A 288,358-nucleotide genomic window follows, 5' to 3' on the forward strand; every position below is an offset into this window, starting at 1 on the left:
TGAGGACAAAAACTGACTTGATATAGAAAACAGAGTACTATGTAGAAAAGACAATAAGAAATTGTAAGAAGCCTTTTGGCTGGAAGGGGAGTAAAACAGGAAACCAACAATGAAGATCTAGAAAAACAGAATAAAATAAACCTGAGTTGAGCTACACAGATGAACTTGTACTGCATATCTTTAATATCTTTGATCTCTCTCTCGTCTGAATTCCAAAATTCCATTACAATGAAAATAGTTGGTGTACCTGAGCTCAAGATACACCTATGATTTTCAGGAGCTATTTGTATAAGAGGAGAGATGACTTTTGATAAAGAAGCCTCTCAGAATTTAGATAGTAGTCACAAAGTGTTAGAGAGACAAGATGAGAGGCTGCTCTTTCCTTTCAGTAAGTACATTTTCCCATACCCACATGCCAATCCACATCAGTTGCCATGGTTTCCTTATCCCACAGCAGCCTTTGAGTAGAATCCCATCCTTTTGAAACAGTGCCCTAAACTCTAATCCAACAGTCAGCTCCCCACCCTCCTTTTAGAAAAATTTACTTCTATGCCTCTTTCTCTCAGGGTCTTTCAGGGGAATGGCTTTATAATTTCTGGTAAGTTTTTCAGACTTTTAATAATATATTTTTGGCAAGAGAAATTATATTTTAAGAAAGACACCCTGGAGACATCAATGCCTTAACACAAAGAAAATAAAAAGAAAGGATGTCCAACGAAGGGGTGACAATGGTGAGATTGGGAGGCAGTGAGGTTTTCATACACCAAATTGTACTTGAATTTATTCTCCTCATAACCAAAACAAGCTGCAACCACACAGCTCACTGTCACTTTATTAACATGACTTTATTATTTGAAGACATTGTTATCAGGAAGATGAACTTACAAATAATTTTATTATTTATTCACCAATTTCTGGGAAATCCATTTTCCTGAATAATAGACCACTCAGTTAGCCTCATATGCATTCTCAGCATACTAGACCTTCCAGTAAAACTCATCCAACAACTTGTCTACTTTTTACAACTCGCTGACAGATCTCGCTCTGTTCCATCGATCCTAACCATTTTGTCATTGACTTTGCCCAGTCCCTGGTAAACTCCCTCACTCCCTGCCTGTGAAAGAGTCTCCTTAAACCAGACCCCCAAACCTCATAAATAACTTGTCTTTGCCTGCTCTCCTCCAAGATGCTGTTAAAACTCTGTCAAGGCAGTGGTTTTCCTTACTGCAATAAGCAATGAACTTGTCTTTGCTTTAGCCACAGGTTATTTGGGTGTTTTTTTTTTTTTTCCGGGAATTGGTAGGTGACACATCTATGCTACTGGCTCACAGTGTGTTCAAAAATGTCACTCAGCAGGCACCATTTAGATATAACGAGAGATGTTTCTTAACTGAAAGGTAAAATGTTTTAAGATGCTTGCTGGCTTCTCAGTGAAAGACCTGGATTAGAAAAGAGAGAACATCTCAACTGTTTAGGAACTGTTTAAGAACTGTCTTAGGAGCCAGCAGAGAGTTGCCCTCTCCAACTCACCCACCACCCTTAGCTACATTGTAATGATAGAGTTTGAGGGATCAGAACTCTCAACTCTCTTTTACTGTCATTTCATCCACTGCTATCTCCAGAAGAAAACTCTGTATAATTACATATGGAAATGATAACTGATGAGGGGTGAAAAATGTGTTAAAATACCAAATGTCTTTGGATTTGTTTGTTTTTAATTAACACTCAGAATACTGTCTTCACAGAAAGCATAGAACAATTAGAAGATTTATTAGAGCCCATTAGGATGTTTAAAGAGAGGGGATTAATGATTGAAAAGAGTATCAGAGTTACGTAAGTGTCATTTTTATTGCAGAGCCTATGTGGTTTTCTGAGAGCAGAAGAAAGTTTCATTTAACTTTTTGGGATGGCCAGTCTTCTGTAATCAAACTACGGCCTGCCAAGTTAGTAAATTTTTTTCTTTATTGGGCAAATAAATCCACTGACGCAATTCTGAAAATGTAGTTTCTGCTGATTTGAAAGTGTCTCATGTTTATGTTTATCAGATTTTGTTATTTAGCTGGAAACCAGAAGGACCACTAACCATGAAGCTGTTTTGAAAACAGACTTATAATTTTGACTTAGGTTGCAAGATGGGGTCAAAACAGGGACTGTTTTTATTTTGCTGGAACCCAGGCAAATCTTCCTCAAAGAATTCTTCCTTGGTCACAGTAATATTTTCTGCAAGAAAATTTTCTATTTAGCACATTAAAAATAGAAATAAATAATGACAGCAAATATTTGCGAAGTCTTTACTAAGCACTGGGAGGACACTGTGCTAAGACTTTCAGTGCATCATTGAATTTCATCTTTATAACACCCATATGAAGTGCATGCTGTTATTATCACCATTGCATATATTGGGAAACTGAAGCTTTAAAAATTAGATAACCTGTCCAAGGCCACACAGCATTAACTGGCTACATAGGCCTCATTTCAATTCTGCTTGACCATGAAGAATTTATGCTTCGTACTACTAGGCTATATTGCTAGGTGCGAGTTCCTTAAGGGCAAGGACTATATCCCATTTTCTATTTCCCTTCAAGTATGTACATCTGCACATGTATTATGCAAAATATAGTAATGTCTTGATTGTTTAAAATCTCTGAAATGATGTGAACAGATGGGCACTGAGTGATTACTAGAGAGGATATCAGATATTTCAGTGCAAATTCTCTCTCTCTCTCAAAAATGTAAACAGAATAGTTGGATTATCACTTACAAAACCCCAAAGAGCCAAGTTCTTTCTTTCATTTAATAAATTCTGATTTACTGTGTGTCTTTACCATGGGCCAGACATGGCACCAAAAGCCCTGGAGGGAGAGTTGAGAAAAACACAGTCCTTACTTTCAAGCCCAGTGGGAAAGAGAAACACTAAAAATACAGTTTAATATGGAACAAAATAGAAAATCTAGAAATAGGGCCACATAAGTATGGCAAGGAGGTGCATATGTAATTCAATGGAGAAAGGATAGTTTTTTCAACAAATAGTAGCCAAAATTTTAGACTTCCGTAGGCCAAAGGTGAACCTTGACTTTTAAAACTCACAAAAATTTACTCAAAATTGACCATAGGTCCAAATGGAACATTTAAGTCTATAAAACTTTTAGAAGAAAACATAGGAAGAAATTTTTATGACCTAGCATTAAGCAGAGTTCTTAGACATAACACTAAAAGCATGATCCATGAAAGAAAAATCAATAAATTGGACATTAGTCAAATTAAAAACTGTTGCTCTTTAAGGAAATGAAAGGACAAGGCACAGATGGGAAGAAATATTTGCAAAGACATTATCTGACAAAAGGCTTATATTCTGAATATATAAAGAACTCTCCAAACTCAGTAATAAGAAAACAAAAAAACTCACTTAGGAAATGGGCAAAATACTTAAACATCAACTTCACCAAAGAGGATATACCAATAAGCATATAAAAAGATGTTCAACATCATTAGCCATTAGGGGATTGACTAATTAAAGCCCCAGTGAGATACCACTACACCAGTTAGAAGAGCTAACATAAAAACTACTGACAATATCAAGAGCTGACAGAGATGCAAAGCAAATGGATCTCTCATACATTGCTGGTAGGAATGGTAAAATGTCAAAATGGTACAGCCTCTCTGGAAACATTTGGCAGTTTCTTATAAATTTGATCATATACTTACCATATGACCCAGCAATTATCCTTATGGGCATTTATCCTAGAGCAATTAAAACTTATGTTCAAACACACACACAAAAAAACCTGCACACAAATGCTCATAGAAGTTTTATTCTTAATAGTCCCAATCTGTCCGAATGTCGTAAGCAAATGAAAAGGAGCAATGAAAAGGAGGACTACACAACCTGGATATATCTCAGGGCATGTGCTGAGTGATAGCATTCCTTTGCTCAGAAGGCTCCAATGTTCCCTTCTCACCTGGAATAATAGTCCAAGTCCTTGTGATAGCATTTATAATCACCTACAATCTACTTCTCACCCACCCCTCTCTGACTCATATCCTACTACTTACCCTTGCTCCTCTGTTCCAGCCCCACTGGCCTCCTTGCTGCTCCTTAAACATATCAGACCCTCTACCATTTCAGTCCTTCTCACTGGCTGTTCTCTCTGCCTAAAATGCTCTCCTCCCAGGTCTCCATTTCTGGTTCTCACCCTTCCTTCAAGTGTTTGTCTGCTTCCCACTGATACCTTCCTTAAAAATCCTATTTAAAACTGCAAAAACTTCCAACCAGCATTTCCTGTCTCTCTTCCTTGATACAGCTTTTTCTTTGTACTTATCACCTTTTACTTTACCACATAATATATTTTTATTATTTATTTTCTGTCTGCCCCCCCCCCCCCCAGATTATAACCTCTATGAGAGCAAAATTATCTGTTGTTTTCTTCCCTGTTGTATCCCCAACAGTTAGAATTCTTTCACTCTTTCAACAAGCATATTTGGGGGCTGTGCCTGTTTGAAACTGTTATGGATGCCAGAAGAGCCACGATCTTTTATTCCATTCTTGTTGGGTGGAAACTTTTGATTGAGTGTTTCCATGGAGATGTGATTCATCCAACTGTGGGTGAGACCTTTGATTAAATTATTTACAAGGAGGTGTGGACCTCACCCATTCAGGGTGGGTCTTGATTAGTTCACTGGAGTACTTAAGAGAGCTCAAGAGCTGACACAGATGCTGATGCTTTGAAACGCTTGGAGATGCAGACAAAAGCATGTTTGGAGATGCTAAGCTAAGAGATGAAGCCAAGAGTTTACCCTGGAGAAGCTAAGAGAGGACCCCTCGGACACTTAGAGAGAAACACCCTGAGAGAGTAAGCAAAGATGCACAGGAACCGAGAGAGAGAAGTTAAGAGAGACAGAAACACAGCAACATTTTGGAAAAAGCAATTTTGAAATGCATCCTGGGAGCAAAGGACCAGCAGATGCCAGCCACATGTCTTCCCAGCTGACAGAGATGCTCCGGTTGCCATTGGCCTTCCTTCAGTGAGGGTATTCTCTTGCTGATGCCTTAGTTTGGACACTTCTCTGGCTTTAGAACTTAGGTTATTTGTAACCTAATAGACCCCATTTATAAAAGCCAGTTCATTTCTGGTATTTTGTGTAACGGCAGCATTAGCAAACTGGAACAGGGGCCTTTATTAGTTTCCTTATTGCTGCTGTAGCAAATTCCCACAAGCTTAGTGACTTAAAACAACACAAGTTTTTTGTCTTACAGTTCTGGAGGTCAGAAGTCCAAATTGAGTCTTATGGGGCTAAAATCAAGGTGTCAGCAGCGCTCTGTTCTCTCTGGAGGCACTGAGGGAGAATCCGTTTCTTTGCTTTTTCTCACTTCTTGCTACTGTCTGCCTTCCTTGGTTCATGGCCTCTTCCTCCATCTTCAAAGCAACAAATTACTTCACTCCAAACTGTGCTTTCATTGTCACATCTTCTATCTCTCTGTTACCCTCTTGTGTCTCTCTTATAAGGACCCTTGTGATTATATTGGGCCCACCAGGAAGATCCAAGATAAACTCCCATTTCAAGATCCTTAATCATCACATCTGCAAAGTCCCTTTCCCATGTATGGTAACATAATCACAGGTTCCAGAGATTAGGCTGTGGACCACTTGGGGGGCCATTATTCTGTCTACCACAGGGCCTATTTTGTTTTAGGGACTATTATATGCTCCAGTGTAAAACAATCAATAGTAGACACACCATAAGTACACAAGACTATTTTAGCTAGTTATAAAGGCAATAAAGAAAATAAAATGGTAAACGAATAACAATCTAATATGGGACAACTGCTGGAATGGGAATAGAGACCTCTGAGGAGGAAACTTTGAGTAGAGATAAATGACAAGAAAGAAGCAGCCACACAAAGATCTGGCAGAAGGACATCCCAGGTGGAGGGAAAAAAAACACCATGGCCTTGAGGTCATAGAAAGCTTGGCCTGTTCCAGGCATGCACAGAGGCCAGTGTGGTAGGACTTGAGGCAGAAGAAATAGGCAAGAGCCAAATCATTTAGGACATTTTAGGTCACAATGAGGAGCTCCGGCTGTATTCTGAGGTTGACAGTAACTCACTAGAGAGTTTTGGGAGGGAAGTATTCTCTCTTGGTTTATGTTGTTAAACAGTGATTGTGATATGGCAAATGGAGCACAGGGGGTCAAGAGTGGATGAAGAAGTTCAGTAGTCCAGGTGATAGGCCATAGTTTCTAGAACTAGGGTAGAAGCCATGGATACAGAAAAAAATCAGGTAATTTAGGATGCATTTCATAGGTAAAGCTGATTAATTGGCTATGAGGATAAATGATGTTTCCAAGGTTTTTGGCCTGAGCAATGGGGTATTCGGGAATGCTACTTACTCTGGAAGACTTGGATAAGAGAATATTTGTGGGGGGCAAGGATCAAGATTTCTGTTTTGGACACATTGAGTTCAAGATGCTTATAAGCATCCAAAGGGCCATGTCAGGAAGACTTTAATCCCATGTTTCTGGAGCTCAGAGAACAGCCTGCATAGATGGAACTATGCATTTGGGAGTATTATGTAGCCTGGATGGTATTTAAAGGCATAAAACTTACTGAGATCATCTGGGGAGAAAGAACAGGCAGAAAGTGACTATGGGGACATCCAGATAGCAGCATTTTCCCTGTGCCAAGCCCTGCACTTCATTTTTACATTTATTAATTTATTTAATATTTACAGAAATGCCGTGGAGTGGTTTCTATTATTACCCTACCCCATTTTAAAGTTGAGAACAGTGAGGTAGAGAAATTAAGAAACTTTGCCCAAGGTTACACAGCCTGTAAATGGTCAAACTGGAATTCAAACTAAGGCAGTCTGGTTCCAGAGTCCACACTCTCAAACCTCAAGTCTACACCATACTGCTTCCATTTAAGTCTAGCTTGGATGAACATAAGGTCATGGGCAAAATTACCCACTGAGGTCCACACTTGCCTCATTGATTTAAGCAACTAGTCCTATATAGTTTGGACTTGGAGTCAGTGATAAGCAGAATTTAGTATTAAGAGAGTTCTCTTCCAATATTTTTTTTTCCTTTTAATATGCTTATACCATTGCTTTAAAACTATTTTTCATGCCATAGAACCAAAGCTCTTTATGCCATGTTGGGGTGGAACTTGATAACACATTATACATGTTTCCCATACACAGGTTTTCTGGCATCACCTTGGATATTTTCTGATTCCAAGAAACATTGCTTGAAAATCACTTCACCCACCATGATGAACAGCCCATATTTGAAAGGATAAAGTCTTTGGAATTGGTTCTTTAAGGTTTCCTACTCCCTTCATCTATCAAGGCTCAAGGAGTTGCTAACTTAAACTCTTGAGAAACTGTTCTCCATCTCTCTCCGTTTCTCCTGAATACCACTAAAAAATGGATGGGGAAAATATACTATATAACTGTAGGCTGTTTCCTGGGCTTGGAAGAAAGCACCTACCTGTATGTACCTAGAGATGCATTCATTTTAATTAACTCACTCATTTATTTCATTGAGTGTGGAATGCACTGGGATTTTGCTAGGGACTATAGATTCCAGACTCTGGTAGGCAAAAAAACGCCCCCCTCCCCAAGATGTCCATGGCTTACTCCCTGGAACCTGAATAGGGTAGGTGATATGGCAAAGCAGAATTGAAGTTGCAGATGGAATTGAGCTTGCTAATTAGCTGACTTTGAGATGGGGAGATTATCCTAGATTATCCAACTGAGACCAATGTCCTTATAAATAGAAGAGGGAGGCAGTAGGGGGAGAATCAGAGAGATAGCAGCTTGAGAACTCAGTCTGATATTGCTGGCTTTGAAGATGGAGGAATGAGTCCATGAGCCAAGGAATGCAGGTGGTGTCTAGAAGCTGGAAAAGGCAAAGAAACAGATTCTATCCTGGACTTTCAGAATGGGACACAGTCCTGTGGAAACCTTGAATTTAGCCTGATGAGACTCATTTCAAACTTCTGACCTCTATAATTGTAAGATAATAAATGTTGTTGTATTGTTCTCAGTCCCTAAGTTTGTGGTAATTTGTTACAGCAACAATAGAAAAACCAATGCACAGGCCATATGAGTTTCTGCCTTCTAGGAGCTAACAGTCTGGTAGAAATATTAAGAGTTTGCTAATGCAAAACACCAGAAATGGATTGGCTTTTATAAAAGGGGGTTTATTTGGTTACACAGTTACAGTCTTAAGGCCATGAAGTGTCCAACAAAGGATACCTTCACTGGAGAAAGGCCATTGGCATCCAGAAAACCTCTGTTAGGTGGGAAGGCACATGGATGGTGCCTGCTTGCTCCTTGGTTGTGTTCAAAATGGCATTCTTCAAAATGTCTGCATCAGCTTCCAACAGCCATCTTCAAAATGTCTGTCTCAGCTCCAGCTAGCTATGAGCTCCTTCTGTCTGAGCTTATATAGTGCTCCAGTAAACTAAACAAGGCCCACACTGAATGGGTGGGGCATGTCTCATGGAAATTATCCAGTCAGAGTTATAACCTACTGTTGGATGGGTCACATCTCCATGGACACTGAACTAATAGGTTCCAACCCAATCCAAACTAATACATCTGCCCCCACAAGAATGCATTAAAGAATATGGCTTTTTCTGGGGGACATAAAAATACAAACCGGCATAATCAGAGAAGCAAAGGAAAACTCAAGTGTAGGAGACAATTCTGTAAAGGGCTTATCTTCTCTAGGAAAAGGGGGGAGGGGCAGGGCCCAGCTCAAGTGGCAGCCCTCCCTCAGAGAATTCAGACCCTAGGGCCTAGGGAAAAATGAAACGAAACAACAGAAACAACCTAAACTTGGCTTATGACACCTTCAGTCCCTGCCTGGGACTGGGGCCATTGAAAATTAAATACACTGCACCTCTTTATGCCAGTGGGGACCTGCGGGCTGACAAGTGCCACCTGTTGGGCAAGATAGGACAAGCACATAATCTAGAGGACTCACCGGAAAGTCTGAAAATCTGCTGGTTCTCAGCCTCAGGGAAACCTGATACTGAATGCAGTTTCCTCCTGAGATCTGGGTCTGTCTGGTTTGGGAAAATCTGATTGGGGTAATGAAGGAAACCAGATGCCTAGACAACAAAAAATCACACAAAGATATGGCCCACTCAAAGGAACAAACTTACACTTCAACTGAGATGAAGGAATTGAAACTACTAAATTACTAATCAAACAAATCTCCTAAATCAATTCAAAAATCAAATCAATGAGCTGAGGGAAGATATGGCAATAAAGATGAAGGATATAGAAGACATTGGGCAAACATAAGGAAGAACTCACAAGTTTGAAAAAACAATTGGCAGAACTTATGGGAATGAAAGGCACAATAGAAGAGTTGAAAAATACAATGGAGATATACAATAGGAGATTTGAAAAGGCAGAAGAAAAGACTGAACTGGAGGACAGGACATCTGAAATCCTACACACAAAAGAACATATAGGGAAAAGAATGGAAAAATATGAGCAGCATCTCAGAGAACTGAATGACAACATGAAGCACACAAATATATGTCATAGGTGTCCCAGAATGAGAAGAGAAGGGAAAAGGGGCAGAAAGAATAATGGAAGAAATAATCACTGAAAACTTCCCATCTGTTATGAAAGACAAAATTACAGATCCAAGAAGTACAGCGTACCCCAAACAGAAAAGATCTGAGTAGAATGACTCCAAGACACCTAATAATCATATTATTAAATGTCAAAGACAAAGAGAGAATTCTGAAAGCAGCAAGAGAAAAACAATCCATCACATACAAAGAAAGCTTCATAAGACTACGTGTGGATTGGATTTCTCAGTAGAAACCATGGATGTGAGAAGGCAATGGTATGATATATTTAAGATATTGAAGGAGAAAAACAGCCAAACAATAATTCTAAATCGAGCAAAACTGTCCTTCAAAAATGAGGGAGAGTTCAAAATATTTTCAGACAAACAGACAGAGAGAGAGTTGTGAACAAGATAACTGCTCTACAAGAAATACTAAAGGGAGCACTACAGGCAGATAAGAAAAGACAGGAGAGAGAGGTTTGGAGAAGAGTGTAGAAATGAAGACTATCAGTAAAGGTAAAAAGAGAGAGAAAAAAATTAAAATAAAATAAGATATGACATATTAAATCCAAAAGACAAAATGGTAGACAGTAGACATTAAGTGCAGTGAAGTTAGCTAGAAACAAAAGGATGGACACTGTATGTTCTTACTAATATGGACTAACATTGACGGGCAAAATTTGAGAGTTGAGAACACAGGTTATCAGAAGAGAGATTGAAGTTAGAGATCAGGCATTTGATGCTGGAGGAGTACAGAAGGTTAAACAGGATTGATTGTATAGATCCAGAAATGGATAGCACAGCTGTATGATGGTATCACAATATTGTAAGTACTCTGAACAAAGATGAGTGTGAGTATGGCCGAAAGAAGAAGGCTAGGGGGCATGTATAACACCAGAAGGAAAGATAGAAGATAAAGACTGGGAATATATAACTTAGCAAAGCCTAGAGTGGTCAATGATGGTGATAAAATGTAAAAATATAAGAATGTTTTTAAATAAGAGAGAACAAATAAATGTCAACATTTCAAGGTGTTGAAAATTGAATGGTATAGGAGAAAAAATACAATCAATGCAAACTAGAGTCTCTAGTTAACAGTAACATTGAAATATGGTTCCATTACTTGTAACAAAGGCAATATACCAAAGCTAAATGTATATAAGAGGGGAATATAGGAGAGTGATATGGGATTCTATGTGGTGGTTATGTTTTCTGACCTTGTCCTTGTATTTTATTTTTACTTTTCTTCTATCTTTTGTATTTTTATTCTTCATTTTTTTTCTTCTTTTCCTCTTTCTTTGGGGAAGAGATGGAAATGTCCTCATATAGACTGTGGTGGTGAATGCATAATTATGTAATTATACTGGGAATCACTGACTGTTTACTTAGGATGGATTGTATGGTGTGTAAATAAAACTGTTAAAAAAATAAACAGAGGGATACAAGTGCCGGAGAAGATGTGCAGAGATAGATGTACCTATTCTCCATTGGTAGGGAAGTAGAATGGCGCAGCCCATCTGGAGGGCAATGTGATGGTTCCACAGGAAGCTAAATATAGGGTTGCTGTATGGTCCTGCAACCATGCTGTTGGGTATATATTTGAAAGAACTGAGAGCAGGGCTATGTGTGGACATTTCACACTGGTATTTATGGTAGCCATATTCACGAGTTGCAATGGATGGAGATGGCCTAAGGGTACATCAACTGATAAACAGAATGGTGAATAGTGGTGTATACACACAATAGAATACTGAGTAGTGGCAAGAATAAATGAAGTTGTGAGGTAAGCACCTAGGGGAATGGACCTGGAGAACAGTATGTTGAATGAAATAAGCCAGAATTGAAAAGACAAACATTATAACACCTCACTAATATGGACAAACTATAATATGCAAACTCTGAGAACTGAATATGAGAGCATAGGTTATCAGGGGAAGGCTTATGGCAAAGTTTCCTAGATTGTAAGCTCTTACAGCAGTCACATCTATTCATGAGTTGTAATGGTTATCTCTAAATTCTGAGCTGCTGAGCTGATTGGTCCCTGGAACTTCCATTATCTGTGTGACATCTGAGACTCAGAGCCAGAGTTTGGCAGCTATGAATATCAGCATTACCCTATACTGCAACTGTTAAAAAAGCTGAAGAAGAGATCAGACTTCAATTAGAGGTATGAATGAAAGGCACTTGATTAGAACTAAGGTACACCAGACTAAAGGGAAAAGGATGATATTGACTATGTTTTAAAACCTCAACTTCTGTGAGACCAAAAGAAGAGATGTTTATTTGGTGCAAAATCTATACCTTCTGTAGCATGCTATATAATTTAACTTGTATGGTCAGTTTATTCAAACACCATAATTACATGGAACCTTGAATAGGGGATGGGATGGTTGGTTTGTACAGGTTAGTGTGAAACTCCGATACAATCCAGAGTAATTCAGGCAGAGAATAGAAAGTATTTGCAAAGCCCCCTTGAGGGCCTGGGGAAAAATGTGGAAACATTAGACTTCCTCCACCTGGGGAATTACTGATATTCTTGCAAGCACTGGCAACTACCATTGTAGTAGGCTAAGTCTTCGATCTTGGGGCTTGCCCTTAAGAAGCTTGTTACTGCAAAGACAGGCTAAGCCTACTTATAATGGTGCCTAAAAATCACCCCCAGAGAACCTCTTTTGTTGCCCAGATGTGGCCTCTCTCTAACCCCACTTGGCTGGTAAACTCACTGCCCAGCCCCTTACATGGGACATGACTCCCAGGGGTGTAAATCTCCCTGGCAACATGATACATGACTCCTGGGGATGAGCCTGGACCCAGCACCATGGAATTGAGAAAACCTTCCTGACTAAAAGGGGTAAGAGAAATGAAACAAAATAAAGTTTCATTGGCTGAGAGATCTCAAATGGAGTTGAGAGGCCATTCTGGAGGTTATTCTTATCCATTATATAGATATCCCTTTTTAGTTTTTAGTGCACTAGAATAGCTAGATGGAAACATGTGAAATTGTTGAACTGCAATCCAGTATGCTTGATTCTTGAAGACGATTGTATAACTATATAGCTTATATGGTGTGACTGCATGACTGTGAAAACCTGGTGGCCCACACTCCCTTTATCTAGTGTATGGACAAATGAGTAAAAAACATGGGGACAAAAATTAAATTAATAATGGTGGGGGTAGTAGGAGATGTTTTAGGTGTTCTTTTTTACTTTTATTTTAATTTTAATTTTTATTCTTATTTTTTTGGAGTTATGAAAATGTTCAAAAAATTGTGGTGATGAATGCACAACTATGTGATGATACTGTGAATAACTGATTGTACGCTTTGGATGATTGTATGATATATGACTATATCTCAATAAAATTGCATTAAAAAAAAAAAGATGAGCTGGTGAATCAGGGAGTCTGAACTGGGGGAAAAAAAAGCTCTCCAATGTCCTGGCATTGTGGGATTGGCAATACCTTCTTGACCAAAATGGGGAAAAGAAATGTAACAAAATAAGGTTTCAGTGGCCAAGAGATTTCAAATAGAGTCAAGAGGTCATTCTCGAGGTTATACTTATGCAAGCTTCAGTCAGATATTGCAAGCTGCCATGGTATGGCAAGCCCCAACCAACAGTATTCCTGAAAACCCTAAAGAAAACCCAGGGCTCTATCTAAGACTCTACAAAAGTTTTACCTAAGTTTATTTTTCAGAAACTTAAAACTTCAAGATTTTACCTATGCCAGAGAAGCTGTGAAACTTAGCATACCATTTTCTCCCAGAATATAAACCAGTTACATTCACCTACTCCATAATGTTCACACCCCTTTTCAACACGAAGAAGTTAGAGTGGTCATTGCCCAAATATGCCTGAAGATTGAGAGAATGATCAAATGAGACAGAGAGTTTTAACAGAGATGTTAGGATTCAACAAATGATTATGACTACTGAATCATTATATAGATATTTCTTTTTAGTTTCTAGTGTATTAGGTCAGAAGGAAATACCTGAAATTGTGGAACTATAACCCATAGTATACTTAGAAATTTGCTCTATAACTACTTGTCAAACTGTACTTTAAAATTTATTACTTTTCTGCATATATGTTATATTTTACAATAATAAAAATGTTTAAAAAATACACAAAGCTCTCCAGTAACATCCAGTCTCACTCAGAGTAAAACCCAAAATCTACCTAGGTATCGAACCAAAACAACTGTAAACGTATGTCCACAGAAACTTCTACATGAATGCTTATGGCAACAATTATTCAGAATAGCCAAAATGCCCATCAGCTAATAAACAGAGAAATAAAGTCTAGTGTATCCATATAATGGAATATTATTAGTGAATAAAAAGTAATGAAGTACTGATAAATGTTACAACATGGATGAATCTTGAAAACGTGCTAAATGAAAGAAGCCAGACAAAAAAGACCACGTATTGTGTGATTTCTTTTATACGAAATGTCTGTAATAGGCAAATCCATGCGCAGAAAGTAGATTAGTGGTTTAAAAGGTCTGGCAGACAGGGTGAATTGGGAGTGACTGCTAATGAGTATGGGGTTTTTTGGGGGGGGGGTAATGGAATTAGATAATGGTGATGGCAACACAACTTTGTGTATATACTAAAAACCACTGAATTGTATACTTTAAAGGGTAAGTTTTATAGTATATGACGGCATATCTTAATAAAAACAATAGCAAAAGCAAAATCCTCACAATCATCTACAACGCTTTACATAATACCAACCCTACCTCCTGCATTGTTTTTCAAACTTTATCTCTTCTCCCTCTCCTTTATGCTCACCCTGTTCAAGCCTCTTCTTTGCTGTATCTTGAACACACAAGGTATGCTTTAGTCTCAGAGATTTTGTCCTTGCTAATCCTTCAGCCTAGAATGTTCTCACTTCATTTAAATCTGCCCAGATGTCACCTTATCAGCGAGGAATTTTATGATCATTCTATTAAAAATTGCAAACCCTAAGCCTTCCACCTCCATTTCCCCTTTCTTGCTTTATTTTTCTTCATTTGACTTCTCATTCTCTGAAACACTATATATTTTATCTATTTCCTACCACTCTGATGTATAGTTGATGAGAACAGGAATTTCTCTTTGTTGGCTATTACATCCCTACCTAGAGCAGAGCCTTGCATCACAGTAGGCACTGCATAAATATTTTTATACATATGACTGAGAAAATATTTAGTTACACTTCACTGAAGTTGGCACACCTCCAGCTTCATGCCCAGACCACACTTTCAGGTTATTGGCCACTTGTTGTTCCTTTTGTGTCACCTCTTATCCTGTGAGGCCTCTCTTAAATGGGATGTTCATCTTAACCAGAATTTGTAGGGATATGAATCAAGGGGTTATTAAATAGGGCTCACAAGGTATAATTTTAAAAGATTCTTCATCCCCACCAGCGAAAGCAGCCTCAGTTAAAATTCCCAGAATAATTTTTTGTTCTTTACAGTATATAAATATGTATAGTGGTGTACTGATTTCTTGTAGCGAGGCAAGTGGATACACATAACATTGAAATCCTCTTGGATGTGGTCACAAAGATTTGGTCTATGGGCAGTATATAAACCACAAATATATTTTTTCCATTTGTGTGGTGTTTGAGAATAATAAGAGCCAATATTTCAAAAGTGAGTAATTTTATAGAATATTGGATCTGGTTTGTCTTGGATGAAAAAACAAGACAACGACAACAGCAAAAAACAAAAAAACAAACAAAAAAACCCCATCAACCAGGCAAAAATAAGCCAGCATTCTTGTATGTTTACAATCAGCAAGAACTAAGTACTTCCCCCTTGAAATGTTAATAGGGGCTCCCCAGTTTACTATAGTCTTCAGCACTCCCTATTGTCTCCTTGCTACTGAGGCCAACTTCATCTTTCCTGAGCACATACTTCTACTTTTCTTAGGATTGAGGAATATTTACCAATACCATGACACTATAAAAGGTATACTGTTGAAATATTAGCCCAGAGGGTTATTCTTGCATGATTAATTGACAAAGTGTATCCTTGAATGCAGGTGTTTCACCAGTTCACATTATCAGCCTCTCTTGTATCAGTTGTGTGACCTTGGTACAAGTGGTAGAAGACCCCTACTCAATAGGCTTAAACAATAAGGAGATTTTTTTTTCATGAAACAGGAAGTTGATAGACAGAATTATTGATTTAGTAGATTAACGACAGTGTCAGGTTCCAGGGTCTTTCCTTCTCTCCCCTCCACCATCTTCAGTGTCTCAGCTTTCCCCTTAAGGTGAATCCTGTCATGATTGCAAAATTGCTGCCTGTCCAGTCTTCGTATCCAGGCACAGCAAAGGCAGAGCAAGACTGTCTCTTCTGGTGTCTCTTTCTCAAGAGCAAAGCAACCTTTCCCAGAGTTACCCTCAGCCAGCCTCTCCCCACATCCCATTGACTTATAACTGGCCACCTGTACAGCCCTAAACCAACATCTCTGCAGAAATAATGTGAGGACACCAAACAGGTTTACTCCTATGCTGGAGATGGGGTCACTTTCCCCTGGATCACCTGGGGAAACACATATATCTAAACACAATTAGGGTTCTATTAGGAAGGAGGAAGAGGGGTGGATGTTAAGAACATGAACAAAAATGTTTGCTTTACCCTTACAGGCATTTGAATTTATAACTCTGCTCTAAATCTCTGCCTGGAAAAGTTCTGGCATAGGTTTTATTAAACATCTCAGCATTAACATGGTTGCTACAGAATTATGAATTTCCTAATTAAGTTTTCAGGAAAGAAATATCCAAAGCATTAGGTCAGTGAGTAAAATGGAGGTTTCTATATAGGTAGTCAAGTAAGGGAGGGGTATATGAGTGATTTTTCAGACATCTGACAAGCCTGCTAGGTTTTCATGTCTCCTTGAATGATGATGTGGTTACTAGGATCCTCTTTCCAAACGGCATTCTGAACAAAGTTTATAGCATAAGATAAAAATGCATAGGAGGCGGGGCAAGACGGCAGACTGGTGAGCTGTAAGTTTTAGTTACTCCTCCAGGAAAGTAGGTAGAAAACCAGGAACTGCGTGGACTGGACACCACAGAGCAATCTGTCTTTGGGCATACTTCATACAACACTCATGAAAATGTCGAACTGCTGAGATCGGCGAAATCTGTAAGTTTTTGCGGCCAGGGGACCCGCGCCCCTCCCTGCCAGGATCAGTCCCGTGGGAGGAGGGGCTGTCAGCTCCGGGAAGGAGAAGGGAGAACTGCAGTGGCTGCTCTTATAGAAAACTCATTCTACTGATTCAAACTCCAACCATAGATAGGCTGAGACCAGACACCAGAGACTCTGAGAGCAGCCAGCCCAGCAGAGAGGAGACAGGCATAGAAAAAAAAAAACACGGAAAACTCCAAAATAAAAGCAGAGGATTTTTGGAGTTCTGGTGAACACAGAAAGGGGAAGGGCGGAGCTCAGGCCTTGAGGCGCATATGCAAATCCCGAAGCAAAGCTGATCTCTCTGCCCTGTGCACCTTTCCTTAATGGCCCTGGTTGCTTTGTCTATTAGCATTTCAATAACCCATTAGATCTCTGAGGAGGGCCGTTTTTTTTTTTTTTTTTTTAAATCCTTTTTGCTTTTTCTAAAACAATTACTCTAAGAAGCTCAATACAGAAAGCTTCAAAGAATTGCAATTTGGGCACATCAAGTCAAGAGCAGAACTAAGAGAGCTCTGAGACAAAAGGCAATAATCCAGTGGCTGAGAAAATTCACTAAACAACACAACTTCCCAAGAAAAGGGGGGTGTCCGCTCACAGCCACCATCCTGGTGGACAGGAAACACTCCTGCCCATCGCCAGCCCCATAGCCCAGAGCTGCCACAGACAACCCAGTGTGACGGAAGTGCTTCAAATAACAGGCACACACCACAAAACTGGGCGTGGACATTAGCCTTCCCTGCAACCTCAGCTGAATCTCCCAGAGCTGGGAAGGTGGAGCAGTGTGAATTAACAAAGCCCCATTCAGCCATCATTTGAGCAGACTGGGAGCCTCCCTACACAGCCCAGCAGCCCAGAACTGCCCTGGGGGGACGGCACTCACCTGTGACATAGCACAGTCATCCCTCAACAGAGGACCCGGGGTGCACAGCCTGGAAGAGGGGCCCACTTGCAAGTCTCAGGAGCCATACGCCAATACCAAAGACTTGTGGGTCAGTGGCAGAGACAAACTGTGGCAGGACTGAACTGAAGGATTAGACTATTGCAGCAGCTTTAAAACTCTAGGATCATCAGGGAGATTTGATTGTTAGGGCCACCCCCCCTCCCCGACTGCCCAGAAACACGCCCCACATACAGGGCAGGCAACACCAACTACACACGCAAGCTTGGTACACCAATTGGGCCCCACAAGACTCACTCCCCCACTCACCAAAAAGGCTAAGCAGGGGAGATCTGGCTTGTGGAGAACAGGTGGCTTGTGGACGCCACCTGCTGGTTAGTTAGAGAAAGTGTACTCCACGAAGCTGTAGATCTGCTAAATTAGAGATAAGGACTTCAATAGGTCTACAAACCCTAAAAGAACCCTATCAAGTTCAACAAATGCCACGAGGCCAAAAACAACAGAAAATTATAAAGCATATGAACAAACCAGACGATATGGATAACCCAAGCCCAAGCACCCAAATCAAAAGACCAGAAGAGACACAGCACCTAGAGCAGCTACTCAAAGAACTAAAGATGAACAATGAGACCCTAGTACGGGATATGAAGGAAATCAAGAAGACCCTAGAAGAGCATAAAGAAGACATTGCAAGACTAAATAAAAAAATGGATGATCTTATGGAAATTAAAGAAACTGTTGACCAAATTAAAAAGATTCTGGACACTCATAGTACAAGACTAGAGGAAGTTGAACAACGAATCAGTGACCTGGAAGATGACAGAATGGAAAATGAAAGCATAAAAGAAAGAATGGGGAAAAAAATTGAAAAACTCGAAATGGACCTCAGGGATATGATAGATAATATGAAACGTCCGAATATAAGACTCATTGGTGTCCCAGAAGGGGAAGAAAAGGGTAAAGGTCTAGGAAGAGTATTCAAAGAAATTGTTGGGGAAAACTTCCCAAATCTTCTAAACAACATAAATACACAAATCATAAATGCTCAGCGAACTCCAAATAGAATAAATCCAAATAAACCCACTCCGAGACATATACTGATCACACTGTCAAACATAGAAGAGAAGGAGCAAGTTCTGAAAGCAGCAAGAGAAAAGCAATTCACCACATACAAAGGAAACAGCATAAGACTAAGTAGTGACTACTCAGCAGCCACCATGGAGGCAAGAAGGCAGGGGCACGATATATTTAAAATTCTGAGTGAGAGGAATTTCCAGCCAAGAATACTTTATCCAGCAAAGCTCTCCTTCAAATTTGAGGGAGAGCTTAAATTTTTCACAGACAAAGAAATGCTGAGAGAATTTGCTAACAAGAGACCTGCCCTACTGGAGATACTAAAGGGAGCCCTACAGACAGAGAAACAAAGACAGGACAGAGAGACTTGGAGAAAGGTTCAGTACTAAAGAGATTCGGTATGGGTACAATAAAGGATATTAATAGAGAGAGGGAAAAATATGGTAAACATAATCCAAAGGATAAGATGGCCGATTCAAGAAATGCCTTCACGGTTTTAACGTTGAATGTAAATGGATTAAACTCCCCAATTAAAAGATATAGATTCGCAGAATGGATCAAAAAAAATGAACCATCAATATGTTGCATACAAGAGACTCATCTTAGACACAGGGACACAAAGAAACTGAAAGTGAAAGGATGGAAAAAAATATTTCATGCAAGCTACAGCCAAAAGAAAGCAGGTGTAGCAATATTAATCTCAGATAAAATAGACTTCAAATGCAGGGATGTTTTGAGAGACAAAGAAGGCCACTACATACTAATAAAAGGGGCAATTCAGCAAGAAGAAATAACAATCGTAAATGTCTATGCACCCAATCAAGGTGCCACAAAATACATGAGAGAAACACTGGCAAAACTAAAGGAAGCAATTGATGTTTCCACAATAATTGTGGGAGACTTCAACACATCACTCTCTCCTATAGATAGATCAACCAGACAGAAGACCAATAAGGAAATTGAAAACCTAAACAATCTGATAAATGAATTAGATTTAACAGACATCTACAGGACATTACATCCCAAATCACCAGGATACACATACTTTTCTAGTGCTCACGGAACTTTCTCCAGAATAGATCATATGCTGGGACATAAAACAAGCCTCAATAAATTTAAAAAGATTGAAATTATTCAAAGCACATTCTCTGACCACAATGGAATACAATTAGAAGTCAATAACCATCAGAGACTTAGAAAATTCACAAATACCTGGAGGTTAAACAACACACTCCTAAACAATCAGTGGGTTAAAGAAGAAATAGCAAGAGAAATTGCTAAATATATAGAGACGAATGAAAATGAGAACACAACATACCAAAACCTATGGGATGCAGCAAAAGCAGTGCTAAGGGGGAAATTTATAGCACTAAACGCATATATTAAAAAGGAAGAAAGAGCCAAAATCAAAGAACTAATGGATCAACTGAAGAAGCTAGAAAATGAACAGCAAACCAATCCTAAACCAAGTACAAGAAAAGAAATAACAAGGATTAAAGCAGAAATAAATGACATAGAGAACAAAAAAACAATAGAGAGGATAAATATCACCAAAAGTTGGTTCTTTGAGAAGATCAACAAGATTGACAAGCCCCTAGCTAGACTGACAAAATCAAAAAGAGAGAAGACCCATATAAACAAAATAATGAATGAAAAAGGTGACATAACTGCAGATCCTGAAGAAATTAAAAAAATTATAAGAGGATATTATGAACAACTGTATGGCAACAAACTGGATAATGTAGAAGAAATGGACAATTTCCTGGAAACATATGAACAACCTAGACTGACCAGAGAAGAAATAGAAGACCTCAACCAACCCATCACAAGCAAAGAGATCCAATCAGTCATCAAAAATCTTCCCACAAATAAATGCCCAGGGCCAGATGGCTTCACAGGGGAATTCTACCAAACTTTCCAGAAAGAACTGACACCAATCTTACTCAAACTCTTTCAAAACATTGAAAAAAATGGAACACTACCTAACTCATTTTATGAAGCTAACATCAATCTAATACCAAAACCAGGCAAAGATGCTACAAAAAAGGAAAACTACCGGCCAATCTCCCTAATGAATATAGATGCAAAAATCCTCAACAAAATACTTGCAAATCGAATCCAAAGACACATTAAAAAAATCATACACCATGACCAAGTGGGGTTCATTCCAGGCATGCAAGGATGGTTCAACATAAGAAAAACAATCAATGTATTACAACACATTAAAAACTCGAAAGGGAAAAATCAATTGATCATCTCAATAGATGCTGAAAAAGCATTTGACAAAATCCAACATCCCTTTTTGATAAAAACACTTCAATAGGTAGGAATTGAAGGAAACTTCCTCAACATGATAAAGAGCATATATGAAAAACCCACAGCCAGCATAGTACTCAATGGTGAGAGACTGAAAGCCTTCCCTCTAAGATCAGGAACAAGACAAGGATGCCCGCTGTCACCACTGTTATTCAACATTGTGCTGGAAGTGCTAGCCAGGGCAATCCGGCAAGACAAAGAAATAAAAGGCATCCAAATTGGAAAAGAAGAAGTAAAACTGTCATTGTTTGCAGATGATATGATCTTATATCTAGAAAACCCTGAGAAATCGACGATACACCTACTAGAGCTAATAAACAAATTTAGCAAAGTAGCGGGATACAAGATTAATGCACATAAGTCAGTAATGTTTCTATATGCTAGAAATGAACAAACTGAAGAGACACTCAAGAAAAAGATACCATTTTCAATAGCAACTAATAAAATCAAGTACCTAGGAATAAACTTAACCAAAGATGTAAAAGACCTATACAAAGAAAACTACATAACTCTACTAAAAGAAATAGAAGGGGACCTTAAAAGATGGAAAAATATTCCATGTTCATGGATAGGAAGGCTAAATGTCATTAAGATGTCAATTCTACCCAAACTCATCTACAGATTCAATGCAATCCCAATCAAAATTCCAACAACCTACTTTGCAGACTTGGAAAAGCTAGTTATCAAATTTATTTGGAAAGGGAAGATGCCTCGAATTGCCAAAGACACTCTAAAAAAAAAAAAACGAAGTGGGAGGACTTACACTCCCTGACTTTGAAGCTTATTATAAAGCCACAGTTGCCAAAACAGCATGGTACTGGCACAAAGATAGACATATAGATCAATGGAATCGAATTGAGAATTCAGAGATAGACCCTCAGATCTATGGCCGACTGATCTTTGATAAGGCCCCCAAAGTCACCGAACTGAGCCATAATGGTCTTTTCAACAAATGGGGCTGGGAGAGTTGGATATCCATATCCAAAAGAATGAAAGAGGACCCCTACCTCACCCCCTACACAAAAATTAACTCAAAATGGACCAAAGATCTCAATATAAAAGAAAGTACCATAAAACTCCTAGAAGATAATGTAGGAAAACATCTTCAAGACCTTGTATTAGGAGGCCACTTCCTAGACTTTACACCCAAAGCACAAGCAACAAAAGAGAAAATAGATAAATGGGAACTCCTCAAGCTTAGAAGTTTCTGCACCTCAAAGGAATTTCTCAAAAAGGTAAAGAGGCAGCCAACTCAATGGGAAAAAATTTTTGGAAACCATGTATCTGACAAAAGACTGATATCGTGCATATACAAAGAAATCCTACAACTCAATGACAATAGTACAGACAGCCCAATTATAAAATGGGCAAAAGATATGAAAAGACAGTTCTCTGAAGAGGAAATACAAATGGCCAAGAAACACATGAAAAAATGTTCAGCTTCACTAGCTATTAGAGAGATGCAAATTAAGACCACAATGAGATACCATCTAACACCGGTTAGAATGGCTGCCATTAAACAAACAGGAAACTACAAATGCTGGAGGGGATGTGGAGCAATTGGAACTCTTATTCATTGTTGGTGGGACTGTATAATGGTTCAGCCACTCTGGAAGTCAGTCTGGCAGTTCCTTAGAAAACTAGATATAGAGCTACCATTCGATCCAGCGATTGCACTTCTCGGTATATACCTGGAAGATCGGAAAGCAGTGACACGAACAGATATCTGCACGCCAATGTTCATAGCAGCATTATTCACAATTGCCAAGAGATGGAAACAACCCAAATGTCCTTCAACAGATGAGTGGATAAATAAAATGTGGTATATACACACGATGGAATACTACGCGGCAGTAAGAAGGAACGATCTGGCAAAACATATGACAACATGGATGAACCTTGAAGACATAATGCTGAGCGAAATAAGCCAGGCACAAAAAGAGAAATATTATATGCTACCACTAATGTGAACTTTGAAAAATGTAAAACAAATGGTTTATAATGTAGAATGTAGGGGAACTAGCAGTAGAGAGCAATTAAGAAAGGGGGAACAATAATCCAAGAAGAACAGATAAGCTATTTAACGTTCTGGGGATGCCCAGAAATGACTATGGTCTGTTAATTTCTGATGGATGTAGTAGGAACAAGTTCACTGAAATGTTGCTATATTATGTAACTTTCTTGGGGTAAAGTAGGAACATGTTGGAAGTTAAGCAGTTATCTTAGGTTAGTTGTCTTTTTCTTACTCCCTTGTTATGGTCTCTTTGAAATGTTCTTTTATTGTATGTTTGTTTTCTTCTTAACTTTTTTTCATACAGTTGATTTTAAAAAGAAGGGAAAGTTAAAAAAAAAAAAAAAAAAAGAAAAAAGACAAACAAGGAAAAAAAAAATAAAAAAGATGGAGTGCCCCCTTGAGGAGCCTGTGGAGAATGCAGGGGTATTCGCCTACCCCACCTCCATGGTTGCTAACATGACCACAGACATAGGGGACTGGTGGTTTGATGGGTTGAGCCCTCTACCATAAGTTTTACCCTTGGGAAGACGGTTGCTGCAAAGGAGAGGCTAGGCCTCCATGTATTTGTGCCTAAGAGTCTCCTCCTGAATGCCTCTTTGTTGCTCAGATGTGGCCCTCTCTCTCTGGCTAAGCCAACTTGAAAGGTGAAATCACTGCCCTCCCCCCTACGTGGGATCAGACACCCAGGGAAGTGAATCTCCCTGGCAACGTGGAATATGACTCCCGGGGAGGAATGTAGACCCGGCATCGTGGGATGGAGAACATCTTCTTGACCAAAAGGGGGATGTGAAAGGAAATGAAATAAGCTTCAGTGGCAGAGAGATTCCAAAACGAGCCGAGAGATCACTCTGGTGGGCACTCTTACGCACACTTTAGACAATCTTTTTTAGGTTCTAAAGAATTGGAGTAGCTGATGGTGGATACCTGAAACTATTAAACTACAACCCAGAACCCATGAATCTCGAAGACAGTTGTATAAAAATGTAGCTTATGAGGGGTGACAGTGGGATTGGGAAAGCCATAAGGACCAAACTCCACTTTGTCTAGTTTATGGATGGATGTGTAGAAAAGTAGGGGAAGGAAACAAACAGACAAAGGTACCCAGTGTTCTTTTTTACTTCAATTGCTCTTTTTCACTCTAATTATTATTCGTGTTATTTTTGTGTGTGTGCTAATGAAGGTGTCAGGGATTGATTTAGGTGATGAATGTACAACTACGTAATGGTACTGTAAACAATCGAAAGTACAATTTGTTTTGTATGACTGCGTGGTATGTGAATATATCTCAATAAAATGATGATTAAAAAAAAAAAAAAAAAAAAAGAAAGCAGACCAATGATTGCCTGGGCAAGGGGGGAAGGGGCAGGACGGAATATAAACAGGCAGAAACTTTTGAGGATGATTATTTATCTTGATTGTGTTTAATTTTACAAGCCTATACATACGTCAAACTCATCAAATTGCATACTACATGCACTTTAATGTATGTTAATTAAACCTCAATAAAGGTGATTAAATAAAAGGAAAAAAAAAATGCATACTGGATAGATGGTTTATATTCACCATTTGTTTATTCACTCATTCATTTTCCCCCTTCATTCAGCAAAATATTTCTTGGGCATCTATTATGTATTTAGGGACTTCCAGACTTGGGGATAGAATGATAGTTTAGAAAGAATGACTGACTATAGCCCTATCATCATGGAATTTAGAATCTAGTGTAGAAGATAGACACTGATCAAATAATCACACAAATAAAGGTAAAACAATGGGAAACATACAACACAGAAGTATCAGTGTAGTTAGAGGGGATGAAGGAAGGCTTACCCGAGGAATTGATAGCTGAGCTGATATCTAAAAGAAAATTGGGAGGCAATTAAAGATTGAAGAGAAATTATGGTGGTGGTAGAAGAGATTGGTGGGGTTGGCTCCTTCATGTTTCAGGAAGAAGGAATGGCATTTGACAGAAGGAAACATGATAAACATTGGAAGTGACAGAAGACTGCTGTACTTGAAACCCCAGATAAAGGATAAAGCTCAAGCCTCTTTCAGGGCCTTATAGGCCATGTTGAGGACTTTGATCTGAATCTCAGGAGCAATGGAGAGCCATTGAAGTATTTAGGGCATGGCTGACATGGTCAGATTAGCAATTCAAATAAATGTCTCTGGCCATACCATAGAGACCAAACTGGATGGAGAGGCACAAGCCTGAGCATGGATGTATTGTTATAAATTGAACCATATGAAATTGCCTAAATTTCATTGGTTTATCCCAAATTTCACATGGATAAACCTAAAAAATTAAGAATAGACAACTTTGAATTAACTACTTTTGACGAGCTGATCTTTGCTTTTTATTACTTATTTAAAAGAAATTCAGAGGTAATACCTAACAGTTATTTAGTACTTATTATTCATTCCTTCAACTAATAATTATATATACTGATTAGGTGCCATGTACTCTTTCAGAAACTGGCAATTTAGCAGTGAACAAAATAGACAACAAAGAACAAAAAACACACATAGAACTTACATTCTAGTGAAAAGAGACTGATAATAAACAAATAAGAAAAGCACATACAGTTGATCTCCTTTATTCATGGATTCCATATACTTGCTAATATTTGCAACCCCCAAATCGGTATTCATACTATTTTTGCAGTTATTCATGTATATGCACGGAGTGGCAAAATATTTGAGTCACCTGACACACACATTTCCCATTCAAGTTGAACAAGATGATCTGTTTCTAGTTTCAGCTTTCATGCTATAAACAAGTATCCTTTTCACAGTATATGTAGTGCCACATTTTTCATATTTTATGTTTTTATTTGGTTATTTCACTGTTTTAAATGGCCCCCAAGTGTACAGCTTTAAGTACTATCTAGTGTTCCTAAGTGCAAGAAAATTGTGATGTGCCTTACAGAGAAAATACGTGTATTGGGTACATACTGTTCAGGTACAAAGCTTATAAATATGAGTTATAGGACTGTTGGCCATGAGTTCAGTGCTCATGAATTAACAATATATGTTATATAAGGTGTCCTTGAATAGAAACTTAGATAAAAAGGGTTACATATTGATTGGTTGATGAAAATGCTGTGACCAAAGGCTTGCAGGAACTTAGTCCTGTATTTCATCTAGGGCTTATGGTTTGCTAATTAAGTGTTTGAGGCGACTTTTTAGAGCGTAACTACTGAAAATAACAAGAGTCGACTACAGTATGTCTAGTAGTCAAAAGTGCTATGGAGAAAAATTAAGCAGAGTAATGGATTGCAATTTTAAAGGGGTGGTCCACATTGATTCTCTGATAAGATGACATCTGAGCGAAGACCAAAGCAGGCGAGGAAGTAGGCTATATAGGTAGGGACAGACAACTCCACATTAAAAGAAAACAAATGCAAAACTCTGAGGCCAGAACATACCCAGTGAGCTCCAGGAAGAGACAAGAGATCAGTGTGGTTAGAGCAAGGAGACTGAAGAAGATGAAGTCAGTGAGCAGATGGGATGAGGAGGAGTGGGGAGGTGGGTGTTAGTTGATCCTACAAACCTTTAGGCCATTCTAATTACTTTGGCTTATTCTTTCTTTCAATGAGAAGCCTCTAGAGGGCTATGAGAAGAGAGGGGTATGAGCTGACATGTTAAAACAGCAACACTCAAGTGCTCTGTTGAGAAAAGACTACAGGGGGACAAGTGGTAGCAGGGAGACCAACTTAGAAGCTCTTGCAGAAACCCAGGGGAAAATATGATGAGGACTTGGACCAGGCATTTATCAGTGAAGGTTGTGAGAGCTGGTAGAATTTTGGATATATCCTGAAGTTAAAAGCATCCAGATTTCTTGACAGATTGGTTGTGGGGTGTAAGAAAAGGAGATTTCCAAGAACAACTCCAATGAAATTTCATGTGAAAACCTAGAAGGTTGGTGTTTCTATTTACCATAAGGTGTAAGACTGGAAGAGAAGAAAGTTTGAGAGGAAAGGCCAGGACTTTAGGTTTGCAGTGCATATTAGGCATCCATGTAGAGGTATTGAGTAAGCAGTTGTATATATGAATCTGAAGTTCAGATGAGAGAATAAACCTGAGATATTTAAAGCCACAGTTACCCAGAAAGTACATGTAAACAAAGAAAAGATGTCTGGAGACATTGGAACACTTGGGGAGATTTGAAAGAGGATTAAAAAGAAACTAAAAGGAATAGTCTGTAAAGTATTTGGAAAATCAAGAGGTAAGGTATCTTAACAAAGGGAAGCAAAATTTTTTAAGTAGGAGAAAGTGCTGTGGATACATCAAATAAAATGAGGACTTAGAATAGACCATTGGATTCAACCGTGGAGATGTCATTGGTGACCTCAATAAAATACATTTTGATGGAGTAATGGCGGGCATAAGGCGTATTGGCATAAGTTCAAGAGAAAATAGGAAAAGAGAAATTTAAGATAGTGAACAGAGACAACTGTTTCAAGGAGTTTTTGGTGTAAATGGCAATAGGGAAATGGAGTGGTAGTTTGTGGGGGGGGGAGGCTTGTAGGATCAAAAGACAGTTTGTTTTTTATGTGGAGGGAAAAGACTGCATGTTTATACGCTGATGGGTATAGTCCAGTAGAAAAAGAAAAACCGATGGTGAAGGAGTGGGAAAGTTGGGGAGTTGGGAAGATGTGTGTGCTAATGCAGAAGTGGAAAGATTCCCTTAAAGAGGAGCGTGGCCCATTTATCCTTAATGTCAAGGAAGAAGTCAAGAGTTTATGAATTAAGATGCAAAGAAGTAGATAGATGTGGTGTTGGGAACTTGTGGAAGTTCTCTCTTGATGCCTACTATGTTTGCAATGAAATCAGAAACAAGATCACATGTAAGGATGAGGATAGGAGAGGAGATTTTGGAGGTCTGATGCATTAGTAGTAGGTATAAACCATCTCCTGAGATAGTAGAGGAAAAGGGAACTGGAAAAATGTCACAGATTTGCCAGGCAGCCCATTTCATGGTCAATAATCAAAGACCAAACACATGATTGGGTAGTTTCCTCCAGTCAGGGTCAGCTTCATGGTATAGACACAAAGTAGAAAGTTGGATTTTCCTGGGTTGAGGTTTTTTCAAATGAGGAGTATAAATACAAAACTGTATATGTTTCATAAATGTACAGCTTGATGAATTTTTACAATTGAACATACCACGGTAACCAGCACCTAAATCAATAGAACAGTTCAACACCCCGTAAGACCCCCCCCTTACTCCTTTCCAGTCACCACTCACCACCCCATCACCATTTTTCCCTGTTTTTTAATTGATGTAAACAGAATAATATACTATGTTCTCCTTTGTGCCTTGTTGCCTTTGTTCAACATTACAATTAAGAGATTAATCCGATGTTTTATGTAGTTGTGGATTTTTCATATTTATTGCCACATAGCATCATTTCGTTATCCATTTTACTGTTGATGGACATTTGGCCAGTTTTCCTGTTTTGGACTATTCAATTATAAAGATCCCAGTACATGTCTCTTGGTGAACTTTCGTATACTTTTCTTGTTGGTATACACCTAAAAGTGTTATTACTGGGTCATAGAATAGGTATTTTAGTACAGCCTTAGTACATATTGCCAAAGTTTTCCAAAATAGTCTAACAATTTACATACCCACTAGCAATAAGTGAGATTTCTGGTGTTCCTTATTCTTGCCTACACTTAGTATTAATTGTTTCTTTTTATTAATTTTTCTAATGGTTATATAATGGCACAATATTGTGATTTTAATTTACATTTCTAATAATTAATGGAGTTGAGCATTATTTCATATGTTTATTGGCTATTTAGATCTCCACTTTTGTGAAGAGTCTGTTTATTTCTTTTGACAATTTTCCTATTGGATTATCTTTTTCTTATTGATTTGTAGCAGTTTAAAAAATATATTCTGGATATAATTCTTTTGTTGGATATATGTATTGTAAAATTTTATCTTTTACTTTGTGGGTTGCCCTTTCATGTTCTTAATGATATAATTTTTATAAACAGTAATTCTTAATTTTAAAATAGCCCAGTTTATCATTTTTTTCCTTATGGTTTGTGCCTTTTATATTCTTTTTTAAGAAATGCTTGCCTGTCTCAAGGTCATAAAGAAACCTTTCTATAGAGATTTATCTTCTCTAAAAGATTTATAGTTTTACCTTTTATATTTAAATCCACAATCCATAAGGAATTAATGTGTGTGTATGTTGTGAGGAAGAGGTCAAAATACATGTTTTCCCCAATGTGGATGTCCAATTGATCTACCAGTATTTCTGTACAGACTGCCTTCTTTTTAAAGAGGAGAAGGGCTACTATAAAAAAACAATGAAAGGAGACCCAAACCTCCATTAACAGGCTCATTCTCAAGCAGAGAAACTTTAGAAAAAATAAATCTGAGAATTGAGGACCAAAGAATTTATTGCTCTAAAAATATCTCTTCATATCTCTTGGAAAAACTTTAAATACCTCCAGGAAATTGGATATTCCAGTTAGAAGACTAGTCTTCTAAAAGAGAGTCAGAGTTGAGAAAGATAGGGGAAAGGGAGAGGAAAGGTAGTTTATATGTACTGGGCACCCAAGAGAACACTTTGGGGCCCAAAGGGAGAAAAAGAGGTAATGACATTGTTGAGTAAATTGGGCAAACTTTCTTGACTAAATGAAGTGAGATCTCTTTCCTCCCTAAACTGCTTGGCATTGTTGCATCTATTTCTCTGTTGACTGCACAGAACATTTTAGTGGTGACTATTAAAAAGTATCAGATACAGCTTCATTTTGGATCATCAGTATTTCCACAAAGGATCATTCAACTGAACATTTTAAATAAATAAGTATGAAATTTTATATGTGACTAGAACCTGAGACATAGAATTTCATAATTAAGTTTCTTTTTATAAATGAGCATACTAAAGCATGAAGAATTTAAAATAGATTGTCCAAAGTCATGTCCTGAGTTTCATGTTCAATTTCTAAGCTAGAAATCTAGATTCCCGGTTTTCAATCTAGTGCTTTATCTTCCTTTGAATTTCTGTGCCTTTGCAAAGAATGAACAATTCCCCTCAAAGGACCCTCCAAGTCATCCGATTTCTTTTCCTGTAAGCGGAAAGCAGCCCAAGATTCTATTTGTGGGTATGTGTGGTTGTGTGAATTTCCTCTGGGCCACATAAATGACTGTGAATACAGTGGAGGGATATCATCCAGAACTTGACAAAGATGACACTCTACTTCTTTGCTGCTCTCGGAGGCATCCCTTTTCCCATAGCAGAAAGTAGAAATGTGGAGATTTTTGCCTAATAGGAGAGTTTAGTTTCAGGCTCTGTCAGGAGTCAGGGGGTAGGCTAGGTGCCATTTCCTGGACTGCATTTAGGAGAGAAGTTGGGGAAAACTGGTACTTTTTTTTTAATAATGCATTTTTTTATTGTGAACTTTAATATATATACATAACAGCAATAACTTTCAAAGTATGATTTAACAAGTAGTTAGCAAATTTCAAAGAATGTCATGGGTCACAGTTCCACAACTTCAGCTATTTCCATTATTGTAAAATATAACATATATACAGAAAGGTATTAACTTTCGATGTACAGCTCACCAAGCAGTTATATAGGTAATTTCAAAAATTGTTATGAGTTACAGTTCCAGAGTTTCAGTTCTTTCCTTATTATGCAATCTAGGGTATAAAGAAAGGTGTAGACTTTCAAAGCACAAGTCAATGAGTAGCTATAGAGCAGATTCAAATTTGAAAACTGGTAATTTGAAATATTCAGATTGCCTCATCAATCTTCCTTGTTTTTCCAACCCCCAAAGTTTTGACAATTGAGAAATATAACAGTCAGGGAAAAAAAGGTTTTAAGGGATGGAGGGGCAGCAACTAGCAGGGTAAGATTGGAAATAGGAAAAAAAAATTTCAGTAAACTTTTTATTTTAGAACAGTTTAGATTTACAGAATTATTGCAATGAAAGTACAGACTTCCCAAAACTCCACACCCATTTTCCCCTATTATTGATATCTTCCATTACTGTGGTATGTTTGTCACAATTAATGAGAAAATATTGATACATTATCATTATGTGAAGTCTATACTTCATTCAGAGTTCCTGTGTTTTAAGCTAATGTCCCTTTTCTATTCCAGAATCCCATCCAGGATAGCACATTACATTTAGTTGTCAGATCTCCTTAAGCTCCTCTTGACTGTGACACTTTCACAGACTTTCCCTGTTCTTGGTGAACTTGACGGTTTTGAGGATTAGGCATTTGCAGAATGTCCTTCAAGTGGGATTTGTCTGATGTTTTCTCATGAATGGCCCGGGATAATGTGTTTTGGGGAGGAAAACCACCGAGGTAAAGTATCGTTCTCATTACTTTGTATTAAGGGTACATACCAGCAACATGACTTACCACTGTTGATGTTGACCTTGATCGCCTGGCTGAGATAATGTGTGTCAGGTTTCTCCACTGCTCCTGGGAAGCCCACATTAAAATCTTTGGAAGTTCTAAAGCAATGAAAAGTTTAGAAGATGCATATTCTCTTTATTCAACTTACTTTTCAATATGTAATTTAGATTTTTAAATTACATAAAAATAAGTTGATTTTTTCCTATGATGATTGCATTTTTGTTGTGATTTTTTTGAAACTGTAAAATTATTTCCTAAAAAATTGTTTTGGTATTCTGCTTCATTTGTGTCCTAAGAACATGCTTTATCAGTCTCTAAGACAATCCAACAAAGACCCTCTGGGGGCAATTTCCTACTATTCATCCCTTTGGGGATGCTTTCTCACATGTTCTCTCATCCCCTTTCCTTTTGAAAAGGGAACTGATAGGTTTTTATTTTTTTCCCCCAGAAATATATACAAATGCAGCGAGTCCTAATATTTAAATGTAATTAGTGTCATTCTCTCTTCAAACATTTATTTAGTGTCTAGTTTATTAAAACAAAAGAAGATCAGTGCTATGTTTCTCATTGCTATGGTGAACAACAATCAGCTCTTTCCTAGGAGGATGGGAATTTGATACTCTCAAAATAATGAAGAAAGTAATTCAGGGTAAAGAAATAGAGAGAAATGGGAGCAGCTGTCACATTTGAGCAGAGACCCCCCAAAAAGGAAGCATGTCAAAGAATATTCACTGTGAATTTCAGGAAGATGGAAAAACAAGTGCAAAGGCTCTGAGTAAGGGGCACACTGGGCAAATATGAGAAACCCAGGAAGGCTGTGTTTAGTGAGCAAGAGGGAGAGAGGGATGAGTTGTAGGGACTAGATCATATAGCATTTTGTGAGGAAAGGCGAGGAAGGGGAATTGACAAAATCTGGCACTTGATTGGATATAGTATACAAGGGATATTAAGAACTCAAGAATAACTCCCCAGTTTCTGTTGCAGAAATCTGAAGGTATGGCCTGACCACATACCTAAATAGGTATAATTGAGTATTACAGGTGCTATGACAAAAGAATATAAATGCAGGCACAAAAAAGAAAGCCATCAACGCCATTTAGGGTGGGTGGCTAGAAACTTGAGAGGAGAGGGTGGGTATCATTCCCAACCCTTAATATCCTGAAGGAAGAAAGACTAAAACTGATTATGTAAATCACTCATACTTCCCTGCAAAAGAAAGGTTTTGATAGATGATCTGAGGACTTGGGTTACAGCCCAGATGGTGTATATAGCACTTCACCAAAATTCTGATATATTTGAGCCTTAAATAGAAGTTTATATACATATATTTTAATTTTAATTTTTTTTTTATTTTCAGCATGAGTAAAAACAGAAAGGGAAATAAACTTTCAAGACTTCACAATTTCCTCTTATTCTTGTGTTTTCTTTTCTATGACATAGTCTCCTTAAATTGTTAAAATTGGGAGAAAAAGAAATTGTTTATAATATTTTGACATTCTAAAGTTCAGCAATAAATATAATATTTTTTTAAATTTTGATTTTAAATGTTTTATATATATATATGTTTTGGAGTACATAAATTATCTTAGAAGGAAAATCTTTTGAATAAAAATTCTCTAAATGCAAAGAAGAAGAAGAAGAAGAATATGCCAGTTTAAATGTATTATGTCCCCCAAATGCCTTTATCTTTGATGTCATCTTGTGTGGGCAAATGTATTAGTGTTGATTAGATTGTAATTCTTTGAGTGTTTCCATAGAGATGCTCCCCATCCACGTGTGGGTGATGACTCTGATTGGATGGTTTCCATGGAGGTGTGGCCCCGCCCATTCAGCATGGGCCTTGATTAGTTTACTGGAGCACTATACAAGCTCAGACAGAAGGAGCGAGCTTGCTACAGCCAAGAGGGACACTTTGAAGTATGCACAGAAGCTGAGAGAGTAGCTGCAGATGAGATACAGTTTGAAGATGGCTGTTGAAAGTAGACTCTTGCTCTAAAGAAGCTAAGAGAGGACAAATACCCCAAGAGCAACTAAGAGTGACATTTTTGAGGAAATGCAGCCTAGAGAGGAATGTTGTGGGAGAAAGCCATTTTGAAACCAGAACTTTGGTGCAGATGCCAGCCACATGCCTTCTCAGCTAACAGAGGTTTTCCTGACACCATTGGCCATCCTCTAGTGAAGGTACCCAATTGCTGATGTGTTATTTTGGATACTTTATGGCCTTAAGACTGTATCTGTGTAACCAAATAAACCCCCTTTTATAAAAGCCAATCCATCTCTGGTATTTTGCATTCCAGCAGCATTAGCAAACTAGAACAAATAAGACTAAGACTAAGACTAAGAATAAGAATAAAAGAGTGCTAGAAATAGGAAGAGTAGTTACTACAAAGGATAATAATAAGCCTTTGCCCTTAACGACATTGTAATCTGTGAGAAGCTCTCCCTAAATCTTAACTAAATGCATGAGTCACTGTCACTGGTTCCAGGCCTTACCAGATGGCATGTGAGGTATGTTTTGGGGTCAGCAGCTTGCTGAGAATTCCTCAAATCACATTCCCATCTTCCAAGTTCAGCCTTCTTGAGAAGGAGCTTGGATGTTAAATAATATCAGCCATTTTTTGATATACCCAGGGTAGAAAACTGTGCTAGGACATTGAAACTCAGAGAATACGTGGCCTAAAATCATGCAGCTGGTAAATAGTGGAGCCAAGACTGGAATCCCAGCCAGCTGACCTTAAAGTTCCTTCTGTCTCTTACTTTGGACTGCTTTAACTCACTAAATGGCTCCCATTTGTTTCTCATCAGTTTTACATTAAAGCCTGGTGCATTATGGAATGCTCAGATAAAAGGATAAAGAGATTCCCTTTTCTCCCCTTAAAGCACTGTTTTTTTTCCATTTTGGCAAGGCTGTCCCTAAAGAACACCTAATAAAAGGTAGAATGGGGGTTCAAGTTTCTTTTTCCAATATTATTCTCAAGTAAGGCATTATTGCATGCCAAGAGTAGCAGCTTATTGGGGAATTATTATTGTTTCTGCTTCAGCATTCATTTAATGAACCCCACAGAAGAATGTGTTATAGGAGTTAATTCTGCTTCACTAATTAATTGCAGGAGGAAAGAGTATATGATATGCGTATCTATATATGAGTAGCCCATAGCACATTCAGTACCATGAGAAGCTCCATCTTCTTCAGGAATTCCCACATATAGAATTATCTGTATCAAAAATCAAAATAGTATCATAAAAAATGGGGCTTTGAAAGATGGTATCTTTTAATGATCCTAGCTAAATTTTATAATTAGCCATAATTTATAAACTTTGAACAGAAAAACTGATTATCTCATTGATACGTTAGAGCAGAAATTTTATTTAAAATATCCAGCATTTGGTACGGAGGAGGGGATGAAGCACATAAGAATAAAGGATGTGAAATTAGATATTTGGAGTTCACAATGTTAAAATAAGTAATCTATTAATGAGTTCTGGATAACTGAAAAACTTTGGTAACTTTCACAAAATGCCACAGACTATTAGCTCCATGGCTATTATTTGTCTAATATAAAGCCAGAGATTTTTCTCCAACTGGTAACTTAATAGAGGTAGCTAAACCTTTAAAAAATGTTTTTCCCCCTCCCCTCCCTTCCTCTTTCCTTTCCTTCCTTTTTTTTTTTTTTTTTTTTTTTTTTTGTAGAGTACAGCAGACATAGCTAACTGCCTCCCAAACACCAATTCCCTGCCTTCTTTCTTGCTGATAGAATCCTGGTTTTGTTTGGAAAAGTAATTGCATAGGGCCATTTCATAATTTGAAATAAGCTTAGGTTAGTCATGAAATTCCATTCTCTTTTGCCAGCGATTACGTTTTCCAGTTGTTCTTGTAGTATGTGAGGTCATGTGACTGTGTTATTGGCAATGAAATGTAAATGAGATCTTGGTCAGAGGCTTCTGGGAAAGATTTGCCTCCTAGATAAAATGACAGCTGTACCAGAGCTACCCTCTCTTTTTTCCTTTTCTCTTTTTTGAATGTGTACATGATGGCTGGTGCTATTGCAGCCAACTTGTGACCATGATGCCACCGGCCACATGAATCAGAAGGATGAAAGGAACCCCTTTCCTATTGTCATCATTGAATCTACCCTGGACTGCCTAACTTCAGACTTCTTATTACAATATTTCATTAATTTTAAGGTACATATTTATTTTGACACTTTAATATCTCTGAAATTACAAATGTATGAATAGCATGGAGGCTATAGCAGGCACCCTTTCCTGAAAACCAAGGGTGAAGATAGGGGAGATGTTGAATTAGCAACATTCTTAATGGTGGAAATTTTCCTACCTGTAAAATTGGCTTCATAGCTCAGCACTAGTGGCTTTTAGTTCTCTGAAAGACTGTTTTAAGAAATGCTGCATCACTTACATACACTCTTGATGGCACAGAGATCAATACTGAGTGGAAAAACTCATTGACTGTTCTGAGTTGAAAGTGAAGCAGAAGAGTTGGATTCTGAATTTGAAAGCTGTTAGCGATAACCAGTTTATTTCACACTTTAAAGTATACAAAGAAGTGATATAATACAGATGCATGCTTAATTCATCTATATCTAATAAAAATTCTAAGAAATAAAGAAGCATTTTTCTTATTTACTTGACAGCACTTTTCTTTCTTTGGGAACAAAATAATGGTTACCATTGTAATTGAAGGTACTTCAGCTTTGACAAAATATGGTATGTGAGAGAAATAACCCCCTACTTGTTTAAACTACTCCTAGTTGAGTATTTTGTTTCTTGGAGCTGAAATAATTCCCACTGTACACAAGGTAACTCTGAATTCTTGTTCCATAAGGTTATATACTAATATGGTGGTAAATCTGTTCCAGTTTGCTAATGCTGCCAGGATGCAAAATACCAGAAATGGATTGGCTTTTATAAAAGGGGGTTTATTTGGCTACACAGTTACAGTCTGAAGGCCATAAAGTGTCCATCAACAAAGGGTACCTTCACTGGAGAAAGGCCATTGGCATCCAGAAAAACCTCTGTTAGCTGGGAAGTCACGTGGCTGGCATCTGCTTGCTCCCAGGTTGCATTTCAAAATGGTGTTCTCCAAAATGTCTGCATCAACTTCCAATGGCTATCTTCCAAATGTCTGTCTCAGTTACAGCTAGCTGTGAGCTCCTTCTGTCTGAGCTTTTATAGAGCTTCAGTGAACTAATCAAGGCCCACACCGAATGGGCATGGCCATACCTCCATGGAAATACTGAATCAATAGGTTCCAACTTAATCCACACTAATCGGTCTGCCCCCACAAGATTGCATTAAAGAATATGGCTTTTTCTGGGGGACATAGTATATACAAACCAGCACAGCATCCTAATATATTATTTTCAAGACTCTATTTAAAATGCCCTTTTAGTGGTCTGGGTATAAGAACACTCATTTAGGGTTGACAATGTGATTGGGAAAGCCATATGGACCACATTCCCCTTTGTCCAGTGTATGGATGGATGAGTAGAAAAATGGGGAGGAAAAAAAAATGGCACCCATCGTTCTTTTTTACTTTAATTGTTCTTTTTCACTTTAATTTTTATTCTTATTATTTTTGTGTGTGTGGTAATGAAAATGTTCAAAAATTAATTTTGGTGATGAATGCACAACTATATAATGGTACTGTGAACAATTGAATGTATGCTTTGTATGACTATATGGTAGGTGAATATATCTCAATAAAAATGAATTTAAGAAAAGAACACTCATTTAAATACCTATCTTAGCTTGAATTTATTATTTATTAATTTACTGTAAAAATCTTATAAATATCCAGGTTTATGCAGGTTGGAAAAAGAAATCTCTTTTAAAACCATACTAGACAGATCATATTCCACAACATATTTTTTCAGCATGAAAAAACCACATGATATTTTGGTGAGTCATGAAACCTCTATGATAGAGTCATCAATTCAAATTATTTGGATCTGAGGTTACTTACAAAGGAGTTTTTTAATGTCTTTTTGATGAGTCCTTCTTCAACTCACATTCTCAGAAACTATTTATTTTTCAAATCTCAGAGTTCTGGGGTTCAACTTCCAATTGGATTTTATTATTTGAAATGAATCAGTCCTACCAGAATGAGTGCTAGGTATTTCCACTTGATATGCATTTATCTATGTGCTAAATAATGTGCTTGTAGGATATTTTAGTAACTCTTCATCTTGCAAAGCATTTCTTCCTTATGGAGCTTTGAAAGTTTTTGTTTGTTTTTAAATATTATCATTATCAATATTATAATTAATTTCATTGTACCATTTGGCATCTATGTCTCATTCTGTTAAAGGTTTAGATTTAATGGTCTTTGTGTACTGTTACATTCAGGAAAACGAAGAGGCATGTGTTAAGTCCTTGAGCTGTGTCAATTATTGCATAAGTTTCTGAAATAAACTTACTTATCCCATCTTCAGAAAAATATCTGAGGTAGATATTGCCCTGAGGTAATATCCCATGTTATACCTAAGAATAAAAAGGCCGAGAGAGATTTAATAAGTTGTCTGGACTGATAGCTATTTTGATCCATTTTAGTCAAAGCCCAAAGCCTAGGCTACTTCCAAATTATCTTGTTTTCCCCTGAGAATGAGGGCTAATTTGCAACAAATATTTGAGTGTCTGTTATGGGCCAGTCATTGCGCAGGGCAATGTCCCTGCTTACAAAGTGTTTACAGTCTGGTGAGAACTAAAGTGATGCATGGTGCTATCAAGGAGCCCTGGCTAAGTAAAAATCAATTCCAGGACTGGAACAATTGCTCTTGGAAACAGGCCTGGCAGTCTTTTGGCAGTTTTACCGGAGAGCGTGGTTAAAAGGACCGAGTACAGGTCTTGAAGTCAGGATCTTTTGGGTTCAAATCTCCACCATTTTACTTATTGGTTGACTTGGTGCAATTTGCCTAACTCATGTAGCCTCAGTTTTCTCATCAGCAAAATATGATGATTAAAATAATTACCTACCTTATAAAGGTTGTTGTGAGAATTAAGTAAGATACATTGAAAAGGGCACCACAAAGTAAGTCAATAAAATTACCTCTCAACTGAAAATCTGCCTCATCCTGGACATCACTGAGCTATCTGATATCATAGTCTCTGTTTTTCTCTCTTCTGTTCTCTAGGTCCCAAGCAATCTGTTACTTGATTGAAAATCACAAACTCCATATTCTTAGATATGAAGAAGCAATATTTTTTCTGTGAGCCAGATCCGTTTTGTTTTTTTCCTGCATTACTTTTATCTTTTTCCATATTCCCACTTTGTCCTGGGGAGACCCTGTTTTGTTTTTGCAGTCTGCAGAGAAGTTTAGTTAAGTATTAAATGTTGCTTTTCATATTTATCCAGACAACTACATCAAACATTTTAAGTGCTTTCTTTTCTGTTCTCCTTTGTACTGCCTATAGCAATTGGCCACTGACAGCTCTCTTTTCCTCTGCTTTTAATTTTTATTAGGCATCAGCTTACTGAGAAGGATGGGTTTGCTTTATCACATGGTTTGGAGGAAGATTTTAATGTGTTAAAGCTTCTGTACTGCAAAACTTGGTAAGTTGTGAGAGATAAGACAACAGTCCATTCAGCCCTAGACATACATCAGTAAGTGACCACAGCAGGAAAAAATACTTGGCATTTGAAAAAACACCTCATAACACTATACAAACTACCCTTTCCAAGGTAGAAACTAGAAAAAAAAGTGAACAGCACATAATCCTAATGAAAATTCCTTCAATTTACTACTAGCTGGGAGCTCTGCTGCAGTTCTATTGTTAACTGCTCTACTATGGTAAAAAGGTGGAGGAGAAGGTTGAACAGAGCTTTTCTAATTACTGTTTGTTGTAGTGCCAGCCAGCAAGCTAGCCTTAAAATTGGGACAAGGCAGACCAGACATCAAAACTCAGGAAAAGGCATTAAAAGAATGAATTTTTAACTCTCTTCCCTCTACCTTCTTCCCTCTCCTATATCGCAGTCCTACAAATGGGCCACCCTAAATGGCACATGGTTATTTCCTTGCACCTTTACAAGGATTACTAAAAACCCAGCTCACAGGCTGAACCACATGGGAATTTTCCTAACTGACTCTTAATGATTCCTAAAGGTCAAGTTCCTTAGGCCAGACAGGACGCCCTTGACTTCTAATAATGAAGGAGACTTGTTACTTTTTAACAACTGACCTTGAAGACCTAGGTGGTTCCCAGAAACCTCTTCCTCTACTGCAAAGATGAGTCATTGAAAACTGCATCAACAGTGATATAGGGACAGTGCTAAAAGAGACAATTAAAATTCCCAGATAATCCCCAAACTACCATTTTGCTACTAGCTTTAGCCTCTTGAGTTAGCACATCTTTATTAGAGCTGCTAACATTTCACTGATAACAGTTTCAAAAGAGACAGCACCTTTCTGCCAAAGCATTAACTTGGAGAATGGACCAAGAATCACACAGTTCAAAGGAGTAGAAGCAAAAATTATTGAAGAGCCTTTCTTGTACAATGCATAGATTGCATATTTTTGTATTCTTATCATCTCATGTTCTCATTATCAGAATTGTTCTTTTTAAAATATTTGATGGTTTTATCATTTATTTGTAAACTTTAACAAAATACTGTATCTTTTTACAGAACTTAGCCATGATATTAGGAGAAATTGGCCTGCTGAGAAAAAAACTGGGTTTTCCAGAAGTCATATAATAAGTTGGTTCTTAGAGAAAAATAAAATTTCCAATTCTAGAAATGCAGTCTGGTTTTTAAACGTCTATCATAATCCCTCTCAGAATCTTGAGTTTCAAGACTTACCTCTCCTCACATTATTTTAATGGCCCTTGTCTGTGCCCTGGAGGGCCCAACTTTATTTCTCATTGTGAGGACCCAGGGCCTGGGGCCCTGCCCCTTCCTCCATTATGACATCCAGGCAGCCGCCCACACCACCAGGCAACAGCCCCCCCACTCCACCCCAGGGGGGATCAGTAAAACTTCCCTCCTAATCACTGTTAGTAACCAAATCTCACCGAGACCTTGTAACAAAACTTTATAAGCACTCTCCTTGACACCCCTCTCTTTTTCGCATGGTCCGCTTTCCAGGCCGGCTGCAACTGTGAGACCACCATCTCCTTTCAGTAAGTCCCAAGTAAACCCATGCCCACTTCCATGCTCAGTGTGTTCTTTGCTCTTAGGGTCTGGGTTGGAAGACTCATATACAGGAAAAGGAGGACAGCTGTATAGAAAGGCAAATGGTGAGAAAGGCTTTGGGTTTAGAGTTGGGATCCTTGTAGGATTCTTTGTGGTCCTCAGAAAGAGCTCACCAAGGTGGAAAACCAAGGTGAGGTAAATAGGAGAGAGAGCACTAGAGGAGAATGATTTTGTAGTATCTATGCTGTGAAGGCAAGAAAATAATTGTTATAGACTTCATGTAGTGACCTGAACACTGGCTTGGGAATTAAGATACCTGGTGTTAGCTCCATCTCTGCCACTGAGATGTGTAACCTTGGTCACATCATTTTACTTACTCCATCTCTTCATTTATAAAATGAGAAGATTAAACTATGAGTGCAACAGTCCTTTTCTGCTCTAACATGTAATGATATTCAGAACTTGGTGATGTAGTGGGAATAGCACAAATTTTAGAATATAACCAAACTGAATTATAAGCTGAGTGACAGTGATCAAGTTGACCTCTCTACGTTTCAGTTTCTTCACAGTAAAATGAAGAGACTAACACTTACCTTGCAGGGTTGTTTTGAAAATGAGAGATAACATATGATATGTAGCTGGAAAAGTGTCCAGAACGTAGATGGTTTTAAATAAATAAGTAATTTTTATTCGAAGACGCTCTGACCTAGTCTCAAATGGCCCTGCATTGCAAGTTGAGGTGTTAGGTTGACTTCTGTCCCTATTGGTAAGTAGCATGGAGTCTATGTTACTACTTCAGGGTGGAAGTGTGTCAAAGCTCCTGGCTCTGCCTATGAATGGAAAAGTACCTCTGTCCCAGGACCTCTTGGAAACCCTATGGGAGGAGGTTAAAGCCCCATTGTACTATCATGCTGCAATCCAATTTCCATGGCCCTTAGAATCCCTCCAACCTCATTCAGTTAGGTTGGAAAGGTCTTCTGGTGAAGGAAAAATATGGTGAAGCGTGGCTGGCTACTTCATTCAAATTGTGGAAATGGAAAGCACCTTCAGCTTAGATGGATTCAAGAATATCTTCTTTGAATCCTTTTTTTCTGACATTTTCAAATGCTTGTGCTGAGAACTGAGCAGGACACGGTGGGGAAGGGACAAAGGAAAGCTAAAGAAATCCACTTAAGCCAACATTTCATGTTTCAGCCAAGTTAGAATTCATCAGAAAATGAGCTATATCTTGGGAGAATTCATCTTTTCTTAGATTTCCATCAACAACAACCTTTTCTCATTTACAGGAAAATGGATCATTTGACATCTTGGAGATTTTACTTGGAGGAAGATAATTTCTTGAAATCTCTTGGGTCTATAAGAGCCAAAAGCTATTTTTCAGCTGTAAAATTAATAATGTATTCACATTCTCCCCAGAGCAACAAATTATTTAGTCTTAACCAGAATTGTGTCCTCTAGGGGTCACCAGTGCACTAGATTTAAAGACCATGAGAGCTTCCAAAATGCTCCGGAAGAGCCAAGTATCCATTTTATATTTGAATGAAAGAGAGAATATGGCAAATAAATTATCCTCAAGGCTGCTATCCAGCCAGTCTCTTAAGAAGTAGGAAATTTTGTTTTGAATAAAGCATTTTTTATCAATTTTTTCTTGGTTTATTTTGGCTCCCTTCTGCACAGATCTAGCTGGAGGAAACTCTTTTAGTGGCTAGATGCTTCCTCACTGATAGCTTAATTTTGGAAGTCAGAGAAGAGACTTCTCTGTATGAGGGGAAACCAATCCAGAAATAGGCTCTCTTACCCTCCATTAAACAAGTGTTACTTTCGGTGGTGCTTCAGCCAAGAAAGAAAGTTTTTGCACGACTCCTCCGAGTTTTGTCCACAAAGGACAGGGGCATAGGTAAGAAGCACAGGAAATGTGGCCCTTTAATGGTCATATAATTTCTGAGTTGCCTTTTGTGGAAGGGTGCCATCCTGATACTTAAGTCTCTGCAGATGAATCAGAAACTGCATGTAAACCATAATCAAAACACACCTTTCAGTTGGAAGAACTATCAGCCAAGAGCCTAGAAGTTGGCAATCTAGGAGCCCTACCAGGACTTTTCTTCTGTGATTTGCCTTTTAATGATTCTTCCACTTTAATCTTGGGTGAAGCTAATTGTCTCCCTCAGAGAGCACTTGCCTTTAGAACAATGCTATATGTTGGCAGCCGGGAGAACAAACAGTGTAAACAAAACATGGTGGAAAGTCCAGGACGTGATCTGGCATAACCTGCTGCTGGTGGATGGGATTGCTCAAACCATGACTTGGGAGTTACCACCAGCGGTTCACAGCATTGTTTATGCTGGGATGCGAGCTCTCTAAGGAGAGGAATTCCTACACCACAACTTTCCCAGGCTCCAGAGGCTTGCCAGCAGCTGAACCATCAGGAAATTGCCTCACCCCTTTACCCTCCCACATTCCTTCCTGAGCTTTCCCCAGCCCAAGGTGTGGCCAGTCCTCAGAAGATCTGCTGGGATTGATTGACAAGGAAACAAAATCCTTCCTCTAGATAAGAAGCTTCACAGTTCTATAGGAAATCTATTTGCTTCTGGGTGGAGCTTTTTTTTGATCTTCTACATTGCTGACTATGTGGTTTCTTATCATTTCTTTAGGATATATGTGGAGCAGTCAGTCTTCAAACAATGAGCTTTGTTTAAGTAACTTTTTTATTGCTAATTCAAAAGGAAGTAAAACATTTTGTTCTAGAGAGTTTGTGGTGGTCTTTCTCAGGGTTTTTAGACATTTTCCTTAGCACTAAAAAAGAACAAAGGAAAAATTTCATTTCTGAATTGTTTTATAGTTTGATGACCCTTTAAAAGCTGCTGGTACTGTAGAGATTTGGGAGTTCAGAAAGGGATTACATGTGCCATTTACTCTGGAGAATCCTTTAATTTGTCTGATATCCTAGGGATTGCAAAGTGTTTTGCAATGTTTTGCCTTAGCTAGGTTGTGAATGATGTCACTGACCTCCTGGTCAATGCATTGAAGAAAGAGAGCTTTCCTAGGACTCTGCTGTTTAGTCTGGGTTGTCAGTTGTATTGCTGTGAGCAAGTCTTTCTGAAGTCCCAGTTCTCTTATTTATGAAATAAAAGGGTTGGGCGTGATTTTCTCTAAGGTCCATTTTGAAGCTAGCATCCACTCTGAGAAATTAAGGCTGTTCAATTAAAGGCTGTTTGCATCATAGCAAGCATCTAGCAAATCGATCCATTTGGTATGCGCTCTTTGCCCTACTTAAGTGGCAAGCCTGTTGTCTGGTTTCCAGTTGGGTTCAGCCAAAGGCAAGAGCTAGGATGGAAGAGGGACAGTGAGGTGAGGGCACTTAGTTGCCCAAGGGATTTCCTTCCAGAGAATGGGAGGACTTCACCACAAGCTGGCTCCCTCCTGTAAGGAGACCCTAGCTACACAGATTTCTTTGCCACTGGGGGCCCTTTGGCTCAAGGCCAATAATGCTCCCCCATCTTTACTCCCTACACTTTACCTATACTTCTAAAAATTTTCATTTTACTGAACACTTTTCAAATTACCCACTTTGAATGGGCCATCTTCTTTTCTGCAAAAATCCTGACTCCTTCAACTCTTAATGCCTGAATTATTTTTCTAAAACTTCAAGGAGTTAGTGTGGTCTAGAGGAGTCTGGGAAGGGAGAAATTCTCTCATGATTTGGTAAAAATGGTCTTGTCCTGAGTAATCTCTAGTCTAGAAAACATCCAAAAGGTCATGTCCTTATAAAGTCCAACTACTGTGGATGCAGGTTTGGTGGGTCTCTGGATGGTGGAGGTGCAGATCTATGAGGTTCATGGCCACTCTGAGCAGCCCTCACAGGCCAGTTTCATACCACGAGCCAGGTTGGCTTTAACCTGATGAGTGAGGAAGAGACCAAGCTCACCTGGATATTCTGTCTTGTCTCTGTCTCCCTAGGAGAACTCCTTCAATTTCCCACCCCAGTGGTATGATCTATTTCTGTAATACAATGTCTTTCTTTTTCAATTGTTTTATAATTTGTGAATTTCAAGATCAGTTTTTGGTCATCTCAATCTTTGCTAATAAAATGCTAGGGAGAGAATACTTGTAGTTCTTTATTTTCCAGATAGAAATATTTCCAAATAGAAGCACATGTATGGAAGGGACTGACTATAATCTCTAGAATGATATATTCTTAGACTGCCCTGTGAAGTTGATATTATCCCCTTTAACCAAATCAGGGAACTGAGTTTTAGAGCAATTTGCAGACTCACTCTGCTTTCTCAGCTAGTAAATGTATAGAGCTTTACTCAAGCCACGTTTTCAAATTCTTTTATGTGCTTCTAAACAAGCATGTTTATTTTTTGTATGATGTTCATCAGCCTTTAAAAATGGACATCTGTGCCACATGATTAGGTACTCTCCTCTCCCACTGTTCTAGCTAATGGTACACACTTAGCGTTCTAAAGATGTCTCTACGCAGAAAAGGAACAGAAAAGCATCCAAGAAGATTGCATAGCTATTAAACTCCCATTCTCTAACCTTTATTTCTAGGGTTCCTTAGCACCCCTCAATGTAATCTGCTACATTTTAAGTTGGTCTTTTGTTGTTTTTTTTTTTTTAAGTGTTCTTTGAGTGAATTTCAGGCTACTCTTTTCTACTGGGTGCCCCATGGCTGTCTCTCTTACTCTGCATTGGATTTGGGGTAAAAGCTAAACCCACATCAGTTTGCTAACAATGTCTGTGGAAGTCCATTATGCACTGGCTCCACCAACCTATGCTGTGGTAATGAAAATGGGCACCAAGATTTAAGAGTGGGAATTACACCATGGATATGAAATGTTTCTGAAAATGTTTAAGGGAGATAGGCACTTTACTAGAAAACAAAGAAACACATTGAGTTGAATATTTGTGGCTTAAATTTCTGGCAATATGTGGAGAATTCTGAGTTGGTTTGTATTATAATTATTACCCCTTTCAAGGAAAAAAATGCATTAAAAAATAGAAAGGTTTTCTTGGATATCAAGTACCACTTTCGAAATTGCATTTGGCTTACTGAAGTGTGAAGGGATCAGAAATCTTTGGATTCTATTTTTCTTAAAGTCCTCCTGGGTTTAAGTAAGACATAAAAAACATCCTACTAAATGCATCTTGAATTATTTTAGAACTCAAACATTTGGAAAGGCATTTAAGATATTTGAGAAACTCCAAGTTGGATTCAACTTTATCCTAGACATTTTCTAAGTACCTTATTACCATCACAGTTTTATTATACTGGGCACAATAGCATCAGGGTTTTGTTTGTTTGTTTGAAGATGTAAAGTGATATACAAAAGAAGAAACCTGGTGAGAATAAGAATAGCCAGCACTCAAAACCCCTTATTTCTGTTTCACTTCGAAAGGAAGAAAGTTGGAGCTAAATGAACTTATATCCTTGGCAAAGAGGAAGTAGTGTGAAATGTGCTTAATGGGCTGCATAGGAGCATGTTTATTTGTATTTATTCATCTTTTTCTTTACAGACTTATTTTTTCATAAAGACCCTCTCCATCATGTAATGTTTCTGCTTAAGCAATTAGCATGGCTTCCTTTTGTCCACTGGAACAGGTCTGAGCTTCTTTCTCTGGTTTCCTGTTGCTACCGGACAAGAAGCTCAGGACTTCATAGGTGATGAGTAAGGTCATCCTGGGAAGGTCATACCTCTTTACTTGATGGGTCAACTAAGCTGGAAGAGGTGCTTGCAGACACAGTTCCTGGAGGTGCTGGGACCCTGTATGGGTTATTAAGGCAGGGAACAGGGCCCAACCTTCTGATCTCAATAAAAATGACCACAGGAACATAGCAGAAGCCCTGATATTAACACTGAGGCACAAAGGTCAGGGAGCAACTGATCTGATTTGCTAAAGCTGCCATTATGAAAAATACCAGAAATGGATTGGCTTTTATAAAGGAGATTTATTAGGTTACAAAATTACAGTTCTAAGACCATAAAAGTGTCCAGACTAAGGCATCAACAAGAGGATACCTTCACTGAAGAAACAGCTAATGGAGTCCAGAACACTTCTGTCAACTGGGAAGGCAAGTGGCCAACATCTGGTGGTCCTTTGCTCTGGGTTGTTTCAAATGGCTTTCTCCAAAACACCTCTGGGCTTCTGTCTTCACTCCTCTCTCTCAGCTCCTGTGTGTCCTTGATTCCTTTTCCCATGGCGTTTATCTCTAAGCATCTGGGGGTCTTCACTTAGCTTCTCCGCAGCAAACCCTCAGCTTCATCTCTTAGCTTAGCATATCCAAACATCCTTCTGTCTGCAACTCCAAGCAGCTCCAAGAGTCTTGGTCTGTGTTGACATTAGCTTCTCCTGGGGCAAATTCTGGATTACATATCTTAGCTCTCTTTCCAAAATGTCTCTCTCAGCTTCTCTTTAAAGGACTCTAGTGATCTAATTAATACACACCCTGAATGGCAGGTAACACCTCCATGGAAATCATATAACCAAAGGTCTCCCCTACTGTTTGGTGGGCCACATCTCCATGGAAACAACCTAATCAAAAGTTCCACCCTAATCAAAAGACTAATCACAAGATTGCATTAAGGAGATGGCTTTTGTGGGGAACATAATAGATTCAAACCAGCACAGCAACCAACAGAAAGCCCAGCTATGCAATCACTGAAGCCATTGCACCAGTGTCCCTAAATATGAAAGAGGAGTAATTTTAAATGCCAAGCATCCTCACTTCAGGTGGGAGTCAAAGAGTTCCAGCACTGGAATCAGAAGGCAAGGGTTAGATAGGTTGGCCATTATATGACTCTTCTCTTGTCAAGTGGCTTATTTTAAATCTAATCTGAGTTCTCTGGGCTGCAGGCCAGCTTGGGCATATCTGGGAGATTGGAAGGAAGGACCAGCAGGAGTGGATTTGCATAAAGGATCAAGTTGATGTCTTGTGCACAAGGCTTTCTCCAGGAATAGGGTGGGGAGAGTGGGTGATTATGAATGCAATATGACACACTAACTGTCACCAGCTCAGCTTCCATGGATTAATGTCTGAGTCCTAGGATCAAAGAAAGTTGCAAATAAGAACTGGAGTCCTTCTCTTGTAGAATATGAAAATAAAAATCGGCATTTTTTGGGGACAATGCACAGAATAATTCAAAATTCAGAAAGATTTTTCCTAATTCCGTTTATTTGAGCTTTGTTGCATAGGGAAGCTTTTGAAAGAAACATTGTAGTTTTGTTTACTGATGACTCTGGCAAATCAGAGATTTTATCTGGAAGAGACAAGTAGAGCCCACTTAATAAAAAATTTTAATAGGTAGTGAGATGCCTCACTGCATATTCCTCCATGATACATATTTTATTTTTTACTGCTAACTTTAAAAACATTGGGCAATTTACCTTGTGATTTCTACTGTGTTATGTAGATTTATTTGTTTAATCCTTATTTCCTTGAAGTGTCATCTTTCAAAGAGATATCTATTGCCTTCTGGAAAACGACAATGAGTTGTTTATTACCTAATTTACTTTATGTTTAACTACTGACTTCATGTTACGAAACACAAAAGCCATAGATGTTATCTTGGCAATTCCACTGAGAAAATGGATAGACATACTTTTCCTTACTTACATGTTTGCTATGGACAGCAGGATTATATTAATTACAATTAATATAATAATAATATATTTTAAATGATTACATTTTGTTTGATACCCCCTAAGGAAGGAAAAGACATGATTCACCATTTTAGAATTTACTTTCTTTCCACACCTGTCTAGAATAGCAAGGAAGGAATATGAAAGTGTCTGAAAAGTAGAATCAAAAAGCAAGAAGTTCTGATATGTGCAATAACATGGATGAACCTTGAAGACATCAAGTTGAATGAAATAAGCCAGACACAAAAGGAAAAATATTGTATGGTCTCACTGATATGATATTTAGAATATGAAAATTCATAGAGTCAGAAACTAGAACACAGGTTATCAGGGGGTAGGGAATGCAGAGTTCATGCTTAATTGGTACAGAGTTTCTGTTTGGGTGATGGGAAAGTTTTGGTAAAGAATGATGTATTTAAATGGGGCTTAAAGAAGGAATTTTAGGTTGTATGTATGTTACCAGAATAAAAATTAAAAAAAAAAGCATAGGATTGTTACAACACAAACAGTGAACCTTAATGTAAACTATGGACTACAGTAATTGCATAATTATAATAATATTGTTGTATCAATTTTAAGAGTTATACTAATGCATAGTGTTAATTATAGGGAAAACTATGTGTGAGGGGTCTATATAGGAACTCTGTGTTTTCAGCATGATTTTTCATAAACCACAACTTCTCTAATAGAAAATTAAAAAAAAAATTCTGGAGAAATAAGAGGATAGTAAAATTGATCGATGGACTCAATCAGTAGTGCTGATTCCAATAGTCATTGCTTTGGGCTAGGCTGCCATGTATCTGTGTAACCCAAAACTACAAGAGGATAATCTGTTCCATAGAAATATTTTGCATACAATCCAGGATCTTAAAAATTAAATCCTCTAAATGTTCTGTTTATGATAGTGGTGGATCCCCAGGTTAATCTGGATTCAATTCAATGCAAAGGCAAGAAGTTTTTTTGAAACTGGATCAAAATTTACAAGGTTGGAAAATAAAAGGACCTTTGACTTGAGAGTTCTAAGAGAAAGAAATCAGAGTGAGATGAAAAGAAATATAGTGTAAAGTAAAATATTAGTGAAAGGCTTTGAGTAATGGTGCTTTAGAGCTAAGAAGGACCTTTGAAATAGGTTGAACAACCATATAATTTGCCCAGGTCTGAGGAGTTTCCTGGAACGTGGGACTTCTCATTACTAAAATCATCTGGGACAAGGTGGTCACATTTGTTGAGATCATCCTGCCCAACTTCTTCATTTTACACATGAATAAATGAGGCCTCATTACGCAAAATGGCCCATGACACAATGAGGACTACATTCCAAATCTGATGTTTGTCCCACCATCCTGTGTTACCTCTTGTAAAAGCCAAGCTAAGGGAGGGAAAAAAGTATGAATAGCTATATGAGAATAACGAGCAAAGGAAACAAGTGCCTTGACTTAGGGAGATAAAGCTGCAAGATGTTCTGGGAACTCAGACATTGGGGCAGTCACTGTCAAGTTAGGGTTGGACCACCTGCAGGCAGGCTCTCTGGGCTGTTTCCCACAGTATCCAGTGAATAGTTACATTAGTTTCCTACGGCTGCCATAACAAACTACCACAAATTGGGTGTTTAAGACAACAGAAATTTATTATTTCAAAGTTCTGAAGGCCAGAGCTATGAAATCAAGGTGTCAGTGGGACTATATTCCCTCCACAGGCTCTGGGGGGGAATCTTTCCTTGCTTCTTCCAGCTTCTGGTGGCTCTAAATATTCCTTAGCTTAAGACTGCGCAACTCCAAACTCTGTCTCTCTCTTCACCTTCACTTCTTCTCTGAGTCTTATACCCCTTCTTTACTCTTACAAGGACCATTGTCATTGGATATAAAGCCACCTTAATCCAAGATGATCTCATATCAATATCTTCACCTTAATTGCAATTGCAAGTACCCTTTCTTCCAAATAAGGTCACATTTGCAGGTTTTGGGTGGATGTACTTTTTTTAAATATTTTTTATTGTGAAATATATATACAGAAAAGTGTAACTTTCCAAGTACAATTTAACGAGTAGTTATAAAGCAAATTTCAAAGAATGTTATGCGTTACAGTTCCACCATTTCAGTTATTTCCTTCTAGCTGTTCTAATACATATTTTTCTGTCATCTATCTATCTGTCTCTCTCTCTCTCTATCTATCTATCTTTTTTTAAGATTCAGTATTCATAGTACTTTGTTAAATTCCATCTTGTCTGTTGCCACTCCTCCCTCTTGTTTGATAACTGTCTGTCTTCAGGGATATCTGGGCAGTAACCTCCCCTAACTTGTTTATATTGAAAAGGGGTGCCACCATTATGGGGAAGGGTGGGGACATCTTTTGGGGGGCCACCATTCAACCCACTGTACAGTGTTTGGGGAAATTAGGGATTAATATTTTTAACATTAATAACTGAGCTTTTTCAATCTTGATTGTAGAGGAGAAAGGGCAGATATAGTAATAGGAATCACTGTGGTGGGCAGTATGTGTAGTTAAATATGGCAGCCATATCCCAATTCCAGACCTATTAAAAATGTAACTCTAGCCAGCAGGCATGAAATGAGAAACTAGGGCCTAGCCTCTTGGAGGAAGGTACAAGCAAGAGCTAGGAATCATTTCAGAATCTCAAATTGACAGGCTATGGTTCAGGGAAAGGTTTTTAGTCCACTGATGGAAAAAAAAAAAAAAAAAAAACAATGCAGGAACTACACTTCAGGAATTAGGCAAAGACTGGCTGATACTTTGCCTTTGGTTTACCCCAGGCACACCATGCAGTAGATAAATGGTAGAATGATCAATTTCTGACCTCACCTATAGTTTTGTATTCTTGTCACATTTAGATTAGATGTCAGAAGGTACTGGGTATACAGGTGCTTATAACTGGAGAGGACTGATTAGGAAGGCGCTAACAGTGAAAAGAGTGATGATGGTAGAACTATAACAAACAAGGAATTTCTATTATCTTGAGGGAAGTAGTATCTTCACTTTGACTTACTTTGTATCTCTACAAATAATTATGTTTTCAGTTCAAAATAATCACTTATTTCCCTTGAGATTTCTTTCTTAACCTAAGGGTCATTTAAATGTGTGTTCTTCAATGTCCAACTATTTGGAAAATTTCCAGTATCTTTGTATTATTGATTTCTAATCAATTCTCTTGTGGTCAGAAAATATCCTCTGCATGATTTTAATTCTTTTAAAGTTGAGAATTGTTTTATGCCCCCAGAATATTGTCAGTCTTAGAGAATGTTCCATGTGCACTAGAAAAGGATATGTGTTTACTGTTCTTTAATGAGTGCTCTGTATATGCAGTTAGGATAAATTGGTTGGTAGCATAGGTCAGTTTTTCTATATCTATAGTGATTTTCGGTCTACATGTTCTATTAATTATTAAGAGAGTGGTGTTAAAGTCTCTAGCTATAATTGTGCATTTTTCTGTTTCTCTTTTTGGTTCTGTGAATTATTATTTTACATATTTTGAAGCTCTACTATTACCTGAACACACGTTTAAGATTGTTACATCCTTTTGATAATGACCCCTTTAATGCTTAAGTATTGTCCTTTTTAATGCCTGCAAGCTACTTTTTTCTGATATTAACATAACCACTCCAGTTTTATTTATATTAGGGTTTTTATGGCATATTTGTTTTCCAACCTTTTGCTTTTAAACTATCTGTGACTTTATATTTAAAGTGCATTTCTTCTAAGGTAGTGTTATTTGGGTCTTACCTTTGTTAATCCAAAATGACAGTCTCTGTATTTTCACTGGAATGCTATACCTTTAAAAGTTGATGTAATCATTGATATGATTGGGTTTCTGGCTGCCATCTTACTATTTTTTTTTTCTATCTGACCCATCTCTTCTTTGTTCCCTTTTTTCTCTTTTCCTACTCTCTTTTGGTTTAGCTGAGCAGTTTTAGAAGCTTATTTTATCTGCACTATTAACGTTTTAGTTGTATCTCTGTTTTATTTTTTCGTGATTGCTCTCGGGTTTGCAATATACAGTTAAACTTATCACAATCTATCTTTAATAACATCACATCACTTACTACAATCTACTTCCATTTCCCCTCTCCCATCCTTTGAACTGCTCTTGCCATACATTTTATTGCTTCATGTTATATCCCAAATTATTAGTTTTTGCTTTAAATATTCAATTATCCTTTAAATACATTAAAGAAATTTTTAAAATTAGAAAGTAGTTTTATATTTACCACATATTCACCATTTGCAGCATTCTTTTTTCATTTGATTCAAGTTTCCATCTGGCATCATTTTCCTTTTGCTTGAGGAACTTCCCTTAACACTCCTTATAGTAAAGGTCTGCTGTTGAAAAATATACATACTTAGCTTTAGTTTGGGTGAAAAGATTTTTATTTTGCTTTAGTTTTGAAAGATATTTTCACTTGATGCAGGTTTCACCCCTCCTGACTTTGAGGTGATTGTTGTTAAGTATTTTGGTATTACCTAATTCATTAATCCACCACATTAATCATTGTGTTTATTTTTATGCAGTCAATGCATGTTTAGAGTTATCCATATGTTAGCTAATTTCCTTGCTCATCTTTGTTCTATTATCTCATTCCTTCTTTCTGTGAAAAATTTCTTTTTTCTTGGAAAAACATCTTTTAATATTGCTTTCACAGAAGGTCCCTTAATGGTTTATGTTTCCCAGCTGCCATTCTAATTCTTGTTCCTATTTAGATTATTGACCTTTGATCTTAGGCTACGATCTTCTCTTTATCTTTGGTGTTCTTCAGTTTCACTACAAAAATGCTGGATTTATATTTATTTTTATTAGTACTTAAAATGTTTCTTAATCTAAGAAATATGTCTTTAATTAGTTCTGGAAAATTTACAACCCTTTTGTGTTTGAATAGAGCCATTTTGCAATGCTCTCTATTTACTGTATAGAACTTTTAACTGATGCATATTGGGTTTTCTTATTTCTATCCATAATCTCTCTTTTATATTTTCTACCTCTTTATCTCTTAATGTTGCTTTCTGGTTAATTTCCTCTAATGTATTCTCTTTTCAGCTGTGCCTTCTTTAACCTATCTGTTGAATTTTTAATTTTAAAGACCATGTTTTTAACTTCTGAAATTATATTTATTTTATTAACTGGACCCGTTATTTCTAATAGCATTTCTCTTATATTTTTATTTCTTCTATCTAATTATTTTAAGTTCACTTAGGTATAGTCTTTCTCTGAAATAATTATATTCCCAAGTTCTTGGGGAGAGTCTGCCTTATTGTATCTACTAATACCTGTTCATAATGGATTATTTCCTCATATGTTTTGTGATTTTAGATTATGAACCCATCTGCAGTATGACTTTATCAGTGAATGCCCCAGGTGTACTCCAAATCCTTTTTTTCCTTTGCTACAGAGGAATCATGGTGCAATGTTCTTGCTATTGTTGTTTTAACTTATTAATTCAGTTATTTGAAGACAACATGAGTAGTGTTTAAATTAAACCCCAAACCACATAAGTTGCAAACCTATATATAAAGACTGTCAAGGAAGAATTTGTTCCTTATTGAGAGATAAATCCCAGGTATACTACATTCCTTTTCTTCTTTCTTTGTTTAGTTCCCTCTCTTCCATCAATGTACTGAGCTTTGAGATCCTTAAGACTTATGGATTTACAAGGAGGGCTTGGTTCCCACATAAAATCTCACTTCAGATTTCTCAATGGACAATAAATCACCTTGATCAGAAATTCTCATTTTTGCTCTCATTACCCCTTCCTCCTTCAAGGACAGTCTTAGTACTTGCTCATGGGCTTACTACTCATATTTTCACTTCCCTCTTATTTTTGGTGCCTGCATTTTACTTAACTCTGTCAAAAGCTATATACATATAATATAAATATATATTATTCATTTAAAATACATTTATTTTATTTTATGTGCTATTTCTAACTGTAGCAGAATATTTTCAGTCTATGTAGTCTATCATATTGTCATACCTACAGGTATATATGTAGTAAAAAAAAATGCCCAAAAAGAGGTCTGGCCTTTGTTTTTAGCTTCTGGGAGGTAATCTCTGAGCCCTTGGATGTCATGCCTGATAGGAGTGTTTTGTTTGCTTGGAAGCCTTAGGACATATTGGACTGTCTAACAATGTGATTTAAAGTGGAGGACTGCCCCACTGGATAATCTTAGGGTGGAGTCTGGCTATGCCAGAAAGACCAATAACATGATTTACAATAGGGACTTTGGGTCACATGGTATCAGTTGACCTCTGGAGGGGCTGGAGATGGAGATCAGTCCTGTGGAAATTCATGCCCATGTGATGGAGTCCCAGTTAAAACTCTGGACTGCAAAGCTTGGTTTTCCCCAGTTGGCAATACTTTGTGTAATGTCACACATTGATGCTGAAGTCATACATAAAAAGGACAAATGAAAGTTCCTTATTTGGAACCCTCTTGGAGTCTTCCCTATATGCTTCTCCACTTGGCTGATTTTTATCTGTATCCTTTCCCTGCAACAAACCATACCAGTGGTTATAACAGCTTTCAGTGAGTTCTATGAATCCTTCTAGTAAGTTATTAAAATGAAGGGCAGTTTTAGAAACCCCCCAAACTTGCAATTGGTATCAAAAGTGGGAGTAGCCTTGTGTAAACTGTGCTTCCTCTAACAGTGTGGTTGACTAAACTCTCCTAACAAGTAAAATCTTATTTTTTATAGGAATGAATGAATGATTTACTTAAATAGCTATTTATGGAGCACCTGCTATGAACCAGCACTGTTCTAGGTGCTGAGGTACACTAGTGAGCAAAACAAAATCCTTATGCTCAAGTTTCTTACTTTCCCTTGCTTCAAGTGCCTGGTACATAGTAGAGATCCAAGTTATGATTACTGACTTGATCACAAGAGTGGTTCTTATATTGTGAAAATGTGTAGAGAACTTTTGGTCTTCCTTGCCTCCTGCTCTGTATGTACTTCCTGGATGAATAAGCTACCACAGAATGAGAATAAGAGAGGTACTTATAACATTGTGGTATGGTGTTTGAGAACATGGGTTCTAGAAACAGACTTCCTTGGCTTGAGTCTTGGCCTTATCATCTACTATCTTTGATACACAGCTTCTTCACAGTATAATGGGGGTATAAGTAGTACCTCCTTCACAAAGTGCTTAGACACTTATTAAGCACTTAGTGACTGTTAGCTATCTTAGTATTTTTCCATAGAGAGAAACTGTTAAATGACCTTAACTTCACAAAAATAAGTGGTAATTGGAATGTATTTCGAAAAAAATAATAAACTTTTAATGGCAAAGGAGGAAAAAAGAAGGAAAAGGAGAGAAGGCGTGACATTGGTTAGGCCGAGGAGACAGCATTCACACAGGTATGTGCAGAGTGTATTTGGGAAATGGAATGATGATGCTTGTGCCCCACCCATATCCTCTTACCACTCATATGTCAGTACATGCCATCCATTTCCTACTGCAAGCATTTACAACTCCCCACTTGAAGACTTTCTCACCAAGCAGGTGAAATTTGGAGACATCTCAGCCAATGATAGATGGAATTGGAGAATAAATATCCTAGTTTCCTGCCTTTCAAATGAGACAATTCTAAATTGTGCTCTGTTCCAAGTTCTCAGTGGGATTTAGCATCAGTTGCCTACTACGGTTACTGTTTGACAATGAATCTTGTTTTAGCTTCTTTGCCTTCCTGATCCATCTTTACTATATACATATCCATCCTTCCTTGAATATTCCTAAATAGACTGTCTACCCTCAAATCTTTTTATAAAAGTCTTTTGGAACACTTGACCTAAGAGGCAAGAAGGAATCTTGTGTGGTTGGAATATTTGGAGTGATAGAATATGTAGAATATGAGAAGATGTGAGAGGAGAATATCAAAGTAAATGAATCTGGAAAGAGTGTTTGTGAACATATTGGAAAGATTGCCTAATAAACCCAAAACTTGGACTTCATGCTTCAGGTATTTCATTATTACAGCCTTTACAAAGTGATCCATTTTCTCCTAATAATTTTATTAATCATATTACTATTCTCTCTTCCCCTTTTCCCCTCCACTATGTAGATCTCCCTGTAACACTTGATAAGTATTCACATTTTGGGGAGTCCTTGGAACCCTAAGGCATTTATGGACTAAAATGACCTGATATTAGGACCACTGTAGTTTGTGTCTAGAATCTGTTGGCATTTTTATTACATACTTTGGAGAGTTCCCCATCACTTGGGTTGTGATTAGATTTTTCCAGTTCTAGGCACACGCACACACACAAACTGTTCTCTATAAATGGTATCTCTGTATCAATATATGTGTGCTTGATGTGTTTCTCAAGTAAATAAAATATCTTTTCTTTCCATTCCTATTCTCTCACCACATTTATTTGATTTGGGGGCAAATGAGGGAGGAAAACTAAATTATTTCACTTCATTTATTTATTTTTCAATGTTCTTAAATGTATTTACTTTGCCTTTAGATGAAAATGAAAATTTAAGATAAAATTTTCAGGTGCTGAATGATTGGGCTTTCTTAATTTTATGCCCGTGTTTCTAGATAATTGTCTCTTTTGTTCTTCCATTACTTTATGCCAGTCTTCTGATAAGCCTGCAGGAATGAGATAGTTTGAGAGTTCTTTACTCCATTTCCTGCTTCTGAAGTGTAAATCCTTTAATTTTTTAAACTCTCTGAGGTCTCCTTTCAAAGGACTGGCAACACATTGCAATTCTACTCATGAAAATCTCCCTTAGGCCTAGCACAAGGTTTGCCATTTCATGAGATATGAATTTCAAACATTATGACAGCAATTTGGTAGGTACTTAAGAGTAAAACTCTTATAAAGGCTCTGGGTTTCTCTGATCCTTTAATTTTCCTGGATGAATCAATTGCTAGGAAGGTGACATACCTTGCCTGATTTACATATGAGTTTTCTCATCTTTTAAGAAAACAAGAGTTTTACCTCCCTCTCACTTTCCTACTTGGAGAGAATATAAGACTTTCCAAAATAGGGGGTAGTTTACATGCTTTCTTGGACCTTTGGGATATTCTCTGAAATGAATGATTTGTATTTCAGTGGTCATAGCAAGGTAAAGAGTACAATTATGTCTTTAATTTTATGGACTAATGACTGCAAGAGTTCTTAAAAGTTAGTTATTCCAACTAGATTTTACAGATGGGAAGTCTAAGGTCCAGAGGGTTAAATGGGTTGCTTAAGACAACCAGCAGATTACTTTTGGCCATGAGACTAGTTCCCAGGTCTCTTGACTTCTGGTCCAGTGCTCTTTCTATGTTACAGAAGAATCCACATTTCTTAAACATTACTTTGGAGAATTCTTTGCTTTGACTGACTTAAAAAGAAAAATAAAATGATTTATTTAAGCCCCTACATTGTACATGACAATCTTTGAGATGTAAGATGGTATAGATATCCCTCACTATCTGCACTCTTGCTCTCCAAACATAGGAACAGAATAGATCCAGATACATTTTTTGAGATAGGGCTGGTATCCCTTTTTATCCATACTTCTGTCACTTGATATTCAAAATATGGGAATCAAGTGTTATAGATTCACTCAATATCTGAGCTTACTTCCCTAATCTTTCTCATGAATCAAATAGATTAAATAATGAGGGCTGGTTACATTTGCAACAGGGTAAATCTAGGAAGGTTATGTATCACAACAATCATAGAATCTGTCAGTTTTAAGGAATACCAAAGATCATCTAGTTCAAACACAGTGTCATTCTGAAGAAGGCACTTAGCCATTACCTGTGATCTATTACTTTCCTAATTGTAGGGGACCAGGAAAAAACATCTGAAGGCTCTAAGAGAGTTGGTCATTGGTGTACACTGAGACAAACTTGGATGGCCCATATCTCTTAATGAGCACCATGGTGACACTGCTGTCACTAAAGAATCAATAAATTTTATAGTCTCAAATCAAAGGTCATTTATAGTCCATATCTTCCTGGAATTATTTCTCTTTCTTTCTGCTCTCTTCACTTCTGTGATGTCCATACTCTCAGTTTTCCTCAAATCTGTCTGATAGTTTCTCCTCTGCATTATCTCACCTCTTAAATATTAGTCTTTTTGGCATCAAGGTTCTTGTCCTATGTCTCTTCTCATTCTACGTTATGTTCCTATACAAATACAAAGTAGTTAATATGCATTTGATCGATTATCCAATAAACAAATGTACAATTCCATTTATACTTAAAGTTTTTATTGTCACCCATATACTGATAGCTCCAAAATCTATATGGTCTTGAATATCTGGGTTCACATATATATCAAAGTGCTAGAATTTCCATTTGTGTTTTACTCAGGCACTTCTAACTCTATATGCAAAATGAACTCATTTAATCCACTAAATCAGCATCTCCAGGATTCTCTATCTCAGTTTCCCCTGTCAGAAACCGATTGCCTTTCTTGCTGTCCTGCTCCCCTACCAACTGCAATCCAATTACAAAAATTTGCCAGTGTTTCTTTCTGAGGAGTTCTGTCACTCATTTCTCCTCTCCATTCCTATTTCTACCACCCTGGATCACATTTTCATGATTTCTCTCTCTTGCTACTTCAAAAGTCTCCTAACTTGCATTCCTAATTTTAAATATGCCCCTCAAATCCTTTTTTCTACATATATACCATAATATCAGTATCTAAACCATAAATCGGATTCTGTTCTTTTGTTTTGCTATTTCCAGTGGTTCTCCATTAGCCAGTGAAGAAAATCCGTGCTTCTTAGCATGGCCCCTTAGGCCCTCCAGAATCTGATCCTATCTGTGTGCCTTGAGCTTTATCTCTCACAGTGCTCTGCCTCTCACATCATGCTCCCCACTGCACAGTATTTCTTATATCCCTCATCCAGAAATCATGCCACTTCTGACTTTCATGCGTTCATTGATACCATCCCTTTTTCCTTCTTTTTTCTCTTATCCATTTCTACACATTTTAAGAAATCAGTTCTGGAAGCCTTCCATGAAGCCACCCACAAAGCCTTTAATTATTTCTCTAGATTGGATTATGGCTTCATATACTCAGCCAAAGTTATTATCATTTTACTTATGGCATGACTTTTTAATTGTCTGTTAGCATGTCTGTCTCCCCCACAATACAGGAAAGTTAAGTGTGATCCTGTGTCTTTTTATTCCTATTGCTTGAAATATAGCAGATCTTCAGTGAGCATTGTGGGATGAATGATAAGAGAGGAAGACCTTTGTTAGCCCTCATCCTATAAACCTAGGAAACATAAACTTGACAGCATTGGAGGTTGGGTGGTTTACACTGGGAGCTTTACTGCTTGCTTGATGGATAACAACCTAGATTTATGGTCTATAGAGCAAGGGAGATACAGAGGATGACTCCTTTAGTAGGTTCTTGTTTGCCCTGGTAAAATTCCTAGTTCTGTCCATTCAACTACATGACTATTTCTGAAACGCATTCACTATTTTTAGTTCAGACTACCTCATTGCTTGCCTGGATGCCTAAGTTGCCTCATTCTGACTGTTGTTTTTGCCTTAAGTCCTGGCCTTTCCAATCCATTCCCAGTACATAATGTAGCCACAGTAATCTCTCTAAGATGTAAAACTAATCATATCATTCCCCGGCTAAAACTCATTATTGTTTTCTGTCTTAGTTTGCTAGGGCTGCCATAATAAAGTACCCCAAATTATATGGCTTAAAACAACAAAAGTCTATGGTCTTGGAATTCTGGAGGCTGGGAGTCTGAAACCTGTAGGAGAGAATCCTTCCTTGCCTCATCCTAGCTTGTGGGGGGTTGCTGGCAATTCTTGGGCTTCAATCTCTGCCTCAGTCATCACCTGGCATTCTCCTCTCAGTCTGCATGTGTCTCCTCTCCCCTTGTTATAAGGACAGCAGTCATACGGGATTATGGACTGGGATGAAGGGCCTCCCCTAACCCAGTCTGACTTCATTTTCACCCTATTTCCAAATAAAGTCACATTCTGAGGTACTGGGGATTAGGATTTCAGCATAGTCGGGGGGGGGGGGGCACAATTTAACCCACAACAAATTCCAAGACCCTTAGACGAAAATCCAAACTCTCTAACTCAGTTTATAACAATGCACTTTATAATCTGTTTGCTTCTCCAACCTCAAGGCTCACTGTGCTGCCCTGGACCATCAGAGCCCCTGCTGGACTGGATGGCTTTCAGTTCATTAAACCTGCCTTATTTCACTCACTTTCTGTCTTTGGACTTGCTTGGAACACTCTTCCTTTTTACTCGCATTCTCATTTTCAGGTTAGCGCTAACACATCATTCAGGTCACAGCTTAAATGTTACTTCTTCTAGAAGGCCTCCTTGGTGATCAAATCTAGGTTAAGAATCTTTTACCTCTCCCTCTCTACCAATTTCTCTAGTAATGTGCTCCTATAGTAGTACCCCATGTACTTCTGCCACACATAATTATCATTCTATCATAATTGCATATTTCTCTATCTGTGTAAACCACTGAACTACATCCTGAGAGGACAGAAAGTATATGAATTGGGTTCTTTGTTGTATTCCTAGCACCTAGTACAGGAACTTGCACAAATCAGTGCTGAATATTTATTGAATTAATGAATAAATATAAAACAATTTTACATTATTCACTGGATTTCATCTAGTCATACTCTTGATAAACTAATGGTAAAGAAAACTATAACTTTGGAGTTAAAAATTCTTCACTAGTTACAAGTGATACTGCTGCTGACAGTCCCATGTTTGTTTGTTTCATGTGTAAAATGAGGGACTGTGTTTCCTAATCTCTAAGTCCCTTCCAGCTCCAACAGTCTGTCTGAATCTCTGAGTTCCCATAAGAGTGAAGGCTCTTCTCAAAATAAATCACTAATAAGGGAAATTTGGTGACTTATGGAGCTAAGGTAGATAGCCTCATTTCTACTTCTGTAAGTAGGGAAGTCCTCTCTCTGTGCCAAAGTGAGTGGACGCCTCTAAGTCACTGGCAATGGTCTAATATGCCAAAAATAGGTTTCCATTATGGTCCTGACATTTGAGTCTGGTTCTATGACAGGAGCGTGGGCTCAGGAAGGAGAGCTCTTAAATATTGTAGGGCATTGTTTCCTCTTGTGAGATAGAGGACTGCAGCTTACAGTGACTCAGCAAGGTTGCCCTACTTTTACACCTAAAGGTAAGTTTGCAACACTTCAGAGAGTGGGAGACTGGGGTGAAGTGTTGACAGCTCAATTGAGTCTTGTTTTATTTATAAATACTGTGCTGATTAATTTTAATTTGGCGCCTTGTCTGAAATAGATCAGGCCCCCTTCTTGGCTCTCTCCTTCCTTTGAGTCAAAAGAGACCAAAATAAGAATTTGTATACATATTACCAAATTGTAGGTGTGCTGTATTTGGGGCTTTATTGAGTTCATTGGCTATTCTTGAAATAAGTAGAAATTTACTATTTCATTTTTCCCTTGCAAATGCCCAAGGATCACTCCCTTGAGGAACTAGTCTTTTGTTTTGTTTTATTTTGTTTTTCTCCTATTTCTCCTATAGAGAAATAATCCTTATCTGTAGCTTGACCAGTTATTTCTCATGTGTGACACTGGTCATAAGAAGATCCAGTGAGGGACATGAATGACTCAGTCTGGATGAATCACTGCCACTCATGTATAAACTGAAGAGTGTGGGTTCTGTGACCTCTGCTACTCTGGTTCAGGAGGTCTGTGAAAGTGAATTTGAATGAGGTGAGTTGGTGACCAATCAAGCCTCATGCCATACACAAACTTTCCTTGCAATTCAAACTTTATTTTGGGTCAGTAGTATTAAAATCATGAAAGATAAATATGTTATCACTGGCATATTGTATTTAAGCAATAGGAGTTAAGCCAAGAGAAAACCAGACTCAGAAGGACAAGCACTGGACTCTGCCTCAAATTGTGTGAATTTGGGCAAATCGCTTAAAATATTTGAACTTCAATTTCCTCATCTTTAAAATGGGACTAATTTGAACCTCACTTCAGATTAGAGACCTAAAGATCAGGAAAATATACCATATAATTGATGGAAATTTGGGATGTCATTGACAGAGCTAAGAGATTCAGGAGGGGTTGTTGAAGTGAGTGCCATGGTTAAATTCAGTTAACAGACCCATTCCTCCAAATACACATACATATACACCCATACAATCTTCCTAGTTATTAGTTATTCCTGGGTCCCATTCCTCCTCATGAACTTTCTCTAAGGCTTTGTATGTACTTCACTCGATATCCAAGTGGCAACTGGCAAATCCATAGGTACGGTTCATTTTAATATACATACCTGACATATCCATGGGGGAGAAAGAACTAAGATTTATTCTGCACCTACGCTGGTCTAGAGAACATCTCAGTGTTGTACATAAATTACCTTGTGTAATTTTCAAACTGATGTCCTGAGACAGGCATTACTATGGCTCCAGCCAAGAGAATATTTATGGAGGAAAGCAAGGGAGAAAGTTCAGATCCTGGTGGGAGGCAACTTTTAGTATTGAGAGGTGACATAAATGGGGGGTGGGGAGTATTTGGATCTTTTAGGTCTGCTATGGTTGAATAGTTAGCCCTTCTCTTAGTTTTGAGGAAAAGAGAAGTTACGGGCAGGGCCACTGTGTACAATTGGGCAGGTGTTTCACTTGCCTCTCTGAAGGGCATGAGTTGTGGGCGAAACCCAGATCATGCTCTACTCATGAGGCTGTGCGCTCTGGCTGCCACCTCTCAGAGAAAGGGTCACCCTTTTTAATTCACAGCAAGTCACCAATCATTGGGCAAGCCATCTGCCTGTGGAGTTGCTGCCTTTTCCCCATTTCCACAAAGACACCAGGTGGCCTAGCCAAGGCCCTGACTATGTCAGAGAAGTTTGAGAAGCAAGAAAAAAGCTACCCAACTGAAGACTGGGTTTTTGTACATAGACAGGTATATTAGCCCGAAGAAATTGTAAATTATTTATGGTAATAACATCTTTTGACTTTAGAACTCAGCATTTTAAAGTCCAGAGTTCAGCTTTTAATTTTAGTATTCAGTTCTGCTGTCCAATATGTAGCCTCTAGCCACATGCATCCATTTAAATTAAAATGAAATAAAATTTAAAATTCAGTTCCCCAGTGGCATTGGACACCTTTCAAGTGCTCAATGTGGATAGGAGTTACCACAGTGGACAATGCAGAATTATAGGCTATTTTAGTCATTGTTGGAAGTTCTATTGGAAAACATTAATATAGTCAAATTTTTTTAGCCTATTGATTTTTCCTTGATCCACATTAATTTATTTAGGCCACTAAAATTCATTTTCTCTAGTAAATGACTGCTTCCAAGACTTAAGTAGTACTTAAATACATATGCATCTTAATGCAGCTTCCGAATTTTCTAGTTAACCTTATTTTCTTTTGCCCCCATCCCAGTTCCCCTCTCCAGAAGCAACCTATGTTATCAGTTGTTTTGTGTAATCCGGAGACACAGAAGTATAGCTATAGCACACTTATGTATACATGCAAATGTCTACTTACATTCATCTTTTCCACTCAAATGATCGCTTCTTTTACAAACTTTTCCACACCTTTGTTTTATCTAATTACATGTCAGTGCATAAAAACCTTCCTAATTTTTTGAAGACAGTATAGTATTCCATGTATGGAGGTTATATATATATATATATATATATATATATATATATATATGTAGATATAGATATAGATATATAGATATAGATATGGATATAGATAGTTTCCAATTATTTGCTATTATAAATAATGCTGCAAAGAATAACTTGTATAGATGATATTTCACATTTATATGATTACATTTATAGAATAAATTTCTAAAAGAGGAACTGTTGTGTCAGTGGTAATATGCATTTGAGGTTAGCATAGATACAGGCAAGTTTCCCCAAATGGGGGTCATGCCAATTTACACATCTAATATCAGTATGTGAGTGAACCTGTTTCTCCACACCATCACCAACAGGGAATATTATCCAGTTAGTTTTTTATTTGCCAATCAGATAGGCAGAAAATTATTTATCAATGTAATTCTAATTTTGATTTCTCATATTATAAGAGATAAGAAGTTTTCATTATATTTGGAGTCCATTTAACTAGGATATGACTGATGTTCTCTCATCTAGGTCAATACTCCCAGGGACATAATATGCCATGTGGATTTTTAACTTCAGGTTTTGTTTAATTTCAGAAATATTTTCTTTAATTATATTCTTACAAATTTGTGCTTTTTAATCATTTTGGCATTTCTTTGGGGATTCTAATCATGTATATGTTGGATCCCCTTTGCTTACCCTCCCTCTCAAATTTTTAGAAATCACTATTTCCTTTCAATTTTGGTTTTCTCACATTGATTATCTACTTCCATTATTGTGCTTTTAATACTATCCATTTTCCCTTTTTTTCTCCCAATTTTCCTTTTATTTATGTAACTTCTGTTCTATTTTTTTCTGAGCTTTTCAGTTTACATTTCATCTCCTTTAGTGTCAACATCTCTTCCTTGAACACTTACATTTCTACTTTGTCTTCTTTTCATAGGAGTGATTACTTCATTAATTTCAGGTACTATTCATAATGGAATATTTCGTCACAATTTTTAATGTGTTCTATGGTAATTTTTTTCTGATGGCTTTACTTTATTTATCATTTATTTTTAATTTTTTTTTTCTTATAATAGCTTTGTATAGATGCTGTACTAGTCTTTTATGTTAGGCATTCCACTTTGAAGGAAGTAAAATTTTTCTGGACAAGTATTGACAGAAAATTTCTGTGGGGGAAAAGCCAAAGCTAATTGGAATTTTCTTATGATCCTTGTGTTTGTGGGGAGTTCCTGTAGCATTTACTTCTCACCAGCTTTGGGATTGTTCACAATGTAAAATCTCTCTTTGCTTTGTTGCCATAAGGATAGACATCTTCCCACAAACATAGCTCATCTGAGTGATTATTAGTTTAGCTCCACCCTTATTTGCCTCTTCTCCTAGTGTGTGTACCACTGTCCTGCTGTTAAAAACAAAGGATTTAGCATTTGTGACTCAGGTTATGCCTTTCTGTTTCAAGAAATGTTTTCATTTTTTCTTCAGTCCTACTGACATAAGGTCTTCCATCTGTTTTTTCTGCACTCTTTCTTCTGCACCCCTTGCTTGATTCCTATCACATGTACAGCCCCTAATCCTATTCTGTAGTTCTGCATTTTAGCTGTTCTAGTTTTCACCAAAAAAACGGAGTTTGCATTTTGATTTTTGACATTCATTTCTTAGCAAGAGAAGAAGGAAATGCCTCCTTAACACTGCCATTTTTAAATTGGGAACATTTTACATTACTCTTTGAGATATTTTGTATTTGTTTAAATTTTCAAAAAAAAAATTTAAGTGTGATTTTTGGTATTTTAGCCCTAAAAAGTTTTTATTTTGATCCAGCTGAAGACTTATAGTTGCTTAACAGATGCTTCCACATAGAATTTCTACCAATACTTCAAACTTAAAATTTCATCCTCTTTCCTCACAATACTGTTTTTTGTAGAGTTTTATTAAGCTCTGCATCAACAGTCTGTCACCAACAGCACTATGCTTTGCTCTTTTATATCCTCTTCACTCCATGTATGTATAATTATTTGCTGATTTCTCTAACTGCTACAATAACATGTATTGAGCCTTGTTATGTACAAGACAATGCGCTAGGTGCTGAAAATAATGCCCTTGGGCCTGCATAGAAGGTGTCTCTGCCTTAAGCCCTTGAGCTTTTAAGGACTCTATATGTCACACATTTATACTAAAAAATATTAAAAACTCATGGGCATCTCTTCTACTCATCAGGATCCAGAGCTCAGTATCTGCACAAATGCTCTGGTGGCAAAGAAATGCTTCCCCACATCTCTTGCCCTTTGTCCTTGAAAGAAAAGGTGACTGCTCCAAATGCCATGAAAATGGATGGGTTGTACCACTGCCAGTGTTGAATATGGATATTCCTTTGGAGTACATGGAGGATTCCAGCAGTGGATGCTCTTAAGAAAGAAAATGTGAATTATTTTAACTTGTCGTATTCTTCCTCCCAGATAGCATGAATGCAAGAAATTCTAACAGAACTGACTATTATTTCCTAGTAATGCTGAGCATACATTTTTATTTTTAATTTTTTTTTTTTGCTTCTAATCATTGACAATTCATGGTTTAGGAGGTACTCTTAAATTAGCACATTACCATGGGGAATGAGAAACATTTTGTAACACTAATAACTCATGTTACTCTACAATGGGCATACTTACAGGTCTAGCTGTAACATGGTGAAGCCAATTTTTTATATTAGCAATTAAATGGATATTGATCACTAAAAGTTCAAATATTTATATATTTTTTTAAAATCCTTAATAGTAATAAATTACAGTTTTTCAAAATTAAATAAGAATTTTCAGCTTTATGTGAATAATTACAGTTTAAAATGTTGACAGTCATTAATTATAATTTGTTTTACCTTAAAATTTTTATAATTTTGAATATTTTAGAAGAAAAATAACATTTTTGAAAATGTATATGAAAAATGACCTTCACTAATATTTACTTTCAAATATAATTTTGACAGAAATACAGTCAAATTTTGAAAACTATGTAGATATTAGTTTTAATCCTTTAGGCCATTGATATTAATAGAACAGAAATTATGTAAAAAATCTTGAATAAGCAAATAAATTAGTGATTTTGCTGAAATAAAGGCAAGAACAATTAATTTAATAAAATATATATATGAGTTTATGGTTTGGATTTATTTTTACTTTATTACTCATCCAAACATTGCTGATTCATCAAAAGAAACCACCCAGATAAGAGCAATGATAAGCAGGTTTAGCTGTCATTTTTATTTTTCTGGCTTTGCATCATATAAAACATATAAACATAAAACATATAAAAACATTGCTTATATATATACACACATTTTTTTTGAGGAGGAAAAGAGTGTTTATTTATGCCTGCAGGAGGATATGGGAAGATTTCCCAAATCATCCTCCCTGAAGTGATTTTTCAGTTGGCTTTTATACCCATCAGAGACAAGGAAAGATAGTCATCTTAGTTAACAGGTAACAGAGGTCTGGAGAATTTCAGTAGTTTATCCTACTTCCTTCAGGATTTACATCCTGTGATACCTGGGAAAGATGCCTCCTGGTCTAGGAAGATAGATGTAAGGTTTATTCCTATCTGAGAGGTTTGGGACAATAGATTAAAACTTCTTAAGGTCTGGGTACAGGCTTTACATTTACATACTGCTGCAGACCTTACATTTACATATTGCTCCTTTGTGAGACTAAGAGCTCTCATTATAGCCTGCTTTCAGCTTTGATGGCGACATTTTAAGGCTACTTTACAATTTCCAGTTGCTTACAGTTGTAAGATTATATTCAAAAAGATTATATTTAAAAGATATATATATTTAAAAGGCTATATATTTAAAAGATTATATATTTAAAAGATTGTATTTAAAAACTACCCCCTTAGAACAATATCTATTTCCAATTGTGGGAATTGGGCCGTTGTTCATTCTGGCTACTTCCTGCTGAAAATGGGCAATGTAGTTAAGGGGTCATCTGGTGGAATTTCTGATTCATAACTTGTAGATACTGTTGATTTCATTTGGGGGAGAATGGATTGCTCTTGGCAGGAGTTCTGGAAAAGGAAGAGGGTTTCATACATGTTTGAGTTGTAATTCTAGTTTATAGAGCTAAAAGGCTTTAACTAGAATGAGAATACATATAATGATCAGGAAGATTACAAGCATGGTTTGAAGAGGAGTCTGTAACCATGACCCTATTCCTGAAGGTAGCCAACCGAATAGAAATTAAATTATTAACTGGAATAGTCTTAGTTTGAACTTCATCATTTAGGTGAGCTAGGAGAGATGTTTCTAGATTAATTAGGATTTAGGTACAACATTTTATTTTGACTACAGCACATGCTCCCCCTTGGCAGGTGGTGAGGATATTTAAGGCTATTTTATTTTGTAATACTTCCTTGTACATTAAAGCCATTTCTGCATTTACTAGAGTTACACTATGATAGCTGTCATTTAATGCATTTACATTGGCAATTACATTATTAACTCATAAATGGGACAAATATTGCAGCTACATGATTATTAGATTTTTTGCATACTTTACAATTTCCTGCTTGCTTACAGTTTTAAGATTATATTTTAGAAGTCACTGTTACAATTGGGTTCAGTTAGGAGTGACAATATATTTCAGGTCTCAGATTCCAGTTCTATACCAATTACTAGCTAATAAAGTGATGGTTTGTTTTACAATTTTCATAAAGTAACTGTCCCATTTTCCATATTAAGGAAGGAATGTGTAGCAGGGAATGATTTTTTGTTCCTAACAAAGTAGAGCCTTCTGGCTCAGTTCCTTACATCTTGGGTAATATAAATTATTCTATTCTAGAATTGAACATATCCAATTTTTATTCTTTCAGTAGAGCTCTTCCCTTTTTTAATTTAACTGATAGGAATAACAGCACCATTTTACTAGTAATATTGGCAGAGAAAACAAGATGATGTTCTGGCTGGGTTAAATTTACTAGCTAATGATGAGATTATTTCTGGCAATTTTATTGGAGCTTAACATACTGTATTTCTCTTGTATTTTAATTATTAATGGCTTGAGAGCTGTTTAGTCTGTCCTTTGTAAGGGGGATATCCATCATGGCAAGTTGGAGACACTGGAAATAGGCAACTGGATACAAATCCAGCAGTTAGACTGGTTCATAGATGCAGTGTATGAATAGGCCCCTTGCAAGGAAAGATTGCTTTTGCAGGTTGCTACTAAAGGGCACATTAAGGTTATGGAATAATAGATAACAAGGAACATCATAACTACTTTGACTATGAAGACTTTTTTAAACAAGTATTTTAGGTCATCCAGTGGTTCACAAGTATACTTACGTTCTGGATTACCAGGAGGATTTACTGTCATCACGGCCTTTCATCAAGCAGGAGGTGTGTCTCCATCCTGGAACAGTTGCAGCTTGACTCTGGTGTGGTCAATTCTAGGGCTTTATTCCCTGCAACTTAAGGAAAGAATGAGTAACCAGTAACACTAAATAAGGCCTAACCCATTTAGGATTTTGTTGAACCTGGGGATGCTGGTCCTTTCAGGTACAGAGCCAGATTTGGCTCTAGGTTGGTAATGGTGTAAGGAGGTACACCTGTGAGGAATTTAAGATCATTAGAGGCATAATTATTAATAGCACCTAAGGATTTTACACATTGACTTGTAGCTAATCCTGAACTGGGATGCATGTTACCTGCATAGTCGATCTTTAGACATGGCCTTCTAAATGTTGTTTTATAAGGGCTCAAACTTAAACCACTTCAGGGACCTATTCTTATCCTCAGGAGGGCAACAGGTAGAACTTTATTCTATTTTAAATGAATTCTCAAGCAGATTTTGGCAAGGCTGTCTTTTAAAGTCTGATTCATGTGCTCTGTTTTCCCTGTAGATGGTGGCTTGTAAGCAGAATGGAGGCACCAGCTGATGCTGAAGAGCCTTAAAACACCTTTAATGATTTTTGCTATGACAGCTGGTCTATTGTTGCTTTGAATAGAAAGAAGTCCAAATTTAGGAATAATTTCTTGAAGAAACTATTTTACAACTTGTGCTTTTTAGTCTAACAAAGGGAAAAAAAGAAGAAACTTTTAACTATCTAGTAAATGTCCACAAATACTCGCAAATACTTGAAGTTTCCAGGACTTTATTTGCCTGTCCTCTTCATCATCTAGGCCTTTTTTCTTATCCATGGATAGCCGTCCTTTACAGTGGATGGCTAATTTCTTGGGGTGCATTACTTCATCTAAAAATTTTAAAATTAGGTCTATATGCTTTATGTCTTTGTTGGCTGCATTTATTTTGACCATGCTCTTTTCAAATTGTTCTGTGAGCATGCAAAATCTCATCAGCAAAAGCATATCTTAAGTCTGTGTAGGCATGTGACTCTGCCTTGTGCTCAGCTGGAGGGCTCTTTAAGAGAGCAATTAGCCCACCCTTGGCACTGATGTTCTGGAAGGGAGAGGCAGTACTTGGTACTGAATATCTTGCTTTCTCTAGGCTGACACTCAAGATTGTCCAGCAGCACTGCCTGATAGTGACTTAGCTTCTCCATTGTGAGCCAGTGTCCCCCTTTTGTTCCAATACAGTAAGGACATAATGGGAAGCTCAAAGTAAACTTTTTGCTTCTTGTAAGAGTTCACAAGTGGCTGCCACTGTCCTCAGACAAAGAGGCTATCCTTGGACTTCAGTGTCAAACTGTTTTAACAAATAAACCACTGGTCTTATATCTTTTTTTTTCCAAAAGGCTACAAAAGCACCCTGAAGGTCTGCCCTGCTTTCCATGGACAGACAGGTCAAATTTTTTCATGGGGTCAGGAAGCCTGAGGCTGGAGATGATATCAATTTGCTTTTAAACTTGGAGAGGCAATTGTACATTCTAGTGTCTATTTTAAAGGATCTTTTTCATTTCCCTTTAGGGCCAGATATAGAGGTTTGGCTATCAATCCAAAATTTGGTATTGACAGTTGACAGTAACTGGTCATACTTGAGAATTCTGAATTCCTTTTGGTTCTTTGGCATGGCCACCTGTGAAAGGGTCTAGCCTGCAAAAAGTCTTATGGAGCTTTACTCCCTGAAATTTCTGGACAAGACTTGCATTTTTGAAACCTTGTGGTAACAAAATTCAACTACACTGCTGTTTTATTTCTATGTCAGTTTCTACTCATTCAAATGCAAAGAGTTTTTGTGAGTCTTTATTTATTGGGATGCAATAAACAGTACTCTTTAAAGTTAAACTAAGTATATACATTAGAAATATAAATGAGAGTATACGGATTAGGTACTGTGGGGAGTGTATTTTCCACTATTTGACTTATAACTCTTAAATCCCGAACAAATCTGCAATCTTGAGTCCCTGGTGTTATTAGTCTTTATTCTAAAATCTTTTATTTAGTGGCAAAAATGCACTCTCTTCTCCTCACCTAAGTGGACATTGTTTTAAACGTGTTGGAATCATGTCCTGCCACAAACTTGCTGTGACTTCTTGCACATCTTTGGATCACCTTGAGGATTTTTCATGGCTGTTCTTTGTTAGGAAGTTGTTTCTTGCCTGGATCTTTCAATGCAGTTTGTAGGCCTGCTCATAGAGCTGAACTTGTAAATTCATTTCACCAGGTAAGAGAGAGAGAGCGAGAGACTTGCAAAGAAATTCATAAGTCAGTTGAGTTTTTCAATTTGGCATTGCTGAGGCTGTGAGAAGTCAGTCATTAGCAACTTCAGACACACCCATAACAAGGACTGGTTCCTTTGATGTTCAATTAAGTCTCATATCAACCAGGAAATGTACTAGTTTCTTACCCTCTTGGAATGAGACCCAAGGTTCTTTGTGGGTGATGTGGATGGTTTCCTGACTGGTGGAAAATGCCCCTGGGCCTCATCACTACAGGTCATTGTCCTTGTCTCATGTCAGCTGCAGACACTGGATTGCTGGAGTCCCTTGTTTTCTTTTTCATTAAGCTGGGACATTCCCATTTCCAATATTCCTTCCCACTGCAATATGCACATTGCTGGGAGCCCAGCAGTTTCCTTGGGGCCCTGGGACTCCTTTTGCTGCTGAAAACTTTTACTCAGGACTGCTCCAAAGAGGTTAGCATTCCAGTTAGCTTTAGAGGCAATTGGTTACTTTCTGTCCTTTCCTTAATCTGCATCACAATTATAGAACACTTTAAACACAATTTCTACTGGTGCTGAGATTGGTAACTCAAGTCCACCATCAACTTTCTGTAATTTCTGATGAATGTCAGGGGCACTCTGACAAATAAAAGACTGATTTACAGGGGGCAAGATGGCGGACTGGTGAGCTGTATGTTTTAGTTACTCCTCCAGGAAAGTAGGTAGAAAGCCAGGAACTGCATGGACTGGACACCACAGAGCAATCTGACTTTGGGCATACTTCATACAACACTCATGAACAAGTGGAACTGCTGAGATCAGCGAAATCTGTAAGTTTTTGTGGCCAGGGGACCCGTGCCTCTCCCTGCCAGGCTCAGTCCCATGGGAGGAGGGGCTGTCAGCACCAGGAAGGAGAAGGGAGAACTGCAGTGGCAGCCCTCATCGGAAACTCATTCTACTGATCCACACTCCAACCATAGATAGACTGAGACCAGACACCAGAGAATCTGAGAGCAGTCAGCCCAGCAGAGAGGAGACAGGCATAGAAAAAACAGCACGAAAAACTCCAAAATAAAAGCGGAGGATTTTTGGAGTTCTGGTGAACATAGAAAGGGGAAGGGCAGAGCTCAGGCCCTGAGGCTCATATGCAAATCCCGAAGAAAAGCCGATCTCTCTGCCCTGTGGACCTTTCCTTAATGGCCCTAATTGCTTTGTCTCTTAGCATTTCAATAACCCATTAGATCTGTGGGGAGGGCCCTTTTTTTTTTTTTTTTTTTTTTTTTTTGTTAATCCTTTCTTCTTTTTCTAAAACAATTAGTCTAAGAAGCCCAATACAGAAAGCTTCAAAGACTTGCAATTTGGGCAGGTCAAGACAAGAGCAGAACTAAGAGAGCTCTGAGACAAAAGGCAATAATCCAGTGGCTGAGAAAATTCACTAAACACCACAACGTCCCAAGAAAAGGGGGGTGTCCACTCACAGCCATCATTCTGGTGCACAGGAAACACTCCTGCCCATCACCAGCCCCATAGCCCAGAGCTGCCCCAGACAACCCAGTGTGACGGAAGTGCTTCAAATAACAGGCACACACCACAAAACTGGGCGTGGACATTAGCCTTCCCTGCAACCTCAGTTGATTGTCCCAGAGTCGGGAAGGTGGAGCAGTGTGAATTAACAAAGCTCCATTCAGCCATCATTTCAGCAGACTGGGAGCCTCCCTACACAGCCCAGCAGCCCAGAACCACCCTGGGGGGATGGCACTCACCTGTGACATAGCACAGTCATCCCTCAACAGAGGACCAGGGGGTGCACAGCCTGGAAGAGGGACCCAGTAGCAAGTCTCAGGAGCCATACGCCAATACCAAGGACTTGTGGGTCAGTGGCAGAGACAAACTGTGGCAGGACTGAACTGAAGGATTAGACTATTGCAGCAGCTTTAAAACTCCAGGATCACCAGGGAGATTTGATTGTTAGAGCCACCCCCCCTCCCTGACTGCCCAGAAACACGCCCCATATACAGGGCGGGCAACACCAACTACACACGCAAGCTTGGTACACCAAATGGTCCCCACAAGACTCACTCTCCCACTCACCACAAAGGCAAAGCAGGGGAGAACTGGCTTGTGGAGAACAGGTGGCTCGTGGATGCCACCTGCTGGTTAGTTAGAGAAAGTGTACTCCACGAAGCTGTAGATCTGATAAATTAGAGATAAGGACTTCAATTGGTCTACAAATCCTAAAAGAACCCTATCAAGTTCAGCAAATGCCAAGAGGCCAAAAACAACAGAAAATTATAAAGCATATGAAAAAACCAGACGATATGGATAACCCAAGCCCAAGCACCCAAATCAAAAGATAAGAAGAGACACAGCACCTAGAGCAGCTACTCAAAGAACTAAAGATGAACAATGAGACCATAGTACGGGATATGAAGGAAATCAAGAAGACCCTAGAAGAGCATAAAGAAGACATTGCAAGACTAAATAAAAAAATGGATGATCTTATGGAAATTAAAGAAACTGTTGACCAAATTAAAAACATTCTGGACACTCACAGTACAAGACTAGAGGAAGTTGAACAACGAATCAGTGACCTGGAAGATGACAGAATGGAAAATGAAAGCATAAAAGAAAGAATGGGGAAAAAAATTGAAAAAATCGAAACGGACCTCAGGGATATGATAGATAATATGAAACGTCCGAATATAAGACTCATTGGTGTTCCAGAAGGGGAAGAAAAGGGTAAAGGTCTAGGAAGAGTATTCAAAGAAATTGTTGGGGAAAACTTCCCAAATCTTCTAAACAACATAAATACGCAAATCATAAATGCTCAGCGAACTCCAAATAGAATAAATCCAAATAAACCCACTCTGAGACATATTCTGATCACACTGTCAAACACAGAAGAGAAGGAGCAAGTTCTGAAAGCAGCAAGAGAAAAGCAATTCACCACCTACAAAGGAAACAGCTTAAGACTAAGTAGGGACTACTCAGAAGCCACCATGGAGGCGAGAATGCAGTGGCACGATATATTTAAAATTCTGAGTGAGAAAAATTTCCAACCAAGAATACTTTATCCAGCAAAGCTCTCCTTCAAATTTGAGGGAGAGCTTAAATTTTTCACAGACAAACAAATGCTGAGAGAATTTGCTAACAAGAGACCTGCCCTACTGGAGTTACTAAAGGGAGCCCTACAGACAGAGAAACAAAGAAAGGACAGAGACACTTGGAGAAAGGTTCAGTACTAAAGAGATTCGGTATAGGTACAATAAAGGATATTAATAGAGAGAGGGGAAAAATATATATGACAAACATAAACCAAAGGATAAGATGGCTGATTCAAGAAATGCCTTCACGGTTATAACGTTGAATGTAAATGGATTAAACTCCCCAATTAAAATATATAGATTCACAGAATGGATCAAAAAAAAATGAACCATCAATATGTTGCATACACGAGACTCATCTTAGATACAGGGACACAAAGAAATTGAAAGTGAAAGGATGGAAAAAAATATTTCATGCAAGCTACAGCCAAAAGAAAGCAGGTGTAGCAATATTAATCTCAGATAAAATAGACTTTAAATGCAGGGATGTTTTGAGAGACAAAGAAGGCCACTAGATACTAATAAAAGAGGCAATTCAACAAGAAGAAATAACAATCATAAATGTCTATGCACCCAATAAAGGTGCCAAAAAATACATGAGAGAAACACTGGCAAAACTAAAGGAAGCAATTGATGTTTCCACAATAATTGTGGGAGACTTCACACATCACTCTCTCCTATAGATAGATCAACCAGACAGAAGACCAATAAGGAAATTGAAAACCTAAACAATCTGATAAATGAATTAGATTTAACAGACATATACAGAACATTACATCCCAAATCACCAGGATACACATACTTTTCTAGTGCTCATGGAACTTTCTCCAGAATAGATCATATGCTGGGACATAAAACAAGCCTCAATAAATTTAAAAAGATTGAAATTATTCAAAGCACATTCTCTGACCACAATGGAATACAATTAGAAGTCAATAATCATCAGAGACTTAGAAAATTCACAAATACCTGGAGGTTAAACAACACACTCCTAAACAATCAGTAGGTTAAAGAAGAAATAGCAAGAGAAATTGCTAAATATATAGAGAAGAATGAAAATGAGAACACAACATACCAAAATCTGTGGGATGCAGCAAAAGCAGTGCTGAGGGGGAAATTTATAGCACTAAACGCATATATTAAAAAGGAAGAAAGAGCCAAAATCAAAGAACTAACGGATCAACTGAAGAAGCTAGAAAATGAACAGCAAACCAATCCTAAACCAAGTAGAAGAAAAGAAATAACAAGGATTAAAGCAGAAATAAATGACATAGAGAACAAAAAAACAATAGAGAGGATAAATATCACCAAAAGTTGGTTCTTTGAGAAGATCAACATGATTGACAAGCCCCTAGCTAGACTGACAAAATCAAAAAGAGAGAAGACACATATAAACAAAATAATTAATGAAAAAGGTGACATAACTGCAGATCCTGAAGAAATTAAAAAAATTATAAGAGGATATTATGAACAACTGTATGGCAACAAACTGGATAATGTAGAAGAAATGGACAATTTCCTGGAAACATATGAACAACCTAGACTGACCAGAGAAGAAATAGAAGACCTCAACTAACCCATCACAAGCAAAGAGATCCAATCAGTCATCAAAAATCTTCCCACAAATAAATGCCCAGGGCCAGATGGCTTCACAGGGGAATTCTACCAAACTTTCCAGAAAGAACTGACACCAATCTTACTCAAACTCTTTCAAAACATTGAAGAAAATGGAACACTACCTAACTCATTTTATGAAGCTAACATCAATCTAATACCAAAACCAGGCAAAGATGCTACAAAAAAGGAAAACTACCGGCCAATCTCCCTAATGAATATAGATGCAAAAATCCTCAACAAAATACTTGCAAATCGAATCCAAAGACACATTAAAAAAATCATACACCATGACCAAGTGGGGTTCATTCCAGGCATGCAAGGATGGTTCAACATAAGAAAATCAATCAATGTATTACAACACATTAACAAGTCAAAAGGGAAAAATCAATTGATCATCTCAATAGATGCTGAAAAAGCATTTGACAAAATCCAACATCCCTTTTTGATAAAAACACTTCAAAAGGTAGGAATTGAAGGAAACTTCCTCAACATGATAAAGAGCATATATGAAAAACCCACAGCCAGCATAGTACTCAATGGTGAGAGACTGAAAGCCTTCCCTCTAAGATCAGGAACAAGACAAGGATGCCCGCTGTCACCACTGTTATTCAACATTGTGCTGGAAGTGCTAGCCAGGGCAATCCGGCAAGACAAAGAAATAAAAGGCATCCACATTGGAAAAGAAGAAGTAAAACTGTCATTGTTTGCAGATGATATGATCTTATATCTAGAAAACCCTGAGAAATCGACGATATAGCTACTAGAGCTAATAAACAAATTTAGCAAAGTAGCAGGATACAAGATTAATGCACATAAGTCAGTAATGTTTCTATATGCTAGAAATGAACAAACTGAAGAGACACTCAAGAAAAAGATACCATTTTCAATAGCAACTAATAAAATCAAGTACCTAGGAATAAACTTAACCAAAGATGTAAAAGACCTATACAAAGAAAACTACATAACTCTACTAAAAGAAATAGAAGGGGACCTTAAAAGATGGAAAAATATTCCATATTCATGGATAGGAAGACTAAATGTCATTAAGATGTCAATTCTACCCAAACTCATCTACAGATTCAATGCAATCCCAATCAAAATTCCAACAACCTACTTTGCAGACTTGGAAAAGCTAGTTATCAAATTTATTTGGAAAGGGAAGATGCCTCGAATTGCTAAAGACACTCTAAAAAAGAAAAACAAAGTGGGAGGACTTACACTCCCTGACTTTGAAGCTTATTATAAAGCCACAGTTGTCAAAACAGCATGGTACTGGCACAAAGATAGACATATAGATCAATGGAATCGAATTGAGAATTCGGAGATAAACCCTCAGATTTATGGCCAACTGATCTTTGATAAGGCCCCCAAAGTCACTGAACTGAGTCATAATGGTCTTTTCAACAAATGGGGCTGGGAGAGTTGGATATCCATATCCAAAAGAATGAAAGAGGACCCCTACCTCACCCCCTACACAAAAATTAACTCAAAATGGACCAAAGATCTCAATATAAAAGAAAGTACCATAAAACTCCTAGAAGATAATGTAGGAAAACATCTTCAAGACCTTGTATTAGGCGGCCACTTCCTAGAATTTACACCCAAAGCACAAGCAACGAAAGATAAAATAGATAAATGGGAACTCCTCAAGCTTAGAAGTTTCTGCACCTCAAAGGAATTTCTCAAAAAGGTAAAGAAGCAGCCAACTCAATGGGAAAAAATTTTTGGAAACCATGTGTGCCGGTTTGAATGTATTGTGTCCCCCAAATGCCATTATCTTTGTGGTCTTGTGGGACAGACATTTTGGTGCTGGTTAGATTTGCTTGGAATGTGCCCCACCCAGCTGTGGGTGGTGACTTCGGTGAGATACTACTATGGATGTGTGACCCCACCCATTCAGGGTGGGCCTTGATCAGTGGAGCCATGTAAAACATGCTGACTCAAAGAGACTGAACGGAGTGCAGCTGTGAGTGACGTTTTGAAGAAGAGCAAGCTTGCTAGAGAGGAATGTCCTGGGAGAAAGCCATTTTGAAACCAGAACTTTGGAGCAGACGCCAGCCACGTGCCTTCCCAGCTAACAGAGGTTTTCCGGACGCCATTTGCCATCCTCCATTGAAGGTACCTGATTACTGATGTGTTACCTTGGACACTTTATGGCCTTAAGACTGTAACTGTATAGACAAATAAACCCCCTTTTTATAAAAGCCAGTCCATCTCTGGTGTTTTGCATTCCGCAGCATTAGCAAACTAGAACAGATTTTGGTACCAGAGAAGTGGGGTGCTTTTGCTGCTGAGTTTGCAAATACCAAACATGTTGGAACGGCTTTTTAAGTGGATAATGGGGAGTTTCTGGAAGAATTGTGAAGAGCTTGATAGAAAAGGCCTAAACTGCTTTAAAGAGACTATTTATGGAAATATGGACTCTAAAGATACTTCTGATGAGGCCCTGAGCAGAAATGATGAATGTGTTGTTGTAAACTGGAAGAAAGGCAATCCTTGTTTTAAAGTGGCAGAGAATTTGGCAAAATTGAGTCCTGGTGTCAGATGGAAGGAAGAATCTGGAAGCAATAACCTGGAATTCTTAGCTGAGGAGATCTCCAGACTACCTGTGGAGGATATACCCTGGCTTCTCCTTGCAGCTTATAGTAAAATGCGAGTGGAGAGAGATACTTAGAACTGAATTCTTGGGTTCAAAGAAACCAGAAGCTGATGGCTTGGAAAATTATGAGCTTCCAGGGGGTGGAATCCCAGAAGTTACAGCCCAACGTGAGGATGTAACCAAACATGGAACCCAGCCGCCATTTCAGTACAAGCCAAGATTGGAGATGGAATTATCCAGAAAAGATTTGTGGAAACTCCTATTGTCTGATGGCTTTGACCCCTGTATGCTTCATGGAAAGCCAACAGAATTTTTGCTAGAACTTTATAGACAGAGCCATTGCCGGTCTGGACTGGAGGAGACAGACAAAGAAAAAATTAAAGGAAAAATCTCTTCAAACACAGAGCCATGGAGGTTGAGGTCTGGAGTCAAGAGGCCTTGGGCTGGGAGAGTGGAGCAGCCCACACTCATGGAAAGGGTGAGTTTGCCCCGGAGGTCGAGGGTGGGCATTCCACCTAGATGCTCTGGAAGAGTTTTGCCACCCGAGGTCCCAAAGAGGGTGGAGCACATTCCCAGGGAATTGGGGAGAGCCTGGCTGCCACCACACTGTTCTGAAGGGGTTGAGTATGTGCCCCGGAGATGGAAGGGAATCTGGGAGCTGCCCCGATGTTTGAGGAGGGTGGGGCCGAGAAGGTGGTCTCCCAAATGTGTGGGTATGTTGGAGCACTCACCTAAGCGTTTAGAGAGGAAAGAGCTGCCAAAAAGGCCCTTAGGAAGGGTTAGACTCCCGCTCTCTCAAGCCCCAAGGATGCGACGTTGTTCTGTAAATGACTCTCAGACTTTGAAATCTAATGGAGTTTGTCCTGCAGGTTTTAGGAACTGTTTTGGTGCTGTTAACCCTGTTTTCCTTACTCTTTCTCCTTATGGCAATGGAAATGTTTATCCTATGAATGTCCCTCTTTTGTATATTGGAAGCATATAACTTGTTCTAAGTCCACAGATCCAAGCTAAAGGAAAAGTATGCCTTAAGACTGACCACACCTATATTTGATTTTGATGGGATTTTGTACTTAACTTTTGCTACTGAAATGGTTTAAGTTTTTGTGATATTGTGATGAAATGAATGTATTTTGTATTTGGAAAGATAATGTCATTTTTGGGGTCCAGGGGGTGGAATGTGCCGGTTTGAATGTATTGTGTCCCCCAAATGCCATTATCTTTGTGGTCTTGTGGGACAGACGTTTTGGTGCTGGTTAGATTTGCTTGGAATGTGCCCCACCCAGCTGTGGGTGGTGACTTCGGTGGGATACTCCTATGGAGGTGTGACCCCACCCATTCAAGGTGGGCCTTGATCAGTGGAGCCATATAAAACATGCTGACTCAAAGAGACTGAACGGAGTGCAGCTGTGAGTGACGTTTTGAAGAAGAGCAAGCTTGCTAGAGAGGAATGTCCTGGGAGAAAGCCATTTTGAAACCAGAACTTTGGAGCAGACGCCAGCCACGTGCCTTCCCAGCTAACAGAGGTTTTCCGGACACCATTTGCCATCCTCCATTGAAGGTACCTGATTACTGATGTGTTACCTTGGACACTTTATGGCCTTAAGACTGTAACTGTATAGACAAATAAACCCCCTTTTTATAAAAGCCAGTCCATCTCTGGTGTTTTGCATTCCGCAGCATTAGCAAACTAGAACACCATGTATCTGACAAAAGACTGATATCTTGCATATATAAAGAAATCCTACAACTCGATGACAATAGTACAGACAGCCCAATTATAAAATGGCCAAAAGATATGAAAAGACAGGTCTCTGAAGAGGAAATACAAATGGCCAAGAAACACATGAAGAAATGTTCAGCTTCACTAGCTATTAGAGAGATGCAAATTAAGACCACAATGAGATACCATCTAACACCGATTGGAATGGCTGCCATTAAACAAACAGGAAACTACAAATGCTGGAGGGGATGTGGAGAAATTGGAACTCTTATTCATTGTTGGTGGGACTGTATAATGGTTCAGCCACTCTGGAAGTCAGTCTGGCAGTTCCTTAGAAAACTAGATATAGAGCTACCATTCGATCCAGCGATTGCACTTCTCGGTATATACCCGGAAGATCGGAAAGCAGTGACACGAACAGATATCTGCACGCCAATGTTCATAGAAGCATTATTCACAATTGCCAAGAGATGGAAACAACCCAAATGTCCTTCAACAGATGAGTGGATAAATAAAATGTGGTATATACACACGATGGAATACTACGCGGCAGTAAGAAGGAACGATCTCGTGAAACATATGACAACGCGGATGAACCTTGAAGACATAATGCTGAGCGAAATAAGCCAGGTACAAAAAGAGAAATGTTATATGCTACCACTAATGTGAACTTTGAAAAATGTAAAACAAATGGTTTATAATGTAGAATGTAGGGGAACTAGCAATAGAGAGCAATTAAGGAAGGGGGAACAATAATCCAAGAAGAACAGATAAGCTATTTAACCTTCTGGGGATGCCCAGGAATGACTATGGTCTGTTAATTTGTGATGGATATAGTAGGAACAAGTTCACAGAAATGTTGCTATATTAGGTAACTTTCTTGGGGTAAAGTAGGAACATGTTGGAAGTAAAGCAGTTATCTTAGGTTAGTTGTCTTTTTCTTACTCCCTTGTTATGGTCTCTTTGAAATGTTCTTTTATTGTATGTTTGTTTGTTTGTTTGTTTCAATTTTTTTTCTTTCATACAGTTGATTTAAAAAAAAAAAGGGGGGCGGTTAAAAAAAAAAAAAAAAAAACAAGGAGAAAAATATGTAGAGCCCCCTTGAGGAGCTTGTGGAGAATGCAGGGGTATTGGCCTACCCCACCTCGATGGTTGCTAACATGACCACAGACATAGGGGACTGGTGGTTTGATGGGTTGAACCCTCTACCATAGGTTTTACCCTTGGGAAGACAGTTGCTGCAAAGGAGAGGCTAGGCCTCCCTATAATTGTGCCTAAGAGCCTCCTCCCGAATGCCTCTTTGTTGCTCAGATGTGGCCCTCTCTCTCTAGCTAAGCCAACTTGAAAGGTGAAATCACTGCCCTCCCCCCTACGTGGGATCAGACACACAGGGGAGTGAATCTCCCTGGCAACGTGGAATATGACTCCCGGGGAGGAATGTAGACCTGGCATCGTGGGACGGAGAACATCTTCTTGACCAAAAGGGGGATGTGAAAGGAAATGAAGTAAGTTTCAGTGGCAGAGAGATTCCAAAAGGAGCCGAGAGGTCACTCTGGTGGGCACTCTTACGCACACTTTAGACAACCCTTTTTAGGTTCCAAAGAATTGGGGTAGCTGGTGGTGGATACCTGAAACTATCAAACTACAACCCAGAACCCATGAATCTTGAAGACAATTGTATAAAAATGTAGCTTATGAGGGGTGACAATGGGATTGGGAAAGCCATAAGGACCACACTCCACTTTGTCTAGTTTATGGATGGATGAGTAGAAAAATAGGGGAAGGAAACAAACAAACAGACAAAGGTACCCAGTGTTCTTTTTTACTTCAATTGCTCTTTTTCACTTTAATTATTATTCTTGTTATTTTTGTGTGTGTGCTAATGAAGGTGTCAGGGATTGATTTTGGTGATGAATGTACAACTATGTAATGGTACTGTGAACAGTTGAATGTACGATTTGTTTTGTATGACTGTGTGGTACGTGAATATATCTCAATAAAATGAAGATTAAAAAAAAAAGCAAAAAAATAAAAAAATAAAAAAATAAACCCAAGACCTGCCATCCTGGATGAGCAAATGGATCTGTGTTTGAAGCCTCATGTCCTACCTGGCGTGGCCACATCATTTGCCTTCAAAGCTTCAGCTCCTGCCTCTGTGTTTTTGGGATAACAATACCTGCTTCATAAGATCGAGCCAACGATTAAATGTAAGATAAAGCTGCCTGTTGCGGCCCCGCAAGAGGGAGCAGGGTGGAGGGCTCGAGCACAGGCCCTGGAGCCCCCAGCCCGACTTCAAGTCCAGGCCTGTCCCCGCCCGATGTGGGGCAAGATCCCCGAGTGTGTGGTGCGGTTTGCTCACTGCTGAAAGAAGGGTAATGAAACGCGTGCTTCACGGTCAGTTTGTGTAAAATGTGTAGGATAGTGCCTGGCTCTTTATAAGCAATATTTAATCAGTGGTTAAATTTTAAAAATATGCTTTGAATATAGTCGCTGACAAATAAATGGTCACTTGGGTGGATTAAAAAAAAAAAAAAAAGACTGATTTACATTGCATTGATTTATTGGGTCCTCTGGGCTTATATCAGTAAATTTACGGTAAGCTTAGAATAACCATTCTAAAAACATTGATAGATTTTCATCTGGCTGTTGGACAACTTCCTTAATTTTACTCAAGTTATTTTGTTTGGGAGCTCCGTTTCTTAGCCCCATAATTATGTGTGTTTTATAGTGATCCAATTTTGTCCTGTCAGCTTGTATACTTGAGTCCCAATAGGGGTCTCTTGTGGAATAGCCAGATTTCCAAGGGCGGGTACTGGATTTTCTGGCTTATCATTGCTTAAAGAATCAGCATAATCATGAGCCCTTGTAATTACAATTCTCCTTTCTTCTGAGGTTAATAGCACGTTTAACAACGTTTGTATATCAGCCCAATTAGGATTATGTTTTACAAACATTAAGTTAAATGAGTTTTTCATTTTCCTGGGATCCTCTTGACAACTGGGAACCCAGCTCTTCCAGTTGTGCACACCTGAGGTAGAGAAAGGAGTCTACTTATACATAGTGTCTATTTCAGCTGGTCCTTGTTGGGGAGATCTCTGTCCCTGGCTTTGTCCTTCAGAGGTTGTGCCAGTTTGAATGTATTGTGTCCCCCAAATGCCATTATCTTTGTAGTCTTGTGTGGGGCAGAAGTTTTGGTGCTGGTTGGATTTGCTTGGAATGTGCCCCACCCAGCTGTGGGAGATGATTTTGATGAGATGTTCCCATGGAGGCGTGGCCCCGCCCATTCAGGGTGGGCCTTGATCAGTGGAGCTATATAAATGAGCTGACTCAGAGAGAGGAAAGAGAGTGCAGCTGGGAGTGATGTTTTGAAGAGAAGCAAGCTTGCTAGAAAGGAACGTCCTGGGAGAAAGCCGTTTTGAGGCCGGAGCTTTGGAGCAGACCCCAGCTGCCTTCCTAGCTAGCAGAGGTTTTCCAGACACCATTGGCCATCCTCCGGTGAAGGTACCTGATTGCTGAGGTGTTACCTTGGATGCTTTGTGGCCTTAAGACTGTAACTGTGTAGTGAAATAAACCCTTGTTTTATAAAAGCCTATCCATCTCTGGCGTTTTGCATTCTCCAGCATTAGCAAACTAGAACAGAGGTAGAGACACCCTGCATGAAGTCAACATCACTCTGGATATGAGGATGGAAGGCCATTCTGGGGGAATTCATAGGCTTGAGGGGCTCATCTGCAGCTTTCTGACAAGGTGCCAGAGGGAGAGGAAGAGGAGGGAGTGGCAATGTCCTAGGCTTCAGTGGGAGGGAAAGGGGAGAGCAAAAACAGCTGACTCTAGCAGAAGGAGTGGGAGCATGAGGGTCACAAGCCTGGGCCTAGAAATCTGGGCCACTAACTTCTCCACCAGGAGTTCAAAAGCCTCAACCACCTGGGGGTTGGGAATCTTAATCAGCACTTTCTTACACTGGGGCTAGGGCTCTTTATTTCCTCTGGAGTCGAAGACTCCGGGCTTTTAAAATGCCATGCCCAAGAAACATTTTCTCTGAAGCTTTTCATTCTGAGCTAGAGCCATAAAACACTGCACATACAGAATTTCATCCCATTTATTCATTCTCTTACAAAATAGATCTAGCTGCAAAATAACATTATTTTCTATTAATCCCTGGCTTGACCACTTGTGGTCATTCTGTAATTCATACTGAGGCCAAATTACTTTGCATAAATGTTTCATGCTTTTCTTTATCATGGTCTCATACCAGAATTGCTTCCAGTGCTTAAGACTGCAATTGAAAGGTTCCTTCTTCTTAATTTCCTTAGATTTCTCACTCATGTTATTTCTTATTTTTTAGAAAGATACTCTTCAGATAACTTTTGAGACAAAATAGGACAAGACCAAACACAAAACCAAAACTCAACCAAGCCACAAAACAAGACAAGACCAAGAACCAAAGCCAAAATCTAGGCTATCAAGTCTCAATGGCTTTTATGTGCCACTGAGCACCCAAATAATCAAATCCAAAACCTAAGCACCAAATTCACTGACCTCCCTTGAATGCCAGGGCTGCTCCCTTCCAAACCAAGTCTCAATGGCCATTCCTCTGTGCCTGGAGCTGCACCCTCCAAAAATGGCTTTGACATAAATTTATGTGCCACTGAGTACCCAAACCAAGTGCAGTTTCCTACTTACAGCTTTGGCAGAAGTTTGTGTGTCACTGAAGATGAATCAAAACCAGGCCTGTACAAGCCCACAGGACATCCACACTCACTCATCAAACCTGTTTTCCTCACAGCCAGCTTTGGTTGGGGTCCTGGATGTCTGAGGCAGGAAACTCTCTCATGTAGCTCTCAGAGAATAGTCTCTCCATCAGCCATACAGTGAAGCCTTGCAAATGTCTTACCTCGGGAGCCTAGGAATCCACCAAGCAGCATGTAGTTCACATGTTGTGCTCCATGTTGGGCGCCAAAAACTGTAGAAGGGGCACTTCCCAAATCTGGGTTCATTGCTTAGCACTGCCAATAAAGGTCACACCGAACCAGGCTGAGGAGGAAAAGAGGGTTTATTTACACCGGTGGGAGGACAGGGGGAAGAGTTCCCAAATCAGCCTCCACTTTCATGTATTTTTACATTTTGTCATTTAAAGATAACTTTGCCCAGGAAAGGGAATATATTTGAAATCTCTATTTAAAAGTCTAATTTGTGACTTTTATAAATTTGGAAATATGGTGGGTGGCTCCCACTCATAGTCTTGCCCCAGGGCCTGCAAATGCACTTGAAGATACTGGACTCTGTCCTTAAGAAGCTCCTTGAGCTAAGTTCCACCTTCTCAGCTTCTCAGTGTCTCTTGCATGTTGCATTTTCAGTTACACTGTCTTCACAGAATTCCCCTTTTAAAGGGTCTCTAATTCTAATCCCTTCCAACCAATGAAGGGACTATGCTTTATGAATATTTGTAATCTTTATAGTGTCTTAGGCATAATAAAGGCTTAATAAAAATTGTGAATTGGGCTAAATTGTGTGAGAAGAAAAAAGAAATGAGAAAAAGAGAGAAGATATCTGTCAAGAGAAATAAGTCTATGGGCAGGTGAGGAGGGAAGAGTGACTGTGGCTAGGAGAAGGTCATTTGAATACTATTCCATCTATTAAAATCAACTTAGAAATCAGGTCACAGAATTTCCTGAACTACAAAGTAGAAGGCTTATGTTTCATATTATAACTCTTAAAACCAGAAAAGATTTAGTAAAAGACATTTTTTGCATCAATCCAGGATGTTTTATTTTTGCCTGTGTTCCTCTAGGTCTCTTCAGGAGAGATTTGAGAAGAATTCTCATCCTTAAGTGATTTTGTTCACAACTGCAAATCTAATCAACATCTTCCTTCCTGGATATAGCCTCACTTGAATTATTTTTCTTTTAAAGCTGTATTTGGTTTTACTTTAACGATATGAAGCAAACTTTTTTTCCTACACGCTGATCACTAAATGAAATAAATATACTGGGGAAAAGTCCAGAGGATCATTGAGAAAATTGAACAGTTGACATTTCAATTGATGGGAAAACAAAATACTGCTGTTTAGAAAATAGTTTTGAAAAATCTTCCTCTGTTTCTATTTCCTCCTGAATATATATTAGAAATATTAGTGTGGATACTGCTGTGTGGAAAAGAAAGTTTAAAACTATTATAGACTGTTTCATCACTGAGAAGATATGAAGAAAATGTCATTTTTCCAATTCTTATGACAGCCACATACTACTTCTTGATTATTTTCCCTTCTTCATGACTGAGGGCAAAAATTAATGCAATAATCATTTGAAATATTATAGGTTAAGGATGGAGAAATATAAAATGCTATCAAATTTTTAAGAAAAGTATCATGCGAATGTAAAATTTGGGGGAATAATAATAAAAATTAGAGACTAATTTAAAACACATACACACAAGTTAAAATCTATAGTGTAAGACTAAGCTATTCCTACTCAGGAAGGACTGTGGGTCAAATACTATTTGCAGGGATAGTAAAAAAATAAACTGCATCCAATGAAATAACTTTTCCTATTTAATTTGTTTCTTTGTTCAATGTTTAATTGTCTAATCCATGTGCTTACAGATGTATTTCTAATTAGCCTAGAGCAGAAATGTTGCTAGGAGGATCTAAGAATTGTTAACTCTTAATTGTAAGAATTCTTAATTATAATTGGAAGTAGATATCTTAAGTAGACTCTTGTTCTGAAAAGGCCACCAGGGAGATGGGAGGGATAAAAGGAAGAGCAAGGTTTTGATTTGATTCTTTGTTTTATACAATTGAAAATGTATTCCCTAATTAGTGGACTTACTCCATAAATATAGAACAGATTCTACATAGTTTTACTCTATTTCCCTTTTCTTTAACTTTCTGCCTCAAAGTTTTAGAAAGATTATTTAGAATTAGTCAGCAAGCTGAAAAAAATATGAGTGAATAGAGGCCTTGCCTGGTCCTTGGAGAGGAAAGATTTAATAAAGAAAGTAAATGAGCAGGGAGCTTAGCTAACATACTAGAAACTTTTTAATCTGAAATCTCAAAACTGATTATTCAATAGCTGGAGACTTCTACCTCCAAGTTAATTGTGGTTGAAGTGATCATGTAGTAATAGCTTTATACTAGAAAGTAAAGATTCAATCACCCTTTGGAAGTTAGTGGTTTCACATTCAGCTTTTTAAATTTTATTCCACAAAATTATATAATTGGTAGAATACACTATTCCTAAGGTGATTTTTTTTTTTTTTTGATAGAGACCTTGAAATCTATACATAAACTTTTTCCAAGCCTCTATCAGCATGGAAAATAAAGGCCTAGCTCATAATCACAGAGTTATTTTACATCAATTCCTACCGAGTAATTATTTTACCTAGACCCCCATCCCCTTCTGCCTAAGACTGGTGGTTGGTTTCTACTCTCCTCTCATACGATTTGGAGAGGAGCAGCCAGAGGTTATCTCTCACTTCATCCACGTAATCATTAAAGTCCAATAGACCCCAAAACAGTACCGATGGTTTGCTTTATGATCCAGAAGACATTTAAAGAGTGAAATACCAGAAGGACACAACTTAGCCATGGCATTGATAAAGCGATGCAAGCTGGATAATAGACATTTCCACTGTTATCATGGCAGGTAGTCTCATTTTAGGGCATTGTAAGAGAAATCAAAGTTCCTCCACGAACTCATTCAATTTCTTTCATTGCCTCTATTTGCTAATTTTTCCATCATTTATTTATATACAAGCAAAATAAATATTTGTATTCAAGCTTTTAAAGTCAACATGATCTTGTCTATACCTGCTGGCTTGGTTCTGTTTATAAATTTGTGGTAAAACTCTAATGTATTTCCTCTAGCTATAGTTCTCTTTTACTAAGTTTGACTAGAAAGATTGGTTCCTGTCTTTGATAAATTTGTCTCCCACTGATTGGCTTCTCTTACTGACTGCTGTTGGCTGCTCTGTAGCTGACCTCAGGGTTAGCAATGCATTCTGAAGTGAATGAGTCACTTCATCGGCATAGTCATGCAACTGTGAAATCTCTGTGGTGGCTTCCCTGGCTAACTCTGACAATTAGATATGCTGGGGCCTCCACTATGCTGACTTCAGTCTTCACACCCAAATAAAGAGAGATAGGATAGCTTAAATCTGGACAGGGCTTCTGTGCATATTTTTGCAAAGGTGGTGGGAAGGTTCTGCCTGTACTGGTCCACATGCAAATTTTCAAAGAGGCCTTGACACGGCTGTGTGCTCTTCCACAGTATTCTGAGTATTTCTAAAATAGAGGATGCACAGAACAGAGCAAGTCTTACCTCTCAATATTTTTTGTTCTTTTTGGGGAGGTTGCAGGTTTACAGAAAGATCATGTAGAAAATACAGAGCTTCCATAACTGCTCGCATTTTTAAACATTTTTCTTCAGTGTGAAACCGTTGATACAACTGATGAAAGAATATTACTATAATTGTGCTATTACCTGTAGTGCATGTCTCACATTAGGAGTCATTGTTTGTATTGTACAGTCCTATAGTTTGTTTGATTTTTTTTTTAAATTTTGTTCTAGCAACATATATACAACCTAAAATTTCCCCTTTTAACCACCTTCAGGTATATAACACATTCCCAATGTTATGTTATCATCACCACTATACATTACCAAAACTTTTCCATCATCCTAAAGAGAAACTCTGCACAAATTAAGAATTAATTCCCCATTTGCTACCCTTACCCCACCCCAGTTTCTGACTATATTAATTTCTTTATTCCAATTATTTCATTATCAGTGAGATCATACAACATTTGTCCTTTCATGTCTGGCTTATTTTACTCAACATGATTCCTTCGAGGTTCATCCATGTTGTTGTATGTATCAGAAATTCATTCCTTTTTATGGCTGAATAATATATCTATTTTAGTTTCCTCGATGCTGAACAAATACCATGCAATACTGTGGCTTAAACAATGGGAATTTATTTGCTCATAGTTTTGGTTTTGCAGCTAGGAAACATCCAAATCAAGGTGTCATCAAGGCGATGCTTTTTCCCAAAGACTGGCATTCTGGGGCTGGCTGCCAGTGATCCTTGGCCCTGGGCTCCTCTGTCATATGGTAATGAACATGGTGGCCCTTCCAGACCTCTTCTTTCTCTTCTGGGTTCCATTGACCTTTGATTCTTGCTTCCTGTGGCTTTCTCTCTGTCTAAATTACATTCTCCTTATAAAGGACTACAGTAATAGTGTTAAGACCAGTTCCCATTGAGTTGAGCCACTCTTAATTGAAGTAATCTCAACAAAAGGTCTACTTACAATAGATTCATACCCAGAGGAAAGGATTAAGATTAAGACCTCACTTCTGCCTGCCAGGTGTTTGGGTGATGGGGGATGGTAGCATCTTCATGGAGGGTGAAATTCACTGGTATTAACCACAATTTACTAACCTCTTCCTCCCACTCTTCCTTGGATGCTGCAAAGTATTCTACTAGACCCCAGAGTTTCAAAGTAGTTGATTCAGACAGTTCTCAGTTCAATAGTTGCTCTGGTAGAGGCACTGGTTCCTGGAGCTTCCTACTCTGCCCTCTTCCCAAATTCAACTCCTTCTCCATCTTGAAGACCAACAAACATTCACTTGGGCTCTAAGTTACAAACCTAGCTCACTGATTTCCATCACAGTAGGTCTAATTTTTTTTCTGAACACCCTCAGGGCTAAGATAAACTCCATCAGACAGAAGAAGCTCCACCCTTTGAGAATCACTGACACAGACCAGGAGCTCCTTGAGTGTCAGCATTGTCTTATCAATTGTTGCATAATGGTGCCTGGCATTTAGTAGTTGCTTAATAAATATTTGTTAATCTGATGAATATATAAGAAAAACGTTTGTTATGCTGTGGTTTTAAATGAGTATGGTTGTATGAAGCTTACCAGATCCTAACTAAAAGAATGTGATTTGTTTGCCATTCTACATTGATTGTCTTACTTTGGGATTTTTTGTTATCAGAAGAAATGCTTCCCAGCAGAACCAGGATGCTGTTGTAACTGAGATGATCCTTCAGTGTCTAGACATTTTATGTGCCAAAGGAGAGTACTTCCTTTGGATGTCTAAGCTATAAAGTTCACTATTCCTGTCTCCAAACTGCTGTAAACCCTTTTAAAAGCATAGTATAGAATGGCCCAAAGAGAGTCATGGCAAGTTTGTATTTGTTTGGAAATTGCGATAACATTTTTCCAAAAACAAAAAATGAAAAACACAAAAGGTTCACAAATCTCTATCCCCAAAAATGTTTCCAAGGTCTGTTTTGAAATGATGTGTCAGGTCTAGCCCATAAGAAACAAGAGAGGTTTGTGAAGAACAGCTTGGTAAAGAAAATGAGAATTCTAATGAATAAGGATATGAAGGAATCTTTACTTTTGAGCCACAGAGTATATATCACAAGGCCAAACTTCAACAGCTGCACTGAAAATCAGTCAGTTGCATATGGGAATACACCTTTTCCAAAACAACCTAATGCTTCCTCCAAATTGACTCCAAAAGTGCCAGGCTTTTTTCTGTTACTTCTGTTTTCCTTCCTCTCTTCTTTGTTTTTTACCCAGCTTCTAGCTCTGCTATCCAAAGCTAATGTGTTAGTGTTATCACAGATTCACTGACTATAGACATGATTGGAGAGATGGGACATGTGATGTTGCTGCTCAATTGGAAAAGTCCCTGGAGGTGGAAGTGTGCAGTGGACTAAATGAACGGTGAATAACATGCTGCAAAATGTTACTCCCTGCAGCTTCAGTATTGGAGAAGCCTGAGTCATAGTGAATCTGCATATCACTTGCAAAATCAATACTCAAAGAAGCCTTTAAAATGCATAACTTCTCCCCTCAATGGTAAAGACAGCGAATTGTTCAAGAATAGATCAATCCAACATTTTGTTTAGTGTGAAGTTTCTGGTTTTTTGGCACAAGTAGAAATGTCTTTTGGTGATTTTTAGCAAAAGCAGAAATCATAGAATCACATTTTGCTCTTCTTTTCAGATTCATTTCCTGACTCATCTGTCACATGTGACCAAAATTTGCTCTCATACCCGAGGTTAAGCATGATTTAGAGGCAGATATTTGATTTCTCTTTTCCTACGAAGGCATTATGTGACTTCTAAGCCATACAGAAAAACAATGATCACAACAGAAAATAGAATTCTTGACCCTATTTCTTTTTCTTTTTCTCTTATAAGGCAAAGTGTTGCTTCTTGGATGACTATTTCATTTCTGTGTCCTATGTTTCTTCACAATAGGTTTTTTCAGTTATATTTTGAGAGAAACTCATTCTCAGGCCAAATTTTAAAAATACAGCAAAACCAGAGATGGTTATAACTTTTAATCATTCCAGTACTTTAGAAGTAAACAATTATAGGGTCTGTTTCTTTCTCTCTCTCTCTCTCTCTTTCTCTCTCTCTCTCATTGTGTGTGTGTGTGCATGTGTGTATCTCTGTCTTTAATTTACTCAGCACTCACTCTAGCTAGGTACTAGTTTATGAGCCGTACATTAACTAATGCACTTAATCCTTATGACAGCACTTTGAATTACATATTCTAAATTTTCTCTCTCTCTTTCTTTTTTTTCATATAAAAAGACTGAAGCACTGAGAGGTTAAGAAACCTGAAAGGGTGGCACAGCAGCTAGTAATTGACAAGACTATGACACCAACCAGGCAGTCTGACTCCACAGACCATAATCTTCACCCACACTAGAAAGGATCTTGTTGGTGAAAACTCTCATATCAGACATGAAATTTACAAATATCATCTCCCAGTCTGAAGCTTACATTTTCATTCTCTTAAAAGAGTCTTCCAAAGTGCATACGAAATGGATATCCAATTGTTCAAGCCCCATTTATTGAAAAGACTATTTGTTTTCCCCTGAATTACCCTGGTACATTGGTAAAACTCAGTTGTCGATGTAAACCTACTTCTAGCCTCACTGTTTTGTTCCATTGATTAATCTGGCCATCCTGATACCAGTGCTGCATCATCATTTTTTACTGTAGTTTTAAATCAGGTAGTTTTAATCCTCTGACTTTGTTCTTCTCTTCCAAACTTGGTTTGGCTCTTCTAGAGCCTTTGCGCTTCCATATGAATATCAGCTTTACTCTTTTCCTTGTCTTATTGCTCTAGCTAGAATGTGCCAGTTGAATACAATGTTGAATAGAACTATTGAAAGCAGACATCTCACCTTGTGTTTGATCTGAAGAGGGAAGGATTCAGGGTTTTCCCAAAATGTATGATGTTAGCTGTGAGTTATTCATAGATGCATACCTTTTATTGGGTTGAGAAAGTTGTCTTTCAAGGATTTTCTTTATTTCATCTAAGTATTTGAATCTATTGGTATAAAGTTCTTCATGGCATTCCCTTATTATCTTTGTAGTACCTGTAGTATTTGTAGTGATGTTGCCCTCTGATTTCTGATATTGGGAATTTAAGTTGTTTTTTTTTTTTTCCTGATCATTCTGGCTAGGGGGTTATCAATTTTATTAATTTTTCCAAGGAACCAGTTTTTTTTTTTTTAATGAAATTCCATTTTATTGAGATATATTCACATACCATACAATCATCCATGGTGTACAATCAACTGTTAACAGTACCATCACGTAGTCATGCATTCATCACCCCAATCTATTTTTGAACATTTTCCTTACACCAGAAAGAATCAGAATAAGAATAAAAAATAAAAGTAAAAAAGAACACCCAAATCATCCCCCTCATCCCACCCTATTTTTCATTTAGTCCTTGTCATTTTTCCACTCATCCACCCATACACTGGATAAAGGGAGTGCAATCCACAAGGTTTTCATAATCACACTGTCACCCCACCCCCCACCCCCACACCCATAAGCTATATTGCTATACACTCGTCTTCAAGAGTCAAGGCCACTGGGTTGGAGTTTGATCATTTCAGGTATTTACTTCTAGCTATTCCAATACATTAAAACCTAAAGAGGGTTATCTATATAGTGCATAAGAATGTCCACCAGAGTGACCTCTCAACTCCCTTTGAAATCTCTCAGCCACGGAAGCTTCACTTCATTTCATTTTGCATCCCCCTTTTGGTCAAGAAGGTGTTTTCAATCCCACGATGTGGGATTCAAACTCATCCCCGGGAGTCATAAGGAAACTGTTTTTTAATTCAAATTGTATTTTTCCACTGGTTTTCTGTTTCATATTTCATTGATTTCTGCTCTTAACCTTATTTCAACTTTATGCTTACTATGGGTTCAAATCTTCCAGGTTCATAAGCATGCTTAAGTATTATAAGTTCTCCATAAACACTTTAGAAGCATCCCACACATTTTTATACATTTTGCTTACATCTTTATTTAGTTTAAAATAATTTATAATTTCCATTTTCATTTCTTCTTTGATGTATAGGTTACTTACAATTGTGTTGAGCTCTCCACGTATCTGGGGAATTTGCAGAAATAATTCTACTGTTGATTTCTAATTTAATGCCATTGCAGTCAGAGAGTCTAGTTGTTACTTGAATCTTTTAAAATTTACTGAGATTTATTTTATGACCTAGAATATGTCTATCTTAAAATGTATTCTGCTATTTGGGGGTATATTGTTTGATAAATGCCATTCAGGTCAAGTTGGTTATTAATGTTCCAAGTTTTCTGTATTTTTACTGATTTTCTACTTGTTCTATCAATTATTGAGAGAGGGGCATTGAAATATCCAAATGTAATTGTGAATTTGTCTATTTCTCCTTGTAGTTCTATCAATTTTTCCTTCATATATTTTGAAACTATTATTAGGTGATAAGTGATTAGGATTCTTATGTCCTCTTGAGAAATTGATTTCTTTATCACTATAAGATGACCACGTCAGTTCCTGATAATATTCTTTGTTTTATTTGTACTTTGCTTGATATTGATATAGCCACTCCAGCCTTGTTTGGATTAGTGTTAGCATTTTATATATTTTTACATCCATTTCTGTTTAACTTTCTTGGGTCTTTATATTTAAGGTGAGTTTCTTGTATGCAGCATATAGTTGAGTGTTTCTGTTTTATATAATTTGGCAGTCATGCCTTTTAATTGGGGCACTTAAGTTTAATGTGATTGATATGATTTGTCTTAAGTATATCTCCTTGCTCTTTGTTTTCCATTTGTACTACCTATTTTTCCATTTTCCAGGGTTTTTTTTTTTTTCCTTCTTATGGATTAACTCAGTATTTTTTATTATTCTATATTTTTCTTTTGTGGCCTATTAGCTATAACCTCTTTTTATTATTTTGGTGGTTGATATAGTGTTTATAGTATACATCTTTAACTTACCACAGTATACTATATCACATGTAGAATAAGAAACTTTAAATACTATATTTCCATTTTATTTTCCTCCTGGCCTTTAATGCTATTGTGGTCAAATATTTTACTTATACCTATTGCAAGTCCCACAATACATTGTTACTATTTTTGTTTGACAGGCAATTATCTTTTGTAAATATTTAAATAAAAATGAAAACATTTTATATATTTACCCATAAAGCTGCCATTTTTGGTGTTCCTTATTCCCTGTGTATATTCACCTGGTATTGTTTTTCTTCTTCCCGAGGAAATTCCTTTAGTATTTCTTGTGGTTTGGGCCTGCTAGTGATGAATTCTTTCAGCTTTGTAATGTCTGAAAAGTCTTTATTTTGACTTCATATTTGAAGGTTGTTTTCACTTGGTATAGAATTCTAGTTTGGCAGCTTTTCAGTATTTTAATGTCTTCTTGCTTATTATATTTCCAGTGAGTTATCAGCTACCATCTTTATCTTTATTCTTTGGCACACAATTTGTCTGTTTTCTCTGGCTGTTTCTAAGGTTTTTCTTTTATCACTGGTTTTAAGTCAGTTGATTGTGGTGTGCCTCAGGGTAACTTTCTGCATATGTCTTATGCTTGGGCTTAATTAAGCTCTTATCTCTGTGGGTATATAGTTTTCATCAACTTTGTGAATTTTTGGACATTATTTCTTTGATTTTTTTCCTGCCTCCTAGCTCTCACCTCTCATTTGGGGGCTCCAATTATACTTCTATTAGACTGCTTCAAATTATGCCATAGTTCACTGGTGCTCTTTTGCTATTTTCAATTTTTTTTTCCCCCTCTGTGTTTCCGGTTGGATAGTTTCCACTGCTATGTCTTCAAGTTCCCTAATTTTCACTTCTGTAATGTCTAATTTGTTGTTAATCTCATCCAGTGCGTTTTTCTTCTCATGCATTACTGTCTTCATATCTAGAAGTTCACTTTGGAACTCTTCTATATGTCCTGTGACTCTGCTTAACTTTTTAAAAATACAGAACCAGCTTTAATTACTCTTTTAATGTCCTTATCTTCTAATTTTATCATCTGTGTCATTTCTTGGATGGTTTTGATCAATTAATTAAGAAAATAGGTCATATTTTCTTGCTACTTTCATGCCTGGCAATCTTTGTGTGCCAGATATTGATGGGAGCTGGATATTTTGTATTCCTATAAACTTTGAGCTTTCTTCAGGGATTCAGTTAAATTAATTGAAAAAATAATTTGTTTTTGTTTTTTTTTTTTTTTTCCAGTCTTGCTTTTAAGGTTTGTTAAGTGAACCAGAGCATTACTAAGTCTAGGGATAATTATTCCCCACTATTGAGGCAGGACCCTTCTATCCGATACCCTGTGATTTATGATTTTGTCATCTGATTCATAGGAAGAGGCATTATGAAAGCCCTATGATGCTCTATGCAAGCATCAAGTAATGTTACTTCAAATCTTTTCAGATGTTTTTTATTCTAGTCTTGGATAGTTTCTTCACACACACACACACACACACACACACACACACACACACACACACACAGACACCTATCATTATTCTCCTAAATATGCAAGGAGGACACTTTACAGATCCCCAGGATTCTCTCTGTGTGCAGCTCTCTCCTCTCTGGTACTTTGTTTTGCAAACTGTATCCACCATGGACTTCCTAGACTCTCAGTTCCATCTCCTTAACATAAGGGCTCCCCTGGGATCAGCCTAGGTTTCCACTCCTGATAATGGAAACTGGAAGCTCTCTTAAGGCAGTAAGCAGTAAGGTAGGATAGTCATAGAATTCATCTTGCTTGTTTTCCATCTCTCGAGGAGCACTGATCAGTTCTGCCTGGCCTGTCTTGAAAATCATTCTTTCAAATACTTTGTCTAGTGTTTTTTGTTTTTGTTTTTGTTTTATTTTGTTGATGTTTCCGGAAGGAGGATAAATCCAGTCCCTGTTACACAATCTTGTCCAGAAATAGAAGTCAATTAATTTTATTTAAAGTACTAAAAAGAATGAGCTTTTTAATCTACATGCATTGATGGGTATCATAGCCACTACCTAAGCAATGGATCTCTTTTGATTTTTCTATTCCTTGGAACTAAAACCTTTTTTACTTTCCTGTCTACTGTTATCCTTCCAAAACGGTTGGTTCTTTGCTTTCCACTTTCAAAATGAAACATTCATTATCTCTTATAGGAGCTGAAATGACAGCTCGTCTTTGCCTATTAGCAGTTAATAGCTAAATCAGTGTTTTTCGACCTTATTCAGATAGCTAAACGACCACCTTAGCTTTTGGTGGAATTTAATCAAATATTAACATATTTCATCTCATTTTATACCCTTGAGAAATTTTTACTTGCTGAAAATAGAACCATTATATATCTATGGGTTTCCACATGTCAAGTAACAATACTTAATTCAGTCATCCATATATTCATTCAAGAAGTATTTATTGATCATCCACTGTGACACATCATGTTGGAAGTGAGTTTTCATTGTTATTCTTGACTATTATGTTCTAGTTTGCTAATGCTGCTGGAATGCAAAACACCAGAGATTCATTGGCTTCTATAAAAGGGGTTTATTTGGTTACACAGTTACAGTCTTAAGGCCATAGAGTGTCCAAGGTAACCCATCAGCAATCGAGTACCTTCACTGGAGGATGGCCAACGGAGTCCAGAAAACCTCTGTTAGCTGGGACGTCACGTGGCTGGCGTTTGCTCCAAAGTTCTGGTTTCAAAATGGCTCTCTCCTAGGATGCTCCTCTCTAGGCTGCAGTTCTTCAAAAATGTCACTCTTAGTTGTGCTTGGGATATTTGTCCTCTCAGCTTCTCTGGAGCAAGAATCTGCTTTCAACAGCTGTCTTCAAACTGTCTGTCATCTGCATCTTCTGTGCTTTCTTCAAAGTGTCCCTCTTGGCTGTAGCTCCTCTTCAAAATGTCACTCACAGCTGCACTGAGTTCCCTCTGCCTGACAGTTCATTTATAAGGCTCTACAGATCAAGGCCCACCCTGAATGGGTGGGGCCACACCTCCATGGAAGTTGTCTAATCAAGTTATCACCTACAGTTGGGTGGGGCACTTTTCCATGCAAACAACCTAATCTAAATGTTCCAACTTAATCCCCACCAATATGTCTGCCCCACAAGATTGCATCAAAGAATATGGCTTTTTCTGGGGGACATAATACATTCAAACCAGCACATATTATTATCAGAGCATTTGGATCAATCAGAATCTGTGCTGGGACTGTTTTTTACCATGACCCTCTGATTTATCCCGTAATAGAATAGCCCTTATGAATATTTCAGTTGTATCTCTGGATACATAGACAGTTAACCTGAATCCTACCTTCTGTTAGAGTTTTTAAACTTTAGGAATTATTAGTGGAACTCTGAAATATGAAGACTAAAATTTGCCATGTCCAAGATCTCTGTGAGAGAGTTCTGAATAAGCAGATATAAATGCAAAGAGGGAGTTATTGATTATATTTCAAATTATATTTTTAACTATATGATATTTAGTGATGTAATATTTATTGCTTAGATATTTTATCACTCATCCAGAAAATTCTGAAAATGCTTCCAAAATTTCTCTAACAGATGGTTATCTCTTCAGGCCCTTTTTGAACATTTCTCAGGATGGGAACTCTTTAGTTTAAAGTGCACCCATATTTGGAAATGGAAATTGATACAACCTTAGAGAGGGCAATTTGACAATATAAATCCAAAGTCTTAACATACTCATATCTTTTGATAGGATTTTATCCTAAAAAAAAATCTTTAGGATGTGCAAAGTTGTGCTGAAGGAAAACCAACATAATACTTTTTATAATAGTGAAAAATTAGAAACAACACAAATATTAAAAAAATAGATTGTTTAAATATGTTGTGGCATGATAATATAAAGAAACGCTATACAATTATTTTGAAAAGAACATTCCAAAGTTAAGATAGATCATCACGTTAAATTGAGTAAAAATTTCTGATTCCAAACCGTATACATTATCTGACCCTTTTGTGTATGTGTGCATGTATGTGTGTGTGTGTGTATGTGGCAATGGCTATACACACATACACATACATATATAAGGTGTGGAAGGGCACATATGCTAAAATGGTAACAGTTTGTGGCATATTGAGTTAGATATTCCAGAAAACACATGTTCTTAATCTTAATCCATTCCTGTGGGTTTGAACCCATTTGTAAAAAGGACCTTTTGAAGATGTTATTTTTAGTTAAGATGCTGCCAGCTGAATGAGATGGGTTTTAATCCTGTTACTGGAGACCTTATAGAGAAGGCCACACAGAGAAAGACGGGGAAGCCAGAAGCTGGAAGTCAATGGAATCTGGAAGAGAAAGGAGAGGTTATTTCCATATGACAGGAAAGCCAAGGAACTCAAGGACTGCAGGCCAGCCAGAACGCTATGGGCCTCATGAGGAAGAAAGCCTCCAAGCCTCTGAAACAATAAATTCCTGTTGTAACCATCCCATTATGTGGTATTTGTCATAGCAGCCAGGAAACTAAGGCACTGATTTTATCTCTCGTGTAGGATTATTGATGGTTTCATTTTGTGTTTGTCTCTATTACTATATTATAATATTGTTAGGCTACTTCAAGTTGAAAGGTTACGCTATAGCATGTTCATGTTGTCCCTGAACTAGGGACTGAGTATAATAATACATGGAAAAGCAGAAAGAAGAGAAAATGTGTAATCCATGGAACCATGGACAATACAGCCAGCATCACAGTGTCCTCGTCACTGAACACTTGAATATTAGTCAGGACACAGCCAAGTTCTAGAAATCATTATCTTATATTCTACATACAATATTAAACCAGCATTTGTTACGTGCCTGCTCTGGGTCATTGATCCTGACCCTTCAGCTCTGCCTGCATGCCTGTGGTCTCAGGTTTTCTCTTGCTCTTTATCTTTCTCTTGCTCTCATTTCTCTCTGCTTTTACTTATCCTGCTGCTATTAGCTAGCAGATTTTCTTTATGTACCTATAAAAATCAAACTTTCAAAGAGAGGTGATCTAATTGGCTTCATTAATAACTATCCCAAATAGAGGGCCTCTTTCAACAGGTATCTCAGGCATGAGCTCCTCATTGGCTGGGGTATTGGGGTCAGACACACGTTACTGCTTCAATCTGTCTTGGCCAGTAAGTAGAGACCTACTGCAAGGAATGGCAACTATGCTGAGAAAGTACTTTTCACAAGTATGGTAAACATTTAGAGGCTTCTCTGAAAAGGTCAGTGTAGTAATAAAAAGGGGAGGGGCAGGAAAGAAAGAGGCAACCCATTATATACTTTTAGAGTTCTTATGACTAGAAGTTTTTCCTTCTATTAAGATGAAATGTTCCTCTATGCAACTTCTACATAGATCCTTGCTCTCTTCTTTTGCACTCCACTCTAACTCTGTTCTCTTCCAATATTTGAGGACAGATATTTATTTCCATCTCTTTCAGCCTTTCCTCAGAAGACAGAATTTTCAGGCTGTCTTCTTCCGGGTCACTCTTTTCTACGACGGTGGGGGATTCAGTTTGTCCATGTGCTCTTAACATGTAGATTTTTGTCCATAGTTGTTGCTTGGCCTATATGATTATCCCATTGTCAGTCTTTTCTGAATTTACCATTGATGTTGGAGGTTTCAATTGAACTTAAGATGGAGGAATGTGGAGTAAACATTTCCCTATAGTATTAGAGAGCAAACTGCATGTCGAGCAGTACAGTAAGCAAGGTAGGATGCATATGGTTTGGGAATATGTTCATGGCATAAACTGAAATTATTGTTGAGTTGAGAGCACACAGCATACGAGCCAAAGGGGGATGATTCAGTACATTGCTAAGTAGCACTATGTCAATAGAACAATATTTTCTTCCAACTGTATACAAACATGGTCTACAATGGCAGTCAAATGCAGAGGCAGGATTTTCCTAGTGATCTGTAACGTCATAGATACAGTACATGGCCTTTGACTACTTACTTCTTGCACTTTTGTTCTGATCTTCTCGAGTTCCATCCTAATATTTGATTCTTTCTCACCACAGAAATGTGAAAGCTTTGTGGTTCAAGGTGGTGCCCTCCCAGAACTGGGCTACTGCTTGGTCTGCATGAATAGCCTGGGAGTCATACTGTCTGCAGCATTGCTCACTCGATTACTATCATCTCCGCCTCATTCCATTGCCTCTTCTCCCTATATAAGGAGAATGTTTCTCCTTGTGTTTTCCCTGACATATTTTCACTGTCTCTGATCATAGATGAAACGTGGGATTGTTTTCTTTCCTTTACAAAAGTCTGAATACTACCTACTGATGGAATGTAGATATAGATCTATTGTTTCATTAAATTGGGTTACCAAGTGTCCAAATTTGACCAGAACATACTTATGTTGACTGTCCTGACAGCTGAAAAATATTACCACATTTAAATCAAGAAAGTTGTATTAAATGAATGATGTCTTCCATTTATACAAACAACACAACCTAATGTCAAAGCCATGGTTGGTTTAAAAAAAAATTCATGCATTTTTTTTAGAATTTGATCTATAAATTTTTAATCGAGTGTTTTTAATATTTTTATGGAGATCATTTGCATGCCCTAGTTGCTTAACTTAAGTGAGATTATGTGTTGGATTGAGTCAGTCTCATTGGTGTGTGTGTGTGTGTGTGTGTGTGCGTGTGTGTGTGTATGTGTGTACATAGAGAGGAATGAGCACAGGGAAAAACCATACTCCTGTAAACCCTTCCCTCCATTTGGTATCAGTTCAACAATGATAAATGTAAATACAGAAAAAAAGAATATGGAGAGTGTTTTGTGATTGGTAGCAAAACATCTACATAAAGATGAGGGCACAAATAGAAAGGTCATTTCTTAACAATTCTTCATGCTCGCAATTGTGAGATAGCCAAAGCCTCCTAATCATTCTAACAAATTTCAAGAATGCTAGCGTAACAAATTACAGTTTTTAGAAATTGAAAACCAGTTGCTGGTGAGTTGGCCAAAATGGTTCATTTTACAAATATGTCTCCTCTCAGGAACTGGTACAGACCTTTAGTTCAGCCACCGCATATTTTCTGGCTGCATCCACAACATTCCATTTCACATGGGAAGGTCCCTGCTCTGCCCGCCAGGCAATAGGCATACTTTGGCTCATTTCCTCCACATAACTACTCTGTGCAGTAGGTATTTTTACCTCCATTTTTATCATCCCAGATGTGGAAGGGAAACTTCAGACAATTAAGCATTTTTCTATAGGCCACTCATCTGGAAGGTGATAGGAGCATGATGCCAATTCTATTGGACTGCACAGCCCATGTGTTCTTTCCCACACGTTGCCTCCCAAGTCACTCTTATATTATTTCCTTTCTGTTCTCTTTACTTTGTGACTCAAAAACATGATAAACTGATCTGTATGTTGCTTACTGATAATACTTTAATAGAATTTGGCATTTAATGGTCAATATTTCCAACAAACAAAAGGGTTGATAGCAAAGCACGCGTTCCAACCCTTCTTCCCCTGAGCCCAGAAGAACAGATGAGGGGCAGGGAGAAACCTGAGTCTGTTTCAGAGCAAGCTCTCAAATAGCCACTTAGCCTTCTGCCATCTGTATGTATTTCCATAAGAAAATAAATTCATGCCTGTATCAAGTTCGTTAGTCCTGTGTCAGGTAGGGATGACACCATTGACCGTTGTTCAAAAATATTCTGCCTTCAGATGCTCCATGTTGAGGTTCCTGTTTACCCATTATTGGAAGACTCAGATTTAAGGGAAGAATGACCAGGCCCTCCTCAGGCTCCCATCTGAGGAGAGCAGGAGAAATGGTGGCTCCATCAGAATAACTGGAGGCGTTCCTCGCCTAGTCTTCTATTTTGGCTTCTGCAACAACCTGAATAAGCTCAGTTCTATAACTTGGTGGTGGGGTCCATGAATAGGAATACCTGTTGATTTGACTTTAGTTTGAACCCATTGTATTGTGATGCTGATAAAACATTGAACAAGATTACTATCCTGAATGGCACTGGACTTACTATGCTTAAACATTGAACAAGATTACTATCCTGGATGGCACTGGACTTACTATGCTTTGGTAATGAGTAATAATCGGATTGCTTGTTTCCTTTATTCTCCACCAAGTCAAGAGGTTAAGATTGCTGAATTCCCATTTCAGTTCCTTGTCTCCACTGGCAGCTTTAATATTATCCAATTTAGCACATTTACTGATCTCATCTTAAAATACTGAACTATCTCACATCCTTGAGGTAAGCCCAGAGCCATACCTTTTTCTCATTCTTTAACCCAATAACTTATTTTCACTCAAAAATAGAAATGAGTAGAATGACATTAAAAATGAAAAGAACGTAATTCTTTGGAAGTTCTTATCAAATATTATTGCCTGTTTGTCCACTAAATTTTTTATCTTCTTAGAGACTCTAATTCAGGAAAATCTAATATTTTCTTCTATTTGTATTTTTATCTATATTTTCTTACATCAAATATTTATTGGGCACAGAATGTCCACAAGGGAACTCTGTATGGTTCCAAGAGCTGAGAGCCACCAACACCACCTCATCCTTTAACCAGTGGTTTTGTAGACAGATAACAGATTCTAAAACAAATCTCATTGCAAATGTGTCTCCTTTTCCCCTGTATTTTTTTAATTTGAGAAGTTATAGTTTTACAGAAAAGTCATGCAGAAAGTAATGAGTTCCCATATACTCCCTCACACATGCAGTTTTCCTTATTAAGACTTTGCATTAGCGTGATACTTTTGTTACAATTGATGAAACAATATTATTATAATTATAATATTAACTGTAGATTTTGATATTATTTGGAAAAATTCATTTGATTTAAAGTTTTGATGTCCTTATAGTTAAAACACTTTGTTTATAAACAAATGGAAAAATAGGATTGAAGTAACTTATGTTGTCTGTCAACAAATAATTTGTAAATTACTGGAAATAAATCAGATGAGTTAGATTGTATCCCAGTTTTAACAACATACAGAAATGAAAAAAGTGGACAAAGAAACAGGATTTGTTTTAAAACATGGACATTATTTAAAGACCCAGATGACAAAAGCAAATCCTAAAGTGTTCGTAAAGTGAGATCATTTGAAAGAAACCTCAGCTCATCATTGGGGTGCCTGTTGTCAGATACAATTAGTGGGCTAATTCCATTGGAAGTGTCACTGAAAATTAAATTATTGAGCAGGCAGTAACATGGTATTGTACACAGTATGAATAAAGTGAGAATCTATTAAGCATAATTGAAATCAGCATCTCTGGTGCATATTAAAGATCAGACTATATTAGAAATATTTGAAGTCTACTTCTGTGAGTCCTTTTTGGGCAAAATTGATTGCATCTTCTCTTTACCTAAATGTTAACAGGTTCAACTTCTAACAATGATTTACTCAAGCTGTACAGATTCTTAGGAAACACATTTTAGTTCAACTCAGTTTTATGCCAGCTTTTTAAATGACCAAAAAGTTCTCAAAGATAAGTTCCTAATGAGCATAAAGAGCTGTAGAAGCAAACCTAAAATTCAAACTAGGGGACTACCAATGCCAGACATATTTTCAATAAATTTTCTTCTATCTCCACACAGACTTTGGCAGAACTCCTTTGTTGACCATCATTAAAACTATATGGCTAAGGAATTCCACTAACTTAGACAAAGAGGGATATACATTACTTCTTCCAAGAAGTTAGCAACAGAGGATGGAAACAATGAATAGGCTTTGCTTTTGAGATGAATACCAAAAGCTTCCTGGTTCCCAGACCTAGTTTTATTTTTTTAAGCATTCATATAATCCTGAGAACATGTCGAAAGTAGTCTTTTTGGTACTCTGACTCTGCCTTTGTCATTTTAAAAGCCCATATATGTGGAGACATATTTATACTTTGCCATTTTAAAGGAATAGAAGTAGAGTTTATCATATAAAACTGAAGGATATCGAAAATGATCAGTAAACATCTTTTAGCTAAACTATTGGGGATAACTTTTCTTACAAGGGTTTGAAACTGATCCAACTTTTACTATTCAAACACAGGTCAAACATGGCCTTTTGGCAACAAGGCTTCTGGATTTACTTAACACTCAGCTAAGGGAAAAGGAATTTTAAAAATTAAGCATTTAATAAATAAATATACATCCCAATCGGGGATGGGTCATTGTATTTTTTATGCTCTTTTCAAGATAAAAACAATTTACAAAGGAGTAGGGATGGTAGTAACTAAACACTCATTAAGAAATCTCTTACTGATCACTGAATTTTTGCCAGGTCCATACCAGACTTTGGGAATATAAAGATTAATATAAAGATTCTGTTTTTGTCCTCAAGCCACTCACACTAACATAATTCATCCACTGATTCATTCACTCCTAGGAAAAGTCTTCATTAAGCACCTACTAAGCATAAGGGCCCCTACACAGAGCTGAAGATGTATTAATGAGCCAAACAGGTGTGGTTTCTGCATTCATGGCATGCAAAGTCCTGTGGGGAACATAGACATCCATCAGGTTTTGAAGCAACTGCATTTCGAATCAGCACATAGAATCTGTTTCAGTTTGCTAAAGCTGATGAAATGCAATATACCAGAAATGGGCTGGCTTTTACAATGGGAATTTATTAATTTATAAGTTTATAGTTCTTAGGCTGTGAAAAATGTCCAAATCAAGGCATCATCAGACAATCTCTGGACTCCTCTGTCACATGGTGATGCACATGAGGAATCAAGGAAGCACATGACTGGCATCTGCTGGTCCTTCTCTCCTGGGTTTTGTTGCTTTAGGTCTGGCTTCAGCAGCTTCCTCTCTCAGCTTCTCTTGGGCTTTTTTTGTGTCTTTTATCCTCTTACAAAGGACTCACTAAGAGGATTAAGACCCACCCTGGGGCACTCCTTAACTGAAATAACCTGATCAAAAGGCCCCAACCATAAAAGGTCTACACTCACAGGAATGGATTAAAAGAATGTGATTTTCTATTTATAGCTTCAAACCATCACAGAATCTAAAATGCAAGGAAGAGAAATGTGCATTTGTACAAAACTGCAAAATTAAAGGATTTCATTTGGTCAAACAAACCAGAGAAGTGTTCATTAAGTTGAAATCTAAAGAGTGGGTAGAAGTGAGAAGAAATGCCTGGGAAAAGACGGGAAGACAGTGCATTCCTAACAGAAGTACCAGCATCTGCAAAAGTCCTGGAGGATGGAAAATATTCCAATAAAAGGCCCAGAAGAAATCTACAGAGGCTGGATTGCCCTATGTGGGAGAGGTAGGGTTACCAGATAAAATACTGAGTGTCTAGTTAAATTTGAATTTCAGGTAAACAAAAAATACTTTTTTAATTAAAGGTAAGTACCATATTACATCTAAAAATATGCTAAAAAGTATTTGTTGTTTAACTGAAGCTGAAATTTAACTGGGTGCCCTAGATTTTATTTGATAAATGTGACAACCCTAGGGGGAGGATGCACAGTAGAAAGTGACGACAAAAAGTCACAAAGGAGCCACTCCATGCCAGATTGGTATGGGTTGAGTTTGTGGGAGGTAAGGAAATGATGACACCAGGTATGGCAAACCTGCAGAAGTTTAGCTGTAAAAGGTACCAGAGAGATTCTATAAGAGCTGGGTGTGGACAGGGAGAAAAAAAAAAAAAAAGATTGAGTGAGGGTTTATATTTTCATTTGTTAAATGAAAGAGGTTTTTACATGTTTAAAAGACAAATTATAGAATCCAGTTGATAGAGAGTTTAATTATACAAGAGGAGAAAAAGAAGGAATATTGGATATTTATAGCTTCCAAGAAGGTAGAAAGTGATGGGATTCAAAGAGATTGGTCATAGACAGAAGAAGGGTTATATCCCCCACTGCAATAGGAAGGAAGGAGGATGTCAAGATTCAAAGTAGGCTGTTTCCTTTATTTGATATTTGGGAATTCTTGTCTATAGCCTCTATCTTCTCTTTAAAGTAGAGGCAAGTTTATATGATAAATACAAGGAGGAGCAAGGTTGTTTCAGAGGTTTGAAGGTCGAGGAGAAGGTTTACGAAGTCATTGTGGATTGGGTTGAGCAACCCAAGAGGATGTCAGAAAGTGTTTCTTGGCCCATTTGTGGTATAATTTCATAATTATGTAAGTGTTATTTTTGCTCAATGGAAAAAGTTTATATGGGGCATGGAGAAGGAAGTAATTAAATGAGGTGAGAGGGAAGATAGTCATGGCAGGTGTAAAAGTGGAGGAAGCAACTGTGCTAATCTGACCTTGAGAAATGAGTAGGATTTTCCTGGGCATAAAAGGTAGAAGTGGGATTCACCTTCTCAGTGTGTGTTGAAATGGAGGCAGAAAAGGAAAGAGGTCTGTTGTTTATCCTCATTGTACCAATAGTAAGCTAATAGTTTTGTTTTGGGGGAACAGACAAGAGATAATAAATGTTCCCAGAATTTATAAGAGGGAAAAATCACTGAAGGTTGGGTTGGTTGGAAAGCTTCAGAAAAGAGAAATTGGATGGGAAAAGAAGACAAGCTAAACCTTCTTAAGGAGAAGCACAGTGCAGAAAATGGCTGAGGAAAAGACACAGTGATTGGAAAGCCTGGATTCGGCTCCCAGACTTCCTTTTTAGATGCTTCAATAAGTATCTTCATAGAATTTATATGACTACAAAATTCCTCTATTCATGTTATCTTCTTGCCCATATAGGTATTTGAAATTACTAATCTTACTAGAGAGACTACCATATTTATGTTTTAGCCTTAAATTGCCAGAGATTTTTTAGTTCTTTGAAAAGGAAGAAGCTCAGAAATTCTACTCACCCACAAAATATGTATGAAATGGTTGCTCTACACTCACCCACACTATATAATGTCGGGTGACCCTAATATCCAAGATGGTAAAAGGTGCTATGGGATGAAACACAAAGTGATATGGCCAATCCCAATCGTTGCTCCATGAAAGAGGGTTCAGTGGAGAAAATGAGCACTAGGCCTGGGGATCAAAGATAGCACAATGTAAGGGCCTGGTGCTCATCCGTAGTCTCAACTTTCAGGGGATAAAAAATCCATTTACCTGATTTCATTAAATTTTTTTAACCCGGACACAATTTTATGAATTCTGTAACAAATCTGCTGTATGGATAGCTTTAATGTGTTTTATGAAGGAGGTTGCCTAGAGAATGGTAAACACCATTCTGGGGTTTGTTTTCACTGGTTTACAGTTTCATGGAGATAATCAAGAAGATACAGAAAGTTTTGTGTTTTTTTGTTTGTTTGTTTGTTTGTTTTTGGTAGAGCACTGAATTACTATTTTTAAAGGCTCTCCTTAATTCTCAGATTATGATATTCCTATCTTTTTTAGTTGTTGTTAAAATGTTCTTGTTTTATGAAATAATGATGATAGGTCATGGTAGGTTTTTAAACTTTGTGTTTTTGTTTTTAATAATCATGATTGTCAGCATGGGATTGTTTTTTTAATGTTATTGGGTGTATGGACTTCAGAAATCTGTAAAACTCCAGTTGTGACCAAATTACAAAGAGTTGCATATTGCCATGCCCAGGACTGAAGTCAAGTCTGTTTCAGATTTCCATCAAGACACATTTTATTAGGGGTCAATGTGTGGGGACTGTGAATGCGATGCTGGGTTGGGATAGCTTCCTCTCTGTGATTTAAATGCATGACCATCTAGATTATTAAAATCTAGTCAAAAGCAAGTAAGCCCATTGCTGGAGAGGACAGGGTGCCAGAAGCAATGGCAAAACATGCATTCGCCTTCTGCTGCCAAGAAACAAAACAAAACAATAACAACCACCTACAACCACTCAACATTGGTAGATCTGCAAGAAAACACATATTTTGCTTTTTCCATTCTCAGGAAATCAGTGGTGAAATTTTTGTCAGGATAGCTCCTTCAGCACCTCAGTTTAGACACTGCCCTTGGCTTTTCTCAACTGAGATGGCTGGAACCCTGGGCGCTTAACCCGCTGATGCTTCTCTATAAGATCTGAAGGAGAAGGCTTGCTTTTCTCCATTGTTGACCACCTGATCTTTAAAATTTCATTGGGAAAAATTAGCCATCTTCTACTTGAATGAGTTGATAGAGGTAACCATATTGTCAGAATTTTAAACAGATGTTAGAAAACCAGCTCAGAATAGTCTTGCTGAAATTGATGGATTATTAGAAGTCTTGTATTATAATTAAGATTGAAGGAATCAGAGTCCCATCAAGACAGAAATACTTCTGCGATACTCTAATGCAAGGCCAGGGTGTAGCTGCATTCTCACTTTGGGTACTGAGCATGGGGTAGGGCAAAGGCTCAGCAGATGGATAGGGCCTTTACTGTTGGTTGGTGGGATGAGCAAGTATATAAAAATGGGCCACCCTATAGGCCTCGTGGTCTTGTTTTCCCCTTTCTTCCTTTAATATCTTTTCATCAGATCTTTAACAGCTGTCATGTCAACACATCATCATACCACTTTAAAAACTGTTTCAAAGTCTGCCACTTTTGGAGATTAAGTTGAGAAGGAGCCTTGGCGTATGTACTTCTGGGATGAACTCATGCCCTCTTCCTAGTTATCTTTCAATCATGTGGTTTTATGCAAACATGGTTGGATTCTGGCTTGCTCTGTAACATCTTTAAAATCTTTCTTCCTGGAGAAATGCAAAGTAGACCTCTCCTTGCTTCAGTATTTTCTTTTTCCTGAAAATATCTACAGGGTAATAAACACAGTCACAATATTTAATCATCAACTAATTACCAACCAATTAAGTAGATGTAATAACCATCAACTAACATTTAGTTAGCATTTACAATGGATTAAACATTGTGCTTAGCCTGTCCTTGCATATTTTATCAGTTGGCATGTGGATCATGTACCTAAGATGTAACATAAGATTGTAGTCTACAATATTAAATAAGCCTTATGGGCAATGCCTTGTGGAGGCCTTGGAGTTAGGCACATTTCGATCAACTCTTGGGTTATTCACTTGTTAGCCTGGTAAGTTTAACCTCTCCTAGCCTTGATTTCTTTTTCTATAAAATGGAAAAAATATTACCTACATCGGTTGAAGTGAGAATCTGAGAGAATTTATGCAACTCCTGCCACATAGCAACACTCAGAAACCTGGGAATTCTAATCATGGTTAAAAATGAGACCAGGAGAAGAAGTGCAGGAAAAGTTCACTGAGGATGAGGGGATGAAGGAAGATAACAAAAAGTTGTGACAAGTCAGCCTTTGCGTGAAGAGTGATATTTCTATAAGAAAAGACAAGGAGAGAAGGCACAGGGAGTAGAGAATGTGTAGGGTCAGAGAGGGAATATAAAAAAGGCTATTGTTTGTTGAGAGTCAATGGGTCAGACACTGTGCAGAGTAGTTTATGCCTATTATCTCATTTAATCTTCCCTGGAAGTCTACAATAGGGGAAATAATAGCTCCATTTTTCAGGTGCAGAGTTGAAGTTGAGATACCTTAAATAGCTTTCCTCAGGTGAAACAGGTAGTGAAAGATGGGGCCTGGATTCAAACCCACTTTTCTTAGCTCCCAAGGTCATGTGCTTTCAACTGAGGCAGGATAGTGCTGTGGCTATTCATTTGCATTCTAGAATCCAACTTTTCCTGTGAATTCAACCCATTCTAGTTTTGGTCCTTGGGCCAGTTTGAATGTATTATGTCCCCCAAAATGCCATTATCTTTGATGCAATCTTGGGTGAGCAGATGCATTAGTGTTGATTAGATTGTAATTCTTTGATTGAGTGTTTCCAACTGTAGGTGATAACTCTGATTAAATAATTCCCATGGAGGTGTGGCCCTGCCTATTCAGCATGGGCCTTGATTAGATTACTAAAGCACTATATAAGCTCAGATAGAAGGAGTGAGCTTGCTACAGCCAAGAGGGACACTTTGAAGAATGCAAGGAGCTGAGAGAGGAGCTGCAGCTTACAGATACATTTTGGAGATGGCCTTTGAAAGCAGACTTTTGCTCCAGAGAAGCTAAGAGAGGATAAATGCCCCAAAAGCAACTAAGAGTGACATTTTTGAGGAGTTGAAGCCTAGGGAGGAATGTCTTGGGAGAAAGCCATTTTGAAACCAGAACTCTGGAGCAGTTGCCAGCCATGTGCCTTCCCAGATAACAGAGGTTTTCTGGATGCCATTGGCCATCCTCCAGTGAAGGTACCCAATTGGTGATGTGTTACCTTGGACACTTTATGGCCTTAAGACTGTAACTGTGTAACCAAATAAACCCCCTTTATAAAAGCCAATCCATTTCTGGTATTTTGCATTCCAGCAGCATTAGCAAACCAGAACTGCCCTAAAACAAAAAGTAAAGGTCGTTTTCATTCTCTGGTGTGGGATGGATGTTGGGGGAACTCAACTTGTCCTGAAGATATTCCAATGGAATGCTATTCCAGCCTCTGTCTGCAGGGGAAGGAGCCTGGGTTCTCCCCATAGGGACCTGTCTATTCATGGCTGCAGGGCCTGCCGCCTGCACTCTGGAGTCTGTAGGCAAACCTGAGGGAGAGTGTGCTTCTTTGCCTAGCGCTTAACACCTTGACTTGCCCCAGAACCCACAATAGAAAAGGTGGGCTCCATATTGAAAAAAATGAGATTTAACAAAAAATGAAAGGCACTTGTCAATGGAGGAAAAAAAAATATTTATCTCGTATTGTCCACTATCTTTGGGATTTCATATATGTGGTATCATTTAATCATCACTACAAGCTTGTGAGGTAGACATCATTATCAGTGTTTGTGCAGGTATCAAACAGAGGCTTCTCAAGGTCACTGTGGGCAATCATTTCCAAACTGGTGATTTAACACCAAAGCTTCAACTGGAACATTTAGGTAAAAATGTGTGTCTGCTGAGAAACTGCAAATAATCTGGATGTTACAAAAAATCATATTCTTCATCATCTATCCACAAAATGCTTTTTATTTTCTTTTATGGTGCTCCTGTCATATATATGAAATTGATGTTTGTGTGTGTGTGTGTGTGTGTGTGTGTATAAAATATTACAAAGGATTCTCTCAAATAAATCTTCATCTTTGTCTCAAAAGACAAAACTTCTGATCAAGCTCGATGCTATTTTATATATTGGATTTGATTTCTTGTAGTGGTATAAATGGCTGTGTCTGTTGACTAATGATATACTATACCTGTGAATGAGCCATGCCCTGTAAAAGCTCCAACAATCTTTGGAAAAAATTATAAACCACTCTTTCTTCTAAACCGAATAAAACTGGAATGGATCTGCTGGCTCAGGGATATAAAGGCAACCTGCATCTTATGTATGTTCTTAGCTTCTTTTGTACAACTGTTAAAATACAGCTATTAAATATATATATTTTATATGTAAATGGCATTGCTAGTGGCATATTGTCATGCTATCTGCCATTTACTTTGAAACACTCCAGCCTTGTGATACGTATATGAAGGTTAGTTAGATTTAATCCACTCACTGGGGTGGTTTGTTGCTCTAATTGTTAATACATATTCCATAGGTTAACAGCATCTTATTAAAAGGCCCCACTCCACTGTTAGCTATTGCAAGAAATTCAGTTGCCTGAAGAATGTCAAAGTTTGTAAAGTGGCAGAGCAGATGTTAGAAATAGATTTTTACTCTTAAAATTAGTCATGTTTGGATATGGAAACTGGCTGGAAATATTAAAGACAATCTCCGCCCTTACATGACAGAGACACAAAAATGTAGCAAGCCATATAATCTCTACCTTTAAGAATCATGCCCCTAGGCTTACCTTGTAGTCTCCTTGTAGTCTGCTGATTCAGAGAGCGTGTTTGCCTGAAATTAGCTAAAGTTTGCCTCTAAAATACTGTTGTATTGGACTTGGGGGAATTTTTCATGCAGGATGTCAGAGACCAGGAACTGTTGTAGTGATGCTTACAGCACCCATTGTGTGATGCTTTTGGTGTCTGATAATAAATGTTTGCACGTATAGCAGAATTCAGTTTGAGCCTTGCTGTCATGAATGGCAGCAAGGTGGTAGGGAAGGAGACCAAGAATCCTCACCTGTCTACCAAACAAAAACCTAATATTCGTGAACAGTGAAATTGGCTTAGGTTAGTTCCACTGACATTTTCCCAAAATTGCAAATGTTTTATTCTTCCCTGGGCTACCATTTCTTATCCTTCTTTGATATCTAATTTACATGAAACAAAATAACACAGCATTCAGATGATTATTCCATGAATAGAAAGTATATTTTATCATTGAATTTTCAACAAGAAAATGTTTTTGGCAAATCTTGGACTCTTCCCCTGGAATGCTTTCCCTTGTCCCTTGCCTGGGTCCAAAAGTGACAAGATGCTCCAAAGCTGACTCAGCGTCTCTGGAATTCCCACCCTCATGCATTCCAAGGGTGCCTCCATTTGGTGGCATTAAAGACACGGTGCCAGGCATCTGCCGATTTGGCTTGGGTTTAATCTGCCTCTTTGTTGTTTGACTGTGTCTTGTACTTCAAAGGGGATTATTAATCATAATTAATCATTAATCATAACTCACCAGCTCTGTTGATCTAGGATGTGAGGTGACTGCAGGAGTTTAACTTACTGTTACTATTAGAAATATAATTTTAAAAAAAAATCTTCAAAAGTGAATGTCACCTGAATCGCTCAGAAGCAATTCTCTTAGAAAAGCAAAGAAGATCCACTCTATGGTGCCCTCATACTAATTTCCTTCATGAATTTCAGCAAACAAGCAAAGATGCCACTCAGAGTGATGGACCCACAGAGGTCTTCCCTTGGTTGAGGTTTGGACCATTTTTTTTTGTGCTTCCGTGAAGAAGTTGGGCAGTGGCAGGCAAGGGTCAAAGGAAAATGAAATAGCAGAGAGGACCACGGGAGGAAACAGAACTCACTCCTGTGGATCTGTTGCTCTCTTCCCACACTGAAAGGATGCTGGAGGGGAGAACTGCTGGATGGAAAACTCCTGAGAACAGCGTATGTCTGGACAGAATAACAACTACAAAACCAAAATGTGAAATTCACTCTGAAGGATGTTAGCTGCTTGTTTGTGTGGTGTATCGTCTGAGTACCTAAGCATAAGGGCTTCCCAAGGGGCCATGCCACCTGGCTGCCTGTGCATGCACTGGATTATCCAGACACAGGATAATTCAGTCTCCATCGTGAGTGAGTGTAGAGTAGGAGGTGTGGGGAAATGTGAACACATGGAACGGTGCTGACAGTAAAGATCATTTTAAGAGATCGGGCTGTCAGATTAATTTATTTGTCATGTTCAAGTAGCTAACAGTACTTAAAGGTAGTTCTTCAAGTTGAATGTAATTCTCAAATTCCACATGCTGTGCCTTTGGAACAGGTACCTGATGTCTTATTAATAGCAGCTTTTCTCTGCCCCTCTCATAAAAAATGCCAAAAACACTGACCTTTAATCGCTCAAAACTTTGTTGATGGGTGAGAGTTCGTTCTTTGCATTATAAATTATGAGGTGATAAATATGTTCATTCCTTTATAACCTTCTTAAGATTTTATTAGTGATTCAACATACAAACCTGGAAGAGTCATTCGCTTAGTCACTTAGCAAATATTTAACAAGAACCTACAGGGCGCAAGGCAGCACTGTGCGGAAAATAAAAATGTTGCCTTCTGTAGCCCAACATTCATTTTTTAATATGTATTTTTACCAAGGTTAAAAATATACATAGTTATAAAGTTAAGCAGTTCTTCAAAGCTAAAAACACAAAACAGCCCCTACACACTACCTCAATTCTCATTGCCTAGAAGAAACCATTTTAAATTATTTTAGCAGTTTCCTCTGGTATTTGCCTGCATAGTTTTACATAACATGCTATACTGCTAGTTACGCATTTGTCTATTTTAGATCTTACCTGTGAACATCCTCCAATGGAAGACAAGGATTTAGCCTTTTAAAACCCTTCCCTTCACCTCCATCACACACATCTACTTCCCCTTTTTCATAATATATTTTAAATTATATTATAATTTTTTCTCAAATCCATACTTGGTATATACATTAAGATGTTTATATAAACATTATTCACAGGTAAACTATGCAGACACCTGGCTGTGTGGAGAAGGGAAAGGATCCAAATTTTTGCTGCTCCTTACAAAGATTTTCAATCAGTTCTCTGGTTTCCTCCCCACCAACACACCACTTTCAGATGCCTTTGACTCCTGAGGCTTCTGAGGGTCTGGAGTGAAAATTAGTCTTCTCCATGGCTTCACTCTCTGCTGGAGTTTCCCTGTTTTCAGGTCTGACAAAATCAGTTACCACAAATCAATCCATTGCTTTCCATACATTTATTTTTTTTCTGTCTTATCTCTCTTTCCCTGGTCTCTTTTTCTTTATGGGTGTTTTATTTATTACTGAAATTTTAACATGTTTCTGGAGTAAAGCACATATGTAACAATCTGCCATGTTTAATGGAAAACCCAAATACTCTTTAAAATTCTAATACTGCGACATACCATTATTAACCTCATTTTATAGATGAATAAATCATGGATGGGGGAAGTTAAATAACTTCCCTGAGATTGTACAATTGGTTACTAGTAACTAATTACTCTTTACCTTCCAGTACATTGCCTTTTATTGCCGTTTCTGCTTAAGGAGTCATCTTTATGAGAGATAAGACAAGTGCACAGACATCAGAGTACAATGCATTCAATGTCAAGAATAAGAAAAATGGCCCATTGTGCAATGGGAGTACAGAGAAGAGAGAAATGTTTTCCTGGCCATTTCTCTGTTTCTATTTGGAATTGATGTATCTTTCTTTCTGGAGCTTATGAACATTTCTTCACACGAAAATATTATTTTGACACAATTTAACCTTTCTTCTCTAGCCACCTGGGATTTGACAGTATCCCATGAAGTTTTCACAGTAGAGTGGACAAATTTGTATTTTAACGTGAAAACTGTTCATAAGGTGATATTTTATAAAAAATAAAAATAAGGAAAATTTCTGACTTACTCAAAGTCTCTGAGCCCGTTTGGTATTTAAGACATCCAAGAAAGAATTTGGGGCTCTATTTTTTGCCAGTGATATACACAGTCTTTGATCTTGCTAAATCTGAAGTATGTGTTTGTGTATGGGCAGCTCTTAACTTCAAAAATGGTTAAAATTTATCCACATCTATCCAGACCTACACTGATTTGGGGTATTTTCCACCAACTGAGGCTTCCAGCACTCATGCCACTCGTACTCTGTGGATCCAAAGCTCTATCTAGGTCTCTATCTAGGTAGCATCCCGGGAGGCAGAATCACCTGATGGATCAGGGCACAGGCTCTGCACCCAGCTGTGCTGGGTTCCATCCCAGGCTTTGCCACCAGTGAGCTGTGTGGCTTTGGGGAATTTCACTAAACCTCTCTGTCTCAGATTACTCAACAATAAAATGAGAATAATGGCAGAATCCAGCTCACCATGTTGTTGTGAGGATTGAGTTAATAGATACATTTGTAGTGCCCTTAGAACAGCACCTGCTAAGTACAAAACATCGTATATCATCACCAGCTCCCCTTCTGGGAACCGTGTGCACAAGCAGTCTCTGAGGGCCACCTATGCTTCAGGCACTACTGTGTTTGTAGTAGCAGAAACTCCTTAATCAGGTGTTCATCAGTTAATTCAACAACCCTTTGTTAAGTGCTGACCCTGTGCCAGGCACACTGCTCAGTGGTCAGGACACAATAGACAGCAAAATCATATGTGATGCTGCTGTCATGGAGCCCCTAGCTTAGTAGGGGAAACGGTCATAATTCAACTAGTTGTGAAAGTAAGTGTAAGATTACAACTGTGATAAATGCTAGGCAAGATAGACTTTATGATTCCTTATTATGCTTGAATACCCAGAGTTTAGCATCTGAGAGCAAAACTGTGCGATTCTTGAAGAATCTCAGAAGCATTCTGATGCCAAAGAAGGGTAGGGCTGTTCTGTACAGAAACTGAGAACATCCTGAGAAACTAATTAAAACCTTCCTTTTTGATTACACCCTGGCGGATGGATAGCTTATCCTTTCCTTGACACAACTTGCTCCAGAGGAATGCAAGGGCTGGGTGGGATCTTCCTCAACATGAGAGTGAAAGGAAGCAACATACCGCAGGGGTGACTGCACAAGAAACGCTGCAGCTGCTAATTCCGCCTCCACCCTGCGGGACAACTGCTTAGCAATATTTCAGAGGCGAAGGCAACTTACAGGAAAGAAGGGGGAAAAAACGCATTTAACAACTTCCTTGACTGGAGGTCTGGATAAGAGTGGAACACATTTTAAAATTGCATTTATGGCAGAAATATACATGGCTTTACAGCCGTCTGTGTCTGGGCTTCCCAGAGCCCAAATGTGCATTTGTATCCGGAGCACACTCAGTTTTTCTGGGATTTTGGCAAGAAACTTGAATTTTTAGGCCATTTGAATATAATACTTGTTCATCTCCTGTGCATCACTAATCCAATTTTACCAGAAAGCTGTAGCTGGGGATTACATCCAGAATTCCCTCTGCCATTCTCCATTTCCAGTGCTTGAAAGGGCAGTGTCCTCCTGCTGAACTTTTAAATCATTGTGCTCAGAAAAAATGTATTTCTTTTTAGTATCATGTAGCACATGAAGAGAAATTGAGTTTAAACATGAGCAGGGGCAGGGTGTCATATATCAGTGTCTGAGAAGTAAAATTTAAATATTTTGCCCCGATTTTATCTTTGTATGTACCTATACTATATCCATGTCTACTATGTCTATGTCTACAGACTCTATCTCTCTTTATCTATGCCATCTATATATCTTTTTCATATATGTTCATATCTATGCATCTCATTCATTTTCTCTTCCTTCAGTCTTTTACATTTAATGTGGTTGGTTAATGTCTCTGCATTAGACAAATGAGCAATTATTTCCTGAGCACTTATGATGAGTCAGACAAGAATGTCCTTGAACTTTTATGGAGATTTCAGTGAAGGAGTGAAGACAGATATGATGTAAGTGATTAAAAGTGTGATGAGTGTCAAGAAAAAAGAAGCATAAAATTCTCTGGGATCATATAGCAATAATAATAATAATACAAGCTAAGATTAATTCAGTACTTATTATGTACTGAGGCTATGTTTGAAGTGATTTATATGTCACTACTTTTAATCCTTGTATCACACCTGTGAGTGATACTATCACTATTTCTTGTTTATAATTGAGAAAACTAAAGCCCAGAGGAATTAAACACTTATGTACTTTTCCAAGGCTACCCAAATAGAAAGTAGCCAAACTGGGATTTGAACCCAAGTGGTTTGACTCCTGAGTCTGCATGCCAAGTATACTTTCATAAGCAAAAGTGTTTAGTCTTACCTTCCTTGAGGAACTGTACTGAAGTTTGGAACACTTACATTTAAATTTTTTATTATTGTTTATTAGGATATTGCTTTAATAAAACATTTTTTTCTCTTCATGAATTAAGATTCACTGAAAATATAAATAAAATGTCTTTAAAAGAATTGTGGTGATATCCTGGAACAGAAAACGAATGAAATTCAAATAAAGTGTGGAGTTTCTTTAGTAGCAATATACCAATGTTCTCTTGTTTGTTGTGACAAATATACCATAGTAATTAAGGTGTTGACAATGAGGGAAATGAGTGAGGTGAATATATGTACGAACTTTGCAGCTTTTCCTGTGCAAAGCCAGGGATGCTCTCCATTTGTGTTGTGACATCTTCTGCAACCTGGAAATCCTTGTGCTTAGCATCATTTCTTTGCTTTTTTCCAGTCATTGGAAACAGACTTTCCTTGACCTGATTTCATCCAATAAAAAAGCTTCTCAATAACTCTTGTTCTGTTGGGTCTTCAGGCAGTGTGTTCTAAAGTGAAGCCCAGGAATCAAGTACTGGAATGTTCTGGGTCATCAGATTTGAGACTTGTCTGGCAGGGTTCTCATTCCACATTTATGGAACTCAGCCTGAAGCCTGGGAGACCAGGGCAACGCATAGTTCCTTTAGAAGGCAAGCACCTGCAGAGACTTCTCTGCCCTACCCTTGCAGCATCCTATTGTTTTATCATCTATTATTATTGTTACAAAGAATCTGCAAACTATGAATCTTTGTAATAAGGCAAATAACTTCCCAGGTGGCTGTGGAAACAATACAATAAACATCAGTTCAGGAATGTACAAAAAAGTGAAAACAACTTTGAGTTAGGCAGTAAGGGTGCTCCTCAGAAAGTTCCAATGAGTTTTCCTCAAAATATTTATCAAATGTATCCCCTCCTATATCAATCCATGTCCAACCAGGAAAATAAGAACCTCTTCAAATATTTTCAAAAAGGTTATTTTACACAGAGAATTGACTATAGGTGATGCAAGAGGTGATAAGGCAACCAAGAGACAATGAGACAACTTAGATGTTAGCAGCAGCAGGAAACCACAATCAATTCTGGGCTGGAGGGACAAAGGGAGGAAGTAGTGTTCCCAGAGTGCAAGGGTGGGATCTTTGGGCAGAAGCCAGAACTGTGGCACGTGTGTATAGAGGAAGCCAGAGCCATGGTGGAGATGCAGCTGCTACTGGAGGTGTCCTGATGCCTAGAGAGAGAGGTTAAAATATATTGGATTTTTCTTTCCTCCTGCTTCCTAATCTCCTTCCAGTAACTACTACTGCCCAATCCAAATGTGAAACCAGCTGACCTGGAGGCTAGGGAAAGGTAGCCCAGAGAGGCCTGCCCTCCTTCCATACAGCACAAAGCCACTACCACTGCTTAAATTGAGGCCTCCACCATCTCTCGCTTGCACAATTACAGGTATCTTCCTAACCATTTTTCTTGACTCAACAATCTTGGCCTCCCTCCAATTCATCCTCTATACTGCAGCTAGCCTGATATTGCTAAAACATAAATATATATGCCAAGTCCTTGTTAAAACCTTTAAATGTTTCCCTGCTGACTAAGCTTGAGCTCTTTAGCATGGAGCATATGCCCTTGTCCCTGGCCCCTGCCTTCCTCTCTAGCTTCATCTTCCACAACTCCCTACCCAGCACAGCTTCAGTGCACTGAAGACTACAGGAAGCACAATGTCGTGCTGGCTACCAGCTTGGTTGTTGCTCTGGGGTCTTCAGAAGGAGGCACTCTGGTCCAGACATTACAGTTGTTATGGAGGCTGTTCTTGTTACTCCAGGAATAGCAGTCATAACTGCCACTCTCAAGTGGCTCCTGGATGCCACCAGAAGGGGCCTTGAGAAGAAAAGGAAAGGTTATATAGTTAGAACATTTAAGACACACACACACACACACACACACACACACACACACACACACACACCCTTAATGGCTCCTGGGAAACAAATGGGAGTAGAGGTGGAAGGGCCCTGAAGAGATGTCAGCCAATGGGGTTTGAGCCAGTGAGGTTTGAGTGCTTATTTTTAATGTAATCCATTGAGTTGGTTAAGTTTGAGGAAAGTGAGATTATATTGGATTGAGAACAGAATACAAAGTCCAAAAATGTTGCTCAAGTTATTATTAGTAAAATTAATCCATCAGTCAACAGATTTCTACCAGAATCAAGGGCTCATTGCTGATAGGCATTAGATGTTATTTATCTGGCATTAAGGGCTCAATTAGAATGGAGAAGAAAGTTAATTTACATTAGGCTATTAGGGAATGATCAAAGGCTAAAAGATACGGTGAGGACTATGGGTCAATTAGAAGGTAGGAAGTGTTGTGAGTTTGAGAAATCAGAAAAAGTTTCAATAGTTTCTGTAACTTCTAAATTTTTAAAAATATCTATCTCTATCATACAATCAATGAATACTCTGCACTCCCCTGGAATCTTGCTATATTGTGAACCTTTCTTTCCATGAGGTTCAATGGTAACACTATTCTTCAAATCAGAAGGAAACCCAACATTTATCGAACTAGTATGATATGCCAAGCTTTGAGCCAGGTAGGTTACAGAACATATTTCATTTTGTTGTAACTCTCCTTTAACAGATGAAGGAAATGAGTCTCAAAGAGGTTATTTAAATGACTTGCCCAAAGTTGGCCAGGAAGTGGAGGAGTTGTATTGAAACCTAGGTTTTCTTCTACTGCCCCATGGTTTTCATTTGCCAGTTGGCAACCCTCATGATGGGGTGCAAGAAAAAAATCACTTAGTACTGAATTCAACTTTCTTGCCAAGAACATTAAAGTAAAATTCAGATGTAATTCCAAATAGAATCATCCTAAAATCCTGTTGACAGATTTCTGAAAAATCTGGAGTTCTTCCCAAAGATTTATTTTTCTATTGAATTATAAAAACTATTCACTCTATATCTCCCCAACTCCAGGCATACCCATGATATCTTTGATCTGTCTAGCCTTTAGACTAATATATTTATTATCTTATCATTTTGAGTCTGCAGTATGAGACTCCGGTTAATATGACCATTGCATGTTGGGAGAAGTCATTGGAAAGCAGATACTAAGATAGAGATTAGCATGCAGGGACTTATTTTGGTGGGCTTTTGGGATCATCCCCATGGAAGAGAGGGCAAGGAAGCAGAATTTGGCAGAGGAAAAAGTTGAACTGTGATACAACATCAGCAGGAGACTAGCCAACCCTAATGGAAGCTCTGTAGCTATGATGGCCCTTCAATGTTATTCCAAGTTGGAGCAAGGGAGCTGGACCTTCATACCTTCAGACTGATCACTTATAGGATATGGAATGCCCCTGGAAGGATGCATCACCTTGGGTGAGGTGCTTTTCTTTAGCCAGAGATTCCCAAAACAGGACTTAAAGCTAAGGGTGGTTTTCTGGCAGTCCTCCCAATAGCTGGGGTACTCCCAAAAGGTGGCCTTTTATTTCTGAATGGAGATCTGGGTGGTACATCACAGAATTCATCCCAATGGCAATGCAATTCTTAATATATCCACACACAATAAAAATGTATATGTACTGAATATATAATACGTATTAAAACATAGAAATATATAAAATATTCACTTTGTATAATTATTTACACAACATACATTTAGTGTATACACAAATAGCAAAGGCAGTAACTGCTTGGATCAGGATGAAAGCTTGAGTTAGAAGAATTAATAAAATGGGTAATCAAGTAACATGTGGTGCCTGTAAGTTGAAAATGCATGGTATCCATTTCTGGTTTCAAGAGGGAATACAAGCACAGAACCTCTTGAGTCTTTCCTGTTTCTTACCATCATAGGATGTATTGCTGCTGTGCCAGGATTATGTGTGCAGAAGTCTTTCAAGTGATAGATTGTATTTATTGTCCAATGTATACAGAATGGTGCCAGACTCACTGACTTTTTATTTGTATGTTTGCTGGTTCTAAAGATTAACAGTAAGCAGAGACAGAAGAAAATATATAACTAAAATGTAGTAAAAAATAAATATTCATTCCTCAAAAATTGCATTGATTCCATCTCTATTTACTTGGTCAATTTCTTCCCATTTTAAGCCATTCCCGTCAACTAATCCATAGTTATATTCCTGAAGTCTGAGAGGACAAATGTCTAACCACAGACAATAAATGTAGAGAATTTCCACTCATCCAAGGTGAAAGGAAAGGAGAGACCCAACTGTATTCATTCCTGGTAGATTTTGTATGCTAATACTTTTGAAACTCCACCGTGCTGTCCCTTTTGCTCTGCCTATCCCTGCCTCTGACTCAGCAGTCTGGTTCAAGAGTACTCAGGTTCTCTGTGGCTTCTGGGAGCACAGTACCTAATGTCTGGTGCCCAAGGGGTATGTGTAACATGCTCACAATAGTTGGAAGGATGAGTGCCTTCAATTTGTCAAGGTAGAGCTTAAAATATGGAGTGCATTCCTAGAATGAGCTGAGCTGTGCTTTGAATTAGGAAATATGGATGTCCAGGGCAATCTGGAAAATGTTGGCCTTTCTAAAATGCCCATTGTTGACTTTTTTCTCCCAATAGTGTCTTCCTGTATTTTTGGATACAATAAGTTAGGTCTGATGGTCTGATTTAGCTATTATCTATATAAGGAAGTCTTAGTCACACCCAAAAGAAAAGGTGTGGATGAGCCATATATGTTTCTTTCTTTTTTTTAAAAAAATTATTCATTCATTCATTCAATTATTTGTTCATTCATTTATAGTTAAGTAAAAATAATAGGGTATTTTTGTGTATATGCATGTGGTTTTGGTTTTTGTTTTTGTGGCCAGATAGCACAGGTACTTGTTCTAAGACTGAATTAAATATTTAATTTAGGCTTGAATATTCAGGGTGAGAGAATTCCAGTTAGTCTGATTTTCATGCAAAGAAAAAGCAGGCAATTAATTGCCTTTCCTCCATTTATTTTCTTCTTAATTTTCCCAAAAAGCAGTCACATAAGTTAATTCAGAAGCCTGACTCTTTCTTGCTTCTTCTTTTCAGCCTCTGTAAAGCCATCATTCAGGAGAGTACTATAATTCTTTTCCTCTAAATGTGTTTTAACCTTTATTGAAGCTTGCATAATATTGCCCTAATATCTTTACTTGGAACTGTAATTTTTTTTTTCTCTTCTCTCATCATTGCTACCTGCTGGGAGCACACTTTATCTCAACCCGCCCCCCTCCCCAACATTATATCAGGATAAAAGATCCATTTTTCCAGTAGCTCACTCTGAGTGTCGGTAGATTCCATCCTCTTGCTGACTTGGTTTGTGGCCATGAGCAAGTCAAACTCCATGAACCTCAATTTCTCTATTTGCAAAATGGGATAATAATACTTGCCTCCCACAACCTTGGATGTTGTGAGAATTAAAAAGATAAAGTATGCTTTGTAAAAACATAGAGCCTTTCATCTAAGGAAGGAGTTCAGAGTGTTATTATTTTTGTTGTTATTGATGGCCATGTTCCCACATGGCTTTATTTTTATGCACTTAACTTCAGTAGAGTTGAATCACAGAAATGAGAGATGGTAAAGATTTAACAGGTCATCTAGTTCAAACACATTGTAGAATTTCTTGCCCAGCAACATGCTGTTGTACTTTAGTCCTTCTATTTTTAAGTCCAAAAGTATCAAACATTACATGGTCCATTTCTTCCTGCTTGACAGCAGAACTGTTCTAAAGAACAATTCCAATGGCAACTTCTCATCTAACTGTTTTCTTAATGACCCAATTGGAACAACTCACTCTTTGAGTCTTTGCCAGAGGATATTTTTGCCCAATGTGAAGGTTACAATTATATTCAGGACCCTTTTACTACTTGGAGAAATGGAGTCACAATCCATTAGTTCTCCTTCTGATGATATTGGTCACAATATTCATCCCAAATGTCCCATTTAGGAATTTCCTAACCATTGGTCCTTGGAGCAGACTGAATCTTATTCAGAGACATCTCATTTCAAACACAGTTAAACTACTTTAGATTCAATCCCAGGAGACCACTTTAAAAGAATGTGCTAACTTCAGCCTTGTGAACAGCACATGTTTTTCTTTTGGTGGGTCTACAATCTTTCACTGAAGTTAGAGACATTCTGTCATTTTATATGATAGCATATAAAATATTTATTGGATAAATAAATGGATCATTAATATTATCATGTATATAATTCATTATTACTTAATTCAATTGGACAATCACAGATCCTTTGGTCTTTGTGGACTGCTTCAGCCTATGAGAATTGATTCTGAAGATACAATGATTCCCTTTTTTTTTCTTGGGAGTTGGTTTTTCATCCTTTTGCTACAGAGAGTAAGGTCTAAGATTAAATCAATACCATAAGTAATTCTTTCCCTTTTACTTATAGTGGCTTAATTAGCATAAATTGATCCATTGATTAAAGCTAAGCTTTTATTTTACATACCAATGACTATTGATTGAATATAATTGCTGTGTCAAATCAGAACCAGTTTCATTGGGTTTATTGGATTCATTGGGAAGATTTTTTTTTCCTCCATTTCTGCATTCCCCAAATCTAAGGATTTTGAGCAATAATTAGGTATCCTTAATAAAGAAGAGAAGGACATAGGCTTTTAAGAGAGAATTCCCTTCTAATCTCAAGTTGTCAAAAAATTAAAATAAATATATATTTTTTTAATTCATAAAAATAGTGATGCTTTCTCTTGTGAGGGTATGGAAAACTCAGAAACATAACTATATTCAAAGCCATTCAAGTAAATATCTTTTGAAATTGGATCAGGGAGCTTGTGACATTTGAAATATTTTTATGTAGCGTACCACCAGATAGTGAAATCATTGGTGGTCACTGTTTGGATGCTTTGCTCTTAAATCCCTTTTGCCTTCAATTTAGTAGATAGGTAGTGAGAGAGGTGGTAGTAATTAGCTTGCTGAGTCAGTGGGAAGGAGTCCTGCAATACTAAATAATTGTTTCTTTGATGTGCGGTGTGGTTAACATACTTATAATACTTGACTCATGACCAGCTGTGTGCCAGATTTGGGATGAGGAAGGCAAATCACTTTTATACACTGTATAATATGAAACAGCAAATCTCAGAGTATAGACTTTGCCATTCTTTTTCTTCACCTTTTTGGATTTTTAAAACTTTACACCAATTAGCACAAGCAGCAGTTACCCTTAGTTTGTAAATTCCTGCCCTGGGCATATCAAATAAAACAGTACCATTGTAAGACTCTGAATCACCTTACCTGCTAAGGTGTTTGTTTCAGATAATTATGGAACAAAAATTTGGACAAAAATATAAAGGCACAATGACATTACCATTTTGGAAAGGAAATGTAATACCACATACTAACCATAATACCACAGTGTCAATTTAATGTATTTAATTTAGTAGATACCAAATATCCACTGCTATTAGTCTCACCATGCTTTCATTTCCATGAGAAATATTCCTGTTGGGTCATGACCAGGAGTTGCCCATGGAGAATGTAACCTGGGGTAGAGAGTGGTTAATTTCATTCCTCTCTGTAATTACAAATTTATTAGTGTGAACTTTTGTGCAATGGAAAGTTATTACCTATTTTTGTTTTGTTTGAACTCTCAAAGATTTAACACACTGCATCTCTTTCCTGTTCTCAGCTGCTGCCTTCTTGTTTCTGCAGCCTCCAAGATATTAAGAAAATAGCAGTAAGAGATTGGATTGGGGCAGGCCATAAGGCTTAAGCTTATTGCACAGAGGACTCCTGGTTTCTGAACTTCATATGGGGTCATGGCAGTAGATTGATAAGAGGAAGCATGAAATTCAGTGAGATGCAGTGCGAAAGTGTGAGATCATAACCTTTAGGTGAAAATTGCAAAACATGGAATAATAATATCCTGCAGATAAATTTCATCATCGCATGGATTTTGTGCCTTTTACATAAGTATAATTGGCTAGGATTCAAACTCAAGTTAAGGCACATTTTTCCAACTCTATCACTTGACACCATCAATTTTGGTTTTTGTAAATAATTTTATAGCATGGTGTTTTTCAAAGATAGCTGAATGGCATTTCCTTGTCTCTCACTAGGACTTAGAAATTGTTTGCAATGACTAGGTGTAACTGACTCCCATTAAGGGAAGGTCTCCATGTTGTATCCTTGTTGGGGTCAACTGAGTGGATGAATGGATGGATAAATGGCATCGCTTGCCTTCTACAGACAAAGTTCATTCTTCTGATGACTAATATTTACCTAAGCTTCTCTGTACCTCTTCCTCCTTTCTCAGGGTTTTGTTTTCCCAACCTGGATGCTTTCACCTACAACTCAACTTCCTTAGAATTGTTCTTGGCTCACCTTGTGCATTTTTCATTTCCATAATTATTACATTTCTTAACCTCAGCATTTTTCTTTGATCTATAACATGATATTCAACACTGCCCTCCCCCAGGATTCCCTTTGTTCATCAGTATGCTTCCCACATACACTGCTATACAATGTCTTTCTTCAGTTAACCTCTTGGCTTGTCTGAACTTTTCTGTTTTGCTGACATAATTAGTTCAGCCTTATTTGATTTGTTCTCAACATATCAGCTCTTGGCATCCTCCATAACTTCAAGTTTCTGTTTGCATCTATGGATGTGACGCATCTCAGAGTATCTTGAAAATGTAACTACCTTCATCTTTTATATTATCTCTATTAAAAAATTTAGGTGGAAATGAAGCTTTACAATTCTGAGATGAGAAATTGTGGTAAAGGTCAATCGTTTACTTCCAGTGAGCGAAGAGAAATCCTGACAACTGGCTCAAGAAAAGTCTTGAAGTAAAACTATGTCTTCCTTGTATATCTTCTGGAAAAATTATTCCCACTAAACCGTTAGATCATTTTGATTAATTTCAACAGATATTCACCCAATACTTAATATATGCAAGGCACTCTAATTAAATCTAGGATGGACAAGACATAGAAGACACGGCCCTCATTCTTGAGGCATTTACAATAGAGTTGGGGAGACAGACTTGCACAGACGGTTTATAGAAAGTTCAATGACAGAAGCAAAAGGCCGAGGCCACAGAAGCATGAGAGGTTTAACCTGAGTGGGTGTATGTGGAACAGTTCATGTGGAGGAAGCACCATTGGATCAGAGTCTTATGCATTGGAGATAGGCAGAAACCAGTTCGCTATCTCCAGAGACAATAACCTGAACTATTTTCTTACCATTTCCGTGCCACATGTCGCTACTAATGTAACTTCTGAAGACCCCATCATCCAAGTTGAGAATATGCCTTTTCTGGGAGCCACCAGGTGTGGATATGTCTGTGCATTATATAAAACAAAGTAAATGTATTTTGTCCCTCAAAGAAATGCATTGGAAGAGGATCATAACAAATTAATAGAAGCTCTCTCTGCCTTGTAATTGCAGTGGAAGTAATAAATGACAATGAGAGAATTTAAGAAAACATTCTCCGGCTTTTGATGTTGTGTGTGTGCTTAACTGGGAAGCACATTGTGAAAATTCTTCACAATGTCTTCTTTTCCAAACTTGTGATTATCCTCCCGAGATAGTCACATGGACTCATTTCCTCTAAAAGAGCATTAGAGAAGGATGTTTCAGGCAGACCACCTTGAGGTGATAATTGCCTTTCTCAGGAGCCAGTTACATGTGCCAGATCCTCTGGGAGGAAATGAACAAATTGCCTATTGTGACTTGAAGCTCAGACAAGAAGTTTTGAAGGTGAATTTCCAAAGCCTGAGGATAATCACCACAGTGTGGCAGCCAGCCCTTGAGGGGCCCACCCTTCCTAGAATCAATCAACCCTTCTTTGGTAGAAAATTATATAAACATTTGAAGGCTTCCTTCTGTCCTTAGAATTCTTCTTGTCTGCCAAGATTGTGGTTGTTTGGGCTGGAAATTTGGCCAGTTGCAATTTCTATTAAGGCATTGGGGGGTGCACTCTTTCCTGAACTTGTTTATTCGTGATCTTATGATTTGCTGGATTTCTGGGGCCTCTTTGGTCAAGTGCTACCCCTGAGAGCTGCCAGCAGGGAGGAAGAGACTTGCTATGTCTTTTCTACCTAAATGGCAGACCTCTCTTTGGAGCAGCTCCATGGCAGTCTCCCCTGCCTCCTCTCCATCTCAGGTAAAAGTCTTTTGCTAAATCTGAGGTGGGCAGAAACCCAGAGACTATTGTAGCATATCCCTCTTCATCAGAACAACCAATAGATCTGGACAATATATTAGTTGATCATATGGCCAAGTTCGTTCTTTCTTGCTACCCACCACGTGCCACTCCCTACTCCCTTAATCTTGGCAGAATTTGAGAGGAATACAAAGGTTAGACAGCTTCACTCCCTTCTCACTTCCATTAAATAATTTATTCTTGCCCCATAAAACCCTGCTACCACAATGCTTTAGGAAATGGATGGTTTTTCTTCCCCAAAATGTAAATGACTCAGATTTTATTTCTTCCATCCTAGACTCCCCATCTGATACAGGTTGCATTTACTGAGTAACTCTGAGATGGAGTTTAGAGGGCAGAATGTTTATTAAGAAATATTCTTGGGACCAACACCTGTGGAAGGGAAGAAAAGAAGGCAAGATGGGGCAGAAGGAGAAGTTGGGCTGAGATACAGGATCAACAACAGCCTCCATCAACTCTGCAGGATCTCTGGAACTAGAATGGCCCTTCAGTGTTGTCCCGAGTTAGGCTGAGATGACCAGGCTTTTCTACTCCCACGTGGGTCATTCATTGGAAGCGAACATCTCTAGCAAAAGGCATGACCTTGGGTGAGAGGACTCGGCTGCTGGAGCAGGTCCTGAAAGGGCTGACACATGGTGGCTGTCTGCCACCAGCATTCCAAGCAGCTGGAACAAGTCTTTCACTGAAGGAGGAGTTGTATGGTACATCACAATATCCACTCACAGTCCATCTCTTTCTCCATACAGATTCACTTTTCTATCTACATTTAGGATGTAGCTCTTTCAGGATTCTGCAGGACTTATCTTCCTGAGAAAAGGAAGTTGGTGGGACAAACTATTGTCTCTTATGCTATAGCTGGTCTCAGGGTTACAACTTATACTCACTGCCTCTCTCCTCCACTCCTGATTCTAGATTTTCTTCATTCTCACCTAGTGTCTTTGTTGGTCTCAGTTGCTTACCCGATGGCCTATCCCACATCCTCAGCTCTGAGAGATATGAGCCCCTGGCTACCATGCCCTTCTCAAATAAGGATCTCTGCATGTGTTTATTTACCATCATAATTGGGCAAAGTAGTACCAGAAGGTGCCCAAGTGGGTCACCTGGGTGTCAAACATACTCTTCCCTTCCCCCCCCCCCCCATATATAAAGCAGCTTTCCTCCACCTGATGACTGAGCAGTTACCTACTAAAAATGATAATTCCTCCTCTTATTAGCTGATCCTTGGCATAAGAAGCCTGAGTACCCAGGCTACAGTCAAAGCATATGATACAACAGAACTGTTGTTATATCCTTTGGCAGAAGTGTTTTGCTTTTGAGAACCAAGATCTCTAAACCCACAGAACCCAGAGTTCCCAAGGAAGGAAGTACAAAGACATCTAGCAGTTCACTCAGAGAGTTGGGAAGTGGTATCACTTTTGCTTTCATCCCTTAATTCCTGGACCCATGTATTGTTCCTTTGGAAGAAAGAGAACCATGTAAAGATCTTTGATTCACAGTGTCCACTGAGACTTAAAAGATGGTACCCCATCTTGGTAAAGCATTTTCCCTGAACTGGCACTTCAGCTGTAAATTCAGAAAGCTCTTCCAGTTTTTTCAGGCTAGTACCTTCTATGCAATGAAGTATATGTTATGCCCAGAGAATACCATGGTCATAGGCCCACTCACATATGTGCTTTGCTGTATAGTGGGTTCCCTGATCTGATGCAATGTTATGTAAGGATTTATGTCAGTGCATCAAACATTCCATAAACACTTGGATATCTGTGATGGCTAAGACTCTCCTCACAAGAAAGGCAAACCAATAACAAGTTGATCTCCTCAATGGATGATGCTATATTAGGAACTCAGTGCTGTTCTATACTGTTGGCAGCAATAGCTAAATTAGTCTTGGTAAGTGGGAACCCATGTTCTTGGACACATGTATAACCTTCATACCTGCCACATTTGCTACTATGTCCATGTACCCATTGTGTCAGCCTTGGATTGGTCAATAACAGAGGCTGGCTAACATTAACCTGCTGAGTCATTCTGACTACTTGGTTGTTTTGTGCCTCTTCTGTGTTGGATGCCATCTGATGAGTGTGATCAGGGGATACAAAGCTTTTCATGCTTTGTGTCCACTTGTACATGTTTATACACATGCCTCCACCCCAGCCCTCCTTGTCTCGAATCTTCCAGTTTTTCTTTCTCCAAGCCCCAATCAGACTGCCAAGTCATTTGCTACTATCCATTAGTCCATATATGTATTCCAAACTTGGGCCACTTCTCTTTTTATACAAAGCAGATGACAAGGCACAAAGGAGTGAGTTTGCATTATTTCCTGGGGATGCAGTCAGGATATTAAATCCTGTATCCTGGGAGAGTGATTCCAAATTGATAAACTCTCCCTTATCCAACCTTGTGTTATGGCTTTCGTGATTAAGTACCTCAGCAATGCAACTCCATGTATACTCCCTTGGTTCCTGCCAGTACATACTGACAAGGTCTTACAGCAACTTTGGGATATGGTTTCCTTCTTCTCTTCTTAGGCCTAATATTTCCCTGGCTTGGTTATGCTGCAGTGTAACCTTAGTTATAGGACAGTGGCTGAGGGGGGGTGGGAGGAATATATCCTGAGGGGGGAACACGTCTTCTCTCAGGGGAGAGAGGCCTCTGTGTTTTCTATGAGCTGGGGGAGAGCAATTTTAGCTCTTGATGGGATGGGGGAGCATTAGCAGTCTAACAGGATTTCAGAGAATTGAAGGATTTAGGAGTTTTATAAGTGTCCACCAAGGAATGTACCCCATGTGTCAGGGTCCTATTCTTTCCCATCCAGGGACTTAACCTTGGCATAGAAGATAGAAGTTTAAACTTCTTTGGAGATTGGCTAGTCTGATGACTAAATTCTGGTCCTGGTTGTCGGCTTTTCATGCCCTCCTATGCCAAGAATGAGAGCCTCTTTGTATGCTACCAAGAAGGCCCTCTGCTTTCATTTTTACTTGGAATTGCCTATCTCTTTTCCAGAACACGAAGCTTAGAAAATAGCCTTACAATACCACTGTTCTTATGGCTTCTATTTCCCACATATTTTTCAAATGTCTGATATATAGCACTAGCTAGTACATTCCTATCCACTTTTATACTATCCAATTCTCCAGTGGAAGTTTTAATAGGACCTCCACCTTGTGCCAAGACTATCTGTGTGTTCCATCTACCACACTTATGGGCTTCTCATTACCAGCAAAGCAGCAAGTGATCCACCTCCAAAACCCTATCAGATTACCTAAGAGGTAATCAGGACTTAGAGAACTCCTGATAGCTGTCATAGGTTGGGGTTTCCCAGGAAGCAGACTCTGAGATGGAGTTTAGAACATGCTATATTTATTAAGGAGGGCCCTTTGGAGGAACACTTGTGGAAGGGCAGAGAAGGAAACAAGATTATGTAAAAGGTGAAGATGAGCTGAAATGCAGACCCAACAACAGCCTCCGCCAACACCACAGGACCCCTGGAGCTAAAATGGCCCTTCAGAGGTATCCTGAGCTGAGCCAAGATGGCCAGGTCTTTATACTCCTGCCATGATCAGTCTTTGGATGTGGGTGTCCCTGTGAAAGGGATTGGCCTTGGGTGAGAGGGCTCTGCAGCTGGGGAATATCTGAAGGGGCTGACAGTAGAAAGCTGCCTGCTGACAGTACCCCAAGCAGGTGGGGCAACAAGTCCTGCATTGAAGAAGACTCTGGGTGCTAGCACTAATACTTTTAAGGAAGTAGCAATTCAAGGAGGCTGTGAAAGTAACTTTCAGAAAACTTGTGCCATTTTCTTGTATGACTCTGTGCCTTTGAACATTTTCTTATGTCTGCCCTAAATGATCTTTTCTCTACTCTTAATTCCTTTCCTAGCTAACAATGTGTCCTTCAAGCATTGTCTTCCCAGGGAAGCCTTGGCTGACCAAATTCCCCTTCTCACAACCCTCCCCATAGACCCTTGAGTTCTCCATTCGCAGTGAACTCTCTGCCTAGTTAAATGTTCTATGACATTTTTAAAATGCTTCTGCATTGTAGTTGTGTGGTTACTTGCCTATATTTTCCTTGGACTGTGCATTTCTTGAGGATTATAATTTTTCTTTTATTTGTGCATACCCAGTCACGAAACCCAGTATGGTGCCTTTCATGTATCATATATGTTAAATTAATGAGCACATCAAAAATACCATCATTCATGTGATAGTAGAAAGACATAGGAGTAGAGTCAAATGATCCAATTTGAGTTCTTGTTTAGTCATAAACTGGCAATAGAAAACTCACTCACTCTCCCCATCCCTCAGTTTCACATTGCGTAAAATGTGGGTAAGTGCCCTACCTACTTTATATCAATGTTATAAAAAATAAAGGAAGACAACGTATGTGAAAGACTTTGGGAGGAACAAAGAAAAGAGTGCTCCAGATGCCAACAATTATTGCTGTTTATATCATGCTGTCTTTACCATGGCCCACTTTCCTTGCTGCCTATATATGGATTTGCTGTTGTGACCCTCTGAGTTAACCACAGTCACCAATTCTTTGCTGCTGTTATGGTGTATCTGCTCTGTACTCTTCAATCCTGGACAACTAATCTGTATGTATATTTGGAAACAGGTGAACAAATGAAACACTGAAAATGGTCACCTTTAAAAGAATACCTTGGGGTAATCAAAAGCTAGCCAAAGAGGGTACAAAGATGATTAAGATAGGGTCTCTGGCCCCAGGAATATTATAGACTGCTAAAGAGAAACAAACATGTAATAATATGAGAGAAATAAACCATTATAGTTGTCTTCTAGATGTAAGAAGGAGATGGGGTATAGTGCAGTTGCAAAGGAAGGAGTGATGGGTGGTGGTCAAGAGAGCTTTCTTTAAGGAGATGAAGCTGGAGCAGTCTGGAAAAAAAAGAGTAGCAATAATTCCAGCAGGCAAGGAACTGAAGAGCATTCAGGATGAGCAAAGATACAAAGGGGACAAAGTGGGCAACTTCAAACAGTTCTATGTGACCAGAATTAAGGACAGAAGAGGTAGGGGAAAAATAGGCAGCCAAATATGCTCCTTACCCTGATGCCAGGAAAGCACCATTGGACATGCTCTATATGGGGCCCTCCTCCTGGAAAATCTTCCCAGATCCTACAAGAAGAATTCTTGCTCTCATTGCATGGGCCTCAGGTATAGCACCTAGGGGGATGCTACATTACTGTTATTGTTTGTTTATAAATTTTTTCTCCAGATTAGATTTTGAGCCCTTCAGGGAGAGGGCCTTTCTGTGTCCCCAGGTCTCAGAATGGTAACTGGTATCTTCTGAGCACACTATACCTGTATATTGACAGATGAATAACAAGGGGAACTATCTTACCAATAATTTTAAGGTCATAAGCAAGTCATCAGAAATTCAAGATAAAAAGCTTTATTTCTTAAAAAAAAAAAAAAAAGTGAAAAAAGAAAAAAGAAAAGAAAGACAAAATTTGGATGAAAAATGACCAGAATTAGAATCTGGGAGCCTGGTACTAGCTGTGCCTAATTACTCTATCTGTGTACTTCGGATGAACCTTGCCAAGCTTCAGGTAATTACATCCACCTACTACTTAGTGTGGTGTGGCCATGAAGTTGAATGAACTTTATGTGTGCAAAAGGGCTTTGCTTTTACTATACTAGGCCCAAGACTCCATATCTAAGTTCTCATTTAACTTCTTTTGTTAAATTAATTGTAGCCATACACATGGAGGCAAAAACTAGACTTAATGTGGTAAAGATAAGGAATTTCTAAGGGTCTACCCTTAAACGGAAGGCATTTTGGCATGAGGGTGAAGCTGTGGCTACCAAAGCCAAACCACCTGGGTTTGAGTTCCTGCTCTGCTGCTCATTGGCTATGTGACTTAATGCACATTACCTCATCTCTGTGCCCCCATTTTCTCGTTCATACAATCAGGATTTGTTAATTCAGTTACTATTTTGGCACTGGGAATTGCCAGAGTGAGAATACATGCAAAGCTCCTTCTTTACCTGGGTTATGTTCCAGTGATGATCATAATAGGACCTATTTAATATGGTGGTTGTGAGATTTAATAAATCCAAACTTGCATGGCACTTAGAACAATGCCTGGCATGTCAGAAGTGCATAATGACTGTTAGTACGCTATTATTACACAAAACCCTGATATGTGTAGATTTAAATGCTATACCTATCTATGGTATCCCATTACCCTCCAATATGGCATCATGTTTCATATAACAACTCTAAAGAAATCAAGCCTCAAGCTCTGATTTCTCTTTTGGTCTTTGTTGAAGTGATCTGCTCACAGTTCTGGAATCCTCCCCACCTGACCATTTCCTATCTAGTCTGAGTTATATGAGTTACTCTTCTTTGTGAGGTCCTGCTACACTCTCTCATACCCATCCTCTAAGGATCCAGCCTACATGGGCCTTTTCAGTTTTCTTCTCACACACCACTCCCTCTCACTACCACTCATTTGTCTCTGAACATCTCTCCTCTGAACTGTAGTCCCTGTTTTCCTATACATGCATTGTCCCTCAACAAACAAGGAGGATGGGCAGGGGCAATGTCTTGTGTTTGTTTGCATCTTCCAATAGTCCTTTACACAATAAATATTTATGTCTTGTTTCAATTTGGCCTTGGTAGACATTCTGTTTGTAAAGAAGCTGCTATGAGAGGGTTTGGTACTGGAATATTCTTGGTGTAGCAGTATGGGGAAGAGTTGGGATGGCTCTCAGGGTGAAGAGGGTAGGTAACAATAATAGACATGCAATGAGTCTAAACATTGCAGCCTGGCAAATGGCGTGAGTTGCTTTTCAGATGTCAGGGATTAGTTTCTATCTTGCTGCTGAGTGTTGCTCATGAACCAGTAAGCACTAGCATCAACAGGGAGTTTGCTAGAAATGCAGAATCTCAGGCTTCACCCCAGACCTACTGCATCAGAATCTGCATTAGAATGAGATAATCAGAGGATTCCTATGCATGTTACATGTTGAGAAGCACTGGATTCTAGAGCTGCATGTTTAATTATTCCTGTGTCCAGGCTCTTCCTTAAACCAATTAAATGAGAATTTGCAGGTGGAATTCAGACAGCCTTAGTTTTTAAAGCTCCCAGGTGATTCCAATGTGCAGTCAAAGCTGAAAACCACTAATATGGTGTGATTTCTAGATTGGTAAATATTAAGTAAAGAAACATATTGGGTAGCTTTCCTTATTTATTTATTTATATGTTTTTTACTCTATGCCAAATGCATATTAGGTAAATTAATTGAGAGAAATAGTTCACAGATCCACAGCCAGACTGAAATCTTTCCTCTGGCACTTTGTTCTGATTGTGTATATTCAGCCCTGTGCCCAGTCATAACTGTTATGGGCTGATTGGTTCCACGGTCTGTTGACTGTGGTACACGGGCCAATCCCTCTCTCCCAGTAGGTCCAACCAGACACCTGCCAAAGCACAAACCAAGGGGTCTGACATAGGAATAGGCTCTGGGGCTTGAATTGGATCAGGAAGGGCACTTCCCCAGAGTAAATAAGGCTTGGGTTTGAGTGCCCCATTGTGTTCAGAGATGAGAGCTGTGGTTCAGTGTGGTGGTTTGAAGCTGTGTGTACCCCAGAAAAACATGTTCTTAAATCTAATTCATTCCTGTGGGTATAAACCCATTATAAGATGTATCTTTTGATGAAGCTACTTCAGTTAAGGTGTGACCCACCTCATTCAGTACGGGTTTTGATCCTCTCACAGGAATCCTTTATAAATGGAATGAATGCAGAGAGAGAAGGAGAAATCCACAGAAATATGAAGCTGAAAGCAATGAAACCTGGAGGAGAAGGGAGAGAACAGCAGATGCCACCATGTGCCTTGCCATGTAGCAGAGAGGCCAAAGATCTCTGGCAGTTGGTCTTGATGATGCCTTGATTTCAACATTTTCATGGCCTCAAATTGTAAGCTGATAAATTCCCATTGTTTAAACCAACACAATTCATGGTATCTGCATTAAGCAGCCTAGGAAACTAAAAGAGTTAGTTTCAGAGAATATGTCCTCTGTTGTATGTAAGAAACAAGTGTGTGAAGCCCAAATTCAGAAACAAATCAAGAGTTCTAGAGCCAGGAGAATGAAAGACCAGCTTGGGAGCGAAGGTCAAGGCAAAAGGGAAACCAGAGGATACGGCACATTGGCCATGAATCAACCTGGGTTGGCCAGAGCTTGTTCATATTTCATAGTATTCCAGCCACAAAATAAGCTGGCCACAGGTAAAAACATCGGGTTTATGTGAACAAATAACAGCTGTTGCAGTTCTGAGATCCTCTGACCAACTTCTGCTAGTGCTGGTGCATCCATTTAATTATGGTAATAGTCTCCTGCAATGAATTTTATATTAGTATTGTAAATATGGTTTAGTCTGGAAATGCTAGACCTTGATGACAGGAGATACAAATGACAAACAGGACTCTGAAGGATCTAGATGGCCAGTGTTTCTTGGCAACAATGATAAACTTAAGGTAAGGCCAGAAAAGAAGACTGCTTTAAAAAATACCGTTAGGTCTTCATGAATTGTTTGTGATTGAGGTTGGGGTGGGAGTGGAGGAAGATTTTCTCTCCTATTCCTTTAATATAGAACAATTTTTCTCTTCATGAACCTAGACATGGAGCAAAAATGTGAAAGAATTTCTGAATTGGTAAGAACTAGAAATTATCTTCCCAGCTTCCCTTCACATCAAAAAAGAGAGAAAAAAAAACCCCACCCCAACACATAATATCTGATTGCTTCTATGGGGCCATGGTATCTTAAAAATTTGCAGAGTTTGAGTATCAGGGAGTGACAGTGCTGTCAAATCATTTATTGGTGACGGCATATAACTTTCTACATATGTCTGTGATATAAGAGATATTCTTTGGTGAATACAAAGACCACAGGAGAATTCATTAATGTGGAAAGACTGAAATAAATATGCATTTCTCCTCCTGAGGCCAGCATATAGATGTATAAGCACCATCTTTGTTACACCACTGACTTTTCAAATAATACATTTTCTTAAAGGCAGATAATCAAAAAAAAAAAAAAAAGTAGAAATTTAATTTCCTAATTTTTCCATAAAGTAGAACAGCAAAGTGATTGTACAAAGGGCAACCCAAAGTTGAGATGTAGAGTCCAGATATATTAGAGTAGGAGAGGTCCTTAAACATAAATAAGCTAAGTCCTTTACTGATGAGGAAACTGAGGCTAAAAGGGGTGAAGTGGTTTACTCAAGGCCACAAAGCTGCCTGACGGCCTGAAGTGGACCCCAGTACTATTATATTGTGGGCTGTCAGACTTATTGTTTCAGAGAACAAAGGTTCTTCTAACCAAGAAGGGCCGTGTAGAACATAGCATCCTCCTTACTCACTTCCTTCTGAGAACTCCAGTTTGCTCCTGATTATTCAGATGATCAATTATCATATGGCTCTTCTCATTAACTGTTGGTTTATCCCCCTGTTCAATTGTTAGTTCTTGAGTGGAGAGAAAAAAGAAAGGTAAAATGTGTAGTCATTCTTTCACTTATTCATGGCTGGAAGGGTTAGAGGAGGATTGGTAGAAAGATTGAAATAACTTTTGATGATTACCTGTGGGTTTTATTTGTTTGGAGATATGATTAATAGAACAAAAAAAAAAATTGGGGGCTTAACTGAAAATACATTGGCACTCTCAAGCTGCAACATCTATATTTCATGATTCAAAACTCAAATGTTAAGCCTTATTCAATCACATAAATCACTGATCTTTAGTCTACAAGTTTATCTCATAATTTATACCACTGTTAGCAACATTATGATTTTGGACACCCAGTTCTGTAATTGTAAATGTGTATCAATATGTGTGTGAGTAAAAGAAGGTAAGTTCCCAGGCTTTTCTAAGCTGAGAATGTCACCATATGTGTGAACAAATGCCTTCCTAACCGATACTGGGTGTAAACGACTTGAAATACTGGAGAAGGGCCAACATTTCATCATCTTAGCCCATCTTGTCACAGGCAGGGTAATGCTCTCCTGTGCCATGCCATAGTAACAAATTGCCAAAGGCTTGTCCAAAATGCCAATGATAATACACTTATTTTCATCCAGCACAGCTACCGTAGTTCACATACTTACTTTCCCAACTGAAAAATGCTGGTGAACCAGAGTGGTGAGGCCCAGATGAGTATCTGCTTATAATTACTGGCAAACAGCAAAGACAAGTAAACTTCAGTATTGAGTCACTTGTCAACTGGGCAGGCAGACTTCAGCTCCTACCACCGAGTTTTCAAGCTGCGTAGGATTTTACCATATTGAGTCTAGTTTACATTAATAGAGTTGTGCTGTTAAATTCTATAAAGGACAAATAATTTTAACAGAAGCTGTATGCCTGTATTCTGGAGCATGTGTGATACTTACCATTCTAGTTTTTGAACTGAAATTATGTTGTTGATGCCAGGGTGGGAGATTATTACAGGCATTGATGCCTTGTGAGCCATCAAAATACAACTCCTCTTGGCTTGTTAAGAACCTATGCAAATACCAAGTCAGCCTCCTCCACACATGAATCTTCTCTGTCACTTCCGTGGGTGTTTTATGTGGGAATTAAAAAGAGAAAAATGTTACCCAGAGTGTGTGACTGATCATGATTTAATATCTGAGCCAAGAAGTCCTCAGAAGACAAAAGCTCTTATCCACATAACACTAAATCATGGACATATGTAGCAATGGGAACTTAGCCTTTGCAATGTTTTGGGGGAAATGAGTGATAAATTCCATTATTTTATATCTCACAAACCTGAATTGACCTTCAAAAGGAAGCTTGATATTGGGATATTTAATTGAAGTAAAAATAACAGAAATAGTCAGTGTTCACTTTTGTTCCAGCCCCAGTTAATGCCTGCTGAGAGAAGAAAACCAGAAACAATTCAAAAGCTTTCATGCCATAAAACAGGGAGGTGTGAGGAAGAAAATGAGGCAAAAAGAAAAGTATGTGTGAAAATCAGACTTCCACTACCAAACCAAGGCATTCATTGAAAATTAGAGTCTATGTAAATTTTGATCACTATCAAAACAAATACACCCACCAAACAAGCATAACCATGTTTCATTAAAATAAATAATGAAGCTTATAGGTTCAATCCCTGGCATTTAAATGCACCCTCATCCTATATTTCCCATGGAGTAATTACTTGACTCAGCCAACCGGACACCCAACTGAGCCAAAGCAGATTTGCAGAGAGTGAGGAGAGATCAGGCTGGATTCCCTTTTGCTTGGCTTTTGAGTTGCTGAATTAGTGAAGAGCTGGGTGTGGGCTCTAGAATGCACCATTAAGCAACCTCCTCCATGGAGGGGCAGGCATCCACAAGTGAAGAAGTAGGCATGGGATGGCTCTGACCTTACTCATTTCAGGAAACTGAGAAGTAAGAGAAACATTGAAATTGAAACTAGAGACCCAGGCTGGCCATATTGAATCCACGTGGAGAATTGGAGCCGAGGACGACCCTTTGTAAAGGCTTGCTACTCTTCAATCGATATGAAAATCCTGGCGTTGTCTTTTAATGCAAACACATTCCAAATGTAGCCTTGGCTTCTCAAACAACAATATGGTAGTTCTTTTTATAAAATCACTTCCAGGGAAAGATGTCTTTACTTATAACTTGTAACTTTACTTGTAACTTGCATCCATTAGCTGAAATCCGTGCAGCACTTTGCAGATGGAGCAGGTCAGGTTTAGGACCTTTTATGAGGGTCCTTAGAGTTATACGGAAGTACCTGTCTCCAATTTCCAGACTAAACATAAATAACTCTTTTAGGTAAATGAATAAAACAGACCATCTCATTCCAGGTAGGATATTACCAGCACCTTATTGGCGGCATCATTATTCCCCTTGAGTTAACACTCATGCTGATTCCATCTAGCATGGTACTTTTGAGTTTCTTATCATAAATGTGGACTGACCTTCACACTCTGTTCTCAACCCCTGGGTTCTCTAATTCATATTAAGCCAGGTGAATCAGTTGTATTCTTTAATTGGACCTCTCTACAGGATTCATTTCCTCCTCTGCAGAGATAAGCAAGGCTATTCCTCCCACACTGGGCAGAAGTAGGAATGGGGTGGAAGTCAAGCTGGCTTGGACACCATTGGAAAAAAATTCCAAGGCAATGCCAGTTAGAAGGGAGAAGGAAGATTCTGTGTGTTTGGTAATTAATACAACTCATCCTTTGGCCAAGGAAATTTACCCAAAGAGGCATTAAAAAAGGCTAGCTGTGTAATGCCCTTTCTAAATTCCTAAATAGACTTGGGAAAATCCAAATCATGCAAGATGCTTTCTACTCATCTCCAGGGAAATCAAGCTATTGGATTATCAATCTTATATAACATCACCACTACACATTTTGATGATATATCTGAGCATTAGAAGACTAACAGTTGCAGACTAGTGGGGTCAATGGTTATTTTAAAGCTGCATTTATTTGAAAAGAACTCCTTACAAATTGTTGTATGTTGCATTGTTTGGCCCAGAGAGTCTAATACAAGCCTTGAAGCTGAGATTGCGTGATAAAGTAGAAACTTGCCAGGTTGATTAATCAGAATCCTGTAAACCTGGGTGGAGTAAATCATGGCAGCTGGCCAGGTTGCATGGGTCTGTAAGACTGCTGTGGTTGAAACACAAGCACCATTTTGGACAATTTTGGCAAGTTTAGCAAACCAGATAGAGTTGGTCTGTAAGACTGCCCTAGATGACAGACAATCACCATATGGGACCTAGAGGCTAAAAAAAAAAAAAAAAAGATCCAAAAGTTTGGAACAGATTACTGGTTTAAGGTTGCTACTCCAACACAATTTTATTCGCAGATTCATTCAATAATAAGCGCCTGTTACATCATAAAGTATTAAACAAACAGAAGGAATTCTGGGAATTTTCATTTGTATCCATCTACAAGAGTGTAAATACATTCTTAATGTATTTATCAAATTTCTCAATACACTATTTTTTCAAACAGGTGTGTTTGAACATAATAGGGAATTTTTTCATGCATAGCTTTTTAATGGATTTTTCAGTAAGTCAGCCCCATCTACTTCTCCCCCTCCCTTTTTAATTCCTTGCCTTTATATTTTGCATATTTTCTGAGTCTCCACATGAAACAATATGTCTTTATCTTAGAGAGAGAGAGAGAGAGAGAGAGGGAGAGTGCCTTAAATTTTAAAACAGAATAACAATTGGAAATATTTGCTCACTATGAAGAAATATCATCAAGATATTATCTCATGATGGATCCTAATCACATAAAATATTTCTATTAATAGCCCCAATCAAATTAACAGAAAATAAAAGCAAGTAATGACATTTTTGGTGAGTTTTGACAGTTGGGAATTTTCCAATATTACAAGACTCTGACAGTCTAATATCAACGGGATTTCTTCCACATTTTGTATCTTGGAAGTTTGAGCACAAATTGTATTAAGGAGATTTATGAAGCAAAAAGTGGATATATGTAGAAAGAGAATGTTAAGATCTGATTTATCTGAGATGAATATATGCTAGTGCTTCCTGAGACTTAAGTGGCAATCATTTTCTAATATGAAATAAATCATCTCCTGAGAATGTTCTGAGCTTCTACCCACTCCCTGTACAAGGCTATTTTCCCCCTTGGGTGAGGTAAATGTGCCTAAAAAAGCAAACTCCTTTTAAATCTTCGTTATCTAATGGAAATAGAGATTGCAGGACTAAATAATGGAATAAAAACACCCTTTGCTAGATACTGTTAATCTAGCAGAAACCTATTCAACCTTGCTAAGAGTGTTAAGAGAGTTTTTAGTTAGTTATTGAAAAGGACTTACTTGTAAAATGCCTTTATCGTCACACTATACCTGTTTGTTTGAAGAGAGGTAACATTACCCTGTTATTAGATACAAAGCATCTGAGTTCCAACCCCAGATCCACCTCTAACAAACTCTTTGACCTACTTCATTTAGGAAAAGGACAGCCTAAACACTGTTGCTAGTCTGTAACTTTGGGCAAACCACTTATCACTAAGTCTCCATTCTCTTAACTTAATCACTAAGTCTCCTCTCTAAAGTGGACTCATCTTTGCTTCCTTCCTTACATGGAAGTGGTGAGAATTAAGGAGAAAATATTGGTAAATTGTTTTGAGTCCCTAAGAAGAAAAGTGCAGTTTGAATAGATGCACCATTATGTATTATATTATTATATTATTTTGCTATGAAGCCATATCTTCCACTCTTTCAATTGTATCTTCTGCTGTTGTGTTTACTTCAACTGTTAGGTGTGTCTGCTCTAATTAGTCAAACCAATACTTACCTGTTATGTCTTTCCCTATTTTGCATAATGTTCCCAGGTTGATTCCTTTGGGAATAATCTATGAATGAGTTGATCATATCAACCATAAGAGCATGATTTTCTGAAATAGGTTTGCACTATAATATTTATTAAGTGATGGCAAAACAACTTCTAACAGCTTCTTCTATTTTCAAATGATTATGTACAATAAAAATAATAATTAATGTTGTAAATGTAAAGTGCACCTTTCATCTGATCATCTCAAAGTATTTTAGAAATGCTAATTAAGCTCCACAACACTCCTGAAACATACATATTATTATTTCCATTTTGAAGGTAAAGAAACTGAAGTTCAACAAGGTTATGTGGCTAAAATAAGAACAGAAAATGAGTGAATGTCTGGAAGGTAACTTAATGTTTCCAAGGCCCAGTCAAAAGGCTTGTATCTTAAGCTTATATACACTCTATAACTTCAAAAATGGAAGGAGCGGGAAACCACCACTGGCTCCTAATTTTCACTAGTGACATTCCAGTGTTTAGATTCTCTGATATCCTTCTTTTCCAACTTATTTCTGTTCTTTGGGGAGGTTTTCTGGCTTCTTAAGCTTTCTATATCAAGCTCTACTCAGTGAATGAGTAGAGCTTGATATAGGCTATAAAGCTCAAATTAGTTAATGTTATGATAACTCTAGTCTAACAAAAATACAGAGTGGGAATAAATGTTGAAAGTTAGCACTAACCTGATGCTATTGAATTACCTGTAGATTTCTATATCCTGCTCTGCCCCATGCAATGCTGCAGCAAAAGTTTTCTCATGTAATTAGTATATTGTCACTAGAAAATGCATGCCCTTAATGTTGATTTCCTTTGCTTTAAACAATAAGAAGAACCAGAAATTGATTATCCACCTTTAATCACCTAAATACTATAAAATGGTTCCAAAGATTGGGTGAGAGTGGAGACCAAAGTTAAGTAGTCCACACCCTTTTAAGAATTTGGGGGCCTGCCTCACCTGGAACCTGCTTTTCTGTGTTACTTTGGGGCATTTCAAGGATTCTAGCTCAAACGACTTTTCCCTCAATGTGTGGCATCATTTTTCTTCTCACAAAAAAATTTCCAAACCATTTCTTGCCCAATCTATGGAATCAATTCATAAATTCTTTTTAGGGATGAAAATATCAACTGAGGGACAAGGAATGTATTATGCCATAAATACAGGAAATTCCTGTGATTGCACTTGGCATGGGAGACAAAACAGCTCAATAGTTAAGAGTTCTACTTCAGTGTCAGATTTAATGCTAGCTACGTTTTTTACTAAAAGCCTGACCTTGGTCAAATCACTTAACCTCTCTGAAGTTGTTTTATTATATGTAAAATGGAAATACTATTTCTAGCTCTTGGGTTTGTGGTTCATTTGTTGTTCAGATGAATTGGCATAGTGTGTGAAAATCCTGAATGTGATACCTAGCATGTAGTTACCATTCAGTAAATTGCAGTGTACAGTAAAGAATTAACCTTACCCAAAGAGAGATCTGGCTTTTGCCCTGTTTCCTGGGAAGTAAGAAAAGTGTCTTCATTTACTTTGGGCCTTGGGCCACACTGACGATCTAACAATGTGACTCCTGACTGGTGCTGTGGTATCCACTCTGCCTCTGGAGTCAGCAATCTGGGCAGCTAACCATGTCTACCTGGTTGAGTCCCAACAAAAACTGAATCAAGTCTCAGGTGAGCTTCCCTGTTTGGCAGTATTATGCATATCATTACACATAATTTCTGGGAAAGTAAAGCTGCCCACAGCTCTACAGAGGACAACTGGAAGGTCTGCATTTGGAACGTTCATAAGTATAGCAGTCAGAGAGTTCCATAATTCCTTCAAGAGTATTATCGAATCTCAGGTTGGAGGCTGCACCCTCTAATGTCACAGGTAGCTGTTAGTATTAGTATTAATATTTGAATGCTTCCCTGAATTTCCTGAGGAAAAGATCCTAATAAAAACTGATGATAAATATGTTGATTTAAAAAGGCTAAAATGAGTGTGTCCAAGCAAAATAGGTGCTGGGTCAAGCTCTCTGCTCTTTGTGACTGAGACAGGTGAAAAGGGGTCATGCTTGTGGCCAGGTGACTCTTAGGATGGAGGCAGGAGTGCAGGGTACATTAATTACAGGAGAAAGCAGGATATAGAAATTGGCATGGAATAATATCATGCTCTTTCTCTAACAAAAATGTTACTTACTTCGGTATAAGACAATGGAAAATTTTTGTTAATATGTTCAGCTTTTCTTTTGATGTTTCCCAGGGATGTGTACTTAGCTAAAGCTGGAAAGCATTTGACATATTCAAAGAAGTTTTAAAAATGTCTATGAGAATAATAAGACCAAAGTTAAAGTTAATATAAAATTAAAAAAAAAAAAATTCTGGTTGGGTTGGGGGGTGACATACAAACAGCCTAGTCCTGTTTTTTTTAAAAAAAAGGACTGATTCATTATATATTTGTCATTTAGATATAAAATTCATCAGGAGATAGAGGGGAAGGTAGTTTCCTTTTGATCTAAGGAGAGCATAACTTCAGGAGACATGGAACTGGTTACCTTTTCCTAACCTTGCAAGAAATCTGTGCTGTCTAAATTAAGTCCATGAGATAAGGATCTCATTGAAATTTGTCATTCAGAAATCTAGGATAATGCATGAAATAAAATTTAAAAAGTGATAGTTAGAAACACCAGAGTACAAAATTATCAACCAATAAAGAGTTTGCAGAACATATAAAAATCTTTATTTTCAGATGATTACACAGCTTAATTTATTAGTCTGTTCTTTCAATATTTGCATGCATGCTGCATTCAATACCTGCCTTTAGATGGGTCACTGGAGAATTGTAATTCTTCTTTCTAGGTTATTTACAGGTTATTTATCTCAGGGTTACCTCTTGATTTCCCTATCTCTAGTTTCTTGCCCAATCTATTCCCCAAACTTGCTGCAAAATAATAATAATAATAATAATAATAATAATAATAATAATAATAATAATAAATAAAAATAAGAATAAAAATTTGAAAACCAAAAGATATGATTTGTCTGTCATTGCCCAGATTATACTTCAGTGTTTCCTTATTTCCTCAATGAAGAAAAAAACAGTTTTAATTTACTAGAAAAACATTCATATGCCTGCAAAATAAGGTCCTAACCTTTCAAGTATCATCATTGATTACTCCTCCCCTAAAAATATTTCTACTTCATGCCATTCAAACAGTCAACATTAAGACAGATGTGACAAAACTAAACCTGTCTGAGAGACATCAAAGAGAAAAATCTGTGGCACACCAGATTCTAGAACATAACAAGAAAAGAGAGACTATGAACAAAAATTGAACCCAGGGTCCAGATGGATTGATTAGGAGACTAGGCAAAAGGATGAGAAGAAAAATATGTAGTATGTTAAGAATCTGAATGAATTAAGTAATATTGAAATTGTTATTACCACCACAATTCTAATGGAGTTTATTCAGTTAGCTGGTCACAATAGGGTACAAGCCTGAGAGCAACTTTATGCTTTCTCATCATTCCTTGTTGTAGACTGTGTAAATCATTCTTCCCCACTCATGGAAGAAAGAGCTTTTCCAGTCACACTTAAATAATCAACAGGCTCCAGTCAATTTCGAGAAATTAACAGTCCAGTCCAGTTTAAAAGCAGATTTGACCATGGAGGTGTCAGGGAGAGCGATTGGCAATTAGCTAGTAGGAAGAAGATGAGCAAGGCTAGTAGAGTTGCTAGCTGGGATTTTGCCCTCTGGATGATAGACACATTGTTATGGCTCTTTTTCTTGGGGGATGATTTAGTGGAATCCTTGGATTTCCTCTGCTGGAGATCTCAAACTGCAGTAAACTTTTATGAGCTGTATTTTCCACCTGCTGGCCACTTAACAGCTGACCACCTCATCCCTTAGGCTTCTCAAGGGCTGCTTCACTAGAGGGGTCACATTATAGCAATATATGTTTTTCTTGGGAAGAGTCCCCTTTGGGTTGAATCAAAGTATCTATTTGTTCATGGGGTCCACATCTCGAACCAGGGAAATATGCCCCTTGGCCATATCACAGGAGAGAAAACATCTCACTCCCCACACAACTCTCTTGTCCTTTGTTCTACCAGCTTTATCTAAGCTTTCACCTCTAAAAGCTTTCCTAACACCCATGCTCCTCAGATTCCTGGTTTTAAACCTTTATTACTGGTTTGAAGTGGTGCTGCAGCACCTCCCTACCTTCCCCTGAGCAGTGAAAGTCTTGACAACCATTTCCAAAGAAAGTTTCTTTTGATTTTGTCAACCTCAGCCTTTTCTGTGGATGGAGGTGGGTGAACATCTAATTCTGGAAGAACTGGCTTGGGACTATCCTCCTTTCTAATCTTTTAGAGATGGTTTGGAATCTTACTTTAGATTTTGTGGATACTTGGTATATATTGTTTTGTTCTAGGCCTTTGTGTCTCTGCCAAATTTCAAAGGCAACAGAAAGATCTGCATTGAACGTGTTGTGACACTCTGGTGTTGGCTGTTGAGCCTCTTTTGAAGGTCTGTGCCGCTGCTGCCTCCGAGGTGCCCTGACCTCCGTGCCTGGCACATGGAATGGATTTTGTTAGTTGCTCAGGCTGTTCTCTCTGCCTGGAATTCCCTTCCCCAGCTTGAGAAAATCTCTCATCCTATGAGACCAACCTTAAATATCATCTCTTTTTACTAACTTTCTGAGCTCCCTTGTCCAACAGGAATACTTATCTCAGCTGTTTCCCTAATATTTAGGAATCACACCATGAAAATCCTAGGCTTCAGAGTAAGACAGACCTGGGTTTAAATTTGAGCTCAACATCTTCCTAAACTCTGTGTGACCTCAGACAGTTTCCTTAAACTATGAGTCTTTTCATTAGAAAAAAAAAAAAAAAAAGGAAAAATAAACTTTTATTTTATTTGAGAAATTGTAAATATTAAAAGAAGTATTTATATAAAAGAGTGTAATATCATGAATATGGTAAGCAGTCAATAAATTCTACTATTTCTACTAGTTATATTGCTTCTATTACTATTTGTACTACTAGAAGTACTGCAAGTATTTCTAGCACTTGTACTGCTACCACCTCACAAGTAATATACTGCTAATTGTCTAGCTTGGCTTTTTAGTCACAACAATCTGCCATCCACTAGACTAGATTCTTTATATAGGTTACATAATTTAATTTTCCCAACACCCCCATGAAGTAAGTGTAATTATCTTTTTTGACATATGAGGAAACTGAGGTTCAGAGAGATGAAGCAACTTGCCTAAAGTCCCACAGACAGCAAGAGGCAGAGCCGGAAATAAAAATCTAGGTCTGTCTCATGCCAGATCTCCTTCTGGCAACTACCACATTGCACGGTAGAGTTTACAGGCCTTTAATCTGTATTTATCCAATGTCCAGCTGTTAGAGAACAGTGTCACCACTCCTAGTGCTTTTTCTTGTCTGTTAACTTCAGCACAGCTCTACTTCAATGTCAATTCAATTCTGCAAAAATACCCTACTACAAAATACCAGCTTCAGAATTCTCACCAGTGCCCTTTAAATCTGTGGTGGGAGAATCTTTGTAATCTGGTTCTAGGCAGGCAACAGAAGAACTTCTAGGCTGTGAGTTTTCTGAAAAAGCCTCTCCCTGATCCCCACCATACCTCCCTAGAAGCCTTTACAGTGGCTACTGGGTGTCCCTCAAATGTACTCTTTTTGCAGTACCTAGAATTTTAAATGAACAGCCTGAACCAGGCCAGGCTAGTGCTGTTAAATTGTGTCATGCTCACTTGCAATGTATGATACATCCTCCCAGGAAACTGGAAGTGCAAAGTATTTTTCCTTTCCCCTCAGTCTTCCACTTTTGACACTGGCGTAGCTTTTCTTTGAAACCGTGAAGGGTTCTGAATTTTCCAGGGCAAAGACTGAGCTAAAATGTGTAAGGTGAATGGCATCAAATGTCTTGTTTCCTCCTTTCCTAGCAAAGTACAGACCTGCTCCCTATTTACCCTTCATTGAGGACCCAAATTCCTTAGAGCTCTAGGTGACATAGTATTAATCAGAGCCCTCTGTTTCTCCGCAGACCTGCGAGTTGCCTTTTCATGCAATTCTTTTCATTAACCAGGTGTTGCTTGTGGCCAGCTCAAAGCCACCCTTAAAAACCCTCAAAGACTGCAGTTTGATTTAATTTCAGGTAAATCAAACAGTGGGCAAGAACATTTTACCACCATGTGGCTCCATTTCAGAACTCACAAAAATGCCAAATGGTTTGGCTGAGTTCTCAACAGAAATTTTGTTAAGATTTATGGCAGGTTTCACAATAAGCAAGACACAGGGCCAGCTCGTTGGTTGGTAGCTCAGAGATGTAGCAACTTAAAAGCCACAAAAGCTTTGTTTCCTGCTAATGACTTTGCATACAATGCCTCCTTTACTAGGGACCCTATTAAGAATTTTATTTTTCTCCTCAATTTGTGGTAGGAACTTTGAGATGCATCAACATAGAAATATCTGTAATTGAAGGGATGGGAGGTAGATTGGTAGATATCTTCTATACAGTACCAGTTTGCCTCCTCTTGAAAAACCAAACATATATATAATTGGTATTTTTTAAAGAAGTTACCATTTTATCTGCTGGTGAAGTGTTTCTTATTCATCCTCTAAGAAAGACACAGGTAGAATAATGCCTCTTCTGTACAGCTTTTTTTCCCTCCCGGGAAGACATCTCAGGAAGTCCTCCTCACTTCCTACTCCAGATTCCCCAACACTCCTCAGAGGCAAATGTCTTCCTTAGCTTGTACAGTAATTGTCTATTTACTGGGCTACCTATTTGCTTGACTTGTTTCCTTAAAGGAAGGGACTTTGTCTTACACTGGGCCTCCCAACACATGATAGGTGCTCCATAACTATTATAATAACATATCCCTTCATAAAATAATTTAAACTTTAACAGTGATATCATTATCAATATTAAGTTGCAATAATTTATAGTATCGTCAGATGGCTTAATGTATCCAATTTCCAAAAATGTTTGGTTTCAAAAAGAAATAAAATGTCACCATAAAGATAAAATGTTTTTCGCCAATTCCTTCATTTGTTAAGACTGATATTGAATAGTAAAGACAATCACAAATGTAGGAGATGTCTTTAGCTGTCTGGGTCTCCTTTTTAACCTTATGAATTGGGAATAATAAAACTAATTATTCTTGGGAATATTAAAGCTAAATATAAACTTGTTCCTCAAAATTATAGTAGTGAATGAGTGAAATTTTATGAAAGTCTTTGAGTTCGTGACCCGACATTGCATTTCTTCCTTTCTAAGAGCCATCGTATGTGAATAATGGAGCAAGAGGTCTAAGTAGGTGGGTTTTTTAATAGGGAAGGCATGGGGATTACTTGCTATGGAGGCAGAGGCCACATCTCCTTTGTTCAGAGGATTGAGCAACAGCTCTTTACCTAGAGAAGCAGTCCTTTGCACGTGTTATCTCCAAACATTCTTCAAAGAATTCCATAGCTTTTCCTCCTAAGGATTGAAATCTGTAAGCTGAGAGTACTCACTTTTCCTTTCAATTAGTCTGATCTATACTTAGTACTGATTAATCTGCCTTTTTTAGATCTCTAATCTTTGGTTTCCCTACCACACATAAATACATTCACACACACAAACACATGCAAACACAGATACATATATGCAAAATGCACATATACATTTACACATGAATGCATATATACACACAAACACATACACACAACCACTTATACATGCACACATACACAATGCAAACGTGCAACCATGCATACTTGCTGAAATGCACACTATATGCATAAGCATACATGCCACACACAAATATTCATGGACATGCATATATATATATATACACACATTTGCACATGAACATATTTACACAAGCACATACACACATGCACACATTTTCATATGCATGCATACACATACATACCATCTTAGGTGCTTTAAGTCATTTACTAGATTTTATTCTAATTGTCTCATAAGATCCCTAAGTACTTCTGGAATATGGGGAAGGAAACAGAAGCCTAGCTCAGGACATGGTCCTGGATGGAGTCTCGTGAGATTCATGCAGCCTTAAAGGCCAAACCCTTTCGCCCGCTACCAGCATGATGTGAAGTTACATATCACTGGTGTCCTTGTGCAAAAAGGTGGAAATGGGCTAAGACTGCAGTTTAAGTCACTTGAGCTTAATACAAATCCCTCTTTTTTCTTCATTGCAAAAGGGTTTAACCATTGGAATTGCTTCCTGAGAGAGATTGTTGAATACCTCTATAGAAGTATTCAAAAACAGGGCATATTTCCATTTAACCCAGGTAGCATTAGAGTGGATGAATGACCCAGATAGCTTTGTATTGCCCATCTAAGCACTAACATTGTCTGAAGCTTCCTAGAAAATCCTTCTTGAGCACTTGGCAAAATATTTTGCTTTGAAATACCTATGGAGGTAAAAACCTAGATTTAAGGCTTTTTCATCATATGGGTTTTGGACATTTTTATCATTTTACCTCAGTTTCAGAGAGCTTGGCCTACTTATGAATTTCAAGGTTATTTTAAGAGAGAAGCATACAATGTGTTTACAGCTAGGAGCCAGTCAGAACCTAAATTCAAATGCCAGTTCTAGTACTGATTTCTTTGACAAGTCTCTCTCTCTCTTACCCTCTCACCCTCTCACTCTCTCTCCTTGCTTCTGTTTCTCAACAAGCAAATATGATATTTTAAAGACATTCTTTGAAAAATTCAAACCTTGTTTGTATAGATTTTCAAAGATAGTTATATTTTGTAAGAATGAAATTAGAAAATGCCTTTGAAAATTGTAGTTGTAACCCTATTACAGAAAAACAATGCACTGTTTATTATTGTGGTCACTCATTATTTTAAAATTTGTAATTAAAGTGTGATGAAAATACAAAATAACTTATGATTTGAGGATATTCCCAAGACTTTCTGGGAATTCATATTTCTAATTGCTAAATCTTGAAGACTACTATCTGTCAAGAATTTGGATACACTAAATCCTGTCATACGCCATTCCCTGTACTTGGAACACTCCTCCCTACACTTCTGTTAGCTAATTCCTCTTCATCCTTTTAGTCTTGTTATCACAGTCACTTATTCTGCAGAACCTTGCTGGATTCCTGTTTAGAATACGTTCATGTCCCTGAGTGTTCATTTATAGTATGTACCATAACTGACATCACCCTTTTGGTAATTGTTTGAATAATTGTCTGATTGTCTTCCTCCCCACCCCCCCCCCACCCCTCAGCCCCCAGGCTGTAAGCTCTGTGAACAGAGGGATTAGGACTGGTTTTTTGTGTCTCTCTTGTTCATCATTATATCCTCGGTCCTTGCAAAGAACCTAGCACATAAGAAGTCCTCCTTTAGGTAATGAATGAATTTACTGAGCACTTACTCTTTGCTAGGCTCCCAGCTAGGTGCTAGGGAAAAAAAATGGTAAATGCCCCCTGGCCATTCCCTTAAGGAGCTTACATTCTAGTGTAGGAGAGACAAAGAGGAACCAATCATTAAAATGTGCGAATTGCTACAATGCAGGTATGTATAATGGGCCGCAGAAGTATAGACTTGAGTATATGCGTATGCATTAGGACATCTTTCAGGAAGCTGTGTGAATGATTTTCTAATATTCATACTTTGGAAATTTTCAGAGTATTGAGAAAAACTTAAATGTTTCAAAATACATACATTAAACAAATGTTGATTGACCACTTAGTAAGTGTGCCAGTTTGGACATATTACGTCCCCCAGAAAAGCCATATTCTTTAATGCAATCTTGTGGAGGCAGACTGATTAGCCTGTTGATTAGGGTGGAACTTCTGATTGACTTATTTCCATGGAGGTGTGGACCCTACCCATTCAGGGTAGGGCTTGATTAGTTCTGATTTCTTTGTTCTGATTTCTACTGGAGTACTTAAGAGAGCTAAGAGCTGGCACAAATGCTGATGTTTAGAGAGAAATACCCTGGCAGAACAAGCAAAGATGCATAGGAGCTGAAAGAGTGAAGCTGAGAGACATTTTGGAGATGGTCATTGAAAGCTGATGCTTAGAGATGGTTGGAGAAGTGGACAGAAGAACATTTGGAGATGCTAAGCTGAGAGATGAAGCCCAGAGTTTGCCCTGGAGAAGTTAAGAGAGGACTTCCAGATGCTTACAGAGAAAGCTACTGGAATCAGAAGCTGAAAGCAATGCAACCCAAGAGCAAAGGACCAGCAGATGTGCCTTCCCAGCTGACAGAGGTGTTCTGGATGCCATAGGCCATTCTTCAGTGAGGGTATCCTCTTGTTGATGCCTTAGTTTGGACACTTTTATGGCCTTAGGACTGTAAACTTATAACCAAATAAACCCCCTCTATAAAAGCCAATCCGTTTCTGGTATTTTGCATAACGGCAGCATTAGCAAACCAGAAGAGTAAGAAAGACAATTCCTAGGTGCTAGAATACAAAAGTGAACAAATCTGACCCAGACTTTTCCTTTTAAAGAATGATCTGAAGTGTTGAAAATATGTATTTGTTTTTCCTACATATTTGTGTCTAAGCTAGGCCTAGGAATGATTTAATAGAAGGAATGAAAAGCACTCTAATAATAGCAGTGTTTTTCCATTTAAATAATGAAAGCTACCCTTACAAGGCCTTCAGATGATGTCTTTTTCAAATAACTAAAAGGTACTATAAAGAAGTCCATTGATAATAAATGGCTGGTAATTAATATCAAAGTTCTGCCCCTCTGGGTTCGTGTTATCCACCAGAAACCCTCAAAAACAGTGGACTGGTGATACAGAGAATACAATGTATGGTTTCAAAAAAGAAATGTAATGTAATATTATTTTATTTGAGAGCTGTCTGAAAGATGAGCCATCCCTGGGGAAATGAATGCCCTTAAGAGTTCCTTTAACCCCTGGTAGTTTAGGATGTAGCCTTTCTTCTTCTCTCCAGGAGAGGCACCACCACAATGGTGTCAGCCTTACCTGACCTCTGCCAGGACAGATCTGAGTTTGTCACAGACATGCTTTACCTGAGCTGATCCTGGGGCTCAAAGTCACCATACCTGAGAAGCAGAAGTGATTCTCTCCGGGCAAAAGTGAGGTCTGTGAGAAATGACTCCAGTCAGACTGAATAATCAAGTTCCCTTAAAGAGTCTTATTTTGCACTGAAAAAACAAACAAACAAACAAACAAACAAACTCAGAGAAGTCCCTGAAAGAGCACACTTCTCAAGCTCATTTCACTATAATTGTCAGCCTCTATTTCAAAAACTCCAAACTAGAACCTGGGAAGACTGTTCCTTGCCTACTGCAAAGAGGCTAATGTGGCTGGAGCAGAGTGGACATGGGGGAGAGTGGAGCAAGGTGAGGGCAGAGGTGCCTGGGGTATCCCTTCTGGCCCCTGTGCCCCTGTGAGGCCTGTAAACCATAGCTACACTGGGCCTTTTGTTCTGAGAGAGCTGTGAAGCTTCTGGAGGGTTCGGAGCTGAGGAGTAAAGACCTGGAGTTATCTAGGGAAGTGTCTTACCCAGGGGGCCCATCTGCCTTCAAACAGCAGCAAGTTGCACATTTGTCATTATTTTCATGTTTTAACAGGTCTTTATTCATTTTGATATTAGAATTGCTGATTACTGCAGTTTGGTAGAGCAGTCGACCGGTGGTTCCCATAAGTAATAACTTGGATAGCTACAGCTCTAGAAATTGCAGGATGTAGCTAGGGTAAATCTTGCATTTAAGAACCTAGAATAATTGCCTTCTCTTATATTTTAACCTATCCATGCTTCTTTCTTGCTTGGAACCAGACCTTCTACTCCCTCCTCTCCGTTCTATCTTAGTCCATGTTTCTGACCCAAATTATATTTCCCAATAAGAGTACTTTCTGTCAGATTTCACCTACTCTCCTCCCTCCCACCTTAAATGAAGCCTGGTGATGATGTTTGCTGTTTAAATGACATGGATTAGAAGAAGATAGTCATTGCTTCTTGAAATCCCTTAACCCTTCTTCTTCCATAAAATGGATGTGCTAGTATCTATGTCTGAAAATTGTTGCAAGAAACAAATGAGTTACAACCATTAAAAAGCTAGTGAATTTCCTGGAACTTTCCTTTTTACTTTGTTTCTCTTTCCATTAAATGATTTGACTTTTAACCATTCTCCTTTTGTTCCTAGTCTTAGTGTTCATTGATGCAAAAACAATATCAATCGAATATAATGATTTGCTCAAATTTCTTTGGAGCTTATCTATTATAATTAATGCTATCCTTTAAAAAATAAATCATTATATTACATTCATGCATTAATCATGAATATAATTCACAAATATTTGACGAGAATTATGCTGTTGCAGATGCAGAAGTAAATACAGATATAGATACAGAAGCATATGGGACTGACTACCTTATGTAACGGAGTACGTGCTCTAGCAGGGAGGATAGACATTTAACGAAGTACAGGCATTTAATAAGACTTCTTAGTAGCACAATTAGGGGACCACACCATATTATAGAGGTGCCTAAAGGGGAGAATTAAAGGAGTCTGAACCTTTGATGACTAAAAACAATGTTCAGAAGTAATTAATTTATTGCTTTTGGTGTAAGAAAAATCCTCCACATTTCACTAATATTTTTCCTTTACCCAATTTAGGGGATAGTTTTATTTCCTAATTTAGGCTTTAAAAGATGCTGATTTGGATTCCTCTCTATGGTATACTTTGATATTGCCAAAGGGGGTGGCAAAACCAACCCCCCACATTTTCAGAGGCCCACTGCAGTTCCTCTGTGATAGGCAACTGCTAGGCATAGGTTTTGGATTTGGTGAGTGTGATGAAATCTGGCAAGCCAATCCACCCATTTTTCCAAATTACCCAAGCTTTCTTCACTGTGACTTTACCAGCATCCATTGGTGCAAACATTTCCAACTTACTCTTTTGGTATTTCAGTAAATTATATTCTACCTCCAAGGATGGAAAATAGCAACATTCTTAAATTATACATAAGAATTTCTTTCCAGGCAGCCAGAGTGGAATTAAAGGGTAACACTGACTCTGGATTAGAAGGACTTTTTATCACTGAAATTAAATTGGGTTTCCCTGTTCTTGATTGTCTCCTCTTCTTTGGTAAAAGAATCATGTGGTTGTTCTCTATTTGAAAAAAAGAGGAAAGCACATGATTATAATGTAGTGTAATGACTGATAAGGAGAATCTGTAACTTGGACATTTTGTGTATCAGGAGATTCCTTTCTTTATGGTGCTGTCATGGAGCTTGGATACTTTACAAACCTACTGTGCTTGACAAGCTTGTGCTAATTTGCATAGTCTCACATCACTCCCAATTTATGTCTCACGCTAGGAATATACACAGAGCTCCTTGGATTCTAACTTCTCTAGCTAGAAATGCAATTTCCAAGCAGGTAAGAAGGAGAAAGAGACAAGGAATGGCTACATCTTTTGCCCCCTTCAGAATTCTTAGCCTGAACCCTTTCAGCTCTCCAGATTCCCAAGAAACCTTGAAGTTGGGAACATGAGGCCAATGGAATTCTAGTCAATCCGCGTATTTATGTATTTGGAAAACAGCTACTGATATGAGTACTTGTTTGCCATGTGCTCTATTGCAGCCCTCCCAGACCTGATGAAAGCTGTGATTGCTCTGGATTTCCACTAGAGACCTCTATCCGATCGCAGGAGGGCTGGGGAGCAGTTTGCATCACTGGGCGTTTCTCTACAAGCAACAGAGAAGTTTGCCAATTGCCCCTGGGAAGAGGTGGAGTTTACCATCAGAGGAAAATAATTCTGTAATGTCCTTCCCTCCCACCCCACTCTCTCTCTCATTTTTTTTTTAAAGCAAATTGGGGCTTATCCAAGCAGATGTGTTATGAAATGCTGAAAAGGGAAGAATTTCTGTATCTTAAAGCAATGCTATAGAAATGACAAAATAGAGATGTTTACAAGTCAAAGGCCCCTTCTGCCAGTTGCTGTCCAGACCAACGTTTGGAGACCAGGCTCAACTCTAGGAGTTTGAGAACCTTTCTTGTCAGGTCCACTGGAAAGATCAGCTCAACTCACTGTCAGTGAACTCTGGAAGCTATTAGCAAGCTAAACAAAGTGCTCCTCCTATCCCTCCATACCCTAGTTTTTAACTGCAACCCCTATGCAGCCTAGATGTTAGCCTAGATGCAAGAAATGAAGTCATAATCTCATGCAACAGAAACAGATGGGACACATCTGTAAGGAGAGACTGGTAGATGAGGTTTCACCATTTTTCCTAATGGTCTGTAATAGAAGCAGAGGGCCAAAAGTGAAAATAATCTCCCCTCATTTAACCTGTGCCCCTGTGAAAAATTGCTATAGCTTATATTTCAGAAAATGAGCGGAACTAATTCTGCCCTCTATCCTTGGTTTCCACTACACTACAGCGTTCAAAATAGAATCATGATAGGATTAGGTCAATGAGTCCACAAGGCCGTTTGGGGATTGTGTCACCAGGTAAGTGATCAAAATTTCTCCAGAGACCCTGTAGCATTCTGTTTTCTCCGAGAAAATTATGGATTCTTTTCATGTTTTTAAGAAAAACCTCACTGTTAATTTAGGTAGGCAATCAATTGCTCATTCATTAATTCATCTATTTATCGAATGCCTGCCATGTGCCAGTCACTGTGATTTGCACGGAAAACATAACTGGAGATGCTCAAGGGCTCAAGTGGGAGCTCTTAAAATTGGACCCACAGATTCCTAAAAGTAAATGACTCTTTAAGGCGTCTGTGACTCTACAAGTCTAAAACTCTAATCCTTAAAGAGATTGATGGAAAAATTGGTTGAAAACCATTACAGAGGCTGACAGTTATGTAAGCAGATAATTAGGAGACTACATTAGAATTACCATACAATAGAACTATGTACAGTATCTTACGAGCTCACAGGTGATGTTATCATGACTGTCTTTGAAGACCGGGTTGAGGAAGGTCACAGAGGGGAGGTAGCATTTGTGTTTCATATAAAAGATGAGTAGAGAATTCTTCAGGTGGCTTACGAGAATGGCAGACAGAAGTCAGTGTGTCCTGAGGGGAAGTTCACCTCCAGAGTCTGAGACGACCCTACAAGTTGAAGCATGATTGGTATTTTCTCTACTGCACTTGGCAAATCAAGTGTGCTTTGCCATCAGTCGACTGTTAACAGGAAGAGGGATTCCACAGGCATGCGTGCCCTGGCTGACCACAGGTGGCTGAGAGCACATGCAGATACAGAATACCCAAAAGTGGGTGTGGAATGATCAAAAAGATTTCAAGTGCTTGGTGCTATGCCAGGGTTGCCAGAGTGCCAAACCTCAGCACTCGGACTCCATAACCTGACCTGGAGAAGAGGACGGAAGTCTGCACAGGGGTTTGGGGGAGCTGGTCTAAGTCCTGCAACTGACCAGCTGCCCTTAAGGCCAAGTCATTTAATTACCACTAGCCTCTGTAGCTAGGCATAATAGTTACTATTTATTTGAGGATCTCCATGTACTAGCAACTGTGCTAGTTGAATTACCTGCTTGTTTCATTTAATTCTCCCAACATCCTGCAAGGCAAGTTTCTTCTTCCTCATTTTACAAATGAGGAAACTGTAGTCAGATAATTTAAATAACTCCACCAAGTAAGGCAGCAAAAAAGTGGTGGTGCTTGCATCTCTCTAACTCCAAGGCCCATAACCATTTAGGTTCATCTCATTCACTTCATGGAGAGCAGGGGTTGGGTTAGTCTCCAGCTTGACAATTCAACTGTGTTTTAAATGTCACCATTTTAAGGCTGTTGACTTATGATTGAAACAACAGCTGCAAGTATAATTTGACCTGGCTAGAATAAGGCATTAGGCATATGTTGCTGATCTGAGAAGTTAGAGGGTAGAGCTTTTCTGCAAATATGCCAAGTTTTTATGGTAATGACAGTGTTTGATATGAAATTTACAGGATATATTTGTGGCTAAAATTCAACAGTTTCCTTTTTGCTCTGGATCTCGTCACTGAGTTGATTCCACCTTGAAAGAAGAATTTGAAATAAGTAACAAAGTGTCTTCTCAAAATGTTTCAAATTATAATATTTTAATTTTAATCTGAGAATAATTACTTTATTAGGATCTACTTATAAAATTTGACCATAGCACAGTAAATTATAAGCCAGAGATTTTGTTAAGAGAATGAGGTTGGTCTACCTTATGGATAAATATTGTCATATTTTATGGTAGGTTGGGAATAAAAAGCAGCAGCATATTTTAGGCATAAATTAAAATTATGGCTTTATGTTTGCAAAGAAGCTTTCACTTCCAGTGCAATCTTTCTTTAATCCCTTCTCATTGTTTTAAAATTTCTCTCATTATAATTCAGAATGTAATACCTAATATTTTTTCTTTCTATATGTCAAAGTGGCTTATGCAATATATTTGCATTATCCATGCAGCAAGTGTCATAATCTGAGAAATGAACAGTCAAGAAATGCAATCCTCTCATAACATCTTTGACAGCTTGGTTTACTTCAAATGAAAAATGCAGTTTTATTTAAAGAATCCACACAAAATCTTTAAATCAAGCAATTGTTTGGAGGAATTTCATAAATACTAAGAATCCCAGTAATTGCATTTCTTCATATTAAAAAAAATAGACTACAGTCGTATTAAAAGTAACCTCTGTCTGCTGTATTTTCTAACTATATACTTAAAGTTGAAGAGTTTGTGTATGCAGTACAACATGTTACAAAAATACCATTCTATCAAGAATACCAATTATAGAATCCAGTGATGAGTTTTGGATATTGTGATGTGGTAGCAGTGAAATGAACTGTTGTGGAGTTAAGACTGACAGTCATTCAATGACCTCTACAATGGCAAACTCCAAAAGCCCTGGATAATAATTTCAGGCACTATGCTTTCTTAAGAGAAGGAAGTTGACAAAGAGTTTTTCTTTTTTAAAAGTCTCTCTAACTTCAAAACAGAAAAAGTGAAAATGTCTGTGCTGCCCCAACCACTTGGTTAAAAAGTAGAAAACCAGGGAGTTATTCAGTTGAAGAACCAGAGACTTGGCATTCTGTACTCCAGTTACCTGAAAGTTTGACTTAAGTTTTCAGGTTAAGTGAGAGAGAGCTGTGCCACAGTTTCTAAAGCCAGCTCTGAGATGGAGTTTGGCATGCAGCAGTTTTACTAGAGAGTCTCCTGGAAACAACCCATGGAAGGGAAAAGAGGGGAGCAGGACTGGAGTGAGGGAAAGGGAGATGGGTGATGGGATGCTGTTGCTAGGGTCACCCCTGCCACCATAAAGGGAGTTGGAAGTGGATCACGCTCTAGAACTGTCCTGAATTGGGGCTGAAGGGCTGGGACGTTAACCCCCATTGCAGATCAGTTACTGGATGCAGGCCCCCTGGGGAAGGGGCTCTGACCTTGGCAAGGTTGCTCTCTTCAGGGGAGACAATCTCTGAAGAGGCTGAAGGGTCAGGCTGTCAATCAGCAGCATTCGTAGTCACTAGGAGAACAAATCCTTCAGTCCTGAAGAGGGTTCTGGGTGGCACCATAGCTTGATATCCAGAGAACTCAAGTTATTTAATGTTTTCTATATAACTGTTTCCAAATGTTTTTCTCTTTCTCATTTGGAGATTTGGAACAATAAATCTCCCTATAGTTCTTCAATGAATACTGCCAAACAGAAATGTATCCTTTAGGACACAAGCACCATATTGTTGCAATATATTTATAAAATGTGATACATAAAATCTTTGAATTGTATGAAAATATTTTCATTGTATCATTTTGGAATGTAGTATTTTTCAGTGTGTGATTCTTGTGAAATTGCTACAATAGAAAAAATGTGAACTGATAATGTTAACATCCTTCCTGCACCACTTCATGAATTAGAATTATTTTATCCTAATAAACCATGATAAATCCTAGACATCTCAAGTTTAGTATTATTTTTGCTTTTTTCCCTCTCATTAGAATACTGGTCCCCTAATTCTTTGTGTATACTTTATCTTTAAAATGTGATTAAATGAAACTGTCATCTACTGAAAGCTTACTATGTGCCAAGCACTAAGTGCTTTAGATAGCAACTGTTATTAAAACTTGTTTTATTAATGATGAGACAGAGACCATGAGAGGTGAAATAACTTCTCATAAAACGATAACTATTGGTAAAGATGGAATTCTATTCCAGAACCCAAACTGCTTTAACCACAATGCTGTGCTAATCTGATGCAGGCAGGTACGGATCTGTCATTTCAATTATTCCACCAAATTACCCCAATACATTTTTTGTTAAAGCGGTTTTATTGAGATATAGTCACACTCCATGCAATGCATCCAAAGTGAATAATACATGGCTCACAATATATTTACAGAATTGTGCATTCATCACCACAATCAACTTTAGAACATTTTCTTTACTCCAAAAGAACCCTATACTCCTTATACCCTCTTATTATTGACACTTAGCATCAGTGTGGTACCTTTGTTAAAACTGATGAAAGAATATTAAAATATTACTGTTAGCTATAGTACATAGTTTGCATTAGGTGTATTTTCCAATATACCATCCTATATTAACCCCTTGTAATAGTGATGGACATTTGTTCTAGTTTTTGAAAGAACTTTCTTATATTTGTATTATTAACTACAGTCACTGTCCACAACAAAGTTCGCTACATTGTACAGTCTATGTTTAATCCTCCAGCTTTTCTTCTATTGACATATAGGACCCTAAACTTCCCCTTTCAACCAAAATCACATGCATAATTCAGCACCGTTTCATGTGCTACCATCACCTCTATCCAAATCTAAACAGTTACAATCAACCTAATTAAAAATTCTGCACAGATTAAGCATTAGCTTCCCATTCTCTACCCTGATTCTATCTCCTTGTGCAATTGTTTCACTCCCAGGGGAAATCTTCTTTTTCCCTGTTCCTTCTTCATGAATGTTGATCTGTTCTGTTTATTTGTTATCTGCCTTTATAGTTTTTAACACTCATTTTGTTGTCTCTAACAGCTTTTGTATGGAATGCAAATTCTGGGAGAAGGGCCACACTGATCAGGAATTTCCCAAGTCAGTACTTCCCAGGGACCCATGAAGTAGGAGTAGATTTATTCTAAAGAGCCCTGTGGAGAAGACTTGGAAGGACGCCATACTTCTTTTTAATGGCTCCCCGAATCTGTGCTTTCCCGGCCTGCCCAGCAGATGGCGTTCCTCAGAAAACTGTTCCCTGCAGTCCTTAGGTGGTACTGTGCCTTTAAATCTCAGCTGACTCCACCACTCTTGGGAATGGGGTTGAAACAGAAGCTACCAGCCACTTTTGTCTGGGCTGGGTTAAAATCCTACCACAGAACCAGAATTCGAGGGCAGGGTATAAATAGAGGCTGCAGGCTGCTTTTTGTCCTAGGCTGGTTGAAACTGTATCTACCCTTTGAGCTGGACTCAGCATTCTGAATTTATTAATCAAAACCCACAATTGGTGCTTCATACAGCCCCTACCCCCATGCTTGGGGAAGAGGACTCTTACTTCCAGTCAGGGATTGGATCCTGGGGCAGCCTGCCCTGAGAGCAGGGGAAGCACACTAGCTTTCACAGCGTGGAGTGTTTTACTCACAGCTCCTCACTGCAGGTTATCAGTCTCTTCCTTCTGCTCTTCTCTGGATGGTGTACAGGGTTCTTCTGGTCTCTGGAGCTCCCACACAGTTGTTTCAGACAGTTCCTGGCTGTTTACTAGCTGCCCTGGAGGACAAACTGAGTCTTAAAGCTCCCTGCTCTGCCATCTTACCCAGAACTCCCCAACACTTTTTATATTGTCAGATACTGTTGCAGAATTTTAGGAGGAAAAAGAAAATCACATGATTTCAAACATCTCCACATAATGAAAATGCATTTTGTTTCTGTATAAGCACTGCATTTTTCTATTCTCAGATAGGCCCATTCATTCACTAATTCACTCATTCATTCATTTTAGCAAATATTTGCCGATTGTGCATTGTTCCAGGCATTTATGCCCCCCAGTGTACAAAGGAGGCAGAATGTCCTGATCTGATGGAGTTATATTCCAGTGGAAGGAGAGAGACAGTAGATAATAACCACGAGTAAGAAGGTGACAAGCGCTTTGGAGAAAGAAGTAGATCAGACAAAGGAACAGGGGATCAGGAGTGAGGACAGATGCAGTTTCAAATAGGAAAGCTGAGGTATCTATATCTGGAAAGCTGATCTTTAAGGAGAGATAGGAAGGATGTGAGGGAGTTAGCAATGAAGATACTTAGAGGAACAGTATTCCAGGCAGCAGTGACACCCAGTACATGGCCCAAAGAGAGGAGCACATCCGGGGTGTTTCATGAAGGCCAAAAAGACCAGTGTGCAGTGAACCAGGGAGGATGTCAGGTTTTCCTTGAAAAACAGAAATCAGTCGAAAGCCCTGCTCACTACCTCTTCAGCCCTAGATCTTCAGACAAAGCTTGGAAAAAAAAAGACCCTATTTCATGTTCAAAATGGAAAGCAACAGCTCCTAAAGGCAGTGTCATGGATGCAATATTCTTTACACTTGAATTTTTGTTTTTCTCAGAAAACTGTTAGCTCTCCCATCCTTTAGGATAGTGTGCAGCCATGACAACAAACACTGTCGAGAGGCTGACCTGGAGTGAAGTCTTGGGAGCTTTTACTGACCCAACAGGGTGTATAGAAAGAGGGAGGGAATTGTTATGATGTCATGATCTAGGGATTAAACCCTCCCTAGGTATGAAGTGACAAAGCACGAGAAGAATTAAACCACACCTTGAGGGTGAATTTAGGGTGTTGGAAACATTCTCAAAACTTCAGACAGTTTTCCTCTCTTCTCTGTAATCAAAGCATTTGATTTCCATTTGGAAAAGGTCCTTAACTCTGACAATTCCTTCTCTTCAATAGTACGTATCAGCAAGATTGGATAAAGTTAAGAAGGAAAATAGAAGATTTGTGAGGATCAAATCTTGTTTATTAAAAGGATATCAAATATTGGTTTTGCTTTTTATGCATAATGAAGTTAAATTTATTTATTAATGAATATGTTTATTTATAAGAAGAAGAAGGTAAAGCTACCAAACTTATTATAGAATGAAAGTAAATATTGTCTATTAATATGTATTTATATAACCTATGAAAAAGTTCTCTCTGATGTCCTTAAATTTACATTATGTTTCAAAGATAACAAAAATGAAATCTGGCATATAGATGTCTAGCTGCATTTATGCAGAATGTCTGTTGAATGGGATTTAAGGTCTAAGTAGAGAGCAAGAGGGGAATACTTAGAATCAAAGGCCTATACTTTTACAAATAACTTTCAACTATATAAGGGTAATATGAAATTTACCCTTCTATTTGATTTGAAGCCATCTTTTATTATTCCCATTGGTATATCAAAATAAATTCAATAATGGGGCAAGTTCTAATGATTCAATGGGATTTTTAAAAAATAATTGCTAATGAGGCTAAATGATCAAAGAACTTTTTATAACAAAAATAATTCTTTTTCCTGATTATAAAAGTAATAAAGTTTCATTTCAAAGAATTTGGAGAGTATATCAATTCACATAGAAAAAAGAAATACATGCCATTAATATACTACTGAGAGATAACCCTCAAATAACATTTTTGATGTGTTGTCTTTATTTCTTTAATATGCAAATGAATAGTCATATGCTTTGGGGAGTTTCATGTTTTTGTATATTGCATCTACATTGAAATTGTATGATGTAAATAATTTTGTTTCCTAATTAACTAGTTTTTAATAAAAGTATATGGTAAAAAATCTAAACTCTACCAACAGATAAAAAGTGAAAGTCCCTCTAAAAGTCCCTAACCACCACTACTTCTGTGTCTTGAGGAAATTACAGTTGACAGTTTCTTATATATTTGCTCCAGATTTCCAAAGGGATATTACTGACATCAACCCACAGAAAACATTTTTATTGTAGGTTTGCCGTCATGCCATCTCACGGAAAATCTTAAAAATCCTAGAGATTACCAGGGTAATCAATTAGCAATTAGCATAATCAAGTGCCTTGTAGACCCCTCCCCTTTTTCTCTTGGACTTTCCCAATTTGTAATTTTTCTTGAAGATATTAAGTCAATGATATCAATCCAGTATATTTCGAGGTCCACAGGCCTTGACTTTGTGAAGGTCTGTATCTACACCCCTGACAACTCTCCACCTACCAATTTTTATCAATCACCTCAAAACCAATGTTTTCCACAAAGCCTCTCAGCACCACATCTCTCACCTCCTTTATTACCCACTACTGAAGAGCTGATGCACCTCATGGCCGCCTTTGCCTTGGGCCCTCAAAGACCCCAGACTCTTCTTTTTTCTGGATCTGCACAGTGATAGTCAGTGCCTCCATCTGCTCATCTTGCCAGGCTTTAACAATCTCTTTTGTAAGTAATTCATCACTGATACTAAGGCCATAAATATTTCACGTGTTCCAAGTGGTAGAAACTAGGCTCCTTCTCAAATTCCTGTTTTCAATTCTTTTCTGCAATCTTAAATACATAGATTCAGAAGCTGGACATGTGCCCATTCCATCCTAATAGCCTCACTTTGGTTGAAATGAACTGTCTAGGCCCTTCCAGAAAACTCCATTCTCTATACACGCTTCAATTTTGTGGCTAGGAATTCCCCTATGCATGCAGCACCTGTTGCATCCTAGTCAGGGGCCTCTGATCTTCCTTCCCATTGAATCTTGGTGTAAGTTCACCCAAAGAAAATGGTGCCTAATTTAAAAAGTGTATCTTTTAACCTTACTACCCACCACCTATTCAACTATGATGCACTTCATCATGAACATTTCCTGTTGGTTCATATTTTCAATTAGCAACCTGCCCATTTTGAGGAGCTATGTTCCACGTTCTTGAAGGACCCTATGTTCCACTCTCTTGTGCTACAGAATTCTTAGCAAATGCTTATGATACTACATTGAAGTCTTAAGTGGAATGCTCATACGTTTCAGGACCACTGTGTTATCCACTTCCTTTGGCAAATGAGAATGGCACCTCATATCACCCACCCACAGTCATCTATAATTATTCTGGAAGGCCCTAAAATTCCTCAAATTGATTCTACCTCCTGCATTATCTCCTCATTCTTCCTATTATCTCTCCTTGTAATATGCATCATATATGTTACAAATACTTTATGTAATCATAGCTTTTTCTATCTCCATTATTCTAGTCAAGCCTCCTAACCAGCTGAAAGGTAAGTAGGAGACCTAATACTCTCTTATCCAAGAAGACCTAAGACTTACAGCTTAAAGTCACCAAAACAAACAGAAAATAAGGAAAAACCCATAAGCATTGAGATTTGCACAACTTTTGTCATGATTCAAAGTAAGTTAGTAATTGTGTGCCAGACTAGAGAAAGCCCCTACTCATTACTAATTCAATGGATATATTTTAAAATAATAATAAATCCAATGAATATATTTAAAAATAATATTAATAAATAAATGACTTAGAGTTAATCCAAGCCTGATTTGCTTTATATGGATTGTAATCAAAACAAGATGAATCATGATTTTCTGGTTCTGGGAGAGGGCAGCATAAAAACTCATAGTGGACTCTATTTTTTTAGGTTCTCTGAAAGAGAGACCAAAACTAGGCCCGGACTGAGTTCATGGTAAGAAGAAATGGAAACACCAAGGATTTCTCCTGCCATTTTCAGTGCTGATTTGAAAAGTTTGGGGTGATTGCACCTTTTCAAACACTACTCTAATGGGAACTCTGTCCCCTTCCAACTCTAATGGCAGACACCCTCTGACCTCAACCAAGGTAGTTTTCCTCTATCCCTAATCATAAGAATCCACCCCCACAGGAAAATGTCCCCAAGTCTAATCCACACCCACTAAGGCCCTGCCTTAAAAATTGCATAAACATATGTAGTGATAGTTTAGAGAGCTTATATAGCATTTTCTCCATTCACTAAGTTGTTTCCTCTAGGGTTACAAACAAAAGCAAAACATACATTAACAGCACACAACTATGAACTAGTGATTTTTTTTTTTTTTCAGAAAAAGGCCCTTTGTACCTGTTTCCTCCCTTGCTAGAATCTTCCTTCTTAATTCTTCCTGCTTTCTCCTCAAATTGCCAAGTAAAATCAAAACCTGCTTTGTTGGAGAATCAGTCATGTGTATCACATCTGTATAAGAGAATGGAAACATTTTACAGTACCAACTATTCTAGGGGTATTTGCACTTAATGCAGTGTAACTTTAGAGTTTACAGAATGCTTCATATTCATTGACTTCTAGAAATTCTCACAGTCCTCTCGGGTAGGTATTAGTAACCGCATTCTACAGATGAGTTAACTAGAGGATAAAAGTTTGGTGCATTGTCCTCAGCTAGCATGGCTAGTAAGTGACAGAGCCTGGATTTGAGTACATCTTTGATTCAAATTCTTTTTCATAGAACCATCTTAAAACCTTATACTAAAGAGTACAAGCTTTAGACTAAAGGGAGAGAATTTCACGCTGGTCAGATTTCCTGAAAAAGAAAAGTTAAGCTATTCTGGAATCTATCAGACATGGTTACATTTTATTCAATTTGATTGTTATAATGTATCTTTAAAAATAACGAAATATATTTACCTGAATCAAAAGATTCTGATACTCCATTTGATGGATGAGATAAATTCTGTAAGATGTCTGCTTGAAATAACTCTCTTCAAATCTGAGCTTTTGGTAAGCAAGTTAAATTGAAGCCTGTATTTCTTAATGTGCAAAACATCTCTCTCTAGTTTTGCTTTGCTCTTTCCTCTCCCTCTCTCATTGTTGCTTTTATGTCCGTATCTACCCTTGTTCACACAGCCTTTCAAGGAAATGATAAATTGTCCCTTAGCCCATTTATTAATTGCCCTTCTGCTGCCCAACATCTGCTAGAGAAAAAATTCAGGGCAAATTTACCTTTCAGCATGAGGTTTGTGGTTTGGTGTATCTGATTGTACCACCTGCCCACTGCCTCTCAGAATCTATTAGTGACACTTTCTCCCTATTTTGTCTTACAATGTTCAACCCACTTTGGCTAATTGCAGTTAGCACTTTGGACATTGTAGTAACTATTTCATGTACTAAGATATTGTTTACTGAATTATTATTCTAAAAATAAAATGTATTAAGTAATTCCTATGTCTTCTGGTGCAGAGTAATTGTACCAAATGCTCCGTGTACATCATTTCATTTAAATACTTTTGGAAATCCTAGGAGGTCAGTAATATTAATATCTTAATTTTATAGGTGATGAAATATATTTGGAAAAGTGAATTTCTTATCTAAAATATCATATGTACTATGTGGTGAATCCAGGATTTGAAACTGAACAATCTAACTCTACTGCACCGTTTCTTATAGTTCACTTTAGGAAAACCCAGTGGTGTGAAACACAGGAACCTACACATAGGAAATGACTTGCCCTCAAAAATTAATTTATTACCTTAAAAGATTCTAGCCTGCAACCAGAACTACACAATATTTCTTTAAGACTGTGTCATTTCAAAATGCTGCATTTACACTGTATTTTAATTATGTTTTCTGCCAAGTTGTCATCAGCATGATTTAAGTAGCTGAATTTTTTATTTCGAGCCCTGAAGCTGACCTCGTGATAATCATAGGAAAAAGGCAGTTTGCAGTGGAAAACTCTAAATCTTTATACCATCCCACGAGTTGTAGCCTGACCGTTGGCCTGCGGTTCTCACACTAGAAAAGGAAGTCCTATCTGTTCAGGTCTTGGCAGTGAGCCCAATGAAACTGCTTTTGTTTTGATGAGAGCAACTGATCTGTGAGGAATGTTTGAATACAGAAGAAATAAATAGAACATGTTCTGAGGTCCAGGTAACTATAAGGACCTGTAAGGGCAGCATTTTTGGAATTTGTATGCAGGACATCAGGGGACAGAAGCTGACTGTCTGAAGTTTAATTTATAGGCACCTGTCATTTTGACAAGGAATCCTTAAATAATTGTAGTTTTAAGATTAGGATAAAACCATAAAAATGTATGGCCTTGAATACTGCTTACCAATCTTCTTTGTCTTTGTATTGCCTCTTGTACTGAAAGATTAAAATAGTTAGAAAAAGAATATGTATTAAACACCTGTAATGGATCAGGCATGGATTTAGACCATTTAATAGTTTATATAATTAACTTCTCAAAGAAACCCATAGATTCCTAAGTGGATTTTATATATCTAACAGGAAATACAGGCTCAGAGAGGGTAAGTCATATAACTGAGATTCAAACCTATGTCTGTTTACTCCAAAGGCCATTCCAAAAAAAAAAAAAACATTTGCCAGTAACTAATATATTGCATTCCCTATTCCCACAGAGTTCAGTCCCTATAGTCATATGAAACTTCTCAAGAGATCAATTAACTTATTTTCATTAGGTCCCCTTTCTGATTTGTTTTAAGTCCTGGGAGTAAACTAGGGATTATTTTTATCACCTTCCATAATCAAAGAATGGAAGCTCACCATCTCTGCTATTATCCTGGGCAATTGTACACCTCTTTCCTTATTCAAACTAGAACTAGTTGCACTGGTCTCACTTGCAAGACAGAATTTATGTTCATTATCAATCAAAATGTCTGTTAGATTACAAGTATGCATATCAACAATGCTAGAAATGTGCTTATGTTCAATAGAGTATTCTTTTAGGCTAGGGTCTATGTTGGGTGGTTGAGAGATAATTATGTATTTTTTCATGATACCTCAAAGATCTAGCCAAATGTCAAATTTTTCATTTTTCTATTAATGCTTTGAGCTATATCTGCTAAAATCTTTCATATTTCAGGCTTCAATATCTACTTTCATTTATATATAACTTCATATTGCTTCAAACTCACATAGAGATGTATACATTGACGTGAAACCACTGGTATTTATGAAAATTGCATTCCTTGATTAGCTGATTCAAAACCTCTCAGGCTTGAGGGATACAATTTCAGTCTAAATAGGTTAGCCTCACTCAATTTAGGAGTCTCAAATCCTAGTCTGTGGGAAAAGTCCCTTTAATGGGAACTCAATACCAAACCTCACCCTTAAGACTGACAAATGAGCCTTCTGTTGGAATAAAACATGTATCTAAAGCAATGCACTTCTAAAACATTTTCATCTTGGGGCTAGGGCCCAAGTTTTGTGGTTGTTACCAAGAACAGTGCCACCAAACCTTCTTGAGCAGCAGATACATGAATGTGTCCTTCTATACTTCTATGGACAAAAGACAATTTCACTTAATATTTAAAGAAACAGCAAATGTTACAGTCGAGTGAAGGAGAGGTAGAATAGTATCTACTGCTTTCTTTGATAATTCCTGGAATCAAATTGTCTTAGACTTACCTTAATACCTGTCAAGTTAAAGAAGTTAGGAATGACTGAGAATGCAGAATATTTTAGGGAAGACTGACATATCGTTTTTTGTACTAACCAATTTTTGTTACTTTATCATGAGAAAAATTAGTGTCTGAGGAAAGAGTCATGGCTAGTTCCTTACTGCGGAAGGCCTTGGCTAGGCATGCCATAGAAAGTCTCCCAGTGCACACAAAAAGAAGATTCTAGGCCTTGTGATGCATGTACAGATAAGTTATTTGCCTATTGCTGGCGTGGCAAACATTTCAAGCCTCAGAGCCTGGGTATGCAGCCTCAGGAGCATGCTGATGAGTTATTTCAGGATATGTCTGGGTTATAAAAGAGAGTAGAGCTATTTTCATCTGAGCTTGTGGACATCTCCCTCCATGATCTGTCAACACCACCAGCATTGGGTGTGCTCCTGGAGAACAGAAAGGAAGCAATGAGGTTTATACCCTCCCACTTATACATTTACCTTGTGTAAATTCTTTGCAATCCTTATTATCTGCTCTTGGAATAAACAACAGTAAAAGAAACATTGAATTGAGTCCAAGCCATCATTGCTGCCCATCATAAAACCATGAGCAGACTTTGAATCTGGTCTACCTCTCTTGTAATTTATAGAATTGCTTTATCAGATTAAAAAAAATGTCTCATGTAACCCAATTTATTTAACTTTTAAGCAATCGAAAAATTTTTAAATACGTTGATGCTAAAATAACTAAATGGATGGATATTCTAAGTTCCTATTACTTTAGCTATGTTCTATTAATACATTCAAAGGTTAAATTCTGTATTTAAAAAATATGTACATGCTCCAGAAAGAAATGTGGTTTTTGGTCTATTGTGATATTTCCGATAAATAATAAATAAATAAATATATACATGTATATTTTTTGAAAGTAAATATGTATGTTTCAAACATAGAGTAGTAAAGAACATAGTAGATCGTTTCACATTTTTATTACTAGTTTTATTTAGTGAGATATTTTCCTACCAAATTCAACTTTTTAAAAATTCTTGTATTTTTTTTCCTTTCCACAACAATTAATACTGTTAATTTATACTGTTGATTTGTTCCTTCTCCTGACACACCTTGTCTCCCTTGATTTTGAGGACACTGTTCTCTTTAATCTCTAGATGCCTTAAGTATAGTCTCTCTCTCTCTCCCCCCCCCTCTCTCTCTCTCCTTTCCTCCCTCCCTCCCTCTCTCTGGTACCTGGAGCAAGTATCTGCTCAGGCATCAGGTGATTTTGCTATTACTGATCATTGCAACATCAGTATTTCTAGTCAAAACCTTTCAGCCACTCTCTAATCTTTCATCTCCAATGAACAGGGCCATTATCATCATCTGGAGCTCAGTGTAACTAACCCAGAATTCCTTAGATAAGAAACAAAATATTTGCTCCCTGACTCCCACACTCTGGTCTCCTGAACTACCATGTTGCTTCCAGTTTTCCAGCTTGAGATATATTGGTTAAGTAGCAGAAAAAAAATTTAAAGCATTAAATTCACAGAAAAGACATTATACAAATAAGAACAATAAAGACAAAACCTGTGAGTAAAACACAATTCAAATTTAGGTGGATTATTTTTCATGCTCATAAAGAATCATTTGAGAAATACACATGTAGCTCCTAAAAGGTGGAATGTATGCGGGGAAACTTGAGCATTTTTCACTGCTGAAAGGAGAGCTGCAAAAGTGTCTTGGCTACTCCCTAGTCCCCAATTGTCATCCAATCTACAATTTAACTATAAACACATTATCCACTACAACAGCCTTCCCCAACTGTTTTCTTATGATATACTTACCATTTTTCTGAGGCTTTAATATCAACATGATTGTATTCGGGACTCGCATGGTTGCAAGAGATAGCAACCCAACTCAAATTGCTTGAAAGCCAAACAGGAAATCAATATACATGTATTTGAAGAGTTAATAGCTCAAAACACAATCATGCTTTGGACTCTATGAGGTAACAGAGAATGTGATCTGTTTGTTACCGGCAAATATTTATGTTGTAGATGGGATTTAGAATAAAGCAGGCATAAGTCCAAATACCAATTTTATCACTTACCAGCTTTGTAATCTTGGGACACGACAAAACTTCTCTGAGACTCAGTTTGCTCATGTGTAACAGTTTAGCAGGAAAATTTCATGAGAGAAAGAGAGAAGCAGCACTACTGTCTTCTCTTTTGGAGGTTCCATAAACATCTCAGAAGGGACAGGACAGATAGAAGGGCTTGTGTGAGCAATCAGCTTAGCAGTGTACCAAGTAAGGCATAGAATTATCTCAGAACACCCTGCTCTGAAGTTTGGCAGCTCTTTAGACAGCACAATGACATAAATAGGGCCCGATTGAAAAATACAGAAATGACAGCTAAGAACATAAGCAAAAATGCTTCTAGTCCCAGCTACTGAAATCAAGACCAACACCATATCTATTCAGCAACAGCATTGTTGATAAGCTCTGCCCTCTCAAATCAATAAGCATTCTATGGTAAATGATGCTCATATTGAAGTGTTATGAATCCATATTTATATAATATTTGAGACATTTTTAGATTTAAATCGAGTTTTAAATTTTGATATATAGTTTCCTTCCTTTCCAAGTTTGTGAATTAGCAAAAGGTGATGATGAGTTTAATGTTTAAAATAAATAGAGACCTGGGTTAAATTCTGCAATCAACTCAGGCTAGAGATTCAGATCTGCATTTAGGAAATTAAACATGTCAGGTTTATTTAGAAATTCTTAAAGCCTGAAAAGTACAAGGCACAGGTCTACAGGAAGAAAAAGAGCAAAGAGGATTCCTGTGTATGATTACATACCAAGGAAAGTTCCTAACCCAACTTTTCAACACATGATTTTCCTAAGCATTACTAAGAAGAAAATTGCATATATACATTCCACTTTTACCTGCTAGTGAAAATCTTATAGCAATTCACCTTTCAAATTTTAAATTTAAACTGTGCCTTTGCTAGCTCAGGTCATGTCAAGGTTAATATAAGAAATGATGATTTAAGAAGAGTAATAGACAACAACAAAAGGGATCATTGGTTAGCACTGAAGTTCTTCAAACTATAAAGAACTATTGGGCCCATGACTCATCTTTGGCTCTGGTCACTTATGGTATTGAATCAATTCATTGTAATGATCTCAGCAGCATGTCTATGCAAGCAAGTAGAGAAATGTTTTTCAGAGATGTTACCCATCTTACTATTTCAGTTATCCATTGCTGCATAAAAAGCTATCCCAAAATTTAGTGTCTTAAAATGATAACCACTTTTTATTTTCTGCTGTCCTGTTTGGGGTCTCTCATGTGACTATAGTAGAATGGCAACTGAGCCTGAAATGTCTAAATGGTTCACTCATATTTCTGATGATTGGTAGAAATATCTGGATGGATGTAATCTCTCTTTCTCCACATGGCCTCTCCATGTGGCTAGATTGGGCTTCTTTATATCCTGGTCGTATTTGTCACAGGGCTGGACAAAATTCAAGGGCAGAAGAAATAAATTCCTTCTCTTGATGGGAGAACTGACAAAGTTTGTGGCCATATTTAATCTACCACATGTATACTTAAATGTTATATCTTGAATGCGTCATTTCCCTTTTCTTGTTTGCATCATTTCCCTCTTCTTCCTTTTCCTCAAATCTCATCATCTGTTTTCTGTCTCCAAAAAATAGATATTTCATATACAGTTGCCTTTTTCCTTATAAGACATCAGAAACTTGACATTCTAGAAATCTTCTTGGAGGCCAGGAACGTGATTTTAATCCTAGACTGAGTATCATCAAATAATGGTCAACTGAACAATGATGGCCAGTCTGGGAGATTGCTGAAAAGCAGCCTGGGAAAGCTGGTCCAGAGTATCCTCAAAGTTTGGGCTGGGATCCAGCCTGAGTCTTGCATTTGTCACTAGATGGCTGGGCCCTGCCAAGCCCACAATGAAGATGTCCAACAAACAGACACTCTGCTGCTGACTCTGCTTGCCAGGGCAAGGTTACTCTGTTCTTCCCTGTCCACACCCATAGCACATCCCATCTTTGGATAATGACAGGTCTCATCTATATTAACTAAATAACATCAGCATTATAGCACACCTATAAACTCCTTGACCTTGCCAAATTTGCAGAAACTAAAGTATTATGAGCACTTGGCCATTGAGTTTAAATCAATTGTTTTGGGTGGACTCATAAATGGCTATATGTATAAATATAACCTAAACTTAACTGTTGCATAATAAATAATGTGAATTTTTATCCAAAAGAAGCATTGATTTTTTTCTTTTAATCTTTTTTGGAGATATGTGGTAGTACTTTCTTATTCAGTTCTAAAAGGTCAAATAAATAAAGGACTCCTGGAAATTAAAGGTCCAATAGTTCTTCCAAGTTCTTATGTAAAATTTTGATTTTGATCTCAAGCACTACCACCCCAATAGCAGACTTCTAGACACTTGGGTGGCCTTTGCCTGGCCTTTTGATTATAAAATGCATATGGGGCTTTCTAGTAGTGATTGTAACCATTTTCAGCCCTATCAGCAAAAATAAAACCAACTTCAGTAGAAAATTAGGTAGTGGTGTAGAAGTTATGCAGATCATTCCGTGTCCAATTGTTTAAGTGAATACCCATGGTTAGGGATTTTACTGATCCTCTAAAGGAGAAAAGAGAAACAAAGTGGGAGGAATAGTTGCATTCCTTCCCTTGCAGTGGAGAGAATAAGGTTCAACAGAAACAGCCTGAACAATATCATGTAGAAGTTCAAACGAAGGCCATTTGGTGGTGACATGTTGTAAATTAAGGACAGAGTTCTAGTTGCAAAATATTGTTAACTATTCTATGAATTTGGGATTACTAAATCAACTAATGACACAGAATAATAAGCACCAAAATGAGTACTACACTTTGATAGGAGCACCTAAACAAAAGGTGAGGAGAGACTAAAGGCCTAATGAGTATATTTTTAAAAAAAACACTCATATTGTTTTTCCTCATCTTATCAGAATTTCTTCATGACTACAAAATGGAAAAAATATGTATTACAGGATCTAAAAATAAGTACCATAGCCACTTGCACAAATGGGAATTTTGGAAGAATTAAAATGTGAGTCAACAGGAGATAAAGTCTATTTTGGAATAGACTTATCAATGTTTTTTGGTTTTTAGTTCTTTCTTCAGTCTCCCTAGTGTCTTGCTATTCTTATCATCATATTTTTATATTTCTTTCCCTTGTAATTATGTGCATTTATTTACACTAGTCCTTAGCCCCTTCTCTACCTGTAAAGTGGGCACTTAAAGAACAACAGTCTTTAATCCCATTGTAATTTATCACAATGCTCTGAGTTCCTTGAGACTTAGTGCATGCTTGATGGAATAATTGAAATGATCATATTCTACATTAACACCAGGGGTGTGGGCCAATCAGTGCTTCACAATGACCACTTGACCACCAAGGTTATGATATTTACTGCCATCTTCTGTGCCACAGTTTATAAGTGTGGTGGTTAAGCAAGGACACTCTGATCTGCTTTTGAGACCAGGCCTCTGTGGAAACTAACTAACTAACTTACTAAGTAAGTAACTAAGGGCAATCTAATCAACATCTTTAAACTTAGTATCATCACCTATAACATAGGGATAATAATAATAGTATGTGTCTGATTATGCTGTTACAATGTTAACTCTCTCACATAGAACATATCAATATTTGCATATGCTAACTATTACACATTTCATTTTATAAATAACCATTTTGCTCTCTGTTGCATTTTAAACACAAAATCTGCTTGGAGTTTTATTTTACTGGCCAGTATTTCTATTGCCCATTGTCCTTTTTAAGATTGTTCTTAAACACACCCAAGCCCCAAGGCCATTTGGTGGTGACACGTTATAAATAACATTATATTAACATAATTAAAAGGTCAGATCAGAGAGGCTCCTGAGGGAAATGTAGTCACCTTTGACTTGCAGTCAAACTTGGGTCATTGGGGTCATTAACACTGTTTACTCTAGTTCACCAAACCATTCTTTGGGTAAAGGTGACAGTTTGCAAGTAGGATGCTTGACTCTTGACTGGTGTGATTTGACCTTATTGCAAGTAAATTATTATATCTAGAATATTCATTGAATGCCTACTGTGTACTTTCATGGTGTTTGTATGCTTATTTTTCAGTCTTTATAAGAACCTATTCAACTACATAGTGTCACTTATTAGAGAAATAGCCAAATGTAATTTAAATACTGGGTGACATAACATATTTGCAATCAATTATCACAAATAATGGTAATGTGATGACCATTAAATGACCATTTACCTGGATTTTTTTCCCCATCATCTTTCCCTTTTGCCTTAGTAGCAACTAAATTGTCATTGCTTATGGCCAGAATGTTCTGGGGGCTGGGGGTAGGGGTGGGTGAGCTGGTCTTTATAATTTTACAAGACTCTCCAAGGAATTCTGGTGGCCCTACCGCCTTTCCTCCCTGCTCCCTCTGAGAACCACAGGGGAGCTCTCTCTTTACTCCTCTTCATCTTTTTTGTAGTCAGGTATCTTCTACAGAGGAATAGAGACCACTGCATGAAAGAAAAATTAAGATTTAAAAATAAATTGCTCTTATGTTCTTTTAAAATCTAATTTCTTAATTTTCACTTGGCTTTTTTTTAATACTTTTTCCTTTTATTTTTCTGTTGATTCACAGAAAGAGAAGAATGGAATCCTGTAATACTAGTTTGCCATACAAAATGAGTAAAAGAGTGTTTCTTCAAGGAAAATATTTCAAATGGCCAAGCTAAAGAAATATTTGCCAGGGTATGGAAGACTATTTATGGAAGAGGCAGTGGGTACAGTAAATATTCATAGTACAACATAAACAAGGGCCTCACTGAAGACTTCTTGGTGATTATCATCTTCCTATCTGTTTTTGGCAACCTGACCTCATTGACTTGGTTTAACCATCTTTAAATAAGGGTGTTTGATATTTAATTTGTTGATGTTGAGAAATACGTTGAAGATAAAAGTATTCATATGTGATACAGCATGTATTTATTTGGTCAATTTTAGGTGAGCTGGTATATTTGTATATACTTATAACAATAATATCTCCCTCATTAACAATTTATGCAATACTGTACTTTGAGGATATTATAAATGGTGAGAATGCAAATTTAATCAGTGATGGTAAAACTTCTGCAGCACTAGTTTATTCAGTTGATTTATCAACTTAGATCATCAACATTTATTAGAATTCTACACTATATTATCTAATAGGGTTAAAACAGAACTATAAGTGTTTCAAGTGTATTCATTATCTATAGTTATTTGTCAAAGGAGTTGAAAATTTCCATATAATGCCTTCCTGTTCAGAGCTGGATATGAGTGAAGGGGACAAGAAAAGACATAATCCAAGAACTGTCAAAATAATGCGAGGGTATATTAAAGGAAAGTGTTATAATGTGTCATTGATCAAAACATTGTTACTTGCATATCAAATTTTAATGTAATGATGACTATTTATTAACCATATTTACATGCCTGTGTTCTAAAATTAAATAGGGAATATTTAGTTAAAATTGAAGCAAATTACTTTAATACCATATTAACATTTTGGTTTTTATTTGCCTTTGAGACAATTCATTTCAAGTCTAGGAAATACTTTACTTTTTTGGCTCTACCTATTATGATCAACACCCCACAACTATTTTGTTGTAAATACCAACATTTTAATGTGGCATCTAGGCTAAGATGCAAAACATTAATAAAGTAATATAATGCCAGATGACCCACGGAAATTGTTTCCAACTCAATCTTTATTTCAATTAATGCAGGAGATTTGATGACTCATTAACAAGTTGTAATACATTTCTCTCATAAGAATTTGGCCTGATGCCAATCTGACTAAAAAAAAAAAGATCAAAGCCATCCAATCAAATTAATTCTGCATTGACATACTTGTCTTTGGCCATTGAAATATGACCTCTTTTTTTTTTTTTTTTGAAGCTCAAAAGGGCATCATTTATTTTTGCTCTCTGAGGTTCCCAAGCTTTCTCCCATAGAATTTTTTTTTATTCAGTTTTATTGAAATACATTCACACACCATACAATCATCCATGATATACAATCCACTGTCCACAGTATGATAACTAGTTATGTGTTCATCACCACAATCCATCTCTGAACATTTTCCTTACATCAGAAAGAACCAGAACAAGAATAAAAAATACTTCTTTTTCTACTGTTCTTCATTGCATCTCAATGTGAATGGATAGAATGCTGGCAAGAAAAAAACTCACTGTATTTCTACCAGATGACTATTTAGAAAAGTGAAAGAGATTTGGTATTTCTTCATGGCCCATAATATATTGCTGTCTTTGTGTCTCATACATTCTTTGGGTCTGGCAAAGAACAGGGCAATGGAAGAAGGGGACTGGAAGGCATTCTGGTAAGGCTTTTGCTGACTCCTCAGTAATGTGGGCTTGTAAAAGATCACAGATCACAAAGTGTTTTAAGCTCTAGTGAATTTGAGCTTCCAGCTTCAGCTTGAGCAGTGTGACAAGAGTTTGAGATGCCCTTCCAAATGTGCCCAGCTTAAGTTACAAAAAAATGTTAACAGCTTTGACCTCTTAAACTAGTATATGAAGAAAAGCTTTACTCACTTAAGGGACACCCTATTGTAACCTGTATCTTTGAAGTGAGTCACGTACTAATTTCTTCTCAGGAAAGTTTAAACCAAAATATGTTTAGTTGGTAAGGATTACTTTTTACTTTAGGAACTCAAAACACCTTAGATTTGGGCAGTGTAATTAACAGTTACCAAATTAATGCATTAATTTCAAAACTGTTTACGAGATACTAAGAGAAATTACTACCAATCCACTGAGACTTCTTTTATTCCTTTATTTTTATGCAAATAGGCATTCTGTTAGTAAATGAATGAAAGTGAATAAAATGAAATTTAGTGTCTAGCACAGCCACCTGAGGCAATGACAAATGTCATAAAATAAGAGATCTCTACTACTGATTAAGCAAGTCTATGTAGATCCCAGATAGTATTTGACTGAAAATAGCTTTGTTTGTTATACCAAGTATATTAAGATTTAGGATAATTAGAAATGAGGCCTCTTTAGGAATGTTCAGAGTAATACTAAGACTGTAATATAGAAGGGCCCCAGAATTCTAACTATTCTTTGGAAAACAGAACCTATCCCCAAATCAAAACTCTAATGGTCTCCTAGGCCCTTCTTACTAATCTAATAATACTAGAAAAAAAATTAATTAAATCCTTACTCCATTAAGGGGTTTTGGTGAGCCTATGATTCAGCCATGGCTGTAGGTACCTGAGAAATAGTGAACTCTGACAAGATCAGTTCCTCTGAGGCCACTCCTGTGACTGGGACAATGGATGTTGGGTGGCTGATGGAATAAAAGTCAGAGACAGATGGACAGTTATGCTTGGCCTTCCTTTACTGTATTTTGTCAATTTCCATTTTAACATCTCTAAAATCAGAAGGCAACTTACATGTTGTTTCATAGTTTAATTGTAGCAATTTTTTGATGCATAATATGATGGTATGTCTTGCAACTGATGGAGTGATAGAGAAAATGAAATGTGGTAACTCCTATTTTCTGAATTTTTCTATCAAATGCATAGGAAGGTTAAAGATTAGTGAGATACTATGACTTACTATCAGTCTGTGAATGTGTCTAAGAAATTCTTCTCACATTTCTCCATTTTCAGATTCTGAGCCAGTTACATTGCCTGTAATAACTCTTATTAATTTATTAATTTATGTGTATGTATATATAAGTGTGTGTATGTATGTGTGTGTGTTTTGTGTCTGGTGATAAACTCTTCATGGTTTGTTCTCAGTGTAAACAGTAAGCCTGTATTTTAGTGTAATTTTTATTACAAGAAGCTAGTGAGCCAAACCAAGAGGACATTCAGTTAGAGAGACTGGCCCAAATGATTCTATCACTATTGAATGCAAATCATCGGAAAGGTTTCCCAGAGAAGCTAAGAAACAGTTCACATGAAAAACTGAAACCCTGAATTTCAGAGCTGTAGCTGTTCATGGCTTTTTTTTTACCCTATGTGAATACATGGATGTAATCTAGCATAGAACTACCTCTGAGTTCTTGACAAATTCTGCGTTCCTGCCACATGGTGTTGAATTCAATGGACTGATGTTTAAGCCAATAGAACGAGGCATTCCTAGAAAAGGTTTCAAACAATTTTGACCACACACAGAACTGAAATGAAAATAGGACAAACAATACCTATTCTTAACATTTCCTACCTGTCACTTACTCTGATCTATTCTATTGTGTCATTTTTTAGAATGTTGACTTCTATTTTTCCCTTTTATATATGATAAAGTTAATGTATAATTTGATACATTCAAAAGAATACATATAGCATAAATATGTTGTGAAGCATACTGATACATTCCAATGAACCATACTGAGTATTACAAACATTATTAAAGCCACCTGATTTCTTAGTAGCAACCCCTGCCTCACCTACAGAATTTACTATTTACCTGAATTTCTTTCAATTGCCCCTTCACTTTTCTTTGTAGATTTGCTGCATATATATGCATTTCGAAACAATATATTTAATTTGCTTGATTTTAATCTTTAGGTATTCTTCTTTGGCCATTTTTATTCAATGCTATGTTTCTAAAATTAATATATGTTCGTTCATCTATTCAACAAATCTTTCTTTATTTTCCACATGCCAGCTCCTCTGCCATGGACTGGGTGTACATCAGTGACAAAACAGACAAGGATCCATGCCCTCATGGAGGAAACATGATGAACGAAACAATAGAATTATATCACATATTAGAAGTAGAGACATGATATGGAAACAGTAGACAGGGTAAAGTGAATCCAGAGTGCCAGGTGGAGGTAGATAGCAATTTTAAATAGAGGGATGGTTCATGATGAGCCTGGTTGAGAAGATCACATTTAACCAGACAAATTCAGGATGAGTGTAGCTCTAGTTCATTCACTTTCACTGTGATATGGTATAAACATAACCAGTCTTTTATTTGTTTAGTTATGATATTATAAACATTCTTGTATTTGTTTCCTGGGACACATGTATAAGGGTTCTCTATAAGTAGAATTTCTGAGACATAGGGTATACAACAATTAACTCAGAAACATAATGTCAGATTATTTTCCAAATAGTTAAACAAATTATATCATTCCCAACATTGTATAAGATTTTCTGTGGTACACTTCTTTGGCATCATTCACTATTATCAGACTTTTAATTTTTGTCAACATAGTGAATATAAAATTAAGTGTCTTTGTGGATTTAATGTGCATTTTTCTTATTTCTACCAAGTTTAACTCCTTCTTATATAACTATCAACCCTACCTTTTCCTTTTCTGTAAAATTCCTATTCATGAACATTGTTTATTTTTCTGCCAGGTTATTTCTATTTTTCCTTATTAGCTTATAGGAGCTCTGCTGAGTAGCTAATCTTTTGTCAATTATATGTGAGGCAGATATCTTCTCCCAATGGCTTCTTTTACTTTTTTTTTAATGCTATGTTTTGATAAACAGATGTTGTTAATTTTAATGTATTAGAATAAATCTATTTTTTATTGTTAGTGCTTTGGTTTTATTTTTTACTCATCCTTAACCCAAGGTCACAAATACTTTCCTTCCAAAACTATTGTCTTAAAACTGCTTGGAAATTAGTTTTGGCTATGTGGCAGGCATGATTTCAGAATTCAACTTTTGCATATAGATTCTAATCATTAGCTATGATATTGGTAAAAATAGATCCATCACCATTTAATAACTAGTCTATTCTTTCCCTACTGATCTGCAATGACACCCTTCTATGATATCAGTTTTCCATGCACATGAGTCTGTTTCTGAGCTTTCTGTTCCATTTATTTGGTCTATCTCTTTCCATGCGCAAAACAACTTAATTATGCCACTAGTGTTATACGAAGTCTAGATATCAGGAAGAGGAAATAGCCTTACATGTTCTCCTTCTACAAGTATGTTTTGGCTATGTTTGGTCCTTCCAAATAATTCTTAGGATCAACTTGTGAAGTTTCCTTGAGAAATTTTATTAGGAATTTATAGGTCAATTTGGGGAGAATTGTTAAATTTTGAAATTAATTCTCCCTATCCATGAACAATGGTGTATTAATTTATTAGGGCTAACAAACCAAAGTATCATAAACTGAGTGGCTTAAAACAACAATAGTTTACGGTCTCACAGCTCTGGAGGCTGGGAGTCTGAAACCAAGAGGTCAGCAGATCCATGCTTCCTCTGAAGTCAGTGTGGTTCTGGCTGTAGCTTGCCTGTAATCCTTGGGGTAACTCAGTTTCTACCTTCATCACATGATTGTCTTCTCTCTCTCTCTCCTACTGATGTGTCAAATTTTCTCTGCTGGTAAGGCTACTGGTCTCATTGGATTAGGACCCACCATAATCCAATTTTTCCTCATCCTAACTTATAACATCTACAAAGACCCCATTTCCCAATAAGCTCACATTCACAGGACTGGATGTTAGGGCTTGAACACATCTTTAGGCGGGACACAACTCACTCATCACCCATGGCATCTTTCTCTCTCTCTGTTTAAATTTATGATGCAGTTTCTCAACTTGAGGGTCTATTTGAAAATATGTAGAAGCATATTTTGCTGTTACAGTGATAACATGGTGTTATTGGCTTTTAAAGCATGGGGTTCCAGATTTGCTAAATGTCCTGCAATGGATAAGACTCTACACAAAGAGGATTATCCTATCAAAGATTCCAGTAATGTCCTTATTGATAAACACTATTTTGGTCTTTGATACTTTCAACACAGTTCTATAATTTTCTCCATAAAATTCTTCATATATTTTATCAGATTTAGTTCTAGCCATCTTAAATTTATTTTGGTGTTATAGACATTACTTACTTTACAAATCACAAGTTCAAAAGGTAACAAATGTTGGTACACAGAAATGTTTTGTGTATTTTTTGTTTTTGTTTTTTTTAGGATTTATATTTTATGCAAGCTGAGCCCTCTTATTACTTTTAATGTCTGAGCCATAGATTATTTCAAATGTTCTCTGTGGGCAATTATTTCTGAATATGATCCATATTCTTTAAATACCGAATAGTCAACTAACCCTTCTATACAGCTATCAAAAACTTCAATCAACAACTTTAAGGACTGTAGTAATTCAATCAATACAATTCTGACCCCCAACTACCCAGAGTTAGACCAGACCCCAGAGGTCAAGAGCAATTCTCTACAAGATTGCCCTTTGGCACCAGTTGCAAGTTTGGGGCCTAGGCTGCCCATACTTCTGGCCAACTGGCTACAAAACTGGGTGTTCCCACTACTCTCTTGGGTTTGACAATTTGCTAGAATGACTTACAGAACTCAGAGAAAGCATTATACTTACGATTTTAGTTTTATGAGAATCCAATATTAATGAAGAAGAATAATCCAAAAGAAGAGACACACGGGGCAAGGTGTGAGATGGTCTCAAACACAAGCTTGCATGTCCTCTCCCTATGGAGTCAGAATATGTCAACCAAAATTAAAAAGATGTAGAATTTACCTCTCAAAGAATTGGGGACAAAGTCAAATTTTTCATTCTACAACACTCACATACTTCAGACATTGACCATTCTTGGATATCACCTAGTATATCAGCTTTAAGCATCCATTTTCTTTGGGAATTTTACACCTATATTGCTCCATGCTTACTTTGTGGGACCCCAAATTCCATTGAGGCAAGTCTTTCCACTGTACCTTCCACAACCCCAAATCCTTAGTAAACTTTAATAGCTTTTCTGAATGTCCACTTTTCTGCCTTGACTTCTCTAGTTCAACTCAGAAAGCAGCTTTCCTTTGAAGCCTTTTTTATTGGATGCTGTTGGTCAAAATTAGAAGGTGGGTATATTAGTTTCTTGTGGCTGCTATAACAAATAATCACTAGCAAATTACCAGAAAACCAGAAATTTATTCTCTAACAGTTCTGGAGGCCAGAAGTCCAAACCCAAGGTGTCTATAGGGCCACACTCTGTCAGAGTCTTTAGGGATGGTTTCATTCCATGTCTCTTTCAGCTTCTGGTGGCTGTTGGTATTCTGGGATTGTGGTTGCGTCACTCCAATCTCCACCTCTGTGGCCACATTGCCTCCTCCTCTTGTCTTTGTGCCTTCTCCTCTTCTGTCTGTCTTCTCCTCTGTGTGTCTCTTATAAATATTTAGATTTAGGGCCCACCTGAGTAATCCATGATGATCTCCTCATCTCAAGATCTTTAACTTAATTACATCTGCAAAGACTTTGTTTTCAAATAAGGTCACATTTGTGGGTTCTAGGGAATAGAGCATGGACATAACTTTTTTGGGAGGGGTCACCACTCAACCCACTTCAGTAAGTTTGGTGTGCTCCTTGTACCTCAGCATTATTTCCAAGCTGTCATGTTCCTTCACTTCTGGACAAAAATTCTTATTCATTTGAAACTGAAGCTATCTTGCTATACCATTTTATACACTCCCCGTTGCTTTAATTTGCAATTTTTCTCCTATTCTCAATATGTATCTTCATGGATAACTCAATTAATATCTAATTTCTCAAACCCTTCCTAGACACCTCTATGACTTCCATTTGAGCCACCCCATCTTGTGGCTATCTCTGGGACCTTGTTACAACTCCAAACTTCTTCCTTCTCACCTTTAAATTTGACACATCTAAGATGACCTTCTAGATCTCTTATTTCGCTATCCCCACCATATATTTTCTTCAACATCATCGAGAGCTAGAACCTCCTGATCCATTTCTTTAGGACCCTATTTAAAAGCCCCCTTTTCTCTTGACTAGCATAGTGCTTGGCCCATAGAAAGTGCTCAGTTTTTGCTTTCTGGTAAGAGCGGCAGAAGTATTAGTATCCAGGATCGTATTTCATCGGTTTAACTTCCTTGCCAGTAATCTCAATTCTCCTGTCCCACCTCCCTTCCATTCTTTTACTTGGCCGAACTCCAAACCTGGATCAATTCCAACAAAATTGACACAGTCCTTATCCTCAGGGACCTTCAGACTGACCACGGAGAGGCACTAAATGGTAATAAAAAGGGTCTTAGTGTTCAGAAAGAGAAAGTACAAGAAACTAGACTAAGGGAGAAGCTAAGTATCCCTGAGGAAGTGACATTTAAATTAAAACACAAATGATGCTAAGAACTGGCTAAGTGAAGTGTGAAGAGAAGAGAGTTCTAGCAGTGGAGAAATATGTGCAAAAGGCCAGAGTATTGGTTTATTCTGGTTTCAATTTAGTCATTATTTTCTCTATGAAGCCTTCCCTGCCCACATAAGTCTAAGTTAGGTATCCCTTCTTTATGCTCCCTCAGGAATCTTTAGTTCTCCTTTGCTTCTTTTGCAATATATTTGCCCATTTACTTTCTTCCACTGGGCTCTGAAACGATGGTTTGGTATTTGTTTCCCCATAATATCCCAGTTCCTACACAATATCTAATACCTAATACAAACTTAATAAAAGTTGTCAATTAAAATAATAAATCATTAGGAGAAAAGCCCCTAACGGCGACAATGGATATGGATGGAGGCCAAGTGCCTTGCTTTGTTATTGTGGTGATCATACTGGTGAGACTTTTTCAAACCAATTGAACTCAAAGCAATGCACGTTTATTGCTGGGCATGGGTATTGTTCTAGGAACTGTTGAAATGTCACTTATTCTCCACTCACATTGTACATTGATATTACTGTTATTTATCTGAGGAAATTCTGTACAAAACGAATAATGTGTAGAGTATATTTGGGCCACTGGGACAAGAGCATTCACTTTACATAAATGTATAGTTTGAAGGATAATTTTTAGTGCTGGCTGAATCACTGCTTCAAGCTTTCAGCCTCTATAGCCATGAGGGATTTAGAATAGGTCCCAGAACAGCAGTTCTCAACAACTCCACAGTATAACATAGTCATGAGACAATGTCACAAAAAAGTGCTACTAATAACCATGAGGCACTGCAGTTTAAAATAGAGTATTAAAATACATTTTAAATAAATGAGAGATGATTCATGATGTTCCTGCTAATAGTGTTAGTCTCATCTTTTAAATTCTGGTATGCTTTCTTGAAGAGGAATTACGCGTAGTCCATGGTCTGACGATGGCGGTGTGTGGACGTGAATATTGTATCTGTCCTACATGTCATAGTTGCTGCCCTGGACGTGGCTCTAGTCCCTATGTGGAGACTATATCAGCTTTTTTCTAGCCTTAAGGAGTGCTTTGTGGAGACCTTAGAACTTTGTCATGGCTTTAGAAGGAAAGGAGACAGTTGGCAGCCTATTTGAATGGAAATAAACCATTAACGTGTCACCCCTTGGACTGTTGATAGATCAAGGATTTTAGCTACTTCAGTCGGATTAATGCTGTTATAGACTTAAACAAAAGATCTTCAGAAGAAAGACATTAGGGCTAGGGTGTTGGCAGGCACCGTTTTCTCATTTAGGTTATATATGATGAAAATGAGAATTTTTACTTAGAAGTTGCTGCATTGGTTAGGAATTTCCCTTCCACGAGTTAACATCCTTTGAGTATAATCAAAGCAAACCTCATAATTTTGCTATGAAAGTATCAAATTTTCAGTCACTTTGTCTTGTGGAAAGGTAGACCAGCCCACTGACTGCACTAAAAATAACCCATCTCTGAGGTGTGCTCACTTTTAGACACTTGCATTCATACTGATGGAAAAGGAGATTGGATGTAGGCCTCTTGACAAGTGTTCTTTACAAATTGAGTTTGTACAAGACGATTTCCAGCATAGTACTTTCATGTCAGAAGTTATAACTTTGACTTTAATTATTTTCATTTATAATAATACCATATTGTGGTAAAACTGAGATTGTCATATTATTGTATTTCTGTAATGATTAAGGGACAGTGAAGTGGAATGAGCACTGGACTATGTTTGAAAATGTGGATTCTTATGCAAGGTTTGGTCACTAATTAAGTAGAGATCGTAGATGAGCCATAGTGGGGCTTAGATATTTCAACTCAAATATGAGAAGAATGAACTAGGCCAGATGGCCTCAAGTTGTGTCCCTCAGAAACCGTAGCCTTCCTAGACCCCCTCGAAGACCTCTAGGAAAAGGTAGAGAGCAGAGAAAATACAAAAGTGGGACATCATGTTTCTCATATCCACTTTCCCTGGAACTTCCAATTTTAACTCCTTTATATACTTGGATTTCTTAGAATGTTTTCCTTGGAGAAAATATTCCTGTGCTATTTTCTTTTTAATAAGTGGACTAGATGATCTACAAGGGTCCTTGCAGCACTAACTTTCCAATCCTCCGTTCTGGCTGAGGGTTAAAACTCAATAAACTGACATATCAAATATCTTAAAATTTTATTTTGAGATGTTTCCAGAAAAAGTCAGACTAAAAAAAAATTTCCAGAAAAGACAATTTTAAATTAACATCATAAATGCCCATTTTTCAGCTAAATTAAAAAATAAGAATAAGATTACTTAGGTTATTTTATAGCATATCATGAATATTCATCTGAAAACAGATTTTATTCTCAGAATAGAGCACCAAAAATCACCAGAAATAATTTCTCCTTATTCTGCGAGTAATTTCTTGACTTCTAATTTATTGTTTCAGTTCATTTTAATGGACATTGTTTGAATATCTAATATGTACTAGCCAATTACTATGTTAGACTTTGGAGATACTAAAACAAAAAAGTTTCTGGCCTTGAAAAATATATCTAGTGGGGAAGATAGATATATAAGTAGTTAATGGGGTGTGTACAGGAATAAAAGTATGTAATATATAAGTAAAACATGGTAGTAAAGTATGGTGCTTAAAAGCATAGTGTCTGTATTCAAATTTCAGTTCCACTACTTAATAGTATTATGGCTTCTGTGTTAAGGCTACTAATTTTAGGGCTTACTAGTTTAGTAGCTTCATGTCTTTCATTCATAAAATGAGGATATGAAAAGTAGTCATCTCGTAGAATATTGTGTACCAATTAATGAGGTAATTAATGTTAAAGACCTGCATAATGTTTGGCATTTACTAATAATTAAATTCTGATTATAATTATTATGCCATTTAAATGATAGCTAATGCATGATAAAGCAGAGCACTGGGTGCCTTTGTTCCAGGTTACATTTTCACAGATGTTTATATAGCAAACAGCCTTGGAAAATAGAGACAGTGTTTCCCTCTAGAGAAAAGGAAAGATGTCTTTGCTATCCATCAGAATGAAGATAATGCCTCCCTCTGGGGCAAGAGACAGGCTGCTTTGCTGCCCATTATAAAAGATTTGGATTTCCTAAACTTGGTGTTCTTTGTCAGTAATGCAACCCATACCACGTGTGGGCATCACCTGGTCCTCTTTGCATTACCATGTAGTGATTGGGGATTGGGGAACTAACGAAAATGCTGATCTTCTGGCTACTGTTATACCTGTAAGAAAGTCCTTTGTCTGAATCGGGAGTCCCATGTCTTCTGACAGCACCCATGGAACTGTGTCAGATTAACTTGTTAGCTTGCAAGTGAGGTAAAATTCCAGATCTTTCACATTTCTTGACAATAAAGATACTTTGAGAAGGAAATATTGACCCCATCCAGAGGATCAAATTTTTAAAACATTTTTTTCTTTCTTTTCCATTTTATTATGAAAAATTTCAAAAGTACAACAAGGTGAGCATACATATACTTACCACCTAGATTTTACCAGTAACATTTTACTACATAGTAAAACCTTTTGTGAAAATAAAGGATAATATTTTAATTGTTTTGTTATGATCATAATTGATCTCTGTACTTTACACACACAGGATCATATTTGGGCAACATATTTAGAAGTCAGAAAACTGATGCTTAGCAACGTTAAGGAACTTTCCCAAAGCCCTATTGTTAGACATTATCTCAACACCTCAGTCGTCTGACTCAGTATTTCTAGCTTTTGCTTGTAGTGTCCATGTTCATTGCACAGAGATCAGGGAGAAAACTGTGGTTAGAGACTGTGGTAGGTTGAATTATGTACCCCAGAAAAACATGTTCTTAATCTTAATCCCATTCCTGTGGGTGTAAACCCATTGTAAATTGGGCCTTTAGAAGATGTTATTTTTAGTTAAGACACAGCCAACTGAATCAGAATGGGCCTTAGTCCTATTACTGGGGGCCTTATCAAGAGAAGGACCCAGAAGCCAGAGAAGGGAAAGCCACAGGAAGGAGCCAGAAGCTGGAAGACAATGGAATTTAGAAGAGATAGGAGAGGATGTCACCATGTGACAGGAAAGCCAAGGGATTCAAGGATTGCTAGCCCACCTGAAAGACACCAGTGCCAGAAGGAAACAAACCCTCTAGCCTCTGAGACCATGAAACAATAAATTTCTATTGTTTAAGCCAGCCTATTGTGTGGTATTTGTCATTGCAGCCTGGCAAACAAATACGGAAACATCCTATGGAATTGATCTTCCATACTTCCACAAGTACAGTATTGGAATATGTGCAGATTATTTTAAGGACATATGGGGCATTACACAAAAAATTTCCCAGAAACCATAATTGACATTCCTTCAGGGAACTGACAGTCCTTAAAAAAATACATCAATGGCTTCAAAAATAAAGTCCTGCTCAGGTGATCTAAAGCAATGCCACAAATGCCACTTCAGGTAATGACTGAGTAAGCTTCTACCAGAACAATCTTCATGATGAAAAACCATTATAAATTCTGGAAAAAATGTAAATTAACTATTACCCCAAAGCCCTAGAAAGTAATCATAGTCAGGAGGATTCAGGAGGAAAGTCAGTGTTTGGAAGGTGTCCTTTTTATTATTTTTTATGGCTTCTAGGCTGGTGGTAGACCATAGTCTGTGCCACATGGGGTAGCTGAAACATCAATAGAATACATGCCATATTTCTGGCTTGAAACTAGAGGGAAGAGTTTAGAGCAGTTATGGCTGCTGGAAATTGAGGGAGGAATCTCAGAAGGGAGACACTGAGAAGAGGGCCCCCAAACTAGGTGTATAAACTGCCAAATATCTGGCTGACCCTTGAACCATGTGTGTCTATCCCAGACTCCATGCTGCCTCCCCAAGGCTAGATGAACTGACTGAGATTTGAACTGTCACCCAGAAGACAATTGGAGCCCAAACAAGGTAATGCCTGCTGAAACAAACACACACTTGATACTGTTTGGAAAAAATAGAAAAGAATACAGACTTTACAGAATAACATTCAACTGTACAATATACAGTTTAAAATTACCCAGTATATAAAGAAACAGACATAGAAAAAACAATAAACTGAAACTGATTCTGAGAGGATCCAGATGTGGGAATTAGCAGATGAGGATTATAAAGAAGCTACTATAACAATTCTCAAGATATAAAGGAAAATAGGCTCATAAGAATAAAGGTATGAGAAATCACAACAGAAAAATAGAAACTATTAAAAATGGAAATTTCAGGAAACAAGGTTAATATAGAAAACCCAGTTAATACAAAACTGGTTAATATAGAAAACAGGGTTATATAGAAAATAGTACATATTTTTAATATACCCAGAGCATACAATTTGAAAATTAAATTAAGAATCCATTTTCTGTGGTGTCATAAAGCATAAAATGCCATTAGAAACATAATGGGCAAGATGTAGATTGGAGAAGATATTTTCAAAATATATATTATATGACAAAGGACTAGTATCCAAGATATATAAAGAAATCCTATAATTCAATAAAAAGAACTCAATAAATATGAGCAAAAAATTTGAAAGGACACATTACAAAAGAAAATATATGAATGACCAATAGGCACATAAAAATGCTTGACATTATTATTCATCAAGTAAAGCAATTTAAAACCACAGTGATTGAGATGCTTTGAAGCTGCATGTACCCCAGAAAGACATGTTCTTAAACTTAATCTATTCCTGTGGATGTGAACCCATTGTAAGTAGGAACTTTTGCTGAGGCTCCTTCAGTTAATGTGTGACCCACCTCATTCAGGATGGGTCTTAACCCTCTTACTGGAATCATTTGTAAACAAAATGAAGAGAGAGGGGTGGGGGTGGGAGGGAGCACATGCCATGGAGGCAAGAAGTTGAAAGTAACGAAACCTGGAAGAGGAGGGAAAGACCAGCAGACGCCACCAAGTGCCTTGCCATGTGGCAGAGGAGCCAATGACCACTAGCAGCTGGTCTTCAGGAAGAAAGCATTGCCTTGGTGATACCTTGATTTGGGCATTTTCTTGATCTAAAATTGTAAGCTAATAAATTCCCATTGCTTAAGCCAACCCATTTCATGGCGTATACTTTAAGCAGCATAGGAAACTAAAACAGTGATATACTACTATGCATCCATGAAAATAACCCAAATTTTTAAAGGTTGACAACACCAATATGGGTGAGCATCATTGAGCAATGGAAACTCTCACATATTCTGGTGGAGATGTAAAATGGAACATCCATTTGGCAAAAGGTCTGGCATTTTCTTCTAAATGTAAGCTTTTAGCTATCCTGTAACCCAGCAATTCAAATGCAAAGAATTTACCTAAGGGAGATGAAAATATGAGTCTACAAGAGACTTGTACAAGAATGTTTGTAGCAGCTTAATTCATAGTAGCCTAAAATTAAAGCAATGCTAATAGTTCCTTCAGAAACAAGCCTGTGCTGCTCCATAATCTAGTGCTTTACATTACACTGACCTGACAATTCCTTAACTTTGCATCTGCTGTCCATGACTCTCCTAACTCATCTTTCCTTTTTCTCTGGTTCATGGCTTCTGCAACCTCATGGCTTTTGCTTTACTCTCTTCTCAAAATGCTTCCATACTCATATGCTACAGTCTACTCTTGGTCAGAGCTCTCACTCGAGCTACCCCATAGGTCCCTGATAAATAATTGATTTGTGTCAGGCATCAGATTCTGGTTCAGGCTACTGTGGCCCAAGCATTTGTTCATTAGTGCCTACAATGTGCCAACCACTGTACTAAGTTTACAACATATATTTGACCTCCTTTGAACAGAAAGTTTGGTTGACAGCATGACACCAGCTTAGAAAGTTCATAGGCTTCTCTTTAATATAGCTTGTACATTTCTCCCACGTTATCCTAGAACAGCACTTGAAACAGGATTATACCAAGGTTAAAGACAGTTGCTTTGCAAGTTTCTCTTCAAGTTCTTAACAGCATTTAGTCTGATGTAGTCACATGCAGGGAATTTCAGGATAATCTTTGAAAGAGTTTAGGAAGGTTGTCAGAGAGTAAATTTAATGAAGCTTACAGCCCTCTAGCAAGAAATAATGTATTTCAGGTCCCTTGCTAGCAAAGGGTGCCTTGCTTCACAGAGCTAGTGCATTAGTGTTCTTCTGTCCCTGCATAGCAAAATGCTGAGTTATTCGCTTAAACTGACACACATTTATTATCTCACATATCCATGAATGCATGGCTTATCTTGGTTCTCTGCTCAGGGTCTCAAAGGCTGCAGTCAAGGGGTCAGCCAGGATGCATTCTCATCTGGAGGTTCCACTGGGGAAGAATCTGCTCCCAAGCTCATTCAGGTTGCTGATAAAATTCATTCTTTGCAGTCGTCTGACTGAGGACCCTAGCTTTTGGCTGACTGTTGATTGTCAGGGTCTAGAAGCCATCTGCAGTTCCTAGAGGCTGCCCGTGGTTCTTTTTCATGTGGGCTTCCTCTATGTGCTGGTTAGTGTTAAACTAACACCTCAGGGAGGGCCAGGTCCCTCTTTTAAGGTCTTTTATCCAATTGTCATGTACCTACCCAGGATAATCTCCCATTTAATGAACTCACAATCAATCAATTTAGGACTTTAAGTACATTTGCAAAATCTTCAATGATGGTATAATGATTGACCAGGGGCAAGCCTCAGCTTCCACCAACACTCAAGGGGAAAAGATTATACGAGGTGAGAAAAAATTATGGGGGTCGTGCTAGTGTCTGTCCACCACAGCTAGTATTCTCTAGTGTCCTAAGGAAATCTACAAGAGTATCTGCTTCACCTTTCTGCATTGAAGCAAAGAGTTTTAAACCTTGAATGGGCTTGAGCATTGAATCAGTTTCATTGCCCAGTTTAATCTGGACTGTCTCTCACTGGACCATAAACACCCAATTTAGGAACATCCTGAACTTGGGGATGGCTGCTTGTTTGGGGTGCCCCTATATCTGATTCTACTGACACCACTGGATTCATCCCAGCCAGGACTCTGGATACACTACCCTGGGTCCCTAGAACTTCTTCACTGTGTACATGAGCAACTGGGGCAGAGATTTGCTCTTGCCATCACTACTAGGTGATGACGTGTGGGAATCACAGAAACCTGGGCATGAGGGAGGAGCAGCTGTCCAATATTGCCTGTGTTGGGGAGGTTTATTGTGGTATGCAATAAAACTAGAGTGTAATAATTCAGTAAGTTGTGAGTTAAACTTTATCATATTATTTCATAGGAAACACTAATTTAAAAGTAAACATTTGATTGATAATATGTTGCAAGTCAGGGATAAATTATACATACAAGTCCTAGGTTTTAACACTAACATTTTAAACTTAAAAATAATGTAATTCTTATTGCATGCCAAGTGTATCATATGACACACCAGCAGGGGACATACCTTGTTGTTACTTGTGAGATTCTTCTCTTGGAGTTCATAGAAACAACATCTATTGACGGACAATGTACTTCGCCCATGTAGCTGGAACATTGGAGGTACTAAAATTTATCCATTGAATAAATTGATAAATAAGTGAATCTATACTACAAGAGCAGTTAAATATGAATATTATACCCACAAATATATGCCATATTTCATCACTTTTAAGATGCCATCTTTCCTGTTCTGGTATCTTTGAAACTTAAGATAAGTCTTAAATTGACAATGGTGGCAGCATGTTTTTTTTTTCATACAGAAATTTATGATGTATCGTATAACAATTCACCTTTTATACTCGATGAAAGGCATTTTGTACATTCTCTTTTCCCTTATACTGTGAATTCCTGCTAGGTAGGTGTGCCGGTTTGAACGTATTATGTCCCCCAGAAAAGCCGTATTCTTTGATGCAATTTTGTGGGGCAGACATATTAGTGGGGATTAAGTTGGAACATTTGGATTAGGTTGTTTGCATGGAAATGTGCCCCACCCAGCTGTGGGTGATGACTCTAATTGGATAATTTCCATGGAGGTGTTACCCCACCCATTCAGGGTGGGTCTAAATTAAATCACTGGAGCCTTGCAAATGAGCTGACAAACAGAAGGAACTCAGTGCAGCTGAGAGTGACATTTTGAAGAGGAGCTACAGCAAAGAGGGATACTTTGAAGAACACACAGAAGCTGAGAGAGTAGCTGCAGATGAGAGACAGTTTGAAGACGGCCGTTGAAAGCAGACTCTTACTCCAGAGAAGCAAAGAGAGGACAAAACACCCCCAAGAGCAACTAAGAGTGACATTTTTGAGGAGCTGAAGCCTAGAGAAGGACATCCTGGAAGAAAGCCATTTTTGAAACCAGAACTTGTAGCAGACATCAGCCACCTGCCTTCCCAGCTAACAGAGGTTTTCCAGACGCCATTGGCCATCCTCCAGTGAAGGTACCCGATTGTTGATGCATTACCTTGGACACTTTATGGCCTTAGTGTAACCAAATAAACCCCCTTTTATAAAAGCCAATCCATTTCTGGTGTTTTGCGTTCTGGCAGCATTAGCAAACTAGAATAGTAGGCCTGTCTCTTTGTTATACTGAGAGAGAGTAATATATTCATTCTCCATAATTCACTATTAAAAATAGAACATTTTCACTAGCTGTCTTTTTTATATATAGCTTTGTGTTTGACTGTTACTATTCATTTACCTGAGGGATGGGGCCTAAAACTTTCCCTGTCCTCTGATAAGCACTCTGCAAAATTTTCAGCTACAATTGCCTGCTATCAGGAGTGACAATTTAGTCTCCACTAGAATAGGGCAGGGCGTGGCCATTTAGGAACCACCTGGATTTTTATCAGACTGAGCACCACCACAAGAAAAGTACCCCATTACTCGAGGGTCCATTCTTATGTGATTTTATTCAGGGTTCTATCACACCCATAGTGTCTGGAGTTTGACTTCTTAGCTGTTGACACCCACTTCTGTGTGGGTTCTATCGCCTGCCTTTGTGTGTTATTTAAGTGTTGCTGTTCTAGTGGGTGGCAGCACGCTGTTCAAGTTGTCATGGCAACCAGAAACTTTAACTTTTCTAATCTTGTTGTTGGCCATCAATTGTTACTTTATAAATCCATTTCATAAAAAGTCTCCAACTGCCAGGTCTAATCGATTCCATACGGATAACTTCTTTTTCAGAAGATTTTAGGATGAATCAGGTATCAGACTCCAAACTGGTTTCTTCACTGGTAAGTTTGTCAACAGCCTGAAGTAAAGGTCAGTGATTGAGATAAACACAGTTCCAAAGAATGTATAAAAGTGAGGTGCTCCTATACTTTACTGTATCAACCTGAGGAAATTCATGGGCTTATTCTTTGCTAATTGAAATGGGTCTTCTTTATTGTTTTCAAAATCTTACAGCTCCCCTGGCCAATGGTATTAATAATGCCTCAAAGGAGGTACTCAATCTCCTCTTTTCTCCTTCAACTCCTGGAATATAAAACAGCACAGGAGATGGAAGAATGTGACTAAATGCCTAAGTATCTAAGCTGAAAGTGGAAGTGTGTGCTTTCATAAAGGATTTAATTTACAGTGGTTCAGACCACAGAAATGCTTGTGCTAGAATTATTGCCTTTGCATATGAGGTACCAGATTTATATAAAGCAGAATGATTACTAATTGTTTGCTTTGTTATGATTCACCATAGCCTCAGTGAATATCAAATTCAATGACGGACACGTTCATCTGGGATTTCCGTTGCATCTCAGCAGGCTTCTATCATATAGGGAAACAAAATTAGGATTGTCACACCGGTGGCTCAAAGCTACTTCGTGTTATGTATTTTGTACTCTGGAATGTTCATTCTAAAAGTGCTTATTAATAATTTACTATTATTTTTAATATATATCATTTATATATTCTATTATGTATTATATACTTATTATATATATATAATATTATTACTGAGCAATATACCCTATCTGATTTTTTTTTTTTATGGAGAACATAGCATATTTTTTTTTTCTTTAACCCATATGTTTTCTATTTTATTTAAATCTCTCTGGATAGTTCGGGCAAGAAAAGGGAACTTGAACATGATTTAAAAATACTTGGATTGGCTGCTAGGCTTGAATTTTCTAAGCTTGTGAATTTCAAACAGGAGTGCACATCAAAAGAAACCTGAGGAGCTTTGTAAAATTAAAATGTGAGAGCCATCTCAGACCTCCTGATTCAGATGCCCCCAGAGGTAAGGCTGGGGTGTGTCTTTTAAAATAGCTTTCATTTGTCTCTGGCCCTTCATCCTGAACAAGAACCACAGACATAAAATAAATACTCTGTTTACTGATTTATTTGGTGTGTTCAGATAGAAATTGTGTTTCTTGACACATTTTTTAGAAGTTCTCAAGCCACAGATTCTTTATAAATTTCCAGTTTGGGAGCCAGCGTTTGCTTTTAATCATGTCAACAGATTCCCTTACATTTGTATTGCACTTGACAGTTTGCAAAGCACCTTCATTTCAAATTCACAGTTATCCAGTGAGACAGATCATCACCTACATGGCTCAGGGGGCATGCGAGGCCCCAAACAGCCCTGTACCAAGCACTGAACTGTGAGCCTGCACCTGGCTATATTTGCCCAGAGGGGGCACTGCTTCTAAATCCCACAAAAGTGTGCAATGAGCTGTTAGCAACTCTGAGGTGAGCAAACCAGATAGTGTTTGAGATGTGAAGAGTTTGAGAGACTCAGAAAGGATCACTAACTTTTCCAAGGTTTCACAGGTTTCACAGGCTTCCAAGGTTTCTCAGTGGCCAGCTGAGATGAGATTATTTGGCTTCATCAGTGTTCTTTCTTTCTACCATACTGGGAATTATTTTTGTGTATTCTTTGAGTTGCCATGTAACTCCACCAAAATAGCAGCTATTCCACCAAAATGATCTAGTTATTTAGTCACCTTTTTGTGAATTGCATTTGAAAACAAACAAGCACACAAAACAAAACAAAACAATTGTCTGATAACCTTCAAAATTCCAGGCTGTGCTAAATACCCTAACAATGGGAAATGGGAAAAATCATTAAAATTTCTGGGAGTTTTCAGAAAGACAACCAACTATGTGTACAGATCATCCTAAAGATATGACTGTTTTGTGATTTACTGGAAACAGTAGTAGTCTGGGGATGAGGAAACTCAAGTACTAATCCTGATATTTTTCTTGACTTCATGCTTTCATGACCCAATTGATGTTGAAACAATAAGCCTCTGGATTTTTTTGCTGGGAATCGGTCCTGCACAAATGAGTCCCTTAGCTACTCTGCATAATTCTGAGGGTAGGCCATTTGTGTTACTCTGACCATGTCCCTCACCAGCTGCCACTCCCACCCGAATCTCAGTGGGTCACTGCTCAGCTGGGTGTGGCTCTTCTCTTTTGACCCTTGCTGCTGCTGACATCACACTTGCCTCCTATTTCCCAGGGCTGGAAACAAGACCTTCCTCTCAACTCCCCATGTAAGGCAGAGGCCAGGCTGTAAGATTTTGACTTTATTAAAGGTTTGGAATAGGGGGTAGGAAGTTCAGCACCAGAAATAACCCATAACCCCTAAACAGGTCTTACATCTGTTTTCATTTCCTAGGCTGCTCAAGCAAATATTATCAAATGGGTCAGGTTACGCAATGGGAATTCATTTGCTTATGGTTCTGAGGCTAAAAGAAAGTCGAAATCAAGGCATCATCAAAGTGATGCTTTCTCCCCGAAGATTGTGGCATTCTGGGGCTGGCTGCTTGCAGTTCTTGGTCCTTAACTTTTCACATGGGAATGCACATGGTGGCCTCTCTGTTCTCTTCTGGGTTCTGTTGATTTCAGTTTCTTACTTCCGGTGGCTTTCCCTCTGTCTGTCTCATTTTTACTCCGCTTAAAAAGGACTCCAGTAGTAAGATTAAGACCCATCATGATTGAGATGGGCCACACCTTCTTAACTGAAGTAAGTAACCTCATTCAGATGTTCTACTTACAATGAGTGCACACCCACAGGAATGGGTTAAATTTAAGGAACATGTTTTTCTGGGGGTGCATACAGCTTCAAGCTACCACCGAGTCCCTTTCTGGGCTGGCTCCCTATCTTACTACTAGCCTGTCTCCATGTGACAGGGGCAGCTCACTCAAAAATAGGGCAGAGAACCAGTCTTCTCCCAAGCATGGAGTCCAGATATAACTGAACCTCAATCACCGAAAAAAGAGGTTTATTCTCTCATCTCATTTTAAGACCTGACTATGTTGTCTCCCATTTCTGCCCCAGAATGCGTTTCTTTCTGGAATTATTTGGAGTAGCAGCATCCACCCACTTTAGGAGAAACCTCACATCTGCCAGAGGGATGTGGTATGTCTCTATGGATCCCACAAAACAGTCGGTCCAGTCTGACATCAGTACGTTACCCAAAATCTGAGTTATTCAGCCCTAAATGATAGTTCATGCGGGACACTGAAGCCTGATTAGTATGGAGCTGTACTATGTTTAATCTAGTCCTGTCTTATTCTCTCCTCTGAAGATTTCAAATAATCTTGAGTCCAGGCTCAAGGGTCACTTTTCCATACTTCTCTGTTTGTCTCATTTTCTACTGCATGAAATGGAGAGGAAAATTCTTTATAAGGTTGTTCTAAGGATCAAATACAATGCATGATAGCACACTTTTTAAATGGTAGGTTTTGTACAAATACTGAGCATTGATAGGTTTATATATTTATTCATGTATTTAATTATTTCACTTTGGCAAACAAAATAGAATTAGCATGTGTATTCACTGTTCTAAATGCTTCAAAAACAGTAACTCATTTCATTTTCATTAGATCCCTCCAAAGTAAGTTCTATAATTATCTCCATTTTATCTCCTTTCTGAGGCTTAGAGATGTTAACCAATTTGCCCAAGGTCCACAGCCACTAGTGGAGGAGTCAGTCAGTCTGGTTCCAGAATCTGAGCTCTTAACCATTTGCCTGGCTAAATCTAAGCTTAGAATTTTACCATCCTGCAGATGTGACCAAAAGCAAACAAATATTTTCATTTACTTGGAATATGAATGAACCGTTAAATGATGGTCTTGTGTAATGGAAACAATTATCCAAATATACAGCATTATGAAAACAGGGCTTTATATTCTTTCAGTTGTTAGTGTGTGTACCTTATTGTTGAATTGTTTTGTGCATCAGTAGTTGATATAAAACAAAAATAAGGTCCCTGTCCTTAACGTAGGCCCTTGCTACTTAAAGCAGGGTTCCATGCCTACCGATGTAGGCATCACTTGAAAGTTGGTTATCAATGCAGATTCTCAGGACAACCCAGACCTATTGAATCAGAATTCGAATTTTACTAAAAGCCCCAGGTGATTTGTATGTACCTTAAAGTTTGAGAAATGCTGGTCAAGAGCAGTATATATTCCAGCACTTCAAGAAAATCACAACATTACACAGGTATAAACAACTGTTTACCAGATGGGCCCAGGCTGTCTGACTTGAAGGCTCAGAGGATCAATATGAACTCTGTGCCAATAAGTGATGTTTACCCTTTTTAAAATCTGTTTGGCCTTATGCAGACAACTGAGAGAACCATTTTCAAGCTCCATTTTAGGCCTAGAGGTGGTGATCCATTCCAAAGCATAATTTGTAGATATGTTTGAACAAGTCCACAAGCTCCATTATTACCCAGGTGACTCAAGCTGTTCTGTTAAGATGCCATCTGTGTGTTTCAGGTTCTTGATGCTTTTCTGCTCTCCTCATTTACACTCTGATCCTTCTCCTCCAGCCCAGGGGTACTTCTGACTTCTACCTATCTACAACAGCTCCTCCTCTCTGGCTTAGACCTCTGCATGCTGGGTTCAGCTCTGAATACCCTAGCTAAGTTTTTCTTGTTCCTTCCTGTGCTGATTAGACATCCTGATGCCCACCTGTGCACTCTTCTAAGACTTTGAAAATTATGTGTATCCTCTAACTATGGACTGTGTTCTCAATGTTCACAGTACTGCATTACTCACGGATACAGGCTATGGACACAATACTAGGCTGAACCCAACTTTGGATCCTACTCTTCAAGGCTTGCTCTGCCTCATGCCAATCCATACCTCAACACCATGCCTTGCCCAGCACAGAAGTCTAGTCACTGTAGGCACTTTGATTTTTGTGTTTGAGCATAACACTAATGTACTCTAAACAATCACTGGGGGCTGTGATGGTTAATTTCATGTGTGAAATTGGTTAGATTATGATGTCCAGTTGTTTGGTCAAGGAAGCACTGGCATGAATGTTAGTCTGAAGGTTTTTTCAAATGGATTTGCATCTATAGTCAGTTGATTGCATCTACTATCAACAAGCGATTGCCCTTAGCAATTAGGAGAGTGTCCTCATCCAATCACCTGGAGGTCTTAAAAGCCAGAACTGAGGATTTTAGAAGTCAGAAAGAATAAGTTCTGCCTCCCCTTCAGCCAGCCAGCTTCTCTTAGAGAATTCAACTTTACCTTTATTGAAATTTCCAGCTTTTGGCCTGCCCTACAGAATTTGGATGGATGTCTGTGTGTGTGTTTGTGTGTGTGTGTGTGTGTGTTTTCTGTTGGTTCTGTTTCTCTGGAGAACACTGACTAATACAGGGGTTGAATTTTGTTCCAATTTCTGCTGTCAGAATAGCCTAAAACTGCTGATAAAAACATGGGCAAAACATAGTCTAATTTGGTTAATAGAAAAAACGGAATTTCATGATCAAATCATATTGGATATTTTATGATCCAGTCAGTTGCTAAATGAAATAATGTGCCTGGAGCTTCTAGCAAGAGGCTTGGTACACAGAATGTGTGCTAATAAGTGCTGGTTCTCAGTAATCAGTTCAAATAAAATACAAAGGACTGCTCTGAAGCTGTGGGTAAACCTGACCTAGCTGTCTCTATTCTGTGTTTCTTCCTGGGGCCATTTTTTAAGCATGGTAAGAAAATCTGAAGCCATTAAAATCTAGTGACCAGCCCAACCATTACAGTCAGCAGCACATCATCAAGAAAAGTCATTTTTTTTTTGACCATGGCTTTCCCATAATCGATAAAAGCTACAGAACAGTTTTTGCAAAACTCCAGGGTTACTGTAGGGGTGTGATGCCAGCTTGTGAATGAACAGTATGTATTCTGTTCCATTTGGTTCAAACCATTGAGCATCTGGTTTAGCAGATAATAAAGAGCAGTTGTCCAGACACCTCGCGTGTGCAAATTGCTTCTCATTTTTATACTTTCAAATTAGGAATCCAAGACTCCTGCAAGATTATGAATAAATAACAGGGCTGAGGACTTACAGACTAAAGTCATATTTAAGATAAACAAGCATTAGCTCAAGATTTAACAAGCCTGCCACTCTGCAACAGTGCATTCCTGGTTCTTCATTGTGGTCTTTGTGACTTACTTTCACCAGTTATTTCTGGTTTTGTTTTGTTTTCTTTTCTTTTCTTTTCTTTTCTTTTCTTTACTGTTCTCTTCTTTTTCTAAAGGGATTGTCTTCATTTCTTCATTTTGATGATCTTTGGCAGGTGGTACCCAAAGAAAGATGACTTAATACAGTGAGCTTGTCTGATACCAGAATGAAGTTAGAGGCCTTTGATTTTCTACCCTTCAATAAGTTTTGGGAAAGAGTTGGCTCTGGCCAAAATTGTGAGGAACTGCATCATTCCATTCCATGAGGGTCCTCTTTCTCTTCCCTTACATCTGCCCTTTGGAGGAACTGCATCTCCCCAGTGTTCTTTTTCTTCTTCCCCCTTCTGAAAACTGATTTTCAGGACACATGCAAAAAAAACTCATACTAGTTAGCAAATAGCTGTTAAAGTCATAATGTGTTCCTTTTACCAAGAAGATTGGTATTTTCAATTGGAGATGAGAAACCACATGCCACACACCCAAAAAAAGAATCTGTTAATTATGGCATGTTGAGCCTTAGGAAGCAAGTGGAGAAAATGTTTTGATGTGGGGGAAGGAGATCTAAAGTTCCATTAACATCATACCACATAGACTACCTACTCTGCCTGTACATAACAAAGGCTATGACTCAGGTGTGGAAATTCAGGATTAAAGGAAAAGATGAAAGAGCAAAGTGGATATGTAAGTGGAGCAGAGAAGGAAAAAGCAAAGGATTAATTTCTGTGTAACGCTAAGGAGTTGAAGTTATATAGGCAAACAAATCAAGGCTTTAGGCCAAGAGGTGGAAAGCAGGAGGCAATCCTGGAAGTCTGCTGTACTTGCAATATAAAGACATTCTTTTGAAGAGTGAAAAGTCCTGTGGAAAGCTTCAAGCCATTATTTATCTTGTTACTATTTTTGCATTTCATGTTTGATTTGCTTAAAGCACTCTTGTGCAGAAAATAAGCCCTAGAATATAAAATTTAATCAGGTATTGTGAGGTAGCCAGCCTCCGAGATGATCCCAATGGTCCTCCTGGTATTCACACCTTTGTGGAGTCTTTCCTCATATTGAATATTGTTGACCAGTGTGACAAATGGGATCTTGTGGAAGTGGCAGTGACTTCTGCAGGCCTAGGGCATAAACCCATTGAGGTCTCTGCCTGGCATTCTCTTGCATTACTCACTCTGGAAGAAACAGTTGCCATGTGATAAGAACACTCAAGTAGTCCCATGGAGACCACATGAGAAGAGGAACTGAGGTCTCCTGCCAGTGACCAGCACCAACTTGCCAGCTATATGAGTGACCCACTTTGGAAGTAGACCTCCTAGCCCCAGTCAAGCCTTCGGGTGACTACAGCCTCAACCAACAAATATCTTGATTGCAACCTCATGGGTGGCTCTGAGTGAGAACCACCCAGCTAAGCTGCTCCTGATTTCCTGACCCACAGAAGCTGTAAGAGATAATAAACATATGTTGCTTATTTAAGCCTATGAGTTTGGGGTAATTTGTTATTATAAAAACAATAGTTAACTAATACATATGGGTAGATGGATATTTGGATGGAAAAGTCAATGGCTCAAGTCAATAAATGTGACTCAATAACCCACCATGGTACATGATTCTAGACATTGCATTTAGATAAAAGAAGCTCAAGGTTCCCAATCCTCAGATAACTTAGAGGAAATATGATTTACCTATGTCATCCAGAGACAAGAACACTGGGAAAGATGTGCTTGTGTTCTACAGATAATATGAGCTGGGAAACCCAGGAAAGGGTCGACCAGGTAGTTAAAATCTCATGAGCAAGGCAGTAACTGAGGTGGCCCACAAAAGAAGAATTAGGACCACCTGAATGTATTAAAGAGAGGTTTTTCCTGGGGCAAAGAATGTGATCAGAAGGCATGGTGGTAGAAATAAGGAATCTCATAGTGTGATTGCATGTGTGTGTGTAAAAGCCCTGAATGTTAGTTTCTGATCTTGGAACGCAATCTCAGATGTAGAAAAAATGTTAAAGATTCTTAAACATTATACATCACCTTGAAATCAATGGTTTTTGACTATAGGATGAATTAGGAGATACTGGAGAACACTGAGGAGGATCTCGTGGTGATCTAGATTAGGGAGAGATTTAGTTGGGGGCAGTGGGAATGGAGAAGAAGTTCCAATCTATAGAAGACAGAAGGGGAATTATCAAGTTTAAGTCTCTTTCCCCTTGGATTGCAAACACCACGGGACCAGGAACTCATTTCCACTTGCCTAGCACTTCTGGCATGAGTAAATGCTCAATACGATCAAATTAAATAGCATCAGTCCTTGGCAGAGATGTCGCCAAATAGATATTTAGTGAATAGTTAGGCACAATTGAGTCCTCAGGAAGTGTGAACAAACCCATCCCAGGCCATCCTCCTGTTCAGCTTTATCTTGTTCACTGAATACTCTCTTAGTTCACTGGCTTCTTTAATGCGATGGAAAGGGCCAGTTTGCTCCCTCCCATGTTGTTCACTTTCCTTATGATGTTGCTTGTTCTGCCTGGAGTCACCACCACTTTGGTGGGAAGATGATGGCAAATTTAAGGATCATTTGATTAGTAGCAACTGGCTCTATTATTAAATTGCAAATAAGTTCCATGAGGAGAGAGACCATGTCTGCTGGAATCACAACCATATCTCCAGCATATTTTATTATACACATCTAAGTGAAGACTGAGACTCCATGTTTTTCTGTTCCTCTGGTCCTTTATTCATTTTATTTTTCTGCCTAGCATACCCCCTAAACCTGTATTTCTCTTCCTGAACAGCTCTTTATCTCATACCCATCCCATCTTGTAGGAAAGAGTTAACATTACTGGCCTGTGACTGTTATCCTTGGAAATGTCTGCTTATAAGTTTGGCTCTTGGTTCATGTCTGTGAACTTGGATTTCAGAAGGGTTCCCAACATTTCCTAATGAGTGAGTAATGACACATAAACTGTGTGTGCAAACACTGTAGTTCATGCTGAACATCCACTTTCCTTCTGAGAGTCTGGAATTTTGGTATGTGCTAGCCAGAGGGCACCTACCTGTCCAGCCTCCAATAAAACCTTGGGCACTGAGTCTCTCATGCACTCCCCTGGTAGGCAACATTTGACACATGTTGTCACAGTTCTCTGCTACGTGAATTGAGTGTGTCCTATAGGATTCCACAGAGAGAGGACTCTTGGATACTAGTGCCTGATTTCCTCCAGATTTTGCCCCATATGTCTTTTCCCTTTGTTGATTTTACTTTGTATCCTTTCACTTTCAGTAAATCATGGCTATATGCTGCGTATGCATGTTCAACTATATGCTGAGTCCAGTGTTGCCTTCAACTATGTCCTGAATATGATTGCTTCTCATTAACTCCACTGCTTCCCCCTTGGTGAAAAACACCATCATCTCTCTCCTAGAGTGCTGGTCTTCCTAAGGGTCTCCCATTTTCATGTTATTAACCTTTCTCTTTAAGGCCTCCAGTAATCCAGATGAATTCCCACCCTCATTCTGTTGGGCCACACTTTAACTGAAAAGAACATCTGTAAGAGGTCCTCATTACAATGGGTTCACATCCATAGGAATGTGGATTAATATTAAGAACATGTTTATTCTGGGGTACATAATTCAATCTACCACAGTAATCAGGGTACCATTCTACTCCTCCTTCTGCAGCTCACAAGAGTGACCTGGTTAAAAAAACACCTGACTGTAACACTTTTTTTTTTTTTTTTTTGCAAAAAAACAGCAAAGTCCTTACTATGACCTAAAATGCCTTGCTCCCCATTGCTCCCCAGCCTCCATATACTCCTGCCCCCTCATTTGCTTCGGTCCAGCCACACTGGTTTGTTTCCCTGCTCTTCCTCACAAGCCTGTTCCTGCTCAAAGCCTTAGAATGTTCTACCCCGAGATAGCTCTGTGGCTTGATTCCTCACTTCCTTTAGGCTTTTTATCAGACATGGTCTTCTCTGTGAGACCTCTCCTGGCCACCCTGACTAGAATGTCAATCCCTTCCCCACACTCACTATCCCTGTTTCATTTTCTCCTTAACACTAATTATCCACTTTCTTTATGGGTTGCTTATTTATCTTGTTTATCATCTGTCCTGCTGACATGAATGTAATGGTTTTATGTCTGTTGTGTTCACTGCTATATCTCTGGTGTCTATGTCAGCATCTGACATAGAGAAGGCACTCAGTTAATACTTACTTAATAAATAAATGATACATGCATGCATTTATGAATAAAATAGGAATGAAACCTTGCTGACCCAACCCTAAATCTCACCCCCTCTGTACAGATTTCCCCAATTCCCCAGAACCTTTTTTACAAACCTCCCTTTTTTGCAATTTGTCTCATTCTACTTGTTTACTATTTCTAATTGACAATCATTTTTATTTCATAATTTTGTATGTGTTTTCTACACCTAGAACAGTGCCTGGCCTGTTGTAGTTGTTAAGCAAAACACAACTTTTTGAATAAATGAATGAATGATTGAATTTTTCTTGTGTTGCTAAATTGCTTTCCCAATGATTATTCCAAATTACACTACCATTGGCAGTATATGAGTGCACCACTTTCACTAAAGATAAGCCAGGTCTTTTATTTGATTCTTGTTGATTTAATCATATTCTATTTTTGTTTCATTCATTGCCACTGCTTAACTATTTTCAATTTTTTTGTTAAATTATAAATTCATTCTGCCTGCAGTATTTGTAGCTTATATTAGAAATCATGAAAAAACAAGTAAGTTTCCAGAGGATATGGAAGTTGCATCACTAGGATTGGAGAGTATCTGCAGGGTCCAGATAGGAGTATAAATGAGCAAACCTGTAGGCAAACTTCCATTACTCAGAAGCCAGGATGTGAGCTTGCCACTGCCCACAGCTTACACTTTGTCCAGCCAATGACTGCCCCGTGAAGAAGTGATTTCAATGTTGCCAGGGTAAATTTTTCAAAATTAGATCTCTTACTTTTTAGGCCTGGAGGTGAAAATACACAGTAACATCAACACTTAAGAGATGGTGATGTTGAAAAAGTCCTAAAAAGTAATTATGTTAGTTTGCCAGGCTGCTATTACAAATACAACAACATGGGTTGGCTGAAACAACAGGAATTTATCGACTCACGGTTTTAAGGTTAGAAGTCCAAAATCAATATGTTGGCAAGGTTTGCTTTCTCCCAGAAGACTAGAATTCTGGTGCTGGCTGCCAGCAATCCTTGGGGTTCCTTGCTTTATATCTCTGCTTCCCGTCACATATGATGTTCTCTCCTTTCTTGCTTTTGTGACATCCAGGTCCTCTTTATAAGGCTTCCAGTAATTCAGATAAATTCCTACCCTCATTTTGTTGGGCCACACTTTAACTGAAATTAACATTGCAAGAGGTCCTATTTACAATAGGTTCATACCCATAGGCATGCAGACAAAGATTAAGAACATGTTTATTTCTGGGGTACATAATTCAATCTACCACAGTCTCTGGGGTACATAATTCAATCTACCAGAGTAATCAAGAGTAATAACATGAAAGGCTGTGATATGGATTCACCATCTTGAAAGTGTTGAATGTATTATGTGTTTCGTATTCAAGTCTCCAGAAAGTATTGGGATGGTTTATGATATTAAAGAATTAGTTTTTATTCTTTTTTTCCAAATTATAATACTTATAATACAGTTGCTTGAAGGTCATTCTTATGCCTGGATTGAAATATGATTCATTTACAGCAGCTATACAATTCCTGGCTGATAGGTAGCAGAAGCCTCTGGCCATCAGAAAGCACATGGTGTACACATTTTATCAACCACACAAATCAGCAGAACACCTAATTTACATTGCCAGTTGCCCTTCATGAACAATCTCTTGGCCTTATGTGCAATGTATCCAGGGTTGTTGTTGAAATCTCTATTCTTGAAGAAAGCCCTTGTTTTCAAAGAGCTTCTTGCCAGAAAAGGGGAACAGCATTAATAAAACAGGACAGCCCATCATTCAGGCTGCTCCCCTGATGGTAACTTATTGCTGGCACCCTCTGGTGAGTAGCATCTGTTCTAGAGATTTCACATTTCTTCTCATAATAGAAGATTGAGAAGCTATTGAATGCAAACTGGGACCCTTCTAGAGTTCTGTAGGTGGCATTCCCAAAGCTTAGCTCTTGGCAATTATCTTATGCTAACATATTTTTAAAGTTTCATTTTCTAAAATCTGAGATTTTCTGTGGTTGTCTTGGGGACTCCTTGACATATAAAGAGCCCGCACATGTCTTTTTTGTGAAAATATCCAAAGTGTTTATGCGCTACTTAAAATTCCAAAAGAGAGAGTTATGTCTCGAGTTCAGAGCTCTCAGCAGGTGCTGTGGGGGGGATTTAAAAGAGGGAGAGTCTAATTTCTCAGGCCTGACAGGAGGTGACCCCAGAAATGTTGAATAGTGGCTTATTTAGTTTTGGTTAAGACATGATTGTTATGTTGGTTTATAAAGAAAATTTCCCAAAACCCATCTTCATAATACCAAGTAATGGCTGTACTTTATCACAGTACCATTCTCCTGTTGTCTAAACATTATTACCTTATTCATCATCCCAATACACCATTTTCATATCTTACCTCTGTTTTATTCCACTGTCAAGTAAGGTAACAATTAAATTAAGCTGCCTTGGACTTCTTTTGGGCAAAAGTATGCAATAATTGGCTTTCTTCTTTAAATTACATATTTTCTAAATTTAGAATTAGATGCTGATGCTTGAATTAAGTCTCATTTTGTATATGACATGTTAAAAGAGACAATACATTTAAGAAGTGGTTATGGCTCCTTCTTAAAAACAATCTTTATGAAAGACAAAAGAAATCTTTTTAATAAGAGGCAACTGACATTGTTCTAATTTTCCCCAAAATTACCTCTTCCTCCTACCTTCTTTTCTCCTTTTAATGGTACCTTTTATAGCATGTCATTACGCAAAGATATTCTATCACTTTTATTTAAGATAGTCTTTTACATGGTTGCTTTCTTTCCTGATACACCGAATTTATCAAAAGTCACCAAGATGAGATTCCTAAGTAGTTTCTGATTTTTTGCCCCTTTTAGTTTCCTCTGGAATGATTTTCCTTGGACAAGTGTGACTCTAAGAACATAAGGAACCAGAAGATAATGAATGATACAACAAGAAATGTGAGACTTGTACCATTCAAAAGGTGTAAATTTATTAATAAGTTTCTTGAACTTTTCATTTAGGATAAGAAGTCAGAAAAACTTTCTGAATGTAAACATAAAAATAGAGTATATTTATCAACAGTAGGAAAGCTCATAACCTTACACTAACAATATATTAAATCTTACAGAGTAACACATAGCCAAAAGCATTAGAAATTCTTTGTCTGATATCCTGATGCATTATTCTGAAAACATGTCTGATAGATACATCCTACTAACATATAGTAAAATATGGCATTTATTTCACAGGGAAAAAGGTAAGTTCCTCACAAAAACAGATATACTGGATTTCAGCTTTGATTAAATTTTAGAGATGTATTTTAAAGATATAAAAGCAAAACAAAATTCCCCTTAAAATAAAAGTCTTTATACATGTAATCCATTGTTAATGTATTTTTATGCTCTTACAACATAAAACACTTAGAAACTTTTGAACTCTAGAAAGTTTGACCAGTTAACCTTTTTGGCCTTAACATATTTTAAATTTCCGTTTGAGAATCACTTTAATGTTTTCAGTCCATCAGTGCAATGTGGATGGAGCAATTCTATTCTTTTTTCTTCTTCTTTTGGCGGCTCATCCTCAGAGCTGCTATCTGTGCTGGGGCTATCACTGCTGGAGAAGCTGGAATCCAAGTCTGAATCAGAGGAGGAGGAAGAGCTTCTGCAGGAAGCTGAAGATGAGGGATTGGAAGAGCTTTCATCATGTCACCATCCTCTGTGGAGGATAAGGTTGATGTTTCTTCACTTTCTGATGAAGAATCACTGGCTGAACTGTCACTGCTGTTGCTACTGGAACTGGTTACACTCTAAGACCCATTAGACAATGAGCAGTTATATGCATGGGAAGCTGACATTTAAAGGAATGTTTAAAAGCATTCTCTCTCTCTCTCTCTCTCTCTACATATATATATATATATATATATATATTTGCTTTGGGGATTGCCTTATTGTCTGACCCCCACCCTGCCCCCTTTACAAGGTCTCTTTGTTACTTCAGTAATGAAACCCCCTTGGGATGGAGTTCAAGATAAGAATACCTAGTATATTATACGCCAGAATAAATACCGTTGAAGTTGCAATGTAACAACTGGGTTTATTTAAATCTCAGAAATAAACAAACAAACAAACATAACAAAAGCAAAGAAACTATGCACAATAGTAATGTACTTAAATGACTGGTTATTAGTTTGTAACAATATATGAGATTCAGAGCTTGCTATATTTCAAATATGAACTTGGTACTTTAAAAATATTCATTTATTTCTACAAATCAGCCTTATACAGTGAGTTTTATAATTTTCTTTTTTCAAATGAACAACAAAACCAAGTTTCAGAAACATTAATAACTTGCCCATTGAGCTAGTAAGGGACAGAACTATTTCCACTAATGCACCCTATTGATACTGAATCCTCTCTTTTTGCAAACAGCAGAAGAGACTCAAAAATAAATCTGTGTAGATAAATTAACTGCATGGCCCACTTAGGCTTGTTGACATTGCAGAAGGAACATGCTCAGCAAACCAATTTATTGTCATAATGATTATGTTGTGTTCAGCTTTAGTTGCCCTTTATAATGGGATTGATTTTTTTTAACTTGCAGGAGCTATGCCTCTACATGAGTTCTTTGTCCTTTAAAACAGACACCTTGGGGATGTGGTGCATCATGACAATAAGCCAGATATTTCTACATCTCTTACCCCTGAATCATCTTTAGAGAGCCTGCCACCGTCAGTCAAACACTTTCAGTAGTGTAAACTCTTTGGCCTTTGAGGACCAATATTAAAAATGTGGAAGACAAACAAACAAACAAACAAAAAACTATCCAGACCTACATCTAGAGAATATGGTGATAATGACAATACCTGAGTTCCAGTGCAGATTGGTTATAAAATAATGCACATGCTTTTTCCTGTCTCTCTCTCTCCCTCCCTCCTCCCTCTTTCCTTCCTTCCTCCCTCCCTTCCTTCCTCCCTCCCTCCCTTCCTTCTTTCTCTTCTGCCTCTTCCTTCTCCTCCTTCTCCATGCCCATAAAATGCTACTGTTAAGGAAATTTCAAAAATGTGTTCAACATGGAAAATTTTCTAAATAAGTAAATATACTTCCAAAGTAACATCTTTGAATACTAATACTTTGAGAAGCAAGGTCTAGATTTTGTTTTTGTTTTTTGAATATATCTTTATACGATGGTCAACCCTAATGAAAATACTTGCTCTGGTTATCTTTTACTGTGTTCAAACCTCCCCAAAACTTAGTGGAGTAAAAGAACAATCATTTTATTATGTGCATGGTTTCATGGATCAGAAAACTGAGCAGGATGCAGCAGGGATGGTTCATCTCCCTTCCTTGAGAGCTGGGACCTCTGCTGGGTGGCTCTGTGGGCCAGAGACGGCTCAAATGGGCCATCTGTCAGCAATCTCAGTTCTGGCTGTCATCTGAGTTCCTTGATTCTCTCTCCTTTCCGGCTGACTGGTTTTTCACTCACATGTCTAGCACCCATGCTGGGATGGATGGAATGGCTCTTTTCTCCCCATATGGCCACTCCGAATGGCTGGCTTGGACTTCCTCACAGCACAACCATCCCAGTGGCTGGACTTCTTACGCAGTGGCTGGCTTTCTCCAGAATGAGTGCTCCAAGAGGCAAGAAGTAGAAGCTACCAGTCATGGGCTGGGACCAGAAACCAACACAGTTTCACTTCTGCCTTATTTTATTAGCACAAACAGTGACAGATCCAGCCTTTATTCAAGGGACAGGGACATGAGCCCCCAAACTCAATGAGAAAAGTGCCAAAGAATTTTGTAAGCATCTTTAATCTACCTCGATGCCTAAAGTTAGCCAGTAGGTAGGAGATATATCCTTCTCTGGATTCTTTTCCCTTTTGAAAATATTGGAAATGTTCGGGCACTCTATGAATTAAAGGTGAAGTCTTAAGCATGGATTTGTCTCAAAATACTACATGTATATATACACTCAGTATTTTAGTATGTAGATAATTTTGGTTTATTTTTCTGTCCACATGGCAGACACATTCTGAGAAGTTATCTACCAGCAAATTTTGGACACTTGGATAACAACCACCTGATACATTAATACAGTTTACTTATGCCATATTATAATGATATATTCCTTTCTATTATCTTCATATTTGCCTCTTTTCCTGAAATATCCTGCTCATATCCATGCTTGCTTTTGCTTCTGGAAATTTCTATCTATCAAAATCCATGTCTTCCATTAAGCCTTATCCCATACCCCAAACCACCAGATACAAATACTTTCTTTTCTTCTTCTAAACTCCTCTCTTTCCCTCTTTCTCCATCTCTCTCTCTCTCTCTCTATATGTGTGTGTGTGCATAATATAATATAAATATGACTTGTGTTATGATTCATCACATAACTTTAGATTAAAGCTATTTATTTTCTCATTACCTTCTCACTCTTGATGAGTTCCTTGGAGACAGAACTACTTCTCCATTGTTTTTTTTTTAATCTTATGCCACCTATAGTGTAGCATTTTTCCCAGAGTAGGTATTAAATAAGTATTGTTCAAAATGAGTAATTGAAAGACTAATGCATAAGGATTTTTACTGATTTTGCTACTTTTATAGAAAAATCCATTTTTCTAGAAGACATGGTAAACTGAGAACTTAACCTTTTCAGAACTAGGGTAAGTGCCTTACAAACATCACCTGTTCAGCAGTTATTAAAAGAATGGCCTGGGTCAATGTGCGCAGACCTCATAGGTCTGACAGGAGTTGGTATACAAATAACACAACTCTATAATGCCTTAGGTGGGAAAAATCTGAGACATGTGCCTTACATAGGATCACAGGCTTCTCTGAAGGATTGATTTCCAATTATATATATTCGAAACTTGTTTTATGCCAAATACTTCATTGCCTGCTTTTTCCTTCTCTATCTCTCTTCTTCACTTCCTTACTGTGTTTCCTGGAATTACTTTCAATATATACCACCACATAGGCCCCTGGAGTCCATGTCTACTAAAGAAGTGTACAACTTTGACCAACAACTTATGACTAGACCTTGGTAGAGATTAAACTCCTGAGCATGGAACATCAAGTGACAGTAGGTCTGAAACTGCCCCATCATGCATGAGCTGGATCCTGTTAGAACCACCAAATTATAAAGTTGATGGGCCTAGTGACAGTCCATTGTACAGCAGAAGTGGTACCTGTAGGACCAAGTATATTAGAAAGCACAAGTAAGCTACATTAGCCATGTTGAGAAGCTATCCTAGACTTCCACATCATCCACTGTTCCATTTCTCCTCTGTCAGCTCACGCCTTTGATTATCTGAGGGATTTTTTTGGATAAGCTGAAGAAGTAGGATGGATTTGAGTTGGTTGCAAATGAATGGCAGCTTCACTAAACCTCACCCAGGGGTGATCTTGAAAGAGAGTTGCAAAGAAAAATCCCCCTGCCAAGGGCCATATCATTGACTTTGTTGGAAGGAGAAGTGGTCTAAAGTTAGTATATGTACAGATTTGTGAGCTGTGGTAAATGGCTCGGCTACCTGGTAAGGGGCCTAAAAGAAAAAGGATTGGAAGGTTGAATACTAATAGCTCTGGGGTAGAGGCATGCTCTTGGACATATGTGAGTGAATATATAGAGGGAAGATTTTAACATCCACTAGAGAACATCCACCTTGGAAGGAGCATTTTCTTGACCAATTGGCATCAGCCAGTCTCTGTTGCCAGCCAACTCAGTGCTGGCGTGTTCGGAACATGAACAAAGTTGCCTTGATAGCAAAAGTTTAGGCTTGGCATGAGCTAATCAGCATGTATTCCCAACCATCTAGGCTGATCTTGCTGAGGTCACCTGTGACTGTCCAACCCATTAGCAACAGAAATTAATGCTGAGAAACCAAGAGTGATACCACTGCTCAAGGAGATGAACCAGTTGCATGCTGGCAAGTTGTCTAGATTGGGCCACTTCCATTTTAGAAGATGTGTTGGTTTGTTCTTACAGAAATAGACTTATACTGCAAGTATCGTTTTTTCTTTCTGGATAAGTAGGCTTAGCCAGTCCTACTATCCAAGGACTTATAGAGCATTTGATTCACATGCATGAAATCCTTCATGCTGTTCTGGGTAGAACAGAGAGCCCATTTTGTAGCAAGAGAAGTGAAGAAGTGGGATCATGACTGAAGGATTCACTAGTCACACACTACACCACCCCCAAGATGCTAGATTGATAGAATATTGGAATAGCCTGCTGAAAGCTCAGGTGAAGTACCAGCTTAAAGGCAATACTTTGCAAGGATGGGGTACTGTCCTTTAGGATACGTGTTGATATTGAATCAAATACTTGGATGCTGTATCCCTAAAAAGAAGTTTACCAAAGAGTGGAAACAGGAATGGCGCCACTTTCCACCACTTCCAGTGACCAGTTGGGAGACTGTCTTTCCTCCACGTAACTCTGAGTTAGAGGGCCTGGTCTTCAATGGTAGCATGCTTTCACCAGAGGACACAGAAAGAAAAATTCTATTATACTATAAGTTACAGCTGCCACCTAAGAACTTTGGGCTCCTTGTGTCCAGGAACCAGCAAACAAGGAAAGGGGTCACCATCTTGCTCTAGGTCATTGAGCGTCAATGAATTTATAGTGCTGCTATTACATAATGGGTTCAGGGAAGAGTATGTTTGGCACTCAGGTGCTCTACTTGGCACCTCTTGATGTTTTCTTGTCCAGTTGTGACTGTAAACAGATGGGTACAACAACATTGGCCTGGGAAAGCATGGTGATGAGAAACATGGACCATTGGGGATGAGAGCCTGGGTTTTGCCTGAGAAGACATAGATGAGAGTGAGGGGAAATTAGATTCACTTGTGTAGGAAAGAAACAATGAGTATAATTGCAACCCCAAGACCAGCTGCAGAGATGAAGGCTGAAATTCATTCTACTAAGTTCCTTCTTCTACTTTTTCTTTTTGGAAGAGAGTTTCACTGGAATCCTGGAGGAGCTGTTGCTTGAATTACACGAAGAAGGAAATATGTGCAGCACAAGTGGTGAACCATGATAGACACAGAGTAGAACTGCTCAGATACCTATTCAAGAAAGGTCTCACCACCCAGCTTTGGGGAGTGTAGTGATAGCATCTAGCTTTCAATGGCTACAGAGTCTGCCTCAGCTTCAGAAACCTGCTTTGCCTCAAGTAACATCCTTCCCATGTCAACCCACATCTGGTGACTGAGGCAGCTGCATAAAGACCCAGACATTTTGACCAACACGAGACAACTCTAATGGGCAATATTCATTCCAGAGCTCCCTGCCAGGTTTGTCTATATTTTAATTTTGTTGAAGTAAGCACAATGAAATACAAATAACTCATATCACCATTCCTTCATAAAAGGAAGGAGGCTTTAAAAGCAAAGATTTAGTAAAAAGTAAAGAATTTACTTTACTTTTTACTAAATCCTCAGTATTCTCATTTAATCTAGGATTAGGAACAATATTATTAAGGGAAACACGTCACATAGTCTAGTGTTTGGATCCCTTGGTGCAAAGAACAGGGTTGTCTAAAAGGAGAGGAAGAGGGAGAGAAGCAGGGTTACATGACGGCTAGCACATATTTATTCCACTAGGCAAGGAACCCCCTTTTGTTACCTAAATGTAGCTATTCCATATTTCAGATTGTGGAAACTTAAGTTCAGAAGCAAATACCAAGAAGATCAATGAAGGACAAAGACATACGAAGCCCGGACACAGGAATGCATCATTTGCACCTCCTCGTACTTTCTCCACAAGCAGTAACTGTTTTCATTGCCAGTGAAAATGGCAAATGTATCCTTGAACATTTTAATGAGATTAGCCTCATTTCTGAGTTTTAAGCATCAAAGGAAAAATTATCATGCAGGTAGGATAATGACGATGTGCCTGTGTTCCTAGAGATCCTTGTTGGGAGGCACTGATCAAAGAGGAAGCTAATTTTCTATTAAAATACTTTGCTATTCTCTTCTTCCATCAAGTAGGACTATAAATTATGAGCCAGAGAAAACATTTTCTAAATAAAAAGTTTCAGTTCAGAAGAGTTGAAGTTGGTTCTGCTTTAACAAATTTATAATAACCTTGGAAATAAGGTTGGTGCTAATAGCTCATGTTAATAATTTAACAGCTTCTTGTTTGCAGCATTAAAAAAAGGACCTTAGGTGGATGGTCACATTTATAAAGTGATTCACCCTCTTACTTCTCTGAAACTGTTATTGTCCATTTGACTCTAAGGAAGATTACAGTTTATTATTTGGGTTTTGGCTCTTCTCCAAAGTTGTTTTCAGATATTTCAATATCTGTTTTTTAGCTTTCTGGTGATTTCCATTTGTATTATTTTCTTTTCCCTCAGCCCTAATGAAAAAGAGAAATGTCCAGGGCAAACATGTTGGCTAGACTTGGTATTGAATTTGGGCTTAACAAATTGTCTTGGAATTGATCACCCCAGAATCACTTTTGAGTTGACACTGCAGGTTGTACTGATGGCAAAGTAAATCTAGAATGTGCACCAAGTTCTGTAGGACTGCCCAGGGTGATGGTGTTTGCGTTGAAGCACCAGTGACTGGATTATCGCACTGAATAGATTAGTTGAATTTGCAAACTCAGGTGTAAAGTGTATTGATTTTATGCAATTCTTGGTAACTGTAAACATACTTAAAACAAATGAAGTAGAAACTGTTCCTTGAGGATAATATTTTTAATGCTCCCCAATTTCCCATAATGGATATTTAAAGGAAGTTCAAAGAGCTTTGTAAATTAATGTCAACCTATCAACTCAGTGCTTCATGAAATTATGCAGAGGTCAAGTAAAAAAATTAGAATAAAAGTGAAAGATACCATTACCACTGTTGTGCTGTAATATTTTCTTAGGAAACCCAGGGATGCATTATTTTGTCAGAGCAGTTACAGCAATAATTGTTTAGGAAGGACAGGTTAGAATTTTAGGTACTGCTAAAAGTCTTTGCTGCATAAAATAATTTTAACTTGGATTAGATTAATCCACCTAAGGTACTTGGTTCAATTTTCTTTTTTTTCAATTTTCTTGAAATATAAAATAATAAACCCTAAAAACCTATCATTGAAGAGAAAAAAATTCATTTTTGTAATGGGAATAAAAGCAACAAATCTTTGAAACTGTTTGGAAAATAGAAATAATCGAAAATAGATTATCCATTAGTATACTGGTTTGATATAGGTATGCTTCTGTTAATAGGTTACAAATGGGATTGCACTTAAAATTAATAACAAAAACTATTTAGAATTGTTTGATTTGGATTAATTCTAATTGGAACACAGAGAACTCTTACAGCTTTTTTATCAGTCTGACTCCAGAGCAGCACAATCCTGCTGTTAGAAAAGGCAGGGTGAAACTAATTAAAACAGTTGCAAAGAGTTGTTAAGAGGCAGAGGGAAATGGGTGGCCACCACATTGGTGTTAAATACTAGGATCTGGTAAATGTTGCTGATGACTATTCAGAAGAGCAAGAGGATAAGGACCATTGTCTCTAAGAGAAATTTGTCCCACCCCATAAATCAGACTAATGCACAGAGAAGGCTCTTCTGGCTGATCTTCCAAAGCCTGTCCAATGCCATGTGCTTTGTGGAATACTAGGAGACAAGCCTAAGGTTTAAATAGAGCTTTAGGTACAGCTTTTTGGCAACTAACAAATTCTTTGAACCTTAGTTTTTCTCACTGATAAAATAAGAATAATTACCATTTTCTACCCACTTTCAGAGAAGTTGTGAAAACCAAACAACTTAATATATATGAAAAGGCTTTGGAAATTGTCAAGTGCTATCTAAATATAAGGGAGTATGATGGGGACAGAGTAATACATACCACACTCATATACCAGGCACAATTCTAAGTCTCTACTTGTACTATCTCATTTAGTCCTTAAAACAACCCTTTGAAGTAGATATTATTATTGTCATTTCTATTTTACAGATAAGAATTTAAACACAGGGAGACTAAGTAATTTGCTCAAGATCACAGAGTTAGTAGTAAAACCCAGAGTCAACGCTAAGCAAGCTGGCTCCAGGACCTATGCATTTAATCCCTATACCCCACTGCCCGAATTCATGACCCATTTCCCGCTGCTGCTGATGCTGCTGCTGCTGACAACAGTGACCACAAGGATGATAACGATGAAGCTGACTATGAAGTCAGATTAGATTATCTAATTTGGGAAATTGTTTGGGAGCCAAAATATAGCTGAACATCCAATAGCCCAACACCAGATACAGACTATCTTGTAAATTCTTAAATCAATCTTTGTAGTGAAATGAGCTAACCTAAGAAACACCTCCAAATAAATTTCTCCTTCCTGTTTCCCTAATTCTGATTTTCAGAGACAAAAATCATTATGGAGTAAAATAGAACATGCACAGGACTTTATCAGTCCAGAATCTTTGGACTTTCAGGCAGCAGATGTACTACAAATTAGTTTTAGGTGATTACTTCACTGACCACTGTCATTAGATCTTTGGAAAAGAGATAGGTCCAGCCTTTTCCAGTGCTCCAAATTGCATTTTCACATACCCTTTCCTTTTTGTTCCTAATGACTTGTCCCTGGTAGAAATGTGAATATTCTTGGGAGAGGTATAGTTTTTAAAGTTTATAAACTCTTAATTATGTTAGAATAAATGGAGATCATCTGTCAGAAACTTTGCAACTCACAGCTTAAATAGAGAACAAAGTGTAGAAGTCTAATATTGATGTTTTGTCCAAAGACGGTAACCCCTAGGAAGAGAGGAGGCAACACAAAGGCATGGGAAATGGAGGTCAGAGAGGAAGCATCAAATAGAGTATGGAGGTGGTGAAGGGGGCTGGGGCAGGTATCACCAACAACACAAGCTTCATCATTTTGGAGTTTCATGGCAATTCAAATCCTCTAATATTCATGGATAAGGACAGGCCAAACTCTTGATGCTTGGGCTGGTAACACAGAAAATGTACAAAAAAGATAGATCTGAAAGTCATTGGGTTTTTCAGTATGAGATTAGGGAAGGAGAATAGTGTATTTCAGGTTGTCTTTCTCTCTTTGTTAGGCTCTTTGGTTGTAAAAAACAGAGATATCCTCAAGTTACTTCTAGGGGAGAAAAAAGAGTGTTATTAAAAGAACACATGGAACTTGAACTGGAAAGGTATTGGAAGCTAAAGCTAAAGCTGTTCCAGTTTTTCTTATTCCTCTCCAATGGCACATAAGTATCTCTTTCCATCCCTCTGCCTCCTCTGTATTTCATAAAACCACAGAACTTCATGGCTCCTCTGTCTTCTTGATCATCCAGCTTCAGCTTCTGTTGCTAACTACCTCATTCTTACAATACTCCCTAGTACACATTATAAAAACAGGGAAGCTGATAGGCCGTCTTTTCATTTTTTACAGGTTACTGTCCTTGGTTTGGGCAGGTAGAGAACAGAAGGTGGAATCACTTTTTGAAAACCATGAATACTTGAGGGCTTCCCTTTCACAGGGAATGAGAGCAGTTTATAAACTCTTAAAAAAAAATTGTGGCTAATTGAGGTGCTATGATTAAATAATGTTTCTTGACATTAGCCAAACACTGTCTTTGAGCAATTAGGTAAAATACATTCATACATAACTAAATGCACAAGTTTAACCATGAAAGATCAAGTAAAAATATTAAAAATACAATAAGAGGCTGAAACTTCAGCAGGAAAAGTAAATAAAACATGAGATTTCATGCTTCAAGTGAATGATTGATCATCATTTTAAAGAGATAACAACAAACAGATTATTTCCTCTAGGGTTTTAGAATTAGCTAAGTGGACTTCTTGCAGGTCTGATGTTTATGACATCCTTCCTGATAGAACAGCAGGTTTACTAGAGATGACAGGTCCTGCAACATGTGCACAACTAAGTGATCCTGTGGGGTTGCTTTTCTAGAATTTCTACACAGCTAATGACAGAGGATTGCATTGATATGCAGAAACATGATTACCAATTGGACCTATCATTATTTTATTGATAACAGTAATACAATATTTGCTTATATATCCCTCTCTATTTCTCACTGGACTAATAAAACAAATCCATACTAAAGCAAAAACTGAAATTGATTTTCCCTCACATGTAAAATCCAAGGAATTTTATCTCTTCTTGATTAAAGGTGAATTCATCCCAATACTACTAACATATCCTCAGAAGTTTTTTTACCAAGTCTTCCCATACTTCTACTCTAAGTTTTCATCAACCTGAGATAAAAGAAGATCATAATAATTGTCACATTTAATAGTCTGGCTGAGTCCCTTCCAGGGAATTTGCTGGAACCCCAATTTGCTCACTTAGGAATTCCTCTTGAAAATTATTGTTAATATTTTAAGTGTGATGTTAAGTTCTAATATTTTTAACTCTCAAAAAGGAATCCCTAACCCGACTCCCAGGGGTGTAAATCTCCCTGGCAACGCAGAGTATGACTCCCAGGGATGAATGTGGACCCGGCATCGTGGGACTGAGAGTATCTTCTTGACCAAAAGGGGGATGCAAAATGAGATGAAATAGTTTCAGTGGCTGAGAGATTCCAAATGGAGTCGAGAGGTCACTCTGGTGGACATTCTTATGCACTATATAGATAACACTTCTTAGGCTTTAATGTATTGGAATAGCTAGAAGTAAATACCTGAGACTACCAAACTCCAACCCAGCAGTCTGGACTCCTGAAGACAATTATATAATAATGTAGATTACAAGGGTGACAGTGTGATTGTGAAGACCTTGTGGATCACACCCCCTTTATCTAGTGTATGGATGAGTGGAGGAATAGGGATAAAAACTAAAGGACAAATGGGGTGGGATGGGGGATGATTTGGGTGTTCTTTTTTCACTTTTATTTTTTATTCTTGTTCTGGTTCTTTCTGATGCAAGGAAAATGTTCAGAGATAGACTGTGGTGATGAACGCATAACTATGTTATCATACTGTGGACAGTGGATTGTATATCATGGATGATTGTATGGTGTGTGAATGTATTTCAATAAAACTGAATTTAATAAAAAAATAAAAAAATAAAAAATAAAGGAATCCCTATTTTTTTAGATGATATGATATTTGGGATTTGCTTCAAAATCAAGAGTAGTAGGGGAAGTGGGAGTTATAGATACAAAAAAGGTTTGGTCCTGTGGATAATTTTTGAATTTGGTGATTGGTACAAGGCAGCTCATTATACTGTTTTTTCAACTCTTGTATATATTTGAAAATTTCCATAATAACAGTTTTCCTCTTTCCAGAGCAAGAGATCTCAGAAGTGTCATACATGTGTTCTAAGAGGTCATTGTTAACTCATCAAGGCCATCATGTCGTACTGCATTTCCACCTGTGACCTAACTGATCCATGTCCCAATGTTATTCGCTCTTGTCACACTGATGCAAGGCTCTTTGCTTCTCTCCAACAATCACATGACTGAGCAATCATATGACTTTATATCCAGTAACAGGTCTTTCCCAATAGGTTCTCACTTACCTTTCGGTTTTCCCTCATTCTTCGAAGTATAGCTGTATTTTTGTGTTGGGCTTGTTTAGTTTATAACAGTTACCTCTTCACTGGGGTCTAGGAAGTATCAGTTGACTGATAGCACATCCTACTGCACTCAAAATCATCTTTTTACTGATCCTATTAACCATCCCCATCTCCTGTTCTTCCTCCTCCATCCTCCAGTACATGTTGGGCAAAGTTTGTGGTCCTTGACATTCTATAACTACAGTGTACATCCATTTCCTCCAGTATTATTTCTTAGAAGGAAAGAGTTTGTCTTTGTTCTCCAACTGTTTAAAGACAAATCCTTCTCTCTGGTTCAGTATGTGACCCCCATCTGACCTTAATTTAAACAAAGCTCCTGTTGGCCCCATAGCCATTCCAGCCCTCCTTGTGTGCCTATAGTTACCTGAATTCTTAGTTTGTGCACACACACAGTAATAGAATACTTCTAAATCTGACTGTGATTCCTACTCAACCCAATTATAAATGATCCATGGACTCAGTGATGTGTTTGAAGAAAGGCTGGATGGTTACTGGTTATCCCTTCATAAAAACAGATGCCACCTGAAAAAGTAATTCTGAACTAGTTCTGAATTAGTTCTAATGTGAAGCTTGAAAACACAGCCCAAGTTTGGGGTACCAGAACTTAAGAATGACATTCTTTTTTTTCTCTAAGAACATGATGTTCTTTGGAGACTCGGGGGAGCTTTGGAAACAGAGCAGGCAGCCTCCACTGAACGACCATATGTTCAACATTGACATGGAGGCTGGCGTGACAAGAGCAGGCAGTGCGCACTCTCGTGCTGAGCTGGCATTCACGATCCTGCACAACAGATTGTGACCTTGATGACAGCTAGAAGTATGCTGCCAACCTTTCTTCCCTTGAGTCTACCCCTTTGTCCTTTAAAAATGTCTACCTCATTAAGCTTTTATTCAAGAGAAAAGACAGTTTCCTAGTAACAACTGAAATCTAGAAATGGAAATCAAAGACTCCCTATAGGAATGATTACATTTATTGAATATCCTTTCAAGAAGAACAGTTTGATTCTGACTCACTCCTAGTACTAATCTTTCTTTGATTATTCATCTCCGAGACAGGAGAATGTTTAAGACTACTTAGTGACTAATCAAACCTTAATCATATCCTGATACACAAATTATATGGGCATAAATAAAATACCTTTGGGGGGGTGTTAAAGAGTAGGAGAAATGTAGTAAAGAGCATTTTCCTATGGAAGAGCATTATTTCTTTCAAAGATAAATGTAGTTGGAAAAATATTTCAAGAAAAACATGGTCTGGTTTTAAGTGATAAACCCTAATAGATGGTTTCCTTCCCCAAAGAAAAGGTCTCTGGAAATGCTAGCCCACACTTTCCTGTGATAATCTCCTTATAACTAACTTTCCTTTCTTCCTTATTTCCTCTTTTCCAAGTCTGAGGAAGTGGAACATGCTAGTCACTGTTCTTCATTCAAATAAATGAAGACAACCCCTTTATGCCCAAGTTAAATAATCACAATTCTTTCAATATTTACTTTGAGTGCCTGTCTTCTAATCTTTTTGCTGTTTTTACTTTTTTTCCTCAGACACTTAATCAGTTTTCCACATGTACGTCTAAAGTGTAAGACTCCAAATAGAGAAAATGCACAGTACTTTAAAATCCCAAATATTACCTAAATGAGCAAATGGATTTTCTTCCCTATTTCTTTTATTTCTAGGCAACGTATTAAAATTCATAGTCAGCATGCGCCACAATTTTTTAAACATTTTTATTGTAGGATATGACATATATACATAGAAATGATAACTTTCCAAGTGCAATTTAACAAGTAGTCAGAGAGCAAATTTCAAAGAATAACATAGGTTATAGTTCCACTGTTTCAGTTATTTCCTTAATGTGAATATAATATATAAACAAAAAGGTAATATCTTTCAAAGTATGATTTAACAAGTGGTTATATAGGAAATTTCCAAAGTTATTATGAGTTATAATACCACAGTTTCAGTTATTTCCTTCTTATGCAATATATACACAAAAAGGTGATAGATTTCAAATTACAATTTAACAAGTAGCCACAGAACAAATTTCAAAGGATGCTATGTCTTACAGTTCCACCATTTCAATTCTTTCCTTCTAGCTATTCTAATAACCTAACAACTAAGACAAAGAAAATTATTTAAAGATTCAGTATTGGTAATCCTTTGTTAAGAGATCAGGGTAAATGACAAACATAAATGAGTTGCTCTTTTGGAAGACAAGATATTAGCTGAGGTACTTATTTGCCACAATCACTAAAGAGCTGTGAATTGCAACAGTTGTTTCATTCCTGGTGTTCCAATTTGCTAATTCTGCTGCAGTGCAAAACACCAGAAATGGATTAGCTTTTACAAAGGGGTTTTATTTGGTTACAAAGTTACAGCGTTAAGGCCATAAGTTGTCCAAGGTAAGTCATCAGCAATTAGGTACCTTCACTGAAGAATGGCCAATGGCATCCGGAAAACCTCTGTTAGCTGGGAAGGCACGTGGCTGGTGTCTGCTCCAAAGTTCTGGTTTCAAAATGGCTTTCTCCTGGGATGTTCCTCTCTAGGCTGCAGTTCCTCAAAAATGTCACTCTTAGTTGCTCTTGGGGTGTTTGCCCTCTTTTAGCTTCTCCGGAGCAAGAGTCTGCTTTCAACAGCCGTCTTCAAACTGTCTCTCATCTGCAGCTATTCTCTCAGCTTCTGTGCATTCTTCAAAGTGTCCCTCTTGGCTGTAGTAAGCCTGCTCCGTCTGTCTGAGCTTATACAGTGCTCCAGTAAACTAATCAAGGCCCATGCTGAATGGGCAGGGCCACACCTCCATGGAAATTGTCCAATCAGAGTCATTACCCACAGTTGGGTAGGGTGTATTTCCATGGAAACAACCTAATCCAAACGTTCCAACTTAATGCCCACTAATATGTCTGCCCTACAAGATTGCATCAAAGAATATGGCTTTTTCTGGGGGACATAACACATTCAAACCGGCACAGCTGGGAACACAAATATAAATTATACTATGATTACGTATTTACTAGAATTCTCTATAATTGAGTTTTTGGAGATATCAGTGAATTAAGAAAAATAGCTAGTGAAATGTGTTAATGTGGTATTTACCTTTCTGATACCACATTCTACATGTCTAAATTCATTTTCCCAGACCCATTCAGAGCACTGGAACCAGTGCTGTGGGAGTCAGGAATTGGTTATATAGAAGCAGGATGTAGAAATTCACTGTAATATAGTAACATAAAGCAGATATTAGTATGCTACTTCATACATCACCAGTCCATTCACCTTTATTATATCATCACATTCTTCAAACACCCATATCAAGTAGATAGGGAAACCCCTAGGTTAAAAGAGGTCAGAAAGGTGAAGGGACTTTTACAAGTTCACACACTAATAAGCAGCAGAACAGCAATTCACACATTGGTCTGCTGTTTCCTCATCTAGCATTCTTCCCATTAGACTAGACTTTCACCAGAGGTTTGTTAACATAGCTCACAATCTAGAAGCATGCTATTCTTGATGAAATTCTTTTGACAACAATTGTGTGGAACACTATTCATTAATTCTAATAATAATGTGAAGTTGGTGATGTCCCTGTTTTTTTTTTTTGTTTTTTTTTTTCTGTTTTTTTGTTTTTTTTTTTTGACACAGAAACTATGTAACTAAGGGCAAAATGACTTGTCCAAAGGCCAAGGAGAGGGCCAGAAATATAGCGGAATAGGTTTATGTCTGCTGGAGGATACTGTCATGACAGGCTAAACTGCATTAAAATAACTGGTCTATGAGAATCCAGAATTTCACCAAGTAAAGGGGTCTCTATTGTTGGCTATTTTTGCATGTTAAGATGCAAAGAAATACATATAGCAAATCTGGACTGGTGTTTTGAGTTGATAACAGAATTAAATGATGTGTACACATTGACAACACCACACCCCTTGAAGTTATGGAGTCAGTTCCATGGTAAATACAAAAGATTTCAGGACTGCCAAAAAATTTCCAGGCAATGTCCAGCTGACCTCTCTGGTTGTTAATACTCTCAAACATACTGGGAAGACAACTCCTAATATTATACCAGCTTTCTGAGTGACCAGGGAGAAGAATCACCCCGGAGTCCTCAGATCCTGACTAAAACCATTGGTCCAAAGTAATCTCAGTTAACTTAGATGGTAATTGTCTTCCATAGAGGTATCCTCCAACATTAGGAAGATTTAAGATTGACTATGGAAGTGTTGATGAGAATTCAAACCGCAGCGTAAATATGTTTGTGTTAAAAAGAAATCAGTATATTCTCACAAGCATTGGGAATTACCAATTTAAAAGGCTGAGCCCTTGATCTTGGGGCTTGCCTTTATGAATCTTCTTTACTGCAAAGGAGAAGCTAAGCCTACTTATAATTGTGCATAAGAGTCACCCCCAGAGAACCTCTTTTGTTGCTCAGATGTGGCCTGTATCTCCGAGCCAACTCTGCAGGTGAACTCACTGCCCTCCCCACTATGTGGGACATGCCTCCCGGGGTGTGAATCTCCCTGGTAATGTGGGACATGACTCTCAGAGATGAGCCTGGCCTTGGCATCATAGGATTGAGAAAGACTTCTGGACCAAAAGGGGGAAGAGAAATGAAAAAAAATAGTTTCAGTGGCTGAGAGATTTCAAATGGAGTCAAGAGGTCATTCTAGAGGTAATTCATGCATTATATAGATATCTCTTTTTTAGTTTTTAGTTTTTTAGAATAGCTATAAGGAAATATCTGAAACTGTTGAATTGTAATCCAGTATCCTTGATTCTTGAAGATGATCATATAACTATATGGCTGAACCTAGTGTATGGACAAATGAGTAGAAAAATGATTTCAAAAAGTAAATAGGGGGAGAGAGGGTTATGGGATGTTTTGGATCCTCTTTTTCATTTTTATTCTTATTTTTATTTTCTGGGGTAATGAAATGTTTAAAAATTGATTGTGGTGATGAATGCACAACTGTATAATGATACTGTGAACAATTGTACACTTTGGATGATTGTATGGTATGTGAATATATTTCAATAAAAATGCATTAAAAAAAAAAGAAATCAGTGAATATCTGAAAATTTAAGAACCCTTACATAGCTTTTATAGAATTTTGGCTCATTAGAGTATTTGCCTTATAATTTCAATTTAAAATCTGTAATGGAGTTACTAAGTAAGTAACTCAAGAATAGTTATTTCAAGAGGAATATTTTCTTATTTTATGCACTGCTTTGAAACATATAAAAAATACTAAGTCCACATTATTTTTTAATTGATTAGGTTTGTAAGAATTATTTAATATTCAAGAGGATTTTGTTTATGTCAGATAATAGAAACACTTGAAAAGGAAATAAAATATATTAACTATAATATACAGTTTTGAATTTTTGAACTAAGTTGTTAAAATGGAACTTTTTGAAAGCTTTTTTTTTTTAATTTGCTAGACACAGAACAATAACATTTGGAGGCTATACAAGGTAAAACTTTCATAATAAAATTAAAATAAAACCAGTTTTTTAAACACAATTTAACCTCTGAGTATTCTTTTCTTGGCACAAAAATCACTCTCAAAGGCACCAGAAACCTCTCATTAACACTCCATTGTACTACATGAAATCTTAATTTGTTTTCTTCATTTGTCTCCCGGTATTTCCATTTTGTTTGCCCTAGCTCCCTAAGAAAAATCTGGAGAAAACTTTGGCACCCACCAAGCATGTAAAATTTCAACATATGGAAAAGAAATATTAAAACCTGGCACCAAAATGATGGCTGCCTTGCTAATATCATTGTAAATCAAGAAAGTTTAGTTCAGTTCTAATAGCACCGTGGGACAGGGAAGGAATGAGTGACATATCCAGCTCTCCACAACAGGAGGCCCACCATTTCCTTCCACACCTTCCATACCCGCAAATGGGTGGCACCTAATCAGGTTGAGAATTCAGAATCTTATCTAATTTGTGTTTGTGTTTGGACTATATATGTAGGATTTTGTTGGTGGAACCAAAAACATATGAGAATGCCTAATATTATGAAAAAGCTGTTTCTGGGGATTTTTTTTTTTTTTTTTTTTTTTGATTCTCAAAGTCCTTGAGAATTCTGCAAAAATGCCTCATGGAAAGGGAATATGTGGTGTGCAGTTTTGCCCTGTTGGCAACAAGTTCTAGTTCTATCTAGGGAAGTTTTTAAGCAATTAACTTGTATTGAGTTTCAGTTATATGAGTATAGACTTTGACAACAGTTTCTCCTTTCTGGGACAGACAGGGGGTCTCTACCCTCCTTTGTGTATGTGCATGTGCGAGTGCATGCATGTGCAAGGAATTTATGACATTTCAACCTAATTCAATATAGGCCAACCTTGAGTTAAAGTTTCAGTTAACTAGCTGCGCAGATAATTAGAACTATACCAGCTTCCTGAGCCAGCATATTGAATCCAGAAGTTCTGGTAAGTTCATACATATTGAAAAAATCATCCTGATCTAAAATTATATTTCTTCTTTTTTTCTATACGATCCTTAGAATCCATTTCACAAAGATTCTCCAGATTTTTGGTAATGTAAATAAATCAAGGCTTGTGATTTGGGGCATGTACTATTTGTTTCCTCCAGGCTAGACATTGTATTTGGCTAGCTAGGATGTGATTCTGGTTATAAGTCTGGAAGCAATGGGAGATGTGGTAAGAGCATAACAAGAGAAGATGTGATATTCTTTCACAAGAAAGCAATCATTACATTGTCTTCAAGCTAACCAGAACAAGCTTCATCAGACAGGAAAATAGAGGATGCTTCTGATAGACAGGGAAGTCAGTGGTGCTTGGAATTTGGAGTACTTGGAGTTATTGGAATGTCACCATAACAATTTGAGGATTCTGTTCTTTTACAATAAATTATCTAGCCTTCCCCTCCACATGAAGAGTCTTGGTGAAGCTGTGACTTACCTACATTGTAATGCAACAACCAGTGGAATCAAACTGCATATGATTTTGGCTACATCAGTTCAGTGGCAACTTTCTGGAGAGCCATAGAAACTTCCTGAATCTTTGAGAAGCTTTGAGGTGATAACTCAAAGCTTGAGTTTTGTTTTGTTTGGTTTTGTTTTTCATTAATATCTCTGGTACAGTTAAAAATAGACTTCCTAACTCCAAAGTTCTATTTTTCACTCTTGTTTTACCCCCACTGGTTTGTCAAGACTTAGTTTCCAGTGACCACAGGTTTTAACGTAAGTAATTTTTACCACTGGGTGAGATGCGATACTAATATCCTATCCTATGGAGGTAACCAGGAACCTCACTGTCTTCAAATCCAAATAGACAATATAATCAATCACAAAACCCAATCTTGAAGATCTGTAGCCTCTGGCCATTTTTGGTACCTAATACCACAATAGTCAGGACTTTGTTGCAAATAAATGACACTCCTAGCTATTTTAGTCAAAGAAGATTTGACACAGAGAATTGGGCTCTAACAAAATTATTGGAACATCTGGAGTAGTTGGCTCTAGACACATCCACAGGAAAGACTCTCAAAACATCACCCCTGAACTGTCAATTCAGGGATGCCGCAAACTGGCCAAAAACAAGATTGTGGGATACCAGAAAACAAGAAAATGACCTGGAATTTTGGCTACAGGGTTGCATCACTTTAACTGAAATCCAGGAATCAGAAAGCTGCTGACACATCTATTGGCTCCAGAGTCTTACTATACCTGCTATGTCTGCACTGGCAAAATAAATGAAATATAAAATAAACTAAAACAAATAAAACAAAACAAAATAATAGGACAAAGCAAAACAAAACAAAACAAAATAAAATAAAACAAAAAAATAAAATAAAATAAAATGATGCCCATGAACTGCCCGTCTTTTCACACTTATGAAACTAGACTTGTCACTGGGAACTTGAACAGCATTGTTGCAGAAAATCCAAGACCGTCTGTGGTTGTGCTCAACAGCAAGAAGAATAGGAACCTCAGAAGTGCAGCCTCTTCTTTACTGTCTCTTCCACATCTGCACATTCATCTAATTGGCCAAGCAAACATGGAGGTCCTGACCCCTAATGGACATGCCAGTTTTCCTGATGATTGTGGTTACATCTGGTGCTAACACCTAGAGATGGGGACCCTGAAAGCTATGGCCATCTGACTGTGCTAGGTACAAAGCCATATGAGGTTTTTTGCTTACCTTTTCCTTCCAAGTTCAGAAGCAAAAGGAAAGGGGAAAATAATAATGAACAAATAGAAATTAAGGACACCACCACCTTTTCGGCTCTTGGGGCTAAGCATGAATTACATTATTTCTGCCACATTTAGCCCCTGGGAAACCTACAAAATTAAGGGCAATAACACCCTGGCAAGCAACACCAAGGTTTTCACCATAAAAAGGTTACTAAGTGTCAGGGCTTACCTATTTGCGGTTAAGGACCATTCTCTTGTACACTGTTCTCCTTCTTGGGTCTGTCTTCCATACTCTCTGCCTACCTTATTTTATCAGAAAGTTAGTCACATGGTGTGCCGGTTTGAATATATTATGTCCCCGAGAAAAAGCCATATTCTTTGATGCAATCTTGTGGGGCAGACATTTTAGTGCTGATTAGATTGGAATCTGTTGAGTGTTTCCATGGAGATGTGCCCCACCCAACTGTGGGTGATGACTCGGGATAATTTCCATGGAGGTGTTACCCCACCTTTTCAGGGTGCGTCTAAATTAAATCACTGGAGACATATAAATGAGCTGACAAACAGAAGGAACTCAGTGAAGCTGTGAGTGACATTTGAAGAGGGGCTACAGCCACGAGGGACACCTTGAAGGATGCACAGGAGCTGAGAGAGTAGCTGCAGATGAGAGACAGTTTGAAGACAGCCATTGAAAACAGACTCTAGCTCCAAAGAAGCTAAGAGAGGACAAACACCCCAAGAGCAATTAACAGTGACATTTTTGAGGAACTGCAGCCTAGAGAGGAACGTCCCAGGAGAAAGCCATTTTGAAACCAGAACTTTGGAGCAGACACCAGCCACTTCCCAGCTAACAGAGGTTTTCTGGACACTATTGGCCATCCTCCAGTGAAGGTACACAATTGTTGATGACTTACCTTGGATACCTTATGGCCTTAAGACTGTAACTTTGTAACCAAACAAACCCCCTTTATAAAAGCCGATCCATTTCTGGTGTTTTGCATTCTGGCAGCAGTAGCAAACTAGAACACATGGTTATAAGGAAACTATTGAAATTACTTTGAGAAAGATGTGGTCATACTACTAATTGAAGAAATGGAATGACATAACATACTTTGGTTCATTTTTATACCAATAAAGTAAAAGTACATACCTACACTGTACATCTTACACGTATGACAAATGTAAGTTTGAATGTAATTATTTTATTATTGGACCTCCTTATATATTTTTTAAAGTAGTTTTATTGAGATATATTCACCTACCATATGTGCTGGTTTGAATGTATTATGTCCCCAAAAATGCCATTATCTTTGATGCAGTCTTGTGTGGGCAGGAAACGTATTGGTGTTGATTGGGTTGCATAATTTTGATTGGATGTTTCCGTGGAGAAGTGATCACTGAACTCTAGGTAAGATCTTTCATTGGATAATTTCCATGGAGGTGTGGCTCCGCCCATTCAGCATGGGCTTTGATTAGATCACTGGAGCCCTATAGAAACTCAGACAGAAGGAAAGAGCTTGCTACAGCCAAGAGGGACACTTTGAAGAATGCACAGGAGCTGAGAGAGGAACTGCAGTTTACAGAAACATTTTGGAGACGGCCTTTGAAAGCAGTCTTTTGCTCCAGAGAAGCTAAGAGAGGACAAATGACCTGAGAGTGACATTTTGGAGAGAAGCTGAAGCCTAGAGAGGAACGTCCTGGGAGAAAGCCATTTTGAAACCAGTACTTGGAGCAGACGCCAGCCATGGGCCTTCCCAGCTAACAGAGGTTTTCTGGACGCCATTGGTCATCCTCCAGTGAAGGTACCTGATTGTTGATGTGTTACCTTGGACACTTTATGGCTTTAAGACTGTAACTGGATAACCAGTTTTTATGAAAGCCTTTTATAAAAGCCAATGCATTTCTGGTATTTTGCAAAAAGGCAGCATTAGCAAACCAGAACACCATACAATCCATCCAAAGTGAACAATCAATGTTTTTTTTGTATAATCAAAGAGTTTAGCATTCATCACCACAATCAATTTTAGCACATTTTCATTACTGTACAAAGAAAAACCCCATCCCCCTTAGCAGTCACCTCTTAATCTCTCAATCTTTCCCCAGTCTTACAAGATGACTAACCTGTTTCTGTGTCCATAGCTTTATTTATATTGATATTTTATATAAATGGAATCATATAATAGGTAGTATTTTGTACCTGGCTTCTTTCAATTAGCATAGTGTTTTTAAAAAATTATTACTATTATTAATTAGAGAAGTTGTAGGCTTACAGAAAAGTAATGAAAAAATACAACATTCCCATACAACCCCCTATTGTTAACACTTTGCATTAGTGTGGTCCTTTTGTTACAATTGATGAGAAAATATTAAAGTAGTACTATATTAACTATAGTTCATAGCTTATATTAGGTGCATTTTTCCTAATATACTACCCTATTATTAACATTTGTATCAGTGTAATGCATATGTTACTATTCATAAAAGAACATTCTTATTCTTGTCTATTAACCCCAGTCCATAATCCACAACAGGGTTTGCTATGTTATACAGTCCCATGGTTTATCTTCTAACTTTCTTTCTAGTAGCCTACATGACCCAAAATTTCCCTTTCAACCACATTCACATACATAGTTTACCACTGTTAACTACATTCACAGTAATGTTCCACTAACACCACCATCCATTTCCAATACTTTACAATCAACCTAAATAGAAATTCTGTACAAATTAAGCATCAGCATCCCAATCTATTCCCTGGTAACCTATATTCCAGATTCTAACCCTATGAGTTTGTTTATTCTAATTATTTCATATCAGAGAGACCATACAATATTTATCTTTTTGTGCCTGGCATATTTCACTCAGAAAAATGTCTTCAAGGTTCATTCATGTTGTTGCATGCATCAGGACTTCATTCCTTTTTTCAGCTGAATAATATTCTATCATATGTATATATCACATTTTGTTAATACATTTATAGGTTGATGGACATTTGGGTTGCTTCCATCTTTTGGCAATTGTAAATAATGCTGCTATGAAAACTGGTGTGCAAATATCTGTTTGAGTTCCTGCTTTCAATTCTTCTGGGTATATATCTGGTAGCAGGGTGGCTGGGTCATATGGTAGTTCTATACTTAGATTCCTGAGGAACTTCTAAACTATCTTCCATAGCAGCTGCACCATTTTACAATCCCACCAGCAATGAATGGGTGTTCCTATTTCTCCACATCCTCTCCAACACTTGTAATTTTTGTTTTTAACATTGTAGCCATTCTAGCAGTTGTGTAATGACACCTCATTGTGGTTTTGATTTGTATTTCCCTAACAGCTAGTGATGTTGCACATCTTTATGTGTTTTTTAGCCATTTGTATATCCTCTTTGGAGAAATATCTATTCAAATGTTTTGCCCATTATTAATTGGCTTGCTTGACTTTTTACTGTTGTGTTTAGGATTTCTTTCTAAGAGAACTTGATCTTGGGACATGCCTTTATACTTTAAGTAAACTTAGCTTCTCCTTTGCAGTAATAAGTTTCATATGGGCATGTCCCAAGATCAAGGGCTTGTCATTTGTCAATATATTTATCCTTGTTCCAGTACCATGCTGTTTTGACCACTATAGCTTAGTAATATGCTTTAAAGTCAGGAAATGTGACTCTTACAACTTCATTATTCTTTTTCAAGAAATTTTTGGCTATTTGGACCCCTTACCCTTCCAAATAAATTTGATAATTGGCCTTCCATTTCTGCTAAGTAGGCTGTTAGAAATTTGATAGCTATTGCATTGAATCTGTAAATCATTTTGGGTAGAATTGACATCTTAATGAAATTTAGTCTTCTAATCCATGAACACCAAATGTCCTTCCATTTATTTAGGTCCTTATTACTTTTAACAATATTTTGTAGTTTTCTGAGTACAAATTCTTCATATCCTTGATTAAATTTATTCCTAGATATTTGATTCTTTTAGTTACTATTGTAAATGGAATTTTTTTCCAGACTTCCTCCTCAGCTTGATCATCACTACTGTATAGAAACACTACAGATTTTTACCTGCTGTTCTTGTATCCTTCCACTTTGCTAAAAATTATTTATTAGTTCTAGTAGCCTTGTAAGTTTTTTGGGACATTTTATATATCAGACCATGTCATCTGAAAATAGTGAAAGTTTTACTTTTTCCCTTTCAATTTGGATGCCTTTTATTTATTTTTCTTGCTTGCCTAATTGTTCTAGCTAGAACTTCCAGTACTATGTTGAATAACAGTGGTAACAGTGAGCATCCTTATCTTTTTCCAGATCTTAGAGGGAAAGCTTTTATCCTTTCATGATTGAATATGATGTTATTTGTGGGATTTTCATAAATTTCCATTATTGTGTTGAGGAAGTTTCCTTCTATTGCTAATTTTCTAAGTGTTTTTTTTTTTTTAATCAAGAAAGGATGCTAAATTTTGTCAAATGACTTTTCTACATCAATTGAGAAGATCGACAGTTTTCCCTTTGTTTTGTTTATGTTATGTATTACAGTAACTGATTTTTTTGTGTTTTGAACCATTCTTGCATACTTGAGATAAAACCCACTTGATCAGGTGTATAATTCTTTTAATGTGCTTTTGGATTTGATTTGCAAGTATTTTGTCGAGGATTCTTGCATCTGTCTTTTAGAATTTATTCTGTTTGGAGTACATTGTGCTTTTTGGACATATATATTTGTACCTCTCTTACATAAGAGTTGGAAAGTTTGGGGCCATTATTTCCACATTATTTTCTATCCCTTTTATCTTTTCTTCTCCTGGAACATCCATGACATGTATGTTTGTGCACTTTGTGCTGTTACCCAAATCCTCTCAATTTTTTTCTGTTTTTTCCTCTGTTCTTCTGACCGTACAATTTTGATTGTCCTGTCTTCTAGCTCACTGATTCTTTCTTTTTCCTGTTCAAATCTGCTGTTGTATGCCTGTAGTGTCTTTCTTTCTCTTTTTACCCTTTCTGATGGTCTCCATTACTACCACTGATCACCAAACCTCTCTCTCCTGTATTTTCCTATCTGACTTTTCCTATCCTTTAGTATTTCTTGTAGAGCAGGTCTCTTGTTCACAAACTCTCTCAGTGTCTGTTTGTCTGAGACTATTTTAATCTCTCCCTCATTTTTTTAAAGGACAGTTTTGCCAGATATAGAATTCTTGGTTGGAAGTTTTTCTTTTTCAGTATGTTAAATACTCCCTTCTTGCCTCCATGGTTTCTGCTGAGAAATCCACACATAATCTTGTTGAGTCTCCCTTGTAGGTGATGGATTGCTTTTCTCTTGCTGCTTTCAGAATTCTCTCTTTGTGTTTGACATTTGACAATCTGACTAGTAAGTGTCTTAGAGTAGGTCTATTTGGACCTTTTTCTGTTAGGGGTTGGGTGCACTCTTGGATCTGTAATTTTATGTCTTTCATAAAAGATGGGAAATTGTCCCCCTCTTTTCTTAGGGAAGATTCACACCCTTTAGGGAATTATCTCCTTCACTTGAATTTTTCCTTTGTCTCTCTGACTATCTTAACTCCACCTCTGCCTGGATTCAGGTCTGATAATTGAAAATGCCTGATGCTTTCTCTAATGAGCTACTTGGAATAGTTTAAGAAAAAGAAAAAAAAAATCCCCTTTTCAGAGCCAGCTTCCGGCTCCCAATGTTTGCCAGTAAAGAACCATAGTTGGTACCTAGCTCTATGTGCCCCTTTTCTTGGGGCAGAGCCTTTTTCCAGTATTCTGAGCTTGGGCAACTCAAAAGCCTCTGTTTTCATTTATCTATTTTATTATGTTTTTCCATCATCCCCACCTCCTCTCTGCTGGGGGATACCTAAGGGTTCCTTTCCTGCTTGCTCTGGGTTTATCTGTGCTCATAGCTTGTATTTAGTAGTCCAAATTTGTTAATTAAAACCACAATTGGAGCTTGGCTGAGGTACCTTCCCTTGCTTGAAGGAAGTAGAGACTGCTTCCTTTTCCCACTAGGGAGTATTCCAGCTCAGCCTGCCATGCCAGTGGGGGAGGGTTGCCAGGCTCTGCAGTTTGGGGGCTTTCTTACAGTTCTATGCAAAAAAACTCAGCCCTTCCACCCATTCCAGACTGGTGTATGATGTGTGTCCTTTCACTGATGTCCCTCAAACAGTTGTTCCAGACAGTTCCTGGTTATTTGCTAGCTACTCTATAGGATTAACTAAATTTCACACCTCCCCACCCTGCCATCTTGCCCCACCTTCTCTAGTGTATTTTTAATATCTACCATTGTGCCTTTTATCCCCATAATTTCTGTTATGTTTCTTTTTATACTTTCAAATTCTTCTTTATGCTCACAGATGGTCTTTTTAACATCCTTTATCTCTTTATGCGTATTTTCCTTCATCACCTTGAATTGATTTAGGAGATTTGTTTCAACATCTTTGATTAGTTTTTCCAACTTCTGAATTGTCTCAGAAGTTTTAATTTGTTCCTTTGACTGAGCCATATCTTCCTGTTTCTTAGTACGGCTTGTGGTTTTTCGCTGATGTCTAGGCATCTGATTTTCTTGATGGGTTAACTCTGAAGGTCTATTTCTTGCTCTTGTCTAGGGTTTTATAGTTGATTGGCTTTGTGCTAAGTCTCTTTGATGATTCGTCTAACTTATTCTAGACCTTTAGAGTAGACCATACTTAACTGCTCAGATTTTCTCAATTCTTCTTTATCTGATTCTTGCCCTGGATATTTGGTACAACTTTTATGATTTTGTGCAATTGTTTCACCTTCAGGAGAGAACTTCCTTTTCTCTGTTCCTTGTCTTGGAATCTTGATCTGTTCTGTTTGTTTTTGTGCAGACATTTCTTCCTATCTTCTATGCTTTGTTTAAATTCTCTCCCTTACCATTGCAACATTTTCCTTATAGTTTTCATTCCTGGGACCTGACATCTTACAGAAGTTCAGTTTAAATACCCCCCATTTTTTCTCTATGAGGCTTTCCTGCCTCTTGTCTCTTCCCCATTATGGTGTCCCATCCTGGGGAGCCAGATAGGGTCAATTCAGAAAAGTGGGTCACTTCAGAAAAGTGTGTTTTTCCTTTAGGTGGTGCAGGCAACTGAAACTACATTGGTCTCAAGAGATCTTACCAACTTTTTTATGGCTGTTTCCCCCACCCCACCCTGCCCCAGGGACCCTTTTCATATGTAGCACTCCTTAGCAACTTGGGTCCCACCCTAGGTCTTTGCAGACTTAGGTCCCTGTGCCTCGATATGCATTGAATTCTAATTCACTGCTGTGATTTGGTCTACAATCTCTGTCCACGGTGAAAGGGATCTGGGGACTAGGCTTCCTCTGCGTGGTTCCGAAGCTCTGCGGGACTCAGTAACAGGGAGGAGAAATGGGAACTGACTGGCATTCTGGGCTGGGCTTCCCCTACCTGAGACTTTTCTGTTTCTTTGATTCAGCATTTGTGGAGTCATTCTCCAGTCTCTACCATTCTCCAGAGTTCTAAGCAAGTATACTTTTTCCTTTAATCACTAAATCTCTTGGGAAGCTTTTTCAAGGAATGTTTACATCACCATGTTGATTACTTCACTCCCCTTCCTTACATTTTTTAGGAGACATTTGTCTCACTCTTTGGCATACGGACATTTGTCTCACACTTCAGGAAAAAAGGGTTCTTTCATGCCAGTCTTCAATTTAATCTGCTGGTCCCTATTAAGGAGATATGTGAGAGGAACTATGGTGGGAAGTTTTTGTAATATTTCAAGGCTGCCAGTTCAAAAGTCATCTTTCACTGTAGTGATAAAACACTACTATCCAAATTTTTAAATACATTCTTAATTATTTTTGTAAAGGACTTCTACAAAGGAGGTCCCCATTTGTCTAAATGATTAATAAATCATATATTTGTGAATTCAAATTATGGAAATCCAGGGGGAAACAGATAATGATAGAGTGGTCTTCACCTCAAGCATGCCAATCCTAATATGTGGTATTTTTTGTGAAGTAAAAGTCTTATCAGTATCAAACAACAGACCTTGATTGACTAATTTGCTATAAATAATTCCAGGCACTAAAACATATAGAAAGCATCAAACTAATAAAATTTATTATAGTGGACTCTATTAGTTATTGTCTTGGTTGGTTCAGAAAGTCTTCCCATTATCATTTTTAAAAATAATGCTACTTTGCTCACCTGTCCCTAAAAAATGCTAGCAATGAATTTCTCACCCCCACTACAATGTTAGGGAGATGACCCTGGCATTACCCATCATAAGATTTATTCCCCTGGACTCTGGGATTGCTCCAGAGAGGAGGATGTTATCTAAAACAAGCCAACCAGAGAGACTGTTGAGTTCTTGATTTCCAGAAGTAGAACCCCTCTGATGTCACATACTAGAAGAGTATAAATAGAGCCTGTTGTGAGCCTTTTCCCCCATAACATTGAGAAGGGCTTTCACCTGAGCAGAGAAGATCAGACTTCCATTTAGCTCAGAGTAAGCCTTTCAAATACAGCTCTTACTTTCCCAAGAAAGCAACAAATGAAACCTTTATTTCAAATATTGAGTGATAACCTCTTTCTTCGTGTATGGAATTAGGAATAACCTAATGGTGTTGCTGTAAAAGTATTTAGAAGTATCAAAAATATGACTTCTCCTGGCTCATAGCTGTTCCTTGACATTTTACTGTTATAGATTATTATTTTGCCTTCAACATTGCCCTCTCCTTCTGACTTATTTTAATAAAATATGCTTCCAGAAAGATGTAACACCAAAATTCTAAATATCAAACATGCTCAGTAAATCAAACAATTTCCCTTCTCAACAGAAAGAGCATATTGAGGTTGAGGTAGAAAGCATATTGTAATAGAAAGATTACAGACTTTGAAAGAGGCTAGCTCCCCCTCTCCCCATTCATAAGCAATGTAACCTTGAAAACATTCCTTAATATTACTAAACCTCAGTTTCTATCATCTGTAAAAAGGAATAGTAAAATCTACTTCATAGAGTTACCAAGAGGATAAATAACATGTGAGAATGTGAAGTCTAACATGCTTGAATAGGAATCCTGACTTTCTCACTTTTTATATACCATAGCCTTGGAAAATTTTCTTTTCCTCCATGAATCCTATGTTCCTCATCTGTAAAATGCAAATTAATGCCCACTTCATAGATTTAGTTTTAAGGAGGTATGTATAAAAGAGCCTAGAGCTGGACCTGGAACACAGTAATTGTGAAATAGATGGCATTCAAACACCCAAGAATATTTATTTGCTTACCCTTCACCTATCCTCAGCCACTGAGTATTGGGAAGGAGCAGACATTGAGAGAGAAGGAAATGGCCAGTGGTGTGTTAAAGCCATCTTGCACTGGCCTGCAAAATTCAATTGTCAAATTTGCAAGAATTTTGTGATCCAATTTTTAAATACATTCTTAATTAAAAATTGAATGATATATACCTACTATTAAATAAATTTTATTGAAAAGATAATGGGTACTAAAAACTCATAACTTTCTAATTATTTTGCTACTTTTACTATAATTGAGTTCTTGAGGTTATTTTTATCTGTCATATCTGTATGGTGGAAATAAATGGTGTACTATTGTGAATCTATTCCCAGTTCCACATTTAGTGACATTATAGTGGTGGCTTAGAATCAGCTACTATGACAGTATTTGCCCCAAGGTTATCAGCAAATGCTGTATATCAGGTTGCTTCTCTCCTCCTGCCAACCCCAGAAAGCTAGTATTTAAATATGTCCTAGCCTACAAATGGAAAGGGTATCCATTGGTACCAATTAGGGACACTGTCCTCTGCTCACAGACTTTCAAGTTTGCACCAGGGTCGCTTTTGGTCCTGAAATGGCAACTTTATTCACTAGGAAGTTTTCAAACTTGGAAAAAGTGGTATTTTTAAAATAGGATAAAGAAATGACACTCATATTCTGATATGGTGGATTTGTGTGGGCTGGATAATTTGAACATCATTTCCTGTCAGTGAGAAATGAGATCATGATAACAAAGAAGCAGCTATCAGATGACACCTCAGTCACCCTCTGCTCCATTCTCACAAAGAGAAAAGTAAATGAAAAAAAATTACTTAAAATAAGTCACAGACTTTCTAAATAAAGCTTTGATAATTAAAGCTGGAAATAGTTGTAATTTTAAACAGGAAGAACAATAGCATGCCATTTTGTCTTCAGTTACTACATTAAAAAATCCAGCAGTTATCTAGTTTCAGCTTTTATCTCTAAGGACAGAGGAGATAAAGGAGTAAAGGAGGGAAAAGAGGAGGAGCAAAGAAAATCACTTTCAGAAAGTCGGTCATAGTTCAAAACAAGGACATTGAGGTCCCTATTAAGAAACACATTGATGCATTTTAGATTATTGAGGAAAAGAATCATAGATGTCTCACCTAAATATATACTTAGAAGTATTTACATAATTCAAGGTGTCCACCCGAAGAGTAATAACATACATATAATGTAATAAGAACAGCCATTCCCTAGAATACGAACTATTATTCCACTAACATAAAAAGTGGGCTCAAAAAATTTAAAAAAATCTCACACAGACAAAATTGACAATATTTATCATTCCACACTGATCAAATAAAAGTAATTTTTGAGGCCAGTCAGCCAAGATGGTGACATAACATAATCCAGGGTGCTATTTCCTTAAAGATTCTTTGAACAACTAGCAAAAACTGGCAGAGCCATCTTCCGTAAAACCCCAGAAAATAGTTAAAGGGTTGCAGAAACTGGATGCATGCTAAATCAAGAAAACACAGATTGGAAAATGGTAGACGCTCCTGTTGCCCTTGCTGCTTCCTCCCCTGTGCACCCTCCATTGTAGTGTGGAGCCGCCTGCACTCCCTTTGTAGGCTCATGGCCCAGTTCTTAAGGGAGAAGAGTAACCCCTATTCATATACTAGGGTGTGTGTATGTTGTTCCAAGCTATCTGTTGGCAGTCTGAAAGACTGAACCAGGAAATTCATCTCTGCTCATGCTCCCAGAAACTCTTGCAAGGAGAAGCAGCTTGCAGACAGCTAAAGCTGTGTAAGAAACAGTTAAGTATAGTGCCTGGGCCAAAGGTTATCTGCTTTAAGTCATACAATAGAGCTTCTGGGGGATAAGGGTGCTCAAGGGGGCAGGGGAGTCTATTTCATAAGAAGTAGAGGGGACATTCCATTTCCTGTAAATAAAGGAACTTCTAAGGCCATGAGCTAGTACACGGCCAGGACAAGACACAGGCTCAAAACCAGAGAGGACTCAGTGCATCACATTTACCTTGGACAGAATTTCTTGATACAAGATCTAAATTCTGAAGAAGGGCACGAGTTAACACAAAGCCAATTTTCAAAGACTATGAAGGGTGTTTTTGTTTTTGTTTATTTTTGTTAGCTCCCCAAACTCAGGGAAATCTCTGTCATTTCACAAGCTGGAATACAGGTTAAGGAACAAACTACTCAGGTATGAAATCCCAGAGTTAACACTTTAAAATGTTAAGCTTTAACTTAATCTTTGCAACAAAAGATTACTAGCTAAACAAATAAACAGGAAATGATGGCCTACCTGAGGAACAAAACAAAAATCCAGAAACCACCAAAGAAGAACACCATATAAAACATGTTGACTCAAAGAGACTGAACGGAGTGCAGCTGTGAGTGACGTTTTGAAGAAGAGCAAGCTTGCTAGAGAGGAACGTCCTGGGAGAAAGCCATTTTTGAAACCAGAACTTTGGAGCAGACGCCAGCCACGTGCCTTCCCAGCTAACAGAGGTTTTCCGGACGCCATTTGCCATCCTCCAGTGAAGGTACCTGATTACTGATGTGTTACCTTGGACACTTTATGGCCTTAAGACTGTAACTGTATAGCCAAATAAACCCCCTTTTTATAAAAGCCAATCCATCTCTGGTGTTTTGCATTCTGCAGCATTAGCAGACACCATGGGCAAATTGCCTGGGCCTCAATATACTTTAAAATTGGTGATAATGTGCTCATTTCAAATGATTTTATTAAAATTTAAAAATGAAAATGTGTATAAAATTCTTAGCACTATCTCTGTCATATACTAAGTGTTTAATAACTATCATTATTAGTTTTATTAAAATATCAATAGGGATGTGGTCCACCTCTACAGTAACTGAGAGAATTCCTCTGAAGCCCTCCCTCTGTAAAAACATTTCGTCTTATCTGCAGCTTGGTGCTTTAGTCTTTCCTTAAAGGACATGGAAAACTGGGAGGTAACTCTTTCTGCTTCCCTCATTGAATCTCAGAAGTTTCAAGAAATTCCTTATATCCCTCCTCTCAGCCAAACCACCCTTGTTCCTTTGGAGGGTGCCTCCAATAATGACCAGCATTGATTTCCCTTTCCCTGTTACTTCAGGAATCCGGGGTAAGGGAGGTGGAATTCCCTTCAGTTCCTAACGTTGGCTATGTAATTGCTGAAGAATAAATAATGTTAATTCCCTTCCGTCATCATTACTGACCCTATTTTTATCAAAGTCTAGCAATCATCACTTTAACACACCATGAAGCTGAAAGGCATCTAACCCTCGAACTTCAGTTGCCTTTATCATCTCATCTACTGAGAGACAGCCTTCCCCTTCCTGACTGAGCAGAAAGTGCTCATCGTCTGTGATTTTCTGATGTCTCTTTTCCGGAGATCCTCTCTCTCCTTGAGGAAACAGTTTGTTCTTCCTCTCACCATCCCCTTCACTCTGCTGCCCCTCTCTTTCAGTACCCTGTGTAGTATTGCCAGATCCGAGTACTAAAAAGTCTTATTCAAAGAAAAATATAAACCATTGTTTATCTTGTAAACTGTTATAATCATAACAATTTTTGAATTAAACAAAAAGGTTTGGAAAAGCAATAATTATTGTGAAGGAGAAATTAATCTCTTAAGAATGAGCTATCTCTCCTTTGAAGCCCCCTTCAGTCCTTCTTATACCTCTGTTCCAGCGCTTGCTACATATCATCAATACATATTTACTGTTTTCATTTCCCTCTTTTAGATGATCTGTTTTTAATTCAATAATCACATCCTGTGTACAATCAAGATCATAAGAACATGAGGTAGATGATAATAGCGGCTCCCAATTATTGAGTGCCTACCATGGTTGTACTTATTGCTGGCTCTTAAAATAATTCAGCTAAAAGGCAAAGTAAAAAAAGAAAACAAAACTCAGGTAGGTGTGTGTTAAAATTACCTTTTTCACAGAAGAGGAAACTGAGATTCAGATGAGTTAAAGATTCACACTAGTGACTTCAACTGTTGTGTTGAAATTCTGGTTCTTTCCGTTGTCTCCACATTGCCAATTTTCTACCCCTTGGAGCAGTGATCTCCATCCAGCATTCGTTACCTATTTACAATGTCAATAGAACATCAGGAAATCGGAGCATGGAATTCTTAACAGATGCACCTTGTTAATAAAAATTATCCCCAAATTAGAAAGAAGACAGAGGGGTAGGGATAAAGCAGCTTACCTTTTTCTGTTTTGTTTTGTTTTTTAAGAGAAGTTGTAGGTGGCAGCTTATCTTTTAGTGTTATACTGGGGCATTAACAGAACTGCCCAAGGATACATAAGTCTGACAAACATTTTTTTTTTTCTAATTTTTAATTCTTTTGCCTTTTGTATTTTTTATTTTGTATTATTTGGTTTTTCTTTGTCAGACATTTTTATATCAAATTTAATTATATAATAGCAATTTTGTACTAAGATTGATATATCCTCCAAGATCCTTGTTTAATTTAAAACATTGATCTAATATTAATATATAGGCATGCAAAAATATTAAGAAGAAAAAAATATTTATCTTAAAATTGTGTTTAGTGGGTGAGGCTATACAAGGGATAATAATGGAAAAGACATTCAATTGTGTATGCAAGGTAATGAAGCTTGTTTTCAAGGGAAAAAGAGAGCAAATTTCTCCTAAAATGAAGTTTCAAGTTGATCCAAAAGATGAAAGAACCCAGTGAAGGACAAAAGCTAAGTGTGTACATTGTTGGTGAAGTAAAAGTCCTACCAACAAAAAGAGACCTTACCAGATCAATATGGAAAGAAAGAAAGTGATCTGTTATTGAGTAAGCATAATAAAGTGCATGCCTTTAGATAGCCCTCAAGAGATTACAAAGTCAGGGTAAAATTTCACACCATTATAGAGCAAAGCAGGCACAAAGTTCACTTGGGAATTGAGATAGGCATTGGCTTAGTTAATTGTTCTCGGAGAGAACAATATAGTTTATTTTATCTCCTTAAGAGACAAAGGGTTATATGATGAGATAAGCTCCTAAACTAATTCTGGAGGTAGCTGTTTACATTTTGAGTGTTATGAGGCCTAAGACCTTGGAGAAATTTCTCCATTATGACATTCAGAACTGGGCATATCTGGCCCCTGCAAGATTTAGTTACATTCCAAAGGCCAACTGTGTCTTCAAGGAGAGCTTTTCAAGAGAGAAAGAGAAAGTTGCTGCTTCCTGACACTTTATAAGCAAACAAAATGTACTTTAAAGATATTTTTCTCTTACAAGAAGAAGTTGTAGAAGATGTAAGAAAAGTGAATTTTATTTGTCTAGTCTATAATATTTGCAAATAATGAATCTACAAAGAAGCATGAAATGTGTTAAACTTTTATTCAAGTTAGCTCAGTTTTGTTAGGCTTTTTCATAAGATAATTGTTTTAAAGGAGCTTGTTAATCTTTTACTGCCAACTAGTATACTGATGGAAAATTAGATTTGGTTTTCTCCTTGTTAAAAGTGACATTTGATGTTGGAATTTGGGCCTTTTCAATAAAGAATAGTAAAGCTATTCTTTATCTTATGTGAAATCTGCTAATATAGTCAAGATTATGATTTTCAAGAGAAATGCTTTTGCTTTGTGTTGACTTTTCATTCTTAATTTAAAAAATAAAAGAAATTTCTCATTTGCAAAAGGGCTCAGATTATTACAAATGCATGTATATATTTTAAATACCATAGTCATTTTTGTTAATGTATAATTAAGCTACAACTATTCACTGTTTTCTGGTATCTGTGCTTATATCTTAACCAAGTGATCAAATATCCTCTTTTAATCCTTTTGATTTTGCCTTATCAAGATCAGATCATAAATTTAGAAAAATGAAATTTTCAAATATCCTTTGAAATGCAAACTCAGAGATTTCCCAGGACCTCTTGAAAAATCACATTGATTGCTATTTCACCTGTGAGAACAGGATTGATGGAAATAATTAGGCTTGTTTGGTATAATCAATATTTCTTAATTAATTCTATATTATTGTAAGAGTTGTATGGGGAGAGTTGCAAATCGAAAAAGAAGCTTGGCCTTCCCTCAGTTGATTTTGTAGAGATAAAAATGTTGTGAATATAAATGGTCCAAAGATTGCACACTTTACAGAATGGATTGGAGAGCCTTGGAGTTCTGTCAATATCCCCACTTCTTTGTGATCTTACCCTCGGGATGACACTGGTCAAGTCATGATGTAATAACTATATAGTGTACCCCAACTGAGAGTCTTACTCTTGTTCATTTTTCTTTATTAGTTGCTTTAGTGAATTAACTACAGCCATTCAGGCTTATCAACAAGTGGTGTCTGCTTGCCTGAAGGTTCTGCAACATGCTTCAGGTTAGGATTTGTTTCTTCAAAAGTAGGGTAGTCTCAGAGACTTTTAAAAAGGGCTGTTCCTGATACTCCTAACTATTGATATTTCAAGGGGGTGGTGAAAGTAGGTACAGGCTTCTAAACTTAAAGCTGTAGTCATTTAGATTACTTACAGACCATACCAGAAAACTGAGCCTTTTAGTTCAGAAGAAACTGTTTCATTTATACAGACTGTTGACCCAGCATCCCATAGACCAAGAATTACTTTCATAAAACTGAATGAGCTGATAAGGAAAAATTAACTGTAACTTTTAAAGATATTATTGATATTGGTTTATGTCCTATTTTATGATTGGTACCTAAGGAAGTGCTCTCCCTTTCTTCTTAATTTATCCCTAATTCGTAATTTAGTAGACTATGCGTTTATAAACTGAAGTGAAACATTTTTAAAAATGCTATCTGATTCTCACTGATTCCTCAGAATTCTGAAACAAATACTTTCACTGGGTCTTACTACTTTTCATGGAAATATATTTATTCTCAAAAGTTCAATATAAATCTGTTCTTCTACTTTCCAGGATATAATTAGACATATTGACTGTGCAACAAGTACCACACTTGGGTGTGTCACATTAGAAAGTGATATTCGTTTGATCAGATATGACTGGCCCTACCAAAAAGGAGCAAGCATTGACCTTACAGATGGAGTTAATACCTTCTAAGTCTTCCCAGGAAAATCAGCCTGGCACCTGGCTTATAGGGTTCTACCCTCACAGGTGATAATTAACGTGACTTCCTGGCAGGAGAGGAAACTTACCTTAATTTGGGAATTTTGAGGAGACAGAAATTAACATAAATGTACAAGTACAGCAGGTGAGGAGAGTTTCCTGGGCTTGTTTTTCTAGAGTTGGGGTAGAACTGAAAATCATTAGAGGCTTTTAAAAGTCAAATCTGAGATTTCCTGCAAAAAATTCCAGGCAGAAATTAATTCTCTGGCATCAGTAGTTGCTCAGTACCAAATAGCTGTAGATTTGCTACACAAACTCAGGAGTAGCTGGTTCCTCTTGGTCTGTATATGTAAACAATCAGGCCGAAATAGGAGAGCGGCCATTTGATATGGGATCAGAAAAAGTCTTTGCAGTTTATGATCAAAAGAGGGACTGTTAGGGAAAAATATTATCCAAAATCTAGAAATGAGGCAAAAGATATGTCCTTTCAATATTACTAGTGTCTTCTTTTACAAACTCTTCCCAGGATTACTTAATTTTCTGGGAGCATGTATTTGCATTTAACTTGTTCTTCACTATTTAATTTGGCCCCAGACAATGTTAAATTTTATATTTTTGCCCAGTAGGAAAAATAACCTCAAAGTTTATGGCATTATTGCCCTGTAAGATAATAACTAGTTTTGGTTTTTTTTTTTTTCAATTTAACACAGAAATCTTATTCTGATGCTTTTCTTTTTTTTCTTTCTTCCTCACTCTCTCCCTCTCTCCCCCATCCCCATCCCTTCTTCCTTCCTTTGTTCCTTCCTTCCTTCCTTCCGTCCTTCAGTCCTTCCTTCCTTGCTTCCTTCCTTCTTGAGATAGGCTAGAATAGGGCACTCTGGGCAGGCTGGGGGCGTCAGTCAGTTCAAATGGAGAGTCAGCATCAAGCCATAGACAGCCAGATGGAGAGCAAGAAGGAGGGGCTGAGCGAAAGGAGGACCAAACCCTGCTTCTCAAAACCAGCTGACATAGACAGGTGGAGGGAGAAAGGAGGGGCTGGGTGGAAGGAGAACCAGACCCCAGTTCTCAGAATCAGCTAAGATAGCCAGATGGAGAAAAAGGAGGGGTTAAGCCAGGGTGGGGGAGAATGGGAATTTCCACCTGCAATCCTGTCCTAAAGCATAGCAACATACTAATGTGTAAAACTTGGACATAGCTTAACCAGGTGCGGCCCTTCTCTTGGGGTCCACCCGCACTGACTACTCCAGCATATATTCCTTCTTACCAACCTTTGCTATTTCTCCATGTGTGCAGCTTTTTCAAATAAACTTTACTGCTTGCTACTATTGCTCTTGTCCCTGAATTCTTTCTTGAGACAAGAAAAATGAGCCTACGCAGGAGCTCACCACGGGTGCCAACAGGGCTCCAGCAACATCTCTTGCTCCCTTCCTTCCTTCCTTCCCTTCATTCTAATGCTCTTGAAACTAGCTTTGTCATCTTACTAGTTACCTCATTACCCAAACAGCTTTCTATTTATTACATGTATTCATTTTTTATTTATTGAGTCATTTTTTAACCTTCTGTAAATTATACTTTGATACCCTCAAATTATACCACATCTGTTTATTTTGACTCTGAGCAAAACCTTTTCTGAATTTCTTCTCCAAGTGAAAATATGGACATTTACTTATATGTATATTCATGGCATTGCTCTCCTGCTTCTAAAAAGGAGTTGACGTAGCTTACATTTAAAATACCAATAGGACATGTAGTACTGATCACACATGGAATCCACTGCTGGATTTTAAACTTTTCTGAGCATGTATGGCAAATGAGTTGTAGATACCCATCAGAATACCATTTTCATGATGATTTAAGAAAATTTTTGGCACCCAGTAGATTCCAGAGAAGAGTGCCCATTTGGTGTTATACTTTCAGAATATCAGCATTTTTAATGGTGGCATCTGCAGCGGTACCCAACAGAGTGGGTGGTACTCAGTAGCTGGTGATATCCAGAAGATAGTATCTGCTAGAAGTGGCAGCATTGCCTAACGCGGTGGTGGTACCCAACCAAATGGGAGCAGCTTTTGAAGGAGACAGCTGGTCTGTTGGCACTGGAGATGGTTCAGAAAGGAACTGAGCTGATGTGGCCAAGTATGTTGCTTATTAACTTGCTAGAAGAAGGAAACTTGAAAAAAAATGTTGCTTGATTTCTCTTGAATATAATTTATCTGAAACCCATTTTGACAGGAGCTGACAAAACTCTCTAGAGAATTTCTGAAGGGCAGCTATTTTGAGTTTTGTTATTAATTGTAAAGAAAGGTGTATGCTGTTAACAGTGAGGCAGTAGTGTTGAAGAATTTAGGGGGCCTGAATGTTTGCACCTAGACAGAGAGCAAATCTCCCAAAGGAGGTGAGTCATAGCAGACCTGTAGGTAGAGACAAAAGTTCTTCAGATAAAGAGGTTCAAATCTGCCCAGAAGTGTAAACAAGTGAAGTTGGGAAGCAAAAATCTCTTGATAATTAAGATGTCTACAGATAATAATTTTGTTCTTTTTTTTTCTTTTCACATTTTAGAAGATTGGTGATACTAATGAAGTTCATGGACTTGTTCAATTAAACTAACACAAACTCTGCATTACCTGAAAGAAAATTAGCTAGGTACAGCAATTAGAGAATTGAAGTATCAATACCATCCTGGGAACTCAATGGATTTAAGGTAGTGTTAATGAAAATGCGAATGCCTATTGCTACTGTGGTAAGTGCAAAATGTTTATTACTGAAAGTTACTAAATAGCCTCCACTATCTTGTCAGCTGGTTTCAATCCTAAGTATCCCTGTTGTTTTCCTCTTATTCCAATTATGAGACTGTTGGGAACAAAATGGAAAAAAGAGTAATAATAGCTTGATGGGAACTGTTTTAAATGCCTTGGACAGAGAGGAGGCATTATCAGTTCTATTACTTTTAAGATATAGATAGTGTTTCTGAGAAAAATCTGCCTTTTGAATTGCCTCACATTTGCTAAAACATGTAGCAAATGTTGCAGCTGAGCAATGTCAGATTTTAGAAGTTATGAGCCAATTAATGAGGTAGGGAAAACAGCAAGCTCAACCATGTTATCGTTAGCAAATATGTTCTTTAAGAGGATAGGATCCTTCATGACTTAAGAGTGGGAGAAAGGTTCTGGATGGAATGGGAGAAGGGACAATTTGCTGCTCTCTTAAATAATAACTCAGGCATTTTATAATCACCTGAAATCAATGTCATGCAGAGAGATCAAAGAGAAATTCCTGTAAGATATTTCAATGCACTCATCTGTAAACATTCTTTTGCACTTGCATAGTATTCAAAGTATTTTTTCACAAAAGGGAAAGGCTGTGTTTGTACAATTCATAAATCACAATACAAATAATGAGGGTGGGAGGGGCCCTGAGAGAGCAGGTCCATTTGTTCCTCAGAAAGATGAGCAAAGCACAGAGAAAAGATGAATCCAAGGTTCACAGCGACTCTGTTACAGAACCAGAATTGGAGCTCAGGTCTCAGTGTTTGTTGATCGTGCTCTCTCTCAGCAGCAGCACAGAACCAAAGTAGGCCATGCAAGAATCTTGAAACACTCAAGGGCAAGGTCTTTTTCTCCTCTTTGTCAGACATGGCATATTTGGTCTTTCTGTCTCGTTCTATCACAGTTTTGTGTGGTAGATTTGATCATACCAATGTTAATGTAGATTCCCTCTGCCATATGGGGACCCGATTCTTCTCTGTGTTGGTTGCAGAAATGTCTTCAACTTTCATTATCTTAATTTTTTTCTTCCTTTACTTCAGATCCAGTGAAATCTATCTGCATGTCCACCAAATTTTTAAGTTCAGATTTCTATTAAAGTATGAAATCAGAAATGGCAAATAACCTTATTATGGATGATGCTGGCTATTTTGAGTGCTGGCTTAAATGAGTTGATTACGGTAGTTGTCTATCTGTAAGTTCAGAATGATTCTGAGCAGCATGTAAGTAAGAAAGAATGCTGCTTATATTGATTTGTGTCACCTATTATGAAAATGGAGAAATGTATGAGAAAGGTAGTCAGAAAGTAGTTTCTGAAAGATTTCTAAGGGCCTCAATTGCTGAAGGAGATTGAAAGCAATAGAATTACAATTCAGAGACAGGAAACTATAATATGTATTTTTTGGATATAAAGTAACTCTGATGTGTATAAAATGTAGGATGTATGGAAGTTGTGGAGTTTTGGAGCTACATACCCCAGAAAATCATGGTTTTAAACTTAATCTATTCCTGGAGTTATGAACCCTTGTAACTAGGAACTTTTGATGAGGTATTTCAGATAAGGTGTGGCCCAGGATGCATTTTAATCCTATTACTGAGGACCTGATAGGGAAACTCACAGAAAAAAAGCCACTGGAGCTGCCAGAAGCTAAATGTCAATGGAACCCAGAAGAAAAGGGAGAGGACAGGAGAGGTCATCATGTGCATTGCCATGTGACAGAAAAGCCAAGACCGAGGATCACTGGCAGCCAGCAACAGAACGCCAGTCTTTGGAAAGAAAGCATAACCTGGATGACACCTTGATTTGAACTTCTCCTAGTCTCAAAAACTTGAGCCAATAAATTCCCATTGTTTAAGCTAATACATTGCATGGTATTTGCTTTAGCAATAAGAGACTAAAACTTGCTTGCAAAGGAGCTGTCAAAGACTGTGGCCATAATGGAGATGGCATGGTTTGCTAGTTTTGAAGTTTGGACATTCCGAAGCAATCAATTATTTAGGTCAAATGCATGGCAGGATTGAAGTTGTGTGGTTTTTTGTTTGTTTGTTTTTGTTTTTGTTTGTTTTTTTTTCAGAAATATTAACTCAGCAGCATTGTGTAGGAGGAACTACAAGGGATGCAAGAGGAGGCATGAGCTTCAAAAGGCTAGAGAAGATGCAATGGAAACCTGAACTAGGGCTTTGGAAACAAACCTGGAAAAGATGGAGTGGATATGAATGACATGGTTCAAAAAGAATCAGTAGTACTTAGTGTTCAGTAAAATGGCTGGGTAATGGAGAAGGTATGTCAAAGTGACACTAACATATCAAGCCTGAAATGTCATGGTGTAACTAACTGTAACAGGAAGAATTACAAGTTACTTCTTCCCAACCAAGAGTTTATGATCTTAGAATTGCAGAATATTTGGGAGAAAAGTGACTTTATGAGGCACCTATTTCCACCAAATCATTCTTGAGCACTCCCATATTTTTCCATATTTTTTCTTTAGTAAATATATTTCTATGACTTTCATTTTCATTTGCAGAAGCTTATAAAATGTTCTAAGCTCATATTATTTTTCCTGGAAATAGTTACCCAAATACAAAATGGACAATTTTCTAATCTTTAACCTGAAATTTCTAGTTGTTTACCTATGATATTACAGGTGACTGACTCATTTCTCACAATTAGCAAACAGTTAAATTATGGATTCTGTCATCCACTAATCAAGAACTTAACACATTTGCTAATGTGCATTATAAATGTTGCTAGTGATTTACTAGGATGACTCCATTTGCAATTGGGGCATAAACCACATACTTCTAAAAGCAGCCAATAACCAGTTGTGTCATCTGTGAAAGGACAGCAAGTGAATTTGGAAGGATAAGAAAGTCATTTTCCTAGAAGAATGCCAAACATAACATAGATGAATGCTAGTTAAGCATAATATAGATGTAAAATCTCCTCCAATTTTTATTTCCCTAGCATTGTACATTCACATAATGGGCAATATCCTCTTGGATTGAGTCCTAAAGCTTACAGCCACAAAATAGCAGAGACTCTATGCTCTGCTTTCAAATTTTTTTAATATGCAAGCATATTTACATAGGCCATACCTTAGCTTTAATAGAAAGTAAAGTGTTATGTATCTAATAATCATTTGGCTTCATTTGATTTTTATTCCTCTCTCTCAGCTTTTAATTTGAAATGTAGAAGCTCAGGATTATGCTCAAAAGTGAAAGAATGAGAATCTAGCTGATGAAGCAAGCCCAGTATGTCTAAATCTAATAATAGTCAACACTAATTTCACACTTAAGATCTGTACCAGGCTATGTTAAGTACTTTACACTTATGTCATCTCATGTAACCCTTTTGGTGTTCACATTTGATTCTCCATATTTCACAAAGTGTGTATAATCTCCCCATAGGTAGGTAGGAGATGCAGATCGAGGACTTGAATTGAGATTTTTCGCCAAATTACTAATTTTCTCCAATATTGACACACAGATTTGGGTCTAAATAAAACCATGTAAACTGTAAGAAAAGTTAAATAAATAAAATAATGAATTTGGCTGGGATTGAACTCTGGGGCGGTGAATAAACCTGGCCACAATGCAGCTACAACCCAAAATCAAATCCAAAGGACTTTTGAGCATTGTAGAGTCTGTATCCCACAGTAATCCCTTACCTTTCACTTAAACATTTCACAAATTTGAAGGTAAGTCTAACCTCATCATGTATTTCCAATAATTAGGTGTACAAAAGGAAGCCTATCATTGCCTTTTCTTTGGAACTTTTGTGTATGAGCAGCTCTGCTTTTAATTTTCATAGATGGAGTAGCAGTTTCACTGGAGAGAGTACAAACAGAGAAACTTGACAGCAGCACCCGAGCAGGAAACTGGTAACACTCCTCTGCAAGGGAAGAGAAAGCTTATTAAAAGAAAGAAAAATCAACATACAGATATTTAACCACAGGCAGAGGACAGTAACATAAATTTCTTTGTGAAATATGTTATTCTCTCTTACATTTTTCCATCTGAGGTAACTTGTGTGTCAGATGCTGTAAGAGTCCTGATTTTATATCTTTGGCATCACCGTTCCCATCCTTGCCTAACTGATGGCTTCCAGTGGCAAGCCCATGTGACCCTTCCCAAGGCCTTTCTCTGTTGTCAGAGACCACTCAACCTGCATAGGACAGATTGAAAATGCAGGCAGTTAATACACTTGAGAGCATTCCATGACTAGTGACTAACAGAGTTGACATGTCAATAGTCCAGCTCTCTCACCCCTCTGTTGGGTAACTCTGAGTCATGCTCTACACTGTCTCCCAGAGTTCCCAAGGGGGCCTGGGTCCCATTCATCCTCAGCAGTAGCCTGCTTGATAATGCACATTTTACTGGCTTCCTTCCCTTCTCTGTCTTAAGTTCCCCACACCCTGCATCACCTCACAAATAAAGTACATTCAAATCCTTATCTCAGGGTCTACTTCTGTGGGAACCCAACCTGAGACAGCTAAACACTATCAAAAATAGCATCAGAGCTCTCCTCCTAAAGTGGGCTGTGAAGTGACCACAGTATCTTTCCTCAGCCAACAGAACTTTATTGAGATCTTCAGTGTGCCAGGTGCAGTGTTGGATGCTGGCATTACAAGGTGAAAGATATGATCCTGGTTCTTAAGGATCTGTGATTGATGAGAGTGGTGAGAAGACAATAATGAAGTGATATGGTAAGAGCTCTGACAGGGCACCCAGAAGAGGGGCACACTGGCTTCAGGAGAGCAAGAATGGTTTCCCAGAGGAAATGAGATTTAAGCTGAATCCTCAGAATGGGTATTAGAGGAAGGGAGTTGAGGAAAAGAGGATGCTGTAAGTCATAGAATCAGCATATGAAAAGACTTAGAATTTGGAAAGGACAATAATATGCATGGGCAAAGGGAAATCACTTAATAAATATGGCTAGAACCTGGAGCTGTTGTTCTCAACTTATGCACCAAGGAACCCAGTAACAATTGTGCATCAGAGGCACAACACGATATTTAAAATTTTTATGGGAAATGTAAAGATCCTCTACATCTGTAAGTTATTACACAAACTACTAGTTCGGAGTAGTTCACAATTCCATGCATCTCTTTTGATGATATATATTTGTGAAGTTAAGTTTCTGGACATTGATGTGATAAAAGCAAGTACCAAGATAAAATCAATTTGGAACAGGAGCGGTCTCCGGTGGTCACTTGGTGTCTAATTTGAATCAAAGGTCTGAGAAGTTGTGCATTGCCCAACAGGTACATACATCCCATTAATAAACAGTTTAAGTTATTTAAGGAAAAAAAAGGGTTTTTTTTTTTAGCTTATATAAAGTACTTTTTCAACTGGCTACTATTTTGTTAGGAAATAAATATTTTTTTAAGTTGTTTGGACCTAATTACTTAATGAAGAAAAATGTTAAGCATTTCTTTTGGCCTATGAACACCATGAAAAAATTACTAAGATATTATGGACTCCGTGAACAGAGAAATTTTGGGAGCCTCTGTCCTAGAGAAGGGCAGGGGATGGGGTGGGGTGAAAGGCCAGAAGTAAAGTTGGAAAGGTCAGTAGCACACATATGTAAGGAGTGAGTTTAAATGTTTACTGAAGGTGATAGGGAGCCTTTGAAGGGTTTTAAACAATAAAGTGGACTTGCCCTTGGGAAGACTGTTGCTGCAAAGGTGAGGCTAGGCCTCCCTATAATTGTGCCTAAGAGCCTCCTCCTGAATGCCTCTTTGTTGCTCAGATGTGGCCCTCTCTCTCTGTAGCTAAGCCAACTTGGCAGGTGAAATCACTGCCCTCCCCCCTACGTGGGATCAGACACCCAGGGGAGTGAATCTCCCTGGCAACGTGGAATACGACTCCCGGCAAGGAATGTAGACCCGGCATCGTGGGATGGAGAACATCTTTTTGACCAAAAGGGGGAAGTGAAAAGAAATGAAATAAGCTTCAGTGGCAGAGAGATTCCAAAAGGAGCCGAGAGGTCACTCTGGCGGGCACTCTTACTCACAATATAGACAACCCTTTTTAGGTTCTGATGGATTGGGGTAGCTGGTGGTAGATACATGAACTATTAAACTACAACCCAGAACCCATGAATCTTGAAGACGATTGTATAAAAGTGTAGCTTATGAGGGGTGACAATGTGATTGGGAAAGCCATATGGACCATACTCCCCTTTGTCTAGTTTATGGATGGATGAGTAGAAAAATGGGGGAAGGAAAAAAACAAACAAACAAACAAAGGCACCCAGTGTTCTTTTTTACTTTAATTGCTCTTTTTCACTTTAATTATTATTCTTGTTATTTTTGTGTGTGTGGTAATGAAGGTGTCAGTGATTGATTTTGGTGATGAATGCACAACTATGTAATGGTACTGTGAACAATCAAATGTGCGATTTGTTTTGTATGACTGCGTGGTATGTGAATATGTCTCAATAAAGTGAGTTTAAAAAAACAGTAAAGTGACATGATCAGGGGTCATCGTGTCTACAGTTGAGAATAGATTAGTAGGACAAGGGCAGGGGAAGGAGGGCAGGGAGGTGAGGGAGATACAGAGGGCAGGAGGGAGATCCAAAAGGACTGTCTCAACAGATCCCAAAGATCTTGTAATAATGTTCCGGTATTAGTTTCCTATTGCTGCTGTAACAAATTAGCACAGACCTAGTGGCTTAAAACAACACACATTTATTATTTTACAGTTCTGTTGGTAAGAAGGCTGACATGGATCTCACTGGGTTAAATCCAGTTGTTGGCAAGGCTGTGTTCCTTTCTGGAGGCTCTAGGGAAGAGTCTATTTCCTTGCCTTTCCGGTTTCCAGAGGCCGGCTGCGGCCCTTGTCTTGTGGCCCCTTCTCCATCTTCAACAAGGGCAGCATTGCCCATCTCTGACCATTCCTCCCTAGTTACAGCTCCCTCTGGCCATAGCTAGGGAAGCCTCTCCTGTTTTAAACAGTCATGTGACTGTAGCAGGCCTACCTGGGAATCCAAGATAACCTCCCTATCTCAAGATCTTTATCCTTATTCACATCCGCAAAATCCCCTTTGCCAGGGGGTAACATATCCACAGGTTCTAGTGATTAGTACATGGGCTAATGAGAGCCTGTGGAGGATCTCATTCTGCCTGCCACAGTTGCCATTCAGAAACCCTTCTTGGATATCAAGAGGAACTTAATCCCTCTGCTTTCTGCTTGTCTTCCTTCAGTTGTGCAGCAATTATTAGGCTTTGTGGTCATTTTAAGTCCTCTCATGGTGATCCATCCTCCTCTGGTTTGAAACTCAGCTTCTTCCCAGCACTGCAGGAGAACAAGTGGTCTTGACTTCTTTTGCAGACCGGGAAACAGAACATCTCCCATTTCACAGTCTTCCTTACCTATCTATATCAGGGTCCCATGGTCTGAAGTCAGTACACTACTTCTCACTAATGCAGGAGCTGGCAGCACATCCTACTTGTGGTTTACTTACTCTCATTTGATTCTGGGATTCCTAGTGGCCAAATGGTGTACCTGATGGTCCGATCATCTTGGAGGCTCATGACAAGTACTCATTGCAGGTTCCAGCCCCACCTGCAGGGAAATCTTGTCTACAAATGGTTCTGAATCTTTCTGGCTCCAAAAGCTGCTCCAATTCGAGGAGAGTTCCAAGAAAGGGGAAGTCAGATTCCTGAACGCTTGTTTAGGTTAAGCAAGGCATTTGGTATGTATTTTGAGTTTTGAGCAGAAATAGTTTGGGAAAAGCAGTTAATGTATTTAGTAAAATTAAAAATGAGAGATTGTACTACTTGAAACAATTTTAAGATGGGGAAAAAGCCACCTGAGCTCTTTGCTATCAAAAGGAGCATCATCACTTCCTCCTCACCATCTTATTTTAGACCCACGGCCCAAGGTAGTTTCTGAGTATTTCTTTGCCAAGGTTTTGTTTCACGTAATTTGACATGGGATAAGCTCGAGTCCAGTGTTAATAATAATCTAATCTCAGTATTTTAAAACTTTAACAACAAAGCATGTAAATTGTTGAAGGTTGGTATAAAATACAAAGCACTTATTTTTAATTCAAGTCCCAGCAGGTTGTTCCTAACTTCAGTGGCCTACTTATGGTTTCTAGCATACTCTATTGACTTAGTTCTGGTCCAGATGTTCTGTTGGTGAGGGTCTTGGCAGTAACATACCATCTCGAACTCACTGGGGAAAAAAGTCTCCTTAGTATTAAACACTCATGGAAAGAGAGCAATAAAATTTTAAGGACTCAAAGAAAGGCAGCCACATTGATTGAAACTTTTACTTTTCTCCCAAAGGCCACATTCTGAAGCCCTCAAAGAGGAAACAGATTGGGACAACAAAGCTTAATGGGAGTCTTATGGAAGACAGAGAACAGCCAGAATTTATTCTTTATGAACAGATCAAAGCAAAACAAATCTATACATCTTCCTTAAGTTATCAGTACCTAGATGCTTACATGAATAAATGGGCATAAACATACATACATACATACACATTTGAAACAAGAGAGGAGTGTAACTTTGATGACAAAGAGGAAAAGCAATAATAGTTGAAGTCTTGGCCTCCAAAAGAGGGGAGAGGGTTTACAGAAGTGCTGGGGCGGAGCCTCTGTTTCTCTGGGCTCATGTTTCTGTGTGGGGTGGGGATAGCATCCACTAGACTAATTCCCCTGGGCTCTCTCCCCCAGACCTTACTCACTCTTTCCTAGGGGAGGAGGGATGATTTATCTGATTTATCATTACACTTTGTAATTATTGAACTTTACCACTGATGAACAAATTGATCGGCTGAGCAAAAGATCAGAGTAAAACATCCATTTAATTATCTCAATCCTACAAGGCATCTGGTGTTTCCTGGGAAAGAAATATGTGTCGGCGACATATTTCAACCCTATTGCACAAATTCAGCAAGAGAACACTCACAGTCCACACTCTACTGTGGCTGCCTCACCTACATCATACTGGGAATCATGAAATCTGGAGTGGCCAGGGCTGAGACATTAAATAGAAAACTGAGAATCATAGAGTTTATATGGTCTTCCTGTGGAATTCCCCTACGAATAAGTAAGTGTCCCAAAGGGGCAAGAATTGGGTTTAGTTTGATAACTGTGATTAAAATTGTTGCCCACAGGGCATGGTGGTGACTAGTCAAAAAATAATGCAAATTCAATGCCAGTAAGTTTAATGACAGGGCAAAAAATCAACTAAATACCTATACAATATTATTTTTCTTACTAGATAAATGCACCTATGTGTATGTATACATATATAAATATGTATAAATATATAGAGAAAGAATATGTCTAATGTATGTACATTCACATCTATAATGTATATATGTATATGTATAAATATGCTATACATATATTATATATATAGTATATAGAAAAATACCCTTAAGTATATATTATTGTGCTCAAATGACTCATGATAGAACTTTTAGAACTTTTTATTATGGAAAATTTCTAATATTTACAAAAACAGAGGTGATGATATGATGAATTACTCATGTACCTGTAATCCAGCTTCAATAATTACCAACTCATGACTAATCTTGTTTCCTTGATACTCCAACCCATTCCTCTCCTTCTTTCCTAATTATTTTGAAACAAATCCCAGAGATGATAGTATTTCTTCTGTAAATACGTCAATGTTTAAAATCCAAGAAGCACCTCCCTTTTTAATATGACCACAAACCATCAACACATTCCCTTCCCCAAAATAAAACTCAATAATAATCAATATCATATATCCTGTCAAAGTTTAAATTTCCTCAATTGTCATACACATACTGTTTTTGTTTCGAAGAATTTATTTGTTTGAATTGGGATACAGACAAGTTCCATATATTGAGGTTAGTTCATATGTTTCTTAAGGCTTCTATAAATTCCCCTAATTTTTTTAATCTTATTTTCCTTAAAGTTTGCTTGTTTTGGGATGGATGTTGTTGAAAACAGGTTGCTTGTTTTACCACATTCTGGACTTCTATTGTTTCTCACTCTTAGTGTTATTTAACATGTACGTTTCTTGTAAATTGGTAATTCAATTAAGAGCATTAATCAGATTAAGATTTGATGTTTTGGCAAGACTTTTTAATAAGTAGTGCTGAGAAATATCTGTTTGTCTTTTTTTAAGGTTAGCAGCCATTGCTAATCACTTTCCAGATCCAATGATTGAATGTGGGATACAAAATGTTATATTTTAATTCTATCATTCCTTCTTCATTTATTAATTGTAATATTTTCTAAAGATAAACTACTCCCTCACCAAACTATTTGGCTGCCTTGAGATATAATTTGTATAACATAATTTGTATGTGAATAAACTTAATTATTTCCTTTGTTTACCAGTTATCAAAATAATGAGTTAGTTTCTTAGTATCCTAAAAAGATAATCAATATAGATTTTTTGAGTAGTATCATAAACTCATATATTTAAATATATTTCATAACAGATGTTATCTTTGTTGATGTCAATATTGTTCCAACTTTAGACAGTGAGGTCCTATTAAAGTTGATTCCTGATACCTTTGTAGTCACTGATATCTTCCTTATTTTTTATTATAACAGAATATTCCAAGCATACCTTGAATGTTTCCTATCCCAGAGCTGGTATCAGCCACGCTTCAAAAGAAACTTAATTCCGTGTTGGAGAACTAGTATTAAATACCAAAACCTAGGCCCTCATTCTACTAGGTCCATCATTGTTTCTAGAACATTTTGTGGACTATGGTGGTCTAAAAGCTGTCTGTACTCCAGAAAACATGTTCTTAAAATTAATCCATTCCTGTGGGTGTGAACCCACTGTAAGTAGGACATTTTGATGAGGTTACTTCAGTTAACTTGTGGCCCAGCCCAGTCAGGATGGGTCTCAATCCTCTTACTAGAGTCCTTTATTTGTGGAATGAAATTCAGACAGAGAAAGAGAAAGTCACAGGAAGAAAGAAGCTGAACAGCAACAGAAACTGGAAGAGATAGGAGAGACCCAGAGATGCCGCCATGTACTTTGCCTTGTGTAAGCTAAGGACTGAGAGTCACCGGCAGTCAGCCCCAGAACACCACAGTCTTCAGGAAGAAAGCATCACCTTGATGACACCTTGATTTGGACTTTCTCCCGGACTCAAACTGTGAGTGAATAAATTTCCATTGTTTAACCTGACCCATTTCACAATACGTGCTTGAGAAGCCCAGGAAACTAAAACACTGACAGAACTAGAAAATATGTATTATTATACTAACACTTCTAACTGAAGTAAAAAAATGACAGGGTTTTTACTTAATAATCTTATATCTATATTACTTTTTATAAACCAGACCAAAAATGATGTTTCTCAATGACACCAACATAATTACTCATTTGCTTTGTTTCATATAACACGCACAACAATCTTAGCACCACCACCAACAATGTGATTACTGGAAAACTATTTACATTTTTTTTTTCTTTTTATGGTTCTTTTTGTCCTTTGGGATGTACTTCCAGATTACTATATTTCTGAGTCACTTGGAATAGTTCCTCTCTCAGTTCCACCAACTGGATACACAGATTCATTTTGTTACCTTTTATTTCTGATGCTTGGGGTTTGCTTGTCTGAAATTAATTTTTGTTTTAAAATTATGTAAAATATTTAGGTGACACTGAGTCAAATCAACAAAACAACTGATATTCAAAGAAGTATTATTTCTGTTTTTGTCTCCATATACATGCTCTCTCTATTTGGGTAACTCTTTAATTATAATCTTGCAATTAAAAATATATATATATAAGCTTCTACTAGGAGAATTAACTAGTTGTATAATATACACACTTTTCTCCACCTTATTTTTTTTCACTAAGAAAATATATTCTAGAGATTTATACATAAAGGATATAGATACATTCATCATTCCTAATGACAGGTGCATTGATTTTCATTGTGTTAATGTACTATAGATAATTCGATTTGTCTTCTGATGGTAATTTGGATAGTTTACAATCTTTGGTTATTTCAAACAGGGACACAATGAAAAGATTTGTAAATACACTGTTTTGTATTTTTGCCAGACTACTTTAGAATGTATTCCTAGAAATGAGATTGCTGAGTCAAAGGTAAATGCATATGTAGTTTTGGAGGACAGTTTCAAATTTCCTTCTAGAACGGTTTTGTCATTTTGCATTGCCATCACAAATTTTCAAAGTGCCTATCTATTTCCCCATATTTAAAGTTTCATCCGTCTGATAGGTGAAAATGATTTCTCAGTGTAGTTTTCATTTTCATTGTCTCTTTAAGTAAGGTTGATCATATTTTCATGTGGCTAAAACAACCATTTGTGTTCCTTTTTTGGTGTGCTCTCTGTTCATATACCTAGCCCATTTTTCTAGGAGGTCAAATGGCCTCCTTCCACCCCATCATATCTAAAAGTTATTTTTTATATGAGGACTACCAGTCCTTTATGATATGTTGCAAATATTTGTTTGTCTTGTCTTTTTCTTTTTCTTTTTTTTTTTGCCATCCTTATAGATATCAAGCTCTTTATTTCTTGGTTTGAACAATTTTGATCTATAATCATTCCGTGGAGAATATAGACCCGCTTTATTAAAGATAGACGCTAATGTAGAGAACTTTTTTAGTCTGCTTAATTTTTTATTACTTTATTTTGTGTTCTTGACTCCCTGCTCAAAACTGATTTTGAAGAAACCTGAAACAATTCTGAGTTTTGTAGCTTATAACACTCAGGACTAGGTAAAGCAAAGCGATCTTCGCTTGAATTAAATCTTTCTCATGGGTATTTTGGTGTATAGGATAGAAAGTATCAGATTACCTCTTAGTAAGGAATGAATTCACAGTCAGACATTTGAAAAATACACTCACTTAAAAAATGAACTCAACTGACATTTAAATATAGTGTACATATATTTAGCAATTTAATTTTATCAAATATTAAAAATATATTGTCTGAAACATAAATATATGCTTCTCCCAAGTGTATTTGTTATCTAAAACTGATCTATTCTTTCCAGACACTGCAACTAATTATCTCCATAACCTTCAGCAAATGTGCTTCATTTTCTGTCTGTGAAGATGAGGTAACTAGAATAAAATAGTTTAAAACCCATTCAAACTTTAAAATGGATTAATCTGCTTCTATGATAAGAATCTGGCATACTCCTTAGAAAACTTTCTAGCCAATTTTATCTCAATATTGATACTTTCAATCTGGACAAAAATCAATTTCAGTCCTTTTAGTTGAGAGATACAAAAACTGCATTTCACCTTGTTCTGTCCACTCCTTCGCTGCAGGATGAATGGCCTGAGTGTACATTTATAATTGAATGGTGTTTCCAGCAGCATGTAAGTGAAGTCAGGGAACAGAAGGTTAACTCATTTGAGAGGCCTTGACATGTGTATAAAAATCTGGCAGTTCTCCCTCAGGATGGGCTGCGGAGCATTTCCTTCCTCCCTCCAGGTGGCAAGGAAAAGAGGGAAGGGTGGGAAAGCAGATTCTCCAGATGCCTCCTGAGTTGATATTACTGATAACTTCCCAGGCCCAATTTGGGGGCACAACTTCAGTTAAATGGGTGGGGCCAGTAAAAAAAGGCCCCACCCATTTCACTCCATCATGCCCTATTCTTTTCCTTCTTGCAAGTTATATTAAAAATCATAGAGCTTATGTTTGCTTACATGTTTATTGTTTACCTTGTGAGTAGATTGCAAGCTCTATAAGGACAGAGATCAGAATTTGTTTTATTTTGTTTTACTTTATTTTAAACTAATGGCTATCCAGCCCCTAGCATAGTATTTGGCATACAGTTAGTACATAGTGAACATCTGTTGAATGAATGATTGAATGAATGGTGGCATTTGGCATCAGAAATATGATCTTTATTAAAGGACTTTTTCAGTTTCGTTAGTGATTATTATTAATAATCACTAACTGGTGAGATGTGTTGGGCCATACGGAATAAAACATAGGTTATAGCTTATCTCTTTCATTTACTGGCTGAATTGCCTTGAGCAAACCCTTTAATATTCATACCCTGGTTTCCCCATACATAAAATAATGATCATGAGCTACTTACTTTACAAGATAGCTATAAGGTTCCAGTTCAAAGCTCTTGTAAATATGAAAGCACTACCCGTGCTAGTTATCACTACTGATGACAAGATTCAAGAAGTTTGGGGCCTGGGAACCAGCCTCATACATGGGTTTCCTCATTGTGAGATAACTGACTCAGTTTTCTCACCCCTCTTTGTCTGTCTCAGGGATCTTTCTTATACATTGATTGTGCTAGGCTGGATGATTTCCAAGGTCTTTTCTGACAACAGTTTTCTAAGGGCCTACATTATAATAGGTTTGAGCTCTGAAGGGGTTTTAGGAAGTCAAGAGTAGATCACAGACTCATTCTTTTATCCTGGATAAGAACAATGCCAAGATCATGGTCTTGGTCCTTGAAATGCTTCTGATTTTGCTCTGGCCCTTATAAGCTGATTGTCTCCCTGGGAAAATCTGTTACCATGACTTTCTGTCTTGATGGCGCTAAAGGTAAAAGCCCTGAAATGTGAGGCCTTCCCTTCTTCTTCAGCTGCTCAGTGAAGCTTTTCCTGGGGAGCTCGTCGAAGTTGCCAGTTCGTTTCCTGAGGAGTTCTTCAAAGTTGCCGGTTCGTTTCCTGAGGAGTTCGTCAAAGTTGTCGGTTCGTTTCCCGAGGAGTTCGTCGGACGTCTTCCTTGGAGTTGACAGCTTGTTGACGGCTCTGCAGAATTTGGACTCGGGCGCTCCCGCAGTTGCGTGAGTCACTTTTACAATTTGATAATAAGAGACATCTCTCATTGATTCTGTTTCCAAGGAGAACCCTAACTAATACAACATCAGTGCAAAACTGATGCTCCTGAGAATTAAGAGGTATCAGAGAACTCTTAAGACTGCTGCCCAAAATGATGATAGAATTAGGAAATTAAAATTAAAATAAAGGTTAGACTGAAGCACCAATTTGATTTATTTTGTATAAATAGAGCTTTGGCACTCTAGTTCAAAATCTCTACATACAATGAACTGTCTAAATTTTATAAAGCTTAATTCTGAAGGGGCACAAACTGTTTATGGAATATACATAGGATCACCTGACCTTTGAGCTTTCATTTCTTCAGCAGTGAAGTACAGGTGTGAAGACACTGCCCTGCTACTTCACAGTGTTGATGCAACAAATAAGACATATGCTTTCTAAGTGCAAGTTCAGTGTGAGAAATCCTATCAGTACTATTTATTATACCTTAGTGGAAGCTCAGTATTACATAATGCTAATGACGTATGACTCTATTGCATAGATATAAATGCCAAAGGAAAAGCTTTTGAAGTTTTGTTTTGGTTCATTACTTAAGAAATTGAGCAAGAAGAACTTAGGGAGAAGCAGTAGTTCTTAAAATCTGAATATATTGTTGGAATAAGAACAAAATTGTTCTCTTTTTCTCTTTTGTTAAAAAGTCTAGCTCTTTGCCCAGAAATGATGACTGCCACAATGAAAATCCAATGTGTGTGGATTCTGGTTTTGAATATTCCTAAGCAAAATAAATTTTCCAGGTACATATTGAGTAGCAAAATAAACCATTATCCATGTGTACCTATAGCCTGAAATGTACATTTAATCCTGCACAGTAAGTTCGCACCTCCAAAGCCAATTTGACATCTGCCTCATTAGGGATGCAATTGATCAAACAGTTGAGGTGCTAGTGGCTATGGGCTTATTCATAACAATTAAGATTATTTTGGCAAATCTTTTTACTAGAAGGATATAAATAATATCAAGGCAAAATGACATGCTTATAGAGATAAACAGGTTCATTTTCTGGTGCAAATATTCTGTTCAGTTGCTAAAAAGTCTTGACACATGCAAGCTCTTTCTTTGGATTCAGGAAGTAGATTCTTTCCACTAACATAATTGTCATAGCGAGAAACAAGGCTCTTTCAAATCTGCATACAGCTTATTCTTAAAGTCATTTTCCAGTAGCAGCATGATGTCTCATCTGTATGCAATGATCTTATAAAAGTCTTCTAAAGGGAGCTGTAGAAATTTTATTTAAATTGATAGAAAACATCAAGAAGGCTATGTCTAACTCAAAGCAACCTTGGTTTTCTGCTTGCTGCCAAACTAATTTTGGTTTCATTTTTTAGACCAGTAGCACTGGCTAAAATTAATATTTTGTATATCTTATAGATGTGTGTCTATAAATGTGCAGAAGATATCTTCAGATGTCCACTGAAGGGAAATTATCATATTCTGTATGTACTGATTTGTATATATTATGTCCCCCAGAAAAAGCCATGTTCTTTGATGCAATCTTGTGGGGGCAGACATACTAGTGGGGATTAAGTTGGAATGTTTGGATTAGGTTGTTTGCATGGAAATGTGCCCCACCCAACTGTGGGTGATAACTCTGATTGGATAATTTCCATGAAGTTGTTGCCCCACCCAACTGTGGGTGATAACTCTGATTGGATAATTTCCATGAAGTTATTGCCCTGCCCATTCAGGGTGGGTCTAAATTAAATCACTGGAGCCATATAAATGAGATGACAAACAGAAGGAACTCAGTGCAGCTGAGAGTGACATTTTGAAGAGGAGCTACAGCCAAGAGGGACACTTTGAACAATGCACAGAAGATGAGAGAGGAGCTGAAGATGAGAGACAGTTTGAAGATGGCCATTGAAAGCAGACTTTTGCTCTGGAGAAGCTAAGAGAGGACAAATGCCCCAAGAGCAACTAAGAGTGACATTTTTGAGGCACTGAAGACTAGAGAGGAATATCCTGGGAGAAAGCCATTTTGAAACCAGAACTTTGGAACAGACAACAGCCACGTGCCTTCCCAGCTAACAGAGGTTTTCTCGACACCATTGGCCATCCTCCAGTGAAGGTACCCTAATGTTGATGCATTATCTTGGACACTTTATGGCCTTAAGACTGTAACTGTGTAACCAAATAACCCCCCTTTTGTAAAAGCCAATCCATTTCTGGTGTTTTGCATCCCAGCAGCATTAGCAAACTAGAACGCTATGATAAAACAGAGTTCCCAAATAGTCTGAAAGATATTTCTGTATTTAGTTTTTGGGGAAAAGTCATTCATCCAAGGACATTCATGTCAGATATTTAGTGACAAAGAGATAATAATCTAGAGGGTATTCTTGGGCTTTTCTCATACTAGGTCTGATGTCTTATATTTTTTAATCTGAAGTTAGGCTCTTACACTAAATAGCTGTGTGAATTTTGATAAGTCTCTTTATCTAGTTTCATATCTGTATAGTTCCTTTCAGCCCTAAATCTATGATTCTACAATGCCAACTGGCATCCAGAATTATGGCCAATTTCAGTTAGCAGTCAGGGTGAAGGACTTGTGGGGAGGTAAGAAAAGCATTTCTGATAAATCATAAATAAGCTTTTTAAAGCTTAAAACATCCTGTTCCCTAAGTATCCCGGTTAATTATGAGATTTTATTAGAAAAACTAGTTAAAAATAATATACTAAACCTGCAATATTTCAGTATTTTAGTGACTCTACATTATGGCCCATTGGATTCCTTTTCTATATCACATAACAAAAATGGGCATGTGTGGTAGTTTGGAGCTGTTATGTACTCCAGAGAAGGCCATGGTCTTTTAATCCATTCTTGAGGGTGCAGACTTATTGTGGGTGGAACCTTTAGATTAGGTTGTTTCAATTGAGATGTGACAAAGCCCATTCAAGGTGGGTCTTAATCCTTTACTGGAGTCCTTTATGAGAGGATAACAGGCAGAGACATTTGGAGAGAGGGTAGAGAGAGAAAAATGCCCAGAGAAGCAAGAAGGACCCAGAGGAATGTTCTCTCCAGAACCCAGGAGAGAAGAAGCAGCAGACCTCACCATGTGCCTTCCCATGTGACAAAGGAAACCCGGATGCCAGCAGCCTTTCTTCAGAGAAGGTATCCTCATATTAATGCCTTAATTTGGACATTTTCATGGCCTTAGAATTGTAGCTTGTATCTTAATAAATCCCCATTGTTAAAAGCCAACCATTTCTGGTACATTGCATTCTGGCAGCTTTAGCAAACAGAAACAGCATATGTTGTAGATAAGTAAATACCTTAGCCAGAAAATACAGACAATCTTGGCAATGTGGTCAATGATCCAGAATAGCTGGGCAGATGTACTCATTATAGTTATCTTAACAAAGTGTGTAGACTCTTGTTTTATATTTCAATTTGAATATCAGTCCTGGAGTGAAAATAAATGTATGCAAAATGGCCTTGGGATATTAATTACATGGCATCATAAATTACAGATAGATTAAATTATTTCATGAAGCTTAGACTGGTAGTATTCAGAAATAAGAAGCTGTTCTGTGTGGGATCCACTCTATGGGATTCCTCAGATTTCCTTTGATCCCGAAACTTGGCTGCTGGCTTAATGGAAAGTTCTGGCTGTTGGCATCATTGCCTTATGTCTTGAAACCTATGGCCATCCCAGACTCCCTTTGGATTCTGGACTCCCAGCCCAACTTGACCAGACTCCAGAAGCTCTGGCCTCTTCCACCACTCTTAGATTCAGATGAAGCCCAAAACTCACTGCAGGAATGGAATTTGGTTTCCCTTTTTAGGGTCCAGGTAATGAAACCTCATGAGCTAAACATGGACTAATCAGAAACTGGAAATGAGAAAGTTCTGGGAGATTCATATTTCTCCCTTCCTCTCCCTTTTGGACTGTTGGAAGATACAAGTGTCTCCCATTGTTATGACACCATCTAGATTCCATACAGTCCCTAGGAGAGGAAAAGTATTTAGTCCATTTTCATATTCTCCATCATCTAGCACAGTATTTTTACACCTAGAAGACACTCAAGAAAGGTTTGTCTGTTGAATGTGAACAGAGAACATAATATTTGTCTTTTCCACGTCTAGACTATGATGACATGACTAGATCAAAACTATTGAGAGTAAAGTGATCATATCTTGCGGGTGACCCTTGTGGTATCTCAATTTGGTGACGTGATTCAGTAGAAGACAGTGTAGAGAAAAAGTAAATAAGGCTGACAAAGCTAACCTAATTTATCCATAATTTCATGAATCTGCCTAGAACTATGTCAGACATAATCTTTGAGAGAATTTATCTGCATGATTGTGTGCATTCATTTTAAATGATTTTAAAAAGACTTTATTTTTCTTCCCTTTCCATTTACTTCTCACTATTTGGTAAAGGTGAACACTTTTCCCTGCCTCCTACTATACCAGATCTGGAAATCTCTTTCACTTTTCACTATGGAGGGAATTTCTGCCCCCTACCTAAGTGTGTCTGGTTTTAGAGTGATGGTTACCATCACTGCTGCCAGACAGACCCTTTGAAAGGTGCAGCATCAGGCAAGAACACCCACTCTTCCTTCTGTTCATCCATTTAAGACTTTGTTTACCTCCTCTCTCTTCCTCAATACTGCTATCACTACTTTTGGGGAATTTCAAAAATACGCATACCTCAGCAAACTAGTTTCTGATCCTGAACCCCTTCATACCCACTTATTTTCTCTACTTCACCCCATTGACAAACTCCCATGCACAAACTCCAGACCTTATCATTATCAATAACTGCACCTCCTCTAAAGTCTTGATTTCAGACATCCACCCAATGACCAGTGCTTCTTGTCTTTCCTACTGACTTATTCTAGTTCTCTAACTTGAAAAATTCTTCAAACGCATTAGGCTCTCAATATATTATTTCATTCATTGTTAGCTCCTCCCCTGTGGCCATCACCTTTCTTCTTACTCAATTTAGATTTCATGGACTCTCATGTGCTCTTTGTTTTCTCCATTGTATTTACCTATAAAAGCCTCAACCCTATTCAAATTTAGCTCTTAAACTGCTCCCACTTATACCTGTCGAGATGAGCACGTGTGCCCATTGGATATATTATGTTCCCCAAAAGTCCATGTTCTTTAATGCAATTTTGTGAGGGCAGACATTACTCCTTTGATTGTTTCCATGGAGATGTGACTCACCCAACTGTGGGTGATAACTCTGATTAAATTATTACCATGGAGATGTGGCCCAGCTCATTCAGTGTGGGTCTTAATTAGATCAATGCAGTCCTATAAGAAAGCCCACAGACAGAAGGAGCTCAGAGAAGCTGAAAGGGACATTTTGGAGAGAAGCTAAGAGCTGACACTGATGCTGACACTTGGAGATGCTTGGAGACATTTGGAGATGCTAGCACAAGAGTTTGCTTTGGAGAAGCTAAGAGAGACAAGCCGAGAGACATTTTGGAGAAAGCCACTTTGAAACCACAACCCAGGAGCAAAGCATCAGCAGATGCCAGCTAAGAGAGGTTTTCTGGATGTCACTGGCCTTTCTTCAGTGAAGGTATCCTCTTGTTGATGCCTTAGTTTAGACACTTTTATGGCCTTAGGACTGTAAATTTATATCCAAATAAATCCCCTTCCTTAAAGTCAATCTATTTCTTGTATTTTGGATAATGGCAGCATTAGCAAACCAGAACAGCATGACTAGAGAAAAATACACAAACTTGATGAGAAATTTCTGATTGCAAATCCCAAGTAAGTCTCAACATTGCCAGGCAACCCTACTCTATTAAGTTAAACCCATTCACATTGGCACTAAACATAACAAATTCAAATGTAAAATAAGAATTCCAAGATGGTAACAATAGAGCATTGCACCAAATGTGAGGCCCTTCTGAGTGCTGGGACTTGTGTGACTGCAATTGCTGCAGGCCAAGCTCAGCCCTGACCAGCCATCATACAGGAAGGAGATGAGTGGATCTAGCACCACTGCAGGGGTTTGGCAGTGCTGGTGCCTCCTGTTCCTTTGTTTTCTGCATACTGGGACATGGTGCAATTTAAATGAGCCCACTTTAGTTATATTGGTAAAAATATGTGAAGTCAGTCCTATTTTCTAGTTTTAACTAAATTAGTCATCACAAATAGGAAACTGAGAATTTTAGATAATATAGATAATGCAAGCTGTGCCAGTTTGAATGTATTATGTCCCCCAAAATGCCATTATCTTTGATGTACTCTTGTATGACCAGATGTATCAGCATTGTTTAGATTGTAATTCTTTGAGTGTTTCTGTGGAGATGCGCCCCATCCAACTGTGGGTGATGACTCTGATTGGGTAATTTCCATGGAGGTGTTACCCCACCCATTCAGAATGGGTCTAAATTAAATCACTGGAGCCATATAAATGAGATGACAAACAGAAGGAACTCAGTGTGCAGCTGTGAGTGACATTTTGAAGAGAAGCTACAGCCAAGAGGGACACTTTGAAGAATGCACAGAAGCTGCAGATGAGAGACAGTTTGAAGACAGCTGCTGAAAGCAGACTCTTGCTCTGGAGAAGCTAAGAGAGGACAAACACCCCAAGAGCAACTAAGAGTGACATTTTTGAGGAACTGAAGCCTAGAGAGGAACATCCTGGGAGAAAGCCATTTTGAAACCAGAACTTGGAGCAGACATCAGCCACGTGCCTTCCCAGCTAACAGAGGTTTTCTGGACACCATTGGCCATCCTCCAGTGAAGGTACCTGATTGCTGATATGTTACCTTGGACACTTTATGGCCTTAAGACTGTAACTGTGTAACCAAATAACCCCCCTTTTATAAAAGCCAATCCATCTCTGGTGTTGTGCATTCCAGCAGCATTAGCAAACTAGAACACAAGCCCAAGAAGGAGGGGACAAAGAATGGAAGAGCTGACACCAAAAAACATTTATGAAGTAATGAGATCTCATAGGAAGCTAATCAAAATTTCAAAAATATTAAAAGGGCTACTTTAAATATGGGTTTATATTTACAATATAATTTATGCTGCTAACCATAAACTTCAACCTAAGTGTAGTATGTCTTCACAAATTAAAAATTGATGAAGAAATATGTACATATCTATTGTTTTAGTTTCCCGGCTGCTAAAACAAATACCATATGATGGGTTGACTTATTAAACAATGGGAATTTATTGGTTCATGGTTTTGAGGCTAGGAGAGGTCCAAAATTGAGGTGTCAGCAGGGTGACCATGCTTTCTTGAAGACTGTGGTGCTCTGGGGCTGGCTGCCAGCCATCTTTGTTCTTGGCTTTTCTGACACATGGAAGTGCAATGGCAATGCCTTCTCCTTTCTCCTCCTGCTCTGTTGACTTCTGGCTTCTGCATCTCCACATGGCTTTGTCTATGTGTACTTGAATTTCATTTTGCCTATGAAGGACTGCAGTAATCTGGATTAAAGCCCAATTTGATTCAGTTGGGCCACACCTTAACTGAAGTAAGAACTTCAAAAGATCCTAATTACCATGAGTCCACACCTACAGACATAGATTAAGGTCAAGAGCATGTTTTTTCTGGGGTACATAACTCAAAGTACTGCACCTATATTGGAACTGCATGTTCGATTTTTTTTGTGTGTGTGTTTGTCTTTTACAAATAGGGCTATGCAATCTCTTTATTTCACTGATATCTATGCTATTTAACTAGAAGGAATTATAGATGAGACGAAGGCAGAATATGTCCTTGAAAATGGAAATTCTTAAGTGTCAACTAATTTAAACACCAACCTCCACAATGTAACATTGTATTTAATTCACATTAAGGATTAAAAAGTACTTTCGACACACATGTGAATGAACTTTTCATTTGCTAACAAATTTTCTTCTGCAACATCTCTACCACCAAATAGCCACCATGTTTAGACTTGAATACCTTGATTAAGTGGGGGAAGATGAGGCACTTATCCTCTGAAGACAGGCTCACGGTTAAAATATTATAACACACACACACACACACACACACACACACACACAATGCACCAGTACAGAAAAAGAGAGGAAAAAAACACTGAGTGGTTATGCAGTGCATAATGTAATATACACATCTTTCCCCCCAAAAAGATGTTGAAAGGTCAGTTCAAATAATAGCTTCCTCTAACAGTCTCTTTTTAGTAGGAACAGCACATATTTAAAGTCTTGAGAACAGAGGCAAGACGGCAACAAGCATGCACAGTGGGTAATAATATGGTAGCACTTAATCAAAAACAAAGCAACTCTGAACAGTGTGCATATGTGTGGTTTTATTAATGTTTACATTTTAATGTGTGCTATCTATGTCTTTGGAAGTAAGCTCTCTTGGTCACTGCAGCACTGCTGCCTGACTGAACCTGGGATAGCTTGTACAGGGCAGATGTTCTGATGTGTCATCTCCAAAGGATTGCTGGCATGGACAGCAGAGGTCTTCCGGAACCTGCCTAGAAAAGCAGTAGTTTAGTTGCAGGAAAACCCTTGAGCAGCCTGAAAGCTTGTATTTTTCTGGTGTGGGCAGCACTCCAAAAGCCCCAGGAACCCATGATAGAATCATCCCTCAGTCCCAGCAAATACTGTGAGGGCAACTCTAGCCAGCTGGGTTGGTGGGAGAGTTCCTTTGAAGACTTTAACTTTACACTTCAGAACATCAAGTTTAACTAAAGCAGGCTTTACAAAATTCAGCTATAGTTCTATTAAGTCATCAAACATTACATGAAAATCCATCTTTGTCATGTCAGGATTTGTGCTAATTATTAAATAATTTCTGGCCTTGTGACACCTGTGTTCTAAATAGATTCAACCAAATTATGCTCCCCAGCAGCGCAGGGCATGGGTGATTATTGCATCCCACAGACAGAAGGCTAATTGAAGGGAGCTCACGACTCCAAGCTAGGAATAGGCCTTTGTGTTAGCTGACATGCTTTCATGCTGTGCAATTCTCCTAAATCCTTGGCAGTTTGGGGGCCACTAGTAAAATCAATGTCTGCAGTGATGTTCATGGAAACAGATACCATGTCTTCCTCTTGGGGTGTGCTTGTCTGTTTAATGTTCACCCATTTATTGTTTCTGCCGATATATACTTCTAAAGCTGCAGTTTCTCATAGGACTAAAAAATATATCTTGTATATGAACTCAGGCCATTTTTCCTTTGGGAAAATGCAGTTATTTTTGAATATCAGGAGGTGTTACTTTGATAGCCATATTTATTTATTTTATTTATTTATTTATTTATTTTTTGCCTTTCAACTGCTGGCAAAAGATTAAATTCATTTATCAGAGAGATGCAAAGCACAGTGGCAATTATCCAAATTTTGCTTTTCCTGTGCCTCTCTATGTTTTCTGGAAGGTGGAATTATTTTCCTATATTGAACACATTTCCTCAATATTCTTATAAAGAGTTAACATACATGTTCTTGTTGCTTTGAGGGGTGGGGTGGGTAAGAGGAGGTCAATTAATGAAGACAAACCTCTTGGTGATGCAGATTCTTAGATTAGCCTTTCCTCGCTGGAGGTCATGCAGAGCTTCTGCTGTGGCCCTGCCCAAAGGAAGTGAAGCTCCTTCCGGTAATAAGCCCTCATTGCTCTTCTCCCTCCCCTACGACGTGAGAACTGAAATAGTCAGGATTCACTAAAAGGCAACCAGGACATGTTCTCAAGACACCTAGTAATCCCATCCTCACTCTGAGAGATATGTTTTTCAAATCTAAGTTTGTTGAATATAAGAAAAGTAGAATCAGATACCAGGCATCAGTTAATTTCATCATAAGGTGCTTCCTGACTACTGTGCAAACCAACATACATCAAGCAAGCAAGCAAGAAATGATACAATGAAGAAGAATGAAAATTGCATTTCCAAGCAAAAGAATATATTCACATCTGAAAAAAACGGGGTGGTTGAGTTGTTGGAATGGCATTTCAAATCTCAGTATTTCAAATCTCAAAATAACATTAAGGATTGTGTAGGACTCTACCCCTCCCTGGTTTCCATTGGACGAAGGCAGCTTCTGCCCATGGTGTAACCAAGATCCTTGACCCCTGTTAGCCTGCACTCTGTTATGGGGGCAGTGGGGACAGGGGAGGAGAGGGGACTCAGACAGACTGAGAATCTCAGTATTTTGGAAATATCTCATAGCTCGTTTCTTCAGAAGACTAGGGTACCTGTTATGGAGAAGAGGACATGGATTTTGAAGCAATTACTGAGTTTAGGACAGATCTTTCCCATTTATTAGTACCATGATCTCAGGTCAGTTCCTTCTCTAAGCTATAAGCGGGGACCATAAAGCTTACCTCAGAGAAATTCGATAATTACATTTTTCTTTAAATGCATGTAATATGGTTAGCATGTGCTTGCCCATTCACAGTGCTTAATAAGAGTTGATTTCTGTATAGATAATCTCACTGGTGAATCTAACCAACTAAATAAAACTACAGCATAAATTACTAATTGTGGTTTAAAGAATTACTAAATTTTAGAGCTAGAATATTTCTTAGAAAACAACTAATTTGAACCTTTTATTTAACAAGTGGAATAAAATAACTTCCAGGCAGTAGAAGTTCCTTTCCGGGGATTTACAAGTCCTAAGTGGCAATTCCAATCCCAGATCTCAGGTTTCTGGACTTTAAATTCACTCTCCCTCCCACTACACCATGCCTATGACAACACACTGGAGAAAACTGAGCCTATACTCATTAAATGTTGTGTTTAGAATTATGTCATTGTATGTTGCTGACAAAAATACAAGCATTTTAAGGAAAGTCGCAAATTATCTCTAGTCCTCCAATGCTTAGGTGACACAGCCATGTGAAAATCCCCATGGATTAGACTGTCAAATATTCCAAAATTAGACTTTCATATTCCTACTAGGGTAAAGATATGGATTTGCCTATTTAAGGGACTAGACCTTTTTCAGCAGTTAATTTTCATAAGCCTGAATTTCTACCTCTCATCATACCTACTCCTGGATGTAAATTTGGTGCCTTTGGCCACAGAACTCACACTCAAATAATTACCTAACAGCTATTCTTAGCTTCTTAGAGACCTGTTTATGAGTTCTGGTATACAGTAATGAGTATGAGTAAACTATTCTTTAACCCCATTTAAACCTTTTCCCTCTTCCATTTCTCCATATCTCCCCCCCTCGAACCCAATGGATTTGCCTTTACGACCACTAAATCAAATAATTAACCTTTATTTGTGTGTGTGTGTGCACTCATTTTTTTTTTTTTTACTCAAAAGACTTTGTAAATGTCTTTTAAACAATCATTGAAAAGCTTCAACTCAACTTCCTGTGAGTTTCCTTTAATCATACATCCTCTGGACTCATTAAATCTTATCTGTGACAAAAGATGCTGCCCAACATTTCCTTTCCAGCTGAGACTTTGGTCCAAGACTGTCCAAAGAATGAACACTTTTTTGAGTTGGGGCCAAGCTGAAGACATGGCAGCAATCAAAGCCACGCCAAGGCGAGAGAGCTGATGAGTCCACGGGTCACCAGGGCTTTCCCCAGCAGGAAGCTGGAGCTACTGTGATGACGTGGCCACAGCGTTTATAAAGTGAGAAGGCTGGACCAGAGCTGTGTGAAGGACATAGACTGTGTCCCAGGTACTTAAGGGCTGGGCTCTAACTCTGGCAGCTTCTGTTGAGATACCAGTGTGCTTGGAAATTGTTGTCATTTAAGATATTGGTAAACTCAAGCCAATAAATACTTGACAGATTTTTCTCCCATTCGTCATTCTTTTTTCACACTGTTTTTGTCCCTTGTCATTTGATTTTGACAAACATGTTGGAAATGAGTGGGAAGAGACAAAGGACTCAGATTTATTGAGTAATATTTTCTGGAATATGGAGCTTTAGTGCTTTCCTTAATTTTGTGGCCTCCCTGTACATCTATGCTTTTGGGATCAGAACCATGGTTTGCTCACTGCAACTGTCATCTAGCTGGAGGCAGCTTTCTGCAGCTAAGGTTCCACTTTACTGTGGCCACACTGTGTGGACCGTATGGCAGGATGGTAATGATTGGCAAGTATTTTGCTATAGTGGCAGCATTCTAACTTTCATGGTAATTAAATTTTATCTGAAAGGGACTTTATCCGGAGTACCCCATTTGGTGTGACATGAGTATGTATCTCTTTCTTTTGAAAAGTCAAGGACTATATAACAGTGAATCAAAGTTGTTCTTTTCCCTCCCTTTCTCTTTCTTGATAGAGATATACTGTTTTGTATGAAGACAGTACAACTAGAGAGTGAAAGTCCCTGGATATTATTTCCTAGATGATTCTTTACTCCTGGAAATTATTAGCCTCCCATTGAGAAGCACAAACTATTAGCTGATTTGACACTTGCCATTTTACTTCAATTTTATTAAGCATGCCCAAGGTTATAACATTAAAGCAATTTTCCCTAAAACATAAATATTACAAACAAAACAAAGAAGTTATCTTGCAGTCCATAAATCACAGACAGTACCTTTTATGCACATACATACTTGCCAATTGAGACTCTTTGATCAAAATAGTGCCTTCAAGACAATAAGAAAAGTATTTAAATTTAATGAAATCCCATGTTACTTCTGATGGCATTCCTTTTTCTGGAGAAGTAGATAAAGGAGGTGGCCAGAAAGAAAGAATATTGACTGATAGACTCAAATCATTGCTGGCAAGTTTTTCAGAGAAACAAGTAGGAAGTTTGCCAGGATGAGATAAAAAATCAGAAATAAAAAATGAAGTGGATTGCTAGACCCTAGGGTTGCTAAGAGATTGGAAGTTATATTTGCTCATAACAGACATTTTGTTGCCTCTGCCAGTACCCACTTTTTCCTTCCCAGCATCTCCTGATTCTTAAGAACCTGAGGATCTGTGGAGTTCCAGGGAAGTTGATCTACTTTTGCTCCAGGATAGGGTCATCTGATGGGCTAAACCAATCAGAGCATTCCATCCTCTTGCTCAAAGTGATTGGATCAGGATTGAGAGGTGACTTTAACTGTCCAAGAACTTTTCTTCAGAATGCTAAGTCAAGGATAAGGCTATTCCACTGCAGATGCAAATGCTAAAATGTAGCCCAGGGAGCTGGTGGCAGGCTTCTTGGGTCCAAAAATGAAATAATATAGCAGAATTGGAGCTGGAAAGGAAGGAAGAAAACAGTATTTGTAATATATTTTGAGCTTCTGGATTAAGTTGCACTTGAAAATAGTCCTATTGGGGAATTTTGGGGCCCATGAATTAATAAATTCCCTTTCTTGCTTAAGCCAGTTTTGGCCAATTTTTCTGTTTCTTGCAACTGAAGGCATCTTAATAAATATTGAGTAAATCTGCCTCATAAGCCTGAATCCTGCCTCACATCCCTGACTCTGACTTATTTCTTCATCACTATCTTAACTCACAGAGATAACCAGCTGCCAGAATCCAGCTAGCTGGAATCATTCCCAGAGGTCAGCACTCCATGGACAAGAGTGCCTGGCAGAAGATCATCTTGGCTTGATTGAGAGTCTGCTGCTAAGAAATAGCAGCTACATCAGCGTGTTCATGTGCCTGGGGCTGGACAGGCTGATGGGCCCAATGGCAGGGCAGGAACAACCGGATGAGAAAATGGAGCAAGAAGCTCATGAAGAGCTGGAGGAGAATGAGGAAACAGAGGACATGAAAATAACATAAATTTAGAAGGAGACCAACAAGTCCAGTTAATTGCTACAGAGGGAGGCTCTGCTTGAGACTTTGTAGAGGAGTCAAGCTTCCCAAGAAAAGATTATCCCTTAGGCCTCATGGAAATCATGACTCAGCTGCCACATCTGCTTCCATTGAGACTTCAGCCCTGACCCCTCTCACAGAGGGCTTTAAGGAATACCTGGGAAGTCTCTGGAGAGTTACTTGTACCTCCTCAGTTTTCACCTTCTTGGTATATGAGAGAAAGAAGAAGGGCCAACAAAAAGGATATGGAAAGTAACAGCTATAGTCTTCAGGGAGCCCCCCAAAGTAGGCTTGCTGGAACTTTGAGCTCATAGTGCCTCTTCCCTTCCCTTGGAAGTCTCCCAAGTTATCTCCTTTATCTTCTTTACCACCAATGAATTAAGACAATTAACTGACTCTAATTCTAAAATAATATTGCCTGTCTCAGTTTATTGTGATTTTCATTTATCGGAAAATATTTTGAACAATTTCATTCTTTAGGGTGACACTTTATTCACTTTCTAAAAATCCTTTGCCAGTCTTAGGACATAAGAAGAGATACTAATTAATTTTAGAATTTCTGAACTGAAATGTGCATATACCCACTACAAGAATAGGAATGGGATATATAATTAAAACTAGTAGAGGGGAAAAGGAGAAAAATTTGTCAAGTAAAGAAGCAAAGCAAATAATTGACACAAAATAAGATGATGTAAATAATGAGATATATCAATGATTATAATAATATGAATGAATTAAACTTACAAGTTAAAAGACAATGATTGTAAAATTCACTTTTAACAATTTTTAGCTATATATCACTTATAAAACCTACACTTAAAATATTATGATAAAAAAGACTGATAGTAGAGAAATAAAGAAAAGATATACGAGACAATTACTAAGAAATACTAATATCAACAAAAATAGACTTTAAGGAAAAAACATTGCCAAAATAAAGGGGCTGGTTACATAAGCCTAAACAGAGTAAGTCATCAAGAATGACTGATAATTTTAAATCTACATACATGGAACAACCTAGCCACAAGGTATAGAAAACAAAATTTGAGAGAATTACAAGGAAAAATGGAGAAGTCTTCATAATAATGGGAAGTTTTAGACATATCTCTCAGAAATGATAGATTTTACAAAGAATTAGTAAGGTTACAGAAGATTTGAGAAATCCAATTAACAAACTTTATTTTATGCACTTGACATACCTAACAATTGGAGAATACACAATATTTGCAAACACACATGAAATAGTTATATTCTGAGTGAAATCCTCCTTATCTTTCCACTAGTTTCCCAATTGTTGATATTCTTCTAATTTACCTTAAATAGATTTAAGTGAAAGAGTAGAATGCATGACTTTGATAGCTCCAGAATTTCAAAATATGTAAAGCTGGAAGTGTGGAAATCCTGGTAAGGGACTGGGAAGGAGAGGCAAATAGGCAGGTACTAGTACTTTAAAGGCTCTTTTGCACCAAAAAGAACATGTTTTTACTTAGATTGTATGTTTCTTTGAGTTAGTAGAAATTATCGGGGCTAACTCAACCCTCCTGCCAAAAAAGCCATTCCTCAGTGTTTCCATCATTCACTGAGCCCTTCATGAGCTAACTTTTCACCACCTGTGGTTAAAGTTTAAAGACTTCTGATCTGTAGTTGATACATAATACAGTGTGTTTTATTAAAAGATTTCATGACAAGCTTTTGCCCATTGGTTCTCAAATCAGGCTGTACATTAAAATCATCTAGAAAACTTCTAAAAATACAGATTTTTCAGGCCCCACATATGGTGTTCTGAATCAAAATTTTTTGGAGTAAGCTTCAGAACTCTGATTCTTAAAAACTTTCAGGTGATTCGGCTGCAAATGATCAGCTGATCAGCATTTGGGAATTAGTGTTTAGCCAAAGGACCCAGTCTTGTGAATGAAGAAACACTGGTTTTCATCCTAAATCTGTGGCTAACTTGCTGCCATAATAATGCCCTTAATCTCCTGGTATGTTTCCCAACCTGTGGCACATTTTCTTCATTTTGAAATTACTATATAACTATAGCTTCCGCTTACCAACCCCACTGAGATATTGTTGAAGCATGAATTAAAAACTGCAAAACTTAAACCACAAAAACTATCCAATTTTTTTTGCAAGAAAATTTCCTCCCCTAAACCAATTTACTTGGTCTCCTTGGAATTTTAGAATTATGAAAAAAAGCAAGCAAGCCATTCTTGACTGGCTTAACCCCAATTTGCATATCCTTAAGCAGAAGTGTTATGGCTTGCTGGGTAAGATTGATTTCCAAGGAAGGTAATGACCAAATACATATTCACTTCAGAAATGTACACACTATATGGAATGTTTATAATATGAAGAAACTTGGATTTCTGGGGCTTTCTTTCCTTCTTTTTTTTAATGCAATTTTATTGAGATATATTCACATACCATATAATCCATCCAAAGTATATAATCAATGATTCACAATATCATCATATAGTTGTGCATTCATTGCCACAATCAATTGTAGAACATTTTCATTACTCCAAAATAAAGAAGAAAAGGAAAAAAACACCCAAAACATCTCATACACCTTATTCCTGCCTGTTATTTATGTATTTTTTTGTCTTTATTTCATTACTAATCTGCCCATACACTGGATAAAGGCAGTGTCAGTTACAAGGTTTTCACAATCACACAGTAACATGATAAAAGCCATTTAGTTATACAATCATCATCAAGAATCAAGTCTACTGGAATATAGTTCAACAGATTCAGATATTTCTAGCCATTCTAATAGACCAGAAACTAAAAGGGAACATTTATATAATGCATAGGAATAACCTCCAGAATGACCTCTCAATTCTATTTGAAATCTCTTAGCCACTGAAACTTTATTTTGTTTCATTTCTTTTCCCTCTTTTGGTCAAGAAGGCTTTCTCAGTCCCACTATGCCAGGGCCAGGCTCATCCCTGGGAGTCATGTCCCATGTTGCCAGGGAGATTTACATCCCTGGAAGTCATCTGGGGCTGGTTCTAATCTGTCTGTTTTGCAGTGGAAAAATTCACAGATTTAATCATCTGCATAAAGATTTAACAACAGAAGATAAAATTAGATGTGCCTTTTACATAAGATGTCACTTGGAATGATTGGTTTCGCAAAACTTATCCTTCTCTCAGGTTGAAAAATGGAATACTCCCTGAGAGATATCATAGAGTGATTTGTCACCTGTCATTATATTACCTTGTATCCACTTTGCTCACACTTATGCTTAGGGAAGGGTAAGGGAATCTAACACAGTAAGCTTAAGAGTACCACAATTACCTGGTGCTAAGGAAAGGAACAAATCAGTGGACAATCCCAATATCAAGGATGAGGTATACCATCTGAGCTATGACTTTATGCAGAGGAGAGATTGTGACATTATAGAGATTGCAATTACCAGCAGGTGAATTGTCCCCAACAAGAGAGGATGATGGCACCATGGCTGAAGGGTTCTACTCATTCACTAGCAGGAAGTAACACATTTCAGAAGAACTTCTTTCAAAAAGCAGATATAGGTAGAAAGCTCATCACCCCCTAGTAGGGTGAAGTACATGAGCACAGATGCCAGGCTCAGGCAGAGTTCTGTGTACAGGCTTGCAGTTTTGCCATTTATAAAACAGAGCCATTGTCCCGGTTTGCTAAGGCTGCCATTAAGCAAAATACCAGAAATGGATTGGCTTTTTATAAAGGAGATTTATTTGGTTACAAAGTTACAGTCTTAAGGCTGTAAAGTGTCCAAGGTAAGGCATCAGCAAGAGGGTACCTTCACTGAAGGATGGCCATTGGCGTCCAGAAAACCTCTGTTAGCTGGGAAAGCACATGGCTGGCATCTGCTTGCTCCCAGGTTGTGTTTCAAAACGGCATTCTCCAAAATGTCAGCTTTCAACAGCGTACTTCAAAATGTCTGTCTTAGCTGCAGCTCTGAGATCCTTCTATTTTGTGAGCTTTTATAAGACTCCAGTGAACTAATCAATGCCCATGCTGAATGGCGGGGCCACACCTCCATGGAGACATTCAATCAGAGGTCACACCTTAACCACAGGTGTCACTTACAGTTGGGTGGGTCACATCTCCATGTAAACAACCTAATCCAAAGGTTCCAACCTAATCAACACTAATACGTCTGCCCCCACAAGATTGCATGAAAGAACATGGCTTTTTCTAGGGGACATAATATATACAAACTGGCACAGCCATGAATAAGACCTTAATATTTTCCTTCCACATACAACTTAAGTCTTAAGAAATTAGTGTCATTTTTGGCTTTGAAGCTGAAAATTACAGAGTGCAAAAGTTGATGCTATTAGCCTCTCTTCATTTCTTTATGTTTTGTATAACTTAGTAAGCTTTTCCAGAAATAGCTGATAACATTTTCACATCAAAAGTACAGTTAAATTCCTTCATATTTAAAAAAGTTTCTTCCTTTGAGCAGGAATAACATTGTCATTTGGCTGTTCTCCAACAATGAAATTTCTGTGGCATCCTTGGTGATAAGAAAGGATACAATGAGTAAAGGAATTTATTTGAAGGCAATAAAATGCCCAAGGAAAACATAAGTTGATAGTCCATGTTCCAGTTTGCTAGTACTGCTGTTATACAAAATACCAGAAATGGATTGGTTTTTATAAAGGGCATTTATTAAGTTGCAAATTTACAGTCCTAAGGCTATAAAAGTGTCCAAACTAAGGCATCAACAAGAGGATACCTTCACTGGAGAATGGCCTATGGCATCTGAACACCTCTGTCAGCTGGGATGTCTGAAAACAGGGTCCTAAATAGTCAGGCCTGCCTGTTCCCCACATCAACCAGAGAAATAAGTCTCTTTGTTTTGGTGAGAAAGTGAGTTTACTCAAGATGCATCAACAAGGAACTGGAGGATAAAACACTTTCCAAGACCAGTTCAGAGTGAGAATAGTGGTTTGGGCTTTTATAACCCTAAGCAGTCAAAGAAATGGCCAGAATACAGAAGAACAAAGAAGGGGAGAAAATATAGGAGAGAAAAAGCTGGTCGGAATCTCCTGTTATCTTGAAGTTGTCTTATTCAGGCTTGTTTTTTTAGGGAGAAGAGGGTGCTGGTTATTAGATCATATGGTGATATTCCTCTTATCCTCCTACAGGCAATGCTGGGAAAGTTTCTGGGAACAGAGAGTAAGTTTTCTGTTGTTGGGATTAGAGCAACAGCAAGTTATTTTAACAAGGAATTTTTAGGCTTAGAATAACTCGAGGCTGCTTGAGTGATTTTAATAAATGGTTGAAGTTTTTTTTTGTTTTTGTTTTTTTGGCTACAAAAGACTATACTAAGCATTTTCCAGTTTAAGAATTATTTTGAGTATTTTTTTTACTTTCCAGCTATTAGAATCTGCTGGTCTCAGGTTGTGTTTCAGCTCTGCTCTCTCAGCTCCTGTGCATCCTTGCTTCTTTCTTCCAAGGCATTTCTCTCTAAATATCTAGGGGTCCTCTCTTAGCTTTTCCAGGGCAAACTCTGGGTTTCATCTCTTAGCTTAGCATCAACCAAACATCCTTCTGTCCATATCTCCAAGCATCTCTAAGCATCTCTTTTGGCTCCCAAGCATCTGGATCTGTGCCAGCTCCTGAGCTCTCTTAAGTACTCCAGTGGACTAATCAAGATCAACCCTGAGGAAGGCAGGGCAAGATGGCAGAGTGGTGAGGTGTGGAATACAGTTGCTCCTCTAGGGCAGCTAGTAAATAACCAGGAACTGTATGGAACACTTGTTTCAGGGACTTCTGTAACCAGACATGCATCATACTCCAGTCTGGAATGGGTGGAACAGCTGAGATCACAGCAAATAACTGGAAACTTCATACAGATTACACCCTCCTCCTGAGACCTGGGCCTGTGTGGACTAGGAAAATCTGATTGGGGTCGATAATATCTGGGGAGACCCTCTCACAAAAAGATTAAATAGATGCATGGCAAGAATCAGAAAAACAAGAGCTGAAAAATTCTGATCAACTAAACAGAAGCTATCTTAGAGGTTTAAAATAAGTTGAACTGAATGTCAAAGGACAGATAGAGAACAAAACCAACCAAGAAGAAAACCCTAGGTAAAAAAGTGAAAACAAGCTCCAGAATAAACTAATCAAGACAATCAGATGCCTAGACAGCTAAAAATAATGAGGCATACTAGGAAACACTGAAATATGGACCAGCCAAAGGAATGCAATAACACTTCAGCTGAGATACAGGAATTGAAACAACTAATTAAAGATGTTCAAGCAAATCTTCTAAATCATACCAATTAACTGAAGAAAAAATGTGGCAAAAGTGAAGGATACAAAGAAGAAACTGGATGACCATAAATAAGAATTTGTAAGCTTGAAAAAACAAATGGCAGAACTTATGGGAATGAAAGGCACAGTAAAATAGATGAAAAAACACAATGGGGACATACAACAGTAGATTTGAAGATGCAGGAGAAAGAATCAGTGAACTAGAAGACAGGGCATCTGAAATAATACACACAAAAGAGAAGATAGGGAAAAGAATTGAAAAATATGAGCAGGATCTTAGGGAACTGAATGACAAGATGAAGCACATGAATATTTGTGTTAGGGTATCCAAGAAGGAGAAAAGAAGGGAAAGGAGGCAGAAAGAATAATATAAGAAATAATCACTGAAAATTTCCCAACTATTAAGAAAAACACAAAATTACAGACTCAAAAAATGCAGCATACCCCAAACAGAATATATCCAAATAGACATACTCCAAGACACTGATCAGAGAGAACTCAAAAAGCAGAAACCTTGTGGCTCACTTTCCCTTCATCCAGTGTATGAAAAGATAAGTAGAAAAATGAGGACAGATATTAAATGAAAAATAGGGTGGGATGGGGGGATGGGATGTTTTAGGTGTTCTTTTTTACTTTTATTTTTATTCTTATTTGCAATTTTTTTGGAGTAATGAAAATGTTCAAAAATTGATTGTGGTGATGAATGTGCAACTACATGATGGTACTGTGAACAATTGATTGTACACTGTGGATGACTGTATGTTATTTGAATATATCTCAATGAAACTGAGTTTTTAGAAAAGGAAGAAAAAGAACATGTTCAGCAAAAGAAGACCAACCTTGAATGGGTGGGGTCAACTCTCCATGGAAACATTCAATCAAGAGGTCACACCCTAAACAAAAGACTAATAAGTATGCCCCCACAAGATTCCATTAAATAACATGGCTTTTGGGGGGGACATAATAGATCCAAACTGGCATAGTCCCTTTCTTCTTTCAATAGTATACTAGAGTTCTTCAGAAAAATTCAAGCATAAATGAATATTTATGCATTCAGTCCATTGTTTAACAAACTTTATTTCCTACCAAATATGTGCCAGACACAATGTTCAGACCCAAGAATGCAAAAATATGGCCAAGTTCCTGTGCTCAAAAAACTCCATTCTAGAGAGAACTTGCATATAATAAATAACACTATTTATTATTATCATTTAACAAACGCTCTAATAGAGGTATATAGGATTTCAATGAAAGAAGAAAGGAGGAAGCATTTAATTCTGCTTTGCAGATGAGGGTAGCAGAAATGGGGATGGATGGAGAAGGAGTTAAAATAGGAGACATTATACTGGGTGGAGTAGAGGGACATAAGCTTCTGATGTCAATTGATACATCCTTTTTTTCCCATTAGGGGAGTATTTTGCTTTCTCCTCCCATGGCAGGAGTCCTCTGTGGACTTTAATATAGCAGAACAAGAAAATGATGAACTAAATTTTATCTTCAAGCTTGACCTAAGCCAATTATCTGTAGTAATAATTACCACATCACATATTTGAAAGTCTTTCATTGGTATACCATCATTAAACAGATGACTTACGTTTGAAAGTTATACTGTTGTGTGTATTCTAAAGCTTAAGCCTTAATGAGATAAAGTTATTCTGACAAAAGTGATTAACATTTAGGTCAATTAACCTGATGATAACTTTAAAAGATTAATTCCAAATTGGTGAAGAGGAACTTTGGACATACCCAACCTGGTTATTTCACTCTGAATTTTCCCCATCTGCCAGCTTGACAGGCTCTCTGTCTCTAGTACCAGTTCTTTTTATCTACAGCTGGAGGTATTTACAGAGTTCTAGCCTGAGGCTCAGAGACCCAGCTTTTACCTTGAAGGTTTGTTAGCAAGCTGGATTTCTGACTTATGCCCATGACTCTGACACCACCTTGAATCTCAATTCTTCTAACAACATTCCTTTATTGTCTTTATGTTTGATTTTCAGTTTTGGAACTGTGCCTACTGGTACAATCCCTTCAATGTCTGAGTTCTGTTTCTGAAAACCCACCCTTTTCTGAGGTCTTGCTATCTGAAGAAAGATGTGTCCAACAGTGATGGCTTACAACCATCACTGGATCCTGGAGTCCTTATCATAAATCCTCAATTGCATTTTGGAAATTTTTTGTGCTCTGGTTTTCAAACCCTTGATAAAAATGATGGTTCTGGACCATTGCCTGTTGCCTGTGATATTTTAGATATTGTTGTTCTAGATATTGTCCACTGCAAAATTTCTCCCAACAGTAGGACCAAGACTGTTCCCTTATTAAAAGGCTTACATTCTTATTTGGTTTGGTTTTGCTGTTTTTAAGAAAATGATCTTGGTGCAGCAAGGAGAACAAACCATGTTTTATAAACAGCGTACCAAGATTCCAAACCAGCTATATATTGTCTCCTTACATTGGGCCATTCTTCAACTTCTGCCTAAGAGCTAAGCAATTCAAAGAGATTAAACAATCAAATACTTGTTTGTTTTGCCATATTTAAACCAATCATCTCCATGATTTACTAAGTTCTCCTTTATTTGAATGCTTGTTGACATGTAAACTCATGCAACATTTCCAAATTTGTCCCTTTCTGAAAAATGACACTCATCTGCTCCTATGCACAAGCATCATGTTCAAAGACGTTTTAGCATTCTAAAGGTACAAGAACACAGTGTTTTCTGGATGAACAATAAAAGTGAGTACAGCACTTAGCGCAGTCTAATTCCCTGGCTCTCCCAGTAGACTGTAAACTTCTTGAAGATATGGCATTACCCATAACTGCTAACACAATGTTTTGTTTTGTTTTGTTTTGCTTTGTTTTTGCACAGGATAAATACTTGTTAATGATTATTTTCCAAACACATTCAATTCATAGCCATTTCTAAGGAGACCTGTCATATTTTAATAACATCCAAGTTTTCATTGGATTGCATTCACGCTAACTTGGGATAGTTGCACTAATGATTTAACAGAGTTTTAAAAGCCCTTATCTCCAACCCAGCTGAGAGTTGTCAATGAATTGAAAAAGTCAGATAGGGTTGGAAATCTTAAAGTGTGTATATTTTTTTATTTACTTTACTTTTAATTAAAATATATGTAACAGGGAGCCACTAAGATATAATATATGCTTTATTCCAAATGACAGAGAATTATCAAAGTAGACAACTAAAATCTAGTTAATGACTATTGAGTACCACTTCCAGCCATTTCAGAGTTACTGGTGTAGGACCTTCCCTCCCACTATAAACAAATAATTAACTGAGCACAATATATGAGCCAACTGTTTTCAGGTATTGGATAATAGATAGAATAGTTCTGTGATTCCTGAGGAAAGGAAAATAAATGATGGTTCCACCATCTACCCTAACTCTCTGCCTAGGATATTTTCCAACCATGGTGCTGGGAGGTGAAGACCAAGCAGATCACAGAGGTCTCATTGAACTGAAGAGGCAAGTGTTGGACAGTGGAGCTGCAAGTGTCAGGAAATTGAAGGGCAGGGTTCAGGAAATAAGGAAGCTGTGCAGAGAGGCAACCCAAAAGTATTTTCCAAACAGGCATCGAACATGAGGTTACTGTACAGAGTGGGTACCATAAAGTCTGTTTTGTGTTTCCCACATATCCTTGGCTGGCGTGAAAATGATATAACTCTTTATGGTGTAGCAGATGTGGCTGCTTCATGACTGGAAGCTGAATGGAGATGCAAGAGCTTATGAAGTCCTGGGGTTTCCAAGACAGAAAAAATTGAGAGACCTCACTAAGTCCCTCAAGAATTCAGTTTAAATACCCCAGAAAGGGCACAACTAAGAAATTAGAAACATACACTGGAGTAAGGATTATGCCCTAGGACCTGCTCTAAACAAATCAATAAATAAAAGACAAATCATACAGGATTAAGGCTGCTAGTATTTTAACTGTTTGTCAAAACAAAAATAAGCACTTTTTTTAAATAAAGACAATATAAATATATTCCATGGAATGTATCATTCACAATGTCTAGCATACAATCACAAAAACAACAACAAAAAGACATGCAAAGAAGTAATTAAATGTGAGTCACATCCAAGAATAAAACATAAGTTAAAGGAAACAGACCCTGAGGGCACCCAGATATTGGAATTAGCAGGCAAGAATTTTAAAACATTTATTTTACATGCTTTCAAGGACATAAAAGAAAATATGCATATAACAACTGAACAGGTACAGAATCACATCAGAAAATTTAAATCTATAAAAGACAATCAAAGGGAATTTTAGAACTGAAAAATACAGTATGTAAAATAAAAATTCACTAGCTAAGTTTAAGAGACAATCAAAGGGAATTTTAGAACTGAAAAATACAGTATGTAAAATAAAAATTCACTAGCTAAGTTTAAGAGAAGATTGGAGCTAGCAAAAAAAGAATCAGTAAACTTGAAGGCAAATCAAGAGAGAGTTTGCAATCTAAACAGATTCTCATGTAATCTAACTTACTAAATTCAAGGAGAGGAAAGAAAGCACAGGAAAAATGTTTAAATAATAATGCCCCCAAATATCCTAAATTTTGATGTAAAACATAAAAATCCAAGAAAACCCAAGCGGGATAAATACAAAGAAGACAATACCGAGGAACATCCTAGACAAACTGCTGAAAACCAAAGAAAAAAAGTAAACATTAAAAGCATCAGGATAAAAAGAGATAGATAGATAGATAGATAGATAGGCTGATAGGCTGATAGACAGACAGATAGATAGCAAAAGAGATAGAGAAATAGCAACTTTGGAGGCCAAGAGTCAATTCAACAACATCTCTGACATGCTTAAGAAATGTTGTGTAACATGAATTAAATATCCAACAAACTGTCCTCCAAAATTTTGGATCCAGTATATAAGTTTTCAGAAAACAAAAACAGAGAATTTGCTGCCAGAAGACCTTCATTAAAAAATGCTAAAGGAAGTTCTCAGGCTGAAGGGAAATAATGTCAGATGAAAATTTTGATATATAGGAATAAATGAAGAGAAGGAAAAGGGTAACAGAACAGCAACAACAACAAAATAACATATGGAATAAATGCTATA

At 37.8% G+C, this 288,358-nt stretch overlaps 2 long non-coding RNA genes across 2 annotated transcripts; one reads left to right on the top strand and one right to left on the bottom strand.

Annotated features, from left to right (window-relative positions):
• Positions 1–38,945: 38,945 nt before the first annotated feature.
• LOC119506293 lies at positions 38,946–176,760 on the top strand. Its single transcript, XR_005210968.1, has 3 exons — positions 38,946–39,034; positions 156,237–156,413; positions 176,675–176,760. It is a non-coding gene; the product is annotated as an uncharacterized LOC119506293 (long non-coding RNA).
• LOC119506292 lies at positions 136,600–138,872 on the bottom strand. Its single transcript, XR_005210967.1, has 3 exons — positions 138,695–138,872; positions 137,671–137,773; positions 136,600–136,923 (listed from the first exon to the last, which is right to left on the bottom strand). It is a non-coding gene; the product is annotated as an uncharacterized LOC119506292 (long non-coding RNA).
• Positions 176,761–288,358: the final 111,598 nt, after the last annotated feature.

This window comes from Choloepus didactylus, chromosome 11 (genome assembly GCF_015220235.1).
Source record: "Choloepus didactylus isolate mChoDid1 chromosome 11, mChoDid1.pri, whole genome shotgun sequence".
Classification (NCBI taxonomy): Eukaryota; Metazoa; Chordata; class Mammalia; order Pilosa; family Megalonychidae; genus Choloepus; species Choloepus didactylus.